Below are 240,545 nucleotides of genomic sequence, written 5' to 3' on the forward strand. Positions count from 1 at the left end.
TGTCGATGGACATCTTGGCTCTTTCCATAGTTTGGCTATTGTGGACATTGCTGCTATAAACATTGGAGTGCACATACCCCTTCGGATCACTACATTTGTATCTTTGGGGTAAATACCTAGTAGTGCAATTGCTGGGCCATAGGGTAGCTCTATTTTCAACTTTTTGAGGAATCTCCATACTGTTTTCCAGAGTGGCTGCACAAGCTTGCATTCCCACCAACAGTGTAGGAGGATTCCCCTTTCTCCACATCCCCGCCAACATCTGTAGTTTCCTGACTTGTTAATTTTAGCCATTCTGACTGGTGTGAGGTGGTAGCTCATTGAGGTTTTGACTTGGATTTCCCTGATGCCGAGCGATGTTGAGCACTTTTTCATGTGTCTGTTGGCCATTTGGCTGTCTTCTTTGGAAAAGTGTCTATTCATGTCTTCTGCCCATTTCTTGATTGGATTATTTGTTCTTTGGGTGTTGAGTTGGTTAAGTTCTTTTTAGATTTTGGATACTAGCCCTTTATCTGATATGTCATTTGCAAATATCTTCTCCCATTCTGTCGGGTGTCTTTTGGTTTTGTGGACTGTTTCTTCTGCTGTGCAAAAGCTTTTTATCTTGATGAAATCCCAATAGTTGATTTTGGCCCTTGCTTCCCTTGCCTTTGGCGATGTCTCTAGGAAGAAGTTCCTGCAGCTGAGGTCGAAGAGGTTGCTGCCTATGTTCTCCTCTAGGATTTTGATGGACTCCTGTCTCACGTTTAGGTCTTTCATCCATTTTGAGTTTATTTTTGTGTGTGGTGTAAGGAAATGGTCCAGTTTCATTCTTCTGCATGTGGCCATCCAATTTTCCCAACACATTTTTTGAAGAAACTTTTTGCCATTGGACATTCTTTCCTGCTTTGTCGAAGATTAGTTGACCATAGAGTTGAGAGTCCATTTCTGGGCTCTCTATTCTGTTCCATTGATCTATGTGTCTGTTTTTGTGCCAGTACCATACTGTATTGATGATGACAGCTTCGTAATAAAGCTGGAAGTCCGGAATTGTGATGCCACCAGCTTTGCTTTTCTTTTTCAACATTCCTCTGGTTATTTGGGGTCTTTTCTGGTTCCATACAAATTTTAGGATTATTTGTTCCATTTCTTTGAAAAAAGTTGATGGTATTTTGATAGGGATTGCATTAAATGTGTAGATTGCTCTAGGTAGCATTGATATCTTCACAATATTTGTTCTTCCAATCCATGAACATGGAACGTTTTTCCACTTCTTTGTGTCTTCCTCAATTTCTTTCATGAGTATTTTATAGTTTTCTGAGTACAGATTCTTTGCCTCTTTGGTCAGATTTATTCCTAGGTATCTTATGGTTTTGGGTGCAATTGTAAATGGGATCGATGAAATAGAAACCAAAAGAACAGTAGAACAGATCCACGAAACTAGGAGCTGGTTCTTTGAAAGAATTAACAAGATTGATAAACCCCTGGCCAGACTTATCAAAAAGAAAAGAGAAATGACCCAAATAAATAAACTCATGAATGAAAGAGGAGAGATCACAACCAACACCAAAGAAATACAATTATAAGAACATATTATGAGAAACTATATGCCAGCAGATCAGATAATCTGGAAGAAACAGATGCATTCCTAGAGATGTATAAACTACCAAAACTGAACCAGGAAGAAATAAGAAACCTGAACAGACCTATAAGCACTAAGGAAATTGAAGCAGTCATCAAAAATCTCCCAACAAACAAGAGCCCAGGGCCCAATGGCTTCCCAGGGGAAATCTACCAAACATTTAAGAAGAATTAATACCTATTCTTCTGAAACTGTTCCAAAAAATAGAAATGGAAGGAAAACTTCCAAACTCATTTTATGAGGCCACCATTACCTTGATCCCAAAACCAGACAAAGATCCCATCAAAAAGAAGAATTACAGACCAATATCCTTGATGAACATGGATGCAAAAATTCTCACCAAAATACTAGCCAGTAGGATCCAACAATACATTAAAGGCATTATTCACCACGACCAAGTGGGATTTATCCCTGGGCTGCAAGGTTGGTTCAACATCCGCAAATCAATCAATACATTAATAAAAGAAAGAACAAGAACCATATGATCCTCTCAATAGATGAAGAAAAAGCATTTGACAAAGTACAGCATCCTTTTTTGATCAAAACTCTTCAGAGTATAGGGATAGAGGGCACATACCTCAATATCATAATAGCCATCTATGAAAAACCCATAGCGAATATCATTCTCAATGGGGAAAAACTGAGAACTTTCCCCCTAAGATCAGGAACACGGCAGGGATGTCCATTATCATCACTGCTATTCAACATAGTACTAGAAGTCCTAGCCACAGCAATCAGACAACAAAAAGAAATAAAAGGCATCTGAATTGGTAAAGAAGAAGTCAAACTCTCACTCTTTGCAGATGATATGATACTTTATGTGGAAAACCCAAAAGACTCCACCCCAAAACTGCTAGAACTCATACAGGAATTCAGTAAAGTGGCAAGATTATAAAATCAATGCACAGAAATCAGTGGCATTCCTAGACACCAACAAGACAGAAGAAAGAGAAAGCAATTCCTTTTTGCATTAGATTTCTGAAATGAGATAAAATGCAATTTAAAAAAATTAATTTTTGCTCTTGACTCAGTCAAAATATTTTTTGAAATTATATTCTTTGTTGTACTAGAGGTTATTCAAAAAGTAAAAGCAATTTGTGTTTATGAGGGTTTCATTGTGTGTTATCATTGTTGAGCTTTTATTAAACATATATGCCCTTTATTCTGTTAAAATGGCTTTCAGCAGATTTCAGTCATATTTTGATGCAGGGTATTGCAAAAGCAACTAGTGTTCCTATTAATCATGTATGTCCTCAATTAAAAGACCATAGGCCTCTGGAAACCATATATTGTATGGTAACTTATTTTGTTTGTTAAACTAATTGGACATTTCTGGCAGAGGTTATATGTGTATGATACACTTTTCTTGAAGGCAGCTGTTGAATTGGACATGAAATATAATGTTTCCCTGTAAGTCTGATTCTTACAGGGGTATCTGCTGTCCCCTCACCATGAGTTAGTTACTTTTGGAAGTAGCATTAACTCAGATAAGCTGCTATTGTGTTGTATTATGCCATTTCTAGAGGCGCGAAAGTTGTATTAAAAAAAAAATCTCAATCTTGGTGGGAATCTGACTCATTAACTTGACTTATACATTAAAATTTCCCTTTATGAAGTGTGCCCTAGATTACCATATTATAGTTGTGTGTGTGTATGAGTGCATAGAAACAGGATATGACATTTATAATGATTTTATGTCATAAGTTGCATGCTGAAATAAATAAATCTATAAATTCCTTTTTGTGATAACCAGTTGTCTGTCCTTCTTTCAAAGTGGATTCGAGCTCGACATTTTAAATTGAGTGTGATTAAGTTAAATTTCTTAAACTGACTTATTTAAATTTTTCCTGTAATAATCTACTTTAAATAAAATTCCTTTGCATATCACCTCTATATCAACTTCCCAATCTATTTTTCAAGAGTTATAAAAATGTTAATGAGTGCATATGACATTCAAGGACAGTGTATATTGTAGCAAACAATTATCAGGACTAAGACAAGAAGTATGTGTAGTTATAGTAACCTAACAACCTCTGGTGCTAAGGAGTGAAATGTAGTTAGGGTGGCTATGTAACTTACTCCAACTGGGAGATTTTGGAGAAGAAAAGAGGTTATTATATTGATATGAGAGATATTAACAGTAGATGTTCTAAAACTTAGTCACTAAATTTATTATCAAAGTGAAACATTTGAACAAATTCAGTATTATTTTCTTAGTTGGTAGACCAGTAGGAATCTAAATACATAAAAGTTGGGAATGCCTTATCACTTGAGGCTTACCAAATACTTTCCCTGATTTTTTATAATTACCTTGTGAAAATAATGAGTAAAACTCAATTGATGTAATTGGAAATATCAACAGTAAGTTTTGGTGACTACATTTGTCCCAACCTTTCTCATTGTGTCTATGATACCTGAAATCATAGGTACTCTCGAATAATCTAGAAGTGAGTTAAGCCTCCAAATACTAATATTCATGCCACAAATTATATTCCACTAAACAACTAAAAGCACAAATGATTCCTCTATCTTCCATGTTGCAATACAGTCAGACATAGAATTTATTTAGTAACGCTATATTTAAAACTTCTGGAAATTCTCTTGAGCATTTTGAGAGAACATTATGCAATGAACCTCTCACTTCTCTGAAAACTGAATATCATTATCTAGCAATATTATGCAGAATATCTTTTGATCAAAGTAGAAGAGCCTGTGAGTCCAAAGCTCCTTTGAGTACAAAACAAGTTTTTCATATAAATTAGGAGAAAGTACTCTTTTCCTACCAACTATTTTCCTTTTCACATACACACTACCCAAAGCTATGGAAAGATTCATCTTCCACTCAGTGCATTTGTAGTAGACATTATTAGTGCTCACCAATATCCTCTCTTTCCTGAGCATATGAGAGATTATAGTCTCAGCACTCTTGCATTCAGGTGAAGCCATGCGGCTAATTCTGGCCAGTGAAATATTAGAAGTGATGTGTGTCATTTTCAGACTGATCTAGTAGGTGAAAGCCCTATATTTTTTCAATCTTTCTCTTTCCTCTGCTGCAGCAGTTCCTGATGAGGAGGCCTACATCAGCCTGGAGCCCTGAGTGACTTCATGGTGAGCATTCCTACCAATCTGTCTTGGACATGGAGTATGATCAAGAAATAAACTTTTGTGACTTTTATCTATAACCTACCATAAGACAATAGCCAAAGTCAAACTTTCACCCTACCTAACAAAGCTGCTTCTCCTGTCAACTCCATTGAACTTAATAATATCATAATCATTCTCCCACTTAGTTCAGGCTTGACATCTTGGAATTATCACCAATTGCTCAAATTCCTCACTCCACATGTTCAAGTCAGTTACCAGGACACATATACTTGAAAGCCTCCTTGCTATTAAGGTATATTTCTTCTTTCTTCTTCCATTGCTGATCATGTCACTCCAGACTCTTTACTATAAGCCAGGACCCTACAGCAACCTGCAGATAGTTCTCCAACCTCCAGGATTTTCTGCCATTCTGTACACTAATACCAGAATCAGTTTCCTAAAGCACATTTCTTACTGCATCAGGCTTCTACACAGAATTTTTAAAAGACTTGTTCTTAACCTACTAAAATCCATCAAATTCTTTAGCCTGACATTCAAGTCCCACCATAAATTAACCCCAATCTTCCAGCTTTCCTGCACACCATCTCGCTTTATACATTTATTCCCTGCCAAACTCCTTGGTTGTTTTCATTGTTCTTGTTCCATTATCACCTGTCCTCTTCTTTTCCAGTCTCTGTCTCTTCCCGCCCTTCCCCCCAAGCTGAACAACTGTCCCCAGTGCAGCCTTTTGAAATCTTCTAATGACAAAGTCAACATCTTTCATCATTCCCTTCTTGAATATGATTTCTCCACCCACTGAGCTGTCATCACACGTTGAGGATATATTTTAGATTCAAAAGAAATACATAATTTGAGTATTATATTATGACCATTTTATTTGTATTAAAAATACCATATTGTTATGTTGTTGCTATATCATTTGTGCGACTAACATATTTCTCTCCCACACTGCTAGGTTCCTAAGGGCAGAAACCAGGACTCAAATATTCTTCATTCCACATATTTTCTGTTTTACAATCAAGGAGCTTAACCCTATTTACACATTCTGGAGAAAGGTAAGCTACTTGAGCAGTTTCTGTTTTCTGTCCTTGATATTATACTGGCATAGAGCTTAACAGTTCTTGTCTTCTGAAAATGACTTGACATTTACCACCAGCATCTTTGGGTATGGAATGTGCTTCACATATACCAGAACATATTAATTATGGTTTTCTTGCCTTGAGTTGAGTTACTAAACCCTTAGGAAATGAATTCCATCACCCAATAAAGTAAACAGAATATTACACAATTAAATATTTAAATTCCATAAAATAATTATTGAAATAAAATCCCAAATTTCCATATTAAGTGGGATTAAGTAACTTCCATTGAAAGTGGGCTTTCTGGTGGAGTGGGGCAGGAACAAATACTCACATTTCTCAATTTATGTAGGAAAAATGCCCTTCCATTTGAAAAATGATAGAATATGCTAGCACCCTTCCCTTTCCCCCTTATTATTCATTTAGACTATACATTGAATTCATAAACAAATTTCTCTTTTTTTAAAGATTTTATTTATTTATTTGACATCAAGAGAAGGGGAGAGAGAGAGCACAAGCAGGAGGAGTGGTAGAGGGAGAGGGAAAAGCAGACTCCCCACTGAGCAGGGAGCCTGATGCAGGGCTCAATCCCAGGACCCTGGGATCATGACCTGAGCCAAAGGCAGATGCTTAACTGACTGAGTCACCCAGGCGCCCCAATAAACAAATTTCATAAACAAAATTTAGATCTTGGCCTATTGCTTAAACTTTGAAAATCATTTAATTTTTTTATCACTTTTGTGAGAACGTAGCATATATTGGTCATTCCTAATCATGTGGTTCTTTAACCTACAATATTTGGAAAATATACTAGCTGAAATGTCTCTACTTTGAAACACTTATTGATAGTGCATAATGATATATTAAAGAACACAGTGAGTCATAGTCCTGTAGCATTTTCAACAGAAGAAATTAAGACACAAAGCACATTAGAAATCCATCCATGATGCTCAGACGTTTCCTGATAATCTATCCTGAGAGTTAGTCAATCAGGGAGAAATGAATTAAGTATCTGTGCTAAGATTTGTCAATTTAGAAGCCAAACAGGAGCTAAAGTTTTACATATTACAGCCAAATATTTTTGTGTGTATGAGGCAACATGTGAATTAGCAAAATAGCTTATATTGGCTTATAATTAATATCCTTAAGGATATAAACTGTCACACTTTATAGTGTCTGGGATTAGGGCAACTCTCAATGATTTCTTTAAAAATTAAATTATACTATGGCAGTTATTAATAATGCAGCTAATATTTTAGCTGGCTGCCATGCTCTGCTATCTAAATACTTTCAGTTAGAATTCTATAAGAAGATCAGGTGATAATAAGAATACAAATGTATGCTTTGCAGATTACAAGGTGGATCACAAACTTTTTGTGGTGGGTGGGATCAGGTATTACTCTTTAGTTAAGTAATTGAAAGAATCCAGGGCACCTGGGTTGCTCAGTTGGTTAAGCGACTGCCTTCGGCTCAGGTCATGATCCTGGAGTCCCGGGATCAAGTCCCGCATCGGGCTCCCTGCTCAGTGGGGAGTCTGCTTCTCCCTCTGACCCTCCCCCCTCTCATGCTCTCTCTCTCTCATTCTCTCTCTCAAATAAATAAATAAATAAAATCTTTAAAAAAAAAAAAAGAAAGAATCTAAAAAGGTAAATCTATTGGTAAAACTCCACAGTAGAGTTTTGGGAAAAAGTCAATATATGCTTTTGGACACCTGTAAAATGCTACTGCTTATCTGATAATTATTTAAAGGGTCTTATCATATACCTAGGAAGGAAGGCTTTATAATACAGTGTCATTTTTCAACTGCTAAAGAAATCACTGGGTAACAAGGTCCAGTGGAAAAGTCCATGGTGCTTCGAAGGTCCCTTGGTTATCTACAAATGGCGTGAAATACGCCTATGTTGGCTAAGTAATGGCTGATTCTTTAAAAATTGCTGTCAAATTCTTCACCTCTTCTCCTCTTGCTTAGGAGGTATCAATAGTACCCTTTCTGATTTCAGATCTGCTATTTCTTCACAATGACAGTGTAGAAATGCTTATGAGGTGAAAAAATAAGCTACAATATAGACCAGAGATTTGAATTTTGATGTATCATTATTGATCTGAAATCTTTTGTGTAGATCTTGGAAAAGATAAAAAATACATATTCCTCTTACCGTGGGGCATAGGAAGCCCTCGTCATTCTCAGAGGAGGGAACCACCATTTTGCTGCTGATCACCAGGCAGCTGAAGATAGGAGATTTGCATTTGTTCCACAGTAACACCCCTTGAAATGACGGGGAGAGCTGATGAGTGTGTGTCCTCATTAGTGCCTTACAGTAGGAAAGCTATGCAGTCTGGAGTCATGTAGACTTGTATGACTATGATCAAGTTACTCTGAACCTCCCTTTCTTTATATGTGACATGAAAAGAATAATAACTAATTCAGTATTGGCTATGAAGATAAAACGGATTGTGTCATTAAAGAAAATAGCTAGAATTTTGGCTACAAATCTGTCCTGCAATAAACACGGGTTTTCTTCCTTTCCCCAAGAAGAAGCTTCCTCTCTCCCTACAAAGCATTTCCTACAAAGTCCACCTTGCCACAGCAGAATGATATTGGGCTACACTTTGTAAGGGGGAGATACCTGCCCACTATAGAGCTAAGGGGGGTGAAGAAGCACATAACATGTTTTGTTTTGTTTTGTTTTTGATAACAGATACTCCATCCTACATCTGAATGTCCCTGTTTATCCATTGCAGCTTGTGCTTGGTAAAAGTAATTGGTACCCATTAATTGCTAAGCACTCATTGCCTTCCTATTTAGAGCTACATTTATGGCATGCTTACTATGTTCCAGATGCTATTTTAAGTTTATTCAGATGTATTATCTGATTTAATCCTCATAAAATCCTATGAAATAAATATTATTTCCAGTTGTAAAGTAGATAACTCCTGGAGATGTACTGTATGGTATGGTGACTATGGTTAATAATACTGTATTGTATGTTTGAAAAGTGCTAGGAGAGTAGATCTTGAAAGTTCTCATCACAGTAGGAAGGGAAAAATGAAGGGGGGAAATTGGAGAGGGAGACCAACCATGAGAGACTGTGGACTCTGAGAAACAAGTGAGGATTCTAGAGGGGAGGGGGGTGGGGGGATGGGTTAGCCTGGTGATGGGTATTAAAGAGGGCACATACTGAATGGAGCACTCGGTGTTATACGCAAACAATGAATCATGGAACACTACATTGAAAACTAATGGTGTAATGTATGGTGATTAACATAACATAATAAAATAAAATTAAAAAAAGAAAGTTCTCATAACAAGAAAAAACATTTGTGACCAAGTGTGGTGATGGATATCAACTAGACATATGGTGGTGATCATTTCTCAATATATACATATATTGATCATCATATTGTACACTTGAAACTAATATGATGTTATATGTCAATAATATCTCAATGAGAAATACAATTATTGTCGCTCTTTTGCAAATGAAGAAACTGAGGCTGTTTGACCTTGAGAAAGTCATTTCACCTTCTTCTGTTTCAGTTTGTACCAAATACAATCCAAGTCCCATGGCAGAGCCAAGATATTAACCCAAATATTCTTCATTCCACATGTTTGCTGAACACCTATTATATGTCAAGCACTCTGAAAAGTGCTTGGGATGCATCAATAATCCAGACAGACAAAAGCCCTATCCTCATGGAACTGGCATCACAGTTTTGGGGTAGTGGGTACAAGAGCTGTGCTCTTAGCCACTATGTTATACTGCTTCCCCCCAAACTCAATTCCCCTTAATCTTTCCTAATTTGTAAAAGCTTTCATCTTCCTTTCATAGCTTAACAGACTAAATCACAAAAATTTTGAGGAAACCAAAATTCTGTCCAGACAGAATTAGGAGAAAAAAGTCTCTATTGTTAAAGTATCATCTATACATGTATATATATGTATATGCACTCACACACATAATATGTATATATTATCGTTAATTTTCACAAAACTCTGTGAGGCAGGTATTGTTATACCATTTACTGATTAAAAACTAAGGAGCAAAAACTGAGCTGACATAAAAATTTCATTCCGCAAAAGTAGATAAAAACCATAGGGATTTCTTTGCTGTCTCAAAACAGATGCACATTTCAAAATAAAGGGATTATATCTTTAAAAGAAAATTAAGCAACTTGTCCAAGATCACACAGTTAATAAGCGTCATTCCAATAGTGGAACCCAGGTTTATCAGACTCCAAAGTCCAGACAAATTCTCTAATCTAACTGTCCAAAGAAAAATATTTTTATTCTACTTCCACTATGTCCTGTGGTTTATTTTATGTAGAACACTGCCAAATCTGTTTGCCTTGGAACTGGATAAACAGGTCAGGCAAAAGAATAATGGGACAAAAATATCTTTTCAAAATATGAAGAACTTGTTTGATGTTGAGAATAACAACCTTTACTCAGTATGAGATAGTTTTCCCTTGTTTTATTTTGGTTTTTTAAGGTTCCAAATGAAAGTTTGAAAAATCAAATACACTTATTAAATACTTACTAATACCGAAAGATTGCTTATAGCTTATCCTGATTCCCACCCCTCACCAAAATCAACTTACATTTTCATATTGAGTTTTCTATTGAGACTTTTATTTCTTTGTTCTGTATAGAATTAAGAAAATTTTCTTTTAGAGTGTAATAAAAACTCTGCTGAGTGAATAGGCCCTCATTTTGGAGCTATTCCACTAAGGTCTTTCCCATGAGAGTTCAGACTTTATTTTTATCTGCTTTGCTAGCACTTCTCTCTCTTTCTTTTTTTTTTTAAGATTTTATTTATTTATTTGACAGAGAGAGACACAGCAAGAGAGAGAACACAAGCAGGGGGAGTGGGAGAGGGAGAAGCAGGCTTCCCGCCGTGCAGGGAGTCAGATGAGGGGCTCCATCCCAGGACCCTGGGATCGACCTGAGCTGAAGGCAGACGCTTAAGGACTGAGCCACCCAGGCGCCCCTGCGAGCACTTACCTTGTGTACTGACCTCTATATACTTCACACACTCCACAACGTTGGTAATCTAATTTGCTTACCTTGCCCCCTGAGAATCTACCTCCAGGTTCTGCTCAAATACCTCATTCTCCAGGGAGTCTCTTAAGATCCTTTTAGCTCTTCCCTGGATTTACATAGACTCTTACCTGTATTACTCTTCTGATACCAGTTTATTCAGTCACTCAATAAATGTTTATTCATCTCACTTTGGTATTTGATAATACTTTAGTGGTCAGAATTTTGAGAACATCTTGATGATGTTCATAGTTTCTATCTTGTATTTTGGTTATATATGCACGGGTGTTATTTCCTCATGTAGCCTGTAAACTACCTGGGGACAAGGACGTATGAGTCATCTCTGTAGTCCCTACAGTATTTAAGCCTATTACTCAAACATAACAGGCACTCAATATATATTGTTTAAATAAATGTACTTTATGAAAAATGAACAAATGAATGAATGAGTGAAAATAATATAAATTTATGATATGTGTGATAAAGTTGATTGAGTATGACAACTTACACCCTCTAGAAACAGGGGACAATAGTTGTAGGGTTTTATTAAAGACTAGGAATAAAATATGCATTGTACCTCACCCATCTTGGGTGTTCAATCAGTGAGTGATAACTATTATAGCCATGGTAACAGTACACAAGCAAAGGAACAATATGGTATTATAGTGGGGGCTTTTGTTATTGATAGCAAACAAAAAGGATTTTAAAAGGAGAGGGAGGGAGAAAAAAGATAAAGGTAGGTAACAAAAGCGGGCTCAGAACAATGAGGAGAAGTGTTCAAAGAAACAAAAAGGGAAATAGAATAATGACAATAATCTACCCGAATCCTAAACAGGATTTGTATCACAAGACACCTTTCCTGCTCCAATAACAAATGATGCAAAGGCACTTTGTCCTGCACAACCACATCTAGAATCACAAAATTTTGACAGAACCATAAAAGAGGCAGTCTCCAAGAATTGACCCTCTTTGCTGTGAGAAACATTCCTTTTGTTATCTAGAACAAAGGTCATGATCAGTAAGAAGTGGCACACAAATCCTTACAAGGAAAAGGCAGACAATATAGAAAAAGCACATCTGGTAGAATTTACCTGGGTTGGAAGTAGATTAGAAGAGTAAAAGCAAATTCTAAAATTTTTAAAGGAAGGAATTTAGGTAGCCAGAAATATTACCACAAATGTAAAAAAAACTATATATTAATAAATTCAGGACTTTTAAAGTTGAAATCAAGGACAAGCATTACAAAAAGGGAAGTTAATTTTATCAAAAAATTGTAGACTTAAATAAAAAAAACATCTCTTTTTCATCTTCCTTTTGATTATCCTATAAACATGTGAACATGGGGCCTATGTAACTGACATGCTGAAATACTTAGTTGAGCTCACCTGAAAGCTAGGAGCCTGTGGCCCTACACACATATAGTTGTGATAAAACTGTTTGTGATAATTGACTTTATTTTATTGAATACATGCCTCCATTTCCAGAAATATGAATGATCTGAACAAGCAACAAGTCTTGCTTGAGCAAAACTCCAATCCCAATTAACTCCTATAACTTTCTGTGATTTGAAATCTCTTCTGCATCTTAAAGGCTTTTTAGTTCAAAAGTCCCTCAATAGGGGTGCCTGGGTGGCTCAGTCATTAAGCGACTGCCTTTGGCTCAGGTCATGATCCCAGGGTCCTGGGATTGAGTCCCGCATTGGGTTCCCTGCTCGGTGGGGAGCCTGCTTCTCCCTCTCCCACTCCCCTCTCGCTCTATCTGTCTCTGTCAAATAAATAAATAAAAATCTTTAAAAAAAAAGTCCCTTAATAAAAGACAAATCCCTCCTGACAGGGAAATCCTTTCTATTAACTAGTACCCTGGTTGAAGCATGTTAACAGCTACCTAAGAACAAACACTTGGAGAATGGAAAAGGTACCTGAAGACAAAAAAAAAAAGAGGGGTGGTGGGGGGAGGTGGTACTCAGGCTGCAAGGAAGAGAAGGGAGAAGGAGCAGGAGGAAAAACATAAAAGGGCCCTGGTTACCTTGCCATTTCTCTGTTCAGGCTTTGTGGCCTACATTCATTTGTAGCCATTTCTTGCGCACAGTTAGGCATGACAATATTCAAAACACCAATTCTACTCTGGTTATAAAGATCCTAAAGGTAGCCTGGGTCAGTAGGGTACAGAAGGCTGGCAGGAGAAAACAAGGAAAAGAGCAAGACAATGGAAACCATTTGTTTCTCTGAAGTTTCCTCAGGCTTCCTCAGACAGTAAGGGTTCCTTAGGAACCCTTCTGTCCAGAGTCCCCTGCCTACAGAAATGGAACTGGAAAGAGGCTGTGAAACAGAACCACATTTTTTGAGTATCAAGATATTCAAAGTCAGTTTCTGGAGCTTTCTTTGAATTTGAGTTTATAATTAGTATCTGTCGATACCCAGGAGATATTATTGTTTAAGTGTGTTCAACTTCTGTAATAGAAAAGTAAAATCAAGCATTTCAAGGATGTCCTGTTTTCATGGTGAAGAGCAACAAATCAACAGGATACTGGAAGCTACCACAGTAAGGTTGCTGGTGTAGTGGGAAGGATGGGTTTTGGAATCCAGCTGGCTTTTGTTAGGATCCAGGCTCTTTTCAAAACTTTATATACATTTCTTAATTTCTTTTGGCCTCAGTTTCCTCATTTATATATGAAAAAGGTAATATCTCTTCTGCAGAGATAAAAGAATGGAGATAATGCATGAAAAGCACTTAGTATATAATTACACCTGGTTATACTACATTTAGCAACTTTTAGTTATGATTATTTTTTTTAATTATATTTATTTATTTGAGAGAGAGAAAGCAAAAGCAGGGGGATGGGTGGAGGGAAAGGGCGAGAGAGAGAATCTCAAGAAGACTCTTGATCCCAGGACCCTGAGCTGAACGAAGTTGGAGGTTAACTGACTGAGCCACCCAAGTGCCCCTGTGATTATTTTTAACTCAGTTCCAGGACACGGCCTTGACCAGAGCATGAGGTATTAAAAACTTAACTTCATTACTTTCACATCTGGCTGCACCTTGATTCTAAGAACTCTGAGTAAAAATAAGAAAAAAGTAAACCCAGGTCAAGATGTTCAGGAGATTCTAATAACTACAATTGGTAAAATGCTGCAAGTGTAGGATTGGTCCTCTAGAGCCTGTTTGAATGTAGAGAAGACCCTTTTGTTCTTCATTATCATGAACACCATAATACAACAATCTAACAAACGCTTAACTGTGGCTATTTTCAGACATAATGTGCTGAGGCTCTTCACTATCCTTGAAGTCTCTCCCAACTCTAGTACATGTTGCTCTTTTGGTATATTTGAGTTTAGGAACTGAGTCATCTACAATGGATAATGTGTTGCTTTACCACCAAAAATGAGCTTAGTCACTGTGATCAGTAATCTGAAGTAAATTATTTTTCCATCTATAATATAAGAAAACATCAGGATATAATATTTACATATCTAAAAAATAGTTATAACCATACAGTTATATTTGGAACTTAGCCTCAGAAAAGCTTAGGTATTATTACCACCTCTACACCTTTCTTTTTAGCCTTTTCTAGGAATGCCTGTTAAAAACTTAAATTTAGCCTATATACAGGCACCTGGGTGGCTCAGTCGGTTAAGCATCAGACTCGATTTGGGCTCAGGTCATGATCTCAGGGTCATGAAATCAAGCCCCAGGTCCAGCTCCATGCTCAGCGGAGAGTCTGCTTGAGAATTCTCTCTTTCTCCCTCTGCCCACCCCCTTGACTCTCATTCTCTCTCTCTCTGAATTAAATAAACAAATCTTTAAAAAATAATTTAGCCTATATAAATATACACAAATATGACCATAAGTTCCAGGTACAAATGAGATTATTAACAAGTTAAGATCCAATATCTAATCTACGGGGTTAGTAAATGATCAGTGGCCCAACTGGAAAACAGAAACAAGGAATACAGTCTACTCTCCACCTTTTCCTTGTGTATATAAGCAATTTATTCTCCCAGGTAAACGCAAAGGATGGTATAGCAAAATCAAAGACATGTTCACTACTCAAATGTATATTTCTGACATTGTAGTTCATACCAAATTTAGATATTAAATAGTCCTACCAATTAGCCCCATTTAGCATGGGTTTTAACACCAAGATTCACAGCATAAAGAACAGGAGTGCATAAACCACAAATGACATAGTATCACTAGCAAATGAAGAAAAAAATCACACCCACACTGAAATAAAAGAAGATGGATAGGAAAAGAAACCAGGATGTATTCAAAATGACGTGCCTCCTATGGGTTTTTCATAGTCCTATTTCACTGGCTGTTTTTCCATTTGAGAATGCAAATAAATTTGTACAGTCTCACTGGATCATCATATTATATTTTTATAAAGTAGATGAAATCACAGATTGTTACTGCCAGAAAGATTTCTAATTTGTAAGACAAAAACGTTGGCAAGCCAAACCAATGTGGAACCCAGTCTACATTATCCCATTCTTTTCCTACATTAGCAACACAGTACAGTTTACATCACATATTTAGGTGACATTTTGGAACACCCAGAGTCCTGCTGCCACATCTGAATTAATTCTAACTTTTAAACCCAAGTAACCTAAATACCTCTGATTTTTCGGGACTGCCAAGGGACCATCTAGGTAGATCTTGTCAGGATTTCTAGAACTGGCTTAAATAGGAGATATCTAAATCTTCTTACTGGACCAAAAACATTAGATATCTACATGGCATGTAATGAAAAATGAGATAAATGATGTAAAGTACCTCTGAGAAAACCTGACATATTATAAGTTTCAATCATTGGCAGCTTTTGCTGCCCCTATTGCTAGATAAAATAACTAAAAATTCTTTTTTTTTAAAGATTTTATTTATTTATTTATTTGAGAGAGCGAGAATGAGAGAGAGAGAGCACATGAGAGGGGAGAGGGTCAGAGGGAGAAGCAGGCTCCCCGCTGAGCAGGGAGCCCGATGCGGGACTCAATCCCGGGACTCCAGGATCATGACCTGAGCGGAAGGCAGTCACTTAACCAACTGAGCCACCCAGGCGCCCCAAAATAACTAAAAATTCTTAATCTCCGGAAACAAACTGAAGGTTGCTGGAGTGTTGGGGGGTGGGAGGGATGGGGTGGCTGGGTGATAGACATTGGGGAGGGCATGTGCAATGGTGAGTGCTGTGAATTGTGTGAGACTGAGGAATCACAGACCTGTACCTCTGAAACAAATAATACATTATATGTTAAAAAAAAAAAAAAAAGAAGAAGATAGCAGGAAGGGAAAAATGAATGGGGGGAAATCGGAGGGGGAGACGAACCATGAGAGACGATGGACTCTGAGAAACAAACTGAGGGGGGTTCTGGAGGGGAGGGCAGTGGGAGGATGGGTTAGCCTGGTGATGGGTATTAAAGAGGGCACGTTCTGTGTGGAGCACTGGGTAACAATGAATCATGGAACACTACATCAAAAACTAATGATGTAATATATGGTGATTAACATAATATAATAATAAAAAAAAGTTGTCAAGCTTGAGCTTCATCTTATCCTTGTTCTGCCTCTAAATAGCTGTATTAACTGTTTTTTTTTTTCTTTAAGGAATCTCTACACCCAATGTGGGGCTCAAACACATGACCCCAAGATCAAGAGTCCCATGCTCTTCTGACGGAGCCAGCCAGGTGCACCTCTGTTAAGTAACTCAAGACATTTTCTACTTTCTGTTCTCATTTCAGAGATAGGACAAGTAATCCTATTTACATCCTGTCTTTTAAGAAGTAAATAGCTATTTTGAAGATTTAAAATATTATGTAAATTTCTGAAATTAACATCATTATTATAAGTGATAAATTCTACTTAAAAAAAAATCTCCCCTTATAAAGTGGCCCAAATTTGACGCATGTGCTTTGACTGTCCTTACCAACCCCTATCCTGACATAGGTGACATACTTTTAAAACTAAATCTATTCCCATGATTCATAAAGTCGTCTTCAGACTAAATGGTAAAATGTTATGTACCTGTAGAAAATTCTTAAGTAGAACTAGCCACAGTATACTGAAGTAAAGGGAGGGTTGAAGGAAGGCAAATATATAATTCTGGTGTCTTTCTGAGAAAGTCCATGTTTACTGAAAGGGATGTGCTATTGACAAAAGACTTTAAAGTTGAAGTAATCCACCCTTGTGCTCCTGAGCAGTATTTGCATTTACATACAGAAATAGATCACAAGTACAAGCCCCTTGAGCAAATGGGATTTATGATATAAGACAAAAAGCTTTACTCTTCTCCCTCCACTGATACTAAATGGAATCTCAGACAGGTTGTACTACTTTCTGTTGAATTTCAAAAGAAAAAAAAAGCCTTCTGGTCATGTTAGTCCCACAGAAATGAATTTGAACTTCATTTAAATTGCAGCTTCTTTCCTCTCACTACAACATATCCAAATCCTACGGCTGGGAAAAGGGTCCTGGTTGTTTCTTTCTGTTCTGTGCCAACTTCCCCTGGCCTTTCTCTCCAACCCCACTCCAGCCCTCCCCCCACAGTTGCACAACGGTGCTTCTGTGTCCTCCAGAGTTGACACTTACAGGAGGGATGTTAACTGGGCAGGAAATGTCATCCTTGCTTTCTCTGCAGAGTTATTTAAAACAAACTCTCCTGGCCTTTCCATGGGTCTTTGGAGGTGCTCCCTTTCATTCGTGATCACTAACCTGCAGTGTCCTCGGCAGGGTAAATGTACTTCCTTTGACAGTCACACACAAGTTCTTCAAATTTTTACGGGCACCATGCACTTTTAGCCTCTCTGCTAAGGTCTCATCACTACTCCATATAATCCAATCAGTCCAGATGTAAGACAGACCCAAACTAGTGCCCATTGACCCACCCTTTACTGGGATGTTGTTCCTTTTCAAATGTAGCCCTTGCTGCCTTCCACCTCCTAGCAGGAGGTTCCACCCACAGCCTTGTCTTCTAGATCTTTTTAGCATGAGTCAGACACCAGTTGCTGTGTCATCCAAACTGCAGAGGACAAATATAAAGCACTCTGAGCAAACTTCTGAAAGTCATGCTCACTAGGCTTGATGTCAGGCAGAAGAACACCCCATACTGCCCTGGAATTGAAAAAGATGGTAGGCATCTGCCAGAGGAGATGATAAAACCTTCCATAACACTAATCTGATTAAAGCAGGAAGTCATAAGCAAAAGAAGTAGGCAAACAAGTCACTGGTAAAAAACAGTCCATTACTACACCCAATAAAAATGAAAATGTAATATATGATAAATACCTCAATAATAGGTCATAGGAAAAATGCAGTTTATTTAATAAATGATATCAGTATCATAATTAGATCTTCATCTGGAAAGAAATAAAGTGTTAGCCCTCCCCAATGTCATGTTCAAAAATGAAAAGAGCAATGGATTAAAGATTTAATGTAAAAAATAAAAATATTTTTTAAAAATAGGAAAGTGTGAGGGTCAGCAAAAAAACTCTTCAAAAAAAACCCCAAACAAAAAAAAGCAAGGGGCACCTGGTGGCTCACTCAGTTAAGTGCCTGTCCCTTGATTTTGGCTCAGGTAGATCATGGGCTCCACACTCAACGGGGAGTCTGCTCGAAGATTCTCTCCCTCTGCCCCTACTGCCCCCCTTCCAAAATAAATAAATCTTAACAACAAAAAAAGAAACTATAATGGAAAAAGTTTACAGCATTGACTTCATAATAATACAAATTACACAAAGGCAAAACAGTATCATAAGTAAGGTAAAAAGAGAGAAAGAGATAGAGAAAAGTTTTGAAATATATAAAGAGGCAGAGGCTTATATCTCTAATGTGAAAAAAGAACTCTTAAAACTCGATAAGAAAAGAAACAAACATGGGTACGAGCTGGGATTCATAAAAGAGGAAATGCAAATGGACCAAAAAGTTTTTTAAGAACTTTTTGTAAAAGATGTCAGACCTCACTAGCAGCTAAGGAAATGCAACTCAAAACAACACAATACCCTCATTTTTTTTCATATAACAAATAAACAAAATTTTTTAAAATTCATAACATTTAGTGGAATAGAGTATAAAAATGGCAAAGTTGTGAATTACAGTACACATTTTTTTCTGTGATGTCACTTTTGGAAATCTATAGAGGTGGATATATTTCTTTCTGAGGGGATATAGGTCATGAATGATTTAGATTTATGTGCTGACCTAGAGGAATGTTTATGGTATGTAGTTAAATAAATACAACAACAAGGTAAGTCACATATATAATGATGATCCTATCCATATGAATAAAAGTAGGTGGAACATATGTATATAATGTATATAATTATATATGTCATATATATTTTTATGTGTGTATGGAAAGAAATATAAATGATATACACCAAATTGACTTTTTATATTTTTGTATCATTTGGGGGTTTTAAGAAATAACTTTCTCATTTTTTTTTTTTAAGAGAGAACGTGCATTACAAGCAGCGGTGGAGGGGAAGAGAGAGAGAGAGAAAATCTTAAGCAGCTTCCACACTCAGCACAGACCTGTGCAGGGCTTGATCTCATGACTGCAAGATCATGACCTGAATCAAAACCAAGAGTTGGATGCTTAACCAACTGAGCCACCCAGGTACCTCTCTCATTTTTGAACTTTGAAAGAAAACACCAATAAGTGTGTGTTGTGTGTGTGTATTGTACAGACAACTAATGCTCTAGGATTTCAGGGGAGAGAGAAAGAGGGATATGGAGAACATGTGGCTTGATCAGAATGAGAAGGATGGGTTTGGAGGAATTAGATAAACAAAGAGGGGTCTTTCAGACCATGGCAAAGCAGGAGGAAAGAAATATTATCTGGAATCACTTTGACTCACTTCAAATGCTCTAAACCACTTGTAACTACATATTTGAAAAAAGTCAAAATACATATCCATCTATTTGTGTGTGAACAAGCAATATTATTACTATTACATGATCTAGCATTACATAGAATTTTGTCAAAATCGGGAAATTATAGACAAGGTAATTAGAAAACCCAAAGAGTCTTATATTTCTGAGTATTAACTTTACCTTACATTTTTTTTTCAAAGCAAAAAATAAGTGAATTGCAACTCACCACAGCCCAAATAAATGAACTCCCTTTACCTTATCATTGACCATCCTCTTCATTCACTGGGGCTTCTATACTGCAAGATCATCAGATTTTTAAAAAATTACACACTGAGTCACCAATATGTATAAATTTCTGCACACATGTAACGTGAGTGACGCTTCTTGCCCTGCAGAGTTATATAAATAAAGGGATTTTGGTTATATAAGTTTTAATCCTTTGATAAAATTTCTTTGGCTCTGAGGGTTACTTAAAACAGGTTATAGAAAAGATTAGTCACTTGGAACCAGAGGCTCCTCCCTTGCTGTTTTTTCTTAACAGCTAACCCTTACATGGCTGTGGCTCTGACCATAACATTCTGTTAAAAGAGTAAAGAAAAACTCAGTGAATGAGTAAGTAATTAGTTAATAAGTTTTTAACTTGCTAAGCCTTCAGTATTTTTCTTTTGTGCCTTAAAAAGCCTTTTGTAAATCCAAGAATTACTTACTGATTTACTCATTTATTAAACAAAATGCTAATATGTTAAGCATTAGTTCAATTTTCTGGATGACTGGATAACTAAGAAAAGATGACACTGGGGAGCCTGGGTGGCTCAGTCGGTTAAGCGTCTGCCTTTGCCTTGGGTCATGGTCCTAGGGTCCTGGGATTGAGTCCCACATCGAGCTCCTTGCTTGGCTGGGAACCTGCTTCTCCCTCTGCCTGCCGCTTCCCCTGCTTGTGTTCTCTCTCTCTCTGACAAATAAATAAATATTTAAAAACAAACAAACAGACAGACAAACAAACAAAAAAAGATGATACCGAAATAGGAATAAGCTTGGAAGCAATAAACTTGGAACAGAGCTGTGGACAGGAACATTCATTTCTATAGGGTGTCACCAACATTTCTGAACAGTAGACTGAAGGGAGAAAACCAACGTTTACCAATTATTCCATTGGTAACTTGCTACCCACATTGGCTGAGTGAAAGATTAGGGGCTATGTCATGTGCTGAGGTGGTCAGATTCAGGTAAAAAGGATGAAAGATGAAAGCATGGTTGGATTAACATGCTACACATGCCACGGAATGCTTACAAGCACTGGCTAAATCAGCTCCAAAACTACAGGTTGTGATCTTGAACAAGTTCATTAGCCTCAGTTTTTTAACCTGTGCTAAGGGGTGATTATGGCACCCACATCAAATAATAGCTGAGATGATCATTCTTTCATTAAACAAATATTTGCTGAGTGCCTAGTCTATGCCAAATACTATCCCAGGTGGGAAGAAGTCTAGATCTCTACTTCATAGACGTTTGTTCTGATTGAAGGAAGATAATAAACAAGTCAACATAATAAGATTAAGAGGGAATATTTTCCCCTTACTAGGCCTCTTTAATAAATATATTTTAAAAACTCTCAGGGGCTTGGAGAGAGGCAGGATCAAGATGGGATTTATCATTGTTTTCATAACTGAGATGTCTTTCTGAGGCTAATCTACAAGCTCTGTCTACACTTCAATTGCCTGTGTACTTTTAAGTTCGAAGCTGTTTAGAAAAAAAGTAAGCTTTATCCTATCGGCCGTTCAGAAGTTGTTTTAAGATAGCTGTGGGGATCTTTGGACATATTTTTTTCAATCCTCATTTTAAAGTGAATAAGAAGTTCACCTTTTGCAGTGACTATGTTCTGTCTTGTCTGTAAGCACCCCCTCAATGACACGCACATGCACGCACACACGCACACACACACGCACGCACACGCACAAACTAAAAGGGTAGCCTGCTTTCCTGACTCATATGCCTGCCTGCCTAGGACTTTTACTTGGCAACTTATAGGACCAGCATTTTCTACATGATACTGACCATGCTGGATTTTCATCCACAGGGAAGGGACTGGGATACTCCTTTAGTGAATAGCTTTTTTAGTGGACTCACTAGCCAAATGCAGAGGAACTTATTATGCACAGGTCTTTGGGTGCAACACAGCATATGGTAAAATAGTACTAAACATTGTTAAAGAATCAAAGTAAAAATGTTGGAAGCAGAAGCAGGGTCAATAGTGACAGCTTAAAGGACTTTGTGTTTCATAGCTGCTGACGTAGATATTTATTCAAAGAAGAGGCATCCAAAAATAACTGAGAAGCTTCTTTTAAACTCCTTTTACTGTTTGCTTCCCTCAAGTCCTCACCTCATATTTGCAGCTCTGCACATAGTGTTCTTTGGCAATAATTCCACTGTAAAGATCCTATAGTCTGGATTGTAGGATGTGTGTTTCTTCTCATATTGGAAGTTGTGGGAACCGTTGAGGGATAACACATTAAAGCCTAAGTTCTGGCCTAAATACCATCTCACCACCCTGGCAAACATGCTGTATTGATGCCTGTTCCCCAACCATAAAATATACAGACTAACCATTGGATGGATAAGATTGAACGGGGTTCAGAAAACTATGCTTTGGGGCCAAATCTGGCCTGCCGCTTACTTTTGTAATCAAAGTTTTATTGGAACACAACCACACTCAACCATTTAAATTTTATCTCTGGCTGCCATCAATGAAAGCATTGAATAGTTGTGACATGATCTTATAGCCTGCAAAGCCTAAAATGTTTAACGTTTAGCCCTTTATAGAAATAAGTTTGCGGACCCCTAGTATAGAATAATGCTTCTGGTAGCAGCAAGGCCAGTGTGGAGTCATGTTAGCAGAAGTTCTGATAAAATTTGGGACTTACAGCTATCCAGATACCAAGGTGAAGTGTTGGAATGAATCCATGTGTGGCTAGTGACCCACTACCATCCTTGCCTCAAATAACCTTTGAGATCGTTGTTATATCACTGAGTTGTAAGATTCAGAAGCTTCCTTCAGAGTTTGCACATCCTGCTACCTCTCTCTGAACTTCAAAGATATTATGAATGTTCTCTTCACTCCATTGCACACATTCTTTCCTCTCAGTGAGCACTGGTTAGTCAGAGGGCTCCCACATAACTTTTTAAAATCTATTTAAATGGTATTTATTTATTTTTTCAAGTTTTATTTAAATTCCAGTTAGTTAATCTACAGTGTAACTTTAGTTTCAGGTGTACAATTTAGTGATCCAACACTTACATAACACCCACTGCTCATCACAAATGCACTCCTTACTCCCCATCACTTATTTAACCCATCCCCCCACCCACCTCCCCTCTGGTAACTATCAGTTTTGTTCCCTCTAGTTAAAAGTCTGTTTTTTGGTTTGCCTCTCTCTTTTCCTCCCCTCTGATTGTTTTGTTTCTTAAATTCCACATATGTGTGAAATCACATGATATTTATCTTTCTCTCACTGACTTACTTCACTTACCCATTAGCTCCATCTGCATCATTGCAAATGGCAAGACTTCAATGTTTTTTATTGCTAATATTCCATTATATGTATATACCACATCTTTATCCATTCATGGCCATAGCAACTTCTTACTAGATATGTCTCCTGGGGTAAGGGAAACAAAGGCAAAAAAAATACTATTGGGACTTCATCAAAATAAAAAACTTCTGTACAGTAAAGGAAACAATCAATAAAACTGAAAGGTTTTAGAAATGGGAGAAGATATTTGCAAATGACTTCTCTGACAAAAGGTTAGTACCAAAAATATATAAAAAACTTATACAATTCAACACCCAAAAACCTAATAATCCAATTTAAAAGTGGCAGAAGACATGCATAGACATTTTTCTGAAGAAGACATACACATGGCCAACAGACACATGAAAAGATGCTCAACATCACTCATCATCAGGGAAATACAAATCAAAACCACAATGAGAAATCACCTCACACCAGTCAGAATGGCTAAAATCAACACCACAAGAAACAACAGGTGTTGGCAAGGATGTGGAGAAAGGGGAACTCTTGCACTGTTGGTGGGAACGCAAACTGGTGCAGCCACTCTGGAAAACAGTACGGAGGTTCCTCAAACCGTTAAAAATAGAACTACCTTATGGTCCAGGAATTTCACTGTTATGTATTTACCCAAAGAATTAAAAAAAAAGACTAATTAAAAGGGATACATGCATCCCTCATAATTTTTTTCTGTGCTCTGTTTTTAAAAAGTGGAAAGTAACTCAGGAAATCATTCATTTATACAAAAAAATGTATTTTATGGGATCTCAGGAACACAGAATTACTTTAATCATAGCTCTTGGTTTACTTGTTCCCATCTTTGTCCATGCATGGGTGCTTTTATTTGCAAAACCTAAGATCTTATCAATAAACTGCATCTCACTGTCTGATTTTCCCCACCAACCCATCTCATGTCTCACCCAGTTCAAGGTAATCATCCACTTGAATCTTGTGTTCATCGTGAATCTTTCGTCCATCATTCCTGTTTTCATTTTTATGTAGTTTTGCATTTATGTATATTCCTAAAGAGAGAGTACGTGTGTGTGTGTGTGTGTGTGTGCGCGCGAGCATCCATGCATGCATGTATGTGTTTAATTGTTTTAAACTTTATAAAGAAAGTTTCAGGCTGTGTATAATTTGAGGGGACTCATTTTTTTCACCTATTGCTATGATTCACTCATTTTGTTGGAAATAATATCATTATAGTTAATTCTTTTTTATTGCCAAATAAAACTCCATTGGGTGGAGGTACCACAGTTAAGTCATCTACTTTCCCATTAAGAACATGTGGCTTTGTGAGATCATGGAAAATATATATTGGTCTCTGCTCCCTGTTCCTGGCACAGAGCTCCCAAAACCCTTGTAATTTCCTAAGTGATAAGAGAACTAAGAGTATCTTGTTCTAATATTTGTTTTTGACCCCATCCCTGATACAGGGTTCCTGGATATTCTATTGAGGCAACTCTGGGTGAGCTCCTGGGTTGGCTCCTGGATGGGGGCTGGTCACCAGTAAGACCAAATTATGATTAGAAGCTTGGAATTTTCAGTTTCACTTCCCCCCTCATCTTCCAGTATGAGGAGAGAGGCTGGAAATGGACTTACACATTGATCATGTTTATGTGAGGAAGCCTCTATAAAATCCCAATAGTACGGGGTCCAGAGAGAATCCAGGTTAGAGAGCACATCCTCATACCAGGAGGGTGGCATACCATAATTCCATGGGGACAGAAGGGCCTGCCCTTGAGACCCTCCCAGACCTTGCCATATGTATGTCCTCATCTGGCTGTTCATCTGTGTTCTTTATCATATATTTAACAAACTGGTAAATATAAATAAGTGTTTCCCTGGGTTCTGTGAGCTACTCCAGCAAATTAATCAAACCCAAGTAAGGATCATGTGAACCTGTAATTTGTAGCCAAATTGAAAAGAAACTGTGGGTAACCTGGGGATCTACTACCCGTGATGGGCATCTGAAGATGGGGGAAGCCTTGCGGGACTGAGGCCTTAGTGAGATCAGATGCTATCTCTAGGTAGATAGTGTTGGAATTGAGTAAAATTGTAGGACACCCAGCTGGTGTTGCAGAGAATTGCTTGATGTGGGGAAAACCTCACACACATCTGGTAACCGGTTTTCTGAAGCGTCAGAAGTCCAGTATTCTGTATGAGTGTGGTAGTGGTGTCAAAGTAAAGAAGACAAATAGGGAGAAATATAGGAGGAAAGAACTGGCTTTTTCCCTACTCAAAAGGGAGAACTGTAGTTTTCAAACACAGAACTGCTTCTCTGGGTTTTGCTATTAAGAAGATCTTTTGTTATACAAGTGAAAAATTTTTTTTGAAAATGGACTTACCTGTGGAAGGATGCAACTGATGATATGTGAATGTTCAAATTTAGGAGGTAAATCCAAACTCTTTGCTAGTACTTATGTTACTTTATACTCAGCAACAATGCATGGAAGATGTTATTGAAATACAGACTTGGTATTTTCAGACTTTTTCATTTTTCTCAAAAGGATGGGTATAAAATGGTGTCTCATGATTGTGATGTGTAATTCCCTGATTAATAAAGAAGACTGAACATTTTCTTTATATGTTTATTGGCTATATGTGTATGTTCTGTGATATGCCTGCTCATTTCTCTGGTCTATTTTTCTGTTGGGCTGTTTGTGCTCTTTGTATTGATGAGTAGGGGTTCTTTGTATATTACTGATCCTAGTCTATTAGTTGTAGGCATTGTAAATTTTTTCTCCTACTTTGTTACTTGTCATTTCATTCTTTATCTTGGCTTTTGATGAACAAAAATTTTTACTTTTAGTATAGTCATATTTTTCAGTTTTTAAAAATGAATTGCCAATGCCTATTTGTGACAAGAAAACCCTATCCAAAATATTTTTTATTTAAATTCAATTAATTAACATATACAATATTATTAGTTTCAGAGGTAGAATTCAGTGATTCATCAGCTGCCTATAACATGCAGTGCTCATTACATCACATGCCCTCCTTAATGCCCATCACCCAGTTACCCCAAACCCCTCCAAACTCCCCTCCAACAACCCTCAGTTTGTTTCCTATGATTAAGAGTCTCGGGGTGCCTGGGTGGCTTGATCAGTTAAGTGTCTGCCTTCAGCTCAGGTCATGACCCCAGGGTCCTGGGATCAAGCCCCACGTTGGGCTCCCTGCTCAGCGGAGAACCTGCTTCTCCCTCTGCCTGCCACTCCCCCTGCTTGTGCTCTCTCTCTCTCTCTCTCTGACAAATAAATAAGTAAAATCTTTAAAAAAAAAAAGAAATAAAACAGAGGATCATAAGGGAAGGGAAGGAAAAATAAAATAAGATGAAATCAGAGCAGGAAACAAACCATAAGAGACTCTTAAAAAACGATTTTATTTATTTATTTGACAGAGAGAGAGAAAGAGAGTACAAGCAGGGGGAGGAATAGAGGGAGAGGGAGAGGCAGACTCCCCGCTGAGCAAGGAGCCTGATGCGGGACTTGACCTGAGCCAAAGGCAGACACTTAACCGACTGAGCCACTCAGGCATCCCTGTTTTGTTTCTTAAATTCCACACATGAGTGAAAGCATATGATAATTGTCTTTCTCTGATTGACTTATTTCACTTAACATAATACCCTCTAGTTCCATCCACATCATTGCAAATGGTAAGATTTTATTTTTTGCTGGCTGAGTAATATTCCTTCATATATATATACCACTTCTTCTTTATCCATTTATCTGTCAGTGGACATCTGGACTCTTCCTGTAGTTTTGCTATTGTGGACATTGCTGCTATAAACATTGGGGTGCAGGTACCCCTTCGGATCACTATTTTTGTAATCTTTGGGTAAATACCCAGTAGTGAAACTGTTGGGTCCTAGGGTAACTCTATTTTCAACCTTTTGAGGAACCTCCATACTGTTTCCAGAGTGGCTGTACCAGCTTGTCCCAACAGTGTAAGAGGGTTCCCCTTTCTCCACATCCTCGCCAACATTTATTGTTTCCTGTCTTGTTAATTTTAGCCATTCTGACTGGCATTAGGTGGTACCTCATTGTGGTTTTGATTTCTATTTACTTGGTGCCAAGTGATGTTGAGCATTTTTCATGTGTCTGTTGGCCATTTGTATGTTTTCTTTGCAGAGATGTCTGTTTATGTCTTCTGCCTATTTCTTGATTGGATTATTTGTTTTTTGAGTGTTGAGTTTGAGAAGTTCTTTATAGATTTTGGATACTAGCCCTTTATCTGATAAGACATTTGCAAATATCTTCTCCTATTCTGTCCCCTGTCTTTTGGTTTTGTTGACTGTTTCTTTTGCTGTGCAAAAGCTTTTTGTCTTGAGTCCCAATAGTTCATTTTTGCTTTGTTTCTCTTGCCTTAGGAGATGTGTCTATCAAGAAGTTGTTGCGGCTGAGGTCAAAGAGGTTGCCCCTGTGTTCGTCTCTAGGATTTCGACGGATTTCTGTCTCACATTTAGGTCTTTCATCCATCTTGAGTTTATTTTTGTGTATGGTGTAAGAAAATGGTCTAGTTCCATTCTTCTATATGTGGCTGTCCAATTTTCCCAACACCATTTGTTGAAGAGACTGTCTTTTTTACATTGGATATTCTTACCTGCTTTGACAAAGAATAGTTGTCCATAGAGTTGAGGGTCCATTTCTGGGTTCTCTATTCTGTTCCATTGATCTATGTCAGTTTTTGTGCCAGTACAATACTGTTTTGATGATTACAATTTTGTAATACGGCTTGAAGTCTGGCATTTTAATGCCCCCAGGTTTGGTTTTCTTTTTCCACATTCCTTTGGCTATTCAGGATCTGTTCTGGCTCTACACACATTTTAAGATTATTGTTCCAAGCTCTGTGAAAAATGATGATGCTATTTTGATAGGGATTGCATTCAATGTGTAGATGGCTCTACACATTTTAACAATATTTATTCTTCTAATCCATAAGTATGGAATGTTTTCCATCTCTTTGTGTCTTCCTCAGTTTCTTTCCTAAGTGTTCTATAGTTTTCAGAGTGCATATCCTTTACCTCTTTGGTTGTGTTTATTCCTGGGTATCTTATGCTAGCTTTGGTGCAATTATAAATGGGATCGATTCCTTAATTTCTCTTTCTTCTGTCTCATTGTTAGTGAATAGAAATGTAACTGATTTCTGCACAATGATTTTATATCCTGCCACTTTGCTGAATTGCTGTATGAGTTCTAGCAGTTTGGGGGTGGAGTCTTTTGGGTTTTCCACATAAAGTATCATGTCATCTGTGAAGAGTGAGAGTTTGATTTCTTCTTTGTCAATTTGGATGCCTTTTGTTTCTTTTTGTTGTCTGATTGCTGAGGCTAGGCCTTCAGGTACTATGTTGAACAACAGTGGTGAGAGTGGGCATCCCTGTCATGTTCCTTACCTTAGGGGAAAAGCTCTCAGGGTTTCCCCATTGAGAATGATATTTGCTGTGGGCTTTTCACATATGGCTTTTAAGAAATTGAGGTATGTTTCTTCTATCCCTACACTGTGGAGAGTTTTAATCAAGAAAGGATGCTATATTTTGTCAAATGCTTTTTCTTCATCAATTGAGAGGATCATATGGTTCTTGTCCTTTCTTTTATTAATGTAGTGTATCACAGTGATTGATTTGCAGATGTTGAACCACCCTTGCAGTCCAGGAATAAATCCCACTTGGTCATGGTGAATAATCATCTTAATGTACTGTTGGATCCAATTAGAGATCTTGGTGAGAATTTTTGCATCCATTTCATCAGGGATATTGGTCTGTAATTCTCCTTTTTGATAGAGTCTTTGTCTGGTTTTGGGATGAAGGTAATGCTGGCCTCATAGAAAGAGTTTGGAAGTTTTCCTTCCATTTCTATTTTTTGAAACAGCTTCAAAAGAATAAGAATTAATTATTCTTTAAATGTTTGGTAGAATTCCGCAGGGAGGTCATTTGGTCCTGGGCTCTTGTTTGTTGTGACATTTTTGATTACTGCTTCAATTTCTTTGCTGGTTATGGGTCTGTTCAGGTTTTCTATTTTTTCCTGTTTCAGTTTTGGTAATTTATATGTTTCTAGGAATGCATCCATTTCTTCCAGATTGCCTAATTTGCTGGCATATAGTTAGTTGCTCGTGTTATAATTGTTTGTATTTCTGTGGTGTTGGTTCTGATCTCTCCTCTTTCCTTCATAATTTCATTTATTTGGGTCCTTTCTCTTTTCTTTTTGATAGTATGGCTAGGAGTGTATTGATCTTACTAGTTCTTTCAAAGAACCAGCTCCTAGTTTCATTGATCTATTCTATTGTTCTTTTGGTTTCTGTATCATTGATTTCTGCCCTGATCTTTATTATTTCTCTTCTCCTGCCAGATTTAGGCTTTATTTGCTGTTCTTTCTCCAGCTCCTTTAGGTGTAAGTTTAGCTTGGGTCTTTGAGACCTTTCTTGTTTCTTGAGAAAGACTTGTATTGCTATACACTTCACTTTAATGACCACCTTTGCTACATCCCAAAGGTTTTGTAGAGTAGTGTTTTCATTTTCATTTGTTTTCATGAATTTTTTTAAAGATTTTATTTATTTATTCATGAGAGACAGAGAGAGAGAGAGAGAGAGAGAGGCAGAGGGAGAAGCAGGCTCCCAAGGAGCAGGGAGCCCGATGCGGGACTCGATCCCAGGACCCTGGGATCATGACCCGAGCCAAAGGCAGATGCTTAACCATCTGAGCCACCCAGGCACCCTTTTTTCATAAATTTTTTAAATTTTTTCTTTAATTTCCTGGTTGATTCATTCATTCTTCACTAGAATGCTCTTTAACCTCCAAGTGTTTGTATTCCTTCCAAATTTTCTCTTGTGACTGAGTTCAAGTTATAAAGCACTGTGGTCTGAAAATATGCATGGTATGATCTTAATCTTTTTTGTACCAGTTGAGACCTGATTTGTGACCCAGAACATGATATATTCTGAAGAATGTTCCATGTTCACTCAAAAAGAATGTGTATTCTGTTGGTTTAGGATGAAATACTCTGAATATATCTGTGAAATCCATTGGGTCTAGTGTGTCATTCACAGTCCTTGTTTCCTTGTCAATCTTCTGCTTAGATGATCTGTGCATTGTTGTGAGTGCAGTATTAAAGTCCCCTACTGTTACTGTATTATTATCAATGTGTTTCTTTAATTTTGTTATTAATCGGCTTATATAATTGGCTGCTCCCAAGTTAGGGGCATAAATGTTTACAATTGTTAGATCTTCTTGTTGGATAAACCCTTTAATTATGATATAGTGTCCCTCTTCATCTCTTATTACAGTCTTTGGTTTAAAATCTTATTGGTCTGATATAATGATTGCTACCCAGCTTTCTTTTGATGTCCATTAGCATGATATGATTCTCCACCCCCTCACTTTCAATCTGGAAATGTCTTTGGGTCTAAAATGAGTCTCTTGTTGATAAGTTATTGATGGGTCTTGTTGTTGTTGTTTTTCTTTATCCAATCTGATACCCTGTGTCTTCTAATTGGAAAAGTTAGCCCATTTATATTCAGAGTAATTATTGAAAGATATGAATTTAGTGCTACTGTATTACTTGTAAATTCTGTTTCTGTATATTATCTCTGTTCCTTTCTGGTCATTATTACTTTTAGGTTCTGTCTTCACATAAAGGATCCCCTTTAATATTTCTTGCAGGGCTGGTTTAGTGATCACAAATTCTTTAAGTTTCTTTTTGTCCTGGAAGCTTTTTATCACTTCTTCTATTTTGAATGACATGCTAGCTGGATAAAATATTCTTGGCTGCATATTTTTCTCATTTAGCACCTTGACTATATCATGCCATTCCTTTCTGGCCTGCCAGGTCTCTGTGGACAGGTCTGCTGCCAGCCTTGTTTCTACCTTTGTATGTTAAGGACCTCTTGTTCTGAGCTGCTGCTGCTTTCAGGATTTTCACTTTATCTCTGAAATTTGCAAGTTTCACTATTATATGTCAGGTTGTTGACCTATTTTTATTGATTTGCAGGGGTCTTCTCTGTGCCTCCTGGACTTGAATGCCTATTTCCTTCCCCAGATTAGGGAAGTTCTCAGCTATAATTCATTCAAATGAACCTGCCTTTCTCTCTCTCCCTCTCTTTCTCTCTTTCTCTTTCCTCTTCCTCTGGGACCCTAATTATTCTAATATTGTTTCACTTTATGGTATCACTGATCTCTTGAATCCTCCCCTTATGATCCAGTAGTTGTTTATCTCTCTTTTTTCAGCTTCCTTATTCTCCATCATTTTGTCTTCTATATCACTGTCTCTCTCTTCTGCTTCATTAATCAAGCAGTAAGAGCCTCCATTTTTTTATTGCATCTCAGTAATACTCTTTTCCATTTTGACCTGATTAGATTTTAGTTCTTTTATTTCTCTGGTAAGGGATTAGTCTTCTATGCTTTTCTCAAACCCAGCTAGTAATTTTATAATCGTTTTTTGAATTCTAATTCCAACACCTTACTTATATTCATATTGATTAAATCTCTGGCAGTAAGTACTGCCTCTTATTCTCTTTTTTGTGGTGAGTTCTCCCATCTCATCATTTTGTCCAGAAAAGAATAGATGAAAGAGAAAAAATACAAAAATAGCAACAATGACACCAAAAAAAAATACACTAAACAAATCAGAAAAGAACAGAAACCCCCCCCCAAAAAAAGAGAGAGAGAGGAAAAAATACTGAGAATAAAGTCAAACAGAAGGTGAACAGAACAATAAACTAGATCCCAGCTCTGTTTGTTAGAAGAAACTAGATCCAAAAATAAGAAAGAAAGAAAAACTTTATATATATATATATATATATATATACAAAAATAAAATTGAATATAATGAACAGAAACCAAAAATGAAAAATATATGTATAATGTAAATATAAAAATTAAAATTAAAAAACTTAAAAAAAGAATTGATAGAATAAGAAAATAGCTGGAAAGGAAAAAAATTGAAACTGAAAGACAAAAGAATCATAAGAAAAAAACCACAAATGCTATATACTATTTTCCTCTAGCACTGGAGTCTTGCAGTTCTCTATGATCGGTAAACTTGGTATAAGCTGGATGTTCCTGCTGGTCTTCTGGGGTAGGGGCTTGTAGCTCTGATTCTCAGGTGTCTTTGCCCTAGTTGGAATTGCACTACCTTTTCCCAGGGGCCAGGCTAAGTAACCAGTTCCAGATTGCTCTCTTTGGTTTTTGTTCCCTGAAGGATTTCAGCACTGATTTGAAGGATATAAATGTCAGTGCCTGTTTTCCCTCTGAACTCTATGTTCACCGAGCTGTGACCAAGTATTTTTATCTCAGACTTGCAACCCTGCTTCAAGTTGCCACACTTTACAGACTACTGTGGTGCACACCGATGCTGCTTTTCCTGGGGCAGGGAAGGGGATCTCGCCATGGTTCTGCCTCTTGCTGGACCCCTGCTCAGAGAGTGGTTACCCAACCTTGCAGCAGTTCACAGTTTATGGCAACACCAAACAAAAAAATGGACCTGGGCTCACTGCAGTGTCTCTGCTTCAATGCCTGGGATCTCTGCTGCACTCAAGCACCCCTGTTCTTTTTGTGATCCCAGGGATCCTGAGGCCATGCTGTCCCACCTGGGATTGCACCCCTCTTCACCACCTGAGATTTCCAGGCAGGGATGTGCCCCACCACAGCAGACTTCTAAAAGTTCTAATTTTGTGCTCCACTGATATATCACTTTCCAGTAGCTGGCTTACAGAGGTTCCCTCCCCCACAGTTTATCTTCTAATATATCACCTTGGTTTCACATCTCCACACTTCCTACCTTGCAAAAAGTAGTCACTCTTCTATTTGTAGAATTGCAGCAATTCTTTTCTCAGATCTAAGGTTGATTTTGCTGGTGTTCAGAATGATTTGCTAACTATCTAGCTGAATTCCAGGAACCAGACAAAATTAGGGTCCCCTACTCCTCAGCCATCCTAACTCCAAGTTCCCAAAAATATATTTTTTTAAAAAACTAAATTTTTTCAAATGATGCTTTAAAATTTTGTTTTTGATATGTAGATCTTTAATATATCTAGAGTTGATTTTTCTATATATGAAGTAGTAATCCAATATATTTATTGGACAATTTCTCATTTCCCCATTGATTTCTCATGATGTCACAGTCATATACCAAAAGTCCAAACACATTTGGACCTCTTTCTAGGCTCATTTTATTCTATTTGTCAATTTATTTCTGCACTATTACCACACTGTGTTTATTACCATGTCTTTATAATAATTATTAGAATAATAAACTAAGTCCTATTCCTCACACACTTTCCTTAGAAGCACCCTGCTTGCGACCTTTTACTTGGCCATACAAAATCAGAATAATCATCAAGTTTCATATCTATGAATTGTATTAAATCTATGGATCAATTTTGGGGGGGAAATGCCATCAGTATGATATTTAGGCCTATCTATGATCGTTGTATATCTCTGGAATTTAAAAAATATTTCTAAATAAAGGTTCATAATTATTCTTATAAATATAATAAGTATTTTTGTTAATTAATAATTTCATAGATAATTTTATAAGTTTAAGGTCCTTTTCCTTCTATTCCTAAATTATTTGAAATATTTACCATGATTACGTGTTGGATTTTTTCAACCATTAATCAAATGATAATATGTTTTTCTCTCTTAATCTGTTAATGAGTTACATTTATGAATTTGTTTTGTTAGTTTTCTAAGAGAACCAACTTTGGACTTTCTCACTCTTTAAGAAGTAAGAGTTAATTTATCCAAAACTAATTCTCTGTAGCCTAGGCCCTGCAAAGCTCCACTGGAAACCAGCTACTTTTTAGTCCTTAGGCAATCATTCTTGGTAGAGTTTTAAGGTGAAGACTCAGACCCCAAGTTCTGTGAGGTTTGGATCTCAGCCCCGAGGGCTGGTGCTTTCCCATTAATGAATGCCATAGCAAAGGATTAAGGATAAAGACCAAGATTCTACCATGTTACAGTGCTGTGACTTGTACTCTTGGACTTCAGTCCTTGAATGTGCCAGGAAAAATGTCTTATGACTTACTTAAGATAGATACTTAGTTTATTGATTGTGATGCTTTCTTCTTTTCTAATGTAAGTCCTTAAAGTTATAAATTTATCTTGAAGTTCCATATATTTTGATAAATGGTATTTTCTTACCATTCAGTTCTACACCATTTTTAATTTTTGTTATTTTTTTTTAACCTATGACTTATTTGGTAGCATTTTTTTTTTAATTTCCAAACGTGGGGATTTTGTATTTATATTTTGTTGTTAACTTCTAACTTCTAATTCACTCTAGCTTAATAGTATTGTTCAGACATTTTAAATCTTTCTAACCTTCTATATGTTTGACTTATCAATAATCAGAAGAGTGTACTGACAGTCAGTACTTTTAAAGTTAATTTGTATGTCAGGCCCCACAAAATGAAGGTCACCTCAGTGACCTAGCCAATATCACACATATAAACCTAAATCAGCCTGCACTCACAGAAAACACCTCTCAAAGAATCCTAAAATACACCAATTACAGTCCTCCAACTTAGCTTTTGTAGGTTACCTTACCCTAGAAAATAGAACCTGCTACCCGAAAATCCCAGCCAATCATGCCTTGTTTCCAAGTTGCCCCTTCTAAAATTCTACAAAACTCCCTCTTACTCCAAATCCCTTGGGAACAGTGTTCCACTGCTTGTGAGGCACTGTAATCCCTCAACCCACGAATTGCTTTTCCTTGAATAAAGTGCATCAGTTGTCACTAAATTGTTTTAGTTTTATCATTTGACAGTACAATAGTGGATATATCAATGTCTCTAATGTGTATTAATTGTGATTCATGTTATTTTAAGGTTTAAAATTTCTACATTTTCCAAGTGTATTGAAATCTTTATCATTATGTGATGATTTATTCTATTCTTTTTTTGAGGTGGGGGACAGAGGGAAAGGGAGAGAGAGAATCTTAAGCAGGCTCTGTGCCCAGTGAGGAGCCCAACATAGAGCTTGATCTCATAGCTCTGAGATCATGACCTGAGTGGAAATCAAGAGTCAGACACAGCCAACTGAGCCACCCAGGCACCCAATTCTATTCTTAATAGTTATTTTTTATCTTGAAGTTTGTTTTATCTGATATAAATAACTATACCAACTTCATCTTGGCTAACATTTGCCTGATATAATTTTTTTTCATATTTTTACTTTGGATCTTTGCATGCAAAAAATAAATATATTTGGTGTTTCTTTTGTGAAGACTGTACACTTAGATTATTTGCCCTAGTGATCAATCTGTATCTTTTAACTGGTGAGTACAGTCTAAGTGTATTTCTTTTAATTACTTAGACCTGCTTCTACCTAATATACTTGGACCTGCTTCTACCATCTTCATTCATTATTTCAGTGTGTCTCCCTTTTACTAAGTTTCTTATTAATTCAGTTCAGCTGGATCAGGGGAAATGAATGGCTCAAGGAGGGAAAATTCTAAGGAAAAACAAAAACCAGTACATTACTAATGTGTTTGAAACTATTGAGCTGGAATATTAAATGTTTGAACTTAGTGATTTAGAATATTAAGTGTTTGAACTTACTGATCTAGAATGTTAACTTCATGAAGGCAGTAAGTAGCACGTAGTAGGTACTTAATATGTTAATTTTGTATATTCCTGTCACATCTTCATTGTTTGTACAGTTTGGGAAGAAAGTAGAAATAGGAACAAAGAGAACTAAGCAAATACAAAAGTAAGGCAACTATGAACTCCAGGAAAAACAAAAAGGCTGTACAAGACAAGAAGTGTAATCATAGTGTAATAGCAGCTTTGAATATTTATATAGTCATAACTATATAAGCATTGAATACATATTTAACCAAAATTATAATTGACTATATTGGGATGCTATCAAAAGGAGTATTGTATGTGTAGTTGTAGGTATAATGGATTATTTGAGAGTTACATCTTCCATAGGAAGAAATAGATAAAAAGCATAAAGCCAGTTACTTAGATAAAAAAAAAGTGATGCCAGAAAAAAACAAAAAATGAAAAATACTAAACATAGTTTTCTTTGATGATGGGTTATTTCGAAATGGGGAAAAGTGACAAATACTATTATTTTTGTTGCAAGTTTTTTTTTGATTATTGACATCTATACATGCATAATTTTGATACTTATAAAAACAATTCATTAAAATAACTTATTAAAACAATTCATTAAAAAATTTAAACAAAAAATAAAAAAATAAAAACTATATGAACTGGTATACTTACTCAGTGACCTAAACTATGTGTAAAGATGGGAATTGGTGCATATCAAAGAAAAGTTAAATCATGCTAAATTTCCTGAATCATTTAGGAGGATAATGGAAGCATACACATTTTAGAAAAGTACAATGCACATATGTATTGAAATTTAAGGATAATCAACAAACTTATAGATATAGAACGTTGAGCTTTGCTTCTAGCCTTATGTCAGATAAGAGTGCTGAGAGACTTTCTCACTACACAATATCTTCTCCAGAACACCTCCAGCTTCTGGAAAGAAACTTTTTTTTTTCAACATGGCATGGGTCCCCACAGAAGTAGGGGAGGTCTATAAGAATGGCAAAACTTTATGACCCCACTCCCACTCTCACCCTGCACCTAGGTTGCTCTAAGGATGAAGACAAGAGCAATACTAGTATTGGGATGTTAGACCTTAGTCCAAAAGCAACAGAAGGAAGCTAAATATGAGTCTCCTCCATTGAGCCAAAATTCTAGATGAAGGTTCCAAGTCAGTGGTGCCCCCAGGTGCCAGCTGAAGAAGGAAATCCTACCTGGAGAAAAAAATGTATCTCAATTTAGTTTCATGATTAACATAAAATAATTAGCTACACAAACAATGGGAAGGCAGATCTCTTTGAGTGAGAGTCAGAAGAAATAACAAACAGAAGCAGGCCACTGAGAACAGCAGATACTGGAAATTTCAGGCAAGAATATAAAATGGTTATTTTATAAAGATTTAAAGAGGTAAGGGAGTTTCCACTTAAAACAGAGCATTTAACTACTGATACATGCAACAACCTGGATGATTCTCCAGAGAATTATGCTGAGTGAAAAAAGTCAACCCTAAAAGTTTCCTTATTGTCTTATTCCATTTATAGAACATTCTTTAAATAATGAAATTATAGAAATGGAGAACAGATTAATGGTTACCAGGGATTAAGGAGTAGATGAGGGTGGTAGAGAAGGAGAATGTGACTGTAAAAAGGAAGCATGAGGGATCCTTGTGGTGTTGGAAATGTTCTAAACGGTTGTGATACTGTACTGTCTTTTCAAAATATTACCTTTGGGGGAAATTGAGTAAAGGGTACATGGACCTTTCTGTAGTGTATCTTCCACTATCTCAATATAAAATGCATAATTCTTAAAAGTATGAAACTATTACATGAAATTCAAATTTCAGTGTCCATAAATAAAGTTGTATGGGAAAATAGTCATGCTAATTTGTTTACATATTATCTATGGCTGCTTTCATACTTCAGTGACAGAGTTGAGTAGTTATGAGAAAGACCATATGTTCTGCAAAGCCAAAATATTTATTATCTGGCCCTTTACTTGTAAAGTTTGCTGACCTTTGATCTAGATAAATCAGATCAACCTGCACATTGAAGTAAATTTATGTATATATGTATGCTGACCAAAATCTAGCAGAAGATGAAATGTGATATAATTTTAGCATTTGATCATTCAGTGCTGCTTTTGTCCAGAACGCATTTGTTTTTGATCTCAGATAAATAATTGCAAAACTGTTCAGTTTCTATAGAATATGGGTGCAAGAACCTGACTGGAGCAGATTTAAGAGAAAAGGAGAAAAGAAGTAGTATTTCTGTAAAGGGGTCACAAATGATTAGGGTGAACTTTTGTCCAGTCTTGCCCAGATCAGTTCTGACTTATGTTTATTGTCTTTGCATCATAATTTATTGTGTTTGCATCATAATTAATATCTACCCTCCTATCATTAAAAGTCAAGTTTTAATGATAACATATGGTTAACCTACCAATGACCTTCCATCACTAAATCTAATGGACATCTTTCAGTCTTCTCTTATTTGACTTATCAGGGGCATTTGACAAGTCTAGCATTCCTTTCTCCTGTAAACTCTCTTCCCCTGGCTTCCAGGACACCATATTTTTTGGTTTTCCTCTTAACTTTGAGGTGATTTATTTCTGTCTTCTCTGATGGACCCCCTTCTGCATGATCTTCTAACACTGGAATACCTCATGGCTCAGTCCTTGGTCATCTTCTCTATTTCATCTATATTTACTTCCTCAGTTAGCTCATCTAGTTTAATGGCTTATAAATACTGCCTATAGGCTGACCATTCCCAACAGCCTGGATATTACTAACAGACTTCCAAAATAATAGACATATTAAACTTAACATATACAAAACAGAATAAATTTTCCCCTTCTGCCTTCTCTCACTTTAAAAAAAAAAAAAAAGACCCTTTTCCACCTTCAGGTTTCCCCAATTCAGGGGATGGCATATCATCCCATCATCCTTCTGGCTACTTAAGTAAAAAACACTCTGAAGCAATATTTGCTTCTCTTTATCTTCCTACATTTCTCTCCCAGAATTCAATGCAGATTTTTCCCAGAGGACATTTTTTCTGACCCAGGATAAACAATTGCAAAATGGATTAAATTTTGTGGATTATGGGCCAAAGTTTGACGGTAGAGGAAGGAAGAGAAGAAATTGTTCTGCAAATGGTGAGGAGGGGAAGCTCTTTCAAGGTACTAATGACTAATGATTATATGTCCAGTTTTGTCCAGGACAGTTCTGGTTTATGTCTCTTGTCTTGGCGGAATACTTAATGGCATCCCTTTTCAGTTTTAGAAATGTCTAGTATACATGATAAAAAGTATATAGTCAACCTCCCCAAGTCCTGTTGATTCTTTCTTCAAAATATATTCAGGATCCAAATGCTTCTTCCTGATACAAGCCACCATCTTCTCTTACCTGCTGCGTTTTCTCTCTTTGCTTTTGACCTTGCCTTCAGAGCATGTCACACATGTTCAAAACCCTGCAATGATTCCTCATTTCATTAAATAAGTGGCAAAGTTCTCACATGGTCTACAAAGCTCTACTTAATCTGTCTACCTCTTCCCTGATCCTTTCTCACCTCATATTTTACTCTTTCCCCCTCAGGGCTCTGTTCTACCCAGATTGGCCTCCTGGCAATGCCTTGTTCATGCCAGATATGTTCCCATTTAGAGGCCTTTACACTTATTGCCCACCACATTTAGCACTTTTAAACATACAACCCTGTGTATTTTATTTGTTTTATTGTTTGTCTTCCCCTGGTAGGGCAGAAATTTTTTTGTTTTATTCACAGATATATTCCAAGTGCCCAGAACAATGTCTGGCTCATAGCAGATGCTCAGTAAATATTTCTTGAATGAATATGCCACTGAAAATGTGATGATTTTTAATCTTTTTAAATAACATTAGAATGATTGTGTTGATAACCCAAATGTTCACCTGTTAATTCATTTTATGTTCTTCATTACAAAAGTAAAAATTATTGACTTTATTAAGCATATTTGCCTAATTTTGATTAACACAAACTTTTATGAAACTGAAGGAATATATTTAGACTTAGAAATTTACTACATGATAATAAGTAGAATCCATGATGACTGGGAGGAAAACAAAACCATTGCCTTAGAAACAGTTGTATTTAAGTTAACTACTTGATATCTCAGTCAGATCTAGACATAATTATAAACATGCAGGGGTACCTGAGTGGCTCAGTTGATTAAGCATCCAACTCTTGGTTTTGGCACAGGTCATAATCTCATGGGATTGAACCCCCTGTCCCACACCATGCTCAGTGGGGAAGTTGCTTAGAGATTCTTTCCCTCTGTCCCCCCCCACTCGTTCTCTCTCTCTATATATAATAAATACAGAAACCTTAAAATATACATAGATATGCAGATATAGATCTAGATGTGAACATCCATAGAGATATGTACATTATTAATTATAAATTAGTCTTTACAGTGGCCTACTGCTTGCTCACTGCTAAGCGACCTCAATATAGGAAGAGTAGGGAATTGAAATCTGTGTCTAATAAAATATGACATACCTTCTCACAAAGTAAATTTACAAAAAGATTAATTTGGACTGGATTTGCAGGAATGATTTACATGAATTGACATCAATTGTGGTCAGAAATGGCATAAGGAAATCAACCATCAGCAGCGTTCCCAAATTATAAATCATGTCATACCTACAGCAAAATGTTGCAGATAAATCACAGTGAGAAATGCCACAATAAATCTCAGACCTTTGAACTAAAAGCAATTTGTCTGACTTTGCACATGATATAAAATATTGCCTTCAGTTTTATACACTTTCAAGTGCCACATTGTGTGGTAATCAGAGATGAGTAATAGGAATAAATACAGCTTGAAGTTATGATATAACAGGAGTGAATCAAATGTTTTTGTCCTTAGTTAACTAATTAAAAGGGGGCTAGGTTAGGATAATGTTCAGCAATAAGCACAGAAAACTAATAGTGGCTTAAACATACAGAGGTTTATTTGTCTCAGGCAACAAGAGGCCTGGAGGTAGGCAATCCAGAGTCTTAAAAGGGGCTCAATTAAGTCTTAGAGAAGGGTCTTTCCATCTCTCCCCTGCACATCATTAGCAAATATATCTTCATCTTCCTACTTCTGATCTCATAGTTGCAAGATGGTTGCTCTACCCCTAAGAAAGAAGGAGAAAGAGAAAAGGAGGAACTAGCAGTACCTATATCAGGAGAACAAAGGTTTCCTAAATCCCTGGCTGATTTCTACTTACTCCATGGCCAGAACTGTGTCCCATGGCCACCTCAGCATCAAGAAAGGTATGGAAAGACAGATATTTCTAGGTAGCACATTGTCAGTTTAAACAAAATTAGGGTTCTGTTAGTAAGGAAGAGGGAGAAGAATGTATATTCAGTAACCAACAAGGAGCAGATATGTTCTAAAGGCTGTAGAGAGAGGGAAGAGAACTTCAGAGATAATAGAACTTTGAGAAACAAGTGCTTTTGGGGGCAGGTGAAAGAAAATAGATCATCATAGGAGAGAGAGCAAAAGGATCTAGAGATTTAAAAGGAAAATAGGAATATTGTTAAAAGAGTTATCCAAGTTTTGCAATATTATTAGGTTTGCATAATGTTATGGCACATTTCTAAATTACTTTTAAATATGAGGAAGATCATTACATTATGATTCCATAAGTCATGGCTATCTGATAATTGACATTAATATTCCTTTTCAAATGGAGCATTGATAAATACAAAAATAGATAGTGTAGGTTCCTGGGGCAGATGTCTGGGGCTAAAGAAAGGAGGAAATAAATGGGTGTCCAGTTCTCTACAAACACCAGATGCTGTAACAATTCTGTAGCTGGTAATACATTAGATTACTTCAACATGTCAAAAAGGAAATTATTGCATAGCCGGCTGATGTGTCTCTTTAAACACATGTTTCACCCTCCTGAAGAAAAACTTTTCCCTTTATGAACGCCATTTCATAGCCACAATAATAACAACTTTTTTTGGTGTTATACAAAATGTTTTTTTTAAACAGTTGTTCTTCAGAATGTGATCCATACGATAAATAACCTCACCTGAACCAAACCAGAAATAGATTAAACTTATGTCTCCCAAATCTAATGATGACATGTGAATTTCCTTGCATGTTGAATGCGAATCATTGTTGCTAGCAAATGTGTTTTGATTGAAGATCATTTTGATGGCTAAAATTCCAAAGTCTCATGTAAATGTGAAAGGAGTTTCAACACTAAAAAGGAGAAATTTGCCTAAACATTCATATAAATCTGTCTTGGGTTAATGTGAACTTAAAAACAAAATTAATAGAGAAGATAATGTAGTATTTGCAGTATTATTTGAAACATAATTTTTTTCTTTTTAAAACAGATAAAATTCTTTGATACAACTATTTCTAATGCCAGTATTTTATATCAACTAAAATAAGCCACATCCATTTAATTCCATAATTTAGCATTTTTCTCTTTTGGAAGGAAATATGCTTTATCGTCTTTATACTTCCATTTATTTTATGGGAACTACAATTTCAATAAACAAAAAGTAATAATACAAAGTGTTGTTCGTTTCTCTTCCTTTAGTATAATAACTAGCTGTGGGAAATATTTTACTTATTTATCAGAAAACAATCTGAATTTCTCTTATCTTCAGTGTAGCTGATGTTAAAATATTGCCTTATACACTAAAATGGAAAATAGTTAAGTATCAAGATAAGTAAACAATAATTCCATTCCAGTGGCCTTTCTCCATTTCCTCTGAGTTCCAGGCTGTTCTTCTCTTTGCCCTTCCTAAAGAGGAACTAGCTTTCATAAGATACAGGAGGATCTTGACCCTAGCAAATGAATCTAAAGGTCTTTAGAGGACTTCCGGGTAGTCTCGTGCTCCACCTAATTACTAATTCATTCAGGACATCTACACTGAGCACTTACTACTAATTGAAGATTGGGGATATAAAGGGAGACTAGTAATAATCCCTGAGATTAAGGAGTTTATGGTGGTGGCCGGTGAGAGTCAGGTGAGATAGTAGGTAGTTTTAAAATAAGGTGATGTAAGTCTAAATTCAGGGGATGACAAGGTGCTATTGGAACATATAGAGAGGACAATTAGCTCAGTCTTAAGGACATTTGATAAAGCTTCTTAGTAAAGGTGATGGCTGGTTGAAACCAAAGGTCAGTGAGGATTTAGCTAGGGAAAATCAGTTGGAGGAAGAACATTATAGAAAAAATTATGTGCAAATGCTCAGAAAAGAAAGAACGCGCCATATCCTGGATGCTGCCAGTGTGGTTCAATCCAGATAGAGCACAGTGTGAGATCATGTGAAAATAAGAAGCTGCAGAAGTAAACAAGACTAAATTTCAATGGGCTTAAAGTACCATTTCCTCCTCCTAGAAATGTTTTGTTTGGTTTTCTAAGCTGGTAATAGGAATTAGAATCACTATTGAACTCCCTACTATTTATTAAAATGCAACAATTACTAGGATATCAGTAAATATCTGTAATTACATGGTAGATTTTCTTATTTATATAGAATGGTTATTTCCAGAGTTTAAAGAATTAAAGGGGGGGGTTGTAATTACCAGTTTTAGAGTGAGCCATTTAGAGAAATTGTACCTTCTTAATATTATAGTAAAACACTAAGGGAAAATATTATATGAAAGAGTAAAGGCAATAGCAAATAACAAAATAATGAAAATAGTGTATACTGTTCTAATGTGAATATAGTAAAAAAAAATTTTTTTAAATTTTAGCCATTTCTCAAAACAAATGAATATCACAAAGAAAGATATTAGCAGTAAAATTAAGATGGGGATATTTAATTCATCCTTCACACATACTATTTACTAGACACTTGGAAGGAGTGGTCATTTATTTTGACAAAATGGCCAGCAATTCTCTATACTACTGGAAATTTTAGCTGAGGTCAAAATTGTAAATGGAAATAACTTCTCAGAGAACAATTCAGTAGTATTGCTTTGCTTTGCTTTAATATGCCATGAAGAATGTGCTTCCAAAATATAAAATTTTGGATTGCTAGGCAAAAAGTAGGGAAGGATGATATTGTCCACGCCTAAGAGGGTTTTTTTTTTTTTAAGATTTTATCTATTTATTTGACAGAGTGAGAAAGACAGCACAAGCAAGGGGAGCAGAAAAGAGAGAAGCAGGCTCCCCGCTAAGCAGGGAGCCGCCCCATGCAGGGCTCAATCCCAGGACCCTGGGATTATGACCTGAGCCGAAGGCAGTCACTTAACCAATTGAGCCACCCAGGCGCTCGGCATAAGAGTTTAAAAGCTAAATCTATGTTAAACTCCTCGCAAGAATGAATAGTGAAAACTTCAGGGTGGTTCATTTATTCTGAGAATACTCTGTCCTGTGAGAACTCTGGTCTGTGTTTCGACAATTTGCCAAGCTTCTCTTGGCGACCCGTCCTCTTTACTTTGTTTTGTTTTATTTTGTTTTGTGTCTTCTCTTTATCAAATCTACGTGGAAAAACCACATTCAGGTGTAGTGGCCGTAAAACAAAACCCTGGAATCGGAGACATCTTTGTACTTCTGAATCACTGTGAGAAGAGGATACGCAAGGACACTAAGTATGAGCTGCTGGGCACCCGTAGCTCAGATTCTCCGGTTCAGGCACCGGCACCGGAAGTAGCCGGCCTGTTTGACTTCCGTTCCCAGAGTCCAAGCTCCTGGGGCTCGCCCACTGGTTGTCAGTAAAGCTCTAGGAGTTTGAGAGCATGGAGGTAGCGCGCCCTCCCTCGACGACGGGGAAGTTTGTGGTGGTCGGCGGTGGCATCGCGGGTGTCACCTGTGCTGAGCAGGTAGGCTGGCTTCCTCGACCCCGGAGGCGGCACCCTCCTGCCCTTCGCCCATGTCCCTCGTTAGTCGCTTCCTTTTCCCCCACCCGCGCGCGCACTCCTTGCTTTCAAATGATAGAGACTGCGTGGTGGCCCTTGGACGAAGTTCTTAGTACTGTCAAGCTTAGCCTTGGGCGTAGGGAGGAGTGGGGAGCAAGGTTTTGGGAGGGGAACCCCAAAGCTGACTGAACCATACTTTGGTCCTAGTTACGTCAGAGCAGCAAAAGGGCGGGGCGCCTGGGTGGCTCAGTCGTTGGGCGTTTGCCTTCGGCTCAGGTCATTGCCCCGGGGTCCTCGGATCGAGCCCCACTTTGGGCTCCCTGCTTCGCGGGAAGCCTGCTTCTCCCTCTCCCACTCCCCGTTTGTGTTCCCTCTCGCTGTGTCTCTCTCTGTCAAATAAATTTTCAAAAATCATAAAAAAAAAGCAAGAGGGCTTAAAACTAACAAGTACTTGGTCAGAAAATTCAGCCCCCTTTCTTAATTAGCTGATTGAATTCAGCTTCCAAGTAAATGCCAGGTCCTTAGTTCATCGTTCATCGTAAATAACTGATAAACTCTAACGTTTCCTCCTATACTTTCTCCTGTATTTCTATCCTATACAAGGTAGAAGAGATTTCATCTCTAGTAATGTATTGTAAAACAACAAGCAAGTTATTAAATGTAGGTGGGGAGTGCTTTTCTGATTCTAGTGAATAATCAGACCATATATATACACACACACACCAAAAAGACTAGATTATTTTGTTGTTATAAAGTAAACAGAAGCAATTATTGAAGTCACAGAAGTAGTGCAAGAAATTCAAGAGTTTTTTTTACAAACTTTTAATTTTTAGGTGTGTTTTTTCCATTTTTTCACCAAGTAAACACCTATGATCAAGGCATTGTACTAAGGGCTGATTAGTTATGTATAAACAAAGCATGCTACCTCCTTTTTTAAAACACAATCTAGTGGAAGAGACATGTAAATAAATCATTCCAATTTAGGGGTGCCTGTGGAGTTGGCAGGGTGTAAATTGGGGAGGGGGAGTCCTTTTGTCTCAGTACAGAAGGCTGAGTACAAGTTCACCAGGTAGACAAGAAAAACCAGAGGGTGCTAGGGAGGCAAGGATATAATCTCAGGTGGAAAAGCATGGCATTACCTGAGAGCAGCAAAGCTCAAAGTAGATGGTGTTTGGGGGAGGTGACCAGAGATGAAGGTAGGAAGGTTGGCAGAGACCAGATCATAAAGGGTCATGTAAGTCTTGCTAAGAATTTAACAAGAACTTGCAGATAGTGAGATGATTTGGAGTAGTGGCCTAATGTGGTCAAATGAAATATTTTGAGAGGTGATTTGTTCCAAAGTGTTTGGGGCAGGGGCAGCTGGTTAAAATGAGACTGGAAGGCCAATTGGAAGGTGAATTTAGTACTATAAAGAAATTTTGAGGGCCAGGTGTAGCAATGCAAACAAAGTGGGGAAATAAATTACAGAATATACAAAGAAAAGAAAGGTGGAGAGATTAGTAATATTATCAAGTATTATAGAAAGTTCAAATAAGGTGATGTTAAAAAGAATCTGATGGATTTTAAGGATATATAGGTGAATTGAAGATGTTCTCTTTTTTCCTTATTGAATTATTGACATTCAGTATTGTCTTAGGTGTATGTCATAGTGATTGGATATACATTATGAAATGGGCACCTCAATAGGCATAATTACCCTCTGTCACTATACAAAGTTATTACAGTATTATTGACTGTATTCTCTATGGTGTACATTACATCCTTACGATTTATTTATTTTATAACTGGAAGTTTGTTCCTTTAATCCGTTAATATATTTTGCCCAACTCCCCTCCACCCCCAACCCCTTTCCACTCTGGTAATCAACAGTTTGTTTCCTGTATCTATGAGTCTCTTGCTTTGTTTTGTTGTTTAGTTTCCACAAATAAGTGAAATCATATAGTATTTGTCTTTCTCTGACTTATTTCACTTAACATAATACTCTCTGGGTCCATTCATATTGTCACAAAGGACAGATTTCTTTTATAGCTGAATAATATTTCATTGAATATATTTATACCACATCTTTTTTATCTATTCATCTATCACTGGACAATTAGGTTGCTTCCATATCTTGGCTATTGTAAATAATGCTGCAGTGAACATAGGAGTGCATATATCTCTTTAAACTGGTGTTTCGGTTTTCTTCTCCTAAATACCTAGAAGTGGAATTGCTGATTCATATGGTAGTTCTATTTTTAATTTTTTGAGGAACCTCCATACTGTTTTCCATAGGAGATGCACTATTTTACATTCTCAACAACAGTGTACAATCGTTCCCTTTTCTCCACATCCTCAAGAACACATGTTATTCCTTATCTTTTTGATAATAGCCAATTGGACAGTTGTGAGGTGATAGCTCATTGTGGTTTTGATTTGCATTTCCCTGATGATTAGTGACGTTGAGCATGTTTTCATGTGTTTATTGGCCATCTGTATGTCTTCTTTGGGAAAATGTCTTATCAAGTTCTGCCCATTTTTAAATTTTTTTATATTAAGTTGTGTAACTTTTTATTATATTTTTGATATTAACCCCAATTGGATATGTGACTAGCAAATATTGTCTCCCATTCAGTACGTTGTCCTTTTGTTGATGGTTTCCTTTTCTCTGCAAAAGCTTTTTAGTTTAATTCCATTTGTTTGTTTTAGCTTTTTGTTTTACTTTGCCTGAAGAAAATGGTTCAAAAAATATTGCTAAGATTGGTGTCAAAGAGCTTACTGCTTATGTTTTCTTCTAGGAGTTTTATGGTTTCAAGTCTTATATTCAAGTCTTTAATCCATTTTGAATTTATTTTTGTATACTGCGTAAGATAGTGGTCCAGTTTCATTCTTTGGCATGTAAGCTGTCCAGTTTTCCCAACATTATTTATGAAGAGACCTTTTTCCCCCATTGTATATTCTTACCTCCTTTATCAGAGATTAATTGACCATCTATGTGTGGGGCTTATATCTGGGCTTTCTGTTCCATTCCATTGATCTGTGTGTCCATTTTTGTGCCAGTGCCATACTATTTTGATCACTACAGTTTTGTAGTAGGGGTTTGAAATCGGGGAGCATAATACCTCCAGCTTTGTTCTTCTTTCTCAAGATCGCTTTGCTATTTGGGGTCTTCTGCAGTTCCACACAAATTTTAGAATTCTTTCTTCCAGTTCTGTGAAAAATGCCACTGGTATTTTGATGGGGATTGCATTGAATCTGTAGATTACTTTGGGTAGTATGAACATTTTAACAATATTCAATCCATGAGCATGATAGATCTTTCCATTTATTTATGTCTTCCTAAATTTCTTTTGTCAGTGGCTTATAGTTTTCAGAATGTAAGTCTTTTACTTTTTTGGTTAAATTTATTCCTAAGTATTTTATTCTTTTTGATTCAGTTGTAAATAGGATTATTTTCTTAATTTCTTTTTCTGATAGCTCGTTATTAGTGTATAGAAACTCGACCACTTTTTGTGTATCAATTTTGTATCCTGAAATTTTACTGAATTCATTTGTTTATTCCGATAGTTTTTTGGCCAAATGTGCTCAGTTTTAATGGTGTAGTAGGGAAAGAAATAGAACTTGGTGGAGTTGAGGAACCAGAGTGTGATTTAAGAAAATTCTTTCAAGTGGCACCTGAGTGGCTCAGTTGGTTAAGCGTCTGCCTTCGGCTCACGTCATGATCCCCAAGTCCTGGGATGGAGCCCCGCATCAGGCTCCCTGCTAAGGGAGCAGACCCCTTCTCCCTCTCCCTCTGTCTCCTGCCTTATGCTCTCACTCTCTCTCTGTCAAATAAATAAATAAAATCTTAAAAAAGAATTCTTTGAAGTTTAAAGTAAGAGAAAGGTTGTAGCCAGAGGAAAATCATGAAAAAAAGAGCAAGTTAAGCCTCTAAATTCTGTTGAAGCCAATACTAAAATGGTTTTGTTTTCCCAGAGTGTATACTGGTTGGACATTTGGAAGAGGCAGAATAGCAATGGCAAAGCACTTGGGAAAAGTCAGGCTAAGATTCTGAGTATATATTAGTAAGGATTTGCTCTAATATTATCCTACTGCAGGGAAGTGAATATATTATTTTTAAAATAAATAGAAGTTCGTTTAACTGTTATTTAGGAAAATATTTTCTTCTCATTCTCTGCATGACAACTTTAAATTGGTATATAATGTAGTTTAAGTAAATAAGGAATACCTCTTTGTATCACTTTTCTTGTTCAGGAGGCTTTGTTAGTGTTTAGTGTAAATGTATTACTTGTTTTATCAATATCAGAGTTGGACATTACTCACCACTACCCCATAAATAAGAAGACACAGAATAATGGAGACCTTTAGATGAGGAAAAGTGAGTTTATAGTTTCCTAGGTTAATAACATTATTAAAATTGCATTATCCCTGTCTCACCCTCCAAGGAATATATATTAATACCTAAAGTACCTAAGTTATTTATCATATATTTTCTCCCAACTTTTTTTTTTAATAAGTTGGCTATTCAGTTTCCATCAGAAGATATTCTCCTGGTAACAGCTTCTCCTGTTATTAAAGCGGTTACAAATTTCAAGCAGGTAAGAACTTTTGTATAACTTTCTTAGTATTGATGTTTTTAAATTTCAGTAACTTGCATAGTAGTGTAATTATAGTTTTTAAATGTTTAAAATGACAAATGTTCTTTTGATAGTCATTTTAAAATCAAAGCTCAAAGTTTAGAATTATAGTGAATACTGAAAGCACCCAAATGATGTTGAATTTCTAGTCCTTAATTTTCTTCCCATCTTTTCCTCCCACTCAGAATTACTTTTCAGAAAATTTTAAAGTTCTTTTGAGGAAAAATGTTATACAAATGTAAATATGAATACAAATATATTTGGATATCATTATATATATGTATATACACAGCTGTATGTGTACAGTTGTATACAGTTGTGCGTGAATAAATGTGTGTGTTGCAAATCAGAAAAGTGCTTCTTGGCCAATTTTACACTTGCAGATAATGTTTCAGATGTGTAATAAGCATCTCAGAACACTTTATAGTTCCATGAATTTACATTACACACATCATAACATTACATTAGGAGTCTGAAATCATTTGAGTCATAGTATCATAGAAGAGTGATCTCTAAACATTTTTAATGTACCTCACATCAAAAAGTTTTGATTTATGTCCTAATATATGTATATTTACATATTATAAATTATGCCCATACTGTAGTGCCATAATTATGTTATAATGCCTATGCAAAATAATTAAGTAAATCTTTTGTTCCCATACTTCGGTGAAGAATACTACCATAGTCTTTAATACAAGTTTTCCCTTACATCCTGATAATAAAATAAAACTTTCTCATGTTGTAAACCGCTAAGACCAAGGGTAATTTAGTGTAATATGTTGCTTGTTTATAACCTACTTAGAGATACCTAAGATATCTTACTACCTAGGTACAGCCAAAGGACTTATGGGATTGAGAGAACCAGATAATAAATTATGGCTGTTAATCTTGTAAAAGAAAAAATATATATATTCAATTATAGGCTCAGAGCACATACATAAGACAGAGATGTATAGCTGCGTCTTATAAGTGTTTTTCCAGGAGACTGAATTTGGTGTAACTGTTCCACAGTTGTAAGACCTGAGTTCAGTTTTGCTAATTTTGTAAATTTTGTACAATAGAAGAAAAAAATCTTGGGTTCTAGGCCTAATTTATTTACCTGGCTGCATAGCCTTGGCAGATCTCTGTATCTCAGTTGCTTCACTTGTAATATTAAGATAATACCTTCCTTGCTTAGGAAGTATTAAAGTTGTATATGTTGGGAGTTTAAGACATACTAATATATATGGAAGTGCATTAGAGTAACAAATATTATGCAAATGTCAGTTCTGAAAATTCAGAAGTAGGAAATTGCATCCTTTTTATCATTTATTGAGCATTTATATTATATATCAACCAGTATGTTAAGTTGAAAGTATAGAACATACACAAAAAATCACTACTGGTTATCTCTGGAGTCAGGGGACAGCAGTAATGGTGGGGTAGTGTGAGATTCAGAGAACGGTAAAGAGGCACATTTTACTTTGTATTAGGTACTGTTTGTTTAATGTTAAAGAACATGTTTTTGTGGCTTGTGTAATTTCTAAAGAGAAAAAAGATTAATAATAACTCACATTACTTCTGGAGTATTTACTCTGCACCAGACACTCTTCTAAATGTTTTAAATGTATTAATTTAATCCTTAAGTAACTCTATGAAGTAGATTCATATATTATCCCCACTTAGAGATGAGGTAAACGAGTCACAGTGAGGTTGGGTAAATTTCTGAGATGTGTATAGATAGATTTTGAGTACAGGCCCTTTGGCTCTATAGCCCTCATGGTTAATGAGTAGCACTTTCTCAGAATAATTCCTTTCTATTGGGGCAACAAATCTACAAGACATAGTTACCATACAATATGGTAATTATACTGATAGTGGCAAAAAAAATCAAAACTGAGGTCATATTGCAATATATGCATAATTATTTTTATAAATATATTATTAATGAGTGCCAAAGCCTGCCTTTGAGAATCCAGAAGGCTTTACATAGGAAGATGCATTGAAACTGAGACTGAAAGAATAGTAGTTTTTCCCATGTTTGTAAGAGGTTGAATAGAGGCAGGCATGTGCCAAAGTGCATGAAAGTATATTGCTATGTAATATGCTCTAACAGGTACCAATTCAGTGCTGCTGGAGTGTAAAGTGTGAGGTCGAACCAGTAGGCAGGGGCCAGACCATGATGGGCTTGTATGCTATGGTATGGAATTGCATTTTATCCAAATTTAGATGATGCCAAACTTTTGGAGCATTTTCAGCAGGTGAGAACACTGAATTGGAGATAGAAATTTAGTATTCATCATTGTCTCAGTGTCAGCTGAGTCATATGCATGGGATGCAGTCTCCCAGGAAAAAATACATACAGTGAAAGAGCCCCACAGCAGTGTCCTGTGGAACACTGACATTTAAAGGGAGATCAGAGAGAAAGGAAGACCTGAAAATGGCCACCCTTATTAGTCTAGATTGAAGAGGAAAACTGTGAAAGAGAAGTATCCCTGAAGCCATGGAAGGCAAATGTTTAATTAAGAGGAGTGGTCACAGGACACCTGAGTGGCTCAGTCAGTTAAGCATCTGCCTTCAGCTCTGGTCGTGATCCCAGGGTCCTGGGATCGAGTCCCGCATCGGGCTCCCTGCTCCGCGGGGGGGGCCTGCTTCTCCCTCTGCCTGCAGCTCCCCCTGCTTGTGCTCGCACGCTCTCTCTTTCTCCTCTGACAAATAAATAAAATAAAATCTTTATTTAAAAAAAAAAAAGAGGAGTGGTCAAAGGTGTCAGATCCAAGGGAATAGTCAGACAATGCAAGGACTCAAAAGTGCCCATATCTAGTAAATCATTGGTGACTTTGAGACAGTTTACATTATCTTCAGAAATTAGTAGGGGGTAACTCTAAAATGACAGTAACCATAAACTTTTCTCTTTTGAAATTTAGCTGCAAAGGGAAAAAAGATAGGGTGGCAGCAAATAGAGGACATGAGGACTAGCATTAAGTTGAGTTTTATTCTTTTAAGGTGGAAAACACTTTAGCATGTTTACCTGTTGAGATTAAGAAGCCAGTAGGACTGCAGATGAAGAAAAACAAGGAATATATAATAAAAGTCTTGAGGAGGTGAGAGATGATGGGATATAGAGCACAGATTACTGGATTCACCTTGAAAATAGAAATGGGTCAAGGAAGGCAGACTGTAGCTGAGAAATGTATAGATGGTGGGAAAGAAGTAGTAAGAGTTCTTAGTAGTCTCTTTAAGCCTAGAGGTAAGGTGATTTGCTGGGAATGCAGAGGGTGGAATGTGTTTGTAAAACATTAGAATAATGAACTTTTGAAAAAATTACTGAGGGATGGAAGATGTTACTTGATGTTACTCTTCTCACTATGTTGACCCTTAAGCACCGATGGCATAAGAGCAACAGTGGCTAAACTGGACTAGAGGTCATTGTATTCTTCACTGCCACACACTCAGTTAAATCAGTTAGAGCCAGTAAAAAACGTTTTATTAAATCCTGACTCATAAGTGTATGTGTTTTTAATACCTTGTATGATAAAATGGGGTTGTAGGCATAAAGCACTTGTTCTGCGCACAGTAGTGTTGTCTCAAGGAAAAGCAGTTGTGCTGTTGCTGAGTTGCAAGAGGAACTAATTTCTCTTTTACGGACACCAGCTTTACTTGAAAGAACAACTGACACACCATAGTAATTCATATTTGGAAAATGAGTGAAGTGAGCCTGTCACTTCAAGGAACACAGGTGATAGTATTTGTTGCCAACAGGACAAAATTAGAGCTTTCCAGCCAGAATTAGAGTTTTGGAAAACTCATTTCCTCACTGTGAGCCCCGTGGTACTTGAAGACTTTCCTGATGAGATTGTTGGTGATAGTAATGTGATCTTTTGATATTGTAGTGATATAAAATGTGTTAACATTGGGCAGATCTCCATAACTTAGGGAACCACTGTTGTCTAGATGACGAATGTGATGTTACAAGATCCATTCAAAGTGCAGAATAGACCAGTGGATTTCACAGTAACAGAGGATGAAAATTTCTTTGATATGGTTTCAAATTCTACATAGCAACTAATCTTTAAGAAAACACGTTTGTTGAGTTTTAGTGTAACATCAAAGAATATACATTCTCTGAAAAGGCTGCATATACTTCAACCAGATTAACATATTGTAATAGTTTGAATGGAGAAGCAGATCTTCTATTAAGACCAGACAGTAAAGATACTTGCAAAAATGTGAAACAATGCCATTCTTCTTAATTTCTTTTGTTTTGGAAAAATTGTTATTTTTTATTAAAAGGATATTTGTTTAACATGTATTGATTATACTTCTAATTGAATTAAATATTTTACATTTTTCTCAGTTTTCATATCTAATGTAGCAGATATCCCTGGGTTTAACTCACATAGGCAAAAGTTCTTTGGGGTCCTCAGTCATCTGTAAGTGTGTAAAGGGGTCTTGAGACTAAACAGTTTGAGAACCACTAGGGCCATGTAGTAGGATTTCCCAGTAGTATTTAGGGGGCAGCTGAGGTCAAATGCCAGTCTGCAAGGTGTGGTCCTTCCACAGCAGACTGGGTATAGGACTGGAAAAAGCAGGCAGTTCAGTCTGTGGTTGGGGGTTTTCAGGGTAATTGATGGTTAAAGAAAAGAAAGCAAGGAAGTAAAAGTTTGGGCAAGACATGAGATGATCTACAGTGGAGTCATGGCTGCACAGGAAGAGAAGTGAGTCCAAGAGGATGCTCTTGGGTTTAGACAACAGGAAAGAGTCTAAAGGCTAGATCACAATAAAGTTGGCTAGTAAGTGGACAGAGAAAACTGTGAGGATAAGGAAATCAACAAGGTGTGTGGTAAAAGTATGCAGAAGTGAGTAGAGTCAGCCCTCATTTTCCAGGCTAGGAGACTAAGGTGCAGGGACCTGGCTGACTTGCCTGAGAGGTAGGACTAATATTTGAGTTCAAGTCTTAAAATGTGGAGTTAGCCCTCTTTATACTGTATGTAGTGCAATTGGCCGACTTTGTTTTATGAATATGAAGTAGTGTATAAAAACAAATGAAAGTATTTTTATTATTTAAAATTCTTGAAATATTTTTTAAACATATATTTTTACCTTTCTGATCTAATACAGGTTTCTAAAGTATTGGAGGAGTTTGATGTTGAAGAGCAACCGAAAACCATGTTAGAAAATCGCTTTCCCAACATTAAGATTATAGAATCCGGAGTAAAACAACTAAAGAGTAAAGAACACGTAAGAGGATTTCTTTCTTTCTTTCTTTCTTTCTTTCTTTCTTTCTTTCTTTCTTTCTTTCTTAAGATTTTATTTATTTGAGAGAGAGAGAGAGAGAGAGAGAAAGAGCGCATGAGTGGGGGGGGAGTGGAGAGAGGGAGAAGCAAGCTCCCCGACGAGCAGGGAGCCCAATGTGGGACTCGATCCCAGGACCCCGGGATCATGACCTGAGCCAAAGGCAGATGCTTAACCTGGGCGCCCGAGGATTTCTTTCTTAATGTCAGCCCACTGTTCAATCTCGAGCTTTTGCCTGCTTTCTTTTGACCCCGTCTGTACCGCCACCACCACTAAGGTCCCTCGCATATAAAGTTTAGTGATTTATATTATTACTGGGAAAATTTATACTTGTGAGTTTATTATGATTATATAATTAGTTTGCATTTTAGGTTTTACATTTTACGTGAGCATTAACACTTACAGTGTCTACTGTGTCTGGGCACTATGTTAAGTGCTGGGAGACAACAGGAATATTACAGTGAACCTGCCCTGGGAGCGCCCAGCGTCGTAGCAAATATACACATGCACACGTATAACTATAGGGACATGAAAAGCAGTCACTGAACTCTTATCTAAGCTCTGATACTAGAAATTTGTGAGGACTTCATAGAAGGATAATATTTGAATGGGGTTTAACTCTTAAAGAATTAAGAGTTCTTAATTAGGGGCACTGTAGGAAAAGGTGGTGGCTTATTCAAAGGCCCATAGGAAAGGAAAGGGGCACATGGAAGAGTGACACTGTCAGAGGGACTGCAGTGGGGACAAGGAAAGGAGATTGGCAGACGAGGCCAAAGAAATAAGACTGTGAAGAGCTGTTAACATCATGCCAAGACATTTATTTTGTAATCAATGGAGAAATGAAGAGATTTTAGGGGGAGGCAGGGTGATACCATGGATACTCTTTTAGGAAGGTAGATCTGACAGCAGTGTTGAGGATGAAGTGGGGGGGAGTGAGGGGCTGGTGGCCAGCAACCAAATCAGAAGGTGGTTGCAATCATCCAGAATGGTAGAAGGCCTGAACTAAGACGGGGACAGTGTAGTGGAAAGGACGGCCCAGATATGAGTGAGATTTCTACCGTAAACTCAGCAGGACCCAGTAACCCACTGGACACGGGACTGAATAAGGCGGGCTCAGAAAAGGGTGTTGTCAGATGATAACACTATCCTCAGATGAGCTTCAGGCAAGATGGGAAGTGGAGTTTGCCGTTGTTTCCCTAGAGCAGCTCTCATTTGTGAGTTCTCCCTTAGGGAGAAAACACACTTATAATACATTCAGAACACAAATAATTTGACAGGAAAAAATAAATAAGTACTGAATTTTATGAGAAGAAATTACTCTGAATCCTAAAACCAGGATAAATTTCTGATATTTATAGTAGTACATGTTCTATATCACATCCATGTCAGTTAATTTGCAAATAGAAGTGTGCTCAAATGTGTACTAATAAATTGTGAGGGAATTTATATTTGGGCGTTGAATAAATCAGAGTGCCGCCCATTACCATGTTGAAGTGTCCTAAATGAGATCATGTCTGTATTATTTGTCCTTTATATTCTTTAATGAATTAGAGATTGTGTTTTATTTTCTTATCTACTTCCAAAAATTTAACAGTAGCCAATGAAAAGAATTCTTGTGTTTTTACAGTAGCTACATGCAAATTATTTTTTAGATTTGGTCAGGGTCTATAACTACTGTTTGCCAGATAAAATTCTAACTATATTATCTGCAGGAAGACTTGTGTAGAATTCCTGTATGCATTATACTGTGTGGATTATTGGCTTTATGTTTTTGTTAAGCAGCTGAAGAGTTACAACGGGTAACAGATGTCTCAGTGGGTATCAAGTGCTACAGTTATGATTTGCCATGTTTTATAAATCAAACACATGGCACAATGTTAACCTCTAAATCACTCTGATAAAGTCTGGCATCTCTCAGTCATATGTACTTACAGATATGTACCTTCTAAAGGCTACTACTTAGATGTAGGTTTTCATTCAATATTAAGGAACAAAAACAGTGGATCTCAAATATGTATTTTTAGACTCAATGATGCCATTAAAAATTAATATAAATAACTTTAAAGCCAGTACATGCTAGGATTTAAGGTTAACACATTTTTCACTTATATGAAAATATCCCCAAAGAGCATTTTTGCTGGTGAAGTGATTGTTATTTGTACTTAAGCATATAAATACTGTGTTTTTAGCACTTCTAATGTTTTTAGATAATGTACCCTTTCCTACCACACTGTACCATTAGAATTACTAGATCTTCCTACAGTAACTTCCACTGGGATCAGAAATATTCATTAAGGCCTGCCCCAGGTATAATATCAGAATGATCAATTTTAAAATTTCTGAATGTTTAGTTTTTAACTTGTGGTCAGCATACCTCCCTGAATATCATGAGATTCCTTAAGTTTTATGCAAAATCTGGTGTGACTGTACCTTCTTTTCCCAGGGGAGAAAGACTAGTTTTCACAGATTCCCAGAATGGTTCATGGCTCTAAAATGATGGTGAATGACTGGACTGAATGCATTCTCATGTTTACTTTGCAGTTGCTCTAACAAAATACTGAGTGCCACCAAGAGGCAACCTTAATGTATTTTTTGCTTTCCTCTTATTGAATTTTTAATTTTTTAAAAATATTTTATTTGAGAGAGTGAGCAAGCCAGAGAGAGTGAGCAAGAGAGAGTGAGCGAGCATGAGCAGGGGAGGAGCAGAGGGAGAGGGAGAAGGAGACTCCCCATTGAGCAGGGAGCCTGATGCGGGTCTCGATCCAGGGACCCTGGGATCATGACCTGAGCCAAAGGCAGACATTTAACTGACTGAGCCACCCAGGCACCCCGAATATTTTATTTAAAATGAAATTGTACCCATGGATGAATATGTTTCTCCTCTCCCCTTCCTTGCTTTGTGTTTTTACAGTGCATTTTAACAGGAGATGGCAGTCAGCATGTGTATAAGAAACTCTGTTTGTGTGCTGGAGCTAAACCAAAGTTGATATGTGAAGGAAATCCTTACGTATTAGGAATCCGTGATACAGACAGTGCTCAGGTAACATTTTGAGGTTGGTTCATGGGAAAGAAATGTGAATATTTCTTAGACTTTTCTATATTTGAATCAAAATATTCCACTTACAATGTTAATTCCTAAATTATGGAAGAGGTTTGTTTTATCCATAAACCAGAAAGTAGTTATAATGTTATTGCCAGTTTCAGTTTGGCTTTGGTTGATAATTTTTTTTAGTTCATGCTGATGTTCTTTGTTCTCTCCATTGTGCATTGTATCCCAGATTACACACACATTCATTACTGTAATTTGGGAATATGTGATTTGCAATCTAAATAATCTTTTTCCAAAAAGGTAAAGCATATCCCAAACTTACTGAACTTACCCCTTAGCAAAAAAAATTTATATTCGAAGATCTTTGTGGTACAGAATCATGACAGAATCCCAGAACTGAAAAATTCATTTGGTTTATTGTTGTGCTCAGGAATTATAGTAAACTATCTCAATAAGGTGAAACTCGGTGGAACCTTCTACAACTTCTGGTAATGGATTTCAGGGCTTTGGGGTTCATTGACCCTTCTTGCCAAGAAACTCTTCCTGGTTTCTGATCATAATATTCTGTCTTATCTTAAGCTCACTGTTGTAGTTCTATCTCATAGGGTCATAATTTTACATTTATTAATAATATTTTATATTCTTGAAAATTGATGTTTTCTTTTAGCCTGCTCTTAATTAAATAGGAATGTAGAGAAAACTAGAAACACTTAATTATAAATTATAACTTAATTATAATTGTGAACATTTCAGGTTCCTGTTATCAAAGACTGAGTTCATAACTGTGTTCCAGCTAGGCCCTCTACATACATAAGCTAACTGCTTATGATAATCCTGTGTGACAGTATTACTCCCATTTTACAAATAGGAAACTCTGATGGAGAAATTAAGTTTTTACCTATACTAAAGTAGTTATTAAGTCTATCAGAAGTACAATTTAAACTCATGCCATTTATCTCCATGTCCAGTGTTTTTAACAGATCTTTCCTAAATTATTTACTGTCCTCAGTGAAGGACAAACTAAAAATAACTTTTTTTTTTCTTTTTAAACAAGTCAATTTCAGTAGTAAGCTCATTGTGAGCTTTTTTAGGGGGCAGAGGAGGAAGGTGGTAGAGGCATCAATTAGTTGTCTTGTAATGATAAGAACGTAACGTTTTTTCCTGATGTTAGACATTATTGTCCCTGCTCCTAACAGCTTTATTTACATTATCTTAATGCTTGCAGAGGCCTAATGAGATAGAGTCACTTCTTGTTTCCATTTATAGTTGAAGAACTGGAGGCACAGAGGGGTTAAGCAACTTGCCCAAGTTACTAACTCCGGGCAATTACTAACTCCTAGAGCCAGGGACTCTTAACCACCAAGCTGTTGTGCTGCTCTTTCATGCAAGTTTTGAGTGTTGATGAATTCCAGGGAAAGTGTCAACTGAAGGACTAGGTGAAAAGGAATAATATGTAGGATACAGATCAATGTCCTGTTAGTAAATTGATTTGATCAAGGAGTTAGGAATGTGATGGACTAGAGGTCATGCCGCTTGCTGGAATTCTGAACCACTCTAAATGTGATGACCTAAAAGGCAAGGAAAATCAGCGATATTGCAGCTTGGGTGAAACAGAGAGCATTTGTAATATTGGGAGGGTGCATCCTGGCAGAGTGGGAAAGTCGATTTATTTTGTTCCTTTGTAAATCAGATAAAATTCCTACATTTTAAGAATATTATCACTGAAGCCTCTTGCTTCAGGTTTTGCCCACTACTTACAGAACCCTGTCTCCTTTTCTTTTTAATACAGGAATTTCAGAAACAGCTTACTAAGGCTAAAAGAATAATGATCATAGGGAATGGCGGCATTGCACTTGAACTGGTGTAAGTATATATTTTAAATCCTATTTAAACACTGCTCTGATTCATGTGATTATTGGCAGACTAGAAACATCTTGGTATTCTGAAATTCAAAGATAAATGTAATTGGTTTTCATATATTTTCAAGGAAAATGTCCACTTTCTATTTTTGGCTTTCATGGAATTCATAGTTGCAGAAATGTCATTGCCAAACATGAGTTTAGGGAATGTTTTCTGTCTCAAGGGGTCACACACAGGTGACTGGAGAGGTGTGACCCATAGAGGTGTTTGGTAAGCATGTACTATCTTGAAAAACAATTTAAATGTGCACAGTTTTAGAGATTTCTAGTCACAGCCCCCACCACTTTTTATTGTTTATACCCATCCTGCTTCACTCATTTATATAGGTACCTGTCTGGCCCATGACTCCCTATTTGAAGATCTGTGGTACTCTCAGCTCTTTGTTTTTTGGAAGCTGGAAAATGGTGAATGCATAAATTAATATAAAATACTATCTTAAGATATTTCAAGTTCAAAGAACATTGAGGAATCAATATCCTGCTATGGTCTACAGAGCATAGATTTTCTTTGTGATTTTATCTTCCAGTGAATGGCTGACATGGAATAGTCTGGACATTTTCAGGCGAGAAAGTTGAGCCCAACTACAAAGAGGATGAATTTGCCAAAGCTCTGTCCATTCTAACTCTTGCACTAGGTTTTTGCTCCTTTTTCTGACAGGGTGGTGGATCCCATTGGAAGCATTATAAGAGTTCCTAAATTGCCTGAGTACTAGGGTTGGCAGTCATTCTTATAATTATGAAGTTTGTGGCACTATGGAGAACTGCAGAGAAAAACAAACAGAAACGAGAGAGTCAAAACCAAACAGGGGCAAGAGAAAGGAGGAGGCACGTGACAAATTTTCTCCAGTAGCGATCACTGAAAGTATAACTTAATACTATTATTCTTTACATTGGAAGATTTTTCCTACATTCAGAAATGTTCAGTCTTACAACATTTAATCCCGTTCCTCATTTTCTTTAGGTTGAAGATAGACTATATGATTCAATAAAACTCCTAAAGAAAGGCCGCATATAATGCTGTTGTCTCAGATTAGGTCCACTGATGATCATGTGTTTGTCATCTCATGAGAAATGACACACACAAACCCTTTCTGCTCTTCAATAGCCCTCATGTTTCCCCAAGGCAAATGCTCATTTTCTTCAGTGTATTTTTCTTCTTTACTTAGTGTAGGTTAATCCTTTCCTTTTTAAAAAGGCTTTTTTTAAAAAATAATTTCACAAAACCTTATTTCACTGTTTTTTTAAGAGTGGTTTTAAAAATGAAAGTATTTCCGCTATGTGTGAGGATGCCTCTGTGGTGATGCATCTTGCTGAGGGCATAGTTCATAGGCTAAGGGGAGTACAGGGTGTCTGTGAGGTAGGGCATGTACAGGAGTTCTCATGGTTACTTATTACTGTGGCCTACTAGTCAAGCATCAGTATTTTAAGCTATACTGATATGCATTATACTGTTATATTACTTAAAAATTTAAAAAATGGTAGAGGAATTTCTAATTTATAAAAGCTAAAGAAAGTATTTCATAATAATGATGTGCCTATGTGTAAATTAAGATATGAAATTTATTACTGAATGTTTGTATATTCTACTTTCTGCTCATCAGCAATCCTATATGACCTGAGCAGGATAAAATAGAATATTCTCCAAAGAATGTGAAATTTAGTAACTATAAATATTTGTTTCTGCCATAGGGGAGCAGGAAAAATAAAGGCTCATTAGATGGGGCAGGGGGATCCTTGACCATTATTGACTTCAGGTGACCTGAAGTCAGATGTACTAAACCTTCTTTTTTATATCATCTACTTATTGATTAGTTTGAAAAGTCCACATGTTATGTTATAGCATCTGTGACATAAAGATGGTGATACTTTGACCATACGTCAGCGTTAACAGTTCTTAGCACACGATACTCTTAGTATCACTACAGGTTCAAATAATATCCTAGTATAGTTAGGAGGACCGTATACCCTGTTTGTCTAGGATTGTCCCAGTTCATCAGTTGTAACAAAACAAGTATTAATAGTAGAAAAATCTAATGGACTTCAGGGACTTGGTGAAATGAATACTAAGCAAACCACATTCTCAGTGACCAAACCTAGAGATAAAACAGTGTTCAGGAGCTCCGGCCTTCTCATGAGTGGTGTTGGCCTGTATACACCACGGCCATTTCTTTTTCCTTGATTTTTCTGTGAACCAGATCTTTCTTTGGCTGGATGGCTTGGAAATTTCTGAGGCAAAGGGAGAGGATTGCGAGTAGTGGTTCCTTTATAACAGAGTTAAAATTTTAGTTGATAACTCTGATTCTCTCCTTTTTCTGTCTCCTTCCATAATGTTGTGCTTTGAGTACACAAAATACTTGTTACCAAAGAAGTGAGGTATTTTCAGTATTTTAACTGTATACCATCCATCCATCCATTATTGATTACACTATACCTGTCAAAAAAGCACTGCTCATTTATGGAACCCTGGGGAACATTCATACAATAACTATGTTGGGGAAATTGAACACTTAGAAGTGATGCTCACTGTAATGAAATTTTACCTGATACTCAGTTACATATGTTTGTCATTTTTATGTTCTTTCAATAAACTGGTTAAATTTCTTTTATTACTTATTCTACTTTAACTCTTTTGATCCTGACGGAGTATTACATTGCTTCTTATAATCATTCTTGCTCAGTTTGTCGTAAAATACTTTCTTTACTTTTGCCCTCAGAGATAATTGTTATTTGCAAATACAGAGATTTCTATTCAGACTTTCAGAATTGCTCTGAGTAACTTTAATATTCCTTTTAGGTATGAAATTGAAGGCTGTGAAATCATTTGGGCCATTAAAGATAAAGCCATTGGGAATACTTTCTTCGACGCAGGAGCAGCAGAATTCTTGACTTCAAAACTCATTGATGAAAAACCAGAGGCTATAATTGCACATAAAAGAACTAGGTATACAACTGAAGGTAAATACAGCATCTTGTTCATTAATTCACAGATGAAACTGTTTAGCTTTTTAGCCATATAGAATAAGGCTATAAGAACATTGAGCAAAATATTATAGTTGAGAAACAGAAATATAGGTAATATTTATTTCTCTATCTTATGACTTAGATTTTCCAGGATTTTTTTAAATGACACAAATATGTATAATTAAAACTGGAAATTTAAAGTGAATTAAATGAACCAGCCCCACCTGCATCTTTGCAAACAGATGATACAACTGGACAGGAGCTAAGATAATTTTACAAAAAATGAAATGAATTAGAAATACAGGGGCGCCTGGATGGCTCAGCCAATAAGCATCTGCCTTCGGCTCAGGTCATGATCTCAGGGTCCTGGGATAGAGCCTTGCATCGGGGCTCCCTGCTCAGCGGGGAGCCTGCTTCTCCCTCTTCCTTTCCCCCTCCCCTCAGCTTGTGTCTGTGTGTGCACGTGCACGTGCTCTCTTTCTAGCAAATAAATAAAATCTTTAGAGAAAAAGAAAAAATACAACAAACCTAGTTTTTTATTTTAAGAGCTTTTTTTTTAACTTTTGGCTTATACAGTTCGAAAAGAATTCTGTAAGTCTTGAGGGTGCTAAAAATTGACAAAATGTTTAAAAACAGAATGGCTAATTTTTTTATTGAATTGTAACAGACTACAGTATATTAGTTTCAGGTGTACAACAGTAGTGATTCAGTATTTTTATACATTATGACTTGGTCCACTCAGTAGGTTTAGTTACCCTGTCACTGTGCAAACTTATTACAGTACCATTGACTATATTTCCTGTGCTGTATTTTACAGCCCCATGACTTACTTATAACTGGAAGTTTGTACTTCTTACTACTTTACTCTTCACCTATTTTGCCTGCACACCAGTGCCTCCCCTGTGGCAACCACCACTTCTCTATGTCTCAGCCTGTTTCTGCTTTATTTATTTTGTTGTTTTAAAATATAGTTTATATTTAATAAAATATAATAATAAAAATAATAAAAACCAGAGGCTAGAATTGCACATAAAAGAACTAGGTATACAACTGAATAATAAAAATATTTTTTCTTAGTTTAACTTGCATGTGTTTATTTAAAATAATTTTACTGAAGTATAGTTAACATACAGTGTTATATTAGTTTCAGGTGTACAATAAAATGATTCAACAATTCTATGCATTTCTCAGTCTTCCTCATGATAAGTATAATCTTAATCCCCTCTATTTCATCCATACCCCCATCCACCTCCCCTGTGGCAACCACTTAGAGAGTCTGGTTTTTGGTTTGTCTCTTTATTGTTTATTTTGTTTCTTAAATTCCACATATGAGTGAAATCATATGGCATTTGTCTTTGTCTTTGACTTATTTCACTTAGCATTATACCCTCTAGGTTCATCCATGTTGTTGCACATGGCAAGATCTCATCCTTTTTTATGGCTGAGTAATATTCCGTCGCATATATACCCCCCACATCTTCTTTATCCATTTGTCAGTTGATGGACACTTGGGGTTGCTTCCATATTTTGCTTGTTGTAAATAATGCTGTAGTTAACATAAGGCTACACATATCTTTTCAAAATAGTGTTTTTGTTTCCTTTGGATAAATAGCCAGTAGTGGAATTACTGGATCATATGGTAATTTTTTTTTTTTTTCTGGTAATTCTATTTTTAATTTTTTGAGGAAACTCCATACTGTTTTTTACAGTGGCTGTACCAATTTGCATTCCCACCAACAGTGCATGAGGGAACTTATTTCTCCACATTTTTGCCAAGACTTGTTATTTCTTTTCTTTTTTTGATTCTAGCCATTCTACAAGTGTAAGGTGATACCTCATTGTGGTTTTGATTTGCACTTCTCTGATGATTAGTGATGTTGAGCATCTTTTCTTGTCCCTGTTAGCCAGCTGTATGTCTCTGGAAACCTGTCTGTTCGGGTCCTCTGCCCATTTTTTATTTTGGTTGTATTTTCGTTACAAAGTTGTAGGAGTTCTTTATGTATTTTGGATATCAACTTTTTATCAGATCTTACCCTTCATATTAACATACATTTGGGGATATATATATATAACATCCCCAAAACACACTGTGTTCATACTCAACACTTGGTTGAAAGATTATCCATTGTATAGCTCTATATCACAAAATATTAAAATAATAAAGTAATACAGGTAACTTAGTTCAGTCATGCTGTATATATGTACGTATGAGAATCACAATATTGCCTAAAAGCTTGAGAACACAAGTACGTGTCTCTGTCTGGCAGTTTTTAGGTCATTTGAATTTTGAGTTGAGTTTCTCTCTTCAGGAAGAAAACAAACCAAAACTGGTGCTGGTAATATGGGCAGTGCCTTGGGACCTGATTGGCATGAAGGCTTGAATCTTAAAGGTACAAAAGAGGTATGTGTTCATATACTAATTAAACCTAAGATGCAATGTTAAATTCTTAAACCATTTGTTAAAGACTGGTCACAAATAAGTCAAACAACTGCTAGGTCACTTTACTTAAAATCCAAAATGCTAGGACAGACAGGACCAATGGCACTTGGCCCAATTCCTTACCACAGGTAAGTGAGTATTCATTCATCTAAAACTGATTCGTGCCCTTCTTTTTAGTTCCCCAGGCAGAGAGATTTCCAGGCTCGGACTACAGTGAATATAACTGTCCTATTTTAAATTAATCTTTTCTCAAAGGTCACTTCACATGCATTAAAATATTTTGAAGATTATTAGATGAATTCTAAATAAAATACATATTTAACACCCTAAATGGATTAACAGATGACTTGCTTTCACTTTTATTTATTAGATATTTGTTTTTAAATAGTTAAAAGGCTCTGATATTTAAATACTGTAAGAAGTATACATGGAGTCCTTATTACTGTGTATGATTTCTTTTCAGCCTTGGGTAGTTTGGAGGAGCTGACTTCATGGCATATCTAATTTTTGTGATAGAAATTATACAAAATCGCTTCTTCCTGCATCTTCAGATCCAAAGATTAATAGTATTTTTAACCTGAGAACTTCAGCAGTTTGGTTCACTAAACATTATCTCCTTTGTACTTGGCACTTTACTGAAGTTCTTGGATATCACAGTAAATCGGCATGGACTTGCCCTCAAGAGGTTTTTATAGTCTCTAGCAGTATAATTTTTTAACAACTATATTTGTAATTATCACTGAGGCTTATACTTGCTTAAAGCATGCCCTGCCAGTGCAGCTGGTTGTTTTCTTTAGTTCTGAATGGATTTCTGCTCACTGCCTTCACACACAGAAATTGAGAGGCTTATTTTGGGGCATCCAGTGTGTTTCCATTTATATTATAAGAATTATTTTTTCTATATGTTTCTATAAGTGTATTGTAACTTTTTATAATCATTAGCAACCTAAGTCATTTTTTGGGGAATTGTATGGTGACCAGTATTTCTTTAGTTTTCTCATAAGATTCATATTGAAACCATGTGTGAAGTAAAGAAAATCTACCTTCAGGAAGAATTTAGAATTTCTAAGAAAAAGTCCTTGCCTTTTCCCAGAGACCATTCTAATCAGTCAGTGACAACTGATAAAGGTAAGTAATAAAATAAGGAAAAAAATACAATAACCAGTAATTTAAAAGGAAAAAAAACTTACTTAATCTTACTATATTAAAAAACTTTAATTTCCATATGAAATTTAAACATAAAAAGTAAAAATGAAACAATAATGTAAGTCATTTTATTTTCATTACTTAGTCTTCAAGTTTCCTAATCGTTTGTATTCAGCTTTACATTTTACATGGGGCTCCTGGTGCTTTGACCACCAGAACTCTGTGCGTCAATCAGAATATCTTGCAGATCAAAACAGTTATCAACTAAAAAAAACTTCGATACTCTCAAAGGTGAAGTGACTTCCCCAAAATCAAACAGATTGAAAATCTGTAAACTTGGGATTAAGAAACAGATCTAATCCCTCTTTCACACTTCCTGTGAGAACTAGCATATAAGACATTCCACTGTCTTTGAATTCTTTGAGTCTTTCCATGGGAAAAGGTAGTGATGGAGTTGGAATATGAATAGTAAGGGAAAACACTGAAAAGTGAGTAGTCTGTTTGGACTAAATTCTCAGTGGAGTATAATAGCTTAATAGTTTTAAAGAAATAATTTATAAAGTGATTGTCAGTTTAAAATCATTTTGTTGGAAGTTCTTTGTCTAAATTTGAAGGAAAAATGTTTAGAATGCTGTAATTTTTTAAGTATACTGAAAACAAGGAGATAATGCTGATTGCATTATAATTGTTTAAGCAAATGTGCCTTATAAAATTATTAAGAGGTACATTTTAAAGTCCTCTCCTGCTTTTTTCTTTCACTGTTCTAGGTGTTATATTCACATAATGCTAATGACAGCTGGTGATGATTACATTTGAGAGTGAAGGTGTTTTGTTTGTTTGTTTGTTTTAAAGAAATATGGCCTGTATATGTGGAATTGACTAATGAAAAGATATACGGCTGTGATTTCATTGTCAGTGCTACAGGAGTTACACCAAATACAGAACCTTTCCTCTGTGGCAACAGTGTAAGGTGAACTATTTTGTCCTGCTATGAATATTTTTAAAGTAGTATGAGATTTCTAATTCTCAAGCATAATAACTATTCATTGTTTTAGTGTAAAACTGTAACTTAAGGAAGCTGAAAACAATTTAGTTTACAGTCATGTTTTATTTACAGTATTTCGTATTGCCTAAAGTCCTTAAGCAGTAAACGTCCCAGTGTAAGTGTCTTCATAAATAGGACATAATGCACAATTCATTTGTCTAAAGGTTGATGATTCTAGAGAAACTATCTTGTATTTTCTGCCTTTTAGCATTTGAAGCTCAGAAAACCGAGGAATATTGTAATTACAAGTGGGGTAATCATATGGTTACTGAGTGTTCTTGATCTTAAAAGTCTACGAATGTTTTGGTTGGTCTGTCCTAGTAGGATTTTGATTCCCTGGAAATTCAGCTGAGTTGTCTAAACTTGGCAGCTGTTTTTTACTCGCTCACCGAAGATCAGCATAACGAGGTGTAAAAATTTGACTTGTTCTTTCACTTTAGAACAAAAGACACCTTTCATTTTTCTTCCCATGTATGCTTATCAGGAATGTTGTTTAGTTTGATCTAGGAGAAGACGGAGGCCTGAAAGTGGATGCTCACATGCACACGTCTCTCTCTGATGTCTATGCTGCGGGTGACATCTGCACCGCATCCTGGAGGCCCAGCCCGGTGTGGCAGCAGGTAAGCCGGCATCCACCATCACACCTTGTATCAGATTCCATCTGACGGTACAGGAGTGAGTCACTACCAGCAAATCCAAATTTCTGGTTTTCCCACTTTGCTACTTTAAGTAGGAGGCTATCCTAGACATTTAAAAAAAGAAATGTTTCCCTTTTGGTAAATTCTATAGTGATGGAACACACTGGTATGCCTTGTAATTGAAAAAATTATGGGCTATGACTTTTTCATCTTCAAATACTTATCAGCACTGTCCAGTGGAACTCTGTGATGACAGAAATGTTCTATACCTTTGCAGTGTCCAGTCAGGTAGTCACCAGCCTACCTGTCTCTGTTGGCACTTAAGATGTGCTGAGTGAGACCGAGGAACTGAATTTTAATTTTATTTACATTTAAGTTTAAATAGCTCCCTGCGTCTAGTGGCTACCAGACTGGACAGAGCAGCTCTAGATGAATAAATAACATACTGAGGTATAAACCGTATAGATGATGACCCCTTGCGATCCTGATGACCCAGTTCTGTCTCTGTGGGAATTATGACTGAAAAAGTTTCCTATAGTGAACAGCCTTCCTCAGCTGAACAACTCCGTCCATCTGGATGTCCACATCCTCCTGCCCTCACGGTGCTGCCCACCTCCTCACGGTGGAGCAGAAATCCTTGAGGAAGATACTTAGACCTCGGCCGTAGGCGAGGTGGTCTTAGGAGGAGTAGAGACACAGGTAGATGTTACAGATAAAAGAACCAGGCAACACTCGGTGAAAGAAGTAGCGGAAGGGCCAGATGCATTCTAAGAGGCCACTTCAATACTTTGCGTGTTTTTACAAACAGCAGAGATAACAGTCATAGGAAGAGTGCTTTTGGCCTGTTTCTAAAGTGCTAGCTTGTTTTCAATTTTTTTCTGTAATCATTCTGTGGCGTATCTGTCTTCAACTCTCAGGAATTGGCGTTTGTGGGATTTTTTGAACACTTTAAACCCTCTAGGATAAATTATATCCTTATTACGTGTCATACTCTGCTATAGGCAATATCCAAAAATAAACAGCTGTCTCTTGTTTTAGACCTCGTGTCTTCATTTGTAGGGGCAATAAGTAAGTACACTAATTAGTTTTCCATGATCCAGGACCCAAACTGGAGGGACTCAGAGGCTGGTAGACATTAAGTAACAGTGTAACACTGCCGGCCGCCTCCATTAGCCGATCTCGAGTGTTGTGCTCAGTTTGCTCTGCTCCCTTCCCACAGACTCCCTTTCACTTCATCAAACCAATCCTGTTTATACACAGGAGACGGAATTGAAAAAATCTATCCATTCTACTAGAAATGATTGTGGTAGTATTTTTGCACACAAAAGGACATTAGTTACACACAGGGGTGTAGGTTAGCTTATTTAATTCTCTCAATAGCCATGGAATAGGTGGTGTACATTTATGTTTCAGGTGAAGTTAAGGCTGTTAATAAAATAAATAAAAATGAAAAGTTAAATATGTAGAAGAGTTAATGTCTTGACTTTCACAGCCAGTATTCTATCAGGGATTTCTAAAACTTTGTAGAAATAAACATACAGTAAAGGAGAAATTAATAATGTAAGGGAAGAATTTAAAATTCCCAGCATCAGTTGCTGAAATCTGGTAAGATTTCCTGAGGCTGGACAACCAACTCATACATCGATTTAGCACCACAATCTAAGGATTAGGAAGAAGAATGAATTTTTCAGTGATAATTTGTCAGCTCTACTTCTGATGATGAACTTACTCTGAAAAAGGAGACTGGTTAATTAGTAGTATTCTTACCTGGTATACCCTGAAATGTTGTATTTATATGTAATAGTTTATTGAAACATAGATTTGGTATCGTCCTTTAATTTTAAAGGCAGTAATATCAAATAGCAAAATCAAGTTTGGTTAGTGTGGATTGGTAACTGCTTCTGTGGCAGAGACAATCGAACTAGTCCTCTAGCTCGCTAGATCTAGCCAATCTCAAGGACTGTCAACAGTGAACCCCTTTAAGGAATTCTGTAAAGTATTGTTAAAGTAGAACAATGAAAACTTTTATGTCATAACATCTTTTTCTTTCAGATGAGGCTGTGGACGCAGGCTAGACAGATGGGATGGTATGCAGCGAAGTGCATGGCTGCAGCTAGTTTAGGAGAATCTACTGACATGGACTTCAGCTTTGAACTTTTTGCTCATGTAACAAAATTTTTTAACTATAAGGTAAAATAGATAAGCAAATTAGTGCCTTTTTCTGATTGTTAGTCTTAAACCATCTAAATAATTATTTTACAAAATTTCTTGGAAATCAGTACCTGGTATTTCTTCTAGGCTTAGTTCCTGTTTGAGTACATTTTGAGATTCATTCTTGCTTTGTGGGGGGAACCAATAGCTGTCATACTCAGGGATGAACCCAGTGCTTTGCCTTGCATATTCTTCATGACTCTAAGCTGATGCAGTCCAGATCCTAGATATTTTTAATGTTCAGAGATTGTGTGGTGGTGTCATCTGTACAATAAATGCAGTGCCATTCAAATGTTTTCTTTGGGACACTCCCCAATTTTTGTGAGATTTCTAGAGTAACAACCTAGTATAACTACATATAGTGTTTCCTTTTTGGACTCATTAGAATCATGTTTTTATCCCCACCTATAGGTTGTACTGCTGGGAAAATACAACGCACAGGGCTTAGGTTCAGATCATGAATTAATGCTGAGATGTACCAAAGGACAAGAATACATCAAAGTTGTCATGCAGAATGGGCGAATGATGGGAGCTGTCTTAATTGGTGAAACGGACTTAGAAGAAACATTTGAAAACTTAATTTTAAATCAGACCGATCTTTCATCATATGGAGAAGATCTGCTAGATCCAAATATTGACTTAGAAGATTATTTTGACTAAAAAAGGCATTTCAAGAACTACATAAAGTTCCAAAAAACACAAAGTCACAATAAGGTAAATGCACTGATTAAATGAAGAATACAGAAGTGATAATGATTTCAGTGGGAAAATGTATGGAAATTATTTGAACTTTACAACACAAAACTGACCACTTAATTAACCTTACATTTATATAAGTTACTCATTTCTGATTTAGCTAAGTTGTTATCTACTTAGCCAACAACTTAGTCTGGCATACCAGAGTCATTCTGATTGTGAAATCTCAGAGAGGGTTATGGTTTCAAATTTATATTGATACCTTATTGTGTTTACGTTTGGATTCTACAGGTGTTATGAGCTGAAGTAACTCCCTGTCTAATAAGCCTTTGTAAAATATTCCATATGATAACTTTGCTGTCAAATGTTGGTTATATCAAAAGAAAATAAACATATCAAGGCATAAGAGTTTAAGGTAGTTATTTGAACTTGAGTATTTCACATCAAAAATTGACAGTATGAAATGAGAAAAATGTAGAATACTTAAGTTCCATATGTATAAAATATTAATAAAATTGTCTTAAACTCTTTTCTTGGAAAATAAACACCTATCTCATGCATCAGTTTATTCTTAGATTGCTGAAGCATGTTTGCAGACTTCTGAAAGTTACCTGGATGTTTTTCTTCCCTCTTTTTATCAGCTCCTTCAGAATGAATCTACAAATAAAAACAAAGCAAACATTCTGGTCAAAACTCAGTGGTTCCATTTTCTCTTCAGATTAATAATACCACTGGTTCTTCTATATCAGCTCTTCAGTTAAGTGTCCAGTGGTTTTGTTTTGTATCTTCCAAGTATCTACTCAAATATGAGCCCTCTCCTGAAGGGATATGCTGTCAGAGACACAAGTGGTATGTGGCATGCTTTTGCAGGCTTGAGAGTATTGAGTGTGGGAGAGTCGTTGGTTCTCGACCTCTGCTGCACAGGCCGACTTCACAACCAATGTTGTGAGGGCAGGGTGCATCGCAAATTAGACAACACTAAAATGGATTTTTCTTCTTCTGAAAGGTTGGAAACCCTTGTCTATATTAAAATTAATAGACTAGTTTAAATTCTGTTCCCTAATATCTCTGTAGAAAACAAAGGTATGTTCCACTGGACCCAGGACAGTACTATCCCATAAGCTTTAATGTGTTTTTTCACTATATAGAAATTAATAGCCAGTTACCCTGAAACAGCTCTGTATGGGCTTCTTTACTTGCATGGTGATAAGATGTCCATCACTATTCAGATTAGCTGTAGATCCTATTTTCAAATATGAAGTCTCTGTGGAAGGTGTAGGCCAACAATCAGAAAGGTTTTAAGAAATTATAAAAATTATAGCTAAGTGCAGTAATTTTAATACACTGATAGGAAACTTGCACAAAACACTTTCTATAAATTGTATTTGTAAATTTTATATGGCATTTAAAAGTTTACATGAAACAACTGGAAAACCACTTGTTCTGTTGCAGTTTTAAAGACACCACCAAAGGACAAGAAATGGATTGTATATACTTAAGCTACTGCTATAGGAGAAGGTGTGCAGTAATTTTCACCAGGTCTTTATGGGAAGTTTGGGGGAGCAACACCTATCACTCTCAGTTTCAGTGGAGTAAGCTGTTCGTTCAGATCCTTTGCCTCCTTCAGGATCTTGATTAGATCTCTGCAGTGGGCTGTTAAATTCTTTCACATGCTGTAATGAGACAGGCAACTGGGATTTAGAAATTAAGGACAGGCTAGTCTAAGTGGTTAAACTGGCTTAAAATGAGCCATCAACATGCACCACCCTGAACACTGATTTAATTTATTCTGAACCCAAACTAGGCTACTCCTCAAGTCTATCACTAAGTTATAAGCTGGTTACCAGAAGATCTTGGGGTATGCTCTGTGAACCAGGGTGTCTGCCAGACATGACTGAGAGTTATAAGAGAATCAGTCTATTCTTTTTTTTCAGTCTTTTTTGTTATGTTAATCACCATACATCACATCATTAGTTTTTGGTGTAGTGTTCCATGATTCATTGTTTGTGTATAACACCCAATGCTCCACGCAGAACGTGCCTTAATACCCATCACCAGGCTAACCCATCCCCCCACCCCCTCCCCTCTAGAACCCTCAGTTTGTTTCTCAGAGTCCATCGTCTCTCATAGTTCATCTCCCCCCTCCAGCTATCTTCATATTTACTGGATTTGTGCTCATTGAGCAATATTCTGAAAACTATGGCTTTCTCGGTACTCTGATTTAGAGACAAGAATGTCCTGCTCAGATATTCCTAATTATTGATTCTAGCACCCTGATTTATATATATCAGACTCCTGTTAATGTCAGCGTAATGCAGTATAATAAACTCATATACAAGTTTCTCTAGTTGCAAAGTTAAAATTGTAATGACCTTCACCCACCAAGGCATCAGAACTCTGTGAGGGGGGAACTGGTTAGTCCAGCTCTTCAGACACAACATACACACAGGATGAAAAAAGTTAAAATGCAGCACCAAAATACTGCTAAATTAGTGTCTTATGAGTGGTTAGCCATTATCTGGTTCAAAAATGATTGACTCTAATCTCTCTTTTGCATTAAATTTCTCTTCCCAATCAGGGACTATAAAGTATTAGAGATTAGCCTTTTCTTATATAAATAATATTTCTGTTCAGAGGAATTTACACCTCTCCCTTCAATTCTTAAAAACATGCCCTTAGTATAGCAATATAAAATAGATGCATACACATATCACTTTTCCTTTTATTTACCTTGTTTTAAAAACTTTGAGTTACTTTTGAATCTAGAAAATGCTATTCACAGCTTGCTTAATCCATTTTGGGGTCTAATATTGCCCTCATGTAGTCCTAGCTATATACATTAGCCTATACAGTTTAAAAAACAGCTAGGGAGTGTTCCAGTCCAAGATGGTGACATAGGAAGATCCTGAACTCCCTTCCAAAGGCACACCAAATCTATACCTATTTATAGGCAATTCCTCCTGAAGAATAACTGAGGGTTATTCTTCACCCTACAGAACAGTGAGAGAGACTGAGAGGTGGTAACAAAGGGTGACCCCACCCCCGATGCTGCCAACTGCAGTGCAGAGGATAGTAACGAGGTACCAGGAGCAGATTTGTCTACCTGGGCAACAGAAAATAAAAGCCATGGCTTAAAAGAGCAACCAGAATATAAAGGAAATAGTTCTTGAACCCTGCTAACTATCTCTGGGTTGGAGGATCCAGTGAGTGCCACAGTTTACGTTCCCCCACCACCTTGACAGCATAGATGGGAGCAGGGTCCAGGCGTCCTATCAGCCTACTACTGCCTCAGTGAGCCCCAGCTCTCCCACCAAGGCGGCCCCATGGTGGTGCACAAGAGGACAGCCCTGGTCAGTGCTCATTACAGCTGCAGCTGCCTTGCCACACTGAGGCAGGCACAAAGCACCCTGGAACACTGCAGGCCTGCACTGCTTTGGCTTCAGATGGCTTTCTAGGGCACCCCTGGCTGATGCCTTTTTTCAGATCCAGCTGCCCGGCCAGGACAACCTGGCTTACACCTGCTTCAGTTGTCTTTCCAGTGCACCGTCTATACAGAACCCTACCCTAGGGCAATCCCAGTCCGTGCCCATTTCAGCTATAATTATCCTTCCTGGTTGGTGCCCAGCACAAAGCACCCAGGGACCCACCAGACAGCAACCACTTCAGCTATGGCTGCCCCCACCAGGGCACCTTCCACACACTCCAGAGCACCCCAGCTTACCCCCACTTGAGTTTCAACCATTCTGCTAGGGTGTCCTCTGCACAGAGAACCCTGGGACCACCCACAGCTTACAACCACTTCAGCTTCAGGTGTCATGCAGAGTGCCACTTGTGCACAGAGCCCAGGGACCACACTAGCTGGCACCCACTTCAGCATTAGCTGTCCTGCCCGAGCATCCTCTGTGTGGAGAGCCACCAGCTTGAACACATTTACCTTTGCTGTCCTGCCAGGGCATCCTCTGCAAAAAGCCTCAGGACCCACTCCCAGCCCACACCCACTTAATCTCCAACCATTCCACCAGGGCAGCCCCAGTATGGAGCACCCTGCAATCCCCAACCCATGCCAGCCACAGCTCCAGCCAGCCAGTAAAAGTCACCAGGTATATACAGTTTACATAGGGGACAACCACATACCAAGACTGTTCCTTCAAGTTTAGGAAAAGCAGCTGTTCTGCCTAATTCATAGAAAAACACAAAGTCAAGCAAAATGGGGAGAGAAAGGAATATGACCCAAATGAACAAAACCTCAGAAAAAAATAAATGAAACAGAAATAAGCAATGTGCCTGATGAAGAATTTAAAGTAATGATCATAAAGATAGGTACTGGGTTGGAGAGAAGAGTAGAACTCAGTGAGAACTTCAACAAAGACCTGGAAAATATAAAAAACCAGAGCTGAAGAATACAACTTAAAGAAAAAACACTAGAAGGAATCATAAGTAGATTAATGAATGCAGAAGAATGATCTGGAAGATGGGGTAATGGAAAGCACCCAAGCTGAACAGCAGACATAAGTATTTTTTTTATTTTAATTTTTATTTTTTTCTTAAGTAAACTCTATGCCCAACATGGGGCCTGAACTCACGACCCAGAGATCAAGAGTCACATCCTCCATCAACTGAGCCAGCCAGGCGGCCCCCCAAAATAAAGAATTTTTTAAAATGAGGTTACGTTAAGTGATCTGTTGGACAGCATCAAGTGAACAAGCATTCATATTATAGAGGTCCCAGAAGGAGAAGAGAGAAGGTGGTAGAAAATGTATTTGAAGAATTATAGCTGGAAACTTCCCTAATCAAGGGAAGGAAACAGACATTCAGATTCATGAAGCACGTAGAGCCCCTTAAGAAGATAAACTCAAGAAGCTCAACACCACAACACGTAATTAAAATGTCAAAGGCTAAAGAGATAATTGTAAAAGCAGTAAGAGAGAAACAAAGTTATGTTCAAGAGAAACTCCACAAGGCTATCAACTGATTTTTCAGCAGAAACTGCAGGCCTGAAGGGACTGGCATGATACATTCAAAGTGCTGAAAGGAAAAAAAACAAAACAAAACAAAACAAAAACCCCTGCAATCAAGAATACCCACAAAGGGGCACCTGGGTGGCTCAGTTGGTTAAGCTGCTGCCTTCAGCTCAGGTCATGATCTCAGAGTCCTGGGATCAAGCCCCATGTCAGGCTCCCTGCTTCTTCCAAAGTTCATATATAACCACAAATGCCAAACCTAGAATAGGTTAAAAAAAAAAAAGGGGGCGGGGGGGGGGACAGTATATAGAATATAGTCGATGGTACTGTAACAGTGTCGCATGGTGACACATGGTAGCTACACTTGTGATGGGCACAGCATAATGTACAGAGTTGCTGAATCATTATGTTGTACATCCGAAACTAATATTGTGTGTCAACTATACTCAAAAAAGTGAAAAGAAATGAAAAAGAATAATAATAAAAGAGAAAGTGAAACAAACTACTACAGAAAGTCAGCAATCACAAAGAGAACAACGGAAGGAACAGAGAAGAACTACAAAAACAACCAAAGAACAATCAACAAAATGTCAGTAAGTACATAGCTATCAATAATTACTTTAAATGTAAATGGTCTAAATGTTCCACTCAAAAGACACAGGGTGGTGGAATGGATTAAAAAAACAAGACAGATGTATATGCTGTCTATAAGAGACTTACTTCAGGCCTAAAGACACATACAGACTGAAAGTGAAGGAATGGAAAAACATATGCAAATGGAAGCAAAAAAAAAAAAGCCGGAGTAGCAGTACATACATACATCAGACAAAATAGACTTTAAAACTAAGGCTGTATGGGGCGCCTGGGTGGCTCAGCCAGTTAAGCGTCTGCCTTCAGCTCAGGGTCCTGGGATCGAGCCCCACATCGGGCTCCCTGCTCAGCGGAGAGTCTGCTTCTTCCTCTCCCTCTGCTGCTCCCCCTGCTTGTGTGCTCTTTCTCTCTCTCTCTGTCAAATAAATAAATAAAATCTTTAAAAAACAAACCAAAACACCTAAGACTGTATCAAGAATCAAAGAAGAACATTACATAATGATAAAGGTACCAATCCAACAAGAGGATATAAGGATTGTAAATATCTATGCTCCCAATATAGAAGCATCTAAATATATCAAGCAGGAGCACCTGGCTGACTCAGTAGGAAGAATATGTGACTCTTGGTCTTGGGGTCAGTTAGTCTGAGCCCCACACTGGGTGTAGAGATTACTTAAATAAATAAAAACTTAAAAAAATGCTAAGAAAAAATACACAAGGTAAACACAACCAGATAGAGGGAGAAATGGATGGTAACACAATAATGACAGGGAGCTTAAACACTTCATTTACATCAATGGATACATCATCCAAGCAGAAAGTCATAAAGGATACTGTCTTTGAATGACATGTTAGACTAGATGAACATAACAGATATACACAAACATTCCATCCAAAAATAGCAGATTACACATTCAAGTGCACATGGAGCATTCTCTAGAACAGATCACATTAGGGAACAAAACAAGTCTCAATAAATTTAAGAAGACTGATTATACTATGCATCTTTTCCGACCACAACAGTATGAAACTAGAAATCAATCACAAGAAAAAAACTGGAAAAAACACAAACACGTGGAGGCTAAAAAACACGCTACTATACAACCAATGGGTCAACAAAGAAGAAATTTAAAAAATACACGGAGACAAATGAAAATGAAAACACAATGGTCCAAAATCTTTGGGACACAGCAGAAGCAGTTCTATGACAGGTAAATTTATAGCCATACAAACCTACCTCAAGCAACAAGAAAAATCTCAAGTAAACAATCTAACCTTATACCCAAAGGAGATAAACAACAAAACCCAACATAAGTAGGAAGGATATAATGAAGATCAAAGCAGAAGTAAATGAAATAGAAACTAAAGAAAAAAAGATGATCAAGGAAACCAAGAGCTGGTTCTTTGAGAAGATAAATGGAATTGAGGAACTTTTACCCAGACTCACCAAGAAAAAATGAGAGGGGCCAAAAAAAAATCAGAAATGAAAGAGAAGTAACAACTGACACCACAGAAATACAAAGGACTGTAAGAGAGTATTGTGAAAAATCATATGCCAACAAATTGGACAACCTAGAATAAATGGATAAATTCCTAGAAACAGAATTTTCCAAAACTGAATAAGAGAGAAATAGAAGTCTGAATAGACCAATTACTAGTAACAAGATGGAAGTGATAATCAAAAAATTACCAACAAAAAAGTCCGAGACCAGATGGATTCTTAGGTACATGCTACCAAACACTCAAAAAAGAGTTAATACCTATTCTCCTCAAACTATACCAAAAAAATAGAAGTGGAAGTAAGGCTTCCAAATATATTCCATGAGGCCAGACTTACCCTGATAGCAAAACCAGACAAAGAAAACAGACAAAAAGAAAACTACAAGCCGATATCCACAATGCACATAGATGCAAAACTCCTCAACAAAATATTAGCAAACCACTTTTAGCATTAAAAGGATTATTCATCACAATCAAGTAGAAGTGATTCTGTGGATACATGGATAGTTCAATATTTGCAAATCAATTACACATTTATAAGAGGAAGGGTAAAAACCATATGATCTCAATAGATGCAGAAAAAGCATTTAACAAAATACAACATCTGTTCATGATAAAAACTCAACAAAGTGAGTTTAGAGGGAACATACCTCAACATAATAAAGGCCATACTTGAAGATTTTGCAGCCTACATTCAATGGTGAAAAAGTGGGAGCTTTTGCTCTATGATCAGGAGCAAAACAAGGATGTCCACTGTCATCACTTTTATTCAACATAGTACTGGAAGTCCTAGCCACAGCAATCAGATAAGAAATAAAAGAAACCCATATTTGTAAGGAAGAAGTTAAAACGCCACCATTTACAGGTGACCTAATACTATACAAAAAAAACCCTAAAGACTACACCAAAAAGTATTAGAATAAATGAATTCAGTAAAGTTACAGGATACAAAATTAATATACAGAAAATCAGCTACATTTCTATACACTAATGAAGTAGCAGAAAAATAAATTAAAAACACAATTCCATTTACAACTGTGCCAAACGTAATAAAATACCCAGGAATAAACTTAACCAAGGAGGCAAAAGAACCTGTACTCTGAGAACTATAAAACACTGATGAAAGAAATTGAAGATTACACAAGCAAATGGAAAGACAATGCTCATGGATTGGAAGAATACTGGTAAAATACCTACTCCACAAAGCAATCTACAGATGCAGTGCAACCTCTATCAAAATACCAACAGCATTTTTCACAGAACTAGAACAAATGATCCTAAAATTTGTGTGGAACCACAAAAGACCTCAAACAGCCAAAGAAATCTTAAGAACAAAGCTGGATTTCAAATCCCACATTTCAAGATATACCACCAGTGTAATAATCAAAACAGTATGTTACTGGCACAAAAATCGACACGGATCAATGGAACAAAATAGAGGGCCCAGAAATAAAGCTACACTTCTATGATCAATTAATCTATGACAAAGGATGCAAGAAAATACAATAAAGAAAAAGATAGTCTCTTCAATAAATGGTGCTGGGAAAACTGGACAGCTACATGCAAAACAATGAAACTGGACCACTGTCTTACACCATATACAAAACCAAACTCAAAATGGATTAAAGACCTAAACATGAAACCTCAAACCATACAATGTCAGAAGAGGACATAGACAGTAATTTCTTTGACATTGGCCATAGCAACATTTTTCTAGATATGTCTCCTGACACAAGAGAAACAAAAGCAAAAATAAATTACTGGAATCACACCAAAATAAAAAGCTTTTGCACAATGAAGAAAAGCATCAACAAAACTAATAGATAACCTACTGAATGGGAGAAGATATTTGCAAATGACATATTCAATAAAGGGTTAATATCCAAAATAGATAAAGAACTTATGAACTCAACACCAAAAAAAGCCCCAAATAATCCAATTAAAAAATGGGCAAAGGACCTGAATAGACATTTTTCCAAAGAAGACATACAAATAGCCAATAGAAACATGAAAAGATGCTATCACTAAACATCAGGGAAATACAAATGAAAACCACAGTGAGATATCACTTCACACCTGTCAGAAGGGTTAAAATCCAGAAGACAAGAAACAACAAGGGCCAATGAGGATGGGGAGAAAAGGGAACCCTTTTGCAGCATTGGTGGGAATACAACTGGTGCAGCCACTTGGGAAACCAGTATGGCGGTTCCTCAAAAAATTAAAAATAGAATTACCTTGTGATCCTGTAATTCCACTGGGTATTTACCCAAAGAAATTGAAAACACTAATATAAAAGATAAATGCACTCCCATGTTTATAGCCAAGATAATGGAAGCAACCCGAGTGTCCATTGACAGATGGATGGATAAAGAAGATGTAGTATGTATACACAATGGAATGTTACTCAGCCATAAAGAAGAATGAGATCTTGCCATCTGCAACAATATGAATGGGCCTAGATGGTATTATAGTAAGTGAAATAAGTTAAAGACAAATATCACAGGATTTCACTTGTATGTAGAACCTAAAAAACAAAACAAAGGAATAAACAAAAAAGCAGAAACTGACCCACAAATACAGAAAACAAACCGATGTTTGCCAGAGGGGAGGGAGGTGGGGGGATGGGTAAAACGGATGAAGGGAAGTGGGAGTATGGGCTTACAGGTATGGAATGATAAGTCATGCAGTGAGAGGTACAGCACGGGGAATATATAGTCAGTGGTACTGTAACAGCACTGCATGGTGACGGATGGTAGCTACACTTGTAGTGGGCAGCACAGTGTGCAGACTTACGGAATCACTATGTTGTACACCTGACACTAACGTACCACTACTTCAATTAGAAAAACAGTGAACTCACCAATGTCTTTAAAACAATTATCACACATTCTTTTGCATGCTTCTGAATTCCACACTTCAACGAAACGTTGAGCTATCAATACACGGCGACACCTGCAAACACATATAGAGATACAAATTATTAAATGACCTAAGAAGTTTTAATAATGCCTATTTCAAAACACAGAGTTATAGACTATATTAGTTTCCTATTGCTGTCATTAACATTACCACAAACTTAGTGACTTAAAACAACACAGATTTATTATCTTACATTTCTACAGGTTAGAAGTCTGACATGGGTCTCCTTGGCTTAAAATCAAGGTGTCAGCAGGGATGGATTTCTTCTGGAGGCTTTCGGGTGGAATCTGTTTCCTTGTCCTTTCCAGTTTCTAGAGACTTCGTGTATTCCTTGGCTCATGTCCCCCTTTCCTCCATCTTCAAAGCCAACAAGTATCATTCTGACCTTTCCTGCTTCCTTCCACATTTAAGGACCCTTATGATTATACTGGACCCATCCAAACAACCCAGGGTTATATTCCAATTTTAAGGTCAGCTGATTAAGCAACCTTAATTCACATTTGCAATCTTTTAATTCTCTTTTGCCATGGAAGGTAAATTACAGTTTCCAGGAATTTGGATGTAGACAGCTTTGGGAAACTATTCTTCTGCCTACTACATACAATTTTTTCCATATGTACCTGATAAACATTGCTTTTAGATGTTGTCTGGGATTCACTTTGAGATTCAATATTTTGCAGCTATTAAGAGAATCTTCCTGATATCAAAGCATTTTCTTGTACTTTACAGTATCAGTTTGACTCTAAATCCCAAAACACGATTCTTGAGAGTTTATTGGATATATAAGGAAACTTTCATTTTCTTATTATCTAGATTGTTGCACCACCTATAGAAAAGAAATGACATTTTCTGTCACTGTCCAGTAACTGCTTATCAGTTCAAAATTTCTGAATCCTTTTTAGGATGGCAATAAGGGTATAAAGATGACTACTACTGAAAAGGGACCTAAAGGTCTAAAACCACCCTAAATAGATTTAAATCTTTTTTTTTTAAAAAAAAAAATTTTTATTTGAGAGCCAGAGAGCATGAGCGGGTGTAGGTGGGGTGGGGGGAGGGGCAGAGGGCAAGGGAGAAGCAGGCACTGACCTGAGCCAAAGGCAAATGCTTAACCGACTGAGCCACCCAGACACCCCTAAATTTATTTCTTAAGGAAAAACTTAACCCTGCTCTCAACTATTTCATCAACCCATCAGCTGGTGAGATGGTACATGTTACCTAGCTCAGCTCTCAAAATGCCAACTGTATATACCTTTTCAGAATTAGTAAAGCATGTAGCTGTATGCCAGAGCCAGAGAGAAAAGGTTTGGACTGTCAATTTAGATCAAAACTTTCAATAAAAGGGGGATGGATGAAATAGGTGAAGGGGATTAAGAGGTACAATCTTCCAATTATAAAATAATCGGGATAAAATATACAGCAGAGGGAATACAGTCCATTATAGTAACAACTTTGTAGGGTGACAGAGGGTCACTAGACTTACTGTGGTGACCATTTCATAATGTATATGAATACTGATTCACTATGTTGTATACCTGAAACTAATACAATATTGTATGTCAATTATTCTTCAATTAAAAAAAATCATCTCAATATGCTTGTTTTACTTAAATAAAAAAGAACAATAAAAAATAGTTTTGGAGGATTATCAGGGAGAGAGAATATCTCTTCTTGAATTAAGGCAGATCCTGAGGGTTCATGTACTGGTTCCCACGCTTCAGACATTTGCTTTTACAGGTTTGTACTTGATATTCTACCAGTGTATTTACTTACTGAGCAAGTACTCAAAGTAATTTCATATAGTGCTTATGTTTAAATGACAAGTTTTAAAAAGGTATGTGGCTTACTTGCTTATGTTTTGACAATATGACACCATCTCATAAAGCTTCTGTTGTCCCACATTTTCCATTACCACCATTGAACTTATTCTGAATATATCTCCAAAGCCATAATGCAAAATACAGTCCGCTTTCATGTCATCTCGACCTATAGTGTGAGAAATCTTGAGATTGCATAATTACTTGAAAATTTCAAAATAGGCAAAAATAATATATATAAAGTCAGCTGGCAACACTTTATAGTCTAAATATATCACATCTAGAAATTTCAGAGATGTGCAAGTTAATTTGTAGCAACTGCCTTCAAATTATAAAGAGAAAAAAATGACTAAAGAGACATCAACAATCAGCTTAAAAAATATGTGCATAAATAATCTAGTTATTGAAGTTATAAATTTGAAACCACTAATTAAAAATTCAGGAGGCAAAGATGAACATCAAATTATCTTAGCAAACACAGGAAACAATTCATAACACTCCCATACAAGTAAGATAAGCATTTAAGTACATAAGTACAAATAAGTATAAAACTGCAAAAAAAGACTTCATTGTTCTAAAAATACTAGCTAATAAAGATTAAAAATACAGAATCATTAAACCTCATCCATAGTGTGTTTTCTAGAAAAGCTCTGTTAAAAGTTACTTCTGGATAGGAGTTATACATACCTGCACATCCACGCTCTTGGTAATAATTTTCAATAGATTTACTCATTGAATGATGAATAACAAATCTCACATCTGCTATATCAATTCCCATACCAAATGCAACCGTTGCCACTAGTAATTAAAATGTTTTAACATTATATGTTAATCAAGTTAAAATATTTTAAAATGTTAATTAGACTTCTACTGAAGATACATACTTAACCTGAATTTCAATGGCTGACCATCTTTGATGAACATTGGTCTTATCTTCTGGTTCCATATTGGCATGGTACGCTCCTGCTTGAATTCCCAGTTTCTATAAACTAACTGTAACTTGCTTGGAGTCTAAGAAAAGCAATATATTCCTGTAGTAAAATACGTCCAATTGTTAGATATATATAATTTTTTAACATACATTCAAAATACTGATTAATACAATGCATGGGGGGAAAAGATTTAGGAAAGATTCCAAGGTCCTGAACATATATGACTTTCTGGTATAATTCAAGATTTGATCAGCAGCTTGCTCTAAAGCACAAATAAGCCCTGGGCCACCACTGTTGGTTCCCATTACCTCGTTTTTCTCTCGAGTATAATGTGAAAAGTTTCATGTGCAAGTGACTGGGGACCTACACTGAACACAGGTAACAGATTTCTCTATTTGCAGGGCTGGCCTAAACTTCTCATGTGCTGACTGATATACCCTCTGAAGCTCCAGGTGGGATAAAGAGCTGCAGTCTTTCTCAAATTTGACCCTGGAGCTCCTTTCACCCAGTGCACCATTAATATCTCCTGCAAATCTGTAGAAGAGCTTTGAAATGCTACTTTTACACAAACTCTGTGCTTCAGTAACACCTGTCTATGCATTAATCCTGGAACACAAATACTCTCAAGTCCATCTAGTTAATTCATTCAATATGTACTATTTATTCCTTAATGTGTCCTTTACTATTAAACGTCTGTTTTTTACATCCCTTCAGAAAATCGCTGTTTAACCTTCTATCTTATACACAGTGGATACTTACTAAACATGTGCTGTTGATAATTAGCATTATGTCATTAGGTCCACTATTTAAAGCAATTAGGTGTAAATAAACAAAAATAAATCAAACAGTTTGACTCTTATAATCTGTCCCATGAGCAAATGACACACCCAATTTCTAAGCTCACCAAGCAAATTCATTTTATCATACCATTTTCAAGTATCTTCTGCCATATACTAGTTTTTTTGGCTGCTAATCATTCATTGGTAGATTAGTGTAATACTAATTACTTTTCAAAAGTCCTCTCTGAGTCTTCAAAGTTGATTTGTTTTCATATTACCTCATTGCCCTTTGTATCCTCCATTAATGACCTTTACAATACCCTCTATAAAAACTTCAGTGTTGGAGGGCTTCTGCCGAACCTAAGAAAAAGCTAACTTATTACACAGTATATTAATAGGACCATCCATGTAGCCATTTGCTTACAACTTTCAGGGTGCCATGCTTTTATGGGCACAGTGCTTTTTCTCTTACTCTTATATTCACCTCCTCTGACCCTGCCACCTCTCAGGTTCTTCTTGATCCTTGGCTGTGAATCCACCAGGGGTGGGGAGGCATAGAAGCAGTGAACAACTTAAAAAGATGGAGACATTTTTATTTTCTGATGCTATTTTTATAAAAACATAAAACATGGCATTAATAACTTCAGTGAAAATTCAGAAAAATATTGTCTATTCTTAAAAGGATCAGAAACAATGAAAAAACAACTGTTAAGTTATATAATCTAAATAGAATATTAGCAAATCTTTAATGGTATATTAATGTTGTTTTTTAAAAGATTTTATTTATTTATTTGACAGAGAGAGAGAGAGAACACAAGTAGGCAGAGTGGCAAGCAGAGGGAGAGAAAGAAGCAGACTCTCTGCCAAGAAGGGAGCCCGATGTGGGGCTCGATCCCAGCACCCTGGGATCATGACCTGAGCCGAAGGCAGCCACTTAACTGACTGAGCCACCTAGGTACCCCACGTTGAATTATTTTTAAGTGACTTCTATCAAGATTCATTAGGGTCCTTAGTATCAATCTTCACCTTCCCTCCATCCCTGCACAAGAATGTGCATCAATTTCAGAAGGCAATGTCTTTTATTTAACCCAGCAAAGGATTTATGCAGCAACACAGATACATGAAGAAAGCATTAATTACTGATCTGCTTATAATCACCTCCTGATTTTAAAAACTTTTAAACAGAATTAACTGTTACTCATGTAAATAAACATAATGAAAAGGCAACCTCCGCTGTAATCCTTCACAAAAGTAACAAACTGACATAGAAGTTACACACCTTATAATAAAGATTCGGCTGATTAAAAGAAGGCGTGAAGCGTGCCTGAGTGGCTCAGATGGTTAAGCATCTGCCTTCGGCTCAGGTCATGATCCCAGGGTCCTGGGATCGAGTCCCGCATCGGGCTCCCTGCTCCTTGGGAGCCTGCTTCTCCCTCTGCCTCTCTCTCTCTGTCTTTCGTGAATAAATAAATAAAATCTTTAAATAAAAAAATAATAATAAAATAAAAGAAGCCATGAAAGTAAAACACTTCTCCACACACAGTATTTTCTGGGCATCCTTCAGAATATGGCTTGTTGCGGTTGCAGTCAGCCCTACTGGAGTGGTGTTAGGGAACTGCCACTTCAAGATACCAAGTGCCTTGTAATCTGGAAAAGAAAAAAACAAGTGACCCACTTTCTACACTTAAGGAGTAAATGACATCTTACCATTACGCAGTTAAGCAATGGTTGCTGGATTCTCTTTCCCTAGCTCGAGATATCTAATCTGCAGTTGGCTGCCTGGCCTTTGGAGTAGGCAGGCTACTTCTAACTCGTTCTTCAGAAACACTGTTCTGGCCTGTAGGCAAACTCGCTGTTGAAGAAAGGGAATACTAAAACTAATACTATTTCCAGTAAGCTGTGTGCTGGTCTGCACCCTCTGACCAGTGACTTCAAGAGGCAGTGGCAGTGGCCATAGCATGTGGAATCTCTCACTGACAAGAGGTAAGGTATCCCTGCTACCACCACTATCCTCCAAGTGTGGCAAAATCAGACCAGAAAGCTTTTGGTGAATGCGCTGGTTTTTACAGAACTTATTTCTGGGAAACCATTCTGGGCTCTTATTTGTCATGAACGTTTCCATCACTAGACGAGTTGTCCTTAAGTACTTGAACTACTTGGAGAAAGTGGAAAGGAACTGTGGTCGAAACTGCTAAATGCAAAGCTAGAGGACTACTATGAAAACAGAGAAGGTTGTGGTTGGGGAAGTCGTGAAGGTTTCAGGGAGATAACATTTGAGTTGGGTCTTGAAGGACATGAGAAACTCACTAGGAAGGGCAGAAGAAACCACCAGGCAGACAAAGCACATACACTGCAAAGACACCGGCATGAAATGACCTGTCATAGTCAGACAACAGCCAGCAGGTCCGTCGGGCTAACTCACAGGGTGTCGAGCTGGGTGCATCTACTGTCAACTCCAGGAAGCTGGGAACCACGTTCCCTGTATGGCTCCAGGTGAGAGCTGGCCCAAAAGAGGACCTTGTGCAAGATGGGGCAGGCAGAAGTGAACCAGCTGCCATGACTCTCTGAAGATCTCTCCAGGCAGATGGGATGAGGGCCAGATGCAGAGGTGCCCAGTCAGTTCTAGCTTGTCCTGGTTTTTTTCCACTTTCTTTTTTCCACTCTTCCTTCAGTTCTTCTTCCCAACTATAGGCCTTGCCCACCAACGGGCCCCACCAAATGCTTGGCAGCAGACCCATAGCTCTGACAGCTACTAGGAGGACAGCGCTTACCAGAGACCTCTCACGAGCTTCCCCTTTGTGGCTCCCTCTGGCACTGGCCATGACAGTTGGACTCCCCTACAAGCTCTAGTTGATCTCCCACACCAGTGCTTCAGGAAACCAGGGACTTTTCTCTGATCCTCCATCCTTTACATCCCCCGTCCTCACACCATTGTACGGGGTCTGCTTCCTAACATAAATCCCTGATCACTTGCCATTCACAGCAGCTCTGCTTCCCTGCCTGCACCTTGACTGATACCGTTACCCTGAAGAGCATAGAAAGGCAGGCTTAAATAAGACTGGGAACAACATGGTCCATTGATTCTAAGGAGCTAGGACTTAATCCTATAGGAAATGAGTCACCATGTAACTTTTAAAGCGCACAAGGGATATGAATAGATTCATCGTTTGGTGGCGAAGTATGGGCTGGAAGAGACAAAGACTAAAGAAAGGGAGATCAGTCCAAAGATGGCAGCAGCAGACCAGAGACCCAGTAAGACTAAGAAACAAGGCATGACAATGAGGATAGAGCAGAAGAGACTGAATAGAAACCCAAGAACCAGAGCCCCCTAAGTCTTGGTAACTACCGGGATATGGGCCCTAAAGGAGGTAGAGTGGGGAGCACGGGGAAGGAAAGAGTCCAAGATTCATCTATTCCTGTCAAGCATGTCTCCAGGCACTAAAGTTTTTTTTTCATTTTTTTAATTTAAATTCAATGAATTAACATATAATGTATTATTGGTTTCTGAGGTAGAGGTCAGTGATTCATCAGGCTCATGTAATACCCAGTGCTCATTACGTCACGTGCCCTCAATATCTAGCACCCAGTTACCCCATCCCCCCACCTCCTTCCCCTCCAGCAACCCTGTTTGTTTCCTATGATTAAGAATCTCTTATGGTTTGTCTCCCTCTCTGATTTCATCTTGTTTTATTTTTTTCCCTCTTCCCCTATGATCCTGTTTTGTTTCTTAAATTCCACATATAAGTGAGATCATGATAGTTGTCTTTCTCTGACTGACTTGTTTCACTTAGCATAATACCCTCTAGTTCCATCCATGTCATTGCAAACAGCAAGATTTCATTTTTTTGATGGCCAAGTAGGATTCCATTGTGTATATATACCACATCTTCTTTATCCATTCATCTGTCGATGGATATCTGGGCTCCTTCCATAGTTTGGCTACCGTGGACACTGCTGTTATAAAAATTGGGGTGCAGGTGCCCCTTTGTTTCACTACTTTTGTATCTTTGGGGTAAATACCCAGTAGTGCAATTGCTGGGCCATAGGGTAGCTTTATTTTCAACTTTTTGAGGAACCTCCATACTGTTGTCCAGAGTGGCTGCACCAGCTTGCATTCCCACCAACAGTGCACAAGGGTTCCCCTTTCTCTACATCCTCGCCAACATCTGTCATTTCCTGACTTGCTAATTTTAGCCATTCTGACTGGTGTGAGGTGGTATCTTGTGGTTTTGATATGTATTCCCCTGATGCTGAGTGATGTGGAGCATTTTTTCATGTGTCTTTTGGCCATCTGGATGTCTTCTTTGGAGAAATGTTCAGGTCTTCTGTCCATTTCTTGACTGGATTATCTGTTCTTTGGGTGTTGAGTTTGAGAAGTTCTTTATAGATCTTGGATACTAGCCCTTTATCTGATAAGACATTTGCAAATATCTTCTCCCATTCTGCCGGCTGTCTTTGGTTTTGTCAACTGTTTCCTTTGCTGTCCAGGCACTGAAGATTAAGTGGTGAACAAGACAAAGATGCTATGCAAATGGAAGTACAATTCAAGCAAAGAAATCAGACAAAACAAAGAGTAAACTAATAAGTACATTATTATCCAAGAGTGAGAAGGGCTCATAGTGGCAAGCCCAGTGTAGTGGGAGTATGACCAGCGAGGAAGGAAGAATAGGAAACAGTAGAGACAAACAGGGACAGACCACATATCGCCTTATGGACCCCAGTTAAGAATATGGAATTTATTCTAAGTACAAAGATCTATGGGATGCCTGGGTGGTTCAGTCGGTTAAGCATCTGTCTTTGGCTCAGGTCAATGATCCCAGGGTTCTGGGACTGAGCCCCACGTCAGGCTCCTTGCTCAGCGGGAGCCTGCTTCTCCCTCTGCCTGCCACTCCCCCTCTGCTTGTGTGTGCTCTCTCTCTCTTTCTCTCTCTGATGAATAAATAAAATCTTAAAAAAAAAAAAAAAAGAAGAAGAAGAAGATCTGCCGGGTAGTTTAGGAAGAGAAGTACCAGAGTTTGAGCTATTATGTTATTTGTTCTCAGCTCCAACTCCACCCTTCTGTACCCTGCTCTGTGGTGCTAGAGCGGGGAATCTGCACACTCCATTTTTGCTTTGCCAGCTGGCCCTAGAAAGACAGAATAGAAGCCTGGAAGAGGAAGAAGGGTCTTGCTCCTTCCTTTTTGCTTCATGTGGGCTTGCTTGTGTTCTCAAGAACATCACCCCAGAAGGCTTCTTCATCCCTACTGCAGAACTATATCTTCATAGGAGCAGCAGTTGGCCATTTTTCCAAGCTTTGGGGAACCCACTTCATCACAGGTCCCCCCCCACCTTGTCTCCACTAAGAGACACCAGCACCAGGGTGCTGTGCCTCCTCAGAGGTCAGAGTTTCAGCTCCACAAAGAACCTCCTCTCAAGCTTATTAGTGCCAATCTTTTCTTCCTGTTCAGGAACAAGACAAGGATGCCCACTCTCAGCAATGTTATTTAACATACTTCCTAGCCATGGAAATTAGGCAAGAAAAAGAAATAAGAGGCATCCAAATTGAAACAGAATAAATAAAACCATCACTATTTGCAGATGACATGAAATTATACACAGGAAATCTTGATTCCACCAAAAACTCATTAGAACTAAAATTCACTAAAGTGACAGAACACATAATCACTCTACAAAAATCAGTTGTGTTTCTATATACTAATAACGAACCATTAGAGAAAAGAAAACAATTCCATTTACAATTACATGAAGAAGAATAAAATATCGAGGGGTAAATTTAACCAAGGAGGTAAAAGACCTATACATCTAAAAACTATAAGACACTCATAAAGAAATTGAAGATAACACAAATAAATGGAAAGATATTCTGTGTCCATGAACTGGAAGACTTAACACTGTTAAAATTTCCATATACCTAGAGCGGTCTATAGATTCTATAGATTCAATATAATCCCTATCAAGAATCCAAAGGCATTTTCACAGAACTAGAAACAACCATCCTAAAACTACAAAAGGCCCCCAATAGTCAAAGCAATCTTGAGAAAGAAGAACAAAGCTGGAGGCATTGAACTTCCTGATTTCAAACTATACTACAAAGCTATAGTAATCAAAACAGTATGGTATTAGCATAAAAACAGAAACATGTATCAACAAAACAGAGCAGACAACCCGGAAATAAACCCACACATATATGGTCAATTAATTTATGATAAAGGAGTCAAGACTATACAATGGAGAAGCAAGACTCTTCAATAAATGGTGTTGGGAAAACTAGCCAGCCACATACAAAAGAATGAAACTGGACCCTTACACCATATACAAAAATAAACTTAAAAAGGATTAAAGTCTTAAACATAAGACCTGGAACCATAACACTACTAGAAGAAAACATAGGGGATAAGTTCCTGACACTGATCTTGGCAACCATTTATTGGATTTGACATCAAAAGCAAAGGCAACAAAAGCAAAAATAAGTGGGATTACATCAAACTAGAAAATGATTCTGTACAGCAAAGGAAACCATCAACATAATGAGAAGGCAACCTATAGACTAGGAGTAAATATTTGCAACTATCTGATAAAAGGTTAACATAAAAACTATACAAAGAACTCATTCAACTCAAAAGCAAAAAGCCTCAAAAAATATGATTGAAAAATAGGCAGAGGATCTGGGTACACATTTTATTCTAGAGAGGACATACAAATAGCCAACAGGTGCATGAAAAGGCGTTCAGTAACACTAATCATCAGTAAAATGCAAATCGAAACCACAATGAAATATCACCTCACACCTGTTAGAATGGCTATCATCAAAAACACAAGAAATAACAAGCGTGGGAGAAAAGAGAACCCTGGTGCACTGCTGGTAGCAATATAAATTGGTACAGCCACTATGGAAGACAGTACGGAGGTTCCTCAAAAAATTAAAACTAAAACTATCATATGATCCAACAATTCCACTTCTGGGTATTTATCCAAAGGAAAAAAAATGACTATCTTGAAAAGACATCTATACCTCTATGTTCACTACAGCATTATTTATAATAGCCAAGACAGGGAAACAATCTAAGTGTGCACTGATACATGGATAAAGAAAATATGGTATGTATATATACATACATACACAATGGAATATTATTTGGCCATAAAAAAAAATTCTGCCATTTGCAACAGCATGGATGAACCCTGAGAACATTATGCTAAGTGATATAAGTCAGAGAAAGACAAACATTATATGATATCACTTATATGTGGAATCTTAAAAAAAAACCCAAAGATACAGAGAACACCCTGGTGGTTGCCAGAGGTGAGGGATGGGGGTGGGCAAAATGGGTGAAGGGGGTCAAAAGGTTCAAACTTCTAAATATACAGGGAGGCTTGGGGATGTAATGTGCAACCTACTGACTATAGTTACAATACTGTACTATATTTTTGTAAGATGCTAAGGGAATAAATCTAAAACATTCTCAGGAGGACCAAAAATATTTTGTAACTATGTGTGGTGAAGGATATAAGTGAACATACTGTAATAATCACATCCCAGTATATACACATATCAAATACCTACCTTATACAATTAAAACAATGTTATATATCAATAATATCTCAAAATTTTTTTAGGATGGGTACACATTTCCAATAAACAATTAGGAACATAGATCTGCAGCTGAAGAGGAAGAGGACTAGATACGGGAACAACTGATGACAGGTGGCAGCTTATCTGCAGAGACAATGCAAGTGATGGTAACACACAAGCAAGGGTTCTCATCCAAAGTGATCAGACCACTGAGGCTGGAAATATACGGCAAAGGTGAGAAACCTGATATTTTCAGTAGCTGCAGACAACTCTTTGGAGTAGTCTGATTAACATGGTGGGGTCTCCAGTTGAAAGGACATTATATATACTGCCTAAGGCATTTAAATCAAAACTTAAAAAAAAAAAAAAGATAACTGTGCCCCCAATAATTCTGAAGGTAGAGAACTGTGTCCTCAGGCCACGAGTCCACCATGTCTGGGGAAGTGTAAGAAAAGGTGAGAACAGATCAGAACCGCAGGGAACACTAACATTCAGGGTGGCAGCAAAGGAAGGAGAACGAAAGCAGTGAGAACGCAGAGGAACCATGTCAAAGCCTCTGTCACAGTAACCACAGTAACCACGGGAGCAAGGGGCAAGGAGAGAGGTGAACCAGGAAACGCTCCTCCTGCTCCAGAAGTTAATCGGGAAGAGGAATGCAGACCAGCCCCCTGGATTAAGGCAGTGAGGAGTGGGGGGCCACGGTCACCTGTGAGGCAGAAGTGACTCAGTGAATTCGGAAAGGAAGGAAGGTGAGAAACAGATGGTGAGTTCAGAGGATGAGGCGAAAGGAAGAGCAGAAACAGGACAACACCATAAAGGGGTGGGAAAGGTCGAAGCCTAGTTCAGTTTCTATCTTTGATTTTAAGGAGTGAAGACTTTGACAGAGCGAGATCTTAAGAAGGCAGGAGAGGATGAAGTGGGAGGAGTCATGGTAACCCTTACAAGAAATGGTCTCTTTTACCTTAAGAAGAGAAAACAAGATTACTAATGTATGGAAGGAGAAAGAGGAGACCTCCAGACCTGCTGGCACTTATTTCCTGGGGACCAGGAGGCGTCCACTGAGTAGGAGGAGGACCTAAAGGGAAGTTAAAGGCACGAAAAGCTTGCTGGGAGAAATGCTTACAGGAGACACATCAGGGACAAGTAAAACACAGTGGAGTCTGATGACAGCGACCTGAGGTGGAAATGAACGCAGCTGTGCAATTTTTTCCTGGCAGCGTTTAGTACTGAAACAGCACGAATGGGGGAAGCAGAAGCCGGGAGCGGTCCAGCAGTTCAGTCTGGCACAGAGCCTGAGGCAGGTAAAATGCCAGGCAAACCACGAGAAACAGAAGTGGCAACAGCAGAGTCTGGAAGGAGGAGAGAGTGACCATCAGGTGGAATTTAGAGCCGTGGACAAATATACGGAGGGATTAAAGGGGACCCTAGGGGTCCATATGTGTGGGAAAGCAGGTTCAGAAAGAAATGAGGTTGAAATCATGAGCAGGATTTTTTAAATTTAAGGTTGTTTTGCACAGAGCAAGTCCGGGTGATCTGCTTCCGGCTATGACTGCAGGATTAGGTTGGAGGAGTAAAGAACGGGGTTACTAAAATACCCCACAGCACTGTAACCCCGTGGTGGTAGCTGGGTATAGACCTGGAAGTGGATGGCGGAGACCCTGACTGACGACTAAAGAAGACAGCTTGGAAGCAGATACAAATTCCTCAACGGATGTGAGGGAGAGCCCGGTGTCAGTAAACCTTTATGGCTAAAGGTAGGAGAGAATCATGTTGCTGAGAAACATGCATTTCAAGGGATAAACGCAATCAGACTAAGTGCTACCCTGGGGAGGAGTAAAGAGATTGAAGACTCTGCCTCTTGGTTCCCCTTATATTAAGGTAAGAGAAAATGAGTAATAACTGGCTGAGGAAATAATTTTAATGAAAGCAAGGATTTCCATCATGTAAGTGAGTAAGAAAATAGTCCCTAGTATCAAGGAGTGTTCTAGATACATCATACGTGCCAGGTCTGAAATCATGTCCCCAGTGGCTACGGCAATGAACTTCATCCACAGCAATCTGGGTAAATCTCCTGGCTTCATAGGCTTTCTCTAGTCTCAACATGAACATTTTGCTTTTTGTGATTTTCTCTGGAGTAATATAAATTAGCTTTAGCTTGGAGTTTTTATTTACCATTTCAGCATGAACCCATTTCACATGCTCCTATTGAAAGCAAAAACAGACACAATGATGGAACTAAGCTAGCAGACTGGGATACTAAGCAGTAAATGAAGATGCTCGTTACTCAAGCCACAGCCTTGGGCTGTTTTAGCAGATGTTCAGTTCATTAAAACAGACCATGTGCCAGTGCTAAATTTAGGGCAACTGCAAATAGCATTTTAGTTGTTTACTTGTACCCAAATGTTGATAAAATAATCTCATTTGATAAAAAAATAAATAAAATAAAAATGAAAACACTCCAAGTATTTACTCTATGAAGATATAATTCTAAATTGTTCATAATAAATGCCAAAATATGAACGAAATGCAGCAGGGATGATTATAAAGTTGTGTTTTATTAACTTTAACACTGTATTTGTGATCACTTCATATACCTGAACAAAATTTATTCTTGATTAGCTAGTTACTTTTATGATGCTATCAAATCTACTCAATCTCTTTAGGTTTTGTAAAGCATCCTATTCATTAAGATTTTGTAATATAAAATATATACTTTTATATAATAAAAATATATCTTAAAAGCTCACAGTTATTGGGTTCTTAGTGCTCTATTTCATAAAATATTTAGCACATTAGGGGTCATATTTTTCTAATTTTTCTAATTTTCTAATTTCCTAACCTAATTAGGAACAAAACAAGTATAAAGAAACAATTGTGGATGTGATAGACAATGTTCAAACTGCTTTCATTGTCCCAGCAAATTCCTTGAGATATCCTTAAGTTTATTAAGAAATGGCTAAAGTGTATTAAATATTTCAACGGTCCTTAAATGCCCCAGAAATCGTAGGGAAGCAAATATAAGGCTATTTCCTCAGAAATGGAGAGGTGAAAAAAAAAAGTTATATTCACAGCCTATGAACTGCTAGTGAAAGCAAACAAAACTGGACTTGACCTTGACCCATCCTTTCTCTTTTTTCCTTCCCCAATTTTTCAAACAGTAGTGATGTGGCATGAACGTCTAATTATCTCCAACTTCTAGCTACTTCCTATTATTACTACTCTCTTTTTCAGGGTTAAGGAAGTACAGTAGTAGAAAAAAATGTTCTCCATATTCGTTCTGTTGAATAGGAGAGCAGTTCGGACATGAGAATTTAAATAAAACAGAAATAGATGGGAAAAACTAAAGGAACCACGGCTACCTGGAGATATGGCTGACCCCAGGTCCAGAGGAAAATATGCAAAATGAGCATGGAGTAACTTCTCCTAAAAGCAAGCAAGGAGTCAAAAACTATGGGGTGAAGAAAAAAGATTCAGGAGGCAATCTAAAGAGATGCTCAGTGCCCAAAAACAGGACTATTTCAGCATAATAAAGAATAATATGGATTAAAATCTATCAAATATGTTAAATATCCATAAGTTTATAATGATATTTAAAAAAAAAAAAGACCTTATTGACCCTGGTTAGAAATGTCAGGAAAGCATCTCTTTCTGAAAAACAGTAAAGATAGGGAAAGGATTTTCGATCTGCAAAGAGTTAACAAGGAACAAGTTCTTTATAGAAAAAGTCTAGCTGATATAAGGAGTGACAGAATGAGAAATCATCACTTTGTAAGCCCCTAATTAAAGCCATTATTTAAGGCAAACAATAATCATCAGCAGCTCTAAAGCCATTAGACGAAAAGATGACAGAGAACTTGACAGTAATAGAATAGGCAAATATCACCCGAACCCACTGTCCGAGCTTAACATCACACAAAATAACCAGGTTATGATATACCTCCTGAATCATGCCATGGGAAATATACTCTTGGAAAAAAAAAAAAGAAAAAGGCCAAATACAGTCAAGCTTCTAAATCTAACCAAAAGGAACAAAATGAACAACATCACAAGGAAGTTATCAGAAAAACCAGAATATAGCAAACTATAAGCCAAAGACCCTGATTTCTTCAAGAAATAATTTAAATTTACATGGGAAACAAACAGGAAATAAGGGAAACCTACAGAAATATCAACAAAATACAACATAAACCATGAATCTATTCGGGACCACAATTTAAAAAAAGAAAAGTAAGTTTTGATGAGACAGAGAAATGTGAATATTTTTACTTGATGATTTTAATGAATCAGTATTAAATTTCTTAGGTGTGATGATGTCATTATATTTTTCTGATACATACTGAAGGAGTTACAACTGAAATGATATGATGTCTGAGAATTGTTTCAAATAAACAAACCGAGAGGGAGGAGGAAGGGAAAATTCCGGGCATATAAATGAAAAAGGATTGGTTATATGTTGATAATTGTTAAAAGTGGTTAATGGATACTTGGCAGTTTTATTACAATTCTACTTTTCTATACTTTTGGAAATTTCAATAACATCTTTTTAAAAAAAGAATAGCTAGGTGATAGACATTGGGGAGGGTATGTGCTACGGTGAGCGCTGTGAATTGTGTAAGACTGTTGAATCACAGATCTGTACTTCTGAAACAAATAACGCAACATATTTTAAGAAAAAAGAAAAAGAAGAAGATAGCAGGAGAGGAAGAATGAAGGGGAGTAAGTCAGAGGGGGAGAGGAACCAGGAGAGATGATGGACTCTGAAAAACAAACTGAGGTTTCTAGAGGGGAGGAGGGTTGGGGGATGGGTTAGCCTGGTGATGGGTATTAAAGAGGGCACATTCTGCATGGAGCACTGGGTGTTATGAACAAACAATGAATCATGGAACACTACACCAAAACAAATGATGTAATATATGGTGATTAACATAACAATAAAAAATTTAAAAAAAAAAGAATAGCTAGGAAATGCTTATTCAACAGATCAAGGTAAGAGAGTCCCTTCTCAAACAGATGAAATTCCACAGAGAAAGGGTACCTTGCTAGTAATGTACCGTTGTACTTACTTATCTTGCATAATTAGAAATTCTTGCTATTTTCTAATAGATAATATAAAACAAGTCAGCTATTGTTTACTGTAAAGTGCCAGATAGTAAATATTAGGCTTTGTGGGCCATACAATATCACAACTACTCAGCCATTATTGTGTGAAAACAGTGGTAGACGTAAATGAACAAGCATGGTTGTGTTCCAATAAAACTTTATGGACAATGAAATCTAAATTTCATACAATTTTCACACTTCACAAAGTATTCTTCTTTTGGTTTTTTTAATCATTCAAAAATATAAAAAACCAAGCAACAAAGACTAGAAAGGAACATAGGCCACCACCAGAAACACCAACTTTACGGGTAACACAGTGGCACTAAATTCCTATCTTTCAATAATCACTCAGAATGTAAATGGACTAAACGGCTCCAATCAAAAGACACAGGGAATCAGAATGGATAAAAAAAAAAACAAGACCCATTTGTATGCTGCCTACAAGAGACTCATTTTAGACCTAACGACACCTACAGATTGAAAGTGAGGGGATAGAGAACCATCTGTCATGCTAATAAATATCAAAAGAAAGCTGAGGTAGCCATACTTATATCAGACAAACTAGACTTTTTAAAAAATATTTATTTTAGAGAGAGAGGGGAGAGAGCATGCATGGTGGGAGGGGCAGAGGAAGTGAGAGAATCTCAACAGACTCCCTACTGAGTGTGGAGCCTGACATGCGGCTGGATCTCACGACCCTGAGATCATGACCTGAGCTGAAATCAAGAGTCAGATGTTTAACTGACTGAGCCATCCAGGCACCCCTAGACAAACTAGGTTTTATTTTATTTTACTTAAAGATTTGAGAGAGAGAGCGCGCACAAGCAGGGAGAGGGGCAGAGGGAGAGGAGCAGAGGGAGAGGAGAGGAGGCTCCCCACTGAGCAGGGAGCCTGATGTGGGGCTCGATCCCAGGACCCTGGGATCATGACCTGAGCCAAAGGCAGATGCTTGACCGACTGAGCCACCCAGGCGCCCCTTGATAAACAAGATTTTAGACTGAAGACTGAAACAAGACATGAAAAAGGCCATTACATCATAATTAAGTAGTCTATCCATCAAGAAGATCTAACAATTGTAAATATTTATGCCCCCAACTTGGGAGTACCAAAATATGTAAAGCACTTAATAATATAAAGAAACTCATTGATAATAACATAATAATACTAAAGAATTTTAGCACCCTGCTTACAGCAATGGACTGATCATGTAAGCAGAAAATCAACAAGGAAACAATGGCTTTGAATGACATACTGGGCCAGAGGGAGTTAACAGATACATTCAGAACATTTTATCCTAAAGCAGAAGAATACACATTCTTTCAAGTGCACATGGAACATTCTCCAGAATGGATCACATAGTGGGTCACAAACCACCTTTCAACAAGTCCAAAAAGATCAAGATCATACCATGCATATTTTCAGACCACAACACTATGAAACTTGAAGTCAACCACAAGAAAAAATTTGGAAAGACCACAAATACATGAAGGTTAAAGAACAACCTACTAAAGAATGAATGGGTTAACCAGGAAATTTAAGAAGAAATAAAAGTATACAGAAAAAAGTGAAAATGAAAACACGACAGTCCAAAATCTTTGGGATGCAGCAAAGGCAGTCCTAAGGGGGAAGTTTTATATTCCAATACAGGCCTAACTCAAGAAGCAAGAAGTCTCCAATACACAACCTAACCTCACACCTAAAGGAACAGTAAATAAGGCTTAAAGCCAGCAGAAGGGAAATAATAAACATTAGAGCAGAAATAACAATTTCAAAATTAGTTTAATGAAGCTAAGCAAAAACGCATTTAATGATATATGATAAGAAACAGTATATCAAAAAAAATAGGGGCGCCTGGGTGGCTCAGTTGGTTAAACCGCTGCCTTCAGCTCAGGTCATGATCCCCGGGTCCTGGGATCGAGCCCCACATCGGGCTCCCTGCTCATGCAGGAAGCCTGCTTCTCCCTCTGCCTGCCGCTCCCCCTGCTTGTGTTCTCTCCCTCTCTCTCTCTCTCTCTGTGTCAAATAAATAAATAAATAAATAAATAAATAAATAAATATTTGCCAGTTAGCGTTAACCTACAAAGAAGAGGAAAGTGCTTGATAGGTATTCAAAAAACAGTCTGAATGTTGATAAGGGAATTCAAATATCATAAAAATCTCAAATATTAAGTTAACAATTATGTAGAATTTATGTAAATATCTTGTTTAGAAGTGAATCCCTGGAAAGCAAGGCCGAGAAAAGCATTGCAATTTGAGAGTCATAGTATTCCATTACAATGTGATAGCCAGTGATAAACATGATGTTTAGCAAGATCTTGAATCAAGAAAGGTGCGTTCACTAGGGCAGGAAAATAAACTAGACTTTAGCAAGAAGTTTGAATCTTTTTTTCTTGTTTAATTTTTCTCTAGTTAAAACTTAGAAAAGTTAGGTAAGAATCTTCTTTTTCCAAGCATTGACTGATGCTGCTAGAACCATATTTGGAAAAAAATTATGAAGTCTGAATAAGAAAAGCTTCATTTAAAAAGAACATGGGTAAGAATGGTTTGCCTACAGGTTTCCCATGCCACTTGAAGCGCGGCCAATTTTCCCTCTAAACCGCTGGAAAGCACCGATCCAGGAACAATCATTAAACTCCCGCATAAAGAAACAATCAGAAACAAAATTTGCAAAGAAAAACAGAATAAACCTTTATTCCAAGCAGCAGGTGAAGAATCCCATTCACTGCTTTTCCCAGCATTAGAAGCCTCTAAATGCTGCTTTATTTGGTTTGTTAGGATGTTTTTTCTGAATGAGCTCTTGTTGCTTTTCCAGGAAGTTCCCGAACTTGAAGGTCTACTGCATGTAGCTTATTGGTTATAGAATCCAATTCCTCAAAGCTATAAGAAAGAAAAAAAAAAGATACAATGACTAATTAGTTTTAGGTTTCCCTACTGATTTTTGGATATTCCTCACCATTGAAATTACAAACTTAGTAGTAGAGCAGGGTGGTTAAGGGCATGTATGTTGGAGACAGGAGACCTGAGTTATATCTTAGGTCCTCATCTCAGCTCAGGCTAAGTACTTAACTGAGCCTCAATTTCCCCATCTGTAAAAGGGGATAATACCTAGCTTTCATCGTACTGTTTTAAAGATTTAAGTGAGATAACATATGTAAAGTTCTTAACATAGTACCTGGAACAAAGTTATGCATTTAATAAATGATCATTATTTTTTATTGTGTTGTAGGGAGTGGTCCTAAGTCATTTAAGTAAAGTGACCAGACTTTAAAGCAAAAGAAAGCTAATTTTTTTTTTTTTTTTTTTTTAGAGAAGCAGAGAGGGGAGTGTGAGCGGGGAGGGGCAGAGGGAGAAGGAGAGAAAGACCTTAAGCAGGCTCCACGCTCAGTGCAGAGCCCAACACGAGGCCCGATCTCACAACCCTGGGATCATGACCTAAGCGAATATCAAGAGTCGGATACTTAACCAAGTGAGCAACCCAGGTGTCCCAAGAATGCTATTTAAAAGTAATCCCCTTAACTACTTAGCTATTATTTCACAAAAACACTTATATTTGGGTTCATATGTTGGCATGATGAGGAGCCGGTGATTATAAACAAGCTGATGTAACAATAAAAAGAGAATTGGAATTGACATTACAATTCCATCATAACTAATTTATAAAGCAGCCTTAATGTATGACTCTAATCAATCTGAGTATTAAAGCCAAAGTGAGATTTGACACCACACCAATGGAAACTAAAAAAATTTTTAAAGATGTCCTTGGTGCTTTCTAAAACATCTGCCTGCATTAATCAGTGTCCGGCTTTAATCCTGAAATTTTCCAAAGATGAAATCTTACAGTTATGATTTAAAATAGAATATCATGGTGGCTTTGTATTGTACCAACTACCAGCATTCACTTCCTTCCAGGATTCTGGGTTAGGACTGGCCACAAGTGAACTCTGCCTCAGACTTGGAAGGCAGAAATGAAACAGCAGCAGCTTTACGTTCAGATGGCTGGTGTAATGTCAGGTGTTATTGCGGTTCATTCACATTGTCGTAGACCTGCTGCCTCATCTTGCCGTTGGGTAGAAGCCAGTTCCTCCAGCTCCTGCTCAGCCTCTTTGGGGCAGCAGATTGGCCCACAGCTTCCTCAGCTTCCCTGAATTGTTGGCCATGTTCTTGTACAATTTTCTATGGCAAGCGCACCAGCCCTTCCGCAGGGCACCAGCATCCTGGCAGTCAGAGCCTTGGAGGCAATGACACACCGACACAAGACCAAGAGAGAGACAGACGGGTTCCACTTTGTGCTCATTGGTTTCAGCTCTTCTTTACCCTCCCACACTCCATCTTCCTGTCCCTACTGCTGGCACTGCTGACTGCTTAACCACGTCCTGTGATCACGTAGGAGCTAATTCCTATAATAAATCCCTTATATCACTCATAATGATTCAGCTTCTCTGAACCCTAACCAATGCCAAATGTTGTTCCAGAGGAAAAGAAAGTTAAAAGTAGGTTCTCTAAATTGCTTCTATGCCACCTAGAATAGTCTCTGATTTAAAGGTTTAAGGGCATTAATGACCCTTCCCTGCAGTGGTAAAAGGGACAATGGTATTCCATGGCACGCAGTAGACAAAGTTATATAAATTATAATCTAGACACTAATAATTAAGTATCTAGAGAGGGAAAGGCTTTTTTGGGTGACCAAGTGTTTGCTGTCACAGAACATTTTTGTGAGAATAATGGGGTTGACTGTCTGCTCCTAAATATGCTGAAGCAGCTGAAAAAATGCAGGATCTGCATAAAGGGACCTCAAAGTCTCTAGGACTATAACTAAGATTACTAAATACCAACATTCTGCAAGTGGCTGAATTACAGTGCAAACTGAACTCCCAGCCTTGCACAGACTCTTATGTTAAAGTTAGGGCACTGATTAGAAAGAAGTGAGACTCTGCAATTGGGAAGGGAACATCTGGGCAGATTCCAATGAAGCACGCAAGGGACCTTAAACCACTCAATTCTGCCATTCTCTCTTGCCCTTCCTCCTCTTTCTCAGACAGCTTCCCCCTGTCTGAATGCCTGTGATGGTCTTTCCTGAGACAGTTGCCTCACAAGGGATTGCTAAGCCCCACTAAGAATCTGCCCTGCCACCTCTCAGTGCTTCAAAAATAGGAAGCCCGAGAGAATGATGTACAAATGAGATTTTTCTAACACCCTTCGCTCACTTCATGTCTCTCTATTACATTTGGTAATTCTTGTAATATTTGAAGCTTTTTTATTATTACAATTGTGATGGTAATCTGTAATCAGTGCTCTTTGATATTATTATTGTAATTGCTTTGGGGAACCACAAACTACACCCATATAGGACAGAAATCTTAATAAATGGTGTATGTATTCTAATTGCTCTACCAACCAGCCATTCCCCAGTCTCTCTCCCATGGCTTTCCCTATTCCCTTAGACACTTCTACACTGTTATTAGGCCAGTCAGTTACCCTACAATGGCCTCTAACTGTTCAAATGAAAGGAAGAGTTGTACATTTCTCACTTTAAATAAAAATCTAGAAGTGATTAAGCTTAGGGAGGAAGCCATGTCAAAAGCCAACACAGGCTGAAAGCTAGGCTTCTTGAGCCAGTTAGCCAAGTTGTGAATGCAAGGGCAAAGTTCTGGAAGGAAATTAAAAGTGCCAGTGAACATATGAATGATAAGAAAGAGAAACAGTCTTAATGCTGATATGGAGAGAGGTTTAGTAGTCTGGATAGAGGATCAAACCAGCCACAACATTTCCCTAAGCCAAAGCCTAATCCAGAGCAAGGCCTCAACTCTCTTCAATTCTATGAAGGCTCAGAAAGGTAACGAAGGTGCAGAAGAAAAGTATGAAGCTAGAAGAGGTTGGTTCATGAGGTTAAGGAAAGAAATCATCTCTATAACATGAAAGTGTAAAGTGAAGCAAGTGTTGATATAGAAGCTATAGCAAGCTATCTGCAAGATCTAGCTAAGATAATGAATGAAAGTGGTTACCCTAAACAGATTTTCACTGTAGACAAAATAGCCTTATATTGGAAAAAAGATGCCATCTAGGACCTTAATAGCTAGAGAGAAGTCAATGCCTGCCTGCAAAGCTTCAAATAGGCTGACTCTCGTTACAAAGTAATGGAGCCAATGTTCACTTACCATTCCAAAAATCACAGGGGCAAGAATTATGCTAAATTGTGTTCTGTAAACCTGGATGGTAGCACATCTATTTAAATGCGTTTACTATATACTTTAAGCCCACTGTTGAGACCTAGTGTTCAGAAAAAAATATATATTTTTTTTTTCATTGACAATCCATCCAGTCATCCAAGAGCTCTGATGGAGATGTCCAAAGAGATTCATCTTATTTTCATGCCTGAAAACACAACATCCATCTGCAACCCATGGGTCAATAAGTAATTTTTGACTTTCAAGTCTTATTATTTACAAAATACATTTCATAAGGCTACAGCTGCCACAGATAGGGATTGCTCTGATGGATCTGGGCAAAGTTAACTGAAAACCTTCTGGAAAGGGCTTACCACTCTAGATGCCATTCAGAAAATTTGCGATTCATGGGAAGAGGTCAAAACATCAACATTAACAGGAGTTCAGAAGAAGTTGATTCTAACTCTCACGGATGATCTTGAGGTTCAAGATTTCAGTGGAGGAAGTCACTGCAGATATGGTGGAAATAGCAAGAGAACTAGAATGAGAAGTGGAGCCTGAAGTTAATTGCTGCAACCTCATGATAAAACTTTAAAAGAGAGGAGTCATCTTATGGATGAGTGAAGAAAGTGGTTTCCTAAAGATGCTGTGAAGATTGTTGAAAGGACAAAAAAGGATTCAGAATATTACATAAACTTAGTTGATAAAGAAGCAGCAGGCTTTGAGAGGATTGGCTCCAATTTTGAAAGAAGTTCCACTGTGGGCAAAATGCTATCGCATGTACAGAAAAATCATGGGAGGAAAAGTTGATGATGTGGCAAACTTTATTGTTTTAAGAAATTGCCACAGCCACCCCAACTTTCAGCAACCGCCACACTGACTAGGTAGCAGCCATCAACATCAAGGCATGACTCTTCAGCAGCAAAAAATATTACACTCACTGAAAGCTCAGATGATGGCTAGCATTTTTCAGCAATAACATGGTTTTAATTAAGGTATGAACATTGTTAAGACATTCTAATGCATACTTAATAGACCACAGTTTAGTGTAAATATAATTTTTATATGTACTAGGAAACCAAATAATTCTTTGACTTGCTTTGTTGTGATCTTGGCTTTATTGTAGTGGCTGGAAACAAAACTGTAAGATCTCTGAGGTATGCCTGTATCACCAGAAAAGTAAGGAATATGTGTGGGAATAGATCCTAAGGGTACTAAGCCGGAGTGAACAGAATAAAATATTGAATGAACCTAAATTTACTGATAGGGACTCAATATGAAATTCTGGTTTGTTGTGTTAAATATAGTGGCCAGGAGTAGCTCTAATAATTTATTTAGTTGCTTGCTAGAAACCTGGCTCCAAAGATGAATATCAGAAGGTTGGGCTGGAATGACACAAGGGTAGATTCCAAAGACACTGAAGGGCTAGAACTCCCTGGCTATACCCTAAAGGAGGGATCCAGAGGCTTAGGGAGATGGGAATGCCAGAGTCTCAGTCTACCTGATCACCTACTCTCTTGCTGTGCCCAGGGAAGATCCAGAGGGAGCCCCAGCATCCCTGAAGAGCTCTTAGTGGCTGTTTTCTGTAAGCTAAGAATGACAATGGGAAGTACTGCCTTTGAACTAAACTACCTGAATCAATGAGAATGATGGGATTCCAAAGTATGGGGGCTAAATGGTAGCAATTCAGTTCACAACCAAAGAAAAGGTACATGTGGTTGCTATAATATGCAACAGAGCAACACAGTAATCAGGATAGTCTGACCCAAAGAGAATTCTGGCATTGGCTAGTTGATCATGACTTTGAAACAGATTACTTGATTTAAAAATGCAGAATACAAAGCCCTGATTCCAGTACACATAAGTGTCATAGTCCTTCAACCAGTTCCCAGAAATGAGCCAATTTATAGACCCAGAGTCCCTTGAATAAAGTAGAGGTTGGGGCCCTTTGAGGAAGGCCTCTATTACATAACTAAAAAATTATGTAGGAAATCTTCACACTAGTGTTCTCCAGAGCAACTTATCAGGTAACTGTGTATTTGGGAAAGGAAAATAACTTCTCAGAAAGTATTGGACATTAACTCAGAACTGACAGTTCCTGGATGATTAAAATGCCATGGTGATCTATCAGTCAGAACAGGGACTGGACTTATGCAAGTCACGTGACCAGTGCAGTTTTGCTCAGTCCATCACACAGTGGGCTCAGGAGGTTCTCTAACCCACTCTGTGATTATTTCCCCAGTTCCAGATTGTATTATTAGAACAGATAAATTCAGCAACTAACCAAATCCACATATTGGTCCCCTGGCCTATAAGTAAGGACTATTATGGAAGAAAAGACCAAGTGGAAGCCAGTATAATTGCCCTTACCTACCAAAACAGTGAACAGCACGGTTTGTCCCATAGATAGGATTCTTGGGCCTAGGAATCGGGGTGGAAATGGGAGTGGCTCCTCTTGCTATTACCTCCTCGTGATCCACTAGTGAAATGTTTGCTTCCCATCCCTGAAACTTAGAACTTTGCTGGTTTAGAGGTCTCAGGAAGGAAGGAATGCTTCCACCAGGGGAAAAAGCAATGGCTCCATTTAAATGGGAGTGGACTGCCTCTTGACCACTTTGAGCTCCTCATACCAATGAATCAACAGGCAAAGAACCAGGTTACTGTACTGGCTGGGGTGAGTGATTCTGACTATTCAAGAGAAATAGGACTGCTGTGACACTACTGAAGTACGGAGGAGTAGGTCTGAAATGTAGGGGATCCCCTAGGGTACCTTCTGGTATTCCCATGTCCTGTGATTAAAGTTAGTGGAAAACTCAAAAGCCAAATACAAGCCAACTGCTAAGGCGAGTCCACACACCAGACATTTGTCACTAGATGAGGTGCCTGCTGAGAGCAAAGGAGTAAGGAATGGGAAACTGAAGAAGATAGTTATAAAATAACATCTAATGACCACATGACCAGAGAGAAACAGGATTATAATAACTATAAGCATTTCTTCATTATTTTGTTGTTGGTGGTGGTGGGTATGTATGTATATATCTATGTATTTGGGTCCCTTCTCCTATTCTCCCAACATCTAAAATAAAATGTTAATAAGAGCTGACTTCATATCTCAGGATTTAAGTTAGAGGATTATCAAAAAGAATGTGATTCAGCAAGAAGAGGAATAAGCAGCATCCAAATACGTATAACAAGAATGTGTGCCCTCTTTTGGGGAGAGGATTAATTTATATTTGGTTGTTCAAGGGACAGTTGTGCTTCCTTGGGCAGCCAGAGATTTGGAGGGCAGAAGTGAAACAGTGGGCTTATTTTCCAAACAAATAACTGCAACTCTGACTGCTGCCAGATATCCTTTTGGAAAGAGCAGAGTTTGCAGCTGCTCCAGACCCTGTGGGTTCTCCTTCAGCTTCTCTAAATCCTCAGCCGAGCAGTATGCAACCAGCTCTTTGGCAGGTCTCTTGCATCGTTCAAACTGGAGACTTTGAGGCAATGAGACTAATGCAGGTTCTGTTAAGAAACAGGATTCATCCTCACCGGCTGCACTTTGTTTTTGCACTCCCCACTGTGTATCTGCCTTCTCTTCCTGACTGCTGGCTCTGCTGACTTCAGGCCCAGTGCCAGACACACAGGCAAACATATGCCAGGGAAGAGCTTGACCACTTCACATAATCACATAAGGTTAAATCCCTCTAGTAAATCCCTTATATCACTCACAGTGCCTCTGCTTCTCTGATCAAGCCCTACCTGACAGAGAGCTTCTGATTCAAGATGGCAACACAGGAAGAGCCTGAACTCATCTCTTCCACAGATACAACCAATCTACACCTACTAATAGAGCAACTCCTCCTAAAGAACTGGGGATGGACTGAACAGCTTCAGCACACCAGAAGATACAAAGATCACATAAAGAACAACAAGACAGACAGACACACTCTAACAAAGGAGCCCCCCCGCCACCCCCGAATGCTGTGGAACTGCAGTGGGAGGGATAGCACTGAGGGGCTATGAGCAGATTCATCTGCCCTGGTACACAGAAAAAAAGCCACAGTTTGAGAGGGAAACTAGAATATAAAGGAACCAGCCTTAGGACCTTACCAAATGGCAGGACAGCAACTACAACTCTCTCCAGATCTGAGAGGCTGGCAAGTGCCATGGTTTGTTTCCAGTACATCCTGACAGCACAGACAGGAACAGGTTATGGATGCCATAGCTGGCCTGTTGCCTCAGTGAGCCCTGGGCCTCTAAACCACATCAAACTTGGACCCCCTAGGGCACAGAAAAAAAGCTACAGTTTAAAAGAGCAACTAGAATATAAAGTATCTAGCCCTAGAACTCCACCAAATGGTAAGGAAGCTGCTGGAAATTTCTCTGGATTGGAGGGTCTGGTGAGTGCCAGATTCTACATTCCCCTCTACCTTCATAGCATGGATGGGAGCACAGTCCAGGTACCCTAGCCTACTGCCTACTGAGGCCTACTGCCTCAGTGAGCACTGGTTCCCTAGCCCACATCATCCCAAGCCAACCTACCAAGACAGCCCCAATGCAGTGCACACTGTAACACCCCTGCTCAGTGCTCGCTACAGCAACAGCCATCTTGCCAAAGTCATCAGGCACAAAGCACCCTGGAATAATCCAGACCTGTATCATGTTGGCTCCAGATAACATGCTAGGACACCATAATGCACAGTACTCCAGGACCTCCTCACTCATGTTCTCTTCAACTCCAGCCACTCAGTGAGAGCACTACTTACAGAGAGCACCACAGGAATCTCTGCCTTTGAAATCTTTCAATTGTCATTCTGGTTGAATGGGTAACTAAGTATTATTTAAGAGTGACCTATGATTCTATTTGACCAAATGTTTTAAATCTTCTGATATTTTCAACAAACTTCCCCAAATCAACTTTTGAATGAAGTAAAAAGAGAAATGTTAATTTATGTAGACTTATTTGATATATTAATTTGCATGGGAAACACTGTCAAAAAATGTTTTATCTTAGATCATAATTTATATGGGGTATATTAATAACTAATTCAAAGATTATATGAAATTCCTAAAAATTTGACACGTCCTGGTATAATGTTATCTAGCCATAATTCCAGCTATTATCTTAAAATACTACAGATCACAAAAATAACCAATTTTATTTGTCAATTCCATTTGTGTGTGCGTGTGCGTGTTTGTGTGAACTCTCACGAGATCTTTAACCATGGCTATTTTTAAATCTTTTTTCACTCATTGGCAGTTATTGTTTTACTCCGTTATTGTCATAAAAGTGTTCCTACAAAAGTGCTTCACCTGTAAGGAAAGTCACGGAGAAGACTCTGACAACTACAGGTTCCTGATAACTTTAAGATCATAACACTGAACAGGTAAGGATTTCTAAAAGTCTAATGGAAAACTGATTCATAATGTTGCTAACCCAAGTTGAAGCAAAACAAGAATTACAGGAGACTGAACTAAAGATGATTATAATTTTATGACTTCATTTAAAACATTGCTAGTTCTTTAATGTTTTGTTTTCCAGATTTAAAGGGCCCTATTTTTTCCTCTGTTTTAAGCTATCTATAGCTTACAGCACTTCAGTAAAATATACTTTTGTAAACAAAGGTTAAAACAAGTATCTTTTTCTCCTTCCTTGATCCCTCCAGAATTCAGTAATTCTTTTTGAATATCCTTACTTTTCATGACAATATATGTATTTACATAAGCTCAATCAGTTCTCCTTTTAATAGGACACAAGTTCCAGCACAGCAGATTTAAAAGCGCCTATTTGGTCAATCACTATTCTTGCTGCACTTATGTAAATAATCAGGCCAAATTTTTGAAACTAGACTTAATTTACAAACAAATTAGTCTTACTGCGGTCATCTTTGATAAAAACAGGGACAATTTCAAAGAGAAAAATGAAGTTTCAGTAATACACCTTTGTGGATATCAGATTCTACTGCTGTTAACTGTCCTTGAGGTTTTGTTTTCTACCCACAAACTGGACTGGATCCTGAATTCTAAATTCCTCCAGTATTTGGCTAGAACTCTCTGAACTAACATCTCCAATTTTCTCCCACTCTTCTGAGTTGGAATCACTATGAAAATAAAACTGCGCTTTGCCCAAAGCCACGCAAGCTAAGGCTGGACAACTTGACATAAACTTAAGAGAAACCACCAAAACAACGCATGTGAGGGCAATCTTTGTGTCTGTTGCTCTGTGGCCATGCAGCAAGATCACGAGACATTCAAACTGCAAACCAGGAAAATCTCTCAGATTGCCATTCTTGGCCTCTCCATCTGAAGATGTTTTAACCCCAACACTTAGAAATTATCTCAACTAGCTGATCTCCAAACTCAGTGAACTTATAATTTACGTGAACTATTAACCTTTTTGTTCCATAGAAATGCCTCTCATTAAATTACCTCACTGCTCACACCATACAGACGCCTAATTTGGGTGGAAGTTCACCTGTCACACAACCTCCTAAAATAAATCAATCTCACCTTCAACCAGTCCTAAGTCAGCATGAGGAGGTGATTGTTAAAACATCTTGTTATGCTAATGTAAATAACTTTTTAAAAACTAAAATCCATTTGATTTATTTAGTGCGTTAAATCTTGGCACCTGGGAATCTGCTCTGGGAAGTTTTCAGTCCTTGGCTATTGTTCTCCTTCAGTCATCTTATTTAACTAATACGTCATCTAACCCTAAGGGTTTTAAAGGCCTGTCAGCTGCCACTCATATGCCAAATGGTATCCAACAGGATCAGACAACTGGATGAAATCAACAATAACCACATAAATGATGAAGATGGTGACTACATGGCACTCACCTGATGATTCGACTAATGGCAACAGCAAATATGTGATCCTTCAGCCTGACTACATCAATGATGGAAACTGAAAAATAATACTGTACTGGTTGGTCATTCTCTCACCCTGCTGAGATAATGTTCAAAAGGGGAGAATTGTTAAAAAAAAAAAAAAAAAAAAAAAAACAGAGAGACCAGCCTTAAAAATTCCCCGAGCAGAGAAAACCACTTTAGTCATACAAAGCTTACTTTAGCTTATTTTGTAAGACTAACTTCACCTGGATAATTATACCTCTGGAAACCATAAGCAAAAACAGTTTCCCAAAGTTGATATGAGGTAACCACTAACCAATTCCCTATCGCTTAAGAAAATGTTAATATTCTAATCACTGTGAAGAAGAAACAGTCACTGACTTCTTACTCTCTAAGCTGCTTTGTAACAACATACCCCTGATCCTCATTCCCTGTTTTGGCTTGAGTGCACCTGGTTCCCCAGCTGTTCTTTGGTGGGTGCACAACAGACTTTTACTAATTACTACTTCCGTGATTCTTTGGTTTTCCTTCTGCTATTTCTGAACTTTTGACAGCATCCACAGCAAATATTTCACGAAGTCACAGCCAGTCATGCACACTGGATGGAGTAAATGCCACTGAGGTACCACAGGCTAAATCAGATACACGTCCCCCTCTCCCCACCACCTGCGTTTAGAAAACAATAGCAATGTAATAATACCCTCCACTATGTTTATGCGTCCCCCGATGGTGACTGCCCATATACAGACGTTGGTAACCAAGCTTCCTGCATAGAAAAAGGCTGGAGATAAAAAGAGAGGGGTAGGCAGTCCGACGTGCCCCTAAAGGACCAAGTTCCATCAGAGATGGGCGAGGATTAACGCCCGTTTCTCTCCTGCCAATATATGGGTGAACGGAAGTGATACGCGATAGACCGGCCGCACCCTCAGGAAGGAAAAGAAAAATTAGCCCTTTCAAAGCAGATTTACCACAGAACCTCTCCCCAAGGGGTTAAAGAACCCCTTCACCCCCACTCCAGCCCAGCCGCCTCTCTCTCTGACCTCAGAGCGCCGACCCCCGGGACAACTACTTACAGTTTTCAGCCGCTCTCCACGGAAAACTTCCCGCCACCAGCGTTTGCCTTTTTCTCCAGCAGCGGGCGGGATAGGTCTCCTCAACCAATCGCAAGTAACACCCTTCTCTAATTTGTGGAGGGGTGTGGCCACGACGTGAGTCACCGAACAAGACTACGTGTGATTGGTCAATATTGGGGGCGGGCTTAGCCAATGGGAAGCGGTTTTGAAGCTGGGGTAGGAGCATGTTTCGGCGAAGACCCGGGGGTTCTCCCCTCGGCTGTTTCCCGGCTTCTCTTCTCCGGAATGTGCTTCACGCCCTGGGCGCCCCGAGGTGCTGTACCCGCTGCCCTCACTACTGCCGCCATGATCTCCTTAATAGACACCCAGAGAAAGCGCTCGCCCCGGGATCCCCGCCTGGATCCTCGCACACCCGTTGCTCGAGCTCGTCTCGCCCGCCCCACTGACCCGGTCATCAATGAACGAAGCTCCGCGTTGGGGGCGGCGGCCTGCCAGACTGAGCTAGGGATGCGGGACGCGTAGGGCTGCCTTGAGGGGGCGGGAGCTGGATTTGCAGTGGCAGACCTGGCCTGGGAGGAGGAGGTCGGTGGGATCTGGGGAGGAGGAAGCCTTCTGAGCGTCTGTCTTGAACCAGCGTCGCGGGGCTCTCCCTCCCAGTTAGATGGGCGCGTTGTTCCTGCAGGTGGCCACAAGAGAAAGTTTGATGCGCGGTGCCCGTGGTTCACTCTTGGGAACGTTTGTGCACATGACAAACTGAGCGTCCTCTGCAAGTTACTGGCCGTTTCTTTGGGAGACGGGATTTTAAACTCCCCTATTAGAGGTTTTGGATTTTTCATAAATATGCGTATACTTAAATATTTGTATTATTTTCCTTTTTGCCACCCTTGGAAACAGCTTTCCAAAAATTCCTTGAAACTTCACTTTTCTACCACCTGTTTCCGCCGTAGTAAAATGCCACTTTATGTTCAGTTAAATGATTTCTTTCCTTAAAGTTGTATATTGTGCTTTGGCTTGTTTTATTATTTTGGCATCTTTCTGCCTACCACAGAGTTCTCCGGGCCTATCTTATGTCTAAGGTTAGCATTGCTATTTGTTTCCATTTCTTTCATTATAACACTTCTACTTTTCTACCGTTTTGTCAGTCTTAAGAATTTTTGTATTTACATGTCTGCCGAACCATGTGGGTCCTATCCTTTTCAATGGTCACGATTGTCTTTTTGTCTTCGCTTTATCTGCCACGCTTTGAGTTTCTTATTCTGCTTAACTAACTTTGATTTTCAAGATTTTAAAAATTAAAGTCTATTGAAAATAACTTCATTTAGAGTGTTGTATTTTTAAAGTGTAGTCTTAAGGTTGGATTCAAGTTGAGTCTGTTTGGGATTCTCTCCCTCATCCCCTGCCCTTCCCCTGCTCATGAGCGTGCGATCTCTCTCTCTCTCCCAGATAAATATATTTAAAAAAAGTAGAAGCAAAAAACAATACAAAACAATGGAAGCTTGTTTGGAGGCTTGGCAGGGAAGTCTGCTTCTGTGTAACCAAAGAAAGCATTTTTAACCAAAGAAAAGCACGTCACAATTTTTTTTTTTTTTTAAGTATACAGCTGCAAGAGGGATGGACATGAAGGCAGAGGGAGGTAGGGAGACCCATCCAGTCAACTCTGAATGTTGATGTGGTAAGAGATGCCATAATGACGCTTGGCCTTTGCATCCGATGCAGGGCAGCAGAAATGAAGGCCAGGGAGGAAGGCCAGAATGACCTCTAAACTAAATGAGTTGGTCAGGTTGTGCTTACTGTTAGGAAGTCCTTTACTAAGTTTAACCTCAGCACCTCCAGCTTTAAATGATCTCTTTTCCTGTTATTTGAAAAAGGAGAAAAGAAAGACCCTTCTCCTTCCCTTATGTACCCCAGAAACTGGTTATAAAAGCCCCAAGCCACATTATCATATCTCTGAGGCCCTTCTAGACTCAGCACTCTGGGTATTCTTTGCCAGGTGAGGAACTTTGAAGACAAGAAGCCCACAAGAGTTTATTTACATCTCTCCTTCAAAACATCCACTAAATATCCTTGGAGAACTCACCCCATAAAAGACAATAGGAGCAAACACGAGGACGGCTCACTCCTGTTATGTGTGCTCAAACAGAGAGGCCAAATGCCAGTCTCTTGCTTTAGGTTCACTAAACCTGTCTGCAGCAGGTTGGGAACTTTCTAAAGGTCTGGTCTAAAATGGCTCTACGAGACTTAAGCCAGGACCTCTCTGTGTAGAGACAACTACAGGGTTACTGCAGACAGCGGAGAGATCTGTATCCCCAAACAGTAAAATGGAAAAATCTTCTACCCCTAGCTTCCTCCAAACTGTCAAACCCCCTAAATGGGATGAGACCTAGCCAAGACCATAACGCAGGATAAATCTCTGTAAGATTCCACTTCTACCCGGGATTGTAAATTCCTATATTCTGTGACCACTGAGAATGGAGAACAACAGCACAGACAATCCAAAACTGTTGATAAGTTTTCAAAAATCCATTTGGGTCTAAAATATATTATGTGTAATTTTTATAGAAGATTTATCTTTGTTATTCAGTTTCCTGCCAAACTCTCAGTCACTAGGCACAGAGAAACCCAGATCTACCATGCATCCACCAGGGGGCCAGGCAGCCATCAGTCTTCCCCTGCAGCAAACACAGGGGCTCAGAGAAATGAGGTATTATTACTAACCCCTGTACGCTCTGAGAGCACTGGAGAGTCTACTCTTACCTGTTAATGGTGGAATCAATTCGGTCCTTCAGTTGGTTTCAGTTTGACTAATTGATTGGAAGTGGGGAGGCAATCAGACCAGACATAGTGGAAAACTTCCTAATAGGAGTGTAGGCCTATTAACCTCTAGAATATCTTACACTGGTTGCTATAAAACACATAGAATCTGTTTTCTTTTTTAAGCTAAGTTATAGGAGCGTCTATGCTGAGGCAGCAAGCCTGGCAAGATGACTTTCCTGCATGTTCAGTGTCTTGAGTCTTCTCTCTTGGGGAAACCAGGTCCAGTATCCAGAAGGTGAGGACTGCCGTGCTATTTTAAAAAGTCCTCCCTATATCAATGCCACTTACTGTACTAGGAGCCGGTATTAAGTAAACCACTAGTGAAGTGCATCAAGGGCTTATTGAATATTGATTCCCATTTACATGATGGCAAAACAGCCTAAGAAATCTCTGGATACTTGAGCCCCTTGATAAAGAGGGTGTTCGTTTTGTTTTATGAAGCCAGGATCCAGGCCAATCACATCTTATAGCTCCACTTTTATTTAATAAAAACAAGAGATGATATGAGTGAGGAGGGGGAGTGTGTGGTGTCATGTTGATTTTCAAGAGGATTTGATCTGTTGGCAAAGCAAGAGGAACAGGAGTTAGGACTTCAGAAAGGATTTTGGCATCAGACCATGGGCCAAGGAAGGGAATAGAAAAATTCCTCAAATGGGCAGCCCCCAAAGCAGGTTTAGTTCTTTCTTCTAAGAATAACCCTACCTGGGTGAAATAGGGAAGCGATTTTGCTGGCCAGCAACTGCCACACCAGCAAACAATGGAAGAGACTACTTTTGGCAGCAAGAGCAGAGTCATAGAGTCTCTCTTTAGGGACGCAGGGATCCAAAGGTTGCCATATCCCTTGCCCATACGCCAGATTTCTCCTCACCCAGTCCTTAATCTATATGGGAATTTTTCTGAATTTTCCAGAAAAAAAGACATTACACTAGCTGCCTCACCCCACCCCCAGTCTCTAGCATAGAAAAATTCCTTAATGTTAAATCTTTGTTCAATTCACCAATTTCTTCAAAATGTTCCCCCTGGAAAATAAGCTCCAATATTTTTGTGGAAAGGAACTGACAGCTCCATCCCAGAACAGCATGGGGGAGTGGGGGCCATGGAGAACAGGGGTGAGGCTTAGAAGGTGAACCCTCTCTTGGATCTTCAGCTGCACCCCACTCAGCCTCTACTCTTCAGGTTAGACACATGACAATACTACTCAGTAGGGAGGGCCACAGAAGCCATTTCCGTGTAGCCTAACTAGATGGGGTGCAGAGGTAGAGGGATGCCAAGATGGGAGAAGTGACAACAAGGGAGGGTGAAAAGAGGAGCTAGGAAAGACCAGAAATTAGTCAGCCTGCCAAGCCACTGACCCTGTTTTAATATCCCAGATGATGGAGACAAGAGTAGAAATCCCGGGCTCCAGAAAAAAAAACAATCTTTGAAAGAAAATTGCCTGTCACAGTCAGAGATACATGAAAGTGCTATTATCATCACGGCAGTGACTATAAAACTCCCCCTGGTTATTGCACTGACTGGCTGACACCATGATGCTTTTGCACTCCAAACAGTTGTGTTCAAAATGAAAAATGCCTATGGACTTGGGTAACTATGATGGTGCAGGCCGAGATATGTGAACAAGCACAGGGCAGGGCTGTTCCGGCTTCAGGGTAGAGCCAGATCTGTGATGATCACAGTGCAGGGAGGTGCAGGAGGGGGACAGGGACTTAGAACTTGAGTCCCCCGGTGGCAAAGGGCAAGAAGAAAGCAGGATCTTGGCTTGGGATCTTATTGCCAGCTTCTACAAATGAAACATCTACCTCTGTCCTCTGACAGTTCATGTTTGGCTTTCACTCATGTCTTTGCCTTTCCATCTGACTTTATCTCTCTTCATTCTCTTACCTTTCATTACTCCTCTCCATGTGCATATCTTTCACGTTCTCTCTGCCTCTACTTCATTTTCATTATCTGTTCCTTAAACCGTAACTGTGTGTCCATGGGCCGGAGAGCACAGAGAGAGACATTCTCTTATTTAACCCTTAAAACTCGTCTAAGAAATAGGTCTTAGTATCCCCATTTTACAGATGGGAAAACAAGATTGAAGAGTCTAAGTAATACAATACTAAGTGGTAGAGCAAGGATTCAAACTTAGGCCTGCTGGCTTCAAATATCTAACCCTTAATTAATAAGCAGGGAAAAAAAAAACACAGAGAAAATAGTAAGAGGGCAGATAGATGGGAAAGATTCTGCAGTTTTAAAACTACAGTCCCCTCCATGCCTGGCTCCCAGTATTTCACACCCTTCCTATCACAGAGATTCCATTAGCACCCCTGTCTGTCTCCTGCTGGAACTGAGTCTTGGTCCAACCGCTCCAGCCATCCAATTGCATAAGGGGTGGTATCTTCTGGCTCCCATGAGTGCCTGGTGTGTGCCATGGATCATGAGATAGGATCTGTTATCTCAGCATTGTTACAAATGGGATAATTGGCCATAAAAATTATGCAGCCTGTTGGAAAAGAAATAACAACATACACACTTAGATTTCTGAGATAGCTTCTCCTGGCTAGAATTTCATGACTTCTCCATATCCCAGTCATCAGCAATATCCCCCAACTTTGTATTCAAAACATTGAGAGCTCCAGAAAGAAGCCCAAGACAGAATAGAGACACAAAGCTCCAGCCTCGGAAGTCCTACTCAACTGAACCAACACAACCTGATGTAGAAGTTAAGGAGTTAAAAAAAAAAAAAAAAAAAAAACCTGATAACCTCTCCAATAATGGAACTGTGTGCAAATAAGTCCATATCTTAGATAACTTTTGAAGTAGAAAGGTAGGATTCCTTAAAGGAAACCTTCAGCCTGATGGAGAAAATGGACAAGTTTAGGACACTGAAATACTGCACTGAATGCTGGAGGAGTGGTTCTCAAGTCCCAGGTCTGATTCAAAGTACAAGAGAGATATCCTGATGAGAGACGAAATGTCCAACCCCATGCTGCCTCACAGAGAAGAGAGAGGTGAAGGGTATTATTATTCACTCTGAATGACTGAAATTCCTGGAAACTATATTCTGAAAGGCCTGGGCTACACTCCCTCCTGGTCCTGACCACTAGGCCCCAAAGACTCACCCTACCACTCCCTGTTATGCAGTGATACTCAAGGACTAGATCAGAGCATGTGGTAAAGTTCAAAGGGCACTGCTTCTGAGGGTAAATATTTTTGGAAAGATGAAGAGATACACATGAGTTCTTTGCTAAGGCTGTAATCTGAAGGCCTTTCCTCTAGAAGTCACCTCTAAGAGAAGACCAAGAAATCCATGGCTCCACCAGTAGAGCAAAATCCAGAGACCCATAAAAATGTGGGAAAAACTCAGAGGAATCTTTTCCATGACTCTGGGGGGAAACCTCTCATTACATTATTTTCCCACTCAACATATCACCTCTTCTTCCCAGTTCACCCCCAGGTACTTTGCCCTCCAGTTCCTTTATAGTCCCTCATACCCTAAAAAGCACACACACCTACAATATAAATTATAAATTATACAATGTAAATATACATTATGAATTACTTATCAGCCCTCCTCCAGCAGTGCTTATCTCACTTAATGTACATGTCAGTAATCTGGGGATCCTGTTAAAAATGCAGACTCTGACTCAGTAGGTCTGGGATGGAGTCTGAGATTCTGCATTTTTAACAAGTTCTGGAGTGAGGCTAATGCCCTAGAACCCAGACCACGCTCTGAGTGTTGAAGACCTAAAACAGAGTACATGAACCCAGAATGAATTTCACCTCCTGCCCTGAGGTGGCCTCCAGTCTGAGAGGGAACCAAGACACAGGGTAAGAGCAACCAGGCAGAATACTCCAGAGATTGGAAAGGGGAGCCATATAATAGAGCCTGGACATCTTAGGACATCAGGGAGGTTGTCTTAAAACAGGAGATTTATGAACAGAATATGAAGGTTAAGGGCCAACTGGACTGCAGGGAAGACTCAAGACCAACATGTGCAAAGGATCAGGTGGGAAAGAAGGGCATGAGCCCCGATTCACCTCTGAGAGCAGGATTCTGGGCCAAAAAATGATAGGGGCTCATTGGAGTGAGTCTGTAGGCACCAGTGAAGGGTCTTGAAATTCAGTCTGAGTTGCTGAGATTTCACAGAAGAAATAGAGGCTCTGTGGTCAGAATGGTGCTTTAAGAAACTAAGTAATATCACAGTAAAGGTGTGCCAGGGGCTGGGGCAACAGGGGAATGGGGAATTACTGTTTAATAGGGACAGAGTCTCAGTTTAGGAAAATGAAAAAGTTCTGGAGATGGAGGGTGGTGACAGTTGCACAGCAGTGTGAATGTACTTAGTGCCACTGAACTGCACACCTGAAAATGGTTAAAATACTCAATTTTATGTTATGTATATTATACCACAATAAAAAATCATAGTGGAGGTGGAGGCCATAAGAAGTTGGTGCTACTATCTAAATATGACTAAGATCCAAGCCCACTGTAGGCTGAGGAGATGCTGAAAAATGGGCCTCCTGAAGTCAAATTAAAATTTGGAACCACCTCTCAGCCCCACCCCGCCCCTCTCATTTCACTATTACCATAGGACAGTTCACTTATGTTCTTAAGGATTTGAAAGAAAAACAACCACGTTACAGATGGGTTTCTGTTGTGCCTTTGAGCTCAATCACTCAGCTTGAGTCACTAGGAGCTGCTCTGTGGGTGCCATGCGTGGATCCCCTTGCTCTGTAGCCAGCAGATGAAAGAATCAGGCTAACAGTGAGAAAAGGTGAGCTCTGAAAATGCCCAGGCTCAGAGTTCTGGGGGGTACACAGCTGTTTTCTAATTCCCCAAGGAAATGAGGGGAAAAAGGGATGAGTTGGACTGGTAGAGAAGGAAAAGAACCTACCAACAATTAAAATTGGAAATATTCCCAGGAAGAAAATAGTGGTGATTACTGGAAGAGGCCAGAGAAGCAAAGAAACTGCTCTGCCTAAAGTCAGAGGCACGGAAGACACAGACCAAACCAGGATGGTGGGTGGGGAAGTGGGAAGTGCAGCTTTGGCTAGAGAAGGGGCTACACAACAGAACACCAGTGCAATGTGCAAATGTTTCTACCAGGCACAGGCTGTGAAGTAGGCTTGCCTATAAATAAACGATGAGCCTCAGGCTAGATAATTGGAAGAAATTCCTGACAGGATTATGGGGTATGTGCTGGGGGTGGGAGGATGCTGAGAAGGGAGATTGGAAAACCAAAAACCTTTCTTTGGGTCAGTCTGAATGCAGATAGAGGAGAAAGGAAAAGTTGCAGAAGTCAGGCAGTTGCCTGAAACCCATTTCACTGATCCATCCAATAGGGAAGCACCAGAGTGATACCCCATTGCAACCTACCCATAAGGGTAAGCCCAGTCAGCAAGCGCTTCAAGGAGCTGAGAAGAGGCTGGCTTCCCATCCTGGGATCCAGAGAAGGTCTCTGCCCCTGATCAGCTTCTGCCCCTGCTCTCTGCCTCCACCCTCTGTAGGTAATGGTGAATCCAGCCAGCTGCTTTTAAATCAGTAATAGGAGCAGAGCTTGATGGTATTTCCTGACTCAGTGCAGCCTAAACAGACTCTTAATTTCTTTTTGGAAATCTATCATCTAGGATCAAGTGTCATAGCACTTATGTATTCCTCGGGCTCCTCCCCAGCCATCATAGCAATCCCCTGGTCTCCAACGGTAATGCAAGGAATTGCGTTGTGACTGGGGAAGATTTCTCCTATTATTTATGTCCTCATACTTAGGTGGTTAAGGGCTCCTTTCTGAAGTCTGCCCACAATGCCTATTACTACATTGAAGAGCATTTGTTTTCTTCAAGGAAATTTTTAACGAGACATAGATCTACACAAAGATAAACTCAAAATGGATGAAAGACCTAAATGTGAGAAAGGAATCCATCAAAATCTTAAAGGAAAACACAGGCAGCAACCTCTTCGACCTTGGCCACAGCAATTTCTTGCAAGACACATCTCTAAAGGCCACAAGAAACAGAAGCAAAAATGAACTTTTGGGACTTCATCAAGATTAAAAGCTTCTGCATAGCAAAGGAAAGAGTCAAAGCTAAAAGGCAACCTATGGAATAGGAGAAGATACTTACAAATGACATATCAGATAAAGGGCTGGTATCCAAGATCTAGAAAGAACTTCTCAAACTCAATACCCAAAAACCAAATAATCTAGTCAAGAAATGGGCAGAAGACATGAACAGACATTCCTCCAAAGAAGACATACAAATGGCCAACAGACACATTAAAAAAATGCTCAACATCACTTGTCATCAGAGAAATACAAATCAAAACCACAATGAGGGGCTCCTGGGTGGCTCAGTCAGTTGGTTGTCTGCCTTCGGCTAAGGTCATGATCTCAGGGTCCTGGGATTGAGCCCCACACTGGGCTCTCTGCTCAGTGGAGAGTCTGCTTCTCCCTGTCACTCTCCCTCTGTGCTTCTTCCCTCCCTCTCCCTCTCTCAAATAAATAAATAAAATCTTAATTTAAAAAAACCACAATGAGGTACAACCTTACACCAGTTAGAATGGCTAAAATGAACAAGACAGGAAAAAGCAAATGTTGGCGAGGATGTGGAGAAAGGGGAGTCCTCTTACACTGATGGTGAGAATGCAAACTGGTACAGCCACTCTGGAAAACGGTATGGAAGTTCCTCAAGAGGTTAAAAATAGAGCTACCCTATGACCCAGCAATTGCACTACTGGGTATTTACCCCAAAGATACAGATGTAGTGAGACGAAGGGGCACCTGCCCTCCAATGTTCATACCAGCAATGTCCACAATAGCCAAACTGTGGAAGAAGATGAAATGTCCTTCAGCAGCTGAATGGATAAAGAAGATGTGGTTTATATATACGATGGAATATTACTCGGCAATCAGAAAAGATGAATACCTGTCATTTACATCACTGTGGATGGAACTGAAGGGTATTATGCTAAGTGAAATAAGTCAATCAGAAAGACAATTATCATATGGTTTCACTCACATGTGGAATATAAGAAATAGCACAGAGGAACATAGGGGAAGGGAGAGATAACTGAATGGGAAGAAATCAGAGATGGAGACAAACCATAAGAGATTCTTGACTCTGGGAAACAAACAGGGCTGCTAGCGGGTTGATGGATGGGGAGATGTGTTAAGTGGGTGATGGACATTAAGGAGGGCATGTGATGTGATAAGCACTCGGTGTTATATGCAAGTGATGAATTATTGAACACAACTTCTGAAACTAATGATGTACTATATGTTGGCTAATTGAATTTAAATTAAAAAATAATAAAAAAATAAAGAGACATGGATCTCATTGGCAGCAAAGATCAAGGAATTGCCATCTACAAATGAGTCAATAGAAAAGAGACTAAAGGTTGATAAAACTCATAATTATTTAAAATTATCTTTTGAGCTGTTACTATTCATAGGAGAAAAGGCTCTCTTTCTACTGAGAAGTTAAGAGGGAATCACTACCTAACATTCACAAAATTTATTTAGAGAACTTTTACACCCATTATTTCAACCAGTCTTCACAACCATCCTGTATAGGAATGAGGAAAGTTGGCATTAGTATTATGGTGCTCAGTTTAAAATATATATATATATATATATATGTGAGTAAGTAAACAGAAGCCCAGGGAATGATCTTACCTGCAGAGTAACTAAGTCTAGGCATTGGGAAGAACTTACCATCTGTAGGAACTGTGAAGCATTGAAATGCACTACTAAGGGATGTGAGTCAATCCAACTTGTCACAAACAAAAGAGGACTCTGGAAGAAGGCCTGGGAGCTTCACTTGTCACATTATATAAAAATTGCTGTTGTACTTTGTGCTTCCTCAAATCGCTCAGCCTGTGTGCCCTCAGAACCAACCAGAGGACACGGCACATAATAGGTACTCAATAAATATCTGGTGAAGGAAAGGGGATGGAGAGAGAAAAGGAGCCTAGGCAGGGCTGAGGACATTGTAGGGAGACAGTACCGGGGACATAGGAAAAGGTGCAGGAGCTACAGTATACCAGCAGAGGAGAAACAAGCATTGAGGGGCATAGGAGAAAGAGAACTAGGGCCACCAGGATCCCAGTGGAACCAGAATGGAGGCAGGGTCATGGTGAAAAGAGAAAGTATGAGGAAATTTCTGCACAAGGCATTCCCTTATAGCCTCACAGTTGGTGCCTACTATTGAAGGAGGTACCTTCTCAGGAACCTTCTAAGTCAGGAGCCAAGTTAGATGCTAAGGATATGATGACTAGGAAGAACTGAGTACAGGACAGACAAGCAGGAGACATGTTTTTTCAGCAAATATCCTGTAGCAAATCTCCATGGATGAAGGAGCCAGCTTGGACAGCTGCCAAACTCTGAAGTCCCCAGACAAGTCAGGCAGGCAGAAGGAATTTGGGAATCACGCAGAAGCTACTATGCCTAAGATATGATCTCATTATGCTGGGGACCTGGGCACCCACTTCGACTCAGAGCTGATTATAAAGGGGGTAAGAAGGGAGCAAAAGTCAGGGTACTCTGGGACAGAAAGCAAGTTTGAATCCTTGATATGCTAGGTGTCTTTTGGTAAGTCACTTGAGTTCTCAAACCCTCCCAGGGAAAGTAAACAAAATTGTACAGCCAGGAGCTTTACAATATCTAGGTCTTATGCCTGTGAATCTTGAACCATAGAAGCAAACAGCTTCTTCCCTGGCCTTTTCTACCCACCTACTGTCATCAAGCTCTTCTCCCGTGATTCAATGCTCAATGCCCAACAGCAGCCAGGCTGTGTTGAGGCTCCTTGAAGAGCTGAAGAGACTCAGAAGTAGGTCCATACTGCTGCAAAGGAAATTTCAGGAAGGATCATTGGACTGTAGCTACCCAAACTTGGTTGCTGGTTTCAGAGGAGAGGCCTATCTGGCTATACTCAGATCAGGATGGCACTGCTTGAAGGACTCCCACTGGTAAGAACAGTCTCTGGCTTCTGCTGCAAATTTCCATGCACAGACTTCCTAAATGTAACTAGAGATATCAGAGGAGATAACTCAGTTAATCATGGAACTAGAAACTCTACCCCTACCAAAGATCCCTACCCTCACCAACTCCCTGCCCACTCTAGATCTTGATTCTTTTGAAGAGGTGGAAAAGAAGCAGCTCTCCCTTACAGCTTATCCTGACCTGCTGCAGAAATCAGAACAGAAATGAAGATTTTGGCCATCAGCATGGAAACTGGCTGTCTCTCCAGCTCCCCCTCGCACTCCCCCCACCACTACCTTCCCTCCCACCTCGAAGTCACATCAGCTAATAAGATTTCTTTATGGCCAGGAGGAGCAAGATGGTGGAGGAGTAGGAGACCTAAATTTCGTCTGGCCCCAGGAATTCAGCTAGATAGGGATCAAACCATCCTGAACACTATGAACCGAACAGGAGATTGAAGAAAACAATAGCAGCAACTCTCTGAACAGAAAAGCGACCATTTTCTGGAAGGTAGGATGTGAGGAGAAGTGAATCCGAGGCGACATTCGGGAGGATGGACGGCGGGGGAGGGAGCCTCTGTCAGCTGCTACCGGCAAGGGATAGAGCCATGGAGCACAAAATCAGAACTTTTAGAAGTCGGCTCCACTGAGGGACGTCGCATCGATGGCTAAGTAGGGGGTGGAACCCTTGCTAGGACAGTGTGGTCTCAGGACCCTCGGGGCCACAGAAAGACTGGGGGTGCCTGAGTGCGGCAGAGCTCCCAGGTATCGGAGCGGGGAAGCCGGCTGCAGAGACGGAGCCAAGGCACGGGCTCTCAGCTCGGGGTTGCCATAAACTGTGATCCACAGCTCAGTCGGGCCACTGCTCCTTCAGCAGGGACCCAACAAGCAGCAGATCCGGGGAGACTCCCCTTCCTCCCCCTGGGAGGAGTGGCGCGAGTGTGCACGGCAGGGATCTTCTGGGTTTGGAGACTCCACACGGGGTCATGTCCCAGAGATAAAAACGCTCGGTCACAGGCCGGGTGAGCACGGAGTGCAGCCGGAGACCAGGGACACGGGAGTGACTGACTGCTTTTCTCTGGGGGCACACTGAGGAGTGGGGCCCCAAGTTCTCAGCTCCTCCAGGGCAGAGATTGGGAGGCCACCATTTCACTCTCGTCCTCCAAAGCTGTACGGAAAGCTTGCAGGGAACAAAAGCTCCCAAGAGCAAACCTGAGCAGATTACTTAGCCCAGACCGTCAAGGGTGGGGCAATTCCACCTCCCGCAAAGACATTTGGGAACCACGGCAACAGGCCCCTCCCCCAGAAGATCGGCAAGAATAGCCAGCCAAGACCAAGTTTACCGATCAATGAGAATGGCAGAACTCTAGCGCTAGGGGAATACTGCACACAGAATTCATGGCTTTTTTCCCCATGATTCTTTAGTCTTTCAAACTTAATTTTTTTAAGTTTCTTTTTCTTTTTCTTTTTGAATTTTCCTTTTTCCCTTTTTCAACCAACATCTTACCAATCCTTTTTTTTTAAATCTTTTTTATTTTTCATTTTTAGAGTCATATTCTATCTCTTCATAGTAGTTAACCTTATTTTTGGTATATATACATAAGTTGCTGTCTCTTTAAAATTTTGGGATACTGTTTCTTCTAACAGACCAAAATATACCCTAAATCTCTAGTATATGGCTTTGTTCTAGTCTCCTGCCTGATCACATTCTCTCTCTCTCTTTTTTTAAATTCCTCTTCTTTCTTTTTTCAGCCAACTTCTTATCAATTCCTTTTATAAAATCTTTTATAATTTTCATCTTTACAGTCATATTCCATCCCTTCATCGTATTTGCCCTTATTTTTGTACATATATAAGTTTTCCTTTCTTTAAAATTTTGGGAGGCAGTTTTTTCTAAAGACCAAAATATGCCCCAAATCTAGTGTGTGGCACTGATCTATGCACCAGCCTAATCATGTTAGCATTTTGTTCTCTCATTCATCTGTTGTCCTCTGGACAAAATGACAAGACGAAAAAATCACCTCAAAAAAAAGAACAAGAGGCAGTACCGACTGCCAGGGACCTAATCAATATGGACATTAGTAAGGTGTCAGAACTAGAGTTCAGAATGACGATTATAAAGATACTAGCTGGGCTTGAAAAAAGCATGGAAGATATTAGAGAAACCCTCTCTGGAGAAATTAAAGAACTAAAATCTAACCAAGTTGAAATCAAAAAGGCTATTAATGAGGTGCAATCAAAAGTGAAGGCTCTAACTGCTAGGATAAATGAGGCAGAAGAGAGAATCAGTGATATAGAAGACCAAATGATGGAAAATAAAGAAGCTGAGAAAAAGAGTTGTTTACTACAGGATCATGAGGGCAGAATTCGAGAGATAGGTGATACCATAAGACGCAACAAGATTAGAATAATTGGGAGCCCAGAAAGAAGAAAGAGAGAGAGGGGCAGAAGGTATATTGGAGCAAATTATAGCAGAGAACTTCCCTAATTTGGGGAAGGACACAGGCATCAAACTCCAGGAGGCACAGAGAACCCCCCTCAAAATCAATAAAAATAGGTCAACCCCCCAACATCTAATAGTAAAACTTACGAGTCTCAGAGACAAAGAGAAAATCCTGAAAGTAGCTCGGGAGAAGAGGTCTGTAACCTACAATGGTAGAAACATTAGATTGGCAACAGACCTATCTACAGAGACCTGGCAATATTCAGAGCACTAAATGAGAAAAATATGCATCTAAGAATACTATATCCAGCTAGGCTGTCATTGAAAATAGAAGGAGAGATAAAAAGCTTCCAGGACAAAAAAAAAACTAAAGGAATTTGCAAACACGAAACCAGCCCTACAAGAAATATTGAAAGGGGTCCTCTAAGCAAAGAGAGAGCCTAAAAGGAACATAGACAAGAAAGGAACACAGGCAATATACAGTAACAGTCACCTTACAGGAATACAATGGCACTAAATTTGTATCTTTCAATAGTGACCCCAAATGTAAATGGGCTAAAGGCCCCAATCTAAAGACACAGGGTATTAGATTGGATAAAAAAAAAAAAAAAAACAAGACCCATTGATATACTGTCTGCAAGAGACTCATTTTAGACCCAAAGTCACCTCTAGATTGAAAGTGAGGGGGTGGAAAAACCATTTACCATGCTAATGGACACCAAAAGAAAGCTGGGGTAGCAATTCTTATATCAGACAAATTAGATTTTAAACCAAAGACTATAATGAGAGATGAGGAAGGACACTATATCATACTTAAAGGGTCTGTCCAAAAAGAATGTCTAACAATTGTAAATATCTATGCCCCTAACATGGGAGCAGCCAATTATAAAAGCCAATTAGTAACAAAAGCAAAGAAACACACTGACAAAAATACAATAATAGAAAGGGACTTTAACTCACTGAAATGGACTTGACAGATATATTCAGAACACTCCATCCCAAAAAAACAGAATACACATTCTTCTCCAGTGCCCATGGAACATTCTCCAGAATAGATCACATCCTAGGTCACAAATCAGGTCTCAACTGGTACCAAAAGATTTGGATCATTCCCTGCATATTTTCAGACCACAATGCTTTGAAACTAGAACTCAATCACAAGAGGAAAGTCAGAAAGAACTCAAATACATGGAGGCTAAAGAACATCCTACTAAAGGATGAATGGGTCAACCAGGAAATTAAAAAGGAACTTTAAAAAATTCGTGGAAACAAATGAAAATTAAAACAAAACTGTTCAAAATCTTTGGGATGCAGCAAAGGCAATCCTAAGAGGAAAGTATATAGTAATGCAAGGCTTTCTCAAGAAACAAGAAAAGTCTCAAATACACAACCTAACCCTACACCTAAAGGAGCTGGAGAGAGAACAGCAAATAAAGCCTAAACCCAGCAGGAGAAGAGAAATAATAAAGATCAGAGCAGAAATCAATGAAATAGAAACCAAAAGAACAGTAGAACAGATCAGTGAAACTGGGAGCTGGTTCTTTGAAAGAATAAGATTGATTCCTGCCAGACTTACCAAAAAGTAAAGAGAAAGGACCCAAATAAATAAAATCATGAATGAAAGAGGAGAGATCCCAACCAACACCAAAGAAATACAAACAATTATAAGAACATATTATGAGCAACACTATGCCAGCAAATTAGATTATCCGGAAAAAATGGATGCATTCCCAGGGATGTATCAACTACCAAAACTGAATCAGGAAGAAATAGAAAACCTGAACAGACCCATAACCACTAAGGAAATTGAAGCAGTAATCAAAAATCTCCCAAAAACCAAAAGCCCAGGGCCAGATGGCTTCTCAGGGGAATTCTACCAAACATTTAAAGAAGAATTAATACCTATTCTCCTGAAACTGTTCCAAAAAATAGAAATGGAAGGAAAACTTCCAAACTCGTTTTATGAGGCCACCATTACCTTCATCCCAAAACCAGACAAAGACCCCATCAAAAGGGAGGATTACAGACCAATATTCCTGATGAACATGGATGCAAAAATTCTCACCAAAATACTAGCCAATAGGATCCAACAGTACATTAAAAGCATTATTCACCACGACCAAGTGGATTTATCCCTGGGCTGCAAGGTTGGTTCAACATCCGCAAATCAATCAATATGATACAATACATAGAGATAAACAAGAACCATATGATCCTCTCAATAGATGCAGAAAAAGCATTTGACAAAGGATAGCATCTTTCTTGATTAGAACTCTTCAGAGTATAGGGATAGAGGGCACATACCTCAATATCTTAAAAGCCATCTATGAAAAACCCATAGCGAATATCATTCTCAATGGGGAAAAACTGAGAGCTTTCCCCCTAAGATCAGGAACATGGCAGGGATGTCCACTATCCCCACTGCTATTCAACATAATATTAGAAGTCCTAGCCACAACAATCAGACAACAAAAAGAAATAAAAGGCATCTGAATTGGCAAAGAAGAAGTTAAAATCTCACTCTTTGCAGATGATCTGATACGTTATGTGGAAAACCTAAAAGACTCCACCCCCAAAACTGCTAGAACTCATTACAGGAATTCAGTAAAGTGGAAGGATATAAAATCAATGCACAGAAATCAGTGGCATTCCGATACACCAACAACAAGACAGAAGAAAGAGAAATTAAGGAGTCGATCCCATTTACAACTGCACCCAAAACCATAAGATACCTAGGAATAAATCTAACCAAAGAGGCAAAGAATCTGTACTCAAAAAACTATAAAATACTCATGAAAGAAATTGAGGAAGACACAAAGAAATGGAAAAACATTCCATGCTCATGGATTGGAAGAACAAATATTGTGAAGATGTCAATGCTACCTCGAGCAATCTACACATTTAACGCAATCCCTATCAAAATACCATCAACTTTTTTCAATTAATCAGAACAAATAATTCTAAAATTTGTATGGAACCAGAAAAGACTCGAATAGCTGGAGGAATATTGAAAAAGAAAAGCAAAGCTGGTGGCATCACAATTCCAGACTTCTAGCCCTATTACAAAGCTGTCATCATCAAGACAGTATGGTACTGGCACAAAAACAGACATATAGATCAATGGAACAGAATAGAGAGCCCAGAAATGGACCCTCAACTCTATGGTCAACTAATCTTCGACAAAGCAGGAAAGAATGTCCAATGGGAAAAAGAGTCTCTTCAACAAAGGGTGTTGTGAAAATTGGACAGCCACATGAAGAAGAATGAAACTGGACCATTTCCTTACACCACACACAAAAATAAACTCAAAATGGATGAAAGTCCTCAATGTGAGACAGGAGTCCATCAAAATCCTAGAGGAGAAGCAACCTCTTCGACCTCAGCCACAGCAACTTCTTCCTAGACACATCGCCAAAGGCAAGGGAAGCAAGGGCAAAAATGAACTATTGGGACTTCATCAAGGTAAAAAGCTTTTGCACGGCAAAGGAAACAGTCAACAAAACCAAAAGACAACCAACAGAATGGGAGAAGATATTTGCAAATGACATATCAGATAAAGGGCTAGTATTCAAAATCTATAAAGAACTTATCAAACTCAACACCCAAAGAACAAATAATCCAATTAAGAAATGGGCAGAAGACATGAACAGACATTTTTCCAAAGAAGACATCCGAATGGCCAACAGACACATGAAAAAGTGCTCCACATCACTCAGCATCAGGGAAATCCAAATCAAAACCCCAATGAGATACCACCTCACACCAGTCAAATGGCTACAATTAACAAGTCAGGAAATGACAGATGTTGGTGGGGTTGCGGAGAAAGGGGAACCTTCTTACACTGTTGGGGGGAATGCAAGCTAGTGTAGCCACTGTGGAAAACAGTGTGGAGTTTCCTCAAAGAGTTGAAAATATAGCTGCCTTATGACCCAGCAATTGCAGTACTGGGTATTTACCCCAAAGATACAAATGTAGTGATCCTAAGGGCTTTGTACACCCCGATGTTTATAGGAGCAACGTCCACAATAGCCAAACTATGGAAAGAGCCAAGATGTCCATCAACAGAAGAATGGATAAAGAAGAAGTGGTATATATATACATATATATATATATATATATATATATATATATATATATACACGATGGAATATTATGCAGCCATCAAAAGGAATGAAATCTTACCTTTTGCAACAACTTGGATGGAACTGGAGGGTATTATGATGAGCAAAATAAGTCAATCAGAGAAAGACATGTATCATATGATCTCCCTGATATGAAGAATTCTTAATCTCTGGAAACAAACCGAGGGTTGCTGGAGTTGTGGGGGGTGGGAGGGATGGGGTGGCTGGGTGATAGACATTGGGGAGGGTATGTGCTATGATGAGTGCTGTGAATTGTGTAAGACTGTTGAATCACAGACCTGTACCTCTGAAACAAATAATACATTATATGTTAAAAAAAAAAGATAGCAGGAAGGGAAGAATGAAGGGGAGGAAATCGGAGCGGGGGACGAACCATGAGAGACTATGGACTCTAAAAAACAAACTGAGTGTTCTAGAGGGGAGGGTGGTGTGGGGATGGGTTAGCCTGGTGATGGGTATTAAGGCACGTTCTGCATGGAGCACTGGGTGTTATACGTGAACAATGATTTATGGAACACTACATCCAAACTAATGATGTAATGTATGATGATTAACATAACATAATAAAAAAATAAAAAGAAAAAAACTAATGACGTAATGTATGTTGATTAACATAACATAATAAAGAAAAAGATTTCTTTATGGCCAATACACCAATTCATTTGTAGCAAAGAACAGAAGAATTGCCGGTTTGGGGAAAAAAGTCTTTCTAACCACTCACCTCAGCTGAGGTACCTTCCCTTATCATCACCCCTCTTTTTCTCTTGCACAGATGCTCCTCCTAACTCCTACCATCCAACCTCACCACCCCTCTTACCCCTTCTCCCTATTGCCACACAGCTCCCCCCCATCCAGAACTCCTGTTCTATTCCTCCCCAAATATAGATTCTTTAGCTTCATAAGCCCTCAGTGCAGATCTGCTCACCCTCTGCCATTCTCTCAGGCCAGGTGCCTTCACCCCTATCTAGACCCATTCTTCATATCACTCCTATGGGGAGTACCCCCTATTTTCATGTCCCAGAGCCTCCATTCTTAATGTCCTCTGATTCGGATTCCTCATCACTTATCCTGCTCCCAGGTTCTCAAAAACTCCCTAAAAAGGGTTCTTACAAAATATCAGTATTTCCCATTATCCATTCTCCTTTTCCCTCTCAGTCTTAATTCAGTCTCCAAACTGGATGTTTGAACACCAGGGCCCCTTAAGAGAAGAAAGAGAGAAAGGAATTCTCTCAGTGCTCCCTTCTCCTAACCTTAGTGCGGCCCTGATCCAGCCCTGGTCCCCTCTGGGGGCTGTGAGACTTAATTACCCTTTCCAGATTGCGCTGAGATTCTTCAGAGTGGCTCCAAAGACTATTCTGAGCTGTCGGAAATTTTATTGGCATCTTTTATGGCTTCATTTGTTCTTCAGTTTCTCCAGTTCAGCCTTTTTATCTGAATCTCTTCAGTCATAAAACAACCGTAGAAGGACAAGTTGAAACCAAACTACATAAAACCACTTTGAAGCCTGCCCCTAGCCCCACTGTGTGATTGGGAAGGGGCAACTAGATCCCCACCGCTTCTCCCCCACCTTCCCACCCACCCACCAAGCACCCATCTCCAAATGTGGCATCCCACCGCCCCCACCCCTATCTGGGAAAGTGGAAGTAGAAGATGATTCAGAGGGTCAGGGAAGAATAAAGACTTGTTAGAGCTTTGAGATCTCTAGATGAAAACTAAAAAGGGTGGGTTATTGTGAAAAACTCAGCTGAAGCATCTGGGGCTCAGGAGCAAATCCCTGTCCACCCCACTCACCAACTTCCCGGACTAAGTTTCTTAATCTTTCATAAATGGGTGCAAAAGAGCATCGAAGCATGAGCACTTCAAGCTAGCCTAAACGGAACTGCCCAAGTATTTACTTCTCTAGGGATTTGAAAATTGAGAAAACAGACACATGTATTTAGAATAGACTGTCTGCTTCAGCCAGATAAGCTAAAAATTTTCTGGGAACATCCAGCTTATTACTATCCTGGTCAAGATCAAGAATTTGGTGGAGAAGAGATCTGTAAGAGAAGGTAAGCAGAGGGTCTTTTATATTTCTATAGAGTTATTTAACCTCACCTCTCAAAAACAAGACAAGTAAACTGGCGACAACACCAGAAGACATTAGAGGTGGCCTTATAATGTACTCTCTCCTTTTCAAAGATACGTTCAACTTTCTAGTTTTTCCTGCGGACACTTTTTTTTTCTCAATTATCTCATCCATTTTCTTAGCTTCAGTGATTATTTATATGTCAGTGAATTCTGAACCTGTCCTTCTAGACATGACCACATTCTCTTTACTCTTCCACTTTCAATGTATGATGAATTTTCCTAGGGGGGGTTCTACCAGCAATTTAATCTAAAACGTAGTTCATATTCCTTCCAAAACCAGCCTCTTCTAACTTGTTCTTTTTCTGTCAGAGGCACCACTATTCTACTAATCAGAAGATATGAGAACCTCCTGCTTCATCTTTGACTCCTCTTTCTTTTTCCCTCTTCCCCCATCTTACCCGCCCTCCCCACCACTAGACCATCAAAGTCCCTCAATGACTGGGTCTGTTCATCATGCTTTCACAATGCTGGCACCTCCACCCTTTCATGTCTATTCCTGTGCCATTATCCTAGTTTAGTTTTGTAGCATTTCTCATCTATACTTCCACATTAGCATCCTGACTGGTCTCCCTGCCTCTGTCTCTTCTCCAGGCTTAACTTCCCACTGACTCAAGAATAATCTCATTTAAACCTCTTTGCATGTCAGTTCATCCCCTCCACTACAGCCTACAGTTCTATTCATATCTCTTAAAAGACCCGCACATGAATGTTCTGTGCCAGATAAATGAGTCATTCACTCATTCATTTATTCAACAAATATGAATATAACATCTAGCTACTGTATTTTTGGCATGTTGAGAAAGCAAATGTGAATATATATCACCTTTAACCTTAAGAAGTTCAGAGAAAGCTCTGTTTAGTATCCCCAGAATCTCCCCCCCAAAAAATATTTTTTGCTTTCCTGCTCCCATAACTTTGTGCCATTCCATTCATGTAGAATGTTCTGTATAGTCTTAAATTTTTCCTTAAAATCCTACCACTTCCATGAAGATTTCCCTATCACAATTCTCCCTCCTTTCTCAAAATTCTAGTAGCATTTAATTGTCTGTATCTGGGCATCGTCTTACTGCCTCGATGTATAGTTTGCCAATGCTATACTTAAATACACACTGTAAGTATTATATATTATATGTAATATATTAATTATACTACTCAATTGTATGTATTATATATGATATACATTTAATCTGCCCAAATGACTTCAACCACTGGGAGGTAGGGACACTGCCTTTCTTTTTGTCACCCCAAGGCATTTAGCACAGTTCCTTATACACATGATTGTGCATATAATATATTTAGAGACACCATACCAGCCAACTGAACAATTGAATTTCTAGAATGAAAATGCACTGTAGTGTTCTAGAAAAAGCAATGGTTCTGAAGTTAGAAGAAGTGAGTTTGCCTCCTAGCTCCACCAGTTATTAGCTGAGACCTTAAATTCTGAACCTGCTATGTGGGGTTTTATGAGGATTTAACTTTATGAGAAAACATTTAGAAAGAGTAAACCAGTGCCTAGCACCTATAAATAAATGCTCAGTAAATATTTGTTTCTTCATTTATTTCAGTTTGATTCTGTTAAGACAACATGTTGTATGGAATAACCTCCTTTGGGCCTTCCAGCTTTAGCCTGTGTAGGTCTTAGGAACACAACTGAGAGAGAAGCACTAACCTACTCAATCACTGCTGGCTTTCTCTCCATAATTTACGTAACTTATAATCACATTTGTTACATCCCAACCCCCATTCTCTAGGAAGTTTCTCACTCAACTTTCACCCAGTATTCCCCAAGCTAGAAAATTAGTCCCAGAACTCCAGGTCTGGAGAATTGATTTTCTCCAACCTCCCATTTCCTAGGCCTGACATTATCAATTAATCTTTTCTGAAAATGTTTAAGCCTTCTAGGGTATTAGGTCATAGGGTCTCAGCTTCCCTTCAAAGTGCCCATTCTTCTCATCAACCTCAACCATCACTTCTCCCAACATCTCACAGATATTGTGAGAAATCACAGGACAGTGATCTGAGCAATGATGTGGCCATGGAATGCTCAGGAAAGTCCAGCACCTCTCTGTGCAGTTGAAGTCAAGAGTCATCCATCCCAGAAGGAGGGGAAGTGACAAAAAGTTTCTTTCAGTTTTTCTTTAGATTCAGGTAAGGGTAAAAAAAAAAAAAAAAAAAAAAAAGGGAAAACCCTGGAGTCCTGGCCCAGCAGAGGCAGAGGCCTCCTCTCCTATCACTGCCACCTCAAGCAGCCACAGTAGATCTTCACAGGGGCCAGGAGAGCTCCTCCAATAGGGAGACAGGTAAAGGAAGGGATGAGTCAGCAGAAGCTAGAAACAGAGGGTTTTGTTCAAGGAGAAGAAGTCTGTGAGGAAAGCTCTGGGGAAACAATGTGCTCCCTGTATCTTCACCCTCTTACCCTTCACCCATTCTCGCCACAGCCTAGCCCAGTCATTGACCAGGTCTCTGGTCAGAATCAGGACAACGAGAGAAGCTTACTAAGAGCCTCTGGCTTCCATCTGGTCATTCCACAGTGATCAAACATAACCTTCACCATCATCCTGATCTTTCTTCTTCTCAAGGGCCATTAGTGTTTCACAATCATCCCTAATCTTAAATCATTATCTCTCATCTTAAGCTTTAGAGTTTAAGCTTCAGGCTGCAATTCCACAATGCCCTCTTTGCTTTAAGCAAAGCAAGCTGTTTTATTCTCTGCCTCCAAACCCTCACACTGACCTCTGTCTGGCACATACTTTCTCTTTTTTACCTAGGTCTATCCCTTCCTTTATTTCAAACCCTGCTTGGTATTCTCTTCCACCAGAAGGCCCCTCCTTAAGTAAGTCAAATTTCCAATTCCAAGCTCTCTTTTACATTATGTACTATTGGTATCTGGTGTCCACTTTGCAATTTCATGTATTTGTCTGTCGGACTCTACTTGTGTAGCCTGATATGCCTCCTCCCCCTCAATAATTTTTGAAAGTTTTATGTTCAGAATGAAGCGTAAAAAGAGTTCAAGCTACAGAGTTATAAAAAACAGAGTAGGCAACCTGGGGAGATAGGAACAGTAATGGATGGAAGATCATGAATGTGGGAATGTGGGATATAGAGATCTAAGAGGTAACCTAACACAAGAGCACAGTCATTAAGCTTTTCTTCATCATCTATCTACATATACTTCTGGGCTGGGTTATACAAAAAGAGATTACACAGATGGCCTTCCTGCATGTTCAAGTCTCATAATATGGTAATAATGATATAACAAATGAAGGAAAGAAGAACCCAAAAAATCAAAAAGGAAAAATAAGAAGGCCAAAATATTAAATAACAGCCCACAGAAATCAGAAGTAAGTGTAACTGAGAATAGAGACAAAGATGTGTGCAAAATGAGAGGGGAAGACAGAGTTTGGAAAAATGGAGTCAGGAAGGGATATAGTATGAGGCTGGAGGCAGGGGTCCAATTCTGCCATAGTGATCCCAAGGAAGTCACCAGCTCTCCTCTAATCTTAGAAGATATCCTGAAATGAAGGAACTTTTGGAATGCTTTGGAGGATAGGAAAGATGGCTTGCTAAAGAGAGAAAATTGAAAGCATACAAGGAGAAGAGGCTCATAGCAGATAAGACTGGGGCTGGGTGTAGGGGTAGGGGGAAGTGTTCTGCTCCCTTCTCAATCCTCCACCAGTTAGCACTGTAATAGCTCCCTGGAAAGGAGCACTGTTCCCAACAAGACTGGCCTGCTTTGAATGGGTTCCACCCCCCAGGACCTCTTTTTCTCATAGTGGAATGCAGGAAATCAAACCCTGAAATAAATCTGTTCATCAATAACCTTTACAAACTGTGGCACACCTCACAGTTTTCAAAGCACTCTCATATATCTGATACATATATATCTGTTATCATTTGAGAACCCCACTCCATACTGAATTTCTGTTCCACTCTATGTGTATAATAGTTAAATCCTGTATCATAAATAGACTGTGCTCCTGTGTCTGGCACATAGCCGGTGCTCATTAAACACTAAGGAATAAAGGGTTGATTAACTGATCAAATGCTTTAATTTCAATAGAATGGGGTAAAGTCTGATATCAGAAACAACTTCTTGACTGTGTGGATGGGAAGATAGTAAGAGCCAAAACCATTCATAGGCACAGAAGTTTTCCACACATTCTCAAGCCAACATGGACCTCTAAAATGTCTTTTCCTCCATCCCTTGCTTCTGAGAAACAAGGAAAGTAATATTTGTTATATCCCTACTATGTTCCAGTAGTAGGTTCTTATACATATATTATTTCATTATGCAAGCCAAATCTCCAATCCAGCCCTTCCAGAAAGATTGCTTATACTTTTTTCTTTAATATCCATCAGAGAGGGTAACTTGACACATTTCACATGGGGCCTTTCTACTTCCATTTTTAAGGTTTTTCTTTTGACTAAGGACAGTACTTTATGGTGCAATTTAAACTCATTTCCATTCAAAGTTTCTCTCTTATAATTCCTACCTTATCCCTCGTCACCTCTTATCCCAGTACCCACACATACACCCTGAATATACTGTTTTCTTCTCTTCTGGGTTCCTTTCTCCATTTTTCCACCCCAAAGGCAAACAACCCTCCCTAAACCAGTAAAAGTAGATGGAAAGAAGGAAGAAGAGGACACTGGGCTAAGACGGAAAACTTGAGGGCACCTGGGTGGCTCAGTCAGTTAAGCATCTGCCTTCAGCTCAGGTCATGATCCCAGGGTTCTGGGATCGAGCCCCGAGTTGGGCTCTCTGCTCGGTGGAGAGTCTGCTTCTCCCTCTCCCTCTGGCCCTACCCCCTGCTTGTGTGCTCTCTCTCTCAACTAAATAAACAAAATCTTAAAAAAAAAAAAAAGATGAAAGCCTTGAGCCCAGAGAAACTAATGAGGGCAGGAAGAGAGAGCCACCTGCCCTCCATCAATGTGGCTTCACCTGCAGTTTTTATTATGCACTGATTTTCTTACCTGTCTTCTTTAGAGCCACTTAGATCTTCAAGCTGTGGTTGTTTCTCCATATTGTCATTCACTCCAAGTTCTCTAGCTCCTTGTAGCAGCTAATGGGTGGGAGGCAAGAACTGGGGGTGCCAAGGGAAAAGGTAGATTGTGGTTGAAAAGGGCAAAGTATGAAAGCATAGCAGTTAATGGATACCGTGATTCTGACTGAAGCCTCTCCTTCTCTCTCACCCCTAACCCAGTGAATGAAAAGAGATAATCGGACCCTCTTCCTTTCTCTATCTTCCATCCTCTTCTGCTCCATCTTTTCCTTTATTATTATCATCGAATAATGCTGCTGCCCACTGAGGGAGTGACTCCAGAAATGCCCTTCAGCTAGGAACTAGAAAATTAGTACAGCTTACAGATTATGAACTCTGTCCCAGATATAAATCTGGGCTCCCTGGGTTCAGCAAGCAGCTTCACCATTTCCTTGACTCCATGTATATTGTGGCCTCACTTTTCCTTTCCCTCTTCCAAGCAGTGTTCATTCTTTTCCACCTCATTTCTCTGCATGCATAGCACGAAGTCCCTTGCCAGATCTAAAATACGCTACAGCTCATTTCGGGCACTGGCCTTAGTGCAGATGTAAGAAGATATACCTTCTGCTTCAGGCACAGCAAGTGGCCCAGCTTGGACAAGTACTTGACTATTTGACAAAGCCTAAAGCCAGCAGAAGGAAGGAAATAATAAATATCAAAGCAGAAATAAATAACATAGAAACTAAGAAATAATAGGACAGATCAATGATATCAGGAGCTGATTCTTTGAAAAAATTAATAAAATGGATAAACTTCTAGCCAGACTTATCAAAAAGAAAAGAGAAAGAACCCAAACAAATAAAATCAGAAAGGAGAGAGGAGAAATAACCCCAACACCACAGAAATTAAAAAAAAATTGTAAGAGAGTATTGTGAAAAACTATATGCCAACAAATTGGATACACTAGAAGTAATGGATAGATGCCCAGAAACATATAAATTATCAAAACTGAAACAGGAAAAAAATAGAAAACTTAAACAGATCAATAACCAGGGAAGAAATTGAATCAGTAATCAAAAAACTGCTAACAAACAAAAGTCCAGGACTGGATGGCTTTACAGGTAAATTCTACCAAATGTTTAAAGAACAGTTGATACTTATCTTCCCAAACTATTCCAAAAAATAAAAAAAGAGGAAAAACTGCCAAATTTATTCTATTCAGCTAGTATTACCTTGTTACCAAAAACAGATAAAACACCACAATAAAAGAGGACTACAGGTCAATATCTCTGATGAACATAAGTACAAAAATCCTCAACAAAATACTAGCAAGTGGAATCCAACAATACATTAAAAAAATCATTCACCATGATCAAGTGGGATTTATTCCTGGTTATAAGGGTGATTCAATATTCACAAACCAATCAACCTCATACATCGCATTAATAAAAGAAAGGATAAGAACCATATGATCATTTCAATAGATGCAGAAAAGGCATTTGACAAAGTACGACATCCATTCATGATAAAAACCCTCAACAAAATAGATTTAGAGGGAACATACCTCAACATAATAAGGGCCATATATGAAAAGCCCATGGCTAATATCTTCACTGGGGCAAAACTGAGAGATTTTCCTCTATGGTCAGGAACAAGGCAGGGATGTCCACTCTCACCACTTTTATTCAACATAGTACTGGAAGTCCAGCTACTGCAATCAGACAACAAAAATAAATGAAAGGAATCCAAATCAGCAAGGAACAAGTAAAACTCTTTGTGGATGACATGATATTATATATAAAAAACTTGAAAGACTCCATCAAAAAAATCCTAGAACTGATAAATAAATTCAGTAAAGTTTCAAGATACAAAATCAATGTGCAGAAATCTGTTGCATTTCTATACATCAATAATGAAGCAGCAGAAAGAGAAAATTAAGGAGTCAAACCCATTTACAATTGCACCAAAAACAATAAGATATCTAGCAATAAACCTAACCAAAGAGGTGAAAGAACTGTACTCTGAAAACTATGAAATACTGATGAAAGAAATTGAAGATGACACGAAGAAATGGAAAGACATTCCACGTTCATGGATTGGGAGAAGAAATACTGTTAAAATGTCTATCCTACCCGAAGCAATCTACACATTAATGTAATCCCTATCAAAATAGCAACAGCATTTTTCACAGAGTTAGAACAAAGAATCCTAAAATTTGTATGGGACCACAAAAGCCCCAAATAGACAAAGCACCCTTGAAAAAGGAAAGGAAAGTGGGAGGTATCACAATTCTGGACTTCAAGTTATATTACAGAACTGTAGTAATCAAAACAGTATGGCACTGGCACAAAATAGACAACATAGATCAATAGAACAGAATAGAAAACCCACAAATGAATCCACAATGATATGATCAGTTAATTTTTGTTGAGGCAGTAAAGAATATGTAATTGGAAAGACTGTCTCTTCAACAAATGACTGTGAAAACTGGACAGCCACCTGCAAAGGAATGAAATTTGGTCACTTTCTTATACCATAAACAAAACGAAATTCAAAATGGATTAAAGACCCAAATGTGAGACCTGAAACCATAAAAGTCCTAAAAGAGAACACAGACAGTAACTTCTTTGACATCGGCTGTAACAACTTCTTTTTAGATATGTTTCCTGAGGCAAGGGAAATAAAAGCAAAAATAAACTGTTGGAGCCACATAAAAATAAAAAGCTTCTGCATAATGAAGGAAACAATCTAAACTGAAAGGCAACCTACAGAATGGGAGAAGGTATTTGTAAATGACACACTGATAAAAGGTTAGTATCCAAAATATAAAAAGAACATATAAAATTCAACACCCAAAAAGTGAATAATCCAATTAAAAATGGGCAGAAGACATGAGTAGACATTTTTGCAAAGAAGACATATGGATGGCTAACAGACACATAAAAAGATGCTCAAAATCACTTATCATCAGGGAACTGCAAAATCAAAACTACAATGAAATATCATCCCATACCTGTCAGAATGGCTAAAATCAACAATACAAGAAACAACAGGTATTGTTGAGGTTGTGGAGAAGGGGGAACCCTGGTGCACTGTTGGTGGGAATGCAAACTGGTGCAGCCACTGTAGAAAACAGTTTGGAGTTTCCTCAAAAAGTTAAAAATATAACTACCCTACAATCCAGCAATCGCACTACTACGTATTTACCCAAATAGAAAAATACTAATTCAAAAGGATACGTGCACCCCTATGTTTATACCAGCATTACCTACAATAGCCAAATTATGGAAACAGTCCAGTTGTCCATCAATTGATGAATGGATAAAGAAGATGTAGTATATATATATACAATGGCATAACACTCAGCCATAAAAAAAAAAAAATGTAATCTTGCCATTTGCTACAACCTGGATGGGGTTAGAAAATATTGTTTAGTGAAATAAGTAACTCAGCAAAAGACAAATACCATGTGATTTCATTCATATGTAGAATTTAAGGAACAAAGCAAATAAGCAAAAGGAAAAATAAAGAGAGAGAGGCAAACCAAGAAATAGACTCTTAACTATAGAGAATGAACTCATGGTTACTATAAGGGAGGTGACTGGGGGAATGGATAAAATAGGTGATGGGGATTAGAGAGTGTACTTTCTGTGATGAGCTCCGGGTGTTGTATGGAAGTGTTGAATCACTATATTGTGCACCCAAAACTAATATTACACTGTATATTAACTAACTGGGATTTAAATAAAGACATAAAAAAAGGAAAGAGAACTTGGTTGTTTGACTTCAAGGGATATGTATGTACAACTACTCCACAGTGCCTATCAATCTCTGAGGAACAAAAGAGTGTCTTGTGTATGCCCTGAGCAGCTAGAAGGAAGTATAGTTCTTCCTCCTCCAACAAGATCTCTTCAAAACAAAGCAGTGTGAGTCCTCTAGGCACAATTCTGGACTATGGAGCAGAGAGGTGGGGTTCCTCTTAAAGTATAAGTACAACCTTTACCCTTGTACAGGATACCACTTGCAGAGAAGCTGGTCCCAATGGGGTGAGGGAAGACTAAAGAGAGTGAAAGCTACAACTTCAATTATGGTAACCTACATAAGACCCTCTCAACAGTCTGAAGGGTTCTTCAGCATGACCAAGGAGGGCAGGGCCTTTTGAAAAGGGAAACCGTTACTGTTGAGCTAGGAACCAAAAGGTGTTATTCCAACAGGAAGCAGGGTTGGGAAAGGGTTAGTGGGTATAAAAGCCCAGGGTCCACTGTCAGATTTTTCTTACTCACTCCCAAGCCTTTCCTAACGCAACCACTCCTCTGCAAGTCAGAAACTAACGCTACCAACTTGTGCCAGCAGGGGGGCAGGAAAGTAGTCAAAGGAAGACGCTGGTAAATGAAAGAGCTATCTGAGGCTGCTGGGACACTGGTGCACTGCCTGCTCCTCACAACCTGGGTTGTCTTCAGCCTTGGACCAGAGATCCAGGAATGACCAGGGGCAGAGGGTGGGAGACTCAAAAGTCACTCAGGGGTTATTTTCCCCCTCCCCAAAAGTCCAAAAGACCTGACAGCTCCCCCAAGGAGTACAGAGCTACAATAAGACTGACACAAAAGAGTAGAGGAGGCCAAAGGAAATAAATTGCTCCTTACAGATTATCCAGGAAGGTGTGGGTAGGAGGTAACATTTAAACTGAACTGTGATGACTGTGCAGGATTTCAGGAGAAAGAGATTGGGAGGATGGTATTCCAAGGAAAACACATAGCTACTGAGAACGATTTCTTGACTTTGGGCATCATTTGATACTGAACTTCTGTTTATCGTGAAAGAGTGAAATTCAGGGAGCAGTGAAACTCAAGGTAAAACTGCAGAAGCTGGAGGCTTTCAATACGGAAGACAGGAGCCAGGACCTGGGTCCCAGCTCAGGTTCCATTTATCCCTATTTCTCTTCCACCTGATCTTATTGAAGGGTGTACAGTTCAAATGGGAGAAGGTACCCATTATGCCTCCATCCATTTATCTCTCATCTCTTCTTTCCACCCACTCAATTCTTTATTAACTATGAAAGGATTTCTTAATCTCATTACTTGAGAAGAGCACAAAGCACAAAAAAGGATATACCATGCAAATTGTTAGGTAATTTGCATATCTGGGGAAAGAGAGAACCCGCTCCTCCTTCCACTTCCATAGTCAATTTTCCTTGATCTTCTGACGCTATATGTCAATAAATATCTATCTTTCCTACTTCTCTGGACAAGAGATGCTGTGAAATATCAGATGTAAAGTAAAGTTTGTCATAAAAATCCCTCAGTCTCCCAAGCACTGGCATTGGAAGGTGGAGGAGGGGTTCCTGTGCCGTGTCTGCCTTCAAACCGCGTACAGGTTGTCCTGCCTCCTGCTTGCAGGAGCTTTGCTTCAGGTTTTCTAAAGAGGGAAACCAAGTAAAGAGTAAACTACTCAGCCATCAGAAAGGATGAATACTCAACTTTTACATCAACATGGATGGGCCTGGAGGAGATTATGCTAAGTGAAATAAGTCAAGCAGAGAAAGTCAATTAACATATGGTTTCACTTATTTGTGGAACATAAGGAAGAGCATGGAGGACATTAGGAGAAGGAAGGGAAAAATGAGGGGGGGGAATCGGAGGGGGAGACGAACCATGAGAGACTATGGACTCTGAGAAACAAATGGAGGGTTCTAGAGGGGAGGGGGTGGGGGATGGGCTAGCCCAGTGATGGGTATTAAGGAGGGCACACACTGCATGGAGCACTGGGTGTTATATGAAAACAATGAATCATGGAACACTACATCAAAATCTAATGATGTATTGTATGGTGACTAACATAACATAATAAAATTAAATTAAATTAAAAAAACAGAGACATTCGACTCTTTTTACCAATCTTGCTCTGTCAAAGCTCATTGTTTTTTTATGAAATTAGTTCCACAAATGACTAATCTCATTTTCATAATTAAAATAATCTCATAATTTCATAATAATTTCATAATTTTCATAATCTCAACTCTATTCCTTAATTAGTATAATGTTTAATTCTCCTCTTTCTGGGGTGGCTCAAATAGAGTCTCATGTGATAACAAAAAAATAAATAAAATGGCTTCTCTTAGTACCTTCCATCAGGGGGTTCCAGGAGAGGGCAGTGGTTACATGGGTGGTGTACATAAGGGGTGGCTGTGTATTAGGCTAGATAGTAAAAGACAGGAGGGGATTGCCTTGTAACTGCTGTTTCTCTTTCTCTGCAAACCTCTTCTGATTGTAGCAGATATATAGGGGCTCCACAGCAGCTCAGAATCTTAGTCATAAATTTCCCAGAAAGAAAACTCATTGAGGTTTCCTTGAAAATAATGAAAAATAAATATCAGGTTTTGATACAAACACACCAACCAGGGCCAGTGATGGAAGGCAGCTAGTATCTTATAGCTGGTTAAACTCCTTCAGGATTTGTGCACACACACACACACACCTGTGCACACACACACCATACCCAAAAAAGTCCAACAAATACGCTTATCCTTATAGACCTACCGGGATAAACATACCCCACTCCTTGGGCATATTTCCACTCAAATTCAAACACATATGTCCATATAGTAGGCACACACATGACTTTTCAATGAGGTGCTTTATGAATATATTAACCTAGCCTTGCTCCCTTTCAAAGCCCCTGACTGCAGGGTGGGTACAGTGAAGGTGAAGGAGAGAATGTCTTGAGTATAAGCTGTAGGTGTCACTAAATGTTTCTCTGACACATTCCACAAAACAAATAGAAATTATTTTTCATTATTCACTATTTGGAATTATCCACTGTCTTTCAATTATCTCTATACCTTCAAGTTTTAATGATCATCTATCCCTTATTGATCCACTACTCCATGCAGAATATACCTTGGGGGTTAGTGGCAGGAGCTTTGCTCAAACTTGGTACAAATCCGAGTTTCACTACTCATTTTGCACAAATAACTTAACCCCCCGAGTCTTAGTTTCAACTTTTGGAAAATGAGCATAACGACACTCACCTCATACAACTTTTGTATTAAATAGGTAATTATGTAAAGTGTTTGGAAAAAATCGTAGGACATAGTACTCAGCAAATTAAGCTATTATTTTCATCATCATTTGGAGACATTGGAGAAAAAAACAGTAATTCATAAAAGAGATGTTCTTTTCCCTTAGGAGGTTTTAAAATTCAATCAATGAGTCAAGATAAATATATGGAGAGTAAAAGGATATGGAAACCTAAAACTCTTATTTGAGAGCTAACATGCAACTCTACTAAATCCAAGTCCTATTTTAAATTTTTTAGCAGATTTCAATTCTCTAATAAGATTGCTATTTTTCTTCTGTCATTCATCATCCCCAAGCCTCACCACATTACATACACCTCAGCCTTTCATTTCAGAAGTGGACTGGAGAATTTGGGGAATAACAAAGATTTTGAGAGTTCGTTTTGAACATTTCCCTGTCTCTGAAAGGAGCGCATCTGAGGCATTCTAAACCCAAGTGAGACAGACATGTGCAAAGCCAGAGAGCCTGTGCCCTCCCATCTCCCCCATCACCCTCTAATCTCAGAAAATTCTTCCTTATGTTCAATCTCAAACTGTTTTCCTTCAATGTTGGCCTCTTTTCATCCGTTATTCTGATTGAGAATAAAGTACACAAACCCTAAAAAGTATAAGAAAATTCTTAAAATCTCATAATTTTCACCTGGTAATATTATTCCTTTGCCTAACAGTCTAGGACTCTGGAATTATAGGTCTCATATATTTTGTTATTAACCCGTTAAAAATAATTTAAAAAATCCCTAAAAAAGCATTAATTTGGTCCCTATTGGGGTATAACCTGTTAAGACATCATCTGGTCTCTCCTTAAAGCTTTTGAAAGATGGAAGAATACTAATATCCTAGACAGATCATTAAGAACTCCTATTTTAATCCCCCAACCTCCATGGTCTCCTCAATTAGTATCATCATGTTCTCACCAATCTGTTTAAGACAGTATGACCCTGAGGTGAGGCATGACTAATATGACCTCCCCAGTCCCTTTCAGGCCGTCATATTAAGTAGGAGTAACAGAATTGGCAGCAGTCTCCACCCACCTAATGCTTGCCCCAGGGGAGCCCCTGAGGACCAGGCAGACTCTAGCATGAGGTCAGCAGGCATTTTCCCAAAATGCCAAACCCTGGCATAGTGACTGATGTGGGAGGCCTGGAGACAGGAGGGCAGTCAGACCCCACACTTCTCCCACTTCCCCAAATTCAGTTTTCCAGACACCTCCTCTTGACTTCCAATTCCAAAGTTTTCACACGTTCCATAGTGTTCATCCGAGGCTAGACACCTATCATCAGTTATCTAAGGCTGGTGCTTCTCAAACTGGAAATTCCATACAAATCATTTAGGAGCCTTTTGAAAAGGCAGATTCTGTATTGGTAGTTCTGGGTTGGAGCCTAAGATTCTGCATTTCTAATAAGCTCCCAGGTGACAACAATATTGCTGGTCCATGGACCATACTCTGAAGAGCAAGGATCTAGATGACTGTAGCAGTTGCTACATCTCCCAGGAAGAGTCTGCTTGTCCAAATCCTTCTGTCTGTCTATCCTCCAGATAGCTGCAAAAGTCATATCTCATCCCTTCCTGATTCAGGAATCTCACTCCATGGCACGATACACAATACAAACCTGGCTCATAAATTCCTTTCAAACATGAAAAAAACATATCCCTCACAAAAGTCTCATTGTTCATGACTCTTAAAGGTCTGTGTAGCCTAAAATTACTGTCCCCTTTTCTTTTCTAACTCACCTCTCTCTCTTTTACTTCCCAAATGGCTCCATAGGCATTCTCCTCCAGGAAGTCTCTCTTGACCAATACCTCTTTCTCAGTTTCTACTCATACCTTCCCTTCCAGAGTGATGATGCCTCAATCCCTATCTAGTCTTCAATTCATCCTATTTAAGTGGGTTTTTCTCCCCATCTGGGGTGTAAATTCTCTCTCCCTAAATGATCTTAGATGCTTTCACAAGGTTTTTGCATCAGTCCCTCAAAAAAGCACCTAAAGGATTGGGTAAGTATATGGGTAATGCTGCCTCTGGAGTCACCTAATCCTTGTTGGGAACATGAGAAATTCCACAAGTAAGAAAGTAGCTTCCTATCCCTCCCTCCTGGGGCAGGCCCCATATGTAAATACAATAGAAAAACACTGGCCCTCTTATACCAAAGCATAAAACTGACTGCATCAAGAAGGATGCCTGTTGTGCCCACACTGGAGCCAGTCTCCTCTTTAGGGATTCCCTGGAGTCAGAGCAGGTTGGGCCTTCTGTGACTTTCACTACTTCTGGCCCCTCCCCAGATTGCAGGGGAATAGATGGAGCTGAACCAAGGGAGGTCCTTTCAGGCACTCTCCTGACCCAGGGCTGCATTTTTCCTGTTGCTCTTTGAACGAACAGCACTGTTCTTAAGGTTGAGTCTAGAGGAAGGGGAGAACTTACTCTTTGCCCTGAGCAAGATTCCACTCTGATGGAAAAGACAGGATAGTCACAGGAACTCAGGCATAGCCAAACAAAGGCAAAATTAGAAGTGCCTGGGTACAGTTCTAGATGTTGGGCACAGACAGTTCTGGATGGAGAGAAATACTGTTTGTCAAGGAGGTCTCTCAGAAGATAGTTTTAAAGGAGAAGCACGGTGCTAGCCTAAAAGGAAGGAGAATTTTCTGTACCAAAGAAATGTGTGAGGCTCAATTCAATTTGACATAAATTTATTAAATGCTCACTATATGCCTGGCCCCCAGCTGGATGCTCTGGGAATGTGAACAAGATACACTCCTTACCTGTGGTCTACAATCAGGGAACAAAATAAAGAAAATAAAGACACTCAGATAACTATGGTATTTTATTTTTTTTATTTCAGCTTTATTGAGGTCCACCTGACATATAAAACTGTAAGATAATATAAAGTATATATTGTGGTGGTTTGATATGTGTATACATTATAAAGTGATTCACTATGATTTCCCCACTGTGAAAGGATTAACCATGATATTTTAATCTAAGTATTCCATTAAAGGAAGATAAGTGTTAAAAGGGCACCTTTGTTTCCCTCCCTTCATCTTTACATGCGGAGAGGCTTTAGCTGGAGCTCTGGTTTTCAAAGTGTGGTCCCTGGACCAGCAACATCAGCATCACCTGGGAACTTGTTAGAAGTAGAAATTCTGGGCCCCAGTCAGACCTAGTGAATTTCAAACACTGGGGGCAGGGCCCAGCAATCTGTTCTCAGAAGTTCTCCAGGTGAGGTGATGTCTGCTGAAGTTTGAGCACCACTGAGCAGAGTACTATTTCTGGCTTCTCTCTACCCACCCCTAACTGTGACTTTGAGAATATTCTTCATTATTGAGCAGAGGGTCTAGAGTGCTTTCAGGTGTGTTGATGTCAAACCAAATACAGACTGGCACCGAGTTCAAAGTCTACAGTTTGGGCCCTAACTGAAGTGGGTTTGTGCAACCAGGCTGTGCCGGATCCCACAGCCAAAGTAGAGAGCAAACCCAATCATCATCCAGACACCAACTCTGGCCCAGGTGGCAGCTGTCATCTGCGTCATAAGGCAAACATTCACAAAGATGCTCAGGAGTGGGAAGAGAGGCACAGCAGGGACCTTACAGGGAAGGGAAGTGGAGCTCTGTGGCTGTCTCCAGATGACCCCAGTGATCCCAGTGATGAGCACCAGGAGCCCCACAACTGCTGTGATCGGCGCTGGGTCTCCAGAGAGCAGACCTGGCCGCTGGGCCAGCACCAGGCAGAGAAGAGTCAGCAGCAGAGCAAGCAGTGAGGAGCAAACAACAACCTGGCCAGAGAGTGGAGTGGGGGTGTGGCTGCCTGGAAAGAATAGTCCCTGTAGAGTCAGCTTCTCTGCTGCAGGTCCATTCTTCTCCTGCAGCTGCGCTTCATTTCCCAAATTTTCCTCCTGCATCTGCGCTTCATTTCGCTCATTCTCCTCCTGCACCTGTGCTTCATTTCCCCAAGTCTCTTCCCGCACCTGTGCTTCATTTCCCTCAATCTCCTTCTGCATCTCTGCTTCATTACCCCTATTCTTCCTCTCAGGCTGATACCTGATGATGAGAACACAAAAAGCAACCAGGGAGTAAGTAAGCAGGTTCCCAACTGACATGAGTTCCAGAAGATCAGTAAGTCCAAAGAAGAATGCCATGGTTGCTACAATAGCGACAAAGATCACTGTGGCCATGATGTTGGTGTATGTGCCGGTATGGATCCTGGCAAGCACAGGGAACAGGAGACCATCCTGTGCCAGCATGTGTATCTGATGATGTATAGGGAGCATAAAGCCCTGATAGATGCTGACAAAAATACTACAGAAAGTTGCAAAAGCTACAACACAGTAGGCAGGGGCCCAGCCAATATGGAGAAATGCCTCAGACAAGGTGCTCCCAGGTCGAAGCAGGTAGTAAGGCACCATGAGTGTAAGTGCCGCAGAGACACCAAAATACACCAAAAAGCAGATGAGCAGTGAAATCATAATGCCCTTGGGGATGGAACGCTTGGGATTCTGGGCTTCTTCAACTCTGATAACAATGTTGTCAAAACCAATAAACGCATAGAAACAGGTAGCTGACCCACAGAGAATCCCCTGGAAGCCAAAAGGCACGAATCCACCAGAGCCCAGAGGGCGCAAGCCAGAGGTGTCATTGAGTCCAGCCTATATGTAGTCCTCTTCTCCGAGCTTCCAGTTGTGCAGGTCCCCCTTCATGAAGCCAGAGATGATGACAAAACTGAGAACCAAAAGGCTTACCAATGTAACCACTTTGGTAAACAGTACTGACTCCCTGGCCCTCAAAGTCAGCAGTCCAGTGAGCAACAACACAGGGCAAACAAGAAAGAAACCTAGAATTTCTGCAAGGACCTGGGGAACATGCAGTAAGATGTTTTCATGCAGGATCTGAGAGATCTGGTTCCAAAACAGGTTGTCAAAAGCTAATCTCCAGGCACAATGGCTGTACCAGCAACATAGGAGAAGATGAGATTCCAGCCAGTGATGAAAGCCTAGAGTTCACCTACAGTGACATAGGTGTAGAGATATGCAGAGCCAAAATAGGGAACCTGGGCAGCAATCTCTGCACAGCACAACCCAATCAATGTGGAAGTTAGGCTGGCTGCCAAAAAGCAGATCACAATAGATGGTCCTGCTTTTTCTCTAGCCACCTCACCAGCTATGACATACACAAATACACCCACTGTGCAGCACACACCCAGGGCCACTAAATTGAGAGTGCTCAGGCTCCTGGCAGGGGCAGTCCCAGCCACTGGTTGTTTTGGCTTACGTCTGTATACCAGTGTTTGACCAAACCTGCAAAGTGTCTGACGCAGCATTGTAGCCGGAATTGAAGAGTATTCTAGGATCAGAGAGCTATAGCAAGCCCAGGGAGCCAGAGTCTGGGATAGAGTTCTCTGGGGCTGAGTGAAGCTGAGTATGGTTGGTGCTGCTGAGTTCCTTTGTTCAGGCTTCAAAGCTGCTGCTTCATATTTCATCTTCTATAGGCTGTCCCTCCATAATGCCTAAGTAAACAATAAATACTTACTGAACAATGGTGTTCAACCAACCAATGCTTAGAAGTTGCGTGTTACCTGTTCCAGCCCAAGTATCACAGAAGATGACACCAAAGGACATCATAGACAAATCAACCCTGCTTTCCCCCAGAAAAGTGCCAAATACCTCACAACATTCTGCTTTTTTATGAACTACATAGCAATCCAATTTGGGTTCATCTCATGTAGCTTCATGTACTAATGAAGCTGTAAGACACAGCAGGGAATGAATGTATTGTGCAATAATTCACATGCTGGTTGTGTGTGCTGTGCTAGAGCATGAGTCATGACACATTAATTCCTGGACCAGTGGGGCTCATTGCACTTACAGACCCATTTTTTAGATATTATCTGAGTATAAAATACCAAATATTGGTCCCCAGGTCTTAAAACCTTTAGCCCCAAAATCAGCTAGCCAAGGTCAGATGGAACTTGGGCCCCCTTTCTTCTCATTCTGCATCATTCATTTAGCTGTACTGATGGTCAGGAATGTATAGTCCATCCCTTCCCTTTCCCCACCTAGGCCCACAGGCGCGCTGTGAACAGAGAGGAGGAGGGAGAAAGGGGGCAGGGCCTTCATAACCACCTGCAAGAAGGAGAGGACCAGGCTGCCTGGGAAGGAAACACTGGAGAAATGGGGGCAGCAGCCAACCCAGCGTCCATGACTGAGAAGGGAGAGGAGCCAGGAAGGTGGTTTTATGAATTCTGACATTTAATAAACTCATCCAAAGCAACCAGACAAAATTCACTACAAGTTTTATGTCCATAGTTATGAGAGTGTGATGGGTAGGGAGAAAAGAAATGAGTCACCTAGGGGCGCCTGGGTGGCTCAGTTGGTTAAGCGACTGCCTTCGGCTCAGGTCATGATCCTGGAGTCCCTGGATCGAGTCCCGCATCGGGCTTCCTGCTCAGCAGGGAGTCTGCTTCTCCCTCTGACCCTCCCCCCTCTCGTGCTCTCTCTTTCTCTCTCAAATAAATAAATAAAATCTTAAAAAAAAAAAAAGAAATGAGTCACCTAGCTCAGTAGTTCACAACCAAGACAATTCCTTCCGTCTTCTCCCTCTCTGGGCTCCAGAAGAGAAGGTGAGCGCACTTCTGCAAACAGTCTCCTCACTGACCACACTGTGTTCTATACTCACCCTGCACCATCTGGGATGTCAGCTGCCAGGGCCTGGAGAATCTGCCCTGCTCTGTGAGCTTGTATTAAAACACTTGGAACTCCCAGGCTGCCTGGGTGGCTCAGTCAATTAAGTGTCTGCCTTTGGCTCAGGTCAGGACTCCAGGGTCCTGGGATCCACTGCATCAAACCCCACATCATGCTCCCTGCTCAGTGGGGAGTCTGCTTGTCCCTCTCCCTCTGCTCCTCCCCCTGCTCACGTGCACCTGCGCTCTCTCTCTCTCTCTCTCTCCCTCTCTCTCTGGCTTTACTCTCTCTCCCAAATAAATAAATAAAATCTTAAAAAAAAACACTTGTAACTCCGTATTAATTTTTCATAAGCAGTTATTCTTAACTTGCTCAAAATATGCCAAATATGTTTTCTGAATGAAGGAAACTTTCGTGTGGTTCCTCTTTCCCCCTCCTCCCCTGCTGCTATTCAAATGGTCCCCTCCATCTGAGAAAGGCTTTTGATGAACAATTTACAGCAATTCTCCAAGAATGAGTAGTGGAGAACAGAGAGAACAAAGTCATGCATCCCCCATTCTCCTCCCTACTCAGGCTTTGGTTTTGAGAGAGTTTTAGGAAAAGTTGTCAGAGGTGTTTAAAGACAGAAAGATCAAATCAAAATTGAAAAGTCTTCTCTATAGATGATCAAAAGGAACCCTTGGGCTCTGGGTCAGCACTTCCATCTACAAATTCATCTAGACTCCTTATTTACCACTCACCAGTTCCAGTGTTATGATTTACCAAAAAGCATGCAAGATAGAAAAGGAGGGTCAAATCTTAACTCATGGAATCTTTCTACACTACAAATGTGATTGAAGTGTCCCCCACCAACCCCCAGGCTTCAAACCCTTCAGTGGTTTCCCACTGCCCTTCCTTCACAATCCTTCCTTCCTTCCTAATCTGACCTGTGCTTATTCCTCCAGCCTCATCCCCTGCCCAGTTCCTGCTCCAGCTGCGAGATTTGAATCTCACCCTGTTCCCCTGCCTCTACTGCCCACTTGGCCCCTTCACTTAGCTACCCCCACTTCTCATTCAGTCCCCAGCTCCGCAGTTGCTTCCCCAGGAAGGCTCCCCTGACCCTTATGTTGCCCTTCCCATGTGCTCTCCTAGCACCCGGCTTCCGCCATGTGCCACTGATCCTAATGTATCCAAATTCCAGGTCAGCTGTTGGCCTCCTCCATCAGACTGTGAGTTAGGGGCTCAATAAATATTTGTTGAACATATGACCAAATTGAAAAGAGAAACCTGAAAGAGCACATAATCCAGAATATCTATATATTGGAATTGAGATACATAATTTGTAGCCAAGCAACCTTTTTAAACCTGGCTCAGGTAAAGATATACCTGGTATTACCTTCCTTGTGGAAGGTGAGCAAAATGCATAGTGGGAAGGGGAAACCAACTGTGATAAAACCTTGACTGCCCATCATTCATGGCAGGTATTAGCCACACTGGGTGATAAAGAATCATTTGCCCTTGAGGACACTTGTTTAAAAAAATATCAGGCTGCCTGTGGTTATAAGGAACCAACCACCCACGCCCAGTTACAGAAGCTAGACTTTTTTGAAGGCATCCTGCCCAGGCCCTATAATCCAGGTAGGATGTTCTAAGGCAGAGGTTCTCACTACAGGAGACAGAGGGAGGCCTAATGAAGACAGCTGGGGACATTTTCAAACTTCAGATCTCTCCCTTGGAGATTCTTGTCCACTAGCCCTGTACTTCCCATGACTGCTCCAAATCACCTGACAAGAAATTGTCCTCGATTTTATTTTATTATTTTTTTCTTTCTAAAGAGAGAGAGAGAGAAACCAAGAAACAGATTATTTATTTACTCATTTGACAGAGAGAAAGAGCCCACAAGCAGGCAGAGCGGCAGGCAGTGGGAGAGGGAGAAGCAGGCTTCCCGCTGAGCAGGGAGCCCGATGCGGGGCTCCATCCCAGGACCCCGGGCCCATGACCTGAGCTGAAGGCAGATGCTCAACCGACTGAGCCACCCAGGCACCTCTGTCCTCAATTTTAAAGGGAAGAGATTCTAAAAGCTTCCTTCACAGGAAGGCAGCACAGTTGAGTCATTAGGAGTAAGGTTCTGCAGGTAGACTGTTCAGATTCAAATCCAACTCAACCTCACAGCTGGTGACTCTGGACAAATTCGTTTACCTCTTGGGGCTTTAGTTGCCACAATAGTCAAATGGGAGTAAAAGTAAATACCTTATAGGATAGTTGTGAGGAGTAAGTGAAATGATGCCTGTAAAGTATGTAGCTCAGTACGTAGCAAACAATACGGACTTAATATCATCTACCTAACACTTCATAATGAAATCTGATCCAATGTCCCCAAACTCTGAGAATCAATTAGTCTTTATAAATGTCTGGCCTCAAAAATCACCCAATAAAACTCAAATCTGTTAGCTAGCCATCATAAGACAATGAAAATAGTTTATTCCATATATTTTGCCTTGAAACACTAAGGACTCCAGCTAGACACCCACATCCATGCTGATGCTAACACGTAGGGGTGCCTAGGCTCACTGAGTTAGAGCAGACATCAAAAAAATGCAAGGCTCAAAGACAATAACAATAATCACAATTAAAATAAGAATAATATCTGTGCCTACAGATGCCTCATCTTATTTCTGGAACAGGCAGTGCTGGGTACTATAGAGGTAAGAGCAACGACCATTATGTCAGAAATGCTGGATGTGAGGCCTGGCCCTTCCATGTGACTATATGAACTTGGGAAATTGGTTCACTCTCTCTAAGCCTCAGTCTCCTCACCCACAAGGACCTCACCTGACCCCCCTCACTGGATCAGCATGAGAATTCAGTGAGGAGATACAAACAATCCCACACTGCTGGTGGGAGCGTCACTGCGGCACCATCCTGAGGCACAATCTCAGTGGAATTAAGAACGCACACACCCTCCCTGCGATCCCTCGCCGAGGTGTACACCCCAAGGAGACTCTCTCCTGAGTCCATAAGGAGCCCATGTGAGCACGTTCCTCACAGGACTGTCTATGGAGGCAGGAAGTGGGAGCTGTGCCGGTGTCTGTTCCTGGAGGAATATATAAGTAAAATGTGCCGTGTGTGCACAATGAAATATGACACGGCAGTCGGAGATAATAAAGCAGATTTACAGAGAGCAAATTGGGTAGATCTCAGAAACTATGTTAGATAGCAAAAGTAAAAACAGGATGAGGTGTACAGCACAATGCCATTCTTTACCTTTAAAAAACAGTGAAAGAAATCTTGCCATTTGCAACAACATGTATGGACCAAAAGGGCATTATGCTAAGTGAAAAAAGTCAGACAAAGACAAATACTCTTATGATTTCGCTTATATGTGAAATCTTAAAAAACAAACAAAAAACAAAAACACAAGCTCATAGATAACAGCGAACAGGTTGGTGGTTGCCAGAGGTGGGGGGAATGGGGGAATGGGGTCAAAAGGTACAAACTTCCAGTTTTAAAATAAGTCATGGGGGTGAAATATATAGCATGGCGACTATGGTTAATAATACTGCATTGTATATTTGAAAGATGTTGAGAGAGTAAACTTAAAATATTCTCATCACAAGAAAAAAAGTTTTTGTAACTATGTATGGTGATGGATGTTAAGTAGTCTCATTATAGTGATCATTTTGCAATGTATACATATATTGAATCATTGTGTTTTACTCCTGAAACTGACATAATATGCATCAATTATACCTCAATAAAAAATAAATTAAAAAAATTAAAACTGAAAGAGCACCACATATTTCAAGGATATACAAATAGCTGTTACAAATGTCATGTCGTTTCTGTGCTCAAAACCTTCCACTGGTTTTCCTTTTTATTCAGAGTAGAAGCCAAAGTCTGCATTTACAATGGCCTACAAAGTCCTACAATATTTGTCACTGACCCAGCTACCTCTCAGCCTCCTGTTTCTCTCTCTTCCACTCATTTCACTCTAGCCACTGGCCTCCTAACCATTCTGGCCTCCTAACATACCAGGCAAGACCCTACCCTAGGGCCTTTGCACTGGCTGCCCCCTCTAACTGTACCACTTCTAGCCCAGATGTTCACAGGGTGGCTCCCTTCACTGCATTTGGTGAAATAGCATGTTTGTAGCACGGCCTTCCTGAATCCCCCACATACAACCGCAGTCCATTCCTAACCACACACAATAGACCCCATCACCCTACTCTTCATTTTTCCACAGCACTTGTCACTATTTAAAGTACTATATGTTTTACTTATTTATTTGTTCATGTTTTGTCTCACTTAATAACAATGTAAGCTCCATGAAAACAGGACTTTTTGTACTGTTTTGCTCCTGGCTATATTCCCCGCACTTGCAACTGTGCCTGACACATAGTCAGCCCTGTATTTGTGGAATGGATGAATGTATCTAAATACACATACAAAGCATGGATTGGAAGAGCATTTGTTAAAGACGCTAAAGCCAGTGCCTCCAGTGAGGAAGGGAAATGAGAATAGAGATAAGGATGAAAGGGGAAAATAAACAGCATTGAAAAGGGGCCTGACAGAAAGCAATGGTGCAAACACACCATGACTGAGGGAGGGACTGACTCCACTCTGTGCACTGCAGGTTCAACACAGGATTGTAGGAGATAATGTTGTGAGAGCACCTCGTACAGAGCTTGATAAATGGCAGGCTCTCAGTAGATTTAACATGAGGGGGAACCAGAATCCTGTAATTGCTAGGATATGGAGAGTGCAAAGAAGGAATACCTGCTAGAAAGAGTGAAGAACAAGACGAACCAGGAGAGATGATGGACTCTGAAAAACAAACTGAGGGTTCTAGAGGGGAGGAGGGTAGGGGGATGGGTTAACCTGGTGATGGGTATTAAAGAGGGCACATTCTGCATGGAGCACTGGGTGTTATGAACAAACAATGAATCATGGAACACTACACCAAAACAAATTATGTAATATATGGTGATTAACATAACAATAAAAAAATTAAAAAAAAAGAGTGAAGAACAGGGAAGATGGGGCACCCCTTTTACTAGTTCTCTCTGAACCCATTTCCTTTTTTCCCAATTCCTCTTTCTCCTTCAGCCCCTCCAACCTTTGGAGGCTCCTGTAGTTGGCACTAAGGATGCTTGTATTGTGTTTCTCTCTGGGGAACCATCCCCAGCCACCTACCTCCCAAAAAAGACACAACAGTGGTTCTTCACATTTGTTGAGTCACAGATGCCTCTGAGGTTGGTCACCTCAAAAAAGGCCATGCACTCTGCTGAAGTCCATCCATGGACCCTAAGCAGGAATCCCAGAGGAGTACCATCTGAATGGCAGGGTCGGAGAGGGGTAATGCTTTAATAATTTCTGTTTCCCCCAACTGTGGTGGTCCTTATGCTCTTCCCACTTATACTGAAGACGAGGGAAAGTGGGCTACAGACAAAGTATGAAGATACCAGAGAAGCAACCCAAAGAACAAAACATCTGGGAATTAAATAGTCATGTTTTATGACTCCAACAGAAGCAAGTAGAACAAACAAATGAACAAGGAAACATAGAGAAGCGAGAGCAAAACGATGATTGGGAATCCTGAGAGAACCTATCACAAATCCAGCTCATAACAACACAGAGAAACATGGTCCTCAAACACCATCTTCAGAAATGCCCTTTCTCCGTGAAATAATCAAGTATTCCAATAGTTTCTATTCAGTCCAGATCTCTGCCCCAGCTATCTGCCCCACCTCAATTCACCCCCTACCCTCAGACCCATCACCTCCTTCCTAACTCAGCTCCTCGCATCTTGACCACCCCTTCCTGGGATGAGCATTTGGCCTGGGTAAGTACCTGCCCTGCCAGGAATGCCATCCTCACTCCTTCTTTCCAGTCCTGATGCTCTAGCTCTTCACCCTGTTCTACAACCTTTCCCCACTATGTCTAGGAAGACTTTCCTAAGCCATCCTGACCGATCTCCACTTCCAACCATCCTCCACTTCCCGCCAGCACTTACAGCCCAACCTGATGCTCACCTGAAACTAATTTTCCCTTTCTGTCTGCCCGTGTCCTGGGTTTGTCACTTAAATTCCTTGATAATCTAAAAGCTTCCAGAGGGCAGAACCAGGATCCATGTACCTTCTCTTTCTTCTGAATTCTATACTCCCACACCCAAGCCTCACTCCTCAGGGCAAGGATGTGTTCATAATTTCACCAAGCAACCAAAAGAGGCATTTAGGACAGAGAAGATGAATATACAGAGATAGGTGTATTGATTGACTGCTATATCTTGAGATTCCTAGAAGTAGGATTTTTTTTTTTTTTTGAAGGAGAGAAAGGACCAAACAGAAGTGTAAACAGGAGACTAGAACATGCACCCTCATGTCTTCCAAGGGCATTTCCTGAGGACATTTCCTAATGAGGGCCTTGGGTCTCTGAACCTCTGTGTAATTAGGAAACAGTCTCTCCCAAAAGAAGTGCTTGCTCAGGGGATGTGTTTAAAGAAATGCAGAGAGGGGCCAAGGAACGCGAAGCCAACTTGTATGAATTCCATAATGTCCCCAGCTTCCCCTTCCCTCCTTCTCCTCCCTGTGTTTCTCTCAGTCTCTGAGCTCCTTTCAAATTCCAAAACAAAAGTTTCATCCCAAGTTTCCCAGAAGAACTCCTGTCAAATGGGACAATCCACTAACTAAATCAAAGTCTGTCTTGCTTTCCCAGCCAGCCCCATCCATCCTCCTTTGTCCTGAAGGTCACTGTGTTCACTCCTCTGTCTCTGAGAAGGGTACTGCCCTCACTCTGGACTTTTCCTTTTCAAAACATTTTTCCAAGGCAGTAAGTTCCATTGGTTCCCGTGGCTGGGTTTTTTTTTTTTTTTTAAAGATTTTATTTATTTGACAGAGAGAGACACAGCGAGAGAGGGAACACAAGCAGAGGGAGTGGGAGAGGGAGAAGCAGGCTTCCCGCTGAGCAGGGAGCCCAATGCGGGGCCCGATCCCAGGATCCTGAGATCATGACCTGAGCCGAAGGCAGACGCTCAACGACTGAGCCACCCAGGCGCCCCTGTGGTTGGGTTTTAATACTCCTGTTAATCAGGAAGCTGGCCTTGTGGCTCCTCCTGAATAGCTTCCAATATAGTTTAGATACAGTTGCTTTGCTAGAAGTCTGACAAAAACTTGAGAGGAAGGCTAATGAGGGTGTTAAATAATTATCTGCAAGTTCTCAAAGTTTCAGAGAAATGGAGTAAACCAAACATTTCCAGAGATAGTATCCATCCTCTGGTATCCAAGCACAGCTCCCTCCTGATCCCAAAGTATAAAAATTCTCTCGTCCTTAAAATTTCCAGACTATGAAAACTCCAGTTTCAATCAAACCAGTGGCCCCCAAACAAACAAGTACAAAGCTTTTTGTTTTTTTTTAAAGATTTATTTATTTATTTTGAGAGAGTGAGAATGAGAGAGAGAGAGAGAGAGAGTGCACATGAGAGGAGGGAGGGCCGGAGGGAGAAGCAGGTTTCTCGCTGAGCAGGGAGCCCGATGCGGGACTCGATCCCGGGACTCCAGGATCATGACCTGGGCCGAAGGCAGTCGCTTAACCAACTGAGCCACTCAGGCGCCCCAAAGCCTTTTGAATAGCTGAACTTCCCCAGAGTTTCCAAACTTCTAAATCAAACAGCCCTGCTACTCCGGTAGGAAGCAGTTAGGAACACAAGAGTAGATCCTTTGAGTTCAGAGCGAGCGCTTGAAGTAGTAGTTAAGTGTGGTGCATGTGTACATCAACACTTCCATAGTGGAAATAGTTCAAAATGCATACAAAAAAGTGAACAGAGCAGAAAACACCATGAACACTGAGGCTGAGTCTCATATTCAAAGGTAGAAGAAATTGGTTAACAAAACCAAATGAAAAAATAGAATGTTCCTACTTTCTCTTTCTCTTTATGCCTTCTCTAGAGGTCTGTCCAGTCATGTTCCTTCATTTATTCATTCAACAAATACACTGGCCCCATTTATTCGGCACTGTGGATAAAGCAAAGAAAAACACAAAAAATGATTCCATTCAAATTTCTTACATTCCTGTAGTAGGAAGCAAACAATAAACAAATAAGTGATAAGGATATATACTGTGTTGGATTTGCAATAGTGCTGCAGAGAAAAGGAAAGCAAGAAAAGGTTAGGAGGTGCTCAGAGTGGGTGTCGTGATTTTAAAATGGGTGGTCCAACCCAGCCTTACCTTCACTCTGTTGTGGAACCATCACCACCATCCATCTCTAGAACTTGTTCATCTTCCTCAGCTGAAACCCTGTACCTATTAAACAGTAGCTCCCCATCTTCCCTCCTGCAGTCGCTGGCAACCACCACTCTATGTCCTGTCTCTATGAATTTGACTAATCAAAGTACCTCAGAGATGTAGAATCATATAATATTATGATTTCACTTGGCATAAGGTCTTCAAGGGTCAACTAGGTTGCAGCAGATTTTAAAATATCCTTCCTCTTTAAGGCTGAATAATATTCTGTTGTGTGTATGTCTCACATCTTGTTTATCTGTTCATCCACTGACAAGCTGAGGGCTGTTGTGGATAATGTCATTATGAATATGGGTTACAAATATCTTTTTGAGTTCCTGCTTTCGATTCCTTCGGATATATACCCAGAAGTGGGATGGCTGGATCATATGGTAAGTGTATACTTAATTTTTTGAGAAATCACCATACTGTTTTCACAGCAGCTGCCCCATTTTACATTCCCACCAGCAATGTGCAAGCGTCCCAATTTCTCCACATCCTCGCTAACACTCGTTGTATTATGTTTATTTAATAGCTACCTAACAGGTGTGAAATGGTACTTAGCTATTTTGGGGGAATAACAAGGAGGCCTGTGGGGCCAGGGCAGAGTGAGTAAGAGGGAAGCAGGAGGGGATAAGGTCAGAGAAAAAGCAGGAAGCGAGATCCTTCAAGTTGGGTGTGAGTGTCACAGTGAGGACTTTGGTTGTTACTCTGGGTGTGATGGAGACACTACAAAAAGTGACTGTTTCACATGAGGCCACCCACGGGAGAGTGACATGATGGATTGCTTTGATTGTAACTACTCACTTTCTAGATTAATTCTAGGCAGAACTCAATCAGTTTAATATCAAACAAAAGTCATTTTAGTATCATTCACTATTTTAGGTTATTCCCACCATTATTGTGGATAATCAAGAGCTGGGATGGAGACAAAGGGTGCTTTTTCTGGATCCTGGTGAAATTAAGGACTGCAAAGAAAAGGGTAGACAGGCTCCTTCCAGGAAGGGGAGAGGAACCGTGTGAATCAGGCATTCAACAAGTGTAGAATTAAATAGATGAATCCAGTCCCAAGCCTGAGATGTCTCAGGAAGAACTGTCAGAAATATCTGACATAGGATCCCCAAAGGGAGGCCTGAAAACACATTTCTGTGAGGCAAAGAGTAGCTCTCATGACCTCACTTCCCCTTGAAAAGAGGAATGAAAGATTCTACATCCAAAGGAGAAGTCCAAGGAGCTATATACTTTCTCAACACAAATAATCTGGAGAGAATGGCTGCCCAACCACCATTTATAAATGTTAGAAAATACACACTTGTGTGTGTTTGTTGCAGGGGGAGATGTAGGGTAGAGAAGGAGAGAATTATGGTGTTGCCCACACTAGGATAGGTGGAGAGACAGAAATGAGTTTTCACAATGACATTCTTAGGATTCAAATGAGGGTTAGGGAAGGGAAGTATAGTAAAATCTGGAAATCTAAAGAACCAATTCCTCTCAGCAAGAATACAGGCCATGTGCTCCTAGCTTCTGTGTGCTGTGTTTCTTTCCAGCTGAGGACCACCTTATTCATCCTCCACTCTCAACATAGTATGATCACCACCCACCCCCAGGGTAAAGAGACTCCACACTTGCCTTATGTCATAATCCCCATCTCATTTCCCTTCTTTGTGGGCTCTTTACATAAGTCCTGGGTTACCTTTAACCTTCAAACATACATAATAAAAATGGAACTAGAATATAGAAGTCTGCTCTTCCTCCTCTCCTCAAGTAGAAAAGTAATAGACCTCAGTGGCAGTGACAGTCTTAGGTCATTCATCCATGTATTCATTCAATAAATCCTAAGCACCTCCTAAATGCCAGTCCTAGTGCTTAATGCTACAGAGAAAACGGGGAGGAAAAAGATGTGTTCCCTGTCAACATGGCACTCATTGTTGTTAAGAATGTTCTTATATAACATTCCTGCTCAAAATGTGTAACTTGAATTTAATGATAAAAATGATCAGTCTACAAAACAACTTTCCAAAGAACATTAACTCTATGAAACAACCGAACTGTGCTGTTCAGAACTGCCAATGTCAGGGATGACAGGATGAGGAACTGTTGTAGATTAAAGCACAATAAATAGACATCATTGTGAGATGCAAGAACCCTGGATTGCATCTGGATCAGGGAGAAACGTGTTACTTAAAAAAATTGGACAATTAATAAACTTAGAATATGGACCATATTTTACACACACACACACACACACACACACACACACACACACACATTGGAGAGAGCAAGCAAATGTGCCAAAATTTTAACAGTTGGTCAATACTGGTGAATAATATTTGGGTGTTAATTATACTATTCTTGCAACTTCTGCAGTTTGGATATTTTTCAAACTAAAAAGGTAGGAGGAAAACAAGAATGTCCCATTAGTAAAGGTTATGGTTTCTCCTTCCCTAAATGCCCTTTATAAACAAGCTTGCCATCACTTTTGGTTGGAACCAAATCCTCACCCAGAATGATCTAGCCCCAGATCACGAACTTTAGATCAGAGGAGCGGATGGGAGGTTACAACATCCCTGTCTTTGACTTATAACTAAAGTTACAAGCAAGCAAAAATGCCTGGCAAGAAACCACAATGTTGGCTTATGTTTGTATTGTTATAAAAAGTCCATACTCTTACTATCATTTTGTGGGACTACCACAAAATAATAAACCAGGGCCCTGACTCTAGAGGCCCTGGGAACATGTGCAGAGGCTGGAGGCAGAGAAAAATGGTATCTGGCAATTTGGGGTACGAGGTATATGTGCAAAATTCAGGGATACATGGAAAGAAGGGCGAAACAGAATCAGAATTTGTTGATGTATAAATAATGCACATATTTTATTTCATTTAACCCCCAGAACAGCCCAAAGAAATAAGTATTATCGTTCCACTTTACACACTGAGAGTTCAGACAACTGTCCCAAACTCATATAGCCAGTAAAAAGAGGAGCTGGAATTTGACCTTGGTTCTTTTTTACTTCAAAGACCATGTTCTTTCTACTACAGCACCCTACCTTCTAAAGAGTCAAGACTCTAGGGCATGGCTAGTAAAGGAGTATTTAAGCCAGTTCTTACCTTTGTGCTCAGGTCACCCTCTGCTGATGTCTTCCCTTTCCTCCCGAATAGATACTGATGGGCCAGAGCTAAAGTACTGGAATCTTAAATCTGAGTCTTCACCTAAACATTATCTTATTAGAATCCAAACATAATCAGGACCAAAATGTTTCCAGACTATCCTTTTAAATGCCAAGAAATATTCCAAAGCACACCCATATCTACGTCAATAGTTCCCAGATATGATTTTACAGGTAATTGTAATTCCTGCTCATGACTTTTACCCATCTCCTTTTGCTTGGCTTTTAGTTGAAATATAGGGAAATAGATCTCTAGATGCCAAACATAAGTCACTGTCCTGATACTTTTTTCATCATCCTATTTTTTTCATCATTCTATTCCAAATCTTTTCTAGTCACTACCTCATTCTTTTTTTTTTTTATTCATGAGAGACAGAGGGGGAGAGGGGGAGAGGGAGAGAGAGAGAGAGAGAGAGAAGGAGAGGGAGAAGCAGGCTCCCAAGGAGCAGGGAGCCCGATGCGGGACTCGATCCCAGGACCCTGGGATCATGACCTGAGCCAAAGGCAGACGCTTAACCATCTGAGCCACCCAGGCGCCCTAGTCACTACCTCATTCTTAAGAAGAAAAAACCCCATGTTCATGCAGTTATGGAGTGCTAGAAAAGAAAATGAAACTTTGATTCTCATTGTGGAAAGGAAGATGGGGGTGGGGAAGAGACATTTTCTAAAATGGGAGCCCAATGGCAGGAAGATTGTTGCAATTTCCCTGACAACTTAAATATCTCCAGTTTGGGCTTCTCAAACCTCAGTCATCACCCATGACTTCCTGATGCTGCCAACGCGCACCATTAGGAAACACCTGTCCCAAAGGACATCCCCAGATGTAACAAAGGAGGGTAGGAAGGCAGATGGTGCCGGTTTAACAAGGATAGTTTAACAAAACATCTTTTTAAGCTTCCTAATTCCCTTGGCCCTTTGCTCCCTAGACTTGGCTGCCAATCAAGAGCAGACTGGGAATGCTTGCCAGATAATGGCAATGTTCTCTATATCCTTAACCCAGAAAAACCAGTGCCAGAAAAATGTCAGCTGGACAGCCACTCCAAAATATGATAAATTCCTTTTCAGAGCTAAAATAGCAGAGCAATGCTGGTAATAGGACTTCAGCCATGTAAGACTGACCATTCTGGCTTGGTTGTTATTTGCAACCAGAGACATGACCTAGTAGAATACATAAAATGGACATTGGTGTTTCCCATTGTGAACCATGTCTGTGACCAGTTGTCAGATCACAGTGCCTAGAGCATTGTTAATATTTCTCATTACCCATGGATATAAGCACAAAGACCAATGGATATCAAGCATCAGTACAGAAAATGTTGTCTGGTTTTGGATCTCCTTACTATTTGTTTAAAGTTATTAACAAATATGGACTTGAGATAAGAAATAATGAGTATTCTGAACATGCTATTTGAATAGGAAGAACAACAGAGAAGATAAAGGATTGTCTTTCTATTTTAGTTTGAAATGAAGAAAACCCCAAGTATGTCCAGAAACAATGGGACTGACCACTTACTCCTACTATTAACCTTTTCTGTCGCTCCTGCTTCAACAAGACAAATCTTTCCCCACACATGTACATCTTGCTGGCGTTAACATCAGCGCTCACAGAGACTGTCCCTCTCTGCCTAGAACACTCTTTCCAAATCCTGTTCAACAAGACCCTCCTTCCCCAAGCTTCTCTGGCCACAACTTCGGAGAAATATATGCTCTCTCCAGTATGCTCCCTTACTCCCTTCTCTCCCCTCATTAATGTGCAGTGGTATAACTCCCTGGCTTTGTACTTTGCCCTGGGAGAACACCCAGTTAGGGAAGAGAGTAGGAGTAGCAGGTGGTGAGGTGGACTGAGGAGCAGAGCTTCTGTCTCATACTGCTTTTCAGCTTGCCTTTCCTTCCCCAGCTGAAGCCTGGTATGCAAAGAGTTAACTGGCCACAGCCAAAGAAGTACGCCTAGGATCTACACCCAGTTTGGCAATGTCAGAGATCTGACACAATAACCAAGGTCCAAATCTCTTTCATCACAACAAAGTGAAAGTAGAGAGGAAGTAGCCTAAGTCAGCTGATTGTGATTTCCTCCAGTGTCATCCCCTTGATGTGCAACTACTGAACATATGCACAACACTGAGTTTTATTACTTTCACTGCTTTACTTTATTTGGAAAATAAGCCATCTAATGCTTTGGCATTAGGCAACATGACATGAGACTCAAACTGCAATAATGACATGTAAAGCTAGCTTGCAGAATGGAGGAGTGTTAATAGTCAACAGATTGAATGGTGTGTAGAATAGGATTTCACTTGTTTCAGGAGGATGAAGAAGTATCCATGAAATGCCCATTTATAGTATAAACTCTCAAAAAAAAACAGAATTTTCTGTATTTGCTACCATTTTTCCTGTATGGTCCGTAAATAACCACAGATATGTTCAGTGTACTTTGTGTTGGGTCTAAAATGAGAAATCTGATGGTCCCTCAAGTAGAAACCACAAAAAGTTTCTAACTGGGAAAGATTGGATTCAATCTATTAAAGGTGATTTCAACTAAGTGTAAATGAATGCAAAGGCAAATTCCAAATTAGAAAATTCAGGCACCACAGTGATTCTTTTGCAAAAGAACTCAAGCAAAAACAAAATTTTTCTTCCCCCTAAATTATCAACACCACCATCATTACCCCCAAATCATCACTCACTCACTTAGTTACACACAGTGCAAGACAATGGTGGCAGAGAATTCCCCTCTCTGGGAACATACAATTAAGGGCATTTTGTGAACACCTGCCCTACCAAAATAGATAAAAGAAACATGAACTATGAATGTGGAAGGATATTCCTAAGTAAGAAAAGAACAGTCAGGGCAAGGGCATGTCAAGATCCCAGATGGCTTCCTAGTTGATGGAAGGTAAGAGCAGTAAGGACCTCAGTTTCTGGTGTTGACAGAACTAGCGAGAATCTTCTGTGCACTGTGGGTCAGCCTGAGAAGTCTGCATGGAAGAGGGGGGAATTACCCCATCTTGGCATTGTATATAACTGTTTCCCAGGAAAACATCAGTTCAAGCTACATCTTCAGCTTTGGCCATGATCCAATAAATAGAGCCTCTTTTAGGCCTTCCTTCCATGCCCTCCACCAAAAACACAAACTCCACCACACCTTGAGCCATAAATCCAGTTTGCCCAGCTAGACAGATCCAGGTAAATATATGCTACAGATATTGATACAGATCTAGATATTAAGATATAATATAAATAATAATAATAATTCTCAGCTTTGGTCTGTGCAGAAAAGGAAAAGAAAGAGAAACCATTGCAGGAGTAATAAATGTGTAACTTCTCCCCTAGGGGAAAGAGAAGGAAAGGTCAAATAGCTTCCCTGAAAGGTTGGAAAGAAGGCTGAAGCAACCAACTTCAGCTCATACTAAAGAAAATAAATATCCCAAATTATCTCCCAGGAGTCTTCTGAGAACAACTTTACCAAATGGATCACTTACCAGGCATCGTCCCTTCTATGGTCTTCCTTTGTACTGTATTCTGTTTGCCTGTTACTTGCAAGAAGCCGTTGTCTCCCTTTCTAAAATAAAACCTCCTCAAGGTAGAACCTGCTTCATGTTTCTCAATGAGGATAGAAACCCTAATTCTGCAAGTAAATATTACTAGGTGCAACCAAGACTTGAAGGCATGGCAGCCCCCCCACCAACTGCTCATTGGACCCAAGGGCCTTTCGAATTAAAGAGTTGCAAATATGTTTTGTGATAACAGCAAACTGCCTCTTAGAGACCCAGTGTTTTAAGACCAGTAGGAAGCCACACCCCAGGGGAACTTGGTAATCTTTCCTCCTACAGCGTGACCTGGCGTATAATCCATCCCCACAACAGCTTTTTTAAAATTAGATAAGAAAGGAAAGGAGATACCTTTAGCAGCTGTAAAAATAGATATCTCGCTCCTTGAGCACGGAGGAACAAGATTCTCAAATCCTCTATCCTGATGGTGGACCACTTTATCAAACTGTCCACACCAATGCTCTCCCTAAGAGTATAAAATAAAGAGACTTTCAGATCTCAAGTGAGAAAGCATGGGAAAACATGAAGGAGGCAACAAAGCCAGTTGGAGAATCTTCATTCATTCAAAGAACATGTATAAGTAAGCATACTGTGTGCTGGGGCCTGTGGGAAAGGAAAAAGTGAAGAAAGCAAGCTCTGCAGCAGGTCATAAGGGAAAGGCCAGGAAGGACAGCAAGGCAAACAGGTAGGAAGGAACTGGAGGAGAAGCACCAAGGAATAACCTCCCTTAACTCATATTTTCTTCAGCAGAGTTGAGAACCTCTGGTCTGAAGGAGAACAGAGTGGAGGTCTCCAAATCACTCTGATCCCAGCAAATTTACCTGCCCTTCCTAAACTTTCAAGGCCTCTGGTCTGCATCCCCAATCCAAAGACTAGCTCTGGTTCCAAGAAATACACTCTGCTCAAATGCCAACGGCTGCCACAGCCAGTGGCACTCCAAGCCCAGCCTTCTTCTACTCTGGCTCTGTCTCAGCTTTCTTGCCAACTCTATAAACACAAGAAATCACTTACCAATGGGCTTTTTTGGTCTCAGAGGAGAAAGACTTGAGAAGAAAGTGCAAGCCAAACCCAGGGACAGGTAAGGAACTTGGCCAAAGAGTCAGGACTTGGAGTGGAGCTCAGCTGGGCCCTCGGGGAGTTGGAGCCCTTGGGAAGCCAGGCCCTCTGGGAGGCGGGGCCCTTGGGAGGTAGGGTCCTAGCAAGGCTGAGCCTCAGAGAGTTGGGGCAATTGGGAGGCAGATACATGAGAAGGGTGGGGAAGGGTGAAGGAGGTGTTTAGCTAGACTCCTAGGATAAAGCTGAGGTGGGCAATGGAAGACTAAGGCTCTGCATGGGTGAGGAGGTGGACTGAGGGCTTAAATGGGACTTTTCCGGAGACTTTGTTGGCAGCAAAATGTGAATTTAGAGGTAGACAAGCTTTCTAGGGTCCTGTGTATGAAGGAGTTCCTGGCTGGCAAGAGGAGAGTGTGGGGAGCCAGGTGGAGCCCAGCCTGTGCTGATTTGGAGGCCAGTCCCAGGTCCAGCTAAAGCGACTACTCAGCAGTCCTGTAAACAAAGACAGAAGCACCCTTCCCTCCCCGCCCCCGCCCCCGCCCCCCGCCAACCGCCTCTCCAAGAATCTTCTACTAAATTCCTCTACCACCGCCATCCATCCCAGCCTTCTCACCCACTTTTCCTGTAACTCCAGGAATAAAACCAAAAAGGTTCTGGCTTAAACTTCACCAGGAGGATTCCTGAGACAGTCATTCAGCGTTCATAGCATACTCTAACTGAATATACATTGAGCAGTCTGCTGGGGGAAGTAACGAAGAAGATAGAGTCACTTCTTAGAGAACTTCCTGTTCCAGATATTCAAAATGTAGTACTCACAAGACCCTGAAGCAGTGACCAAAGGAAGGTGCCTGCTCCTTTCAGGACCATTAATCTTCAAACAGAGGCAAGACTTCTCAGAACTGGAGAAGGTGGGGTCTACTTAGAGACCCAGGGTTGAATCCACAAGTGATGGGCCCAAGAAGCCATTGGTCTCAAGGAAAAGGGGCATCACTGCTTCTACCTGATAGTGCTGAGAGTCCTTTAAACCCAAAACAGGTTCCTTAAAGACAGGTGGAGGTGGAGGGAGAGGAGAGAGGGGTAGCAGCAGGTCCCTAAAGGGACAGAGTCTTTACTAACTATACTAAGACAAAGCATTGAACTTGGAACAGAAAGAATTGCCCCAGATCTCAGGAAGACCCTTCGCCTGAGGAACACCTACAAATCACACCAACCCTGCCCTAACACATCTCCACTAAGCATGGACCAAGATCCAGGTGTTATGCTCGGGAGTGGACAGTGGCCCAGCCAAGACTACAGAGCCAGAATTCCTAGAGGCAAAGGAGACAGGCAGGATTGGCTGGATGGGTGTCACGACAGGACAGTAGGGAAGGGGCATCTAGGTGTTCGATCTGTGTCTGTTCCAACAGTCCTAGGCTGTCTCCGCTGCCTCAAGCTGGGATTTCCCCAGATGTGCATCTGTTGAGGGCAAAAAGGGTAGGTTCAGGGGAGGGTCTGTCTATCCCTGCATCTGGTCCCCAGAGCATTCTGCTCCCCCTTCTCCCTGTGCTATTCACTGCCTGCTGGGTAGAGGGTAGGAGGCTGGGGACAACGTCAGGGCCCCCAGTCACCAGGTGATGAAGAGAACTGGCCCAGGGCTGGGGGATGCAGAGTAGGGACCGTAAGTCTCTCCTGGAGGAGGGGGCACAGATGGGGGACCTGACAGTTAGAGTCCATCTAGGTGATTTTATATGAAGTATCTGAACCTTGAGGGGTGGGAAAATGGAAGAGGGGGGCAGAGACAGGGGGAGAGGCTTAGAGACACAGAGATAAGAGAAGCAGGGAGAGAGCTAGGAGGGTGGGCAGAGAGGGACCAGGGAAGGGGGAGGCAGCACAGGAGACAGACAGGAGGAGATGCAGGGGAGACACTGAAAGGCTCCCAGGGTGAGACTCACACAGATGTGATGGGAAGAGAGACTCTCAGACACTGAGGGAGGGACAGCCAGAACGGAGAGCTGAGGGCAGACCCAGTCCTGGGACATCTCAGACCACAGAATATCTGGAGTCAAAGAGACAGACAGACAGGCCCACAGACAGACAGATGTGCTGACAGAGATGAAGGTGAAGGAGGCCAAGATGGCAGGGAGAGGGGTGCCTGGGTGGCTCAGGTAAGTGTCTGCCTTCAGCTCAGGTCATGGTCTCCCTGGTCCTGGGATCAAGTCCCGCATCGGGCTCCGTGCTCAGCAGGGAGCCTGCTTCTCTCTCTCTCTCTCTCTCTCTCTCTCTCTCTCTCTCTCTCCCCCCCGCTGCCCCTCCCCACTGCTCATTCTCTCTCTCAAATAAATAAATAAAGTCTTAAAAAAAAAAAAAGGCAGGGAGAAGCCAGGGCTGCAGGGAGGAGGGGAAGGGAGCAGACAGAGAGAGAGAAGGAGGCAGGTGTGCAGCAGGAGGGGGAGCCAGGCCAGGGAGGGGGCTGCATATTGGCTCCAGGAGCCTCTTCCCTCTCACCTGGCTCTTGCTGAGCCTGGGCCCCTCTCAGGAGCTGCAGCTGCTCGATGGGCCCAGAAAGCTGAGAGGGCGAGGCTGCTGCCAGGGCTGCCCCAGGCTCCCTCCCAGTGCCCACCTGGGGTCCCAGAGGCTCCAAATGGGTAAGGACACTGCCTCCCCTTCCCTCCCCCAACAATGCTGCCATCACAAGAGGCCTGAGCTCAGCCCTGATTTCTCAGAGGTCACGCAGCCTGGCAGACCCAGTGCAGGGGAGTGGGGGCCAAGGAGGAAGAGAAACTGAGGCAGTCAGGCAAGGGGGGCTGGTGAGGTCTGGAGAAGGTGCTGGGACAGACTGGTTAGGGATCCCATGGAGGAGAGGGAGGAGAGGTTCAGGCCTGGGACTGGGTCTGCATTGAGAGCTGAAGAAGCACCACACAGTATGAACAAAATAACCTCCTAGTGACTGTCCATTAATTGGGGGTCAAGAGTGTAGACACGTTCTGAGCAGTCAGGATCAATGTCTTCAAGCAGATCCTCACTAAAGGGCCCCACAAATACACATATGACACCCACAAAAGGAGAAACTGAGGCAGACAATAGCGACCTCGAGGCCAGTGTACATGCTTGAATCTAGGTTTTAAGGGACAAGTGATGAAGGAATCAGCCAAGTGTGTGAAGATGTAAGAATTAACCTGGCAAGCTGGACCCTGCTTTTTCTACAGGCTTTCTTGGGGCTCTGAAAGCTCTACAGGCTTTCTTCGAGCTCCTCTCAGGGCCAGGGGAGGCCCTAAGAACATTAAATCAAGCAATCTAAAGCGAAATTGTTCTCCTGGCCCCCTTCCCTGCAGGGTCCCAGAGGCCACATATCTGGTTACAGCTAGAGCCCAAGGAGTTTCATTAGTAACAGGAGGGAAGGTTGACAGGGAACCAGAGAAAGTCCAGCAGAGAAAACCAGGGAGCAAAACACACCGGGTCATTCCACCTGCATGGATATAAAGTGTAATAAAGTTCAGAATGTCCAGGGCTTCCTAGTAATTAAAGCCAGGAGCTTGGTACTTAAATTTCTTCTTCAAGTTCTACCCTTTACCTTCTTCCTCCCCCATAGACACACATTTTTTTATGAAACACTTTGAACCAGATCCTGGACTTTAGATAGTGCCTCCACTAAAGAGATGGACTTAATTTCAGCAAAAGAAATTTAGACAACACTTAAAAAGGACTTCCTTAGAGCTATGGTTGGTAAATGCTAGAACTAGAGAAACACACACACACACACACACGCGCGCACACAGAGGACATGCTCACTTGGGCGCACACGTCTCCAGACAACTGTGCACATACACATCACTGCCTAACATATCTCAGGGCTCCCTCCAGTGGCCTCAATTCCAATGCCAGCAACTTCAGAACCCCCAGCCTGGCTCTGAACATCTGCCTCCCTCCCTGCCCCTTCCTGCTGGTTCCCCAATCCAGCTGTTTATTCCAGGCCAGCACAGCTGGCTCCTGCCTGGCTTAGGGTTGGCTCATCCTGCTTCAGAAGCAACAGAGGGGGGTTCTCTTCCTCTTCTCCTCCTCCATTCCCCGCCCTGCTGGGTTTCTCCTTCTACACCACTCATGACTCCCCTCCTCCGGGCAGCCTACCCTGATGAACTAACCAGCTCTGATTCTGAATTTGCCCTAGTCCTTTGCACTTGTGGGTCTGTGCTGGGTGAGTGTCACCGGGTTACTGTGCATATGAGTGGGCAGGGAGGGGACTGTCAGCTCCCCAAGGGCAGGACCCCTCGACCAAGTATTTCAGGCCATGCCAGGCCTCCCCCTCCAGCACCAGGCTGGGGATGATCCTGGGAGCACGGCCACCTGGTTGTAACAGAAACACAGAAAAATGACACTGGGGCTCCAGCAGCCACCAGGAATGTCCCCTTCGGTCACACGTTGCAAGTGTCTCCTTCACAATGACCCTTCAGAGCCGTGTGAGAGGAGGCGCGTCCTCCACTGTGTCTGCCCACATCCACCTGGTTTTCCACTGGAAATACTGCTTCCCCGCTGGGTCCTCACCTTCTTCTCCAGCCTCGGAGAACATTGGGCAATTCTCAACACTGAGACCCGCCCTAAAGGACACCCATGTGTCCCTGGTGAGGAGGCTCAGAACGGCCCTGCAGGCTGGGAATATGTCCTGGTATAGAGTTATCACCTGACGTTCTATTATTGAAATGTTGTGTGTCACAGAAATAACCAGATTTCCTGACAACTGCATTATAGTGAATTCTTACCATGTCCATTTTTGAGTCTTCTGTTATGTGTATTTACTGTTGTGATGCTCTGACAAAATGTGTTTCCTCTTCGAGGAGATTCATGGAAAGGACTTTTGACAAATACAGGGTTTTGATATCTTTAAAATCATAAAACTAAACTGGGTAAGATTTTCTGGAACTAATGGAAAAGCTGCATTCAAACAGAACGAGAATTAGGAACATGGGGCTGAATAAATCGAGGAAGATGGTTATAGTTTTTGTGACCTTGTTTGAAATGTTGCTGGTTCTCTATGTTGGCTCTATCAGATTTAAATAGACTTTCTCTTAAGATACCCATGACTTATAGAAACATGATAAAATATTCTCTTGTGAACAAATTGAAACCTTTAACATTTTTCTCCACCTGAACACTCCAAATTCGGAAACTGTCCGTGAGTATTCTTTCTTTTATGACAATTGCATTTGTTTCCAGAAGTTCAGTAAGAATCTGTTCTCCTTGTAACAGGACACCAGTGGAAACATTTGTTACTTTACCAAGGCTCATGACTGGAATGTCATATTTGAGAGAGACAAGCATAGACTCAGATAGACTAGACAGCGTTAAGGAACTAAGGTTACTTTAGAGAGTCAATAAAGCCCCTTGGAAAAGTTGGCCAGATCCCTTGCTTACAGAGTGCCCAGCAGCCTTACCAGGTGGGTAAAGAATGTCACTTCCTGGCAAGTGCAGGAAACCTCAGGATATTTGGGGGACGTGGAGAAGAGGAATTCACACAAATCTACAGGTATTGAAGGCAAGTCTGATGGCAGGTTTGGCTTCTGGCCTCAAGAGGCTGTTAAAAGTTCAGTCTAGAGATTCCTTCTGAAAGGTTCCAGTGAAGCAAGTTTGAAAGAATCTATAAAGTCTATCGCTATTCTTGCTGGGCTTATTTAAATAATTAGGCCAGCTTTGTTAAAATTGGGCTTGTTTTTCAAATGAGGTCTCAATTTGGCTTTCTTTGGAAATGAGGGTGATTTTAGAGAGAAAAGTTATGTTTCAAACACACTTTTGTGGATGTTAAATTCTAGTTCTGCTTAACTGTCTTTGAATGTTTGCTGTTTGCCTAAGCTAGACAATTTGAGGTAAACTTCAGAGAAATTGCCATAATAGTTCATGTGCAGGCAATTTTCATGCTTGTCACTCTGTGGGGATAATAATGGGACCCCATGGGCATATGATTACTTGAACAACATAAAAATAGGTTGGATTCCCTGACAATTATGTGATTCGACTATCACCTTTAATAGTTCTATGCGACTGGGATAACAAAATCGGTTCTTAAAAGCCCGAGTGTACCCCACTCCATGGGGTTAACTGTGAACTTGTGGAAGGAGTGGATGCCCCACTTTCCTTATGACTGGAGAGAGGATGCACTTGGGGACACCCATGTCCCCAAACGGATCTTCTCCCACTTGCCAATGATTCCTCATAATTAGGATATTGTTAAGTCTACATATCAGGTAAAGAGGGCTTGTTGACCCCTTAATCCAAGCAATTTTATTTAAGTCTCTCTCACTGGCATCTCACCCCATCCATTAGGGAAAATGGGTCAGGAAGCACTGAGCCACTTTGTCAGTGTCTATTAGGTTCATCCTGATGTCTGACCACCATGCCTCTTGCTGTGTCCAAAACCCACTTCCTCATAGATGCTGCCCTTAAAGCTCATCCTCACATCTCCTCAAGGTTGGAATCATAGATAAAGAAGGTTGAGAGGAAAACAAGCAAACTGACATAGAAAGAAGGCAGGAAGAACTGACCAGGCAGGGGGTAGAGATGAGTGAAAATGTTGGGAGGGAGGGAGAGACAGGTTGCAGGAGGAGCATCAAAAGACTGAAGAAGCACAAGTACAGGGAGTGAAATGTATAGAACATTATCCCCAACTCCACCAAGGTCAAGGCCTTCATGAGAAGGGGAACCATTTGTCTTGAACTTGGGACTGACCAAAACATGTCCCAACAGGAAGCAGGGTCAGGAAAGGGTGAGTGGATGTAAAAGTGCCAGGTACCAGTCTCAGATTCCTGTTACCCACTCCCAAGCCTTTTCTAATGTGACCACTGATCTGCAAGACCCAGAAGCTAATGCTACCAACTTGTGGCTGGAGGAGGGGGCAGGAAATTAGCCAAAAGAAGGCCCTGGTAATGAAAGACCTAGCTGAGGCTGTTGAGACACTGGTGGATGGCCTGCTCCTCACAGCCTGGGTTGTCTTCAACCTTGGAGCAGGGATCCAGGAATGACTGCGGCAGAGGGTAGGGGTCTCGAAAGTCACTCAGGGGATATCTCCCCCAACCAGAAGCCCAAAAGCCCTGACTATCTCCCCCAAGGAGAACAGAGCCCAGAACCCGTTGAGGTGGGAGGTGAGAGGGAGTCTCTGTGACAGCAATTAGCCTCTCTCTTTGTGAACTTCTGTCTCCATCTCTTCCCCAGCTCCTCACATCCTGGGGCTTTATTTCAGAGGCCTCTGTCTTGATCTGTCTCCAAGTCTCTAGCAAGATCAAAGCTCATAACTCCTGCTCTGCTTGCCAAATCCTCAGCTGGAGAAGAGGGAGCAGGGTCCATCCTGAGGCAAGGGGAGGGCCCTGACTTCCCCTCTTTCCCAAGGCAGCAGGGAGATTGGGAAGCTGGACCAAAGAGAAACCAATCCTAAAGTTGGGTTGACAAACACACCCACTAGTGGAATGGCTGTTCTTCTCATTCTGTGACTGATTTTATTATTATTGCTCTTCAGATTAAAATTGAATTAGGGGCGCCTGGGTGCCTCAGTTGTTAAGCATCTGCCATCAGCTCTGGTCATGATCCCAGGGTCCTGGGATCGAGCCCCGCATCGGGCTCCCTGCTCAGCGGGAAGCCTGCTTCTCTCTCTCCCACTCCCCCTGCTTGTGTTCCTCTCTCACTGTGTCTCTCTCTGTCAAATAAATAAATAAATCTTAAAAAAAATAAAATTCAGTTAAGTCGGGATCATAGTAGGGTAAATATATGACAGTGACCATAAAGGCCTTTCCTATCCTCCCTATCAAAAGAACATTCCCTGTTATTTTTTTTATCACAAGACCCTGTTTATTTCCTTTCATGTTCATCACACTGTGATTTTTTGAACTCCTTTTCCTTCCTTATTGTCTATTTCCCAGTAGGAAAATTTCTATATTTGAATGATAGAAAGAATGAATGATGAATAAACATATTATATGGGAATAAATCTACTGGTTGGGTAAAAATTTCCTAATAATATGATTATACCTGAAAGTATTATGACCAGACCCATACTAACAATAATATCCTTAATCAATATTCATAATGCACCTACTTCTACATCTCTACCCATGGCCTCTTTCCCGATAACTGTATACCTTACATGAAAGTTATTTAACAATTCTTAGGCTCTGTGTTGTGCCCGGAAGAGAGAATATAAAAGTATACAGGGCACAGTCTCTCCACTCCAAAAGCTTAGAGTTGAGTAAGGGACAAGGAAGACACAGGGTAACTATAACCGAAGACAGCGTGTGGAGAGATAACTATGGTAGATTGACACAAAGGAGTAAAGGTGGTCGAAGGAAATAAATTGCTTCTGATGCTAGTTATCCAGGAAGGTGTATGCAAGAAGTAACATTTAAATTTGGACTATGATGATTGTGGAGGATTTCAGTAGTCAGAGATTGGGAGGATGGAATTCCAAGGAAAAGACATAGTTACTGGGAAGGATTTCTTGACTTTGGGCATCATTTGATGTTGAACTTCTGATCATCATGAAAGAGTGAAATGCAAGGACCATGAAATTCAAGGTAAAACTGCAGAAGCTGGAAGCTTTCTATAGGGAAGACAAGGCCAGGACCTGGGTCCCAGCGTCCATTTATCCCCCCTTCTCTTGCACCTGATCTTATTGAAGGTCTGTATGGTTCAAATGGAACAGGGTACCAATTATGCCTCTATCTATATGTCTCTCATCTCCATTCTCCCTCCATTGAGTTCCTTATTAACAATGAAAGGATTTCTTAATCTCATTACTGAGAAGAGCACAAAGCACAGAAAAGCATATACAACACAAATTAAGTTGGGTAATTTGCATACCTGAGGGAACGAAAGAAAACCTTCCTCCTTCCATCTCCATAGTCAATTTTCCTTGCTCTTTAGACACTATATGTCAATAAATATCTATATTTCCTCCTTCACTGGACAAGAGAGGCTATTAAATGTCAGATGTAAAGTTTGTCATAAAAATCCCTCATAAAACAGTCTCCCAAGCACTGGCATTGGAAGGTGGAGGAAGGAGTTCCTGTGCTTTGTCTGCCTTCCAACCATGTTCAGGTCATCCTGCCTCCTGCTTCCAGGAGCTTTGCTTCAGGTTTTCTAAAGAAGGAAACAGAGACATTCAGCTCCTCTTACCATCCTTACTTCTGTCAAAGCTCGTTGCTTTCTATGAAGTTAGTTTCACAAATCACCCATTTCTCACAATCTCAATCCACATTCCTTAATTAATATAACTTTTAATTCTCCTCTTTCCGGGATGGCTCAAATAGAAAGTCCCATTTGAAAGCGAAGATGTAAATAAAATAGCTTCTTTTAGTACTTTTCATCAGGGAGTTCTAGGAGAGGGGAGGTGGTTACATGGGTGGTGTACATACAAGGGTGGCTATGTATTAGGCTAGAAAGAAAAGTCAAGAGGGGATTGTTTTTTGGCCGCTGTTTCTCTGAAAACCTCTCCTGACCATAGCAGATTTATAGGGGCTCCAAAGCAGCCCAGCCTCTTAGCCATGAACTTCCCAGAAAGAAACTCACTGAGGTTCCCTTGAAAGTAGATGAAAAGTTAATAACAGGATTTAGTATAAACACACAAACCAGGGCCAAGGAAGGAAGGCAGCTAGTTTCTTATAGCTGCCTGAACTCCTTCAGGATTTGTGCATGCGCACACACACACACACACACACACACACACAGGCACACACATCATACCTAACAAATACAGTCATATTTATAGACCTACCAAGGAAAATGTACCCCATTCCTTGGTGCTTATTTCCACTGAACTTCAATGACATATGTCCATATATCTGGCACACACACATGACTTTCAATGAGGTGCTTTATCAGTATAATACATCCAGCCTCTCCCCTTTCCAAGCTCCTGACTGCAGGGTGGGGCACAGTGAAGGTGAGAGAATGTCTGAGTATAAGCTTGCATGTGTCACTAAGTGTGACTCTGACTACATGCCCCAAACAATAGAAATTGTTTATTCATTATTCACTATTTGGAATTATCCATTGTCTTTCAATTACCTCTATGCCATCAAGTTTCAATGATCATCTATCCCTCACTGAGTGGCTACTCTGTACAGAGAACAGCTCAGGGAGGGGTTACCAGCACGAGCTTTGCTCAAACTTGGTACAAATCTTAGCTTCAGTATTCACTTGGCACAAATTACTTCACTGCACTTTGCACCTCTCTGAGCCTCAGTTTCAGCTTTTGTAAAGTGAGCATAACGATACTCAACTCCTACAACTTTTGTATTAAATAGGTGATTTTGTAAAGTGCTTGGAACAAAGCAGAAGGCATAGTACTCAGTAAATGGTAGCTATTATTTTCATCATCACTCTGTGGGCATTGGAGATATAAAGAAGTAATATATAAAAGAGATGTTCTATTCCCTTAGGAGGTTTTTTAAATCTCATCCATGAGATAATATAAATACATGGAAAGATGGAAACCTAAAATTCTTCTTTAAGCCCTAACATGCAACTTATTCTCCTAAATCTGAGACCCGATTACAATTTTTAGCTGATTTCAATGCTCTAATGTTTTTTCTTTTGTCATTCATCATCCCTATGCTTCACCACCTTATATACACCACACGTCCACCCCACTCTTTCACTTAACAAGTTGACTAGAGATTTCTTGGGATAACAAAGATTTTGAGAGCTCATTGTGTACATTTCCCTGTTTCTGGGCAGGAGCCCATCTGAGGCATTCCACAGCCAAGTGAGACAGCCGTGCGCACAGCCAGAGAGCCTGCACCCTCCCATGTCCCCCATTACCTTGCTAATCTCAGAATCTCAATCTGTTTTCCTTCAATATTGGCCTGTCTTTATCACTCATTCTGATTGGGGAACAGGTACACTAACCTACATCATCTAACATCTAACTACATCAAAAGTGTAAGAAAATTCTCAAATGTCCACCTGGTAACATTGTTCCACTGCCTATCACTCCAGGTCTCTGGAATTATATAGTTCATTATCAACCCATGAAGAATCATTAAAAGATCCCTTAAAAAGCATTAATTTGGTCCCTGTCAGTGTATAACTGCTCATGCAGTCATCTGGTCTCTCCTTAAAGCTTTTGAAAGATGAAAGTATCCTAATTTCCAGGACAGATACTAAGGAACTCCTACTTCAATCCCCCAACCTCCAGAGCCTCCTCAATTAGTATCATCACATTATCACTCATTTGATTAGGGGACAGTACAACCCTGAGTCGGGGCATGACTATTATGACCTCCCCAGTCCCTTTAAGGCCATCATATGAAGAAGGGGTAAGAGAATGGGCAGCAGTCTCCAACCATGAAACTCTTGTCCCAGGGGAGCCTTTGAAGACCAAGTAGGCTCCTGGGAGGGCACAACAGGCAGTGTCCCAAAGTGGGCAGAGTGCCAAAACCTGCCATAGTGAGCAGTATGGGAGGCCTGGAGACAAGAAGGAAGCCAATGCCCATACTTCTCCCTCTTCCCCAAATTCAACTCCCCCAGCCGAGGCTCATCCTCTTGTACTCCGAATTCCAAAGTTTTCAGACCTTCCATAGTGTCCCTCTGAGGCCAGACACCTATCATTGATCACCTCAGGCCAGTGCTTCTCAAACATGAAAGAACATACAAATCACTTGGGAGCCTGCTAAAAATGCAGATTCTGATTCAGTAGGTCTGGGTTGGGTCCTAAGGATTTGCATTTCTACAAGCTCCCAGGTAACACCCATGCTGCTAGAGCAAGGATCTAGATGATACAGCAGTTGCTACAATGGATTTGCATTTCTACAATGTCTCCCAGGAAGAGTCTATCTGTCCACATCCTTCTGTCTGTCTATCCTCCAGATGGCTGTGAGAATCACATCTCATCCCTTCCTGATTCAGGAATCTCATTCCATGGCACAATACACAATACAAACCTGGCTCATAAATTCCCTTCAAATGTGAAAAAACACATCCCTCACAAGAGTCTCATTCTTTCATGACTCTTAAAGGTCCATATGCCTAGAATTACCGTCCCATTTCTCTTCCAACTCACCTCTCTTTTATTTCCCCAATCGCGCCACAAGCATCCTCCTCCAGGAAGTGTCCCTTGACTAATACCTCTTTCTCAGTTTCTGTGCATACGTTTCCTTCCAAAGTAATGATGCCTTAATCCCTATCCAGTTATTAATTCCTTCTATGTCAGTCCATTTCCCTCCCCACTTGGGGTGTACGTTCTCTCTTACCAAGATATCTTAGATGCTCTCACAAGGTTTTTGCACCAGTCCTTCAAAGAAGCAACTAAAGGAGCATGTAAACATATGAGTAATCCTGCCTCTATCAGGCTTCCTTGGAGTCACCTACTCCCTGTTGGGAAAATAAGAAATTCCGCGAGTAAGAAAGTAGCTTCCTAGCCCTCCCTCCTAGGGCAGGCCCCATGCATAAATACAACAGAAAAAACACCGGCCCTTCTATTCCAGCCATAGACTGCATCAAGAAAGATGCTTGTCGTGCCCACACTGGAGCCAGTCTTAACCTTCTGGGGTTCCCTGGAGTCAGAGCAAGTTGGGCCTTCTATCAATTCCACTACTTCTGGCCCCTCCCCATATTCCGTGGGAAGAGATGGAGCAGGGCCAGTAGAGGTCATGTCAGGTATTCTTCTGCCCCAGGTCTGTATTTTTCCCGTTGCTCTTTGAATGAACAACACTGTTCTTAATGTTGGGTCTAGAGGAAGGAGAGAACCTACTCCTTGCTTTGAGCAAGATTCCACTCTGATGGAACAGACAGGACAGTCACCAGAACTCAGGCAACGCCACACAAAGGCAAAACTTGGCAATAGCTCGGTACAGGTCTAGAGGCAGCTCTAGATTTAGTTCTGGATGGAGAGAAATGCTGTTTGTCAAGGAAGTTCCCCAGAAGATAGTTTTAAAGGAATAACATAGCCCTAGCCTGAAAGGAAGGAGAATTTTCAGTACCAGTGAAATGTGTAAGGCTCAATTCAATTGAACATGAATTTATTAAATGCTCATTATGTGCCTGGCCCCAGCTGGATGCTCTCAGCAGTAAACAAGGCACACTCCTTACCTATGATTTACAATCATAAAGAAAATAAAGATACATAGATAACCGTGATATTTCATTTTTAAAATTTCAGCTTTATTGAGGTATAACTGACATATAAAATTATAAGATATTTAATGAGTACATTGTGGTAATTTGATATACACATACATTGTGAAATGATTCACTCTGATTTCCCCACTGGGAAAGGATTAATGGATGGTATTTTAATCTAAATGTCTCATTAAATGAAAGTAAATGTGCAAAGCGCACCTTTGTTTCCTTCACTTAATCTTTACATTCTCAAGGTCGTCAGCTGGAGCTTTGGTTTTCAATTGTGTTCCCTGGACCAGCATATCCGCCTTACCTGGGAACTTGTTAGAAGTACAAGTTCTGGGCGCCACGCTGACCTACTGAACTCCAAAGGCTGGGGGTGGGGCCCAGCAATCTGTTTTCACAAGCTCTCCAGGTGAGGTGGCACCTGCTGAAATTTGAGCACCACTGAGCAGAGTAGTATTCCTGGCCTCTGTCTTCACATCCCCCTTCACTGTGACTTTGATTAGTGAGTTAAAGAGACAGCAACGAGCATACCCAGCTCAGCCGCTTTCACTTTTTTGTTGGGTTTCTTTTTTTATCCAGCATCAACTTAACCACAGGACACTTGATATATCTAAAAAAGTGTTACTATCCAAAGTATATAAAGAACTATACAACTCAACACCAAAAAAAAACCAACTAATCCAATAAAAACTGGACAGAGGGCTTGAATAAACATTTTCCAAAGAAGACATACCAGATGGCTAACAGACACATGAAAAATGGTCAGCATCACTATTCATCAGGAAATGTATATTAGAACTACCCTGAGATATCATTTTACACCTGACCGAATGTTAAAATAAAAAGGCAAGAAATAGCAACTGTTGATGAGGTTGTAGAGAAAAAATCCAGTATTTCCACTACTGAATATTAACTGAAAGAAAACAAAAACACTTTTTCTAGTTTCTTTTAATAATAACTTTTTAAAACCCAGTATGCAGCACAGACACAATTGAAAAGTAGACAAAAAAAATAGGGGGAGAAAGAGCAAAGACACATCCTTCATTTCACAATAAATACAGAGCTGTATTAGTGTTCTCCCACCAGCTACCCATGGGAAGCCAAGCTTTCCATGTGCTCAAAAGTACTCCGTTATTGCAGGGGGTCAGACTACATTCAGGTGTGATAATGTCAACCCAAATACAGACTGGCACTGCTGAGTTCACTGCTGAGTCTACAGTTTTGGACCTAGCTGAAGTGGGGTTAAGGGACCAAGCTGTGCTGGATCCCATACCCGAAGTAGAGAGCAAACCCAATCAGCATCCAGACACCAAATCTCAGCCAGGTTCCAGCTGTCATCTGCATCATAAGGCAAACATTCACAAAGATGCTCAGGAGTGGGAGGAGAGGCACAGCAGGGACCTTAAAGTGAAGAGGAGTGGAGCTCTGTGGCTGTCTCCATATGACCCCAGTGATCCCAGTGATGAGCACCAGGAGCAGCACAACCGCTGTGATCGGCGCTGGGTCTCCAGAGAGCAGACCCGGCCACTGGGTCAGCACCAGGCAGAGAAGAGTCAGCAGCAGAACCAGCAGTGAGGAGCAAACAACGACAACCCGGCCAGAGAGTGGAGTGGGGGTGGGGCTGCCTGGAAAGAATAGTCCCTGTAGAGTCAGCGCCTCAGCAGCAGGTCCGTTCCCCTCTTGCACCTGTACTTCTTTTACCCCAGTCCTCCTCTCAGGCTGATACCTGAGGATGAGAACACAAAGAGCCATCAGGGAGTAAGCTAGCAGGGCCCCAACTGACATGAGATCCAGAAGATCAGTGAGTCCAAAGAAGAATGCCATGATTCCTATGATAATGCCCAAGATTATAGTGGACACATTGGGCATGTACGTGCTGGTTTGGATTCTGGCAAGGACAGGGAACAGGAGGCCATCCTGTGCCATCATGTATATCAGATTACGAATGGGGAACACAAAGCCAAAGAGGCTGACAGAAAGACTACAGAGGAATACAAAAGTTACAATATAGTAGGCAGTTGTCCAGCCAATATGGAGAAATGCCTCAGGCAAGGTGCTCCCAGGTCGAAGCAGGTAGTAAGGCACCATGAGTGTAAGTGCCGCAGAGACACCAAAATACACCAAAAAGCAGATGAGCAGTGAAATCACAATTCCCATGGGGATGGAACGCTCAGGATTCTGGACTTCTTCAACTCTGGTAATAATAATGCTGAAACCAATAAATGCATAGAAACAGATAGCTACTCCACGGAGAATCCCCTTGAAGCCAAAAGGCACGAATCCACCAGAGCCCAGAGGCCCCACGCTAGAGGTGTCATTGAGTCCAGTCTTTACGTAGTCCTCTTCTGTGAGCTTCCAGTTGTGCAGGTCCCCCTTCATGAAGCCAGACATGATAACAAAACTGAGAACCAAAACTTTCACCAATGTGAACACTTTGGAAACCAGGAAAATCCACCTATTCCTCAGTGTCAGCAATTCCATGAGCAACAACATAAGGCCCACAACAATGAAGCCTAGAATTTCTCCAAGGACCTGGAGAATATTCGGTGAGATGCTCTCATGCAGGGTCTGAGAGATCTGCTTCCCAAGCAGATTGTCAAAAGCTAAGGTCCAAACCTGGGCCACAGTGGCTGTATGAGCAACAAAGAAGATGATAAGGTTCCAGCCAGTGATGAAAGCCCAGAGTTCACCCATAGTGACATAAGTGTAGAGATATGAAGAGCCAGCATAGGGAACCTGGACACCAAACTCTGCATAGCACAGCCCAGCCAATATAGAAGATAGGCTGGCTACCAACAAACAGATCACAATGGACGGTCCTGTTATATCTCTAACCACCTCACCAGCCAGGACAAACACACCTACTCCCACTGTGCAGCCCACACCCAGTGCCACTAAATCCAGAGTGGTCAGTCTTCTGGCAGGGGCCATCTCATTCACGTCTTCCTCCAACTTTCGTCTGCGTACCAGCTTTTGACCAATTCTGCGAAGGACCTGACACAGCATTCTAGCTGGAAGTGAAGAGGATTCTAGGATCAGAGATCTGTAGCAAGCCCAGGAGTGGAGAGTCTGGGATCAGGTTCAATGAGGCTGAGTTAAGCTGAGTTGGGTTGGGGCTGCCAAGTTCTGTTGCTCAGGCTTCAAATCTACTGTTTCATCTTTTTTTCTGTTATGTGCTATCCCTCCATAATCCCTACGTAAACAATAAATATTTACTGAACAATGGTGTTCAACCAAGCAACTAAAGCTCAGAAGTTGTTGCAGCACAGGGCGCCTGGGTGGCTCAGTTGGTTAAGCGACTGCCTTCGGCTCAGGTCATGATCCTGGAGTCCCGGGATCGAGTCCCACATCGGGCTTCCTGCTCAGCAGGGAGTCTGCTTCTCCCTCTGACCCTCTTCCCTCTCGTGCTTTCTATCTCTCATTCTCTCTCTCTCTCAAATAAATAAATAAAATCTTTAAAAAAAAAAAAAAAGAAGTTGTTGCAGCACAAATATCTTAGAAACTGACACCAAAGACATCAGAGGAAAATCGATATTGCCTTCCCTCCAGTAAAGGGGCCAATGGCTCCCAACATTCTGCTTTTTAACATACCACTTGATATATTCCAACTTGGGTTCATCTAACTCAGGTAGTGTCATGTACTCATTAAGCTATAAGACACAACAGGGCATGAATTGCTGGAGAGTAATTCTCACATGGGACGTGTGAGTGGCGCTTGGGTGAGTTATGACAGATTAATTCATGGACTGGTCAGCCTCGTTGCAATTACAGACCCATTTTGAAAATAACATCTAAGGTTAAAATATAAGTTTGGACCCCCAGTCATAAACCCATAGCCCCTACATCAGGTAGTCAGGGTCAGATGGCACTGTGGCCCCTTTTCTCCTCAGTCTGCATCATCCATTCAGCTGTGCTAATGGCCACCCTTTCGCTTTCCCCACCTAGGCCCACAGGCGCGCTGTGAACAGAGGGGAGGAGAGAGAAAGGGGCAGGGACTCCATAACCACCTGCAAGAAGGAGAGGACCAGGCTGCCTGGGAAGGAAACACTGGAGAAATGGGGGCAGCAGCCAACCCAGGGTCCCTGACTGAGAAGGGAGAGGAGCCAGGAAAGTAGTCTTTTTGACATTTTGACAATTCTCTGAATTCTGACATTTAATAAACCTCACCCAGAGCAGCCAGACAAAAATTAATTACAGTTTTTATATCCACAGCTGTGAAGTGTGATGGATAGGGAGAAAAGAAATAAGTCACCTAGCTCAGTAGCTCACAACCTAAACAATTCCTTCTGTTCTTCCGTCTCTGGGCTCCAGGAGAGAAGGTGAGCGCACTTCTGCAGACAGTCTCCTCACTGGCCACACTGTGCTCCACACTCACCCTGCGCCATCTGGGATGTCCGCTGCCAGGGGCCTGGAGAATCTGCCCTGCTCTCTGAGCTTGTATTAAGATATTCACTTTTAACTCCCTATTAATTTTTCACAAGGAATTATTTTTAACTCACTCAAAACATTGCCGAATATGTTAAATACATATTCTTAATGAATGAATCCCACATGTGGTTTCTCTTTTCCCCTCCTCCCCTACTGCTATTCAAATGATCAGCTCCCAGGAGGAGATCAAGGCTTTGGATGAACAATTCACAGAAATGCCCAGAAAAGGACTCTGAAGCACAGAGAAAACAAAGTGAGATAGTCCCCACTGTCCCCCCTATTCAGGCTTTGGTTTTGAGAGAATTTTAGGAAATGTTTACAGAGGTTTTTAAGGACAGAAAGATCAAGTCAAAGTTGAAAAGTCTTATACAGAACCCACTGAGGGCTAATGGAGGGAGGTAGGCAGGTATGGGGTAAAAGGGTAATGGGTATTAAGGAGGGCACTTGTGATGAGGACTGGGTGTTATATATAAGTAATGAATCACTAAATTCTAGTCTTGAAATCAATAATCAATATTACCACATATGTTAACTAAGTAGAACTTAAATAAAAAATTGAAATAAAAAAACAAGAAAATAATGGGAAAGTCTTCTCTATACATTGTCAAAAGGAATCTTTGACTTACGGGTCAGACCTTCTGTCTACAAATCCATCTAGACTCCCTATTTGCCACTCACTAGTTCCAGTGTTATGATTTACCGACTCACTCAGGATAGAAAAGGATGGTCAATTCTTAGCTATGTATGTGATTGAGGTGTCCCCCACCCACCCTTAGGCTTTAAACCCTTCAGGGGTTCCCCACTCTCCTTCCTTCATAATCTGACTTAGACTTGCTCCTCTAGTGTCATCTCCTAGTGCTAAACACATTGGGTGTGAGTTATGACAGGTCATAGGCTTACTGAGTTAGACCAGACATCAAAAAATGCAATAATAATAGTAATAATAACAAAACCAATAATAATAATAATAATAAGAGTCTCTTTGCCTGCATATGCCTCATCTTATTTCTGGAACAGGCAGTGCTGGGTACTCTAGAGGTAAGAGCAACGACCATTATGTCAGAAATGCTGGATGTGAGCCCTGGCCCTTCCATGTGACTACATGAACTTGGGGAACTGGCTCACTCTCTCTAAGCCTCAGTCTCCTCACCCACAAGGACCTCACCTGACCCCCCTCACTGGATCAGCATGAGAATTCAGTGAGGAGATACAAACAATCCCACACTGCTGGTGGGAGCGTCACTGCGGCACCATCCTGAGGCACAATCTCAGTGGAATTAAGAACGCACACACCCTCCCTGCGATCCCTCTCCGAGGTGCACACCCCAAGGAGACTCTCTCCTGAGTCCATAAGGAGCCCATGTGAGCACGTTCCTCACAGGACTGTCTATGGAGGCAGGAAGTGGGAGCTGTGCCGGTGTCTGTTCCTGGAGGAACATATAAGTAAAATGTGCCGTGTGTGCACAATGAAATATGACACGGCAGTCAGAGATAATAAAGTACATTTACAGAGAGCAACTCGGGTAGATCTCAGAAATAGTAACAAGTAGGAAAAGTAAAAGCAGCATGAGGTGTACAGAACAATGCCATTCATGTACCTTTAAAAACACAGTCAGAAGACACTGTACATTTGTGAAGGATTCACATGCATCTATTAAAAATGTCACATTATTCCTCTGCTGAAAACCTTTTTCTGTTTCGTTTTCATTCAGAGTAAAGCCAAGGTCTGCATTTACAATGGCCTACAGAGTCCTACAGTATTTGTCACTGATCCAGCTACTTCTCGGCCTTCTGTTTCTGTCTCTTCCCACACATTTCTCTCTGTCAGTGGCCTCCTAAATATTCTGGCCTCCTAACTTACCAGGCAAGACCCTACCTCAGGGCCTTTGCACTGGCTGTCCACTTCTCACCCAGATATCCACATGGTTCTTCCCTTCACTGTATTTGGTGAAATAGAATGTTTAAAGCATGGCCTTCCTGATTCACCCCACGTAATAACTGCAATCTACTCCTAACCATGCACAACAGACCTTATCCCCAGCCCTTCATTATTCCATAGCACTTGTCACTAATTAAGGTACTGTATGTTTTACTTATTTGTTCATTATATCTCACTCTATAAGAATATAAGCTTCTTGAAAGCAGGACTTTTTAAACTGTTTGGCTCCTGACTATATTCCCCGCATCTACAACTGTGCCTGACATGTAGCACTGTATTTGTGGAATGGAGGAATATATCTAAATACACATATAGAGCATGGACTGGAAGAGCATTTGTTAAATACACTAAAGCAAATGCCGCCAGTGAGGAGGATATGAGAATAGAGATAAGAATGAAAGGGGATAATAAAATGCACTGAAAAGGGGCCTGACAGGAAGCAATGGTGCGAACACACAATGACAGAGGGAGGGACTGACTCCACTCTGTGCTCTCACTGCAGCTTCAACACAGGAATTGCAGGAGATAATGCTGTGAGTGGACCTGGTACAGAGCCTGATATATGGCAGGCATTCAGTAGATTTAAACTGAAGGGGAAGTGAAATCCTGTAATTGTCAGAATATGGAGAAGACAAAGAAGGAATACCTGCTAGAAAGAGAGTTCAGAACAAGGGAAGATGGGGCACCCCTCCTACTGGTTCCCACTGAACCCACTTCCCTTTTCCCAATTCCTCTGTCTCTTTCAGCCCCTTCAACTGTCCTTGGAGGCTCCTGTAGTTGGCACTAAGGATGCTGGTACCATGTTTCTCTCTCTGGGGAACCATGCCCAGCCACCTACCTCCCAACAAAGAGTACAACAGTAGTTCTTCACATTTGTTGAATCACAGACCCCTCTGAGGTTGGTCACCTCAAAAAAAAAAAAAAAAAAAAATGTCATACAGTCTTCTGAAGTCCATACAGTGACCCTAAGCAGGAATCCCAAAGGAGGACCAGCTGAATGGCAGGATTGGAGAGGGCTAATGCTTTTGATAATTTCTGTTTCCCTGAACTGTGTTGTGCACGGTGGTCCTTGTGCTCTTCTCACTTTTACTGAAGATGAGGGAAAATGGGCCTACAGCCTAAGTATGAATACGCCAGAGAAGCAACCTGAAGAACAAAACACCTGGGAATTAAATAATCATATTTTATGAGTCCAACAGAAGGAGGCAGTACAAACAAGTGAACAACCAAATGCACGGAAGAGAAAGCAAACCCATGATTGGGAATCCTGAGAATGCCTTCCACAAATCCAGCTTATAACAACACAGACAAACATCGTCCTCAAATGCTATGTTCAGAAAGGGCTTTTCTCCATGAAATAATCTGAGATGATTCCAACGGTTTCTATTCAGTCCAGACTCTGACCCAGGTGTCAGAGCCTTGCCCTAATTCTCCCCCTACCTTCAGATACATCACCTCCTTCCTAACTCAGCTCCTTACATCCTGACTTACCCTTCCTGGGATGAGCCTTTGGCCTGGGTAAGTACCTGCCCTGCCAGGGATGCCCTCCTCACTCCTTTCTGTCCTGTCTTGACCCTCTAGATCTTCTCAACCTTATTCTACATCCTGCCCCCCTGTCTAGGAAGCCTTTCCTAAAACTTCCTGACTGATCCCCATCTCCAACCTTCTTTGCCTCCTGTCAGGACTTACAAATCTTGATGCTCAGCTGAAATAATTTTCCCTTTCTGTCTGTTGGTGTTCTGTGTTTGTCACTTGAAGTCCTTAACGGTCTAAAAGCTTCCAGAGGGCAGGACCAGGATCCATGTGCCTCCTCCTTCTGAATTCCACAATCCCATACTAAACGCTCACTACCCAGGTCAAGGATCTGCTCCTAATTGTACCAATCAACCATAAGAGTCATTTAGGACAGAGAAAATGAATATATAGATGTATTAATTGACCAGGATATCTTGAAATTCCTAGAAATAGGATTTTTTCCTTTGGAAGAAATAAAGGGCCAATCCCAGGTGAGAACAGGAGACTAGAACATGTACCAGTATTTATTTCAAGACTGTTTCCTTGGGACATTTCCCAGTGAATGCCCTGGGTCTTTGAATCTCAGTTTAATTAGGAAACAGTCTCTCCCAAAGGAGGTCCCCACTCAGGGGTTGTGATGAAACAATACAAAGAGGGTCCAGGGAACATGAAGGCAGCTTGTATGAATTCCCTAATGCCTCTGGCTGCACTTCCCTCCCTCTCCTCCCTGTGTTTTTCTCGCAGTCTCTGAGATCGTTCCAAACTCCAAAACTAAGTTCTCAACCAAGTCTCCCAAAAGAACTGTCAAGTCCAACACACATCCACTAAATTGCAGGCTTTCTTGCTTTCCCAGCCAGCACTGCCCCCCCCCCACTCTCCTTTGTTCTGGAAGTCATTGTGTATTGCCCCCACTTTGGACCTTTTCTTTTCAAAAATTTTTACAAGGCTATAAGTTCCACTAATTCCTGTGGTTGGGTGTCACCACTCTTGCCAATCAGGAAGTTGGCCTTGTGGCTCCTCCTGAAGAGCTTCAAAGATAGTTTGGATACCAGTTGCTTTGCTAGAAGTTTGATACAGAATTGAAAGAAAGGGTAATGAAGCTGTTCAATAATTATTTTCAAGTTCTCAAAGTTTCTAAGAAGTAGACCTTAAATGCAACATCTCCAGAGATTACAGCAATCCCTTTGTATTCAGGCACAGCAACTTCATGATCCCAAATTATGTAAATTATCTCATCCTCCTTAAAATTTCCAGATAGGGGAGGAGCAAGATGGCAGAGGAGTAGGAGACCTAAATTTCACCCGGTCCCAAGAATTCAGCTGGATAGGGATCAAACCATTCTGAACACCTACGAACTCAACAGGAAATCGAAGAAAACAATAGCAGCAACTCTCGGAACAGAAAAGCGGCCACTTTCTGGAAAGTGGGACATTTGGAGAAGTGAATCTGAGGCGATATTTGGGAAGAAAGACGGAGGGAAGGGGGCCTCCGTCAGCCGCTTCTGGCAGGTGATAGAGCCACGGAGCACAAAATCGGAACTTTTAGAAGTCGGCTCCGCTGAGGAACATCGCTCCAGTGGCTAAGCGGGGAGTGGAACCCTCGCGGGACAGTGTGGTCTCAGGACCCTCGGGGTCACAGAAAGACCGGGGGAGCCTGAGTGCGGCAGAGCTCCCAGGTATCGGAGCGGGGAAACCGGCTGCAGAGACGGAGCCGAGGCACGGGCTCTCAGCTCGGGGTTGCCATAAACTGATCTGCGGCCCAGTTGGGCCACTGCTCCTCCAGCAGGGATCCAACAAGCGGCAGAGCCAGGGAGACTCCACTTCCTCCCCCGGGAGGAGCGGCGTGGGAGCGCGCAGGGATCTGCTGGGTTTGGAGACTCCACACGGGGGTCGGGTGCCAGAGACAGAAATGCTCGGTCACAGGCTGGGTGAGCACGGAGTGCGGCCGGAGACCGGGGAGACGGGAGTGACAGCTTTTCTCTGGGGGAGGACTGAGGAGCGGGGCCCCGAGTTCTCTGCTCCTCCGGGGCACGGATTGGGAGGCTGCCATTTTCACTCTCGTCCTCCAAAGCTGTACCGAGAGCTTGCAGAGAACAAAAGCTCCCGAGAGCAAACCCGAGCAGCTTGCTTAGCCCGGACGGACAAGGGCGGGGCAATTCCGCCTCCGCAAAGACATTTGGGAACCACAGCAACAGGCCCCTCCCCCAGAAGATCAGCAAGAACAGCCAGCCAAGACCAAGTTTGCTGATCAATGAGAACGGCAGAACGCCAGCGCTAGGGGAATACTGCACATAGACTTCATGGCTTTTTTTCCCATGATTCTTTAGTCTTTCAAAGTTAATTTTTTTAATTTTCTTTTTCTTTTTTTTTGAAATTTTCTTTTTCCCTTTTTCAACATCTTATCAATCCCTTCTTTAAAAATATTTTTTATTTTTCAATTTTAGTGTCATATTCTATCCCTTCATTGTAGTTAACCTTATTTTTGATATATATACTTCTCTCCTTAAAATTTTGGGATACAGTTTCTTCTAACAGACCAAAATATACCCTAAATCTCTAGTGTATGGCTTTGTTCTAGTCTCCTGCCTGATCACATTCTCTCCCTTTTTTTTTAAATTTCTCTTCTTTCTTTTTTCAACCAACTTCTTTTCTTATCAATTCCTTTTGTAAAATCTCTTATAATTTTCATCTTTACAATCATATTCCATCCCTTCAATGTATTTACCCATATTTTTGTACATATATAAGTTTTTCTTTCTTTAAAATTTTGGGAGGCACTTTCTTTTAACAGACCAAAATGCACCCAAAATCTAGTGTGTGGCACTGATCTATTCACCAGCCTGATCATATTTGATCATTTTTTTTTCTTTCTTTCCCTTTCTTCCCCCCACCCCCCCAGTTTCAGGTCTCATCTGATTTGTTTGGTGTATATTTTTGGGGGGTCATTGTTACCCTGTTAGCATTTTGTTCTCTCATTCATCTATTCTGCTCTGGACAAATGACAAGACGGAAAAACTCACCTCAAAAAAAAGAACAAGAGGCAGTACTAACTGCCAGGGACCTAATCAATACAGACAGTAGTATGATGTCGGAACTAGAGTTCAGAATGATGATTTTAAAGATACTAGCTGGGCTTGAAAAAAGCATGGAAGATACTAGAGAAACCCTTTCTGGAGAAATAAAGGAACTAAAATCTAACCAAGTCGAAATCAAAAAGGCTATTCATGAAGTGCAGTCAAAAATGGAGGCTCCAACAGCTAGGATAAATGAGGCAGAAGAGAGAATTAGTGATATAGAAGACCAAATGGTGGAAAATAAAGAAGCTGAGAAAAAGAGAGATAAACAACTGCTGGATCACAAGGGCAGAACTCGAGAGATAAGTGATACCATAAGATGAAACAATATTAGAATAATTGGGATCCCAGAAGAAGAAGAAAGAGAGGGGCAGAAGGTATATTGGAGCAAATTATAGCAGAGAACTTCCCTAATTTGGGGAAGGACACAGACATCAAACTCCAGGAGGCACAGAGAACCCCCCTCAAAATCAATAAAAATGGGTCAACACCCCCGACATCTAATAGTAAAATTTACGAGTCTCAGAGACAAAGAGAAAATCCTGAAAGCAGCTCAGGAGAAGAGGTCTGTAACCTACAATGGTAGAAACATTAGATTGGCAACAGACCTATCCACAGAGACCTGGCAGGCCAGAAATGACTGACATGATATATTCAGAGCACTAAACGAGAAAAATATGTAGCCAAGAATACTATATCCAGCCAGGCTGTCACTGAAACTAGAAGGAGAGATAAAAAACTTACAGAACAAACAAAAACTAAAAGAATTTGCAAACACAAAACCAGCCCTACAAGAAATATTGAAACGGGTCCTCTAAGCAAAGAGAGAGCCTAAAAGTAACATAGACCAGAAAGGAACACAGACAATATACAGTAACAGTCACCTTACAGGCAATACAATGGCACTAAATTCATACCTTTCAATAGTTACCCAGAATGTAAATGGGCTAAATGCCCCAATTAAAGACATAGGCTATCAGATTGGATAAAAAAACAATACCCATTGATATGCTGTCTGCAAGAGACTCATTTTACATGCAAAGACACCTCCAGATTGAAAGTGAGGGGGTGGAAAATCATTTACCATGCTAATGGACATCAAAAGAAAGCTAGGGTGGCAATCCTTATATCAGACGAATTAGATTTTAAGCCACAGACTATAAGAGATGAGGAAGGACACTCTATCATACTTAAAGGGTCTATCCAACAAGAAGATCTAACAATTGTAAATATCTATGCCCCTAACATGGGAGCAGCCAAGTATATAAGCCAATTAATAACAAAATCAAAGAAACACATCAGCAACAATACAATAATAGTAGGGGACTTTAACACCCCCTCACTGAAATGGACAGATCATCTAAGCAAAAGATCAACAAGGAAATAAAGACTTTAAATGACACACTGGACCAAATGGACTTCACAGATATATTCAGAACATTCCATCCCAAAGCAACAGAATACACATTCTTCTCTAGTGCCCATGGAACACTCTCCAGAAGAGATCACATCCTAGGTCACAAATCAGGTCTCAATTGGTACCAAAAGATGGGGATCATTCCCTGCATATTTTCAGACCACAATGCTTTGAAACTAGAACTCAATCACAAGAGGAAATTCGGAAAGAACTCAAATACAAGGAGGCTATAGAGCATCCTACTAAAGAATGAATGGGTCAACCAGGAAATTAAAGAATTAAAAAAATTCATGGAAAACAATGAAAATGAAAACACAACTGTTCAAAATCTTTGGGATACAGCAAAGGCAGTCCTAAGAGGAAAGTATATAGCAATACAAGCCTTTCTCAAGAAACAAGAAAGCTCTCAAATACACAACCTAATCCTACACCTAAAGGAACTGGAGAAAGAAGAGCAAATAAAGTCTAAACCCAGCAGGAGAAGAGAAATAATAAAGATCAGAGCAGAAATCAATGAAATAGAAACCAAAAGAACAGTAGAACAGATCAATGAAACTAGGAGCTGGTTCTTTGAAAGAATAAGAATGATGAAACCCTAGCCAGACTTATCAAAAAGAAAAGAGAAATGACCCAAATAAATAAAACCATGAATGAAAGAGGAGAGATCACAACCAACACCAAAGAAATACTAACAATTATAAAAACATACTATGAGCAATACTATGCCAGCAAATTAGATAATCTGGAAGAAATGGATGCATTCCTAGGGATGTATCAACTACCAAAACTGAACCAGGAAGAACTAGAAAACCCGAACAGACCTATAACCACTAAGGACATTGAAGCAGTCATCAAAAATCTCCCAACAAACAAGAGCCCAGGGCCAGATGGCTTCCCAGGGGAATTCTACCAAACATTTCAAGAAGAATTAATACCTATTCCTCTGAAACTGTTCCAGAAAATAGAAATGGAAGGAAAACTTCCAAACTCATTTTATGAGGCCAGCATTACCTTGATCCCCAAATCGGACAACAACCTCGTCAAAAAGGAGGATTACAGACCAATATTCCTGATGAACATGGATGCAAAAATTCTCACCAAAATCCTAGCCGATAGGATCCAACAGTACATTAAAAGGATTATTCACCACGACCAAGTGGATTTATTCCTGGGCTGCAAGGTTGGTTGAACATCTGCAAATCAATCAATGTGATACAATACATTAATAAAAGAAAGAACAAGAACCATATGATCCTCTCAATAGATGCAGAAAAAGCATTTGACAAAGTACAGCATCCTTTCTTGATTAAAACTCTTCAGAGTGTAGGGATAGAGGGTACATACCTCAATATCATAAAATATCTATGAAAAACCCACAGTGAATATCATTCTCAATGGGGAAAAACTGAGAGCTTTCCCCCTAAGGTCAGGAACATAGCAGGGATGTCCACTATCACCACTGCTATTCAACATAGTATTAGAAGTCCTACCCACAGCAATCAGACAACAAAAAGAAATAAAAGTCATCTGAATTGGCAAAGAAGAAGTCAAACTCTCACTCTTTGCAGATGATATGATACTTTATGTGGAAAACCCAAAAGACTCCAACCCAAAACTGCTAGAACTCATACAGGAATTCTGTAAAGTGGCAGGATATAAAAATCAATGCACAGAAATCAGTGGCATTTTTATACACCACCACCAAGACAGAAGAAAGAGAAATTAAGGTGTCGATCCCATTTACAACTGCACCCAAAACCATAAGATACCTAGGAATAAATCTAACCAAAGAGGCAAAGAATCTGTACTCAGAAACCTATGAAATACTCATGAAAGAAATTGAGGAAGATACAAAGAAATGGAAAAATGTTCCATGCTCATGGATTGGAAGAACAAATATTGTGAAGATGTCAATGCTACCTAGAGCAATCTACGCATTTAATGCAATCCCTATCAAAATACCATCCACTTTTTTTCAAAGAAATGGAACAAATAGTTCTAAAATTTGTATGGAACCAGAAAAGACCCAAATAGCCAGAGGAATGTTGAAAAAGAAAACCAAAGTTGGTGGCATCACAATTCCAGACTTCCAGCTCTATTCCAAAGCTGTCATCATCAAGACAGTATGGTACTGGCACAAAAACAGACACATAGATCAATGGAACAGAATAGAGAGCCCAGAAATGGACCCTCAACTCTATGGTCAACTAATCTTCGACAAAGCAGGAAAGAATGTCCAAGGGAAAGAAGACAGTCTCTTCAACAAAGGGTGTTGTGAAAATTGGACAGCCACATGAAGAAGAATGAAACTGGACCACTTCCTTACAAAATAGACTCAAAATGGATGAAAAACCTAAATGTGAGACAGGAGTCCATCAAGATCCTAGAGGAGAACACAGGCAGCAACCTCTTCGACCTCAGCCGTAGCAACTTCTTCCTAGAAACATCACCAAAGGCAAGGGAAGCAAAGGCAAAAATGAAGTATTGGGACTTCATCAAGAAAAAAGCTTTTGCACGGCAAAGGAAACAGTCAACAAAACCAAAAGACAACTGACAGAATGGAAGAAGATATTTGCAAATGACATAGCAGATAAAGGGCTAGTATCCAAAATGTATAAAGAACTTATCAAACTTGGGGCGCCTGGGTGGCTCAGTTGGTTAAGCGACTGCCTTCGGCTCAGGTCATGATCCTGGAGTCCCTGGATCGAGTCCCGCGTCGGGCTCCCTGCTCGGCAGGGAGTCTGCTCCTCCCTCTGACCCTAACCCCTCTCACGTGCTCTCTTTCATTCTCTCTGTCTCAAACAGATAAATAAAATTTTTTTAAAAAAAAAAAGAACTTATCAAACTCAACACCCAAAGAACAAATGATCCAATCAAGAAATGGGCAGAAGACATGAATGGACATTTTTCCAAAGAAGACATCCAAATGGCCAACAGACACATGAAAAAGTGCTCAACATCGCTTGGCATCAGGGAAATCCAAATCAAAACCTCAGGGAGATACCCCCTCACATCAGTCAGAATGGCTAAAATTAACAAGTTAGGAAATGACAGATGCTGGCAAGGATGCGGAGAAAGGGGAACCCTCCTACACTGTTGTTGGTAATGCAAGCTAGTGCAGCCACTCTGGAAAAGAGTATGGAGGTTCCTCAAAAAGTTGAAAATAGAGCTACCCTATGACCCAGCAATTGCACTACTGGGTATTTACCCCAAAGATACAAATGTAGTGATCCAAAGGGGTATGTGCACCCCGATGTTTATAGCAGCAATGTCCACAATAGCCAAACTATGGGAAGAGCCAAGATGTCCATCGACAGATGAATGGATAAAGAAGATGTGGTATATATATACAATGGGATATTGTGCAGCCATAAAAAAACCGAAATCTTGCCATTTGCAATGACATGGATGGAACTAGCAGGTATTATGCTCAGCGAAATAAGTCAATCAGAGAAAGACATGTATCATATGATCTCACTGATATGAGGAATTCTTAATCTCAGGAAATAAACTGAGGGTTGCTGGAGTGGTGGGGGTGGGAGGGATGGGGTGGCTGGGTGATAGACACTGGGGAGGGTATGTGCTATGGTGAGCGCTGTGAATTGTGTAAGACTGTTGAATCACAGATCTGTACCTCGGAAACAAATAATGCATTTTATGTTAAAAAAAAAAAAAAAGAAGAAGATAGTCGGAAGGGAAAAATGAAGGGGGGCGGAATTGGAGGGGGAGACAAACCATGAGAGACTATGGACTCTGAGAAACAAACCGAGGGTTCTAGAGGGGAGGGGGGGTGGGGGGATGGGTTAGCCTGGTGATGGGTATTAAAGAGGGCACGTTCTGCGTGGAGCACTGGGTGTTATGCACAAACGATGAATCATGGAACACTACATCAAAAACTAATGATGGGGACGCCTGGGTGGCTCAGTTGGTTAAGCGGCTGCCTTCGGCCCGAGTCATGATCCCAGGGTCCTGGGATCGAGTCCCACATCGGGCTCCTTGCTCAGCAGGGAGCCTGCTTCTCCCTCTCTCTCCCTCTGCTTGTGCTCTCTCTGTCAAATAAATAAAAAAAAAATTAATGATGTATGGTGATTAACATAACATAAAAAAAAATTCCAGAGAATGAAATCTCTGGACTCAAACAAACCAGTAGCTCCCAAACATACAAGTATAAAGCTTTTTGGATAGCTGAGGTTCCTTAGGGTTTCTGAAGCCCTAACTCAAGCATCCCTGCAAATCAGGTAGAGGGCAGTCATGAATACAAGAGTAGAGGCTTTGCGTTCAGGACGAGAGCTTGAAATAATAGTAAGTGTAGTGCATGTGTACACCAACACTTTCAAAGTCAAAACAGTTTAGAATACATACGAAAAGGTAAACAGAGTGAAAGCCACCTGATTGCTGGGGTCGAGCTCATATCTAAGGGTAGAAAAATTTAGTTAACACAACTAAATGAAGAATGGGATGTTCCCATTTTCTCTTTCTCTTTCTGCCTTCTCTAGAATGCTGTTCCCAATCATGGTCGTTCATTTATTCATTCAACAAATATACTGGTCCCCCAATTTTTTTTATATAAAAAATTATTCACTGTTTATTTGAAATTCAAATTAATTGGGCAAATCAATTACACTATCTGACAACCCTACCCAGTACAGGCATGACTTTCTGGAGGGCATTTTAGTATTTTTTTTTAAATTTTTATCTAATTTTATTTAAATTCAATTAACTAACATATAGTGTATCATTACTTTCAGATGTAGAGTTCAGTTATTCATAAGTTTCATATAACACCCTGTGCCCTCTTTAATTCCCATCCTGTGGGCATTAAACCTAGTGAAATTACATCCTGTGCCCTCTTTAATGCCCATCACCTAGTTATCCCATCCCCCCACCCACCTCCCCTCCAGCAACCCTCAGCTGGTCCCCGAATATTAAGCATTGTGGATAAAGCAAAGAAAACACAAACATCCCTCCACTCAAGTTGGTTACATTCCTGTGGTAGGAAGCAAAAACTAAACAAGTAATAAAAATATATATCGTATTGGGTTTGCAATCAATGCTATAGAGAAAGGGAAAGTAAGAAAAGGTTAGGATGTGCTCAGAGTGGGTTTTGTGATTTTAAAATGGGGGGTTCAAGACAGCCTCTTCTTCACACTGTTGTGCAGCCATCACCACCATCCATCTCCAGAATTTGTTCATCTTCCTCAGCTGAAACTCTGTACCCATTAAACAGTAGCTCCCCATTGTTCCCTCCTGCAGCCTCTGGCAACCACCATTCTACTTTCTGTCTCTCTGAATTGACTAATCGAGGTACCCCTACATGGAGTCATGCAATATTGTCCTTTTGTGACCAACTTATTTCATTTAGCATAATGTCTTCAAGGTTCAATCCATGTTGTAGCATGTGTCAGAATGTCCTTCCTCTTTAAGGCTGAATAATATTCTGTTGTATGTATATTCCACATCTTGCTCCATTCATACACTGAGGGCCATGCTGGTTGTTTCACCTATTAGCTGTTGTGAACAATGCTGTTATGAATATGGGTGTACAAACGTCTTTTTGAGTCTCTGCTTTCACTTCATTGGGATATATATACCCAGAAGTGGGATCACTGGATCATAGAGTAGTTGTATGTAATTTTTTAAGACATCCCCATATTGTTTTCCACAACAGCTGCCCCATTTTACATTCCCACCAGCAATGCACAAGTGTCCCAATTTCTCCACATCCTCACCAACACTCGTGATCCTCTGCTTTTTAATAGCAGCCATCCTACTGTGTGTGAAGTGGTACTTGACTATTTTTGAGGAGTAACAAGGAAGCCTGTGGGGGCAGGACACAGTCACTGAGGGGGAAGCAGTAGGGGATGAGATCAGAGAGAAATCTGGAAGACAGATTTTTCACATATGGCCTGAGCATCACTGTGAGGACTTTGGCTGTTGCTCTGGGTGTGATGGAAACCCTATAAATACTGAGAGTTTCACATGTTGCCTACCGATTTTCATGTTCTGTGAACTAATTATTGGTCTCTCAAACTAAGGAAAAGCCTCCTCCAGAGTTTGAAAACATGGCATGGAGACAGGTTTTGCAGGTTCTCAAGAGATGTCTAGTGTATCTGACAACCAGTAAGGGCTGAACAAACTGAGTTCTTGTATCTGCCTCCCTCTCTAGATGCCAAGGAAGAGATGCCATACAGCCACCCATCGGGAGTGACATGATAGATTGCTTTCACTGAAGCTGTTCATTTTCTGGATTAACCCTAGGCAGAACTGGATCACTTAAAATTTAAACAAAAGTCATTTTAGTATCATTCACTATTTTGGTTATTCCCACCATTGTTGTGGATAATCAAGAACTGACCTGGAGATAAAGGGCACAGTTCTGGAACCTCATGAAATTAAGGACTGCAAAGACAGATTAGGGTAGAATGTCAGAATGGGGAAGGAACCATGAGAATCAGGCAATCATAAGCCTTATTACTAAGCGCAACCAAGACTTGAACTTGTCTGTGCTCATTAGACCAAGAGGAAACACAGCCACCTCTTCTAACTCACCTACCTACCCTACCACCCCCACCCCCTGCACTACCACTCCCAAATTCCATCCCAGTCTGGCAGAGGCTGAATTTCAAGTCACTAAAATGCAACTAGATGCAGACTAACATATACCGTACCAACTGTATGTAGATCAAATCCATTTACCCAAATGCAGACAAAAATCTAGGTAGATGTAGAAAAAAATATTTGCTTCCTTCCCACAATACCTATGGAGTCCCTGCTACGTGCAGACACCACACTAGTATCATTGTACTATTATTTGGATAAACAATCATACACCAGAGCTTCTGTAGAGGCTGTATAAAGTCCATGTTATCTAGTATCATTCTGGGATGGTTGTGAACAAGGTGACTTTTCTTAGTCCCTCTAAGATAACTGCAGAGAAGACAGTTAAATGCAATGTTCCTCATTCATGATTTGATACACTTACAGGTTTAGTTTCAGTCAGAATCCACTTTTGGAAATTCTTAACATTTCTATCACACCAAAACAAGATGATCTAACTGGCAAATGAGAAATGTCTGAGCTTCTGCTTCTACTCCTAGACTTGTTCTTTCTAATCCCCATTCTGCTTTGTAATTTCTGTGACAATAAAAGAAAAAAGGGAGAAGAATAAACCAAAAGAATATAATCCAAAATTCATAGTTATCAATTTGGGATGTACTTGGTGACAGAAATTGGCCTTTCCACATGATTTTGCATACATTAACATTAAAATGAACCTGCCTTCTGGAAGCACATAATACATATTAATTGATAATGGAGAGAAGTAGCCCAAGAACTGCTAGAGGGCAAGAGAAAGACAACCTAGAAATCAACATTTGCCACATATTATGCATGGGTAAGTGTTGTCTGGACTTCAGGCATTGGGATGCTGCCCACAGTGTACATGGCTGTGCGGAGCAGGGAAAGGGGGAGAACATTTTAAGATTCTCTAGGCTTTTAAAAAAGAGTTGCAGACACGTTTTCTGATAACAGCAAACTCCCTCCTGGAGACCCAGTATTTTAAAGGCCACTAGGCAGCCACACCCCAGGGAAACTTGGTAATCAGCCTGACCAGGCCTATAATCCACCCCCACCACACCTTTTTTTAAATTAGATAAGAAAGGCAGGGAGATACCTTCAGCAGCTGTAAAAATTGATACCTAGCTCCTTGAGCATGGAAGAGATCCCCTGAAGTCCTCTCTGGTGTTGGGGGACCACCTTATGAAACTGGAGCTGCTATTCAGCAAAGTGCACACCAATGTCCTCCCTAAGAAGATATGACACAGAGACTTTCAGAATCTCCAGTGAGAGGGTGTGGCAAAACATGAAGGAAGCAACAGAGTCAGATGAAAGAATCTTAACTGATTCAAAGAACATGTCTAAGCATACTATGTGGTAGGCCATGTGCGAAAGACAAAGATGAAGAAAGCAAGCTCTGCACCAGGTCAGAAAGGAAAGGCCAGGAATAGGGCAGGGCAAAGAGCTAAGGACCCTGGAGGAGAAGCACCAAGAAATATCCTCCCCTAACTTATATGTTCTTTAACAGAGCTAAGAACGTTTCTGGTCTGGAGGAGAACAGAGTGTAGACCTCTACATCACTCTGACCCCAGCAAACCTACCTGCCCTCCCTAAACTCATATAAGGCCTCTGGTCTGCACCCCCCAATCCAAAGTCTAGCCACGAAATACCCTCTGCTAAAACCCCACAGGGGTTCTAGAGCCGGTGGCATTCCAAGCCCAGGCTTCTTCCTCTCTGGCTCGGTCTCAGTTTTTTTGCCAACTCTATAAAAATGAGAAGTCACTTACCGATGGATGGGCTTTTTTGGCCTCAGAGGAGAGAGATCTGAGAAGAAAGTGCAAGCCAAACCCAGAGACTGGGAAAGGATTGGCCAAGCCAAGTCAGGACTTGAGTGGAGTTTAGCAGAGGCAGCAGGAGGAGGGGCACTCAGGGAGGCGGAGCCTCTGGGAGGCGTGGCTTCGGGGAGGCCATGGCTTTGGGAACAGTGGGAAAGTGTTAAGAAGATGGCATAGCCAGAATCCAGGAGAAAAGCCAGAGGTAGGCAATGCAAGACTAGTGGGGCCCTGTCTGGGTGAGGTGGTTGACTGAGGGCTTAAATGGGACTTCGCTGGAGACTTTGTTGACAGGAAGATGTGAACTTAGAGGTAAACAAGCTTTCCAAGGTCCTGGGTATAGAGGAGGTCCTGGCTGGAAGGAGGAGAGTGTAGGGAGCCCGGTAGAGCACAGCCTGTGGAGGTTTGGAGGTCAGTCTCAGACCCCGCTAAAGAGCCCAGTCAGAAGTGAGTTTCTTTCCTTCTTTTCTTTTCTTTTCTTTCTTTTCTTTCTTTTTTTCCTTTCCTTTCCTTTCCTTTCCTTTCCTTTCCTTTCCTTTCCTTTCCTTTCCTTTCCTTTCCTTTGAGAAAGAAAGAGTGTGAGCAGGGAGAGGTGCAGAGGGGGAGAGAGAGAGAGAATCCATGGAGCCTGATGTGGGGCTCAATCTCACAGCCCTGAGATCATGACCTGAGCCAATAATCATGAGTCTGACACTTAACTGACTAAGCCACCCAGGTGACCCTCAGGAGTTCTTTAAACAAGGGTAGAAGCACACCCTCCCCAGCTGCCTCTCCCGGAATCTCCGACCAGGTTCTTCTACCACCACCATCCATCCCTTTCCCCTCATTCATGTTTCCTCCCACTCCAGGAATAAAATGAAAAGGCCTAAGTCTTAGCTTCACCTAAGGGATTTCCTGAGACCATCATTCAGTGTTCATAGCATATTCTAATTGAATGTGCATTGAGCCCTGTGCTGGAGGAAGTAAAGGAAAATATATAGTTTCTGCATAGAGAGCTTCTTGCTCTGGACATAAAAACATAGGGCTTCCAAGCCTTTGAAACAGTGACCAAAGGAAGGTGCTTCAGTCTTCCCAGAACATTAACCTGCAGAGGCAAGACTTCTCAGAGCTGGAAAAGGTGGGGTTTACTTAGAGACAGAGGGCTGAATGTACAAGTGATGGGCCCAGGAAGCCATGGGTCTCAAGGAAAAGGGGTACCACTGCCTCTACTAGATAGTGCTGAGATTTCTCTAAACCCTAAATTAGGTTCCACAAAGACTGGGGTGGAGGTGGAGGGAGGGGAGAGAAGGGTAGCAGTAGGTCCCTAAAGGGACAGAGTCTGTAAGAATGATTCAAAAAGAGAGCATTGAACTTGGAGCAGAAAGAATTGCTCCAGATCTCAGGAAGAACTTCCAACTGAGGAAAACCTGCAAATCCCATTGACCCTGCCCTAACACATCTCCAGTATGCATGGGCCAAGGGCACTAATTGAGCACCTGCTGTGTCCCAGGTGCGATGCTGGGTAGGGGATGAGTGGCGCAGCCAAGAGTACAGAGCCAGAATTCCTAGAGGCAGAGGAGACAGGCAGGATTGGCAGGATGATTGTCGTGATAGAACAGGAGGGGAAGGACATCTGGGTGTTTGATTTGTGTCTGTTCCAACTGTCCTAGGCTGTCTTCCCTTGTCTCAAGCTGGGATTGTCCCAGATGTGGGGCAATCTGTGGGACAACCCAGCAAGAAGGGCAGGTGCAGGGGAAGGTCTGTCTGTCCCTGCATCTAGGCCCCAGAGCAATGTCTTCCCCTTTCTCCCTGTGCTACTCACTGCCTGTTGGGTAGAGGGTGGGAGGCTGAGGAATATACCAGGGCCCCCAGTCACCAGGTGAGGAAAAGAACTGGCCCAGGGCTGGGGGCGTGCAGAGGACACAGAGTTAGGACCATAAGTTTCTCATGGAAGAGGGGTACCGATGGGGGGAACTGAGGGTTCTGGCCCATCCGAGTGATTTCTCCTGAGGTATCTGAACCTTGAGGGGTGGGATGAGGGAGGAGGGGAGGAGGCAGAGGTGTGAGCCAGAGACAGGGGAAGAGGCTGAGAGACACAGAGATAAGAGAAGCAGGGAGAGAGCTGGGAGGGAGGGCAGAGAGGGACCAGGGATGGGGGAGGCAGCACAGGAGACAGACAGGAGATGCAGGGATGGGAGAGACACTGAAAGGCTCCCAGGGTGAGACTCAGGCAGATGTGATGGGAAGAGAGACCCTCAGACACTGAGGGAGGGACAGCCAGAAGGGAGAGCTGAGGGCAGACCCAGTCCTGGGACACCTCAGACCACAGAATATCTGGACTCAGAGAGACAGACAGGCCCACAGACAGACAGATGTGCTGACAGAGATGAAGGTGAAGGAGGCCAAGATGGAAGGAAGAAGCCAGGGCTGCAGGGAGGAGGGGAAGGGAGCAGACAGAGAGAGAGAGAAGGAGGCAGGTGTGCAGCAGGAGGGGGAGCCAGGCCAGGGAGGGGGCTGCATATTGGCTCCAGGAGCCTCTTCCCTCTCACCTGGCTCCTGCTGAGCCCGGCCCCTCTCAGGAGCTGCAGCTGCTCGATGGGCCCAGAAAGCTGAGAGGGCGAGGCTGCTGCCAGGGCTGCCCCAGGCTCCCTCCCAGTGCCCACCTGGGGGTCCCTCCCAGTGCCCACCCGGGTCCCAGAAGCCCCACATGGATATGGACACCGCCTCCCCTCCCCTCCCCCCGCAATGCTGCCATCACAGGAGGCCTGAGCTCAGCCCTGATTTCTCAGAGGTCACGCGGCCTGGCAGACCCAGTGCAGGGGAGTGGGGGCCAAGGAGAAAGAGAAACTGAGGCAGTCAGGCAAGGGGGGCTGACGAGGTCTGGAGAAGGTGCTGGGACAGACTGGTTAGGGATCCCATGGAGGAGAGGGAGGAGAGGTTCAGGCCTGGGACTGGGTCTGCATTGAGAGCTGAAGAAGCACCACTCACAGTATGAACAAAATAAACTACTAGTGACTGTCCATTCATTTGGGGTCGATGGTATAGACACATTCTGAGCAGTCACGATCAATGCCTTCAAGCAGCTCCTCACTAAAGGGCCCCCACAAATACACATATGAGACCCACAAAAGGAGAAACTGAGGCAGAGAATAGAGACCTTGAGGCCAGTGTACATGCTTGAATCTAGGTTTTAAGGGCCCAGATATGAAGCAACCAGCCAAGTGTGTGAAGATCTAAGACAGCATGGCAAGCTGGACCTTGCCTTTCTCCCCAGGCTTTCTTGGGGCTCTGCAAAGACCAGTTCCCCCAGCTCCTGTCAGGGCCAGAGGAGACCCTAAGAACATTAACTCAAGCAATGTAAAGGGAAATAGTTGTGCCCAACCCCTTCCCTGCAGCCACACTTGAAGGTCCAGGAGGCCAGATGTCTGGTGACAGCTAGAGTCCAAGGAGTCTCTGTAATAGGAGGAGGGATGGTGGAAGGAGAACCTTCCAGAGAAATCCTGCAGAGAAGACCAGGGAGCAAAACCCACCAGTTTCATCCCACTCCCGTGGACACTTAGAAGTGTAATAAGGTTCAGAATGGACAGGGTTACCATGTGATTAAAGCCAGGAGTTGGCAATTACATTTCTCCTCCTCTTTGAACACTTTACCCTCCCAGTCTGCCATGGACACACATCTTTTAGGAACACACTGAGGCAGAACCTAGAAATTGTTAAAACTGTACACAGTTCTTTTGCATAAAATTCATTTTATCCTTAACAACAAGCTACAGAAGCAGGCACTAATATTGCTATTTTACAGGTAATGAAATTAAGGCACAGAGAGGGTAAGTAACTTGCCTCAAGTCCCAGAGCAGGTGAGGGGCAGAGCAGAGAAGCACATGACTGCACTGTGGGGCCCCTCCTGCAGGCTCTGCCCTGAGAAGCAGCCAGGCTTGGGGTCCAGGTGTGGAAGGGACAAGGTTCTCCCCAGAGAGCCAAAGACCTGCCTCCTGGGGCCCTTCTCAGCGTGTCCTGCCCAGGAGAGCTTTGCCAAGTTGAGGCCTCAGCTGGGAAGTGGGGAAGGAATACCTCACCCTGTAAAGATAAGAGGCTAAACCATATCATTTATGGCACGTCTTTGAGGTTTAAACACAGAATTCAGTCCATGAAAGGGGTGGGTGAAGGGAGAGCCTGGAGAAAGGTCTCAGAGCCTTCATTCTTCCCATGACCCTCCTTACCCCCTCCCTGTCTCGCTCTCCCTCTTTCTGTCTCCTGACCCGCAGGGGCCTCTTCCTCATCTATCCAGGCCCTGGGCGCTGTCTCCCCCCCGCAGCCATGGCTCCCTAGCCTGTGTGGTCCAGGCTCATCATCCTCACAGCCTAGGAGGTCACAGCAAGGCCAGGAGTCAGCCTCGCTCCCAGTGTCCTGCCCGCCCAGCCCAGGGTCACCGTGGAGCTACAACCCTGGACAGTTTACATTGTGGCTCCGCACCCATCAGACCCTGCCTCCTGCATCCCTCTGCCTCCCTGACACACATTCCCCAACACACACACACACACACACACACACACACACACACACACACACACACTCCCTCCTCATCTGTCTCCTGGGTTCATATTCCCTCCCCCAAGGTCATGCACTTCCTGAGAAATCTGACTTCTCTGATCCTCTCCATGTTCCTGCTCCTGCTAACCAGCTGGACATCATTCTCCTTGTCTCCTCGGAAACCTTCTAGACTTCTGTGTTTGCCTCCATCTTCCCTCCTGTGGTCAATGAGTGGGAGAAGGGCCAGTACAAGAAAGAACCAGTGCAGAAACACAGGGAGGGCCTGGAGGGAAACTGGGAGGTGGTGAGGCAAGGGAAGGTAGAAGTGAAATCTGCAGGGGGAAGCCAAGGCGGGTGTGGACAGAATAGAAGGGTGGTGACAGGGAGGAACCAGGCTACAGAGTCTAGTACGCAGGGAGGGAGTGATAGCGGGGGCATGGGGAGGAAAGATAAAGTCCAGGGGAGAGGATGGAAAGCAGGAGGGAGGGAGAGAGCCTGTGGAGGAGAGATGAGAATGAGACACAGAGGGACCCAGGGGTAGGGGCAGCTTGCACAGAGAGGGGGAGCTGGAGTCAGCCACAAAAAGGTGTGAAGGGGGAGGAAGGGACTTGGCAGAATTGGTAAAGGAGTAAAGGGGGGAGTGCGCGCGCGTGCACACACACACACACACACACAGACACACACACAGACATGCACACAGAGGACATGCTCACTTGGGCGCACACGTCTCCAGACAACTGTGCACATACACATCACTGCCTAACACATCTCAGGGCTCCCTCCAGTGGCCTCAATTCCAATGCCAGCAACTTCAGAACCCCCAGCCTGGCTCTGAACATCTGCCTCCCTCCCTGCCCCTTCCTGCTGGTTCCCCAATCCAGCTGTTTATTCCAGGCCAGCACAGCTGGCTCCTGCCTGGCTTAGGGTTGGCTCATCCTGCTTCAGAAGCAACAGAGGGGGGTTCTCTTCCTCTTCTCCTCCTCCATTCCCCGCCCTGCTGGGTTTCTCCTTCTACACCACTCATGACTCCCCTCCTCCGGGCAGCCTACCCTGATGAACTAACCAGCTCTGATTCTGAATTTGCCCTAGTCCTTTGCACTTGTGGGTCTGTGCTGGGTGAGTGTCACCGGGTTACTGTGCATATGAGTGGGCAGGGAGGGGACTGTCAGCTCCCCAAGGGCAGGACCCCTCGACCAAGTATTTCAGGCCATGCCAGGCCTCCCCCTCCAGCAACCCGTTGCTGGGAGAACTGCTACCTGGTTTTAACGAACACACAGAAAAATGACACTGGGGCTCCAGCAGCCACCAGGAATGTCCCCTTCGGTCACAGGCTGCAAGTGTCTCCTTCACAATGACCCTTCGGAGCCATGTGGGAGGAGGCGCGTCCTCCACTGTGTCTGCCCACATCCACCTGGTTTTCCACTGGAAATACTGCTTCCCCGCTGGGTCCTCACCTTCTTCTCCAGCCTCGGAGAACACGGGGCCATTCTCAACACTGAGACCCGCCCTAAAGGACACCCCTGTACCCCTGGTGAGGAGGCTCAGGAGCGGCCCTGCAGGCTGGGAAGGGATTCCCCACAAAGGAAGCCAACAGGAGCCAGCCTCCTGCAGGGGTGGCTGTCAGTGCCACTGGGAAGGTGACAGGCAGGAGGACAGACCCACTGCACTGAACACAGGAGAGAGGCACAAGGTCACCCTGAGAAGCACTCAGGACCGCCTCCCCACCTCACCCCAGGGTTGTCTGAGCCCAGCCCAGCTCTCTGGGGAGACAAGAGCCCTGCTTGCTTCCCTCCTGCCCCTGATCTGCTCCTCCACAGCTCTGCTCCCCCTGCCCCCATCTCCCTCCTGCAGTGAGAGACGCCCTCCCTCCCCCGTCTGTCCTGCACCCCTGCCTTCAGCAGTGTCCTTCCCCACTTCTGTCCCTCTCTGTCCTCTGTCCCTTTCTCTGCTCCCTTTCTCACTCTCAGCTTCTCTCCCTCTGATCTCAGTCTGGGCTCTGCCATTTCTTTCCAGGCTCAGTCTGTCTCTAACCTGCATCTTGTTTCTGTCCCCCTCCCCGCTACTGCTCAGAGCAGGGGCTGCAGAGGGAGGGGTGGGGGGGTCCCTTCAGCACCACAGGACTCTGGCCTTGTGACTAGAGCTCTGAACTGCTGGGTTCCTGACACATGGGCGCGCGCGCACACACACACACACACACACACACACACACACACACACACACACACACGAGCCTCTCCGCCCACCAGCGCCCCAGGTCCTGAGAGGCCAGCAGAGCCCTGACTCAGAGTCTGCACCCCCCTCTGCCCCCTCCACCTGCCCCTTCTCCCTGCCTCCCCGCTGCCCCCACCTCCTCCTTTCCCTCCTCTGTCTCCCTCTCCCTCCCTCTCTGTGCACACTTCTCTGGCTGTGTCCTCACCCTGGCCCCGTGTCTTTCACTCTGGGCCCATGGCTTTCCCACCCCCTGAGCTGGGTACCTCTGTTGTCCTTGAGACCCTGTCTGTCTCTGCTATCTCTGGCCTCTGGGTGTCTCTCTGTGTCTGTCTTGGATCTTTGCCTCTGCTCTCTGGAGGCTCCTCTCTCCTCTCTCCTGTCTCTGGCTCTGTCTCCCTGTCTCTCTGTTCAGCTGCCCACTGTCTGTCTCTGTTGACTCTGTGTCTTGGTCTCTTGTACTCTCTAGGAGGCTCTGACCAGCTCTGCCTTATTTTTCCCATCTGTAGTCTTGGAGTCAATTTACTGGGCATTTCTGTCCCTGTACCTCTTTCCATCTCCAATCTTCTCTGCCTCACCCTGCCCCCCATCCCAGGGTTCCAGGGTGGACTAGCACATAGGGCATGGACACATGGTGGTATTTAGCCCTCTGTGTGAAAGCCAGATGGCAGATTATGACACACTGCAGGCTTTGACTACAGCTCTCTCCTCACCCCAGAACATTCTCTGTCTCCAGATTCTGGTAGTCTCTCTGTCTGTTGTTATACTGATCAGTCAGGCCTTGAGGCTTAGCCCTGTCCTTCCCCATTCATCCATTGGGAGCCACTGGAAATTCTGGGAGGGCAATCCCGGTCCCTCTTGGCAAAGTATCTGTACTCTAGACCATCTGTAGGAAGAGGTGTGAGAACAGGAGGGAAGCCCACTGGAGATGCTTTGCCAGAGGGGTGCAGGGGTGAGCAGAACAGAAAGCATGGGAGCTCTACCTCCTCATCCTCGAAGAGAGGTGCCCAGTGGCTCCTTGCACCCCCCTCAGACAGGCACATGTGGGGCCACCAGTCCAGGGAGGAGATGCAGCAGGTCTTCAAGTACAGGAAGGGGAACAGAAAATATGTGTGTCCCTCTTTTATCCCCTCAAGGCACCTGTAACCCTTCCTTGCACATAGGAAGCTCTCCATAAAGTCAGTGGCTCCTATTTCACCAGATCTCCCAAATTAAGGACCTAAATCAGTACAACTCAATCCTTTTCGATATTCCTTCCCACCCCCACCCCCACTCCCTCACCCCCAGCCCCTCAGTGTCTGCGCCCAGGACAGTGTCCCCTGCCAAGCCTTCCCAGCACCCAGTGATCATGGGACCCCAGCTCAAGTATCAGTCATACCAACCCCTCCTCCTCCCTCATCTACCTGTTGTCCCTCCTATCACTAATGAGCACTGAGCACCAGCAGGGGAGGGCCAAGGGCAGCCTGGTGAGGGGGAAGGGATTCCAGAGCTAGAGATAAGGAGTCCTGTCAGCATCTGTCACATATGCCGTCTCCCTCCAGCATCACTGTCTCTTCCCTCCCGCCTCCTGCCAATCCATCTCCTGCTGAGGCTGATGGACTGAGCTCGGGTGCAAATTCGCAGAAGCCTAGACTCATAACGCCTGGTCTGCTCCAGACCCACTTTCCCCAGGACTGTCATACTCCTGTCGCTTTCTTTGAAAACTCCCGACGACCCTGGGAGCTGAGGTTGTAGATGGAACCCAAGGAGGAAGAGAAATTGCTCTCTCAGCTCAATATCTGCATCTCAACCCTTTGTCTCTACTCCACATCCTCAAAACCACAACTTAACCCTTCAGGCAATGGCAAAGGGGGTGAAATCTCAGGAAGACTTTCCTAGCTTTAAGGAGGTCCTGAGTGCCCCCAGAAACCAGAGGAGATGGGGGAAAAGGTGGACTTGGGAGACCAAAGATCTCTTTTCCTGATAAATGCAATTTCCGTCTGGGGGCAAGAGACTCAGCCCTGAGGACTTGAGGGGAAACTTCTCAGCAGCACCTGCGAAGGGCTCGGCGGCCACAAGAGGGCGGCAGAGAACGGCGCTCCCTGCAGAGCCAACCCTGGGCCCTGGGCGCTGAGACAGGGCTGGGCTGCCCAGGCTGGGGGGTCTGGGGCTCCAGCAAGAACCCAGGAATTTCCAGTTCAGGAAACCCCTCCTGCCGCCCTTCCCGCTGGTATCCCTTATTCCCTTCGTTCCCTGGGTTGTCATCCCCCGCTCCGGCCCCCTTCCCTTTCCAGGTCCCCAGCCCTGGGGCTGCTGACACAGAAGGGCCACCTGGCTTTTCCTTATGGTTGGACAGCAGGTGACATCCCAGCCCCCAGAGGTGATGCCTCACAGGGGCCCAGCTGAGAACTAGAGCCAACTGGAACCCACGTGTTCTTGATTCCCGGTCCAGGGTCTTCCCATCGGTGCTGACCCCTGCTCCTAAGGGCAAAGCATACTTCGTAGGCCCCAGCGGGAAGCCAGCTCACAGCCCTGGGTTTACACACCGATGTCAGAGCTCCCCCTTCCCCATGTGACGTATGCTTACACACAGAACTGGGGCACAGAGGACTGTTCACCACGGAGCACAGACATGTCGGCCACGCACACCGTGCTGTGCACACCCCCTTCCTCGGCACACACCCCCCTCTGCTCTTCAGAGTCCCACAGCCTCTGCCCCTCTCCTGCTCCTTCCTGAGCTGTGAGAGGAACTTCTCCTCATTCATCATTTGCTCTTTGCCCTGTGTTCAGTTTCCCCCCTGTTTCCCCTGTCACTCCAGGCAGTGCCAGGGGAACTGGAAACAGGGGCTGTGGGTGGAGGGAGCAGATTGGAACAGGGAAAGGGCGTCCCTGTCTGCAGCTGTGAGGAGCCTCTGGAGTGGGCTCTGAGCTCTCTTCTCTGAATCTGCTCTGCTGATCACCACCCTCCTGCGCAGGAAAGGTCTGACCATCTGTGATCCACCAGGCTTTCCCCCACATCCTCTCAGTGTCCCTACACTCTGACCCTCTTCCCTGTCCAGAAGAAACTACTTCCGTGCTCGGGGTTGTGGTGCTGGGCTCCAATTTTAGAAACTCAGCTTGGGCTTATAGGGCACAAAGTGCAACAAGAGGACTTGATTTAGACTCAGTAAGAACTTCCCAGCACAATGGATCTGAAAGCCTCAGCCTGTGTGACATTCAGGAAGAATGCACCCATGGCACTACCAGAGGCCTCCAACAGACAAGGACTTGTTCTGGACCTGTCTGGGTAGTACTGACCAGAGACAGAGGTTTTCAGTGTGACTCTGGTCATCCCGGCCTCAGCAGGGGGCACACAGGGACTTCTGGGGACTCTAAGGCCCTCAGGCAGAATGGGTGCTGTCTAGAGTTAGGGACTGCAGCCTGGTTCCATCATTCCCAATTCCTGGGGGTGGGAGCAGGGAGAGAGAAGGCCTGAACTCTCCACTGTCTATCCCCCCTCCCACCCTGGCCCCCCCTCTTTATGGCCCTCCCTGGTCAAAGCAGGGCCTCTGGGCTCTTCAAATACAGCCCTGAGCACAGGCCTCAGGACCCAGTCTCCACCCAGCCTCTGACCCAGGACCATGACACCATCCCCCTGTGCCTGGCAGGACAGAGACACCCACTGCTCAGGCTCCCCATCCCCCATGCCCCCAGCACTGACAGCCTTCCTGTTCCGGGCCCCGCTCTTCCCCCACCCCATAGCACAGCCTGGAACCTGCTGGAAATGTGCACAAATCAAAGACATCTGCAGCTGGGAGTCTTCAGGCTCCCCTGGGACAGCACACACACACACACACACACACACACACACACACACACACACACACTCATACACACACGCAAATACACACAGATGCTTACACTCGTACATACACACAGACACATACCTTCAAAATACACACATATACACACCCACACATCACAAACATTCTCACGTATATGCAACACAAAGACACATCCTCACACACTCATACATTTACAGACAGGCATGCACACCCAGACTTACACAATCTCATACACTCCTTAAGCACACATGTGCACACATACACACCACTCTATGCCTTCCTAGGAGCCAGAGCCCAGTGCTCTAGATCCTGGAGGTCTAGAATGTCCAGGGAAATCATGGAAACCCGCAGGAAAGCTAGTTCCACTTTCCTGGCCCACACTGGCACTCTTCTGCTCTATCCCCTTCCTGCCACCAGAGTCTCTGGGACTGTGGCCCACACCGCGGAAGTGCAACCTGCAGACATAACTCAGTCTTTCACACAATAAACACTTTTGAGCACCTATCTGCCACCCCCCACCTCACCCGCCCCCCGCCTGCGGCTGAGGCAGATGCATAAAAGAGTAAGTTCTGCTGCCCAGTGATGTGGGGGAAAGAGCAAGAGCTCAGGAGTGAAGGACCTGAGTTCAAATCCTGCCTTTGCTTCTTCATTTGCCCTGTTACTTTGGGCCCTTGACATATCTCTCTAAGACTCAGTTTCATCACCTGTAAAGTGGGATTAATAAAATTTGCCTAATGTGTGAGATTAAGACAGGTAAAGCTTCCATCCGCAGTGTGGCCACCGTGGACAGCCACCCCACTCCATCGCCCAGCCCCTGTGGTGAGCGTCTCCCCAACACCCTTCCAGTCCCGCTGTCCCTGATATGGAAACCCCATCTCCTTCAGCCTCAGACCCCAGGGGCCCAAACCTGGGGAAACTTGATCTCTGACTTGGCCAGCTCCATTCTACTCCCCTGCCCTAAAACTGACCTCTCCCCTCCCATTCCATCATGCCTCTAGCCCCTTTACAGGGTTCATTTGCCATAATAACCTTTAATGTTATTTGACCAGAGCCTAAATGTTCCCGATGGGGCGCTGTATCTGCACATAAGACGGCCAAGAAGGGTTAATCAGCCTCCATAGAGCTGTCCCATGGAAAGTCCTACTTCACTTCTTTGAATTACACCACTTTTAAAACATTCTTCATGGACAATGTGGGAGACAGTTATATGACAGGGATTGCTAGGCCGATGTGGGAGCTTGAGTCACCCCATGATTACTAAACAATCGCTCCAAAGAAACCCCACTAGATTCTGAGCTCAGAGCTGGGAAGGCGCCCAGCCTGCTCCCACCCAGGTGGGCACCCTCTGCAGGTGCCCTGAGCTAAGGGAGAGATGGGTTCGCACCCATCGCTGCTGCTCAGGTGGCCTCCTCAGCTCCCCTCCAGGGTCAGGCCTCAGCCTGAGCGGGAAGTGGCTCTGGAGGTCTTACCTTCACCTTCCTGGGACCCTCCAAGGACCCACAAACACCCTTGTTTCCCTGCCACAGCCTTGACTCCCCACATCCTCCCAGGCTCTGACTGCTGCTGAACTGCTGTCTGCTTCCCCTCCCCCCAGTGGGATCCTCCTGCAGGCCTCCCTCCAGACAGCTGGTCGCCCTGACCATCTCTGAGTTTCCCTCTGGCCTTGCCCCATCCTGGTGCCTCCACCTCCCCTCCTGCCCACCCCCATCCCTCTGACCCCTTCCCTGCCCACCTCCCACTCCGTCCCCTTCCACCTGGACAACCTTCCCTCCAACCCAGCCTGCCTCCCTCCCCTCCTGGCTCGCTTCCCCAGACAACCCCACCTCCCAGTGGGCTCCACCTTCCATTACCTCCATCTCTCCAGCCTGCTGCATGCTACCACTTTGCCCCATTTCGAGTCATTTCTACATCTGCTTTCACACCTCTCCCACCCTTCAGAATCTAGGGACTAGAGCAGGTCTCGGAGCCCAATGAAAGGAAAGACATTTGCCCCCTTCTCTCTTTTCCTGCCTTCTGCCTGTCTTCCCCCCTCTTCCTGCAGGAAGACCAGGTCGCGTGCTGAGCTGAAGAGACATCTCCCCGTCAGCAGAGTGATGGGCGGGGGTGCGCAGAGGAAGAGGTTGAACAGGGACAACCTGCCAGGCACTTCAGGCCCACCTGGGGAAGCCCCGCCCACCACCGTGAGCCCGGCCCCCTCCTGAGTAGCCTCCGGGGGCAAGGCTTCGCCAGCCCGCAGCTCTGCTCTGCCGCAGTTAGGAAGGGACCCTTGACACCCCTGGGACCTCCAAATGGCTTTATGACGTGGTCACCCCAAAGCCACTCCGTCTCAGGAGAGGACAGAGGCAAATGGTGACTGTTCCCCATCGGGTCGTCCCACCACCTTGGCCTCCCCTCCGGCTGGAGGGAGACTCCCCCTCAGCTCCCAGCGCAGATTTAAGGACCCTGCACAGCCTCTGCATCTTTCTGCCCCGCAGATCAATGACAGCTGAGAGCCCAGCAGAGGGCGCACGCTTTAGCAATGACCCCGTGTGTGCGCGGGTCGGGATTGCTGCCTCCACTTGGAAGCCAAAGATCCCCCCAAGAGTCTCACCTCCTTTTCTGCCTGTTTGCTGTAAGCGGTCTCCCCTTCCCTCACCACACCTTGCTGAAACCCCATCACTCCTGGGAAGAGGATCTCCCTCCATGGGTGCCTTTTCATGCTGTCCCTCCCTGTATCAGGCCCAGGATTTCTGCTTCAGAAAACAAGCAGCTCTGTCTGCTCCTGGGAAGTTCTTGCTCTCCTCCCGCTCTTAGTCTTTCTTGCTGCTGTAAGTAATCATATTGTCCCAAGAAATTGTGGGCCTCTCTCCCAACCTTCCCCTTCTCCACATTTCTTCAGCTTCTCCATGCTTTGTCCCAAATATCTAGGTTCCAGATCCCAGGTTTCAGAGGAGCCTTCTGGGCTTGAAGGTCAACCCAGGGGCTGAGGAGTCTCTTTGCGGGCTGCAAGGTAGCAGTTACTGGGGTGAGAATGGCCAGAGAACACTTTGGAGCTCTGTGCACACAGCAGATGTGTAATAAGTATGAAATGGCCCATTGAGAAGCTGGGCTTAGGGAGGTGAGGGAGGGTAGAGGGGAAGGAATGAGGCTGGACTGGTCTGATATGTCTGCTCCCCATTCTCTTCCCTTCCCTTCTGGGCCTCCTGGAGAAAATGTGCTCTAAGACAGGCCCTGAGCCTTGGAGTCCTCCCTAAGCTGAGGGGGGTGTCCTCCCCTCCATCCACCTCCACCCAGCCCAGCTCAGGACACCAGGACACCCACCCCCAAGAGCCTAGCCACTTGTACCTTCACCTCACCAACCACACACTCTCTCTCTTCAGCCAGGGCTCCCAGATCTCTGACTCATCACCTTGAACACCAGCCTGAGTGCCCCCAGTCTGGCAGAATCTTAGGGGACCTCTTGTAGCCACCTGGGACCTTCCAGTCAACCCAGTAGTCTTTAAGCTTTACCCAGCACCCTTGGCCCATATGATGATTAATCTCTCTTAGTATCCCTATAGATCATGCATTATCTCCTAGACAAGAACAGAGCCCTTCTGCCCACCATGAAATCGAAACCAGAGTGTCTTGCATAACCTCGGGGCACTGAGATACTGTCTGTAGCTGGCACCATCGAGTCTGCTTGTAATCAAGAAGTTTTACAGACCACTATACGCTCTTTACTGATTAACTGCCCTAATCTCCTTTGATAACACCTGGGCCAGGCAGAAACCTCAGAGTTGGCCTTTGTACAAGAGTCCGCTTTCACCCCAGGTGGCTGGCTTCCTGAATAAAGCTCATATTCCTTTGCAATCAAAACTTGTCTTCAGGGGTGCCTGGGTGGCTCAGTCGTTAAACGTCTGCCTTCGACTCAGGTCATGGTCCCAGGGTCCTGGGATCGAGCCCCGCATAGGGCTCCAGGCTCGGCAGGAAGCCTGCTTCTCCCTCTCCCACTCCCGCTCTCCCTGCTTGTGTTCCTTCTCTTGCTGTGTCTCTCTGTCAAATAAATAAAATCTTTCAAAAAAAAAATTGTCTTCAGTATTGGCTTTTCGAGTGATGGGCAGCCCGACTTGGGTCTCAGTAACACTGTGGGCTCCGAAGAGCTGAGCTCTTGGGCTCTGAGTCACTGGCACCACCAACTCCCTCAGATCCTCCTCATTCCTAGATACCAGAGGAGCATTAATTAATTAGCTTGTGTGAAAAGCCATGGGCATGATCTCATCACAGCATACCACAGGGGTCCACTACTGACACATCGGACCCCAGGGATGCGGGCACACACCAGTTACACAGCCAGCAGCTTAGCTGATCACTTGTGGTGACACCGAGGTGGAGGAGAAGGGGAGATGGGGCAGTTTGCGGAACTCAGCTATCTGCTTCCATCCTGTCCCCCAGCTGCAGTTCAAGCGTACAGAGAGGAGGCAGCTTCACTGCACGCAGAGATAGCTTCCCCCTATCCCAAAGCATGTCCCCCTGACTTTGTCATTCTGCTGTCACTCCTCAGCTTCTCCGAGATTTAACATATTGACTCTCTGAGCTGCAGAAAATTGAATTTTCTTCATTGAGACTGTCTCCCTACAAAAAGCAGTTCATAAATTCTCCATCTTTTTCAGACTCCCTCCTCCCTCTCCTCCCCACCTCTGGGATGAGAGCCCTGCCCACACTCCCACCTGGGGGTACAGTCACGATTGGAAACATGCACACATCCACAGGCTGTGCACGGACATAGAGGAAGAAGAAGAAACACGCTCTAGGATCTGGTAGGGAGTCTTCCTTCACACCATAGGAACCACTGCTGTCTCCTCCTCCTTGCCCAGAGCCCAAGCACACACTGAGGTGCTCCTCCTCCATGGACTACAGCCTTGGGCCTCAGTGGTCCTCCCCAAGGCACAGACACCCCCTTCCACCATTAAAGGGTGTATGTTCCCACCCGGAGTGTGTTCTGTCCGTTTGACTCTCCACCACTTTAGCTTTGGGAACAGAACTGGGGGAGGGTGAAGTCTCGTAGAAGTTCTTTGTAATACCTGTGGCAGCCTGGCAGCTGAGGCTATAATGGATGGGCAAGAGGTCAGGTTGATGGCCACCACCATGTGGCTTGTGCCCAGGGCCAGACTGGGGAGGGAAGTAGTGGGCTAAGTGCCCAGGCGCTCCACCCTCCAAAATGCCATACAATCTGTGAGTGGAAAGAGACAGGAAGAGGGACCCAGATAGATAAAAACAAGGACATCCTCTGAGACCAGACCAAGCCAATCTCCATCCCCATCCTGGCCCCTCAACAGCTGCTCCCTCCCCCACAACTCTGACCAGGCACAAAGGGAAGTCACCCTATCCTGAGAGGAAGGATGCCAACCAGTTGTTTCTTTTCAAGTATGACCAGCCCAACTTTAAACAGTACCGAGGGGCTTTGGGGGTGTGACTAGAAAAGAGGAAAAAGATGATTCTTCAGTTCAGAGGGGCTGAGACTTGGGTGGTCTCCACATTTTTATGGGTGCCAATTAATGTGCAAATGTTATGCACAATGCAGATGAACATCTGTGGTCTTTGCAACTGCAACCTGCTCCTAAAAATATTTACACACACACACACACACACACACACACACACACACACTTCCCCATTTTGCATATGTTTGGCTCCTCTGCTTCACCCAGCTCCTGAATTTCTGAACCACCCTTCATTTTCTCTAAGAGCAGCTTTGGAACTAAGAAAGATGGCCAGGAAGGCTTGATGTGGGCAATGGTTCAGAGCCATGGGTCAAGAAAGAATTCTTGAAAGGTGCCAAAGGTGCAAGAAGGTGATTTTAGTAAAGCATGGGGACAGGACCCGTGGGCAGGAAGAGCGCTGGGGTCATGAGGAGTGGCCCATTGTATACTTTCAAGTTGGGAGGGGGTTAGGGATAGCACAAGCCTAAAAGGTATTTTGAAGCAAGGGTTCCAGGACCTTGAGGGGGCTAGCTATTGTTGGGAAAAGGTCTTCGATTACTGTTTAGTGAAAATTCAGTCATGAGACCCTTCAGATGTATATCGGTGGGTCATATGGATGGAGAATGATTGCCGACATATATCTTGGGAGGTAGAGATAAAGGAAGTTGCCAAAGGAATTTTTATATGTTAAAAATATAGGATCCTGAGGGTCAGGCTAAGATTGTCTTTTGCCTTTAGCAAAGTATTAGCATCCAGGTAGCTGAGTTCCTAGAGGAATGTCACTCTGCCTGTTTCAAGGATTTGTCAATGGACTATAAGTAGTAAGGAAATTTAGTTTTTCTTTTGCCTTTGTTTCCCACATCAGGCTGAGCTCCACAGCACAAGGAATGGCTTTCTGAAGACCAGGAAGTACTTCAAAACCTCTGTGTCCAGAAGTAGAGGAACCCCCATTCCAATACCACCCAGACCCCCCCCAAACCTGCTCCTCCTGCCAAGGTCCTCATCTCAAGGAGGGACTCCTTCCACCTAGACATGACTCTTCCTTCTCCCTGGATTATGGATGGGACAAGGGACTCTGTTGCATGCATTAAGTGACTGATGCAACAAATTTTTTAAAAAGCTGAAAGGTGAAATTTTTTAGGGTCACACATCCACAAGCATCCAAATGATGTCACAAATCAAAATGTCCTGCCTCCTCTCCTTCAGTACCCCCACATCCTGCCCAGGCTACCTCCTAAATAACTCTGGAGTCTATCCATCTAGCAGATGAGAGTGAGTTCTCAGCAGGATATCTGAGCTGTCTCCTTCCTGTTCTCCCAGGCTCCAGAGTTAACCCTCTCCCTTCCCTTTGTACTGGCGAGGCCCAGGAAGCAAATAGGCTGTGCTCACCACAGTTTCCCAGATAGAAGTATTTTGAAAGTGCTAGACAGCTGATAGAACTCTTAAAAGGTACATGAAACCAACTACATACGTTGTGACCACAACAAACCTCTGTGTATTTTGTGCTAGTGTAAACATTTTGAAACTTTTCAATAGAATATAAAAATAAAGAAAAACTATAAGAGTAACAAATACCCTGTTGAAAGGAAAAGACCACTTCTGTCATCAATCAACCTGTGGCCTGATGTCCCACCAACCCTTTGGTTGATGGGGCTCTAATCTGTTCTTTGGCCAGGAGATCTTCGATTATGAGTGGCTCACAAAGTTGGTGCTCTGTGAGTTCCAGTGGAATGAGTGAGAGACAAGTAGAGGCATGAATATGTGGGCAGATTAGGGTCATTCTCTCCAGAGGCATCTTTCTCCTGGGACAGTTCTATCAAATTTAGAATGGTACCTCAATTCAGTGTTGATAGAGAGTGACTAAACTTGATTTCCGGCCCTTCTACAGTGAGGTGAGGCCATATAACTGCTCATCACTGACGGGATATAAACGTCCAGGCTGAGGAAGTTGAGAGTGTTTGTGCCTTCTCCACATGCCTTCCCCCTCTCCTGGCAGGGTGACACCTGCATCACCTGAAGCCACGTATTTGAGATGGCAGATCCACAGCTTGAGCAGGTCTGGATTCCTGAGTTATCTGACCACAGATCTCTACATTGGACTATATGATACCTAAATCTTTATCATGTGAAGCCCCTGTGATCTGAAGGTTGCCCTTTATAGCTGTTAGATACACCCTAAATAATGCACAAATCAAAGTAATGAGACCACAGTCAGCAAGCCACGAGGCAGGAGGCACTGTAGAATTTGGACTGTGATGCATGGAAGGCAGAGAAGAGGACTGGGAAATCAGAGAATTTTTATTTGAATCTCGTCCTGCTGTGTGACTTTAGGCAAATTATTTAGCATTTCTCAGCCTGGGTTTTCTCAATGATACAAATTCATAGTAATAATATGACCCACTTCATAGTCATGGTTGTGAGGATCAAAAGAGTCCAAGAATGTAAAAGGCCTTTGAAACCAGGGGGCTACAAATGGCTATTGGCTATTATTCTAACAGGTGACACATCATGCTTATTAAAAATCTGTTGAATAAATAAATACGAATGAAGGAATGGGAATAAATGGATGGGGAGTGCTCGAAGCCGCATCTTACTCCCCACTAATAAAGGAAGGACCCAGGTGATCTGAACACCATGAGATTAGAGTGGGCCCAGGGGTCTGTGGGGTGAAGTGGGAGCTGCAGGCACAGGGCATTCGTGAGAACCTGAAACCACCCTTCCACTCAGTCCGAAGAACTAAGAGGACAAAAGAAAATGAATCAGGGGCCTTAAAAAAAAATCAGACTTTGCCCTAAAATTATGTTAGTGTTTTTCCTACTGTTAAGGACTGAATGTTTTGTGTCCATCCCAAACGTGTATGTTGAAGCCCTAAAGTACAATGTGATGGGATTTGGAGATGGGCCTTTTGGGAAGCAATCAGGATTAGATGAGGTCATGAGGGTGGGGCCCACGTAATGGAATTGGTGCCCTGACAAGTAGAGACCAGACCCGTGTGAGGACGTGTGAGGACACACTGAGAAATCAGGCGTCTACAAGCCAGGAAGAGTCCTTATCAAGAACCAAATCAGCTAGTACCTTGATCTTGGACTTCCTTCCCAGCATCCAGAAATGTGAAAAATGAATCCCTGTTGTGTGTGCCACCCAGCCTACAATATTTTGTTATGGCAGCCTGAGCGGGCAAGGATGCCTACTTCCCACAGAGGACACAGTTTAGAAACACTAGGAACAGCCTACAATAGCTGACACACCAGCTGCTTCTTCGTGTTTGTAAAGCACCCAGCAGAGCACCAGGCACATGCAGACACTCAGTAAATACTAGCCATTATGATTTTCTGAGAAAACATCCTGTTATATTAGAAAAGTTATGGGTTTCAGAATAAGACTGTTCCAAGACAACTTGAGCAAGTAACTCTTAAAATTTACATTTCTTCACCTATAAAATTGGCCAGCACCTTGCATGGTTATTGTAACGATTCTGTGTATGAAAGAGCCCTCCCCACACCATAGGCATTCAGCTAGTGGTGAGTCCAGGACCAGCAGCCATTCAGCATTTATTATGTTTCAGGCACTGGAGTAGCAATACCAGAGCCAGGACCCCTACAAAAGAGAAAAGAGATTTTAACTTGAGGAAGATAGGATTCATTCTGCAGCAGCTCCTTCCACAGCCTCTAGAGAGACTTTCAAAATCATGTCCACCTTCCCTGAGCCTCAGTCAAGAGTTCACCTGTATTCTGACGACACCAACAGTTCCAAGACCTTACAGCCTCACTCATATCCTTCCACCCTTGTAACTGTAGCTTCCACTGGTCCTCACAGTGTTATTCCCCTTCCTAAAAACATCATCAGCCACTACCTTCCTATTCCTTTTTTTAAATTTCCTAATTTTTAAATATTTTATTTATTAGTCAGAGAGACAAAGAGCACAAACAGGGGGAGTGGCAGAGGGAGAGGCAGGCTCCCTGCAGAGCAAGGAGCCCCATGTGGGACGTGATCCCAGGATGATGAGACCAAGACCTGAGCCAAAGGCGGACACTTAACCGATTGAGCTACTCAGGTGTCCCAACCTTCCTATTCCTGATAAGAATCAAGTACAGACCTTTTAACCTGACATATTAGTTAGGAAAACACTAACTAATATACAACCTAGAGCCCAAAATTTTAGTGTTGTAACAAACAAAAATGGATTTATTGGTCAAGGAGAGTCCAAAATACATGTTCCTGATCAGCAGGCAGTTCTCTGACAAGTGGTGATTCAGGGAACTAGGGTTGCTTCCAACCTGCCTTCAAGGTCAGTGTGCTTATGGTCCTATGCACCAAACCACAAAGGAAAGAACATGAAGACCTCCCTCAGGAGGCACTGGTCAACTTTGCTGCGTTAACAACCAACCCGCAAATCTCAGGGGCCTACGGCAACAAGTTTATTTCTGACTTCTGTACACGCAGGCTCTGGGCAAGCTACAGCTCTGCTCCATGGGTCTTCTCATTCCAGGACCCAGGCAGAAGGAACGATTCTCATGTGGAACGTGCCCCTTCTGGTAGCAGGGAAGAAGAACAAAAAAGTGGAAACTCACACAAACAAACATGGCAAAAGTCACATCTGTTCACATCCTGATGGGGCTTTGGGATATAAGTGAGGTTCAGTGGGGAGCCGATGTCCAGAGCCGACGACTAAGAAAGAATTCTTGAGATGTCTTTGGTGCAAAATGGTGGTTTATTAAAGCACGGGGACGGGACCTGTGGGCACAAAGAGCTGCTGCACCGGGGTTGTGAGGGGTGGCTGATTATATACTGTGGGGTTGGGGAAGGTAAGGAAAAAGGAGTTTCCAAAAGGATTTTTGTATGTTAAAGAAGACTCACAGGATACCAGAGGCCTTGCCATTATCAAGTTAAGGTTGTTTTTCCTTCTAATAAGGCATTACCAGTAAGCGTTTGGAGCTTCCTGGAGAGACATTACACTTTGCCAGCCTCAAGTGCCTGTCAATGGGCTGCAGATTATAAGGACATTTAATTGTATCTACATTTCCTTCTGGAAGCTAGGCCATTGATAGAAATGCTTTGTCCCTGTAAATTGCTGAGACTTTTGTAAACTGAGGGAGACTCCTGTCCTGCAAGACTGTGATCTCTATCAGTTAACCATTTGTTTTTCCTTTAGGGCAGCCAGGAGTGCCTGAGGAATGTCACACATACCACATGGGGGGGGGGGTAGGCTGCCAGTTTTGGCTTTGTCCTCAGCTAAACTTCTGCTCCCACATCCCTCCCCTGCCTTAACAATTTTGACCCTTAAATCTTTAAGGTCGTTGGAGGTGGAAGGTCTCATCTTCTGTAACGTTTTCCTGCTGAATAGGGGCATAAAGATGTCCCTACCTATGGGTCAATATTGGTCACTTGGGAAATGTAGAGGGGAGTCATGGAAGGGGAGGCAGCTGAATCCATTGCGGTCAACATAGATAAACCCCCTCGAGTAGAAAAGATCATCTGTTAGCTGGAAGTTATGGCAGTGAAGGAGTCTTGACAGTAGGCAGGGAGACACCAAGAACGGCAACAAAATAATGTGAATATTATAATGAGAAAGAGAAGTCTGAATAGAAGATCTTTGATAGTTGACCTTTGATAATTTTCTTCCACTCCATGAGTTTAAAGCAATCATTAAAGGAAAGAGATCATTTAAAGCACCAATTTAAGTATTCATGTCAGGTAGAAACCCAGAAGTCTTTTGTGGTAATCTGGACTGTACACCCAGCATTCTGTCTTTTTACTAGCACAAGTTCCACCTTGTGCAGCAGTTAAAACATCTAATGCCATTCTATTTTGTAGAACTGCTTTATGCATTTGAGTCATTTCAGTATTTAGTAGAGGAATACTGTTTTGGGTATCATTTAGGGCTTTGACCATGTACTTAAGAGTTTCCATGTGTCAAACAACATTCTCAGTCTCAAAGAGGTAACAAGGATGGATCCTAGGTGGTTATACCAATGAGACGCAGAACACGTCCACCATGGTTTTAAATTTCAAGGGTTAGCTGAGTTGGTAAAGGTTTTGATAATGTGTCTGTGCGTCCAGGCAATACCCAGAGTACAGTGGCCTATCTAGCCTGGGGGAGGCCATGGCCACAGGTTAGAGCTGCATAGCCATTGTGTCCCAGCCAGGAGCCAGCCATCTAATTCTGGGCCTCCTTGAACTGCAGTCAGGATTTTAAGGGCTACTCAATTTTGGAGGGCCATTTTTTTGAAGATTCAATAATTTCAGTGATGTCCACTCTTTTCTCAAGTCCGGTGAATATCTTTATGGTCGTTAAATCCTCTATCAGAATTATATCCAGTTCACTTAAGTCTCTTACTGTGGTTTTGCGCTGTCCTTTCATTTGGGAGATATTTCTCTGTCTCCTCATTTGGTCTAACCGTGTCTGTCTCTGTGTGTTAGGAGAATCAGCTGCTTCTCTTGCTCTTAACAATAGGAGCCTTATGAAGAAGAGGTCCTGTAGTGCCTTGCAGTGCAGTGTCCCCTGTTCCCTGGGGCTTCAGGGAGTGTCTCCTCTGTGTTGTGTGTGCTCTGCTGTTGAGGCTTGGCCTCTTTTTCCTTCCGTCCAGTTGTCTGCAGAGGGTCTCCTTGCCTATTGTGGGCAGTGTTTGGTCCCCAACAGTGGTGGGGGTGCATTTTAACAAGGTGTGCAGTGGTCTCCTTGAAAATGAGACCTGCCCCTGCTGCTGCAGGAACTGAGGTCCCGCAAAATGTGCTGGTCTGGAGATGTGGTGGACAGGTGGCCTGGACTTCTCGGGGAGGGGCCCTGCAGCACTGGGAAGGGCGGATCTGCCCAGGCAAGGGGTTGGGGTCTTGGTGCAAACAAGTTAGGTAGCAAGTATTGACACAGCGCTTGTTCCCACAGATGGCCATTGTTTTTTCTGGGGGGGAGGGGGAGGGAAATGGCACCTGCTGATTCCTTTGTCCCTGGAGGGGTCTTCCCATGATCCTTCTCTCTCTGGGCCACATTCTGATATGAGGAAATCACTCTCCCTCCTGTGTGCCCCATCTGTTTTTCAAACTGTTGGTTTCCCTCTCTTGCCGTGTCTCTCTCTGTCAAATGAATGAAATCTTAAAAAAAAAAAGGATTTATTTATTTTTATTTTAGAGAGAGAAAGAGAATGGGATGGGGAGAGGCAGAGGGAGAGGGAGAGAGAAAATCCTTAAGCAGGCTCCCTGCTGAACGTGGAGCCCGATCCCAGGACCCTGAGATCACGACCTGAGCCAAAATCAAGTGTTAGACGCTTAACCAACTGAGCCACCCAGGACCCCATACTGTGGTTATTTTTTTCGCACTCAATACTTCATTTAGTTTAGCTCTGTTTTTCAAATGAATTTGCTCACCATTGAATTTCCTCCTTCATTCTTTGAATCAGTTTTATGGCTGATGCATACATATTCTTCAGCAGTTTCTTCACAAATGTCAGTGAGGAGTAAACTCTCATTTTTTCATACTTGAAAATATATTGAATTGTCTTCCTTCTTGAATAATTTATTATATATAGAACTCTAGGTTCTGAGTTGTTTAGTATGTAAAAGATATTTTCCTGCTACCTGTTGGCATTTATTTTTGCGGATTAGAGCTCTGCTACCATCCTGATTGTTGTTTGGGGGGTTTTTTGGTAAGTAATCTGTCATTAAAAAAAAAAGAACAGGGCGCCTAGTTGGCTCAGTCGGGGGAGCATGGGACTCTTGATCTCGGGGTTGTGAATTCAAGCCCCACGTTGGGTGTAGAGATTACTTAAAAATAAAATCTTAGGGGTGCCTGGGTGGCTCAGTCAGTTAAGCATCTGACTCCTTATTCTGGCTTAGGTCATGATCTTGGGGTTGTGAGATCAAGCCCCATGTTGGGCTCTGTGCTAGACTTGCAGCCTGTTAAGATTCTCTCTCTCTGGGACGCTTGGGTGGCTCAGTCAGTTAAGCATTGCCTTTGGCTCAGGTCATGATCCCAGGGTCCTGGGATCGAGTCCCGCATCGGGCTCCCTGCTCAGCGGGGAGCCTGCTTCTCCCTCTCCCTCTGCCTGCCCCTCCCCCTGCTTGTGCTCTCTCTCTCTCTCTCTCTCTCCCTTTCTCTCTCTGACAAATAAATAAAATCTTAAAAAAAATTCTCTCTCTCCCTCTCCCTTTCCCTCTCCCCATCCCTGCTCATGCATGCTATGCTCTCTTTTTCTAAAAACAGTCAAATGAGTGAAAATGAAAATAAAAATAAAAAATAAAATAAAATCTTAAAAAAAAGAATAGAATTTACTTTTTAGAGTCATTTTAGGTTCACGGAAAAATTAAACTGAAGGTACAATGCTTTCTCATCTTCCTCCTGTCCCTGGACGTGTGTGTCTCCCTCCTTATCAACATCCCCCACCAGAACTATAAGGAATAAGAAATGAATCTCCTCTTTGCCCTACACCACTCCCCCTTTTCAGTTTTTACTGTTTCATTGTTACCATTTGGTGTGCGTCCTTCCTCAACTCTGTCTCCATACAAACATAGACACACACAGTCCCATAGTGCATCTGTATCACAATACAAATGTGTATATACATTCATATACATGTGGTTGTGATGGTCAGTTTTATGTGTCAACTTGGCTAGACTATATAATTCCCAGCTATCACATCAAACGCTAATCTAGGTGTTGCTTTGAAGGTGTTTTGTAGATGTGATTAAAGTGCATAACCAGTTGACTTATTAGGAAGGGAGATTGTCCTAGATAATCTGGGTGGAACTGATTGAGTTATTTGAAAGCTCTTAAGAGCAGTGCTTAGTCTTCCCTGAAGAGGAAATTCTGTCTGGGGGCAGCAGTTTCAGTTTGTGCCTGACAGTTGTAGATAACTCCCTTCCTGAAGGCCCGCCTTGTGATTTTCCAACTTGCCTAGCCAGCCCTGATAATTGCATAAGCCAAGTCTTTGCAATAAATCTCCTATTATATATTTCTTACTGATTCTGTTTCCCCTGGTTGAACCATGACTGACATTTATATTTCTGTAACTTGCTTTTTCACTAACAATATGTCTTAGAGATGGCATTATATTTAACTGCCGAATCATAGCACGTCATATGAATATACTCTATCTTATCTAATCATCCTGTTACTGGTGGATATTTTAGTTGTTTAGATTCAAAGTTAAATTAGATTCAAATTATTTTCATTTGCTGCTTTGGAAATTTGCTTTATTGACTTCTTGTATCCAGCATTGCTATAATAAAATTTAACGCCAGTTGGATTCTTGCTTCTTTGCAGATAATTATTTTTCTTCTTTGAAGGCTTTTAAGATTATTCTTCTCCTTTAATATTTCATAAGAAGAGATTATTGGGGTGGAAAAATATTTCCTTCTACTTTTCAAGCTTATTTGGATGTTTGGGAATTAGGTGTTTGCCCTGCCATACAGACCTGTCATTCAGGTAAAACAAATTATCTCTGGTAATAGTTCTTTCTGGGCCAGGCCCCTATCTAAATTCTTTCAGGTCGTTAAGGGAGTAGTAAAAGTGTTTCCTGAGTTTGCTGGGTCTTGACTGTTTTCATTTTAAAATAGTCCACATGCCAAAGTGACACATTTTGGGGAGATTTGTTTTGAACCCCTTTAATATCTATGGTTGTTTCTCTTCCTGGTTCATTTTTATTAGTCCCTTTAAATCTGGAGACTCACTTCTTTTGATGTTCTCCTGTCATTGCTTTTATTATTATTTTTTGAGTCCTCTTTCTCTCTCTTTTTCCTTGGAACTCCTATTTGGTGGATTCAAGGTTTTCTGGGACTTTCTCTCAAGCCTCAACTTTTTTTTTTTTTAAAGATTTATTTATTTGAGAGAGAGAGAGAGAGGGAGCAGTGGGGAGGGCCAGAGGGAGAGGGAGAAAAGGAATCTTAAGCAGACTCTGTGTTGAACATGGAGCCTGATGCAGGGCTCGATCTCACGACCATGACCTGAGAGGAAACCAAGAGTCAGATGCTTAACCGACCTAGCCACCCAGGCGCCCCTCTCAACACTCAACCTTTATGTCACACTTCCCACCCAGTCATTCTGTTGTGCTGCATTTAGGGCTGGGTATTCAGCTTATTAACTTGCTCTTCCCTTGTGTCCATTCTATCATTCAGCCGATATATTGAATTTCATTGCAATAATAAAAACATTTTTTATTTTTAAGATCTAAAGTTGCATTTTTATAATACCTGTTCTTTTTTCATAGTTATGATGTTCTTCTGAAGATATTAATTTCACTTCTATTAAAGCCTCCTTTTGTTTGCTCTATTAAGCATTTTTCCCCTCCAGTATTAGTTGTGTGAATGAAGTTTGGTACCTCTCTTTTATGGGCACTGATTTTCCTCATATATTTGGCAGTTTTGGGTGTGGGTACAGTATTTGTCGAGGTCTGTCTCCCACGATGGGGAGAAGGTACAGGATGGGTTGGCGGATGTAGAACGCTAGGCATCCATACCCTCAGCGAGGACCACTTTGCTTGGCTGGCGTGACACCATTTGCAAGGGGCAGCTTAACTCTCCATAGTCACTTCTCCAGCCTGGAGTAGATGCCTCAGCGACTTGCTCCTTGACCACGGGGAAGAGGGTCTTTGCAGTAGGAGGAAGGCGGTCCATGCATCTAGCATCCATCTCGCATGCATCGCCTCTGAGTCTGGACACTTGCAGAGCATCCAGTTCGCAGCAGTTCTTTCCTCAGCCAGTCCTATCTCCTTTCTGTCTGTTAGAAATGGCTCAGGAGTTTTTCTTTTCTCTTGCTTTCCGGCACTGTTACAGATTTTAATTTTTCTTTCCCTGTCATTTGTAGGGATTTGGGGTAAGAGGGAAGGTGGAAGAGTGTTTGTCTCTTCCGGCGCAGAGATAAAATAAAGCGATTTTATCTCTGCACCATATTGCCATGAGATATTTGGGAGGGTTTAAGTTAATTTGCCAATAACTTTGAAAAAAAAACCTACCTTTGTCTTAAATAATAATAGTAATACTAATTTTAGAATTAAATGATTTGATTAATAATCTAGAAATTAAAAAAGAAACCAAAAATATAAATTTTACAATACCCTATTCCCCTGGGGTGCCTGGGTGGCTCAGTTGGTTAAGTGTCTGTCTTTGGCTCAGGTCATGATACCAGGGTCCTGGGATCGAGCCCCGTGTTGGGCTCCTTGTTCAGCAAGGAGCCTGCTTCTCCCTCTCCCTCTCCCTCCGCCCCTCCCCGTGCTTGTGCTCTCTCTCTCTCTCTCTCTCTCTGACAGATAAATAAATAAACTCTTAAAAAAAATACCCTATTCCCTTTCTGTCAACCAAGTTCACACATCGTGCCATTAAATTTGCTGAAAGTTACAAAGGAAAGAATATCAGGTGTCAAACAAAGAATCATACAAACAAGGCATTTTTACATTTGTCTCCTAGCAGTAGGGGAAGAGATGTCTTTGCATTGTGAAAACCTCAAGGCTGCCTATCTCCATTGGCTGTTGAAAAGTAAACAAACAAACAAAAAACCTAAATGATTCTCATATAAAACCTTGAATCAAGACAAAGTTCAGCTGGTCAAGAACTGGAACCACGATAGCCTTCTGCATGAATCTCTTACAGATAGCTTGTCCAAAAACACCTCACCTCCTTTAAAGATGAATTATCAAAAGGATTTCAGCTAAACACTACTGCTACCACTCAAGAATCAAAAAGGAAGAAAGTAGCAGCAAAACAAAGGACAGATGAATGCTCAACAGAAAAATTATTTCTGTAAAGTAGATGAAAATCATGCCCAGCTGTTTTGCTATGAATTTAAAACACTTTTTGGAAATATTTACCACTGAGAGCACAAAGCAGTGATAAAAGAGGTCAGGAAGAGATAGTGTGACTGCATGAGAAAATGCAATGTAAGCTAATTGAGCAGAAAGGAAAATAAGGTTAAGAAAATAAAACCATCACTGAAAGAAGGGCGAAATTAGAAGGATCACAAGGGACAGTAGAGACTGTGGAAAACAAAATAAAGGACAATAGAAGCTAGAAAAGAAAAAAGTGGTTAGAATTTACCAAAATGAATAAAAATGTTTAAAACACATTAGAAAAAATGATGTGGAGGGGCGCCTGGGTGGCTCAGTCGTTCAGCATCTGCCTTTGGCTCAGGTCATGATCCCAGGGTCCTGGGATCGAGCCCCGCATCGGGATCCCCGCTCCGCGGGAAGCCTGCTTCTCCCTCTCCCGCTCTCCCTGCTTGTGTTCCCTCTCTCGCTGTCTCTCTCTGTCAAATAAATAAATAAAATCTTTAAAAAAAAGGTGGAAATCAGAAAAGGAGATTCAGCATATGAATATTTGAATCTCAGAATGAGACAACAAATATTTAATATTTCTGACATAAAAAAATACACACACACACAAAATTTTAAGAATATTTTGACCGGGTTTTTTGTTTGTTTCCTGCGAGGGGGTGTTTGGAAAAACAAAAGGCGTCAGGTTTCTTTTTCTGCTCATGGCAAGGCCTTATGATGGTACTTAATCAGCTGCATAGATAGAACTGATTGAAATTTAAGCATGGAGATTAGATCCTTGTAGAAATTAGTTACACTGATTTTATATAATCTGATTAAACAGGCAAAATTTGCTTCATGTTAAAGTGTTTATTTTTTTAAAGTTTTTTATTTTTTAATTTACTTTGTTTTAGGTGACCTTTGAGAGTAAAGAGTGCTTTGAGTAAAAGTTTTTCAAATAAAAAATTAGAAAATTTATTTGTTTAAATTAAAATTTAAAACGATTTCTCTGCTTTTTTGTTTAAGATGTTATTTATTTATTCCAGAGAGAGAGAGGGCACGCATGTGCAAGTGGGGGGAGGAGCAGAGGGAGAGGGAGAGAATCTCAGGCAGGCTCCATGCTCAGTGCAGAGCCTGACACAGGGCTTTATCTCTCAACCCTGATACAATGACCTGAGTTGAAATCAAGAGTTGGACACTTCACCCACTGAGCCACTCTGGTATCCTGAGGAAGCTATTTATTTAATTGTTTGAGAAATTGCTTCATTTTTTTCCTTCTCTCCTTCCTACTTTTCTTTTAGTTTATTTTGTTAGTTTTTTAAGAGTAGTATTAAGTTCCCTTCTTTTTAGTCCTTACTCCTTAATAAAGATGTCCTCTAAGAACAAGTTCGTTGTGCCCCATAGGTTTTGGTAGGGTGTGTTTCTTTTCCATTGCTCTCTGGATAGTTTGATTTTTCAGTTTTGCTGTCTTTGAACATTTGAAATTTTTGATTTAGGAATGTGTTTTTTAATTTCCAAGCTGTTTTGTTGTCATTTAATTTCTTATTTATTGATTAATGATACTGGTTTGGAATGAGACCATCCAACCCTCTGCCAGCCCCATGTCCATCAGCAGAAGCCAAGTTGGGAGTCTTGGAATTCAGCCCGCTTCTGACAAGACCTTTCTCCACAGCCCTCTCTCCTCTCCAAACATTTTTTATCTTGCTGTTACTTTCTGCCATAAAACCATCATACTGTTTGTCTCCTTTTAAGTAGTCATCACAACAAGCCCTGGCTTCCCAGGTTATTCTTCATCTCTGAGACTTTCATCTTCATAAGGTTTTGTACATCTTTTCTCACCCCCAGCTTCCCCTCCTTCTCAACTCTTAAGACATATTTACTCTATCCTCTGAGGTAGCAGAGGTAACATTTTATTGTTGATACTTTTAAAGTTTGCACACTCAGATTTGGGGATCTAGGTCCTCAATTATTTCTCTATTGGATCCTTCAGGCTTTTAGAGTATCCCTCTTGATGTCCCCTTACCCCGATGTTCTCCACCCTCCCTCCCCCCAAAATAACTAGTGGGTAAAGCAGGAATTCTTATATTCCTTGATGAGAAGGGGGAGACTGACGTAAAGAGGTGAAGCTCCTGCCTAGCTAGACCTCAGTAAGAGAGCTGAGACTAAACCCAGCCTCCTAACTTCTAACTTGGTATTCTTTTAATCACAACATAGTAATACAGATATAAAAAGATTAAATCAAACACAGATTTGAACAGAATGTCAAAAATGTTAAACATAAGAAGGAAGTAACAGAATTAAAATATATCCGTTAATTAAATGTGAATAGGTCCAATTCTACTAACTCATACTGTCAGATGGATTTAAGGAGTACTTAAAAGCACATAATGAAAGGTTGAAAATAAAGGGATGGGCCAGGCAAATGCAAACAGTATAAAAGCGGAGGTGGTAATTAATGTAATTTAAAGTAGAATTTAAGGTTAATGCACTGGATATAATGAAATAAGATAGTATGTAATAATGAAAGGCCCAATTAATTAACAAAGTAGCTGTAACAGTCATAACAAGTAGGCACCAAACATAGATGGTATATTTCAGAGCAAAACCTGTTCAAAACACAAGAGAATTTGATGAAGATACAGTTATATTAGGAGATTTGTTATATCTCTTTCATAATTAAATAGATCCAAAAATCACAAATGAGACCATAGGGAAATAGAATAACACAATCAACACATTGTTTTTTTTTTTTTTAATTTTAAATAATCCCTACACCCACGTTGGGGCTTGAACTTGCCATCCCAAGATCAGGAGTTGCACATTCTACTGACAGAGCCAGCCAGGTGCCCCTCAATGAACAAGATTTATTTATTTCATTGAGAGAGATCGCGGGGGGTAGGGCGGGGTAGGGGGGTGGGAAGGGCAGAGGGAGAGGGAGAGAGAGTCTTAAGTGGACTCTGTGCTGAGTGTGGAGTCTAACGCAAGGCTCGAATCCCATGACTCTGAGATCATGACCTGAGCCGAAACCAAGAGTTGGTCGCTTAACCGACTGGGCCATTCGAGGCACCCAATCAATAAATCTTTTGAGGGAAGAACTCATTACTTCAAAAGCCCATGGAACAGTTTTACAAAATCGGTCTTGGACTTAGTAGCAAAGTAAATCGTAAATCAGAAAGAAGCAGAAATTTTATACTACATGTTCTCTGGTAATTTATTCTTTTAGAAAATATTTTTGATCTGTTATATTCCTAGCATATGAGTAGGTAGTGTGGTTTTTTTTTTTAATAACTCTATAAATTGCTCTCATTTTGGTATACAGTTTTTTGAATTTTAACAGGTATTATACAAATGTATACAGTCATTTAATCATTACCACAGTAAGGATATTAAGCAGTGCCATCCTTCTAAAAAACTAGTGTCTTTTTAGTCATACTTTTCCCCTGCCTCTAGCCTCTGGCAGCCACTGGTCAGTCTTCATCACTATAATTTTATCTTTTTGAGAATGTCCTATAAATGGAATATATCCTGTAAAGTTTTCAGACTTTTTTTCACTTAGCATAATGCCTTTGAGCTGTATCCAAGCTCTTGCATGCCAGTAGTTTGTTTCTTGTTACTGCTGGGTTGTATTCCATTGTGTGTGGATGTTTCAGAGTTGATTTATCCATCCACTTATTACAGGACATTGGATTGTTTCCAGTTCTTGGTGGTTATGAATAGACCTGTATAAACAATTTAGGTACAGGATTTTATATGAATATTAATTTTTATTTCTTTAGAGTAAATACCCAGTAATAGGATTGCTGGATCATATGGTAAATGCATGTTTAAGTTTGGAAACTATTCCATCCATGTTTTAATAAGGTGATCGTATCATTTTACATTTCCACTAGCAGTATATAAAAGTTCCTGTTTCCACATCCTCACCTGTTATACTTAGCACAATCAGACTTTAAAATATTAACCGTTCCAATAGGTATGTATGTGTTGGTAGTCTCATTGTGGTTTAATTTGCATTGTCTAATGACCAGTGATGTTGAGTGTCTTATTTGCTGTCCGTTGAGCTGTATTTTGAGTGTGTGTGAGTGAAGTGTATAAATCTTCTGTTCATTTTCTGTTTTTTCTTCTTGAATTTTGAGAGTTCTTTATATATTCTGCATATGAACCCCTTATTACGTGATATATGCTTTGCTGATATTTTCTTAGACTGCGGCTCCTCTTGTCATTCTCTTAACAGTTTATTTCTAAAAGCAGAAGTTTTTTATTTTGATGAAATCCGGTATATCAATTTTTTCGTATTAATGATGGTTTCAGTGTTATATCTTTTGCTTAACAGAGGGTTGCAGTGATTTTTCTTAATGTGTTCCTCTAGAAGTTGTATGGTTTCATGTGTTACATTAGGTCTGTGATTCATTTTGAATTAATTTTTGGATACAGTATGAAGCATATTTATCGAAGTTCTGTTCTTTTCCTTTCTTTTTTCTTCTCTTATATATTCTAAAACTATTTGTTGAAAAGACTGTCCTTTCTGTAGTGCATAGCTTTTGCACCTTTGTAAAAACTTAGTTGTTTATATATGGTAAGTCTATTTCGGGATTCTCTTCTAGCCCATTAATCTATTGGTCTCTTATGTCAGGATGCTTCACTGTCTTGATTTCTATAGCTTTTTTTTTTTAAGATTGTATTTATTTGAGAGAGAGAGAGAATGAGAGAGAGAGAGAGCACATGAGACGGGGAGGGTCAGAGGGAGAAGCAGACTCCCTGCTGAGCAGGGAGCCTGATGCGGGATTCGATCCAAGGACTCCAGGATCATGACCTGAGCTGAAGGCAGTCGCTTAACCAACTGAGCCACCCAAGCACCCTTGATTTCTATAGCTTTATAGTAGGCCTGGAAGTCATATACTGTTAGTCTACCAATTTTGTTACTTTTTTCAAAATTATTTTGGCTCTAATGTTTTTGTGTTTCCCAATGAATTTTAGAATCCGTTTGTTGATTTAAAAATAAAAGCCTGCTAGGATTTTTATAGGGGTTGCATTGACTCTATATAGATCAATTTGGGGAGAATTGACCTTTTAACAATATTGAGTCTTAACGATCACAGAACAAATTATGTGTCTCCATTCATTTAGGCCTTTCAAAATTTCTTTCAGAGTGGTTACATGTCTTTTACATCTTTTGTCAGATTTAGCCCTAAATAGTCAATAGATTTTTATTAAAAAATGTTATTTCAAGAGAAGAATCCTTTGTTTATTGCTGATATTTAGAAATAAATAGATCTTTTAAACGTTTAGTTTGTATCCGCCAACCTTGCTAAACTTGCTAAGTAGTTCTGCGAGGTTGTTTTTTTTTAAATCTTGTAGATTCCATTGAATTTCTACATTTTTTCTTTCCAATCTGGGTTCTTTTTATTTCTTGTCTTATTGCCCTGGCTTAAAAAAAAAAAAAGAAATCTTAAAAAAGGTGAAGAGCCTGATATCCATCTTTTGTTCCTGGCATGAAGAGGAAAAATACTCAGTTTTTTACCATTAAGTGTGTTGTTAGCTGTATGTTTTTCACAGATGCCCTTTATCAGGTTGAGGAATTTCCCTTCTCTTTCTGATTTGCGGAGAGGTTTTGTCAGGAATGCATGTTGGATTTTGTTAAGTGCACTTCCTGCATTTGTTGATGATTATATAATAAAGTCCCCATTGATTTTTTTTTGCTCTAAATTTTTTATTGTTATGTTAATCATCATTAGTTTCCCCATTGATTTTTTTCATTGTTTAGGATAACCCCACTTGGTTGTGATGTGTTGTTGTCTTATACATATTTTTAGTAGTTACGCTAAAATTTTGTTTAGGATTTGCATATGTCATCATGAAGGATATTAGTCTGTAGCTTTTAATTATAATGTCTTTGGTTTTGGTATCAGGGTAATGTATAACACAGAGTGACTAAGAAAGTATTCACTCTTCTTCACGTTCCTGGAGGAGTTTGTTTAGAATGGATTATTATTTAAATGTTCAGTAGAATTCACTCTGGGCCTGGAATTCTTTTCATGGAAAGGTTTTTAACCATAGATTCAATTTCTTTAATAGATGCAGGACTCTCCAGTTATCTATTTATTTTTAAATTATGGTAAAGTAAACATAAAATTGACCATGTTAACCATTTTTAAGTTTACAGCTCAGGGGCAATAAGTACGTTTGCATTGTTTTGCAGCCATCACCACTATCTGTTTTCAGAACTTTTTCATCACCTCAAAGAGGAACTCTGTACCAATTAAACAATAGCTTTCACTCCACTTTCCCCTCAGCCCGTGGTAACCTTTCTTCTGTCTTCTGTTTTTATGAATTTGCCTGTGTTAGATACCTCCTAGGTGGAATCATACAGTATTTGCCCTTTTGTGAGTAGCTTATTTCACTTAGCTTAATGTGATCAAGGTTCATACACGTTGTAGTATATCTCAGAATTTCATTCCATTTTATGACTGAATAATGTTCCATGATATGTATAAACCACATTTTGTTTATCTGTTCATCGAGCACTTGAGTTGCTTCAGCCTTCTGTTGTTATACTGCCGTCAACATTGTTGCGCAAATATCTGTTTGAGTTTCTGCTGTCACTGCTTTTGGGTATATACTAAGAGTGGAATTGCTGCCTAATACGGTAATTGTATTTTCAGCTTTTTGAGGAAACATCAGATTTTCTTCTGTTCCTAGTTTGTTGAGCGTTTTTTATCATAAAAGGATGCTGAGATTTGTCAAATACTTTTTCTGCATGAATTGAGATGATCATGTGTTTTTCCCCCCATTCATTCTTTAATGGGATATATTATTTTGAGTGATTGCTCATATTCCACCAATCTCGTATTATGGAGGTAAAACTCACTTTATCATGGTGTATAATCCTTTTAAGAGGCTGCTGAATTACCTTTGCTAGTATTTTGCTGGGGATTTTTTGCATCAGTATTCCTCTGGGATATTGGCCTATAGTTTTCTTTATTTGTAGCATCTTTGTCTGGCTCTGGGATCAGAATAGTGCTAGCCTCCTAGAATGAGCTTGGAAGTGTTCCTTTCTCTTCCGTTTTCTGAAAAGTGAGGAGGGTTGGTGTTAACTCTAAATGTTTGGTGGAATTTACCAATGAAGCTATCTGGTCCTGGGCTTTTCTTTATTGGGATGATTTTGATTACTTACAGTCTCTTCAGTTTTTTTTTAATTTTATTTATTTGAGAGAGAGGCAGAGTGAGAGAGAGTGAGCACAAGCAGGGTGAGGGGTCGAGAGAGAAGCAGACACCCCGCTGAGCGGGGAGCCCGATGTGGGGCTCTATCCCGGAACTCTGGGATCATGACCTGAGCTGAAGGCAGACGCTTAACCGACTGAGCCACCCAGGGGCCCCAGATTTTCTTTTTCTTGATAAGTCAATTTTGTCAATTTTGTGTTTTCAGGAATTCATTCATTTCATCTAGGTTATCCAGCTTGTTGGTGTATATAATCATTTTTTTGTCTGTAAAATTAGTGGTAATGTCCCCACTTTCATATCTGTGTTTTGTAATTGGAATCTTCTCTTTTTCCTTAGTCTAGTTAAAAGCTTGTCAGTTTTGTCGATCTTTAAAAAGAAAGAAAGAAAGAGAGAAACCAGGCCTTGGGCATGGATTTTTCTCTGTTGTGTATCAATTCGCTTTGTCCTTTATTTTGGTTCTGATCATCATTATTTCCTTCCTTTTATAGCCCTTAGTTTGCTCTTCTTTTCTAGTCCCCTAAGGTATAAAATTAGGTTATTGAGTTGAGATATTTCTTCTCTTATAATGTGTTTATAGCTGTAAATTTCCCTCAGCACTGCTTTTGCTACATCTCAAATTTCGGCGTCTTGTATTTTCAATTGTCTCAAAGTATTCTCTAATTTTCTTGTGATTTCTTCTTTGGCCCATTAGTTGTTTAAAAGGGTGTGATTTAATTTGCACATGTTTGTGAATTCTCCAGTTTTCTTTCTGTCACCGATTTCTAGTTTCATTAGGTTATGATAAAAAATACTTCAGATGAGTTTAGTCTTTTAAAACTTATTCATACTTGTTTTGTAGACACCATAGGGTCTGTCCTGGAGAATGTTTCATAGGCGCTTGAGAGAACTGTGTTCTGAAGTCGTTGGGTAGCATGTTCTCCGGGGCCTCACTGGTCTGTGCTGTTGTTCCGCTGTCCTATTTCTCTGTTCTCTCTCTGGTTGTTTGATCCATTATTGAAAGTGGTGCATTAAGATCTCCAACTAATACGGTATTTGTCCCTTCGGTTATGTGAATGGTTGCTTCATAGATACTGGGATCTGTCCTTTGGTGTATGAGTCTCTTAAGAGACAGCATGTACACTTGGATCTTTTTTATAGATTTATTTATATACTTGGGTACTATTTTTATGTATAGTCCGCCAACACCGCCTTTAATATAATTACTGGTAAGGGAGGATTTACTACTGACATTTTGCTGTTTGTTTTCTGTCTTTCTGTGTGTCTCAGAGAGTTTTTGTCGCTTATTTCCTCCATTACTGCTGCCTTTGGGATTAGTTGATTTCTTACACTGACATGTTTTGATTTCCTTTTGTTTAAATTCTTTAGGTATTTTGTTTGTGGTCTGTTTCTTTTTGAGTCAATTCTGATAGTTTTTAGTCTTGGAAGGAAATTGACATTTCATCTGAATTGTCAAGTTTTTTGGCATGAACTTGTTTATAACATTTCCTCAGTAACTCTTTAACCTCTCTGTGTACAATCTGTAGTGATGTGATCTTTCTCATTGTTTATAATGGTAATTTTGTCTTTGTTTCTCTTGATCACTTTGGCTAGAATTTATCAGTTTCTTGATTTTTCCTTATAGAACCAATTTTTTTGTTTCATTGATTTTACTTATTTATTTTTATTTATTTACTGGCAGATCATCCTCAACACGCTTGAGCCCTCATATTCTTTTTTTTTTTAAATCATGCTTTAATTACAATATAGTTTCAGTTTTCCTCAGTAGATCCAGTGAAATGCAAATGAAGACAGGTCCCCCAAAAAATGAATGAACCAGTTATGGAAAAATGTTTGATGAATTTCTTGGTAACTCTTAAAAGGAGAAAACATTTGTGACAGCCCTGAAGTGGAATTGGAAAACCTGAGCTAAGGGATTTGTTAAAGCATTCATATCTCAGCTGTTTTTCATCATTAAACAAATATTACTCTAACACATTATTAATTCCATTAGCATAACTGAAATGAGCATGTGGCAAAACTGAACCGGGGCATATTTGAGCTTTAGATGGGGATGGGAGTTCTAGTCAAGAACTTTCCAGAGATTGTTTGTTCTAGATCTGAAATTAGTTTCCGCAGAAGTCTGGGAATCAGAAACCTTAGGTTTCAGTTGATTGTGAGAAACTCTTTGGGGGATCCACATAGCATCTGACCAAGGAACATAGAAGCTCAGAATTGACCTATCATATACTCTTTGAGTATCTTTGATCTCTAGAAAAACACTAGAGTCAACCCAATTCTACAGCTTACCTGGAGTCCTGGTGTGGGGTTCCTATCTCCTTATAGCCTGCTAATGTCTTTGACTCTCATTCCAGGTTGCATTAGGAAATGTCAGAGTCTTATGTTCAAATGTCACTACAGAGAGCCTTTACTGGTCTCATAAGTGACCCTGGGGAATTCTGAGGAGACAAGTAAGAGACAAAGATAATTTTCTAGCAGGAACCTGTAGGAGACAATTGCTTGTTGATCATAGTTGAAACCATTCACACACACCAAAACAATTTTGTCTAGCTAAGCTGGATAGGCCTGAGAAATTTTTTGTTGTTTTTGTTTCTTTGTTTTTGTTCATTGCTCTTTCACCAATGAAGACACCCATCCTGGAACTAGTCACCTCCTCAGCAGGGACCTTAGTCCTCTCCAGAGCTCTGTAGGTCATTCCAGCAGCAATTTGGCTGAAGATGCAGACCCTTGGTTTCCGAGTTGCTAGTTCCAAGCAACTTATTGTCAAATCTTTCAACCTACAGGCATAAAATGGCATTAAAGGGCTTCTGAAGAATAAGTACCTAAATTTATATCTATGTATTTCCCTTGCCGTATACATAGACACCAAACTTTCAAATTATGTGGTGCATCTTATGCAACAGTGGTTTCTGTCTGTTTTTGTTTTGGTTAATTTTTTTATTTTTTTAAGTAAGTTCCATGCCTAACGTGAGGCTTAAACTCATAACCCCAAGATCAAGAGTTGCATGCTCTACCAACTGAGCCAGCCAAGGGCTCTTACTTTGGTTAATTCTTAAAATCATTAACAAATGTAATAGGAATCTGGTGAGTTTTGGGTTAGCTGGTTTTGTATTAGCTGTTGTCATGGGTCTGCTCCTGTTCCTTTCTGTCGCTTCACCCACAATATCAGGTATAATCCAGTTGTAATTACTGCATCAAGTAACACGTTAAAAGGATTTTCTGTAGACACTCAGTATACAGCCTATATGTATATATAAGCCACACAGCCCACCTTGTTTGCATTTTACTTGGTTTTTTTCCAACCGCATCATACCATTCTTCAGTATTTTGATCTTTCTGGTGAAATCTTTACCATCCACTTTGTGCCTTCCCTAAGTACCGGCCAGAAACTGCCAACTTCTTTTTTTTTAATTTAATTTTATTATGTTATGTTAATCACCATACATTACATCATTAGTTTTTGATGTAGTGTTCCATGATTCATTGTTTGTGTATAACACCCAGTGCTCCATGCAGATCATGTCCTTAATACCCATCACCAGGCTAACCCATCCTCCCACCCCCCCTCCACCCTCTAGAACCCTCAGTTTGTTTCTCAGAGTCCATAGTCTGTCATGGTTTATCTCCCCCTCCTATTTCCCCCTGTTCATTTTTCCCTTCCTAATATCTTCTTCTTTTTTTCTTAACATATAGTGTATTATTTGTTCCAGAGATACAGGTCTGTGATTCATCAGTCTTACACAATTCACAGCGCTCACCATAGCACATACCCTCCCCAGTGTCTTATCACCCAACCACCCCATCCCTCCCACCCCCCACTACTCCAGTAGTGGAGTAGTTTCAAACAAATCTCAGTTTGTTTCCTGAGATTAAGAATTCCTCATATCAGGGAGATCATATGATACATGTCTTTCTCTGCTTGACTTATTTCGCTTAGCGTAATACCGTCTAGTTCCATCCATGTCATTGCAAATGGCAAGATTTCGCTCCTTTTGAGGGCTGCATAATATTCCATTGTGTGTATATATATATATATATATATATATATATATATACACACCCCACACCTTTATCCATTCATCTGTTGATGGACATATTGACTCTTTCCATAGTTTGGCTATTGTGGACATTGCTGCTATAAATATTGGGGTGCACATATGACTTTGGATCCCTACATTTGTATCCTTGGGGTAAATACCCAGTAGTGCAATTGCTAGGTTGTACGGTAGCTCTATTTTCAACTTTTTGAGGAACCTCCATACCGTTTTCCAGAGTAGAAACTGCCAACTTCTGTTAACAAGACTGAAGCTTAAAAAGTTCTTCACTCTGTTGCCAAATAAATACACAGATATCAAAACAATAACCATTTACAAATTATAATGGAACAATATACCATAACAGTAGAAAAATGAAAAAGCCCAGATATAAATATATCAAGAAGTATGCAAGAAAAAGAAGTATGCAGGATTTATGTAAGGAAAAAGACTACCAGAAGCTTATGAAAGACATAACATGTATCTAGATACACTGAAATTGAAAGACATAACATGTATCTAGACACAACTATTTATGTTTGATTCTGTTAAAATTCTTTTACTGTAATTACAGACATTCTCACTGTGAATTCTTTTTAATTTAGCATAGTGATTAAAACTTCATCTCAAATAATGTAGAGGTAAATATTGCCAAGAGAATAGTGAAAGAGGAGATTAAGAAGGGGAACTACGGAGCTGTAATGGATTAAAACCTAGTTTATAAAGAAGTTAAACTAGTAGAGTACGGATACAAGAAGACTACTAGTCATTTGTAGAGAATGTAAAACCCAGAAACAGAAAAAAAAACATAACTGAGAATTTAACGATGAAGTGGCATTTTAAACTAGGTGAGAAAAGATGGATTAGTTATGACAAGCAAATAACTATTTTTTAAAAAGTTCTTAGATGTTGGGGCACCTGTGTGGCTCAGTGGATTAAGCGTCTGATCTTAATTTCAGGTCCGGTTATTATGTCAGGGTCCTGAGATCAATCGCCACCCCTCCGCGCTCGGGGTGGAGCCCGCTTCAGAGTCTCCTCTCTCCCTCTCCCGCTGTCCCTCCCCCCATTATTGCCCCCCATTCTCTCTCAAAACCAAACCAAACCAAACCTTAAATGTTGCACCATGCTCCAAAATAAATCTTGGCTTGCTTAAAGATTTAACTGGGAAATAAGAGCAAAAAAAAGAAAAAAAAAGAAAAAAGAAAATGTAAATGTAAGGCTGGGAGAAATGGGAGGATCAAGAGGCATGCAGAAATACGTTTTCATTTCATCCGGAGAACGTGCATAGTTTTCCTCTCATAAGTTTGCACTTGATGATACACATTGCTGAAGTCTCTGACCACGAAAACATCTCTTTCTTTTCTTTCTTTTTTTTTTTTTTACGATTTTATTTACTAGACAGAGAGAACAAGCAGGAGGAGCATCAGGCAGAAGCAGAGGGAGAAGTAGGCTTCCTGCTGAGCCTGGAACCCAAACTGGGGCTCGATCCCAGGACCCCGGGATCATGCCCCGGGGAAGGCAGATGCCCAACCACCTGAGTCACCCAGGAGCACCTGAAAACAGCTTTCTATTGCAGCATCTGCTCAATTGGCATGGAGACCGGCTG

General features: G+C 41.0%; 2 protein-coding genes and 2 pseudogenes across 43 annotated transcripts; 1 reads left to right on the top strand and 3 right to left on the bottom strand.

The window, feature by feature from the left end:
* The first annotated feature begins 44,494 nt into the window (after positions 1-44,494).
* On the top strand, positions 44,495-71,725 carry LOC114200900 (tRNA ligase complex-associated NAD(P)H dehydrogenase PYROXD1). Its single transcript, XM_028093234.2, has 12 exons — positions 44,495-44,644; positions 49,177-49,257; positions 54,400-54,519; positions 57,485-57,613; positions 59,412-59,485; positions 62,336-62,496; positions 64,812-64,903; positions 65,935-66,070; positions 66,941-67,053; positions 67,631-67,753; positions 69,824-69,961; positions 70,394-71,725. The coding sequence occupies exons 1-12, from the start codon at positions 44,561-44,563 to the stop codon at positions 70,640-70,642; spliced, it is 1,500 nt and encodes a 499-aa protein (XP_027949035.1). The 5' UTR covers positions 44,495-44,560; the 3' UTR covers positions 70,643-71,725.
* LOC114200901 (ATP-dependent DNA helicase Q1-like) lies at positions 63,128-200,035 on the bottom strand. 42 transcript variants are annotated; one of them, XM_088025940.1, is made up of 13 exons: positions 199,947-200,028; positions 199,277-199,408; positions 158,022-158,115; positions 137,952-138,098; positions 136,380-136,489; positions 99,535-99,724; positions 83,348-85,821; positions 83,151-83,261; positions 82,494-82,632; positions 80,591-80,682; positions 71,845-71,942; positions 71,290-71,335; positions 67,883-69,196 (listed from the first exon to the last, which is right to left on the bottom strand). In XM_088025940.1, the coding sequence occupies exons 7-13, from the start codon at positions 83,415-83,417 to the stop codon at positions 69,174-69,176; spliced, it is 579 nt and encodes a 192-aa protein (XP_087882066.1). In that variant the 5' UTR covers positions 83,418-85,821; positions 99,535-99,724; positions 136,380-136,489; positions 137,952-138,098; positions 158,022-158,115; positions 199,277-199,408; positions 199,947-200,028; the 3' UTR covers positions 67,883-69,173. The 42 variants fall into 42 exon arrangements, 40 of the variants coding, with proteins under 40 accessions (XP_087882099.1, XP_087882100.1, XP_087882066.1 ...); XM_088025951.1 differs by lacking the exon at positions 199,277-199,408 and adding an exon at positions 186,438-186,506 and having other exon boundaries at positions 199,947-200,017; XM_088025971.1 differs by lacking the exons at positions 158,022-158,115; positions 199,277-199,408 and having other exon boundaries at positions 83,348-83,494; positions 85,716-85,821; positions 199,947-200,034.
* On the bottom strand, positions 146,864-148,926 carry LOC114202882 (cationic amino acid transporter 3 pseudogene; annotated as a pseudogene).
* On the bottom strand, positions 180,446-182,238 carry LOC148163712 (cationic amino acid transporter 3 pseudogene; annotated as a pseudogene).
* Positions 200,036-240,545: the final 40,510 nt, after the last annotated feature.

This window comes from Eumetopias jubatus, unplaced genomic scaffold (genome assembly GCF_037043125.1).
Source record: "Eumetopias jubatus isolate StellerSeaLion01/CBP00866 unplaced genomic scaffold, mEumJub1_p1.0 scaffold_8, whole genome shotgun sequence".
NCBI lineage: Eukaryota > Metazoa > Chordata > Mammalia > Carnivora > Otariidae > Eumetopias > Eumetopias jubatus.

What these genes read in the sequence shown, in the direction of transcription:
- LOC114200900 (XM_028093234.2), top strand. Translation starts at nt 44,561, where the DNA reads ATGGAGGTAGCGCGCCCTCCCTCGACGACGGGGAAGTTTGTGGTGGTC. An exon ending in AACTAGGTATACAACTGAAG is followed by an intron (nt 62,497 to 64,811) that starts GTAAATACAGCA and finishes TTCTCTCTTCAG; the next exon opens with GAAGAAAACAAACCAAAACT. An exon ending in CCAGCCCGGTGTGGCAGCAG is followed by an intron (nt 67,754 to 69,823) that starts GTAAGCCGGCAT and finishes TTTTTCTTTCAG; the next exon opens with ATGAGGCTGTGGACGCAGGC.
- LOC114200901 (XM_088025955.1), bottom strand. Translation starts at nt 83,417, where the DNA reads ATGCCAATATGGAACCAGAAGATAAGACCAATGTTCATCAAAGATGGT. An exon ending in GCCATTGAAATTCAGGTTAA is followed by an intron (nt 83,262 to 83,347) that starts GTATGTATCTTC and finishes TTTAATTACTAG; the next exon opens with TGGCAACGGTTGCATTTGGT. An exon ending in TATTGTCAAAACATAAGCAA is followed by an intron (nt 80,683 to 82,493) that starts GTAAGCCACATA and finishes ATGTGTTTGCAG; the next exon opens with GTGTCGCCGTGTATTGATAG.